This window comes from Mustelus asterias, chromosome 17 (assembly GCF_964213995.1).
Source record: "Mustelus asterias chromosome 17, sMusAst1.hap1.1, whole genome shotgun sequence".
Classification (NCBI taxonomy): Eukaryota; Metazoa; Chordata; class Chondrichthyes; order Carcharhiniformes; family Triakidae; genus Mustelus; species Mustelus asterias.
In genome coordinates this window covers 14105920-14394277 of record NC_135817.1, presented here as the reverse complement: position 1 = coordinate 14394277, position 288358 = coordinate 14105920, and the positions used below count along the sequence as shown (strand labels likewise).

The window sequence follows — 288358 nt, the reverse complement described above, 5'->3', positions numbered from 1 at the left end:
GTCACTGTGCTATGTGTAATATTACTGGTCTCTGTGATGCGTGTGATATTACTGGTCAGTGTGCTGTGTGATATTACTGGTCTCCGTGCTGTGTGTGATATTACTGGTCACTGTGCTGTGTGATATTACTGGTCACTGTGCTGCGTGTGATATTACTGGTCACTGTGCTGCGTGATATTACTGGTCTCTGTGCTGTGTGATATTACTGGTCTCTGTGCTATTACTGGTCTCTGCGCTGAGTGTGATATTACTCGTCTCTGTGCTGTGTGATATTACTGGTCTCTGTGCTGTGTGATATTTCTGGTCTCTGTGCGATTACTGGTCTCTGTGCTGTGTGATATTACTGGTCACTGCTGAGTGTGTTATTCCTGGTCTCTGTGCTGTGTGATATTACTGGTCACTGTGCTGTGTGATATTACTGGTCACTGCTGAGTGTGATATTACTGGTCTCTGTGCTGTGTGTGATATGACTGGTTTCTGTGCTGTGTGATATTACTGGTCTCTGTGCTGAGTGTGATATTACTGGTCTCTGTGCTATTACTGGTCTCTGCGCTGAGTGTGATATTACTGGTCTCTGTGCTGTGTGATATTACTGGTCTCTGTGCTGTGTGATATTACTGGTCTCTGTGCTATTACTGGTCTCTGTGCTGTGTGATATTACTGGTCACTGCTGAGTGTGTTCTTCCTGGTCTCTGTGCTGTGTGATATTACTGGTCACTGTGCTGTGTGATATTACTGGTCACGGCTGAGTGTGATATTACTGGTCTCTGTGCTGTGTGATATTACCGATCACTGCTGAGTGTGATATTGCTGGTCTCTGTTCTGTGTTTGATATTACTGGTCTCTGTGCTGAGTGTGATATTACTGGTCTCTGTGCTGTGTGTGATACTGCTGGTCTCTGTGCTGTGTGTGATATTGCTGGTCTCTGTGCTGTGTATGATATTACTGGTCTCTCTGCTGTGTGATATTACTGGTCTCTGTGCTATTACTGGTCTCTGCGCTGAGTGTGATATTACTCGTCTCTGTGCTATTACTGGTCTCTGTGCTGTGTGATATTACTGGTCACTGCTGAGTGTGTTATTCCTGGTCTCTGTGCTGTGTGATATTACTGGTCACTGTGCTGTGTGATATTACTGGTCACTGCTGAGTGTGATATTACTGGTCTCTGTGCTGTGTGATATTACTGGTCACTGCTGAGTGTGATATTACTGGTCTATGTGCTGTGCTTAATCTTACTGGTCACTGCTGAGTGTTATATTACTGGCCTCTGTGCTTTGTGATATTTCTGGTCACTGTGCTGAGTGTGATATTACTCGTCACTGTGCTGTGTGATATTACTGGTCTCTGTGCTGTATGATATTACTGGTCACTGTGCTGTGTGATATTACTGGTCACTATGCTGTGTGTGATATTACTGGTCTCTGTGCTGTGTGATATTACTGGTCACTGTGCTGTGTGTGATAGTACTGGTCTCTGTGCTGTGTCATGTCAATGGTCTCTGTGCTGTGTCATGTCAATGGTCTCTGTGCTGTGTGTGATATTACTGGCACTGTGCTGTGTGATGTTGCTGGTCTCTGTGCTTAGTGACATAACTGGTCTCTGTGCTGTGTGATATTACTGGTCTCTGTGGTGTGTGATATTACTGGTCACTGTGCTGTGTGATATTACTGGTCTCTGTGCTGTGTGTGATAATACTGGTCTCTGTGCTGTGTGATATTACTCGTCTCTGTGCTGTGTGATATTACTGGTCTATGTGCTGTGTGATATTACTGGTCACTGTGCGATGTGATATGACTGGTCACTGTGCTGTGTGATATTACTGGTCTCTGCTGTGTGTGATAATACAGGTCACTGTGATGTGTCATATTCCGGGTCTCTGTGCTGTGTGTGATTTACTGGTCTTTGTGCTGTGTGTGATATTACTGGTCACTGTGCTGTGTGATATTACTGGTCTCTGTGCTGTGTGTGATATTACTGGGCTCAGTGCTGTGTGATATTACTGGGCTCAGTGCTGTGTGATATTACTGGTCACTGTGCTGAGTGTGATATTAATGGTCACTGTGCTGTGTGAGATATTACTGGTCACTGTGCTGTGTGATATTACAGGTCAATGTGCTGTGTGTTATTCCTGGTCTCTGTGCTGTGTGATATTACTGGTCACTGTGCTGTGTGATATTACTGGTCACTGCTGAGTGTGATATTACTGGTCTCTGTGCTGTGTGTGATATGACTGGTTTCTGTGCTGTGTGATATTACTGGTCTCTGTGCTGAGTGTGATATTACTGGTCTCTGTGCTATTACTGGTCTCTGCGCTGAGTGTGATATTACTGGTCTCTGTGCTGTGTGATATTACTGGTCTCTGTGCTGTGTGATATTACTGGTCTCTGTGCTATTACTGGTCTCTGTGCTGTGTGATATTACTGGTCACTGCTGAGTGTGTTCTTCCTGGTCTCTGTGCTGTGTGATATTACTGGTCACTGTGCTGTGTGATATTACTGGTCACGGCTGAGTGTGATATTACTGGTCTCTGTGCTGTGTGATATTACCGATCACTGCTGAGTGTGATATTGCTGGTCTCTGTTCTGTGTTTGATATTACTGGTCTCTGTGCTGAGTGTGATATTACTGGTCTCTGTGCTGTGTGTGATACTGCTGGTCTCTGTGCTGTGTGTGATATTGCTGGTCTCTGTGCTGTGTATGATATTACTGGTCTCTCTGCTGTGTGATATTACTGGTCTCTGTGCTATTACTGGTCTCTGCGCTGAGTGTGATATTACTCGTCTCTGTGCTGTGTGATATTACTGGTCTCTGTGCTGTGTGATATTTCTGGTCTCTGTGCTATTACTGGTCTCTGTGCTGTGTGATATTACTGGTCACTGCTGAGTGTGTTATTCCTGGTCTCTGTGCTGTGTGATATTACTGGTCACTGTGCTGTGTGATATTACTGGTCACTGCTGAGTGTGATATTACTGGTCTCTGTGCTGTGTGATATTACTGGTCACTGCTGAGTGTGATATTACTGGTCTATGTGCTGTGCTTAATCTTACTGGTCACTGCTGAGTGTTATATTACTGGCCTCTGTGCTTTGTGATATTTCTGGTCACTGTGCTGAGTGTGATATTACTCGTCACTGTGCTGTGTGATATTACTGGTCTCTGTGCTGTATGATATTACTGGTCACTGTGCTGTGTGATATTACTGGTCACTATGCTGTGTGTGATATTACTGGTCTCTGTGCTGTGTGATATTACTGGTCACTGTGCTGTGTGTGATAGTACTGGTCTCTGTGCTGTGTCATGTCAATGGTCTCTGTGCTGTGTCATGTCAATGGTCTCTGTGCTGTGTGTGATATTACTGGCACTGTGCTGTGTGATGTTGCTGGTCTCTGTGCTTAGTGACATAACTGGTCTCTGTGCTGTGTGATATTACTGGTCTCTGTGGTGTGTGATATTACTGGTCACTGTGCTGTGTGATATTACTGGTCTCTGTGCTGTGTGTGATAATACTGGTCTCTGTGCTGTGTGATATTACTCGTCTCTGTGCTGTGTGATATTACTGGTCTATGTGCTGTGTGATATTACTGGTCACTGTGCGATGTGATATGACTGGTCACTGTGCTGTGTGATATTACTGGTCTCTGCTGTGTGTGATAATACAGGTCACTGTGATGTGTCATATTCCGGGTCTCTGTGCTGTGTGTGATTTACTGGTCTTTGTGCTGTGTGTGATATTACTGGTCACTGTGCTGTGTGATATTACTGGTCTCTGTGCTGTGTGTGATATTACTGGGCTCAGTGCTGTGTGATATTACTGGGCTCAGTGCTGTGTGATATTACTGGTCACTGTGCTGAGTGTGATATTAATGGTCACTGTGCTGTGTGAGATATTACTGGTCACTGTGCTGTGTGATATTACAGGTCAATGTGCTGTGTGATATTACTGGTCTCTGTGCTGTGTGTGATATTACTGGGCTCAGTGCTGTGTGATATTACTGGTCACTGTGCTGAGTGTGATATTAATGGTCACTGTGCTGTGTGAGATCTTACTGGTCAATGTGCTGTGTGATATTAGTGGTCTCTGTGCTGTGTGTGATATTACTGGTCACTGTGCTGTGTGTGATGTTACTGGTCTCTGTGCTGTGTGATATTACTGCACACTGTGATATGTGATATTACGGGTCTCTGTGCTGTGTGTGATATTACTGGTCTCTGTGCTGATTGTGATATTCCTGGTCTCTGTGCTGTGTGTGATATTCCTGGTCTCTGTGCTGTGTGTGATATTACTGGTCTCTGTGCTGAGTGTGATATTACTGGTCTCTGTGCTGAGTGTGATATTACTGGTCTCTGTGCTGTGTGTGATATTACTGGTCTCTGTGCTGTGTGTGATATTACTGGTCACTGTGCTGTGTGATATTACTGGTCTCTGTGCTGTGTGTGATGACACTGGTCTCTGTGCTGTGTGATATTACTCGTCTCTGTGCTGAGTGTGATATTACTGGTCTCTGTGCTGTGTGTGATATTACTGGTCTCTGTGCTGTGTGTGATATTACTGGTCACTGTGCTGTGTGATATTACTGGTCTCTGTGCTGTGTGTGATGACACTGGTCTCTGTGCTGTGTGATATTACTCGTCTCTGTGCTGAGTGTGATATTACTGGTCACTGTGCTCTGTGTAACATTTCTCGTGTCTGTGCTGCGTGTGATATTACTGGTCACTGTGCTGTGTGATATTACGGATCTCTGTGCTGTGTGATATTACTGGTCACTGTGCTGTGTGTGATATTACTGGTCTCTGTGCTGTGTCATATTACTGGTCTCTGTGCTGTGTGTGATATGACTGGTCACTGGGCTGTGTGATATTACTGGTCTCTTTGCTGAGTGTGATATTACTGGTCTCTGTGCTGTGTGTGATATTACTGGTCTCTGTGCTGTGTGTGATATTACTGGTCACTGTGCGGTGTCATATTACTGATCTCTGTGCTGTGTGATATTACTGGTCACTGTGCTGAGTGTGATATTACTGGTCACTGTGCTGTGCGTGATATTACTGGTCACTGTGCTGTGTGTGATATTACTGGTCACTGTGCTATGTGTAATATTACTGGTCTCTGTGATGCGTGTGATATTACTGGTCACTGTGCTGTGTGATATTACTGGTCTCCGTGCTGTGTGTGATATTACTGGTCACTGTGCTGTGTGATATTACTGGTCACTGTGCTGCGTGTGATATTACTGGTCACTGTGCTGCGTGATATTACTGGTCTCTGTGCTGTGTGATATTACTGGTCTCTGTGCTATTACTGGTCTCTGTGCTGTGTGATATTACTGGTCACTGCTGAGTGTGTTCTTCCTGGTCTCTGTGCTGTGTGATATTACTGGTCACTGTGCTGTGTGATATTACTGGTCACTGCTGAGTGTGATATTACTGGTCTCTGTGCTGTGTGATATTACCGATCACTGCTGAGTGTGATATTGCTGGTCTCTGTTCTGTGTTTGATATTACTGGTCTCTGTGCTGAGTGTGATATTACTGGTCTCTGTGCTGTGTGTGATACTGCTGGTCTCTGTGCTGTGTGTGATATTGCTGGTCTCTGTGCTGTGTATGATATTACTGGTCTCTCTGCTGTGTGATATTACTGGTCTCTGTGCTATTACTGGTCTCTGCGCTGAGTGTGATATTACTCGTCTCTGTGCTGTGTGATATTACTGGTCTCTGTGCTGTGTGATATTTCTGGTCTCTGTGCTATTACTGGTCTCTGTGCTGTGCGATATTACTGGTCACTGCTGAGTGTGTTATTCCTGGTCTCTGTGCTGTGTGATATTACTGGTCACTGTGCTGTGTGATATTACTGGTCACTGCTGAGTGTGATATTACTGGTCTCTGTGCTGTGTGATATTACTGGTCACTGCTGAGTGTGATATTACTGGTCTATGTGCTGTGCTTAATCTTACTGGTCACTGCTGAGTGTTATATTACTGGCCTCTGTGCTTTGTGATATTTCTGGTCACTGTGCTGAGTGTGATATTACTCGTCACTGTGCTGTGTGATATTACTGGTCTCTGTGCTGTATGTGATATTACTGGTCACTGTGCTGTGTGATATTACTGGTCAATGTGCTGTGTGATATTACTGGTCACTATGCTGTGTGTGATATTACTGGTCTCTGTGCTGTGTGATATTACTGGTCACTGTGCTGTGTGTGATAGTACTGGTCTCTGTGCTGTGTCATGTCAATGGTCTCTGTGCTGTGTCATGTCAATGGTCTCTGTGCTGTGTGTGATATTACTGGCACTGTGCTGTGTGATGTTGCTGGTCTCTGTGCTTTCTGACATAACTGGTCTCTGTGCTGTGTGATATTACTGGTCTCTGTGGTGTGTGATATTACTGGTCACTGTGCTGTGTGATATTACTGGTCTCTGTGCTGTGTGTGATAATACTGGTCTCTGTGCTGTGTGATATTACTCGTCTCTGTGCTGTGTGATATTACTGGTCTATGTGCTGTGTGATATTACTGGTCACTGTGCGATGTGATATGACTGGTCACTGTGCTGTGTGATATTACTGGTCTCTGCTGTGTGTGATAATACAGGTCACTGTGATGTGTCATATTCCGGGTCTCTGTGCTGTGTGTGATTTACTGGTCTTTGTGCTGTGTGTGATATTACTGGTCACTGTGCTGTGTGATATTACTGGTCTCTGTGCTGTGTGTGATATTACTGGGCTCAGTGCTGTGTGATATTACTGGGCTCAGTGCTGTGTGATATTACTGGTCACTGTGCTGAGTGTGATATTAATGGTCACTGTGCTGTGTGAGATATTACTGGTCACTGTGCTGTGTGATATTACAGGTCAATGTGCTGTGTGATATTACTGGTCTCTGTGCTGTGTGTGATATTACTGGGCTCAGTGCTGTGTGATATTACTGGTCACTGTGCTGAGTGTGATATTAATGGTCACTGTGCTGTGTGAGATATTACTGGTCAATGTGCTGTGTGATATTAGTGGTCTCTGTGCTGTGTGTGATATTACTGGTCACTGTGCTGTGTGTGATGTTACTGGTCTCTGTGCTGTGTGATATTACTGCACACTGTGATATGTGATATTACGGGTCTCTGTGCTGTGTGTGATATTACTGGTCTCTGTGCTGATTGTGATATTCCTGGTCTCTGTGCTGTGTGTGATATTCCTGGTCTCTGTGCTGTGTGTGATATTACTGGTCTCTGTGCTGAGTGTGATATTACTGGTCTCTGTGCTGAGTGTGATATTACTGGTCTCTGTGCTGTGTGTGATATTACTGGTCTCTGTGCTGTGTGTGATATTACTGGTCACTGTGCTGTGTGATATTACTGGTCTCTGTGCTGTGTGTGATGACACTGGTCTCTGTGCTGTGTGATATTACTCGTCTCTGTGCTGAGTGTGATATTACTGGTCTCTGTGCTGTGTGTGATATTACTGGTCTCTGTGCTTTGTGTGATATTACTGGTCACTGTGCTGTGTGATATTACTGGTCTCTGTGCTGTGTGTGATGACACTGGTCTCTGTGCTGTGTGATATTACTCGTCTCTGTGCTGAGTGTGATATTACTGGTCACTGTGCTCTGTGTAACATTTCTCGTGTCTGTGCTGCGTGTGATATTACTGGTCACTGTGCTGTGTGATATTACGGATCTCTGTGCTGTGTGATATTACTGGTCACTGTGCTGTGTGTGATATTACTGGTCTCTGTGCTGTGTCATATTACTGGTCTCTGTGCTGTGTGTGATATGACTGGTCACTGGGCTGTGTGATATTACTGGTCTCTTTGCTGAGTGTGATATTACTGGTCTCTGTGCTGTGTGTGATATTACTGGTCTCTGTGCTGTGTGTGATATTACTGGTCACTGTGCGGTGTCATATTACTGATCTCTGTGCTGTGTGATATTACTGGTCACTGTGCTGAGTGTGATATTACTGGTCACTGTGCTGTGCGTGATATTACTGGTCACTGTGCTGTGTGTGATATTACTGGTCACTGTGCTATGTGTAATATTACTGGTCTCTGTGATGCGTGTGATATTACTGGTCAGTGTGCTGTGTGATATTACTGGTCTCCGTGCTGTGTGTGATATTACTGGTCACTGTGCTGTGTGATATTACTGGTCACTGTGCTGCGTGTGATATTACTGGTCACTGTGCTGCGTGATATTACGGATCTCTGTGATGTTTGATATTACTGGTCACTGTGCTGTGTCATATTACTGGTCTCTGTGCTGTGTGTGATATTGCTGGTCACTGGGATTTGTGATATTACTGGTCTCTTTGCTGAGTGTGATATTACTGGTCTCTGTGCTGTGTGTGATATTACTGGTCACTATGCTGTGTGTGATATTACTGGTCTCTGTGCTGTGTGATATTACTGGTCACTGTGCTGTGTGTGATATTACTGGTCTCTGTGCTGTGTCATATCAATGGTCTCTGTGCTGTGTGTGATATTACTGGACTTTGTGCTGTGTGATATGACTGGTATCTGTGCTGTGTGTGATATTACTGGCACTGTGCTGTGTGTGATGTTACTGGTCACTTTGCTCAGTGTGATATTACTGATCTCTGTGCTGTGTGATATTACTGGTCTCTGTGCTGTGTGATGTTGCTCGTCTCTGTGCTTAGTGACATAACTGGTCTCTGTGCTGTGTGATATTACTGGTCTCTGTGGTGTGTGATATTACTGATCTCAGTGCTGTGTGTGACATCACTGGTCTCTGTGCTGAGTGTGATATTATTGGTCTCTCTGCTGAGTGTGATATTACTGGTCTCTGTGCTGTATGATATTACTGGCCACTGTGCTGTGTGATATTACTGGTCCCTCCTGAGTGTGATATTACTGGTCTCTGTGCTGTGTGATATTACTGGTCTCTGTGCTGTGTGATATTACTGGTCTCTGTGCTATTACTGGTCACTGTGCTGTGTGATATTACTGGTCACTGCTGAGTGTGTTATTCCTGGTCTCTGTGCTGTGTGATATTACCAATCACTGCTGAGTGTGATATTACTGGTCACTGTGCTGTGTGATATTACTGGTCACTGCTGAGTGTGATATTACTGGTCTCTGTGCTGTGTGATATTACCAATCACTGCTGAGTGTGATATTACTGGTCTCTGTTCTGTGTTTGATATTACTGGTCTCTGTGCTTAGTGTGATATTACTGGTCTCTGCGCTGAGTGTGATATGACTGGTCTCTCTGCTGTGTGATATTACTGGTCTCTGTGCTATTACTGGTCTCTGCGCTGAGTGTGATATTACTCGTCTCTGTGCTGTGTGATATTACTGGTCACTGCTGAGTGTGTTATTCCTGGTCTCTGTGCTGTGTGATATTACTGGTCACTGTGCTGTGTGATATTACTGGTCACTGCTGAGTGTGATATTACTGGTCTCTGTGCTGTGTGATATTACTGGTCTCTGTGCTGTATGTGATATTACTGGTCACAGTGCTGTGTGGTATTACTGGTCAATGTGCTGTGTGATATTACTGGTCACTATGCTGTGTGTGATATTACTGGTCTCTGTGCTGTGTCATATCAACGGTCTCTGTGCTGTGTGTGATATTACTCGTCACTGTGCTGTGTGATATTACTGGTCTCTGTGCTGTGTGTGATATGACTGGTCTCTGTGCTGTGTGATATTACTCGTCTCTGTGCTGTGTGATGTTACTGGTCTCTGTGCTGTGTGTGATACTGCTGGTCTCTGTGCTGTGTGTGATATTGCTGGTCTCTGTGCTGTGTGTGATATTACTGGTTTCTGTGCTGTGTGATATTACTGGTCACTATGCTGTGTGTGATATTACTGGTCTCTGTGCTGTGTCATATCAACGGTCTCTGTGCTGTGTGTGATATTACTCGTCACTGTGCTGTGTGATATTACTGGTCTCTGTGCTGTGTGTGATATGACTGGTCTCTGTGCTGTGTGATATTACTCATCTCTGTGCTGTGTGATGTTACTGGTCTCTGTGCTGTGTGTGATACTGCTGGTCTCTGTGCTGTGTGTGATATTGCTGGTCTCTGTGCTGTGTGTGATATTACTGGTCTCTGTGCTGTGTGATATTACTGGTCTCTGTGCTGAGTGTGATATTACTGGTCTCTGTGCTGAGTTTGATATTACTGGTCTCTGTGCTGAGTGTGATATTACTCGTCTCTGTGCTGTGTGTGATACTGCTGGTCACTGTGCTGTGTGATATTACTGGTCTCTGTGCTGTTACTGGTCTCTGCGCTGAGTGTGATATTACTGGTCTCTGTGCTGTGTGATATTACTGGTCACTGTGCTGTGTGATATTACGGATCTCTGTGCTGTGTGATATTACTGCTCACTGTGCTGTGTGTGATATTACTGGTCTCTGTGCTATGTCATATTACTGGTCTCTGTGCTGTGTGTGATATTACTGGTCACTGGGCTGTGTGATATTACTGGTCTCTTTGCTGAGTGTGATATTACTGGTCTCTGTGCTGTGTGTGATATTACTGGTCTCTGTGCTGTCTGTGATATTACTGGTCACTGTGCTGTGTGTGATATTACTGGTCACTGTGCTGTGTGATATTACTGGTCTCTGTGCTGTTTGTGACATGACTGGTCTCTGTGCTGTGTGATATTACTGGTCACTGTGCTGTGTGATATTACTGGTCTCTGTGCTGAGTATGATATTACTGGTCTCTGTGCTGTGTGTGATATTACTGGTCTCTGTGCTGAGTGTGATATTACTGGTCTCTGTGCTGTGTGTGATATTGCTGGTCTCTGTGCTGTGTGTGATATTTCTGGTCTCTGTGCTGTGTGATATTACTGATCTCAGTGCTGTGTGTGACATCACTGGTCTCTGTGCTGAGTGTGATATTATTGGTCTCTCTGCTGAGTGTGATATTACTGGTCTCTGTGCTGTATGATATTACTGGCCACTGTGCTGTGTGATATTACTGGTCCCTCCTGAGTGTGATATTACTGGTCTCTGTGCTGTGTGATATTACTGGTCTCTGTGCTGTGTGATATTACTGGTCTCTGTGCTATTACTGGTCACTGTGCTGTGTGATATTACTGGTCACTGCTGAGTGTGTTATTCCTGGTCTCTGTGCTGTGTGATATTACTGGTCACTGTGCTGTGTGATATTACTGGTCACTGCTGAGTGTGATATTACTGGTCTCTGTGCTGTGTGATATTACCAATCACTGCTGAGTGTGATATTGCTGGTCTCTGTTCTGTGTTTGATATTACTGGTCTCTGTGCTTAGTGTGATATTACTGGTCTCTGCGCTGAGTGTGATATGACTGGTCTCTCTGCTGTGTGATATTACTGGTCTCTGTGCTATTACTGGTCTCTGCGCTGAGTGTGATATTACTCGTCTCTGTGCTGTGTGATATTACTGGTCACTGCTGAGTGTGTTATTCCTGGTCTCTGTGCTGTGTGATATTACTGGTCACTGTGCTGTGTGATATTACTGGTCACTGCTGAGTGTGATATTACTGGTCTCTGTGCTGTGTGATATTACTGGTCTCTGTGCTGTATGTGATATTACTGGTCACAGTGCTGTGTGGTATTACTGGTCAATGTGCTGTGTGATATTACTGGTCACTATGCTGTGTGTGATATTACTGGTCTCTGTGCTGTGTCATATCAACGGTCTCTGTGCTGTGTGTGATATTACTCGTCACTGTGCTGTGTGATATTACTGGTCTCTGTGCTGTGTGTGATATGACTGGTCTCTGTGCTGTGTGATATTACTCGTCTCTGTGCTGTGTGATGTTACTGGTCTCTGTGCTGTGTGTGATACTGCTGGTCTCTGTGCTGTGTGTGATATTGCTGGTCTCTGTGCTGTGTGTGATATTACTGGTTTCTGTGCTGTGTGATATTACTGGTCACTATGCTGTGTGTGATATTACTGGTCTCTGTGCTGTGTCATATCAACGGTCTCTGTGCTGTGTGTGATATTACTCGTCACTGTGCTGTGTGATATTACTGGTCTCTGTGCTGTGTGTGATATGACTGGTCTCTGTGCTGTGTGATATTACTCATCTCTGTGCTGTGTGATGTTACTGGTCTCTGTGCTGTGTGTGATACTGCTGGTCTCTGTGCTGTGTGTGATATTGCTGGTCTCTGTGCTGTGTGTGATATTACTGGTCTCTGTGCTGTGTGGTATTACTGGTCTCTGTGCTGAGTGTGATATTACTGGTCTCTGTGCTGAGTTTGATATTACTGGTCTCTGTGCTGAGTGTGATATTACTAGTCTCTGTGCTGTGTGTGATACTGCTGGTCACTGTGCTGTGTGATATTACTGGTCTCTGTGCTGTTACTGGTCTCTGCCCTGAGTGTGATATTACTGGTCTCTGTGCTGTGTGATATTACTGGTCTCTGTGCTGTGTGATATTACTGGTCTCTGTGCTGTGTGATATTACTGGTCTCTGTGCTGTGTGATATTACTGGTCTCTGTGCTGTGTGATATTACTGGCCTCGGTGCTATTACTGGTCTCTGTGCTGTGTGATATTACTGGTCACTGCTGAGTGTGATATTACTGGTCTCTGTGCTGTGTGATATTACTGGTCACTGTTCTGTGTGATATTACTGGTCACTGCTGAGTGTGATATTACTGGTCTCTGTGCTATGTGATATTCCTGGTCACTGTGCTGTGTGATATTACTCGTCACTGTGCTGAGTGTGATATTCCTGGTCACTGTGCTGTGTGATATTACTGGTCACTGCTGAGTGTGATATTACTGGTCTCTGTGCTGTGTTTAATCTTCCTGGTCAATGCTGAGTGTGATATTACTGGTCTCTGTGCTATTACTGGTCACTATGCTGTGTGATATTACTGGTCACTGCTGAGTGTGTTATTCCTGGTCTCTGTGCTGTGTGATATTACTGGTCACTGTGCTGTGTGATATTACTGGTCACTGCTGAGTGTGATATTACTGGTCTCTGTGCTGTGTGATATTACCGATCACTGCTGAGTGTGATATTGCTGGTCTCTGTTCTGTGTTTGATATTACTGGTCTCTGTGCTGAGTGTGATATTACTGGTCTCTGCGCTGTGTGTGATATTACTGGTCTCTGTGCTGAGTGTGATATTACTGGTCTCTGTGCTGTGTGTGATATTGCTGGTCTCTGTGCTGTGTGATATTACTGATCTCTGTGCTGTGTGTGACATCACTGGTCTCTGTGCTGAGTGTGATATTACTGGTCTCTGTGCTGTATGATATTACTGGCCACTGTGCTGTGTGATATTACTGGTCCCTCCTGAGTGTGATATTACTGGTCTCTGCTGAGTGTGATATTACTGGTCTCTGCGCTGTGTTTAATCTTACTGGTCACTGCTGAGTGTGATATTACTGGTCTCTGTGCTATGTGATATTACTGGTCACGATGCTGTGTGATATTACTAGTCTCTGTGCTATGTGATATTACTGGTCACTATGCTGTGTGATATTACTGGTCACTGCTGAGTGTGATATTACTGGTCACTGCTGTGTGTGATATTACTGGTCACTGTGCTGTGAGATATTACTGGTCTCCGCTGAGTGTGATATTACTGGACACTGTGCTGTGTGTGATATTACTGGTCTCTGTGCTGTGTGTGATATTACTGGTCTCTGTGCTGTGTGTGATATTACTGGTCTCTGTGCTGTGTGATATTCCTGGTCTCTGTGCTGAGTGTGGTATTACTGGTCACTGTGCTGAGTGTGGTATTACTGGTCACTGTGCTGAGTGTGGTATTACTGGTCACTGTGCTGTGTGTGATATTACTGGTCACTGTGCTGTGTGATATTACTGGTCGCTGTGCTGAGTGTGATATTACTGGTCAGTGTACTGTGTGTGATATTGCTGGTCTCTGTTCTGTGTGTGATATTACTGGTCCCTGTGCTGTGTGATATTACTGGTCGCTGTGCTGAGTGTGATATTACTGGTCAGTGTACTGTGTGTGATATTGCTGGTCTCTGTTCTGTGTGTGATATTACTGGTCTCTGTGCTGTGTGTGATATTACTCGTCTCTGTGCTGTGTGATATTACTGGTCTCTGTGCTGTGTGATATTACTGGTCTCTGTGCTGTGTTTGATATTACTGGTCTCTGTGCTCTGTATGATATTGCTGGTCTCTGTGCTGTGTGTGATATGACTGGTTTCTGTGCTGTGTGATATTACTGGTCTCTGTGCTGAGTGTGATATTACTGGTCTCTCTGCTGTGTGATATTACTGGTCTCTGTGCTATTACTGGTCTCTGCGCTGAGTGTGATATTACTGGTCTCTGTGCTGTGTGATATTACTGGTCTCTGTGCTGTGTGATATTACTGGTCTCTGTGCTATTACTGGTCAGTGTGCTGTGTGATATTACTGGCCACTGCTGAGTGTGTTATTCCTGGTCTCTGTGCTGTGTGATAGTACTGGTCACTGTGCTGTGTGATATTACTGGTCACTGCTGAGTGTGATATTACTGGTCTCTGTGCTGTGTGATATTACCGATCACTGCTGAGTGTGATATTGCTGGTCTCTGTTCTGTGTTTGATATTACTGGTCTCTGTGCTGAGTGTGATATTACTGGTCACTGTGCTGTGTGATATTACTGGTCAATGTGCTGTGTGATATTACTGGTCACTATGCTGTGTGTGATATTACTGGTCTCTGTGCTGTATGTGATATTACTGGTCAATGTGCTGTGTGATATTACTGGTCCCTGTGCTGTGTGATATTACTGGTCGCTGTGCTGAGTGTGATATTACTGGTCAGTGTACTGTGTGTGATATTGCTGGTCTCTGTTCTGTGTGTGATATTACTGGTCTCTGTGCTGTGTGTGATATTACTGGTCTCTGTGCTGTGTGATATTACTGGTCTCTGTGCTGTGTGATATTACTGGTCTCTGTGCTGTGTGATATTACTGGTCTCTGTGCTGTGTGTGATATTGCTGGTCTCTGTGCTGTGTGTGATATGACTGGTTTCTGTGCTGTGTGATATTACTGGTCTCTGTGCTGAGTGTGATATTACTGGTCTCTCTGCTGTGTGATATTACTGGTCTCTGTGCTATTACTGGTCTCTGCGCTGAGTGTGATATTACTGGTCTCTGTGCTGTGTGATATTACTGGTCTCTGTGCTGTGTGATATTACTGGTCTCTGTGATATTACTGGTCACTGTGCTGTGTGATATTACTGGTCACTGCTGAGTGTGATATTACTGGTCTCTGTGCTGTGTGATATTACCAATCACTGCTGAGTGTGATATTGCTGGTCTCTGTTCTGTGTTTGATATTACTGGTCTCTGTGCTGAGTGTGATATTACTGGTCTCTGCGCTGAGTGTGATATGACTGGTCTCTCTGCTGTGTGATATTACTGGTCTCTGTGCTATTACTGGTCTCTGCGCTGAGTGTGATATTACTCGTCTCTGTGCTGTGTGATATTACTGGTCACTGCTGAGTGTGTTATTCCTGGTCTCTGTGCTGTGTGATATTACTGGTCACTGTGCTGTGTGATATTACTGGTCACTGCTGAGTGTGATATTACTGGTCTCTGCGCTGAGTGTGATATGACTGGTCTCTCTGCTGTGTGATATTACTGGTCTCTGTGCTATTACTGGTCTCTGCGCTGAGTGTGATGTTACTCGTCTCTGTGCTGTGTGATATTACTGGTCACTGCTGAGTGTGTTATTCCTGGTCTCTGTGCTGTGTGATATTACTGGTCACTGTGCTGTGTGATATTACTGGTCACTGCTGAGTGTGATATTACTGGTCTCTGTGCTGTGTGATATTACTGGTCTCTGTGCTGTATGTGATATTACTGGTCACAGTGCTGTGTGATATTACTGGTCAATGTGCTGTGTGATATTACTGGTCACTATGCTGTGTGTGATATTACTGGTCTCTGTGCTGTGTCATATCAACGGTCTCTGTGCTGTGTGTGATATTACTCGTCACTGTGCTGTGTGATATTACTGGTCTCTGTGCTGTGTGTGATATGACTGGTCTCTGTGCTGTGTGATGTTACTGGTCTCTGTGCTGTGTGTGATACTGCTGGTCTCTGTGCTGTGTGTGATATTGCTGGTCTCTGTGCTGTGTGTGATATTACTGGTTTCTGTGCTGTGTGATATTACTGGTCTCTGTGCTGAGTGTGATATTACTGGTCTCTGTGCTGAGTTTGATATTACTGGTCTCTGTGCTGTGTTTAATCTTACTGGTCACTGCTGAGTGTGATATTACTGGTCACTGTGCTGTGTGATATTACTGGTCACTGTGCTGAGTGTGATATTACTGGTCACTGTGCAGTGTGATATTACTGGTCACTGTGCTGTGTGTGATATTACTGGTCACTGTGCTGTGTGATATTACTGGTCTCCGCTGAGTGTGATATTACTGGTCTCTGTGCTGTGTGTGATATTACTGGTCTCTGTGCTGTGTGTGATATTACTGGTCTCTGTGCTGTGTGATATTCCTGGTCTCTGTGCTGAGTGTGGTATTACTGGTCACTGTGCTGTGTGATATTGCTGGTCACTGTGCTGTGTGCGATATTACTGGTCACTGTGCTGTGTGATATTACTGGTCGCTGTGCTGAGTGTGATATTACTGGTCAGTGTACTGTGTGTGATATTGCTGGTCTCTGTTCTGTGTGTGATATTACTGGTCCCTGTGCTGTGTGATATTACTGGTCGCTGTGCTGAGTGTGATATTACTGGTCAGTGTACTGTGTGTGATATTGCTGGTCTCTGTTCTGTGTGTGATATTACTGGTCTCTGTGCTGTGTGTGATATTACTGGTCTCTGTGCTGTGTGATATTACTGGTCTCTGTGCTGTGTGATATTACTGGTCTCTGTGCTGTGTTTGATATTACTGGTCTCTGTGCTGTGTGTGATATTGCTGGTCTCTGTGCTGTGTGTGATATGACTGGTTTCTGTGCTGTGTGATATTACTTGTCTCTGTGCTGAGTGTGATATTACTGGTCTCTCTGCTGTGTGATATTACTGGTCTCTGTGCTCTTACTGGTCTCTGCGCTGAGTGTGATATTACTGGTCTCTGTGCTGTGTGATATTACTGGTCTCTGTGCTGTGTGATATTACTGGTCTCTGTGCTATTACTGGTCACTGTGCTGTGTGATATTACTGGTCACTGCTGAGTGTGTTATTCCTGGTCTCTGTGCTGTGTGATATTACTGGTCACTGTGCTGTGTGATATTACTGGTCACTGCTGAGTGTGATATTACTGGTCTCTGCGCTGAGTGTGATATTACTGGTCTCTGTGCTGTGTGATATTACTGGTCTCTGTGCTGTGTGTGATATTACTGGTCTCTGTGCTGTGTGATATTACTGGTCTCTGTGCTGTGTGATATTACTGGTCTCTGTGCTGTGTGATATTACTGGTCTCTGTGCTGTGTTTGATGTTACTGGTCTCTGTGCTGTGTGTGATATTGCTGGTCTCTGTGCTGTGTGTGATATGACTGGTTTCTGTGCTGTGTGATATTAGTGGTCTCTGTGCTGAGTGTGATATTACTGGTCTCTCTGCTGTGTGATATTACTGGTCTCTGTGCTATTACTGGTCTCTGCGCTGAGTGTGATATTACTGGTCTCTGTGGTGTGTGATATTACTGGTCACTGTGCTGTGTGATATTACTGGTCTCTGTGCTGTGTGTGATATGACTGGTCTCTGTGCTGTGTGATATTACTCGTCTCTGTGCTGTGTGATATTACTGGTCACTGTGCGATGTGATATGACTGGTCACTGTGCTGTGTGATATTACTGGTCTCTGCTGTGTGTGATAATACAGGTCACTGTGATGTGTCATATTCCGGGTCTCTCTGCTGTGTGTGATTTACTGGTCTTTGTGCTGTGTGTGATATTACTGGTCACTGTGCTGTGTGATATTACTGGTCTCTGTGCTGTGTGTGATATTACTGGGCTCAGTGCTGTGTGATATTACTGGTCACTGTGCTGAGTGTGATATTAATGGTCACTGTGCTGTGTGAGATATTACTGGTCACTGTGCTGTGTGATATTACAGGTCAATGTGCTGTGTGATATTACTGGTCTCTGTGCTGTGTGTGATATTACTGGGCTCAGTGCTGTGTGATATTACTGGTCACTGTGCTGAGTGTGATATTAATGGTCACTGTGCTGTGTGAGATATTACTGGTCAATGTGCTGTGTGATATTACTGGTCACTGCTGAGTGTGTTATTCCTGGTCTCTGTGCTGTGTGATATTACTGGTCACTGTGCTGTGTGATATTACTGGTCACTGCTGAGTGTGATATTACTGGTCTCTGTGCTGTGTGATATTACTGGTCTCTGTGCTGTATGTGATATTACTGGTCACAGTGCTGTGTGATATTACTGGTCAATGTGCTGTGTGATATTACTGGTCACTATGCTGTGTGTGATATTACTGGTCTCTGTGCTGTGTCATATCAACGGTCTCTGTGCTGTGTGTGATATTACTCGTCACTGTGCTGTGTGATATTACTGGTCTCTGTGCTGTGTGTGATATGACTGGTCTCTGTGCTGTGTGATGTTACTGGTCTCTGTGCTGTGTGTGATACTGCTGGTCTCTGTGCTGTGTGTGATATTGCTGGTCTCTGTGCTGTGTGTGATATTACTGGTTTCTGTGCTGTGTGATATTACTGGTCTCTGTGCTGAGTGTGATATTACTGGTCTCTGTGCTGAGTTTGATATTACTGGTCTCTGTGCTGAGTTTGATATTACTGGTCACTGCTGAGTGTGATATTACTGGTCACTGTGCTGTGTGATATTACTGGTCACTGTGCTGAGTGTGATATTACTGGTCACTGTGCAGTGTGATATTACTGGTCACTGTGCTGTGTGTGATATTACTGGTCACTGTGCTGTGTGATATTACTGGTCTCCGCTGAGTGTGATATTACTGGTCTCTGTGCTGTGTGTGATATTACTGGTCTCTGTGCTGTGTGTGATATTACTGGTCTCTGTGCTGTGTGATATTCCTGGTCTCTGTGCTGAGTGTGGTATTACTGGTCACTGTGCTGTGTGATATTGCTGGTCACTGTGCTGTGTGCGATATTACTGGTCACTGTGCTGTGTGATATTACTGGTCGCTGTGCTGAGTGTGATATTACTGGTCAGTGTACTGTGTGTGATATTGCTGGTCTCTGTTCTGTGTGTGATATTACTGGTCCCTGTGCTGTGTGATATTACTGGTCGCTGTGCTGAGTGTGATATTACTGGTCAGTGTACTGTGTGTGATATTGCTGGTCTCTGTTCTGTGTGTGATATTACTGGTCTCTGTGCTGTGTGTGATATTACTGGTCTCTGTGCTGTGTGATATTACTGGTCTCTGTGCTGTGTGATATTACTGGTCTCTGTGCTGTGTTTGATATTACTGGTCTCTGTGCTGTGTGTGATATTGCTGGTCTCTGTGCTGTGTGTGATATGACTGGTTTCTGTGCTGTGTGATATTACTTGTCTCTGTGCTGAGTGTGATATTACTGGTCTCTCTGCTGTGTGATATTACTGGTCTCTGTGCTCTTACTGGTCTCTGCGCTGAGTGTGATATTACTGGTCTCTGTGCTGTGTGATATTACTGGTCTCTGTGCTGTGTGATATTACTGGTCTCTGTGCTATTACTGGTCACTGTGCTGTGTGATATTACTGGTCACTGCTGAGTGTGTTATTCCTGGTCTCTGTGCTGTGTGATATTACTGGTCACTGTGCTGTGTGATATTACTGGTCACTGCTGAGTGTGATATTACTGGTCTCTGCGCTGAGTGTGATATTACTGGTCTCTGTGCTGTGTGATATTACTGGTCTCTGTGCTGTGTGTGATATTACTGGTCTCTGTGCTGTGTGATATTACTGGTCTCTGTGCTGTGTGATATTACTGGTCTCTGTGCTGTGTGATATTACTGGTCTCTGTGCTATTACTGGTCTCTGTGCTGTGTTTGATGTTACTGGTCTCTGTGCTGTGTGTGATATTGCTGGTCTCTGTGCTGTGTGTGATATGACTGGTTTCTGTGCTGTGTGATATTAGTGGTCTCTGTGCTGAGTGTGATATTACTGGTCTCTCTGCTGTGTGATATTACTGGTCTCTGTGCTATTACTGGTCTCTGCGCTGAGTGTGATATTACTGGTCTCTGTGGTGTGTGATATTACTGGTCACTGTGCTGTGTGATATTACTGGTCTCTGTGCTGTGTGTGATATGACTGGTCTCTGTGCTGTGTGATATTACTCGTCTCTGTGCTGTGTGATATTACTGGTCACTGTGCGATGTGATATGACTGGTCACTGTGCTGTGTGATATTACTGGTCTCTGCTGTGTGTGATAATACAGGTCACTGTGATGTGTCATATTCCGGGTCTCTCTGCTGTGTGTGATTTACTGGTCTTTGTGCTGTGTGTGATATTACTGGTCACTGTGCTGTGTGATATTACTGGTCTCTGTGCTGTGTGTGATATTACTGGGCTCAGTGCTGTGTGATATTACTGGTCACTGTGCTGAGTGTGATATTAATGGTCACTGTGCTGTGTGAGATATTACTGGTCACTGTGCTGTGTGATATTACAGGTCAATGTGCTGTGTGATATTACTGGTCTCTGTGCTGTGTGTGATATTACTGGGCTCAGTGCTGTGTGATATTACTGGTCACTGTGCTGAGTGTGATATTAATGGTCACTGTGCTGTGTGAGATATTACTGGTCAATGTGCTGTGTGATATTAGTGGTCTCTGTGCTGTGTGTGATATTACTGGTCACTGTGCGGTGTGCGATGTTACTGGTCTCTGTGCTGTGTGATATTACTGCACACTGTGGTATGTGATATTACGGGTCTCTGTGCTGTGTGTGATATTACTGGTCTCTGTGCTGATTGTGATATTCCTGGTCTCTGTGCTGTGTGTGATATTCCTGGTCTCTGTGCTGTGTGTGATATTACTGGTCACTGTGCTGTGTGATATTACTGGTCTCTGTGCTGTGTGTGATATTACTGGTCACTGTGCTGTGTGATATTGCTGGTCATTGTGCTGCGTGTGATATTACTGGTCACTGTGCTGTGTGATATTACGGATCTCTGTGCTGTGTGATATTACTGCTCACTGTGCTGTGTGTGATATTACTGGTCTCTGTGCTATGTCATATTACTGGTCTCTGTGCTGTGTGTGATATTACTGGTCACTGGGCTGTGTGATATTACTGGTCTCTTTGCTGAGTGTGATATTACTGGTCTCTGTGCTGTGTGTGATATTACTGGTCTCTGTGCTGTCTGTGATATTACTAGTCACTGTGCTGTGTGTGATATTACTGGTCACTGTGCTGTGTGACATTACTGGTCTCTGTGCTGTTTGTGACATGACTGGTCTCTGTGCTGTGTGATATTACTGGTCACTGTGCTGTGTGATATTACTGGTCTCTGTGCTGAGTAGGATATTACTGGTCTCTGTGCTGTGTGTGATATTACTGGTCTCTGTGCTGAGTGTGATATTACTGGTCTCTGTGCTGTGTGTGATATTGCTGGTCTCTGTGCTGTGTGTGATATTTCTGGTCTCTGTGCTGTGTGATATTACTGATCTCAGTGCTGTGTGTGACATCACTGGTCTCTGTGCTGAGTGTGATATTATTGGTCTCTCTGCTGAGTGTGATATTACTGGTCTCTGTGCTGTATGATATTACTGGCCACTGTGCTGTGTGATATTACTGGTCCCTCCTGAGTGTGATATTACTGGTCTCTGTGCTGTGTGATATTACTGGTCTCTGTGCTGTGTGATATTACTGGTCTCTGTGCTATTACTGGTCACTGTGCTGTGTGATATTACTGGTCACTGTGCTGTGTGATATTACTGGTCACTGCTGAGTGTGATATTACTGGTCTCTGTGCTGTGTGATATTACCAATCACTGCTGAGTGTGATATTGCTGGTCTCTGTTCTGTGTTTGATATTACTGGTCTCTGTGCTGAGTGTGATATTACTGGTCTCTGCGCTGAGTGTGATATGACTGGTCTCTCTGCTGTGTGATATTACTGGTCTCTGTGCTATTACTGGTCTCTGCGCTGAGTGTGCTATTACTCGTCTCTGTGCTGTGTGATATTACTGGTCACTGCTGAGTGTGTTATTCCTGGTCTCTGTGCTGTGTGATATTACTGGTCACTGTGCTGTGTGATATTACTGGTCACTGCTGAGTGTGATATTACTGGTCTCTGTGCTGTGTGATATTACTGGTCTCTGTGCTGTATGTGATATTACTGGTCACAGTGCTGTGTGGTATTACTGGTCAATGTGCTGTGTGATATTACTGGTCACTATGCTGTGTGTGATATTACTGGTCTCTGTGCTGTGTCATATCAACGGTCTCTGTGCTGTGTGTGATATTACTCGTCACTGTGCTGTGTGATATTACTGGTCTCTGTGCTGTGTGTGATATGACTGGTCTCTGTGCTGTGTGATATGACTGGTCTCTGTGCTGTGTGATATTACTCGTCTCTGTGCTGTGTGATGTTACTGGTCTCTGTGCTGTGTGTGATACTGCTGGTCTCTGTGCTGTGTGTGATATTGCTGGTCTCTGTGCTGTGTGTGATATTACTGGTTTCTGTGCTGTGTGATATTACTGGTCACTATGCTGTGTGTGATATTACTGGTCTCTGTGCTGTGTCATATCAACGGTCTCTGTGCTGTGTGTGATATTACTCGTCACTGTGCTGTGTGATATTACTGGTCTCTGTGCTGTGTGTGATATGACTGGTCTCTGTGCTGTGTGATATTACTCGTCTCTGTGCTGTGTGATATTACTGGTCTCTGTGCTGTGTGATATTACTGGTCACTGTGCGATGTGATATGACTGGTCACTGTGCTGTGTGATATTACTGGTCTCTGCTGTGTGTGATAATACAGGTCACTGTGATGTGTCATATTCCGGGTCTCTCTGCTGTGTGTGATTTACTGGTCTTTGTGCTGTGTGTGATATTACTGGTCACTGTGCTGTGTGATATTACTGGTCTCTGTGCTGTGTGTGATATTACTGGGCTCAGTGCTGTGTGATATTACTGGTCACTGTGCTGAGTGTGATATTAATGGTCACTGTGCTGTGTGAGATATTACTGGTCACTGTGCTGTGTGATATTACAGGTCAATGTGCTGTGTGATATTACTGGTCTCTGTGCTGTGTGTGATATTACTGGGCTCAGTGCTGTGTGATATTACTGGTCACTGTGCTGAGTGTGATATTAATGGTCACTGTGCTGTGTGAGATATTACTGGTCAATGTGCTGTGTGATATTAGTGGTCTCTGTGCTGTGTGTGATATTACTGGTCACTGTGCTGTGTGTGATATTACTGGTCACTGTGCTGTGTGTGATGTTACTGGTCTCTGTGCTGTGTGATATTACTGCACACTGTGGTATGTGATATTACGGGTCTCTGTGCTGTGTGTGATATTACTGGTCTCTGTGCTGATTGTGATATTCCTGGTCTCTGTGCTGTGTGTGATATTCCTGGTCTCTGTGCTGTGTGTGATAGTACTGGTCTCTGTGCTGAGTGTGATATTACTGGTCTCTGTGCTGAGTGTGATATTACTGGTCTCTGTGCTGTGTGTGATATTACTGGTCACTGTGCTGTGTGTGATATTACTGGTCACTGTGCTGTGTGATATTACTGGTCTCTGTGATGTGTGTGATATTACTGGTCACTGTGCTGTGTGATATTGCTGGTCATTGCGCTGCGTGTGATATTACTGGTCACTGTGCTGTGTGATATTACGGATCTCTGTGCTGTGTGATATTACTGCTCACTGTGCTGTGTGTGATATTACTGGTCTCTGTGCTATGTCATATTACTGGTCTCTGTGCTGTGTGTGATATTACTGGTCACTGGGCTGTGTGATATTACTGGTCTCTTTGCTGAGTGTGATATTACTGGTCTCTGTGCTGTGTGTGATATTACTGGTCTCTGTGCTGTCTGTGATATTACTGGTCACTGTGCTGTGTGTGATATTACTGGTCACTGTGCTGTGTGATATTACTGGTCTCTGTGCTGTTTGTGACATGACTGGTCTCTGTGCTGTGTGATATTACTGGTCACTGTGCTGTGTGATATTACTGGTCTCTGTGCTGAGTATGATATTACTGGTCTCTGTGCTGTGTGTGATATTACTGGTCTCTGTGCTGAGTGTGATATTACTGGTCTCTGTGCTGTGTGTGATATTGCTGGTCTCTGTGCTGTGTGTGATATTTCTGGTCTCTGTGCTGTGTGATATTACTGATCTCAGTGCTGTGTGTGACATCACTGGTCTCTGTGCTGAGTGTGATATTATTGGTCTCTCTGCTGAGTGTGATATTACTGGTCTCTGTGCTGTATGATATTACTGGCCACTGTGCTGTGTGATATTACTGGTCCCTCCTGAGTGTGATATTACTGGTCTCTGTGCTGTGTGATATTACTGGTCTCTGTGCTGTGTGATATTACTGGTCTCTGTGCTATTACTGGTCACTGTGCTGTGTGATATTACTGGTCACTGCTGAGTGTGTTATTCCTGGTCTCTGTGCTGTGTGATATTACCAATCACTGCTGAGTGTGATATTACTGGTCACTGTGCTGTGTGATATTACTGGTCACTGCTGAGTGTGATATTACTGGTCTCTGTGCTGTGTGATATTACCAATCACTGCTGAGTGTGATATTGCTGGTCTCTGTTCTGTGTTTGATATTACTGGTCTCTGTGCTTAGTGTGATATTACTGGTCTCTGCGCTGAGTGTGATATGACTGGTCTCTCTGCTGTGTGATATTACTGGTCTCTGTGCTATTACTGGTCTCTGCGCTGAGTGTGATATTACTCGTCTCTGTGCTGTGTGATATTACTGGTCACTGCTGAGTGTGTTATTCCTGGTCTCTGTGCTGTGTGATATTACTGGTCACTGTGCTGTGTGATATTACTGGTCACTGCTGAGTGTGATATTACTGGTCTCTGTGCTGTGTGATATTACTGGTCTCTGTGCTGTATGTGATATTACTGGTCACAGTGCTGTGTGGTATTACTGGTCAATGTGCTGTGTGATATTACTGGTCACTATGCTGTGTGTGATATTACTGGTCTCTGTGCTGTGTCATATCAACGGTCTCTGTGCTGTGTGTGATATTACTCGTCACTGTGCTGTGTGATATTACTGGTCTCTGTGCTGTGTGTGATATGACTGGTCTCTGTGCTGTGTGATATTACTCGTCTCTGTGCTGTGTGATGTTACTGGTCTCTGTGCTGTGTGTGATACTGCTGGTCTCTGTGCTGTGTGTGATATTGCTGGTCTCTGTGCTGTGTGTGATATTACTGGTTTCTGTGCTGTGTGATATTACTGGTCACTATGCTGTGTGTGATATTACTGGTCTCTGTGCTGTGTCATATCAACGGTCTCTGTGCTGTGTGTGATATTACTCGTCACTGTGCTGTGTGATATTACTGGTCTCTGTGCTGTGTGTGATATGACTGGTCTCTGTGCTGTGTGATATTACTCATCTCTGTGCTGTGTGATGTTACTGGTCTCTGTGCTGTGTGTGATACTGCTGGTCTCTGTGCTGTGTGTGATATTGCTGGTCTCTGTGCTGTGTGTGATATTACTGGTCTCTGTGCTGTGTGATATTACTGGTCTCTGTGCTGAGTGTGACATTACTGGTCTCTGTGCTGAGTTTGATATTACTGGTCTCTGTGCTGAGTGTGATATTACTCGTCTCTGTGCTGTGTGTGATACTGCTGGTCACTGTGCTGTGTGATATTACTGGTCTCTGTGCTGTTACTGGTCTCTGCGCTGAGTGTGATATTACTGGTCTCTGTGCTGTGTGATATTACTGGTCACTGTGCTGTGTGATATTACGGATCTCTGTGCTGTGTGATATTACTGCTCACTGTGCTGTGTGTGATATTACTGGTCTCTGTGCTATGTCATATTACTGGTCTCTGTGCTGTGTGTGATATTACTGGTCACTGGGCTGTGTGATATTACTGGTCTCTTTGCTGAGTGTGATATTACTGGTCTCTGTGCTGTGTGTGATATTACTGGTCTCTGTGCTGTCTGTGATATTACTGGTCACTGTGCTGTGTGTGATATTACTGGTCACTGTGCTGTGTGATATTACTGGTCTCTGTGCTGTTTGTGACATGACTGGTCTCTGTGCTGTGTGATATTACTGGTCACTGTGCTGTGTGATATTACTGGTCTCTGTGCTGAGTATGATATTACTGGTCTCTGTGCTGTGTGTGATATTACTGGTCTCTGTGCTGAGTGTGATATTACTGGTCTCTGTGCTGTGTGTGATATTGCTGGTCTCTGTGCTGTGTGTGATATTTCTGGTCTCTGTGCTGTGTGATATTACTGATCTCAGTGCTGTGTGTGACATCACTGGTCTCTGTGCTGAGTGTGATATTATTGGTCTCTCTGCTGAGTGTGATATTACTGGTCTCTGTGCTGTATGATATTACTGGCCACTGTGCTGTGTGATATTACTGGTCCCTCCTGAGTGTGATATTACTGGTCTCTGTGCTGTGTGATATTACTGGTCTCTGTGCTGTGTGATATTACTGGTCTCTGTGCTATTACTGGTCACTGTGCTGTGTGATATTACTGGTCACTGCTGAGTGTGTTATTCCTGGTCTCTGTGCTGTGTGATATTACTGGTCACTGTGCTGTGTGATATTACTGGTCACTGCTGAGTGTGATATTACTGGTCTCTGTGCTGTGTGATATTACCAATCACTGCTGAGTGTGATATTGCTGGTCTCTGTTCTGTGTTTGATATTACTGGTCTCTGTGCTTAGTGTGATATTACTGGTCTCTGCGCTGAGTGTGATATGACTGGTCTCTCTGCTGTGTGATATTACTGGTCTCTGTGCTATTACTGGTCTCTGCGCTGAGTGTGATATTACTCGTCTCTGTGCTGTGTGATATTACTGGTCACTGCTGAGTGTGTTATTCCTGGTCTCTGTGCTGTGTGATATTACTGGTCACTGTGCTGTGTGATATTACTGGTCACTGCTGAGTGTGATATTACTGGTCTCTGTGCTGTGTGATATTACTGGTCTCTGTGCTGTATGTGATATTACTGGTCACAGTGCTGTGTGGTATTACTGGTCAATGTGCTGTGTGATATTACTGGTCACTATGCTGTGTGTGATATTACTGGTCTCTGTGCTGTGTCATATCAACGGTCTCTGTGCTGTGTGTGATATTACTCGTCACTGTGCTGTGTGATATTACTGGTCTCTGTGCTGTGTGTGATATGACTGGTCTCTGTGCTGTGTGATATTACTCGTCTCTGTGCTGTGTGATGTTACTGGTCTCTGTGCTGTGTGTGATACTGCTGGTCTCTGTGCTGTGTGTGATATTGCTGGTCTCTGTGCTGTGTGTGATATTACTGGTTTCTGTGCTGTGTGATATTACTGGTCACTATGCTGTGTGTGATATTACTGGTCTCTGTGCTGTGTCATATCAACGGTCTCTGTGCTGTGTGTGATATTACTCGTCACTGTGCTGTGTGATATTACTGGTCTCTGTGCTGTGTGTGATATGACTGGTCTCTGTGCTGTGTGATATTACTCATCTCTGTGCTGTGTGATGTTACTGGTCTCTGTGCTGTGTGTGATACTGCTGGTCTCTGTGCTGTGTGTGATATTGCTGGTCTCTGTGCTGTGTGTGATATTACTGGTCTCTGTGCTGTGTGATATTACTGGTCTCTGTGCTGAGTGTGATATTACTGGTCTCTGTGCTGAGTTTGATATTACTGGTCTCTGTGCTGAGTGTGATATTACTAGTCTCTGTGCTGTGTGTGATACTGCTGGTCACTGTGCTGTGTGATATTACTGGTCTCTGTGCTGTTACTGGTCTCTGCCCTGAGTGTGATATTACTGGTCTCTGTGCTGTGTGATATTACTGGTCTCTGTGCTGTGTGATATTACTGGTCTCTGTGCTGTGTGATATTACTGGTCTCTGTGCTGTGTGATATTACTGGTCTCTGTGCTGTGTGATATTACTGGCCTCGGTGCTATTACTGGTCTCTGTGCTGTGTGATATTACTGGTCACTGCTGAGTGTGATATTACTGGTCTCTGTGCTGTGTGATATTACTGGTCACTGTTCTGTGTGATATTACTGGTCACTGCTGAGTGTGATATTACTGGTCTCTGTGCTATGTGATATTCCTGGTCACTGTGCTGTGTGATATTACTCGTCACTGTGCTGAGTGTGATATTACTGGTCACTGTGCTGTGTGATATTACTGGTCACTGCTGAGTGTGATATTACTGGTCTCTGTGCTGTGTTTAATCTTCCTGGTCAATGCTGAGTGTGATATTACTGGTCTCTGTGCTATTACTGGTCACTATGCTGTGTGATATTACTGGTCACTGCTGAGTGTGTTATTCCTGGTCTCTGTGCTGTGTGATATTACTGGTCACTGTGCTGTGTGATATTACTGGTCACTGCTGAGTGTGATATTACTGGTCTCTGTGCTGTGTGATATTACCGATCACTGCTGAGTGTGATATTGCTGGTCTCTGTTCTGTGTTTGATATTACTGGTCTCTGTGCTGAGTGTGATATTACTGGTCTCTGCGCTGTGTGTGATATTACTGGTCTCTGTGCTGAGTGTGATATTACTGGTCTCTGTGCTGTGTGTGATATTGCTGGTCTCTGTGCTGTGTGATATTACTGATCTCTGTGCTGTGTGTGACATCACTGGTCTCTGTGCTGAGTGTGATATTACTGGTCTCTGTGCTGTATGATATTACTGGCCACTGTGCTGTGTGATATTACTGGTCCCTCCTGAGTGTGATATTACTGGTCTCTGCTGAGTGTGATATTACTGGTCTCTGCGCTGTGTTTAATCTTACTGGTCACTGCTGAGTGTGATATTACTGGTCTCTGTGCTATGTGATATTACTGGTCACTATGCTGTGTGATATTACTAGTCTCTGTGCTATGTGATATTACTGGTCACTATGCTGTGTGATATTACTGGTCACTGCTGAGTGTGATATTACTGGTCACTGTGCTGTGTGATATTACTGGTCACTGTGCTGAGTGTGATATTACTGGTCACTGTGCAGTGTGATATTACTGGTCACTGCTGTGTGTGATATTACTGGTCACTGTGCTGTGAGATATTACTGGTCTCCGCTGAGTGTGATATTACTGGACACTGTGCTGTGTGTGATATTACTGGTCTCTGTGCTGTGTGTGATATTACTGGTCTCTGTGCTGTGTGTGATATTACTGGTCTCTGTGCTGTGTGATATTCCTGGTCTCTGTGCTGAGTGTGGTATTACTGGTCACTGTGCTGAGTGTGGTATTACTGGTCACTGTGCTGAGTGTGGTATTACTGGTCACTGTGCTGTGTGTGATATTACTGGTCACTGTGCTGTGTGATATTACTGGTCGCTGTGCTGAGTGTGATATTACTGGTCAGTGTACTGTGTGTGATATTGCTGGTCTCTGTTCTGTGTGTGATATTACTGGTCCCTGTGCTGTGTGATATTCCTGGTCGCTGTGCTGAGTGTGATATTACTGGTCAGTGTACTGTGTGTGATATTGCTGGTCTCTGTTCTGTGTGTGATATTACTGGTCTCTGTGCTGTGTGTGATATTACTCGTCTCTGTGCTGTGTGATATTACTGGTCTCTGTGCTGTGTGATATTACTGGTCTCTGTGCTGTGTTTGATATTACTGGTCTCTGTGCTGTGTATGATATTGCTGGTCTCTGTGCTGTGTGTGATATGACTGGTTTCTGTGCTGTGTGATATTACTGGTCTCTGTGCTGAGTGTGATATTACTGGTCTCTCTGCTGTGTGATATTACTGGTCTCTGTGCTATTACTGGTCTCTGCGCTGAGTGTGATATTACTGGTCTCTGTGCTGTGTGATATTACTGGTCTCTGTGCTGTGTGATATTACTGGTCTCTGTGCTATTACTGGTCAGTGTGCTGTGTGATATTACTGGCCACTGCTGAGTGTGTTATTCCTGGTCTCTGTGCTGTGTGATATTACTGGTCACTGTGCTGTGTGATATTACTGGTCACTGCTGAGTGTGATATTACTGGTCTCTGTGCTGTGTGATATTACCGATCACTGCTGAGTGTGATATTGCTGGTCTCTGTTCTGTGTTTGATATTACTGGTCTCTGTGCTGAGTGTGATATTACTGGTCACTGTGCTGTGTGATATTACTGGTCAATGTGCTGTGTGATATTACTGGTCACTATGCTGTGTGTGATATTACTGGTCTCTGTGCTGTATGTGATATTACTGGTCAATGTGCTGTGTGATATTACTGGTCCCTGTGCTGTGTGATATTACTGGTCGCTGTGCTGAGTGTGATATTACTGGTCAGTGTACTGTGTGTGATATTGCTGGTCTCTGTTCTGTGTGTGATATTACTGGTCTCTGTGCTGTGTGTGATATTACTGGTCTCTGTGCTGTGTGATATTACTGGTCTCTGTGCTGTGTGATATTACTGGTCTCTGTGCTGTGTGATATTACTGGTCTCTGTGCTGTGTGTGACATTGCTGGTCTCTGTGCTGTGTGTGATATGACTGGTTTCTGTGCTGTGTGATATTACTGGTCTCTGTGCTGAGTGTGATATTACTGGTCTCTCTGCTGTGTGATATTACTGGTCTCTGTGCTATTACTGGTCTCTGCGCTGAGTGTGATATTACTGGTCTCTGTGCTGTGTGATATTACTGGTCTCTGTGCTGTGTGATATTACTGGTCTCTGTGCTATTACTGGTCAGTGTGCTGTGTGATATTACTGGTCACTGCTGAGTGTGTTATTCCTGGTCTCTGTGCTGTGTGATATTACTGGTCACTGTGCTGTGTGATATTACTGGTCACTGCTGAGTGTGATATTACTGGTCTCTGTGCTGTGTGATATTACCGATCACTGCTGAGTGTGATATTGCTGGTCTCTGTTCTGTGTTTGATATTACTGGTCTCTGTGCTGAGTGTGATATTACTGGTCTCTGCGCTGAGTGTGATATGACTGGTCTCTCTGCTGTGTGATATTACTGGTCTCTGTGCTATTACTGGTCTCTGCGCTGAGTGTGATATTACTCGTCTCTGTGCTGTGTGATATTACTGGTCACTGCTGAGTGTGTTATTCCTGGTCTCTGTGCTGTGTGATATTACTGGTCACTGTGCTGTGTGATATTACTGGTCACTGCTGAGTGTGATATTACTGGTCTCTGCGCTGAGTGTGATATGACTGGTCTCTCTGCTGTGTGATATTACTGGTCTCTGTGCTATTACTGGTCTCAGCGCTGAGTGTGATATTACTCGTCTCTGTGCTGTGTGATATTACTGGTCACTGCTGAGTGTGTTATTCCTGGTCTCTGTGCTGTGTGATATTACTGGTCACTGTGCTGTGTGATATTACTGGTCACTGCTGAGTGTGATATTACTGGTCTCTGTGCTGTGTGATATTACTGGTCTCTGTGCTGTATGTGATATTACTGGTCACAGTGCTGTGTGATATTACTGGTCAATGTGCTGTGTGATATTACTGGTCACTGTGCTGTGTGTGATATTACTGGTCTCTGTGCTGTGTCATATCAACGGTCTCTGTGCTGTGTGTGATATTACTCGTCACTGTGCTGTGTGATATTACTGGTCTCTGTGCTGTGTGTGATATGACTGGTCTCTGTGCTGTGTGATGTTACTGGTCTCTGTGCTGTGTGTGATACTGCTGGTCTCTGTGCTGTGTGTGATATTGCTGGTCTCTGTGCTGTGTGTGATATTACTGGTTTCTGTGCTGTGTGATATTACTGGTCTCTGTGCTGAGTGTGATATTACTGGTCTCTGTGCTGAGTTTGATATTACTGGTCTCTGTGCTGTGTTTAATCTTACTGGTCACTGCTGAGTGTGATATTACTGGTCACTGTGCTGTGTGATATTACTGGTCACTGTGCTGAGTGTGATATTACTGGTCACTGTGCAGTGTGATATTACTGGTCACTGTGCTGTGTGTGATATTACTGGTCACTGTGCTGTGTGATATTACTGGTCTCCGCTGAGTGTGATATTACTGGTCTCTGTGCTGTGTGTGATATTACTGGTCTCTGTGCTGTGTGTGATATTACTGGTCTCTGTGCTGTGTGATATTCCTGGTCTCTGTGCTGAGTGTGGTATTACTGGTCACTGTGCTGTGTGATATTGCTGGTCACTGTGCTGTGTGCGATATTACTGGTCACTGTGCTGTGTGATATTACTGGTCGCTGTGCTGAGTGTGATATTACTGGTCAGTGTACTGTGTGTGATATTGCTGGTCTCTGTTCTGTGTGTGATATTACTGGTCCCTGTGCTGTGTGATATTACTGGTCGCTGTGCTGAGTGTGATATTACTGGTCAGTGTACTGTGTGTGATATTGCTGGTCTCTGTTCTGTGTGTGATATTACTGGTCTCTGTGCTGTGTGTGATATTACTGGTCTCTGTGCTGTGTGATATTACTGGTCTCTGTGCTGTGTGATATTACTGGTCTCTGTGCTGTGTTTGATATTACTGGTCTCTGTGCTGTGTGTGATATTGCTGGTCTCTGTGCTGTGTGTGATATGACTGGTTTCTGTGCTGTGTGATATTACTTGTCTCTGTGCTGAGTGTGATATTACTGGTCTCTCTGCTGTGTGATATTACTGGTCTCTGTGCTCTTACTGGTCTCTGCGCTGAGTGTGATATTACTGGTCTCTGTGCTGTGTGATATTACTGGTCTCTGTGCTGTGTGATATTACTGGTCTCTGTGCTATTACTGGTCACTGTGCTGTGTGATATTACTGGTCACTGCTGAGTGTGTTATTCCTGGTCTCTGTGCTGTGTGATATTACTGGTCACTGTGCTGTGTGATATTACTGGTCACTGCTGAGTGTGATATTACTGGTCTCTGCGCTGAGTGTGATATTACTGGTCTCTGCGCTGAGTGTGATATTACTGGTCTCTGTGCTGTGTGTGATATTACTGGTCTCTGTGCTGTGTGATATTACTGGTCTCTGTGCTGTGTGATATTACTGGTCTCTGTGCTGTGTGATATTACTGGTCTCTGTGCTGTGTTTGATGTTACTGGTCTCTGTGCTGTGTGTGATATTGCTGGTCTCTGTGCTGTGTGTGATATGACTGGTTTCTGTGCTGTGTGATATTAGTGGTCTCTGTGCTGAGTGTGATATTACTGGTCTCTCTGCTGTGTGATATTACTGGTCTCTGTGCTATTACTGGTCTCTGCGCTGAGTGTGATATTACTGGTCTCTGTGGTGTGTGATATTACTGGTCACTGTGCTGTGTGATATTACTGGTCTCTGTGCTGTGTGTGATATGACTGGTCTCTGTGCTGTGTGATATTACTCGTCTCTGTGCTGTGTGATATTACTGGTCACTGTGCGATGTGATATGACTGGTCACTGTGCTGTGTGATATTACTGGTCTCTGCTGTGTGTGATAATACAGGTCACTGTGATGTGTCATATTCCGGGTCTCTCTGCTGTGTGTGATTTACTGGTCTTTGTGCTGTGTGTGATATTACTGGTCACTGTGCTGTGTGATATTACTGGTCTCTGTGCTGTGTGTGATATTACTGGGCTCAGTGCTGTGTGATATTACTGGTCACTGTGCTGAGTGTGATATTAATGGTCACTGTGCTGTGTGAGATATTACTGGTCACTGTGCTGTGTGATATTACAGGTCAATGTGCTGTGTGATATTACTGGTCTCTGTGCTGTGTGTGATATTACTGGGCTCAGTGCTGTGTGATATTACTGGTCACTGTGCTGAGTGTGATATTAATGGTCACTGTGCTGTGTGAGATATTACTGGTCAATGTGCTGTGTGATATTAGTGGTCTCTGTGCTGTGTGTGATATTACTGGTCACTGTGCTGTGTGTGATGTTACTGGTCTCTGTGCTGTGTGATATTACTGCACACTGTGGTATGTGATATTACGGGTCTCTGTGCTGTGTGTGATATTACTGGTCTCTGTGCTGATTGTGATATTCCTGGTCTCTGTGCTGTGTGTGATATTCCTGGTCTCTGTGCTGTGTGTGATATTACTGGTCACTGTGCTGTGTGATATTACTGGTCTCTGTGCTGTGTGTGATATTACTGGTCACTGTGCTGTGTGATATTGCTGGTCATTGTGCTGCGTGTGATATTACTGGTCACTGTGCTGCGTGATATTACGGATCTCTGTGCTGTGTGATATTACTGCTCACTGTGCTGTGTGTGATATTACTGGTCTCTGTGCTATGTCATATTACTGGTCTCTGTGCTGTGTGTGATATTACTGGTCACTGGGCTGTGTGATATTACTGGTCTCTTTGCTGAGTGTGATATTACTGGTCTCTGTGCTGTGTGTGATATTACTGGTCTCTGTGCTGTCTGTGATATTACTGGTCACTGTGCTGTGTGTGATATTACTGGTCACTGTGCTGTGTGACATTACTGGTCTCTGTGCTGTTTGTGACATGACTGGTCTCTGTGCTGTGTGATATTACTGGTCACTGTGCTGTGTGATATTACTGGTCTCTGTGCTGAGTAGGATATTACTGGTCTCTGTGCTGTGTGTGATATTACTGGTCTCTGTGCTGAGTGTGATATTACTGGTCTCTGTGCTGTGTGTGATATTGCTGGTCTCTGTGCTGTGTGTGATATTTCTGGTCTCTGTGCTGTGTGATATTACTGATCTCAGTGCTGTGTGTGACATCACTGGTCTCTGTGCTGAGTGTGATATTATTGGTCTCTCTGCTGAGTGTGATATTACTGGTCTCTGTGCTGTATGATATTACTGGCCACTGTGCTGTGTGATATTACTGGTCCCTCCTGAGTGTGATATTACTGGTCTCTGTGCTGTGTGATATCACTGGTCTCTGTGCTGTGTGATATTACTGGTCTCTGTGCTATTACTGGTCACTGTGCTGTGTGATATTACTGGTCACTGCTGAGTGTGTTATTCCTGGTCTCTGTGCTGTGTGATATTACTGGTCACTGTGCTGTGTGATATTACTGGTCACTGCTGAGTGTGATATTACTGGTCTCTGTGCTGTGTGATATTACCAATCACTGCTGAGTGTGATATTGCTGGTCTCTGTTCTGTGTTTGATATTACTGGTCTCTGTGCTGAGTGTGATATAACTGGTCTCTGCGCTGAGTGTGATATGACTGGTCTCTCTGCTGTGTGATATTACTGGTCTCTGTGCTATTACTGGTCTCTGCGCTGAGTGTGCTATTACTCGTCTCTGTGCTGTGTGATATTACTGGTCACTGCTGAGTGTGTTATTCCTGGTCTCTGTGCTGTGTGATATTACTGGTCACTGTGCTGTGTGATATTACTGGTCACTGCTGAGTGTGATATTACTGGTCTCTGTGCTGTGTGATATTACTGGTCTCTGTGCTGTATGTGATATTACTGGTCACAGTGCTGTGTGGTATTACTGGTCAATGTGCTGTGTGATATTACTGGTCACTATGCTGTGTGTGATATTACTGGTCTCTGTGCTGTGTCATATCAACGGTCTCTGTGCTGTGTGTGATATTACTCGTCACTGTGCTGTGTGATATTACTGGTCTCTGTGCTGTGTGTGATATGACTGGTCTCTGTGCTGTGTGATATGACTGGTCTCTGTGCTGTGTGATATTACTCGTCTCTGTGCTGTGTGATGTTACTGGTCTCTGTGCTGTGTGTGATACTGCTGGTCTCTGTGCTGTGTGTGATATTGCTGGTCTCTGTGCTGTGTGTGATATTACTGGTTTCTGTGCTGTGTGATATTACTGGTCACTATGCTGTGTGTGATATTACTGGTCTCTGTGCTGTGTCATATCAACGGTCTCTGTGCTGTGTGTGATATTACTCGTCACTGTGCTGTGTGATATTACTGGTCTCTGTGCTGTGTGTGATATGACTGGTCTCTGTGCTGTGTGATATTACTCGTCTCTGTGCTGTGTGATATTACTGGTCTCTGTGCTGTGTGATATTACTGGTCACTGTGCGATGTGATATGACTGGTCACTGTGCTGTGTGATATTACTGGTCTCTGCTGTGTGTGATAATACAGGTCACTGTGATGTGTCATATTCCGGGTCTCTCTGCTGTGTGTGATTTACTGGTCTTTGTGCTGTGTGTGATATTACTGGTCACTGTGCTGTGTGATATTACTGGTCTCTGTGCTGTGTGTGATATTACTGGGCTCAGTGCTGTGTGATATTACTGGTCACTGTGCTGAGTGTGATATTAATGGTCACTGTGCTGTGTGAGATATTACTGGTCACTGTGCTGTGTGATATTACAGGTCAATGTGCTGTGTGATATTACTGGTCTCTGTGCTGTGTGTGATATTACTGGGCTCAGTGCTGTGTGATATTACTGGTCACTGTGCTGAGTGTGATATTAATGGTCACTGTGCTGTGTGAGATATTACTGGTCAATGTGCTGTGTGATATTAGTGGTCTCTGTGCTGTGTGTGATATTACTGGTCACTGTGCTGTGTGTGATGTTACTGGTCTCTGTGCTGTGTGATATTACTGCACACTGTGGTATGTGATATTACGGGTCTCTGTGCTGTGTGTGATATTACTGGTCTCTGTGCTGATTGTGATATTCCTGGTCTCTGTGCTGTGTGTGATATTCCTGGTCTCTGTGCTGTGTGTGATATTACTGGTCTCTGTGCTGAGTGTGATATTACTGGTCTCTGTGCTGAGTGTGATATGACTGGTCTCTGTGCTGTGTGTGATATTACTGGTCACTGTGCTGTGTGTGATATTACTGGTCACTGTGCTGTGTGATATTACTGGTCTCTGTGATGTGTGTGATATTACTGGTCACTGTGCTGTGTGATATTGCTGGTCATTGTGCTGCGTGTGATATTACTGGTCACTGTGCTGTGTGATATTACGGATCTCTGTGCTGTGTGATATTACTGCTCACTGTGCTGTGTGTGATATTACTGGTCTCTGTGCTATGTCATATTACTGGTCTCTGTGCTGTGTGTGATATTACTGGTCACTGGGCTGTGTGATATTACTGGTCTCTTTGCTGAGTGTGATATTACTGGTCTCTGTGCTGTGTGTGATATTACTGGTCTCTGTGCTGTCTGTGATATTACTGGTCACTGTGCTGTGTGTGATATTACTGGTCACTGTGCTGTGTGATATTACTGGTCTCTGTGCTGTTTGTGACATGACTGGTCTCTGTGCTGTGTGATATTACTGGTCACTGTGCTGTGTGATATTACTGGTCTCTGTGCTGAGTATGATATTACTGGTCTCTGTGCTGTGTGTGATATTACTGGTCTCTGTGCTGAGTGTGATATTACTGGTCTCTGTGCTGTGTGTGATATTGCTGGTCTCTGTGCTGTGTGTGATATTTCTGGTCTCTGTGCTGTGTGATATTACTGATCTCAGTGCTGTGTGTGACATCACTGGTCTCTGTGCTGAGTGTGATATTATTGGTCTCTCTGCTGAGTGTGATATTACTGGTCTCTGTGCTGTATGATATTACTGGCCACTGTGCTGTGTGATATTACTGGTCCCTCCTGAGTGTGATATTACTGGTCTCTGTGCTGTGTGATATTACTGGTCTCTGTGCTGTGTGATATTACTGGTCTCTGTGCTATTACTGGTCACTGTGCTGTGTGATATTACTGGTCACTGCTGAGTGTGTTATTCCTGGTCTCTGTGCTGTGTGATATTACTGGTCACTGTGCTGTGTGATATTACTGGTCACTGCTGAGTGTGATATTACTGGTCTCTGTGCTGTGTGATATTACCAATCACTGCTGAGTGTGATATTGCTGGTCTCTGTTCTGTGTTTGATATTACTGGTTCTGTGCTTAGTGTGATATTACTGGTCTCTGCGCTGAGTGTGATATGACTGGTCTCTCTGCTGTGTGATATTACTGGTCTCTGTGCTATTACTGGTCTCTGCGCTGAGTGTGATATTACTCGTCTCTGTGCTGTGTGATATTACTGGTCACTGCTGAGTGTGTTATTCCTGGTCTCTGTGCTGTGTGATATTACTGGTCACTGTGCTGTGTGATATTACTGGTCACTGCTGAGTGTGATATTACTGGTCTCTGTGCTGTGTGATATTACTGGTCTCTGTGCTGTATGTGATATTACTGGTCACAGTGCTGTGTGGTATTACTGGTCAATGTGCTGTGTGATATTACTGGTCACTATGCTGTGTGTGATATTACTGGTCTCTGTGCTGTGTCATATCAACGGTCTCTGTGCTGTGTGTGATATTACTCGTCACTGTGCTGTGTGATATTACTGGTCTCTGTGCTGTGTGTGATATGACTGGTCTCTGTGCTGTGTGATATTACTCGTCTCTGTGCTGTGTGATGTTACTGGTCTCTGTGCTGTGTGTGATACTGCTGGTCTCTGTGCTGTGTGTGATATTGCTGGTCTCTGTGCTGTGTGTGATATTACTGGTTTCTGTGCTGTGTGATATTACTGGTCACTATGCTGTGTGTGATATTACTGGTCTCTGTGCTGTGTCATATCAACGGTCTCTGTGCTGTGTGTGATATTACTCGTCACTGTGCTGTGTGATATTACTGGTCTCTGTGCTGTGTGTGATATGACTGGTCTCTGTGCTGTGTGATATTACTCATCTCTGTGCTGTGTGATGTTACTGGTCTCTGTGCTGTGTGTGATACTGCTGGTCTCTGTGCTGTGTGTGATATTGCTGGTCTCTGTGCTGTGTGTGATATTACTGGTCTCTGTGCTGTGTGATATTACTGGTCTCTGTGCTGAGTGTGATATTACTGGTCTCTGTGCTGAGTTTGATATTACTGGTCTCTGTGCTGAGTGTGATATTACTAGTCTCTGTGCTGTGTGTGATACTGCTGGTCACTGTGCTGTGTGATATTACTGGTCTCTGTGCTGTTACTGGTCTCTGCGCTGAGTGTGATATTACTGGTCTCTGTGCTGTGTGATATTACTGGTCTCTGTGCTGTGTGATATTACTGGTCTCTGTGCTGTGTGATATTACTGGTCTCTGTGCTGTGTGATATTACTGGTCTCTGTGCTGTGTGATATTACTGGCCTCGGTGCTATTACTGGTCTCTGTGCTGTGTGATATTACTGGTCACTGCTGAGTGTGATATTACTGGTCTCTGTGCTGTGTGATATTACTGGTCACTGTTCTGTGTGATATTACTGGTCACTGCTGAGTGTGATATTACTGGTCTCTGTGCTATGTGATATTCCTGGTCACTGTGCTGTGTGATATTACTCGTCACTGTGCTGAGTGTGATATTACTGGTCACTGTGCTGTGTGATATTACTGGTCACTGCTGAGTGTGATATTACTGGTCTCTGTGCTGTGTTTAATCTTCCTGGTCAATGCTGAGTGTGATATTACTGGTCTCTGTGCTATTACTGGTCACTATGCTGTGTGATATTACTGGTCACTGCTGAGTGTGTTATTCCTGGTCTCTGTGCTGTGTGATATTACTGGTCACTGTGCTGTGTGATATTACTGGTCACTGCTGAGTGTGATATTACTGGTCTCTGTGCTGTGTGATATTACCGATCACTGCTGAGTGTGATATTGCTGGTCTCTGTTCTGTGTTTGATATTACTGGTCTCTGTGCTGAGTGTGATATTACTGGTCTCTGCGCTGTGTGTGATATTACTGGTCTCTGTGCTGAGTGTGATATTACTGGTCTCTGTGCTGTGTGTGATATTGCTGGTCTCTGTGCTGTGTGATATTACTGATCTCTGTGCTGTGTGTGACATCACTGGTCTCTGTGCTGAGTGTGATATTACTGGTCTCTGTGCTGTATGATATTACTGGCCACTGTGCTGTGTGATATTACTGGTCCCTCCTGAGTGTGATATTACTGGTCTCTGCTGAGTGTGATATTACTGGTCTCTGCGCTGTGTTTAATCTTACTGGTCACTGCTGAGTGTGATATTACTGGTCTCTGTGCTATGTGATATTACTGGTCACTATGCTGTGTGATATTACTAGTCTCTGTGCTATGTGATATTACTGGTCACTATGCTGTGTGATATTACTGGTCACTGCTGAGTGTGATATTACTGGTCACTGTGCTGTGTGATATTACTGGTCACTGTGCTGAGTGTGATATTACTGGTCACTGTGCAGTGTGATATTACTGGTCACTGCTGTGTGTGATATTACTGGTCACTGTGCTGTGAGATATTACTGGTCTCCGCTGAGTGTGATATTACTGGACACTGTGCTGTGTGTGATATTACTGGTCTCTGTGCTGTGTGTGATATTACTGGTCTCTGTGCTGTGTGTGATATTACTGGTCTCTGTGCTGTGTGATATTCCTGGTCTCTGTGCTGAGTGTGGTATTACTGGTCACTGTGCTGAGTGTGGTATTACTGGTCACTGTGCTGAGTGTGGTATTACTGGTCACTGTGCTGTGTGTGATATTACTGGTCACTGTGCTGTGTGATATTACTGGTCGCTGTGCTGAGTGTGATATTACTGGTCAGTGTACTGTGTGTGATATTGCTGGTCTCTGTTCTGTGTGTGATATTACTGGTCCCTGTGCTGTGTGATATTACTGGTCGCTGTGCTGAGTGTGATATTACTGGTCAGTGTACTGTGTGTGATATTGCTGGTCTCTGTTCTGTGTGTGATATTACTGGTCTCTGTGCTGTGTGTGATATTACTCGTCTCTGTGCTGTGTGATATTACTGGTCTCTGTGCTGTGTGATATTACTGGTCTCTGTGCTGTGTTTGATATTACTGGTCTCTGTGCTGTGTATGATATTGCTGGTCTCTGTGCTGTGTGTGATATGACTGGTTTCTGTGCTGTGTGATATTACTGGTCTCTGTGCTGAGTGTGATATTACTGGTCTCTCTGCTGTGTGATATTACTGGTCTCTGTGCTATTACTGGTCTCTGCGCTGAGTGTGATATTACTGGTCTCTGTGCTGTGTGATATTACTGGTCTCTGTGCTGTGTGATATTACTGGTCTCTGTGCTATTACTGGTCAGTGTGCTGTGTGATATTACTGGCCACTGCTGAGTGTGTTATTCCTGGTCTCTGTGCTGTGTGATATTACTGGTCACTGTGCTGTGTGATATTACTGGTCACTGCTGAGTGTGATATTACTGGTCTCTGTGCTGTGTGATATTACCGATCACTGCTGAGTGTGATATTGCTGGTCTCTGTTCTGTGTTTGATATTACTGGTCTCTGTGCTGAGTGTGATATTACTGGTCACTGTGCTGTGTGATATTACTGGTCAATGTGCTGTGTGATATTACTGGTCACTATGCTGTGTGTGATATTACTGGTCTCTGTGCTGTATGTGATATTACTGGTCAATGTGCTGTGTGATATTACTGGTCCCTGTGCTGTGTGATATTACTGGTCGCTGTGCTGAGTGTGATATTACTGGTCAGTGTACTGTGTGTGATATTGCTGGTCTCTGTTCTGTGTGTGATATTACTGGTCTCTGTGCTGTGTGTGATATTACTGGTCTCTGTGCTGTGTGATATTACTGGTCTCTGTGCTGTGTGATATTACTGGTCTCTGTGCTGTGTGATATTACTGGTCTCTGTGCTGTGTGTGATATTGCTGGTCTCTGTGCTGTGTGTGATATGACTGGTTTCTGTGCTGTGTGATATTACTGGTCTCTGTGCTGAGTGTGATATTACTGGTCTCTCTGCTGTGTGATATTACTGGTCTCTGTGCTATTACTGGTCTCTGCGCTGAGTGTGATATTACTGGTCTCTGTGCTGTGTGATATTACTGGTCTCTGTGCTGTGTGATATTACTGGTCTCTGTGCTATTACTGGTCAGTGTGCTGTGTGATATTACTGGCCACTGCTGAGTGTGTTATTCCTGGTCTCTGTGCTGTGTGATATTACTGGTCACTGTGCTGTGTGATATTACTGGTCACTGCTGAGTGTGATATTACTGGTCTCTGTGCTGTGTGATATTACCGATCACTGCTGAGTGTGATATTGCTGGTCTCTGTTCTGTGTTTGATATTACTGGTCTCTGTGCTGAGTGTGATATTACTGGTCTCTGCGCTGAGTGTGATATGACTGGTCTCTCTGCTGTGTGATATTACTGGTCTCTGTGCTATTACTGGTCTCTGCGCTGAGTGTGATATTACTCGTCTCTGTGCTGTGTGATATTACTGGTCACTGCTGAGTGTGTTATTCCTGGTCTCTGTGCTGTGTGATATTACTGGTCACTGTGCTGTGTGATATTACTGGTCACTGCTGAGTGTGATATTACTGGTCTCTGTGCTGTGTGATATTACTGGTCTCTGTGCTGTATGTGATATTACTGGTCACAGTGCTGTGTGATATTACTGGTCAATGTGCTGTGTGATATTACTGGTCACTATGCTGTGTGTGATATTACTGGTCTCTGTGCTGTGTCATATCAACGGTCTCTGTGCTGTGTGTGATATTACTCGTCACTGTGCTGTGTGATATTACTGGTCTCTGTGCTGTGTGTGATATGACTGGTCTCTGTGCTGTGTGATATTACTCGTCTCTGTGCTGTGTGATGTTACTGGTCTCTGTGCTGTGTGTGATACTGCTGGTCTCTGTGCTGTGTGTGATATTGCTGGTCTCTGTGCTGTGTGTGATATTACTGGTTTCTGTGCTGTGTGATATTACTGGTCTCTGTGCTGAGTGTGATATTACTGGTCTCTGTGCTGAGTTTGATATTACTGGTCTCTGTGCTGAGTGTGATATTACTAGTCTCTGTGCTGTGTGTGATACTGCTGGTCACTGTGCTGTGTGATATTACTGGTCCCTCCTGAGTGTGATATTACTGGTCTCTGCTGAGTGTGATATTACTGGTCTCTGTGCTGTGTTTAATCTTACTGGTCACTGCTGAGTGTGATATTACTGGTCACTGTGCTGTGTGATATTACTGGTCACTGTGCTGAGTGTGATATTACTGGTCACTGTGCAGTGTGATATTACTGGTCACTGTGCTGTGTGTGATATTACTGGTCACTGTGCTGTGTGATATTACTGGTCTCCGCTGAGTGTGATATTACTGGACACTGTGCTGTGTGTGATATTACTGGTCTCTGTGCTGTGTGATATTACTGGTCAGTGTACTGTGTGTGATATTACTGGTCTCTGTGCTGTGTGTGATATTACTGGTCTCTGTGCTGTGTGTGATATTACTGGTCTCTGTGCTGTGTGATATTCCTGGTCTCTGTGCTGAGTGTGGTATTACTGGTCACTGTGCTGTGTGATATTGCTGGTCACTGTGCTGTGTGCGATATTACTGGTCACTGTGCTGTGTGATATTACTGGTCGCTGTGCTGAGTGTGATATTACTGGTCAGTGTACTGTGTGTGATATTGCTGGTCTCTGTTCTGTGTGTGATATTACTGGTCCCTGTGCTGTGTGATATTACTGGTCGCTGTGCTGAGTGTGATATTACTGGTCAGTGTACTGTGTGTGATATTGCTGGTCTCTGTTCTGTGTGTGATATTACTGGTCTCTGTGCTGTGTGTGATATTACTGGTCTCTGTGCTGTGTGATATTACTGGTCTCTGTGCTGTGTGATATTACTGGTCTCTGTGCTGTGTTTGATATTACTGGTCTCTGTGCTGTGTGTGATATTGCTGGTCTCTGTGCTGTGTGTGATATGACTGGTTTCTGTGCTGTGTGATATTACTTGTCTCTGTGCTGAGTGTGATATTACTGGTCTCTCTGCTGTGTGATATTACTGGTCTCTGTGCTCTTACTGGTCTCTGCGCTGAGTGTGATATTACTGGTCTCTGTGCTGTGTGATATTACTGGTCTCTGTGCTGTGTGATATTACTGGTCTCTGTGCTATTGCTGGTCACTGTGCTGTGTGATATTACTGGTCACTGCTGAGTGTGTTATTCCTGGTCTCTGTGCTGTGTGATATTACTGGTCACTGTGCTGTGTGATATTACTGGTCACTGCTGAGTGTGATATTACTGGTCTCTGCGCTGAGTGTGATATTACTGGTCTCTGTGCTGTGTGATATTACTGGTCTCTGTGCTGTGTGTGATATTACTGGTCTCTGTGCTGTGTGATATTACTGGTCTCTGTGCTGTGTGATATTACTGGTCTCTGTGCTGTGTGATATTACTGGTCTCTGTGCTGTGTTTGATGTTACTGGTCTCTGTGCTGTGTGTGATATTGCTGGTCTCTGTGCTGTGTGTGATATGACTGGTTTCTGTGCTGTGTGATATTAGTGGTCTCTGTGCTGAGTGTGATATTACTGGTCTCTCTGCTGTGTGATATTACTGGTCTCTGTGCTATTACTGGTCTCTGCGCTGAGTGTGATATTACTGGTCTCTGTGGTGTGTGATATTACTGGTCACTGTGCTGTGTGATATTACTGGTCTCTGTGCTGTGTGTGATATGACTGGTCTCTGTGCTGTGTGATATTACTCGTCTCTGTGCTGTGTGATATTACTGGTCACTGTGCGATGTGATATGACTGGTCACTGTGCTGTGTGATATTACTGGTCTCTGCTGTGTGTGATAATACAGGTCACTGTGATGTGTCATATTCCGGGTCTCTCTGCTGTGTGTGATTTACTGGTCTTTGTGCTGTGTGTGATATTACTGGTCACTGTGCTGTGTGATATTACTGGTCTCTGTGCTGTGTGTGATATTACTGGGCTCAGTGCTGTGTGATATTACTGGTCACTGTGCTGAGTGTGATATTAATGGTCACTGTGCTGTGTGAGATATTACTGGTCACTGTGCTGTGTGATATTACAGGTCAATGTGCTGTGTGATATTACTGGTCTCTGTGCTGTGTGTGATATTACTGGGCTCAGTGCTGTGTGATATTACTGGTCACTGTGCTGAGTGTGATATTAATGGTCACTGTGCTGTGTGAGATATTACTGGTCAATGTGCTGTGTGATATTAGTGGTCTCTGTGCTGTGTGTGATATTACTGGTCACTGTGCTGTGTGTGATGTTACTGGTCTCTGTGCTGTGTGATATTACTGCACACTGTGGTATGTGATATTACGGGTCTCTGTGCTGTGTGTGATATTACTGGTCTCTGTGCTGATTGTGATATTCCTGGTCTCTGTGCTGTGTGTGATATTCCTGGTCTCTGTGCTGTGTGTGATATTACTGGTCACTGTGCTGTGTGATATTACTGGTCTCTGTGCTGTGTGTGATATTACTGGTCACTGTGCTGTGTGATATTGCTGGTCATTGTGCTGCGTGTGATATTACTGGTCACTGTGCTGTGTGATATTACGGATCTCTGTGCTGTGTGATATTACTGCTCACTGTGCTGTGTGTGATATTACTGGTCTCTGTGCTATGTCATATTACTGGTCTCTGTGCTGTGTGTGATATTACTGGTCACTGGGCTGTGTGATATTACTGGTCTCTTTGCTGAGTGTGATATTACTGGTCTCTGTGCTGTGTGTGATATTACTGGTCTCTGTGCTGTCTGTGATATTACTGGTCACTGTGCTGTGTGTGATATTACTGGTCACTGTGCTGTGTGACATTACTGGTCTCTGTGCTGTTTGTGACATGACTGGTCTCTGTGCTGTGTGATATTACTGGTCACTGTGCTGTGTGATATTACTGGTCTCTGTGCTGAGTAGGATATTACTGGTCTCTGTGCTGTGTGTGATATTACTGGTCTCTGTGCTGAGTGTGATATTACTGGTCTCTGTGCTGTGTGTGATATTGCTGGTCTCTGTGCTGTGTGTGATATTTCTGGTCTCTGTGCTGTGTGATATTACTGATCTCAGTGCTGTGTGTGACATCACTGGTCTCTGTGCTGAGTGTGATATTATTGGTCTCTCTGCTGAGTGTGATATTACTGGTCTCTGTGCTGTATGATATTACTGGCCACTGTGCTGTGTGATATTACTGGTCCCTCCTGAGTGTGATATTACTGGTCTCTGTGCTGTGTGATATTACTGGTCTCTGTGCTGTGTGATATTACTGGTCTCTGTGCTATTACTGGTCACTGTGCTGTGTGATATTACTGGTCACTGCTGAGTGTGTTATTCCTGGTCTCTGTGCTGTGTGATATTACTGGTCACTGTGCTGTGTGATATTACTGGTCACTGCTGAGTGTGATATTACTGGTCTCTGTGCTGTGTGATATTACCAATCACTGCTGAGTGTGATATTGCTGGTCTCTGTTCTGTGTTTGATATTACTGGTCTCTGTGCTGAGTGTGATATTACTGGTCTCTGCGCTGAGTGTGATATGACTGGTCTCTCTGCTGTGTGATATTACTGGTCTCTGTGCTATTACTGGTCTCTGCGCTGAGTGTGCTATTACTCGTCTCTGTGCTGTGTGATATTACTGGTCACTGCTGAGTGTGTTATTCCTGGTCTCTGTGCTGTGTGATATTACTGGTCACTGTGCTGTGTGATATTACTGGTCACTGCTGAGTGTGATATTACTGGTCTCTGTGCTGTGTGATATTACTGGTCTCTGTGCTGTATGTGATATTACTGGTCACAGTGCTGTGTGGTATTACTGGTCAATGTGCTGTGTGATATTACTGGTCACTATGCTGTGTGTGATATTACTGGTCTCTGTGCTGTGTCATATCAACGGTCTCTGTGCTGTGTGTGATATTACTCGTCACTGTGCTGTGTGATATTACTGGTCTCTGTGCTGTGTGTGATATGACTGGTCTCTGTGCTGTGTGATATGACTGGTCTCTGTGCTGTGTGATATTACTCGTCTCTGTGCTGTGTGATGTTACTGGTCTCTGTGCTGTGTGTGATACTGCTGGTCTCTGTGCTGTGTGTGATATTGCTGGTCTCTGTGCTGTGTGTGATATTACTGGTTTCTGTGCTGTGTGATATTACTGGTCACTATGCTGTGTGTGATATTACTGGTCTCTGTGCTGTGTCATATCAACGGTCTCTGTGCTGTGTGTGATATTACTCGTCACTGTGCTGTGTGATATTACTGGTCTCTGTGCTGTGTGTGATATGACTGGTCTCTGTGCTGTGTGATATTACTCGTCTCTGTGCTGTGTGATGTTACTGGTCTCTGTGCTGTGTGTGATACTGCTGGTCTCTGTGCTGTGTGTGATATTGCTGGTCTCTGTGCTGTGTGTGATATTACTGGTTTCTGTGCTGTGTGATATTACTGGTCTCTGTGCTGAGTGTGATATTACTGGTCTCTGTGCTGAGTTTGATATTACTGGTCTCTGTGCTGAGTGTGATATTACTAGTCTCTGTGCTGTGTGTGATACTGCTGGTCACTGTGCTGTGTGATATTACTGGTCTCTGTGCTGTTACTGGTCTCTGCGCTGAGTGTGATATTACTGGTCTCTGTGCTGTGTGATATTACTGGCCTCGGTGCTATTACTGGTCTCTGTGCTGTGTGATATTACTGGTCACTGCTGAGTGTGATATTACTGGTCTCTGTGCTGTGTGATATTACTGGTCACTGTTCTGTGTGATATTACTGGTCACTGCTGAGTGTGATATTACTGGTCTCTGTGCTATGTGATATTCCTGGTCACTGTGCTGTGTGATATTACTCGTCACTGTGCTGAGTGTGATATTACTGGTCACTGTGCTGTGTGATATTACTGGTCACTGCTGAGTGTGATATTACTGGTCTCTGTGCTGTGTTTAATCTTCCTGGTCAATGCTGAGTGTGATATTACTGGTCTCTGTGCTATTACTGGTCACTATGCTGTGTGATATTACTGGTCACTGCTGAGTGTGATATTACTGGTCACTGCTGAGTGTGTTATTCCTGGTCTCTGTGCTGTGTGATATTACTGGTCACTGTGCTGTGTGATATTACTGGTCACTGCTGAGTGTGATATTACTGGTCTCTGTGCTGTGTGATATTACCGATCACTGCTGAGTGTGATATTGCTGGTCTCTGTTCTGTGTTTGATATTACTGGTCTCTGTGCTGAGTGTGATATTACTGGTCTCTGCGCTGTGTGTGATATTACTGGTCTCTGTGCTGAGTGTGATATTACTGGTCTCTGTGCTGTGTGTGATATTGCTGGTCTCTGTGCTGTGTGTGATATTTCTGGTCTCTGTGCTGTGTGATATTACTGATCTCTGTGCTGTTTGATATTACTGGCCACTGTGCTGTGTGATATTACTGGTCCCTCCTGAGTGTGATGTTACTGGTCTCTGCTGAGTGTGATATTACTGGTCTCTGTGCTGTGTTTAATCTTACTGGTCACTGCTGAGTGTGATATTACTGGTCTCTGTGCTATGTGATATTACTGGTCACTATGCTGTGTGATATTACTAGTCTCTGTGCTATGTGATATTACTGGTCACTATGCTGTGTGATATTACTGGTCACTGCTGAGTGTGATATTACTGGTCACTGTGCTGTGTGATATTACTGGTCACTGTGCTGAGTGTGATATTACTGGTCACTGTGCAGTGTGATATTACTGGTCACTGCTGTGTGTGATATTACTGGTCACTGTGCTGTGAGATATTACTGGTCTCCGCTGAGTGTGATATTACTGGACACTGTGTTGTGCGTGATATTACTGGTCTCTGTGCTGTGTGATATTACTGGTCAGTGTACTGTGTGTGATATTACTGGTCTCTGTGCTGTGTGTGATATTACTGGTCTCTGTGCTGTGTGTGATATTACTGGTCTCTGTGCTGTGTGATATTCCTGGTCTCTGTGCTGAGTGTGGTATTACTGGTCACTGTGCTGAGTGTGGTATTACTGGTCACTGTGCTGAGTGTGGTATTACTGGTCACTGTGCTGTGTGTGATATTACTGGTCACTGTGCTGTGTGATATTACTGGTCGCTGTGCTGAGTGTGATATTACTGGTCAGTGTACTGTGTGTGATATTGCTGGTCTCTGTTCTGTGTGTGATATTACTGGTCCCTGTGCTGTGTGATATTACTGGTCGCTGTGCTGAGTGTGATATTACTGGTCAGTGTACTGTGTGTGATATTGCTGGTCTCTGTTCTGTGTGTGATATTACTGGTCTCTGTGCTGTGTGTGATATTACTCGTCTCTGTGCTGTGTGATATTACTGGTCTCTGTGCTGTGTGATATTACTGGTCTCTGTGCTGTGTTTCATATTACTGGTCTCTGTGCTGTGTATGATATTGCTGGTCTCTGTGCTGTGTGTGATATGACTGGTTTCTGTGCTGTGTGATATTACTGGTCTCTGTGCTGAGTGTGATATTACTGGTCTCTGTGCTGTGTGATATTACTGGTCTCTGTGCTGTGTGATATTACTGGTCTCTGTGCTATTACTGGTCAGTGTGCTGTGTGATATTACTGGCCACTGCTGAGTGTGTTATTCCTGGTCTCTGTGCTGTGTGATATTACTGGTCACTGTGCTGTGTGATATTACTGGTCACTGCTGAGTGTGATATTACTGGTCTCTGTGCTGTGTGATATTACCGATCACTGCTGAGTGTGATATTGCTGGTCTCTGTTCTGTGTTTGATATTACTGGTCTCTGTGCTGAGTGTGATATTACTGGTCTCTGCGCTGAGTGTGATATGACTGGTCTCTCTGCTGTGTGATATTACTGGTCTCTGTGCTATTACTGGTCTCTGCGCTGAGTGTGATATTACTCGTCTCTGTGCTGTGTGATATTACTGGTCACTGCTGAGTGTGTTATTCCTGGTCTCTGTGCTGTGTGATATTACTGGTCACTGTGCTGTGTGATATTACTGGTCACTGCTGAGTGTGATATTACTGGTCTCTGTGCTGTGTGATATTACTGGTCTCTGTGCTGTATGTGATATTACTGGTCACTGTGCTGTGTGGTATTACTGGTCAATGTGCTGTGTGATATTACTGGTCACTCTGCTGTGTGTGATATTACTGGTCTCTGTGCTGTGTCATATCAACAGTCTCTGTGCTGTGTGTGATATTACTCGTCACTGTGCTGTGTGATATTACTGGTCTCTGTGCTGTGTGTGATATGACTGGTCACTGTGCTGTGTGATATTACTCGTCTCTGTGCTGTGTGATGTTACTGGTCTCTGTGCTGTGTGTGATACTGCTGGTCTCTGTGCTGTGTGTGATATTGCTGGTCTCTGTGCTGTGTGTGATATTACTGGTTTCTGTGCTGTGTGTGATATTACTGGTTTCTGTGCTGTGTGATATTACTGGTCTCTGTGCTGAGTGTGATATTACTGGTCTCTGTGCTGAGTTTGATATTACGGGTCTCTGTGCTGAGTGTGATATTACTAGTCTCTGTGCTGTGTGTGATACTGCTGGTCACTGTGCTGTGTGATATTACTGGTCTCTGTGCTGTTACTGGTCTCTGCGCTGAGTGTGATATTACTGGTCTCTGTGCTGTGTGATATTACTGGTCTCTGTGCTGTGTGATATTACTGGCCTCGGTGCTATTACTGGTCTCTGTGCTGTGTGATATTACTGGTCACTGCTGAGTGTGATATTACTGGTCTCTGTGCTGTGTGATATTACTGGTCACTGTTCTGTGTGATATTACTGGTCACTGCTGAGTGTGATATTACTGGTCTCTGTGCTATGTGATATTCCTGGTCACTGTGCTGTGTGATATTACTCGTCACTGTGCTGAGTGTGATATTACTGGTCACTGTGCTGTGTGATATTACTGGTCACTGCTGAGTGTGATATTACTGGTCTCTGTGCTGTGTTTAATCTTACTGGTCAATGCTGAGTGTGATATTACTGGTCTCTGTGCTATTACTGGTCACTATGCTGTGTGATATTACTGGTCACTGCTGAGTGTGATATTACTGGTCACTGTGCTGTGTGATATTACTGGTCACTGCTGTGTGTGATATTACTAGTCACTGTGCTGTGTGATATTACAGTTCGCTCTGCTGAGTGTGATATTACTGGTCACTGCTGTGCATGATATTACTAGTCAGCGCACTGTGTGTGATATTACTGGTCTCTGTTCTGTGTGTGATATTACTGGTCTCTGTGCTGTGTGTGATATTACTGGTCTCTGTGCTGTGTGATATTACTGGTCACTGTGCTGAGTGTGATATTGCTGGTCCCTGTGCTGTGTGTGATATTGCTGGTCTCTGTGCTGTGTCTGATATTACTGGTTTATGTGCTGTGTGATATTACTGGTCTCTGTGCTGTGTGTGATATTACTGGTCTCTGTGCTGAGTTTGATATTACTGGTCTCTGTGCTGAGTGTGATATTACTGGTCTCTGTGCTGTGTGTGATACTACTGGTCACTGTGCTGTGTGATATTACTGGTCTCTGTGCTGTTACTGGTCTGTGCGCTGAGTGTGATATTACTGGTCTCTGTGCTGTGTGATATTACTGGTCTCTGTGCTATTACTGGTCACTGTGCTGTGTGATATTACTGGTCACTGCTGAGTGTGATATTACTGGTCTCTGTGCTGTGTGATATTACCGATCACTGCTGAGTGTGATATTGCTGGTCTCTGTTCTGTGTTTGATATTACTGGTCTCTGTGCTGAGTGTGATATTACTGGTCTCTCTGCTGTGTGATATTACTGGTCTCTGTGCTATTACTGGTCTCTGCGCTGAGTGTGATATTACTCGTCTCTGTGCTGTGTGATATTACTGGTCACTGCTGAGTGTGTTATTCCTGGTCTCTGGCTGTGTGATATTACTGGTCACTGTGCTGTGTGATATTACTGGTCACTGCTGAGTGTGATATTACTGGTCTCTGTGCTGTGTGATATTACTGGTCTCTGTGCTGTATGTGATATTACTGGTCACTGTGCTGTGTGATATTACTGGTCAATGTGCTGTGTGATATTACTGGTCACTATGCTGTGTGTGATATTACTGGTCTCTGTGCTGTATGTGATATTACTGGTCAATGTGCTGTGTGATATTACTGGTCACTGTGCTGTGTGATATTACTGGTCGCTGTGCTGAGTGTGATATTACTGGTCAGTGTACTGTGTGTGATATTGCAGGTCTCTGTTCTGTGTGTGATATTACTGGTCCCTGTGCTGTGTGATATTACTGGTCGCTGTGCTGAGTGTGATATTACTGGTCAGTGTACTGTGTGTGATATTGCTGGTCTCTGTTCTGTGTGTGATATTACTGGTCTCTGTGCTGTGTGTGATATTACTGGTCTCTGTGCTGTGTGATATTACTGGTCTCTGTGCTGTGTGTGATATTACTGGTCTCTGTGCTGTGTTTGATATTACTGGTTTCTGTGCTGTGTGTGATATTGCTGGTCTCTGTGCTGTGTGTGATATGACTGGTTTCTGTGCTGTGTGATATTACTGGTCTCTGTGCTGAGTGTGATATTACTGGTCTCTCTGCTGTGTGATATTACTGGTCTCTGTGCTATTACTGGTCTCTGCGCTGAGTGTGATATTACTGGTCTCTGTGCTGTGTGATATTACTGGTCTCTGTGCTGTGTGATATTACTGGTCTCTGTGCTATTACTGGTCAATGTGCTGTGTGATATTACTGGTCACTGCTGAGTGTGTTATTCCTGGTCTCTGTGCTGTGTGATATTACTGGTCACTGTGCTGTGTGATATTACTGGTCACTGCTGAGTGTGATATTACTGGTCTCTGTGCTGTGTGATATTACCGATCACTGCTGAGTGTGATATTGCTGGTCTCTGTTCTGTGTTTGATATTACTGGTCTCTGTGCTGAGTGTGATATTACTGGTCTCTGCGCTGAGTGTGATATGACTGGTCTCTCTGCTGTGTGATATTACTGGTCTCTGTGCTATTACTGGTCTCTGCGCTGAGTGTGATATTACTCGTCTCTGTGCTGTGTGATATTACTGGTCACTGCTGAGTGTGTTATTCCTGGTCTCTGTGCTGTGTGATATTACTGGTCACTGTGCTGTGTGATATTACTGGTCACTGCTGAGTGTGATATTACTGGTCTCTGTGCTGTGTGATATTACTGGTCTCTGTGCTGTATGTGATATTACTGGTCACAGTGCTGTGTGATATTACTGGTCAATGTGCTGTGTGATATTACTGGTCACTATGCTGTGTGTGATATTACTGGTCTCTGTGCTGTGTCATATCAACGGTCTCTGTGCTGTGTGTGATATTACTCGTCACTGTGCTGTGTGATATTACTGGTCTCTGTGCTGTGTGTGATATGACTGGTCTCTGTGCTGTGTGATATTACTCGTCTCTGTGCTGTGTGATGTTACTGGTCTCTGTGCTGTGTGTGATACTGCTGGTCTCTGTGCTGTGTGTGATATTGCTGGTCTCTGTGCTGTGTGTGATATTACTGGTTTCTGTGCTGTGTGATATTACTGGTCTCTGTGCTGAGTGTGATATTACTGGTCTCTGTGCTGAGTTTGATATTACTGGTCTCTGTGCTGAGTGTGATATTACTAGTCTCTGTGCTGTGTGTGATACTGCTGGTCACTGTGCTGTGTGATATTACTGGTCTCTGTGCTGTTACTGGTCTCTGCGCTGAGTGTGATATTACTGGTCTCTGTGCTGTGTGATATTACTGGTCTCTGTGCTGTGTGATATTACTGGCCTCGGTGCTATTACTGGTCTCTGTGCTGTGTGATATTACTGGTCACTGCTGAGTGTGATATTACTGGTCTCTGTGCTGTGTGATATTACTGGTCACTGTTCTGTGTGATATTACTGGTCACTGCTGAGTGTGATATTACTGGTCTCTGTGCTATGTGATATTCCTGGTCACTGTGCTGTGTGATATTACTCGTCACTGTGCTGAGTGTGATATTACTGGTCACTGTGCTGTGTGATATTACTGGTCACTGCTGAGTGTGATATTACTGGTCTCTGTGCTGTGTTTAATCTTACTGGTCAATGCTGAGTGTGATATTACTGGTCCCTGTGCTATTACTGGTCACTATGCTGTGTGATATTACTGGTCACTGCTGAGTGTGATATTACTGGTCACTGTGCTGTGTGATATTACTGGTCACTGCTGTGTGTGATATTACTGGTCACTGTGCTGTGTGATATTACAGTTCGCTCTGCTGAGTGTGATATTACTGGTCACTGCTGTGCATGTTATTACTAGTCAGCGCACTGTGTGTGATATTACTGGTCTCTGTTCTGTGTGTGATATTACTGGTCTCTGTGCTGTGTGTGATATTCCTGGTCTCTGTGCTGTGTGATATTACTGGTCTCTTTGCTGTGTGATATTACTGGTCTCTGTGCTGTATGTTATATTACTGGTCTCTGTGCTGTGTGTGATATTACTGGTCTCTGTGCTGTGTGATATTACTGGTCTCTGTGCTATTACTGGTCTCTGTGCTGTGTGATATTACTGGTCACTGCTGAGTGTGTTATTCCTGGTCTCTGTGCTGTGTGATATTACTCGTCACTGTGCTGTGTGATATTACTGGTCACTGCTGAGTGTGATATTACTGGTCTCTGTGCTGTGTGATATTACTGGTCACTGCTGAGTGTGATATTACTGGTCTCTGTGCTGTGCTTAATCTTACTGGTCACTGCTGAGTGTTATATTACTGGTCTCTGTGCTTTGTGATATTACTGGTCACTGTGCTGTGTGATATTACTGGTCACTGCTGAGCGTGATATTACTGGTCTCTGTTCTGTGTGATATTACTGGTCACTGTGCTGTGTGATATTACTGGTCACTGTGCTGAGTGTGATATTACTGGTCAGTGTACTGTGTGTGATATTGCTGGTCTCTGTTCTGTGTGTGATATTACTGGTCTCTGTGCTGTGTGTGATATTATTGGTCTCTGTGCTGTGTGTTATTACTGGTCTCTGTGCTGTGTGATATTACTGGTCTCTGTGCTGTTTTTGATATTACTGGTCTCTGTGCTGTGTGTGATTTTGCTGGTCTCTGTGCTGTGTGTGATATTACTGGTTTCTGTGCTGTGTGATATTACTGGTCTCTGTTCTGAGTGTGATATTACTGGTCTCTCTGCTGTGTGATATTACTGGTCTCTGTGCTATTACTGGTCTCTGCGCTGAGTGTGATATTACTGGTCTCTGTGCTGTGTGATATTACTGGTCTCTGTGCTGTGTGATATTACTGGTCTCTGTGCTATTACTGGTCACTGTGCTGTGTGATATTACTGGTCACTGCTGAGTGTGTTATTCCTGGTCTCTGTGCTGTGTGATATTACTGGTCACTGTGCTGTGTGATATTACTGGTCACTGCTGAGTGTGATATTACTGGTCTCTGTGCTGTGTGATATTACCGATCACTGCTGAGTGTGATATTGCTGGTCTCTGTTCTGTGTTTGATCTTACTGGTCTCTGTGCTGAGTGTGATATTACTGGTCTCTGCGCTGAGTGTGATATGACTGGTCTCTCTGCTGTGTGATATTACTGGTCTCTGTGCTATTACTGGTCTCTGCGCTGAGTGTGATATTACTCGTCTCTGTGCTGTGTGATATTACTGGTCACTGCTGAGTGTGTTATTCCTGGTCTCTGTGCTGTGTGATATTACTGGTCACTGTGCTGTGTGATATTACTGGTCACTGCTGAGTGTGATATTACTGGTCTCTGTGCTGTGTGATATTCCTGGTCTCTGTGCTGTATGTGATATTACTGGTCACAGTGCTGTGTGATATTACTGGTCAATGTGCTGTGTGATATTACTGGTCACTATGCTGTGTGTGATATTACTGGTCTCTGTGCTGTGTCATATCAACGGTCTCTGTGCTGTGTGTGATATTACTCGTCACTGTGCTGTGTGATATTACTGGTCTCTGTGCTGTGTGTGATATGACTGGTCTCTGTGCTGTGCGATATTACTCGTCTCTGTGCTGTGTGATGTTACTGGTCTCTGTGCTGTGTGTGATACTGCTGGTCTCTGTGCTGTGTGTGATATTGCTGGTCTCTGTGCTGTGTGTGATATTACTGGTTTCTGTGCTGTGTGATATTACTGGTCTCTGTGCTGAGTGTGATATTACTGGTCTCTGTGCTGAGTTTGATATTACTGGTCTCTGTGCTGAGTGTGATATTACTGGTCTCTGTGCTGTGTGTGATATTACTAGTCTCTGTGCTGTGTGTGATACTGCTGGTCACTGTGCTGTGTGATATTACTGGTCTCTGTGCTGTTACTGGTCTCTGCGCTGAGTGTGATATTACTGGTCTCTGTGCTGTGTGATATTACTGGTCTCTGTGCTGTGTGATATTACTGGCCTCGGTGCTATTACTGGTCTCTGTGCTGAGTGTGATATTACTGGTCACTGCTGAGTGTGATATTACTGGTCTCTGTGCTGTGTGATATTACTGGTCACTGTTCTGTGTGATATTACTGGTCACTGCTGAGTGTGATATTACTGGTCTCTGTGCTATGTGATATTCCTGGTCACTGTGCTGTGTGATATTACTCGTCACTGTGCTGAGTGTGATATTACTGGTCACTGTGCTGTGTGATATTACTGGTCACTGCTGAGTGTGATATTACTGGTCTCTGTGCTGTGTTTCATCTTACTGGTCAATGCTGAGTGTGATATTACTGGTCTCTGTGCTATTACTGGTCGCTATGCTGTGTGATATTACTGGTCACTGCTGAGTGTGATATTACTGGTCACTGTGCTGTGTGATATTACTGGTCACTGCTGTGTGTGATATTACTGGTCACTGTGCTGTGTGATATTACAGTTCGCTCTGCTGAGTGTGATATTACTGGTCACTGCTGTGCATGTTATTACTAGTCAGCGCACTGTGTGTGATATTACTGGTCTCTGTTCTGTGTGTGATATTACTGGTCTCTGTGCTGTGTGTGATATTACTGGTCTCTGTGCTATTACTGGTCTCTGTGCTGTGTGATATTACTGGTCACTGCTGAGTGTGTTATTCCTGGTCTCTGTGCTGTGTGATATTACTAGTCACTGTGCTGTGTGATATTACTGGTCACTGCTGAGTGTGATATTACTGGTCTCTGTGCTGTGTGATATTACTGGTCACTGCTGAGTGTGATATTACTGGTCTCTGTGCTGTGTGTGATATTACTGGTCACTGTGCTGAGTGTGATATTGCTGGTCCCTGTGCTGTGTGTGATATTGCTGGTCTCTGTGCTGTGTGTGATATTACTGGTCTCTGTGCTGTGTGATATTACTGGTCTCTGTGCTGTGTGATATTACTGGTCTCTGTGCTGTATGTTATATTACTGGTCTCTGTGCTGTGTGTGATATTACTGGTCTCTGTGCTGTGTGATATTACTGGTCTCTGTGCTATTACTGGTCTCTGTGCTGTGTGATATTACTGGTCACTGCTGTGTGTGATATTCCTGGTCTCTGTGCTGTGTGATATTACTGGTCTCTTTGCTGTGTGATATTGCTGGTCTCTGTGCTGTGTGTGATATTACTGGTTTATGTGCTGTGTGATATTACTGGTCTCTGTGCTGTGTGTGATATTCCTGGTCTCTGTGCTGTGTGATATTACTGGTCTCTTTGCTGTGTGATATTACTGGTCTCTGTGCTGTATGTTATATTACTGGTCTCTGTGCTGTGTGTGATATTACTGGTCTCTGTGCTGTGTGATATTACTGGTCTCTGTGCTATTACTGGTCTCTGTGCTGTGTGATATTACTGGTCACTGCTGAGTGTGTTATTCCTGGTCTCTGTGCTGTGTGATATTACTAGTCACTGTGCTGTGTGATATTACTGGTCACTGCTGAGTGTGATATTACTGGTCTCTGTGCTGTGTGATATTACTGGTCACTGCTGAGCGTGATATTACTGGTCTCTGTTCTGTGTGATATTACTGGTCACTGTGCTGTGTGATATTACTGGTCACTGTGCTGAGTGTGATATTACTGGTCAGTGTACTGTGTGTGATATTGCTGGTCTCTGTTCTGTGTGTGATATTACTGGTCTCTGTGCTGTGTGTGATATTATTGGTCTCTGTGCTGTGTGTTATTACTGGTCTCTGTGCTGTGTGATATTACTGGTCTCTGTGCTGTTTTTGATATTACTGGTCTCTGTGCTGTGTGTGATTTTGCTGGTCTCTGTGCTGTGTGTGATATTACTGGTTTCTGTGCTGTGTGATATTACTGGTCTCTGTTCTGAGTGTGATATTACTGGTCTCTCTGCTGTGTGATATTACTGGTCTCTGTGCTATTACTGGTCTCTGCGCTGAGTGTGATATTACTGGTCTCTGTGCTGTGTGATATTACTGGTCTCTGTGCTGTGTGATATTACTGGTCTCTGTGCTATTACTGGTCTCTGTGCTGTGTGATATTACTGGTCACTGTTGAGTGTGTTATTCCTGGTCTCTGTGCTGTGTGATATTACTGGTCACTGTGCTGTGTGATATTACTGGTCACTGCTGAGTGTGATATTACTTGTCTCTGTGCTGTGTGATATTACTGGTCACTGCTAAGTGTGATATTACTGGTCTCTGTGCTGTGCTTAATCTTACTGGTCACTGCTGAGTGTTATATTACTGGTCTCTGTGCTTTGTGATATTACTGGTCACTGTGCTGTGTGATATTACTGGTCACTGCTGAGCGTGATATTACTGGTCTCTGTTCTGTGTGATATTACTGGTCTCTCTGCTGAGTATGATATTACTGGTCTCTGTGCTATGTGTGATATTACTGGTCTCTGTGCTGTGTGATATTACTGGTCTCTTTGCTGTGTGATATTACTGGTCTCTGTGCTGTATGTTATATTACTGGTCTCTGTGCTGTGTGTGATATTACTGGTCTCTGTGCTGTGTGATATTACTGGTCTCCGTGCTGAGTGTGATGTTACTGGTCTCTGTGTTGTATGTGATATTACTGGTCGCTGTGCTGTATGTGATATTACTGGTCACTGCTGAGCGTGATATTACTGGTCTCTGTTCTGTGTGATATTACTGGTCTCTATGCTGAGTATGATATTACTGGTCTCTGTGCTATGTGTGATATTACTGGTCTCTGTGCTGTGTGATATTACTGGTCTCTGTGCTGTGTGATATTACTGGTCTCTGTGCTGTGTGATATTACTGGTCTCTTTGCTGTGTGATATTACTGGTCTCTGTGCTGTATGTTATATTACTGGTCTCTGTGCTGTATGTTATATTACTGGTCTCTGTGCTATGTGTGATATTACTGGTCTCTGTGCTGTGTGTGATATTACTGGTCTCTTTGCTGTGTGATATTACTGGTCTCTGTGCTGTATGTTATATTACTGGTCTCTGTGCTGTGTGTGATATTACTGGTCTCTGTGCTGTGTGATATTACTGGTCTCTGTGCTGTATGTTATATTACTGGTCTCTGTGCTGTGCTTGATATTACTGGTCTCTGTGCTGTGTGATATTACTGGTCTCTGTGCTGTGTGTGATATTACTGACCTCTGTGCTGTGTGTGATATTACTGGTCTCTGTGCTGTGTGATATTACTGGTCTCTGTGCTGTGTGATATTACTGGTCTCTGTGCTGTGTGATATTACTGGTCTCTGTGCTGTGTGATATTACTGGTCTCTTTGCTGTGTGATATTACTGGTCTCTGTGCTGTGTGTGATATTACTGACCTCTGTGCTGTGTGTGATATTACTGGTCTCTGTGCTGTGTGTGATATTACTGGTCTCTGTGCTGTGTGATATTACTGGTCTCTGTGCTGTGTGATATTACTGGTCTCTGTGCTGTGTGATATTACTGGTCTCTTTGCTGTGTGATATTACTGGTCTCTGTGCTGTGTGATATTACTGGTCTCCGTGCTGAGTGTGATATTACTGGTCTCTGTGCTGTGTGATATTACTGGTCTCTGTGCTGTGTGATATTACTGGTCTCTGTGCTGTGTGATATTACTGGTCTCTGTGCTGTGTGATATTACTGGTCTCTGTGCTGTGTGATATTACTGGTCTCTGTGCTGTGTGATATTACTGGTCTCTTTGCTGTGTGATATTACTGGTCTCTGTGCTGTGTGATATTACTGGTCTCCGTGCTGAGTGTGATATTACTGGTCTCTGTGCTGTGTGATATTACTGGTCTCTTTGCTGTATGTGATATTACTGACCTCTGTGCTGTGTGATATTACTGGTCTCTGTGCTGTGTGATATTACTGGTCTCTGTGCTGTGTTTGATATTACTGGTCTCTGTGCTGTGTGATATTACTGACCTCTGTGCTGTATGTGATATTACTGACCTCTGTGCTGTATGTTATATTACTGGTCTCCGTGCTGAGTGTGATATTACTGGTCTCTGTGCTGTGTGTGATATTACTGGTCTCTGTGCTGTGTGATATTACTGGTCTCTGTGCTGTGTGATATTACTGGTCTCTGTGCTGTGTGATATTACTGACCTCTGTGCTGTATGTGATATTACTGACCTCTGTGCTGTATGTTATATTACTGGTCTCCGTGCTGAGTGTGATATTACTGGTCTCTGTGCTGTGTGATATTACTGGTCTCTGTGCTGTGTGATATTACTGGTCTCTTTGCTGTGTGATATTACTGGTCTCTGTGCTGTGTGATATTACTGGTCTCTGTGCTGTGTGATATTACTGGTCTCTTTGCTGTGTGACATCACTGACCTCTGTGCTGTATGTTATATTACTGGTCTCCGTGCTGAGTGTGATATTACTGGTCACTGTGCTGTATTATATTATTGGTCTCTGTCCTGTGTGTGATATTACTGGTCTCTGTGCTGTGTGTGATATTACTGGTCTCTGTGCTCAGTGTGATATTACTGGTCTCTGTCCTGTGTGTGATATTACTGGTCTCTGTGCTGTGTGTGATATTACTGGTCTCTGTCCTGTGTGTGATATTACTGGTCTCTGTGCTGAGTGTGATATTACTGGTCTCTGTGCTGTGTGTGATATTACTGGTCTCTGTGCTGAGTGTGATATTACTGGTCTCTGTCCTGTGTGTGATATTACTGGTCTCTGTGCTGTGTGTGATATTACTGGTCTCTGTGCTGTGTGTGATATTACTGGTCTCCGTGCTGAGTGTGATGTTACTTGTCCCTGTGCTGTATTATATTATTGGTCTCTGTCCTGTGTGTGATATTACTGGTCACTGTGCTGTGTGTAATATTGCAGGTATCTGCTGTGTGTAATATTACTGGTCTCTGTGAGAATATTTGCTCAACTGATACCTCGGATAGGGGGCTGTTATTTTATGAGGAATGTGACAATGGTTAGGATCATAGGAATTAGGAGCAGAAGTAGACAAATTTAGCCCTTCAAGCCTGCTGCGCCATTCAATCAGTTCAAGGCTGACCTCTCCCTGGTCCCAAATCCACCTCCCCACATGTCCCACTGATCCCCTTATCCCTTTTTCTTATTCGAAATATATCTATCTCCTTCTTGAAACCATTCAGTGATTCAGACTCCACCGCACTACGGAGCAGCGAGTTCCAGAAATTCAGCACCGGCGAGAAGTAGTTCCTCCTCATCTCAGTTTTAAATCTATCGCCTTTCAACCCAAGACCAAAGATGTGCATGTTTGGTACATTGCCCCTTTGTGTCCTGGGATGCTTGGTTCGAGGGATTAACAGGGTAAATGTGTGGCATTACAGAGATTGAGTCTTTGTCGAATTGATGTCAGTGCAGACTCAATGGGCCAAAAAGCCTCTTTCTGCACTTTAGGGATTCTATGATTCTATACCCGTGACATCTTGTTCTCGATTCCCCCACAGGGGAAACATTTGGTCTACATTTACTTCATCAATCCTTTTTAAAATGTTATATACCTTAATCAGATCCCCTCTCATCCTTCTAAACTTCAGCGAGTTTAAGCCCACACTGTTTAATCTCTCCCCATACGTCAACCTCTTCATCCCCGGAATCAATCTAGGTTGGAGTTGTATCCATTGGAGTTTTGAAGAATGAGACGTGATCTTCTTGAAACATTTCAGATCCTGTGGAGACTTGACAGGGTGAATGCTGACAGGATGTTTCCCTTTTGGGAGAGACTAACATTCAGAGACACAGTTTTAAAAATAAAGGTTCTCCAGTTTAAGACGGAGATTAGAAGAATTTTTTCTCTGAGAGTTGTGAATCATTGTATCTCTATTTCCCAGGCAGCACAGGGAGGCAGGGTCATTGAATATTTTTAAGGCAGGGGTAGATATGTTCTTGACTGACAACCAGGGAGAAGGTTGCCAGTGGATCGGCAGGAAAGTGGGGTTGAAGTTCCAATCAGATCAGCCATGATCTTATTGAATGGTGGAACAGGCTCGAGGGGCTGAATGGCCTATTCCTCGTTTATATGTTCGTATGTATTGCTTATCTGATCCCAGGTGCTGTGTGGTCACTAACTAAATGTCCAACTTTTCTCTTGTTTACAGGGAAATCAAGAAAAGGTACGAGACCCGAATTGCTGCTTAGTTTTATTTGTGTTTGCCACTGCTGGGTGTGTAAGCTGCTACAACTTCACTCTTACTCGATTAACTTAAATTATAATGTCACCATGTTTTGGGGCAAAAAGAAAGATATCTTTTGTAGTTATGAGCAGCAGCCTAAATATCCCTTGACAAAATGACACAATTTTCCCCCTCGGGGATTCCCTGATGAAGGCAGCCCTGGCAGACGGTTTGTGAGCTGTTGTGTGTTTGTCCTGTCGATCCCGTCTTCCAGTGGTTTGAAGGAGGCTCTTGAATCTGAAAACAGTAATATCTCACAATTAGCTATTAGTGAGGTGCTCGTGATGTTGGGCATCCATGATTTCCATGGTTACCTTTCACCTTCCAAGGGAGAACAAAGCACCTCTTTCCTCTCCACCTTGTTTGCCCGCTGCTGCTGCTTTTGATGCACTGTGCAAGAGTTTTTGATTTGATTTGTTATTGTCACCTGCATTAGCATGGAGTGAAAAGTATTGTTTCGCGTGCCCTATACAGACAAAGCATACCATTCATAGAGAAGGAAAGGACAGAGTACAGAATGTAGTGTTACAATCATAGCCAGGGTGTAGAGAAATATCAATTTAATATCAAGTAGGTCCATTCAAAAGTCTGATGGCAGCAGGGAAGAAGCTGCACTTCAGTTGATTGGTACGTGACCTCAGACTTTTTTTATCATCTTCCTCACGGAAGAAGGTTGAAGTAAGTCCAGGGTGCGTGGGGTCCTTGATTATGCTGGCTGCTTTTCCGAGGCAGCAGGAAGTGTTGACAGAGTCAATGGATGGGAAGCTGTTTTGCATGATGGACTGGGCTTCGTTCATGGCACTTTGAAGTTTTTGCTGTCAAAGAGTGGCTGTGGGATAAGAGGATGGGACTTTGTTCGGTCTTGTCCCACACAGCTGATTGTTAAATAGATCTCTGTGTCCCAATAGTACACATCACATCTTGTATGCTGCAATATGTCAGCCATGCCTCAGTTGGTCGCACTGGTGTCTCTGAATCATGAGGTTTTGTGTTCAAATCCTACCCCCAGGTTTGAGAAGTCAAAGCCAGTGTTCCAGTACAGTACTGTCGGAGGTGCCGACAAATGTGTCTTCTAACAACCAAATTTAAGATATCAGTCGAACTCATCACATGGCAGCAAAGTGGCACAGTGGTTAGCACACAGTGCTAGGGACCCGGGTTCAATTCTGGCCTTGGGTCCGTGTGGAGTTTACACGTTTTCTGTATCTGTGTGGGTTTACTTTGGGTGCTCTGGTTTCCTCCCACACTCTAAAGGTAGGCAGATTGGTGGATAGGCCATGCTAAATTGCCCCTTAAGTGTCCAAAGATGTGTAGGTTAGGTGGATTGACCATGATAAATGCTCGGATAGGGTGGGGGTGTGCCTGGGTAAAATGCTCTTTCAGAAAGTTGGTGCAGACGCAATGGGCTGAATGGCTTCCTTCGGCACTGTAGGTATTCTATGATTTGCACTCACTAGAAGCAACACAGTCATATACAGGGAGCCTGTGTCTGTGAACAAAAGGAATATGCTCAGGCCTTGCTCCTTTTTGAATTACCCATAAGCTTGGGGAGCCTATCGTTCCTCTTTGCTTTCTCCATGGCAACTCCTTAGCCAATAAGAGCCGACTTGTCAACCTTTTTCCTGTGGTATAAATTGTTTTGATTGTTTTAAATTTGGGCTCTGTGTTTGTCCTGATGAGTGGGAGATAAAAAGTTTCAGCAGCATGTCTCTCTTTACACCAATATTCAAATTGCAGTGGGTTTTTGTGACAAAGATTATGCACAGGATTGCAGAAAGGTAGAAGTGCATCTTTTCACTTCCCATTACTCTCTCCCTGTCTCTCTCTCTCTCTCTGAGACAACATCACTCTCTGAAGTCCAAATAAATAGGTATAAATAAAATAGACCCCCTATGAAACTGCCACACAAAATGTGATTCTATTCCTGACCCAGCTGAAATTGTTTGGAAAAACAAAAGAGGATAAAATCTAATAGACATTTTACTTTAACTGTGAATCATCAATGAGACAAATGAAAATCAGTTACTTTGTAAGTTCTTTCTAACTGGGAAAATTTCCAAAACAGACCGGATCAGCAGATACTCTTCAAATGTGAAGAAGAATCAAGTGGATCCCTTGAAGAGTATCGAGGTTGTTGGAGTAGAGTTAAGAGAGAAATCAGGAGGGCAAAAAGAGGACATGAGATTGCTTTGGCAGATAAGGCGAAGGAGAATCCAAAGAGCTTCTACAAATACATAAAAGGGCAAAAGAGTAACTAGGGAGAGAGTAGGGCCTCTTGAGGATGAACAAGATCATCGATGTGCGGATCCACAAGAGATGGGTGAGATCTTAAATGAATATTTCTCATCAGTATTTGAGAAAGGCATGGATGTTAGGGAACTTGGGGAAATAAACAGTGATGTCTTGAGGGGAGAGGAGGAGGTGCTGGATGTCTTAAAGTGCATCAAGATAGATAAATCCCCGGGATGTTGTGGGAGGCTAGGGAGGAAATTGCAGGTCCCCTAGCAGAGATATTTGAATCATCGACAGCCACAAGTGAAGTCCCTGAAGATTGGAGGGTGGCAAATGTTGTGCTTTTGTTTAAGAAGGGCTGCAGGGAAAAGCCTGGGAACTACAGACCGGTGAGCCTAACGTCTCTAATGGTTATGTTGTTAGAAAGGATCCTGTGAGGCAGGATCTACAGGCATTTAGAGAGGCAAGGTCTGACTTAGGACAGTCAGCATGGCTTTTGTGAGTGGAAAATCATGTCTCATGAATTTGATTGAGTTTTTTAAAGGGGTAACCAAAAAAGGTAGATGAGGACAGTGCAGTCGACATTGTCTACATGACTTTAGCAAGGCCTTTGGCAAGGTATCGCATGGTAGGTTGTTGCATGAGGTTAAATCTCACGGGATCCAGGTGAAGTAGCCAATTGGATACAAAATTGTCTTGATGACAGAAGACAGAGGGTGGTTGTAGAGAGTTGTTTTTCAAACTGGAGACCTGTGACCAGCAGTGTGCCTTCGGGATCGGTGCTGGGTCCACTGTTATTTGTTGTTCTGTTAATGATTTGGATGAGAATTTAGGAAGTATGATTAGTAAATTTGCAGATGACACCAAGATTGGTGGCATAGTGGACCATAAAGAAAGTTATCTCGGATTGCAACAATGGGGCCAGTGGGCTGATGAAAGGCAGATGGAGCTAAATTTAGATAAATGCCAGGTGGTAGATCGAACCAGGGCAGGACTTGCTCAGTTAATGGTAGGGCGTTGGGGAGAGTTACAGAACAAAGAGATCCAGGGGTACAGGTTCATAGCCCCTTGAAAGTGGAGTCACAGGTGGACAGAGTGGTGAAGAAGGCATTCGGCACGCTTGGTTTCATTGGTCAGAACATTGAATACAGGAGTTGGGACGTCTTGTTGAAGTTGTACAAGACATTCGTAAGGCCACACTTGGAATATTGTGTACATTTCAGATAACCCTGTTTTAGAAAGGATATTATTAAACTAGAAAGAGTGCAGAAAAGATTTACTAAAATGCTACCGGGACTTGATGGTTTGAGTTATAAGGAGAGGCTGGATAGACTGGGACCTTTTTCCCTGGAGAGTATGAGACTTGGGGGTGATCTTATCGAGGTCTATAAAATAATGAGGGGCATAGATCAGGTAGATAGTCAACATCTTTTCCCAAAGGTAGGGGAGTCTAAAATTAGAAGGTATGGTTTTAAGGGGAGAGATACAAAAGGGTCCAATTTTTTCACACACAGGGTGGTGAGTGTCTGGAACAAGCTACCTGAGGTCGTCGTAGAGGCGGGTACAATTTTGTCTTTTAAAAAGCATTTAGACAGTTACATGAGTAAGATGGGTATAGAGGGATATGGGCCAAATGCAGGCAATTAGGACTAGCTTAATGATAAAAACCGGGTGGCATGGACAAGTTGGGCCGAAGGGCCTGTTTCTATGCTGTAAACCTTTATGACTCTAACAGTCACGGTTTGTGGGTTAGTGAGGAATCGTGCCAGCTGAGTCAATGTTTATATTCTTGTTGCTGCAATTGACATCAATCAGAAGGCAAGTACAGGGAGAAGTTGCTCAGTTTTAGAAAACAACCTGTGAAGTGCTTTCTTTTGGTTGAAGTTCATTCTTTTGATTTAATTTTGTCTTGCAAATTCTCTCCAGGAACATCCTCGCACTCCAAGGGGATTCGTAGAAAAGGTAAATGTCACGACCTGGAGAGAGTGGGATAGATTTTTGTTTCTGCACATGGTCACATGTTCTGCAATGGGATATTGTATTACGGGTGGAGTTCTGTGATGGGATGCTGTATTAAGGAGGGAATTCTGTAATGTAATGCTGTATTACAGGTGGAAGTCTGTAATGGAATGTTGTGTTACAGGTGGGGTTCTGTAACATAATGCTATATTATGGTTGGAGTTCATAGAGTCATAGAGGCCCTTTGGCCCAACTTGTCCATGCCACCCTTTTTTTGAAACCCATAAGCTAATCCCAATTGCCTGCATTTGGCCCATATCCCTCTATACCCATCGTACCCATGTAACTATCTAAATGCTTTTTAAAAGACAAAATTGTACCCGCCTCTACCCCTCTACTCTGGCAGCTTGTTCCAGACACTCACCACCCTCTGTGTGAAAAGATTGCCCCTCTGGACACTTTTGTATCTCTCCCTCTCACCTTAAACCTATGCCCTCTAGTTTTAGACTCCCCTACCTTTGGGAAAAAATATTGACGATCTAGCTGATCTCTAATTTTTTTCGTGCAAATTTACTAACTATGCCTCCTATGTTCTCATCCAAATTATTTTATAGACCTCTATAAGATCACCCCTTAGCCTCCTACGCTCCAGAGAAAAAGGTCCCAGTCTATCCAGCCTCCTTATAACTCAATCCATCAAGTCCTGGTAGTATCCTAGTAAATCTTTTTTACACTCTTTCTAGTTTAATAATATCCTTTCTATAATAGGGTGACCAGAACTGTACACAGTATTCCAAGTGTGGCCTTACCAATGTCTTATACAACTTCAACAAGACGTCCCAACTCCTGTATTCAATGTTCTGACCGATGAAACCAAGCATGCCGAATGCCTTCTTCACCACTCTGTCCACCTGTGACTCTACTTTCAAGGAGCTATGAACCTGTACCCCTAGATCTCTTTGTTCTGTAACTCTCCCCAACGCCCTACCATTAACTGAGTAAGTCCTGCCCTGGTTCAATCTACCAAAATGCATCACCTCGCATTTGTGTAAATTAAACTCCATCTGCCATTCATCAGCCCACTGGCCCAATTGATCAAGATCCTGTTGCAATTGGAGATTTTTTTTTCGTGCAAATTTACTAACTATGCCTCCTATGTTCTCATCCAAATCATTAATATAAATGACAATTGCATCCCACAATGGCAGTTCTGTAATTGGATGTTGTTCTGTGGTTGGAGTTCTGTCATGGGTTGTGGTATTATGGGTTGGGCTCTGTAATGGAATGTTGTTATTACAGGTGGGGTTCTGTAATGGAATGCTGTATTATGGGTGGGGTTCAGTAATTGAATGCTGTACTATGGTTGGGGTTCTGTAATGGGTTGTGGTATTTCAGGTGGGGTTCTATAATGGGAAGCTGTACTGCAGTTGGGGTTCTGTAATTGAATGTTGTATTACGGGTTGGATTGTGTAATGGGATGCTGTAGTTTTATAACAGGATGGTGTCTTACAGGCTCCGGGGAACTTGGATCCCATTTTCTCAATATTCAGTGAATTAACTCTTCTTTTACTTTAATGTAATATCAGATACATTGGACCTTGTGATTTAGGGATATAGACTTTGTGCCTCTGAACCTCCGTTGTAAACAATTTCTAAAATATCAATATGATTGTTGAGAGCACCAACTTTTCAAAGTTCAATCTGAATTTAACATCTGCGTGGGTCGTGCAAAGTAACAGCTTACCATTCCCCGTTCAAATCTTTCTGCTGCTGCCAGGGAGTTTTACAGGTGGAAGAGTTTCCAGAACTCAGCTTGGGTTGAATGATATAAAATGGCCTGCGGCAGAAAGACTGAGACGCTGGGGTATTTTGTACATTGAGAGGAAGTCACTCATATAACTTTGAGAAGAGTTTGGCTGAGGGAATAGGGTTTGATTGAGCTTCCTATTCAGCAGTTTTCTGTAAATGGCCAACAAGTGGGCTTCAGAGCTTCTGCCGGCCTGGCCTTTGATCTTGGAAATGTCCCCCCTCTCTACCGTGTGGGAGTTGTTGACTCATGCGTGTTTACTGGCCCCCGAGCAGCCCATGAATATTTACTCTGGTTTCGATTAACACCAGCTGGAAGTCTGGAATTCTTGCCAGCCTGGGGTTTGCAGATTTAAACGCAGATGGAATCTGTTTACAACAGCTTTCGATGCTGCTCACTGCCACAGTCACAGCCTTTACTCAATGGCTGATTCTCCAGATACTCTGACCCTTACTCAACTCCCTTCACTCCTGGGGTTCAGACCCTTTGGTCTTGGGCTGAGCAATATTCTCACTGAGACCATTTTCTACACCAATATAGTGGTGGTGTAGTGGTGGTATTGTCACTGGATCACTAATCGAGAGGCCGAGGCTAATGCTCTGTGGACATGGGTTCAAATCCCACAATGGCAGCTCATGAAATCTGGAAAATAATACTTGTCTCAGTTTTGGCGACCATTAAACCATCATCAATTGTTGTAAAAATCCATCTGGTTCACTAATATCCTTTAGGAAAGGAAATCTGCCATCCTTATCCAGTATGGCCCTCCATGTAACTCCAGATGCACAGTAATATAGTTGACTCTTAACTGCCCTCAGAAATGTCTGAGGGAGACATTAGTTCAAGAGCAGTTAAGGGTAGGCTGGCTAAGATCAAGTGTCAGATCTAGCCCAAGATTGGATGCAATGTCAATTTGGATCCTGTTTGTCTCTCGTGGGGCCAAGAATTGGATTCAGCAAGAATTTAAATTTGGTTTTTGAGCAGGCAATGAATGGGTTTGGGTTTACCTGGCCCACTCTGAGCATTGGCTTTGTAACTTTAAGGATGGAGTTTTAAAAAAAAATTTTAAATTAGGATGGGCAGCAAACGCTGACCCAGCCAGCGACCACCACATCCGAGGAATGAACTTTAAAAATGACAGGTTTCCGAGGCTGGGATGGACTGGGTAGCCTGCTGTGTGCTGGGTGTAGCCTTGTGAACCACACTGATCAATCTGGGTTTTAGTTCAGTGGTTTGTATGGCTCTCAGACATTGTGCTCTCTCACACGATACCAAGATTGGCCAAAGATCAAATCCAACAACTAAATCCTCTGCCAGACATGTTTCTCACTTTGGCAGAATGTTCTTTGCATTGTGATTGTATGGGGTGTATGTGTGTGCCTGTCTGTGTGTGGGAACCAGCGTTTGTGTGCCTGGCTATCTGTCTGTGTGTGTGTGTGTGTGTGTGAGCTTTGATTGCAGAGTGTGATTTTGATGCCCCCAACAGTTAAGAAAATGGATGACAGGAAACTTGAATGAGGCGTATCACTGGGAAGAATTTTACCGAAACCTAGAAGTCTGACCATGGAGTCAGGAAGTGGGTCCTGATTCGCACAGAGGGGTGGTGGGGACGTTTGGACCCCGGGTGGATTTTACTGTGACAGCCAGTTAGGAAATACTGATGGGATTGCCAACCAATTGAGTGAAAGAGCTGCTGGTCCAATCAGACATACTGAAACCTCAGCTCACCATCTATAGAGGGAGAGACCGCCTTCATATTGAGAACCGTTTGACAGCTGTGTTCCTGAACAGGCCATTCGACCCACCAAGCCTGTGCTGACACCCAATGCCTTTCCAAACTTCCAGAATGTTCTTATTTCTTGAGGTGAACCATTTTCCCTGATTTATGACACTGGTAATATCGGACCCAGACTGGATGTTGTAGAATACGTTTTGTAAATGCATTTGAAATCTTTTCACACAGAAAATGCTGGAAAATCTCAGCAGGTCTGACAGCATCTGTGGGGAGAGAATAGAGCCAATATTTCAAGTCTAGATGACCCTTCGTCAGACGAATCAGAGGCCATTTGTCCTCAATAAGGTCAGGAGCTCACTCGATGTGTTTGTAGTCCTCGGCCAACACGGGTCAACATTGAGCACTGGCAAGTCAACTACAGGAACCATCGCGGGCAAGCCCAAATCCCGACCTCCGCCAACGGCTGAGCAGATTTAAAAACAAATTCATTCATGGGAAGTGGACATCTCTGGTGGGGCCAGCGTTTATTGCCCATCGCTAGTTACCCTTGAGAAGGTGGTGGTGAGCTGCCTTCTTGAACCACTGCAGTCCCTGAGGTGTGTAGGTACACATGATGTGGAAATGCCGGCATTGGACTGGGGTAAACACAATAAGGAGTCTAACAACACCAGGTTAAAGTCCAACAGGTTTATTTGGTAGCAAACGCCACTAACTTTCGGAGCGCTCCGAAAGCCAGTGGCGTTTGCTACCAAATAAACCTGTTGGACTTTAACCTGGTGTTGTTAGACTCCTTACTGTGTAGGTACACCCCCAGTGCTGTTAGGGAGGAAGTTCCAGGATTTTGACCCAGTGAAGTGAAGGAACGATGATGTATTTCCAAGTCAGGATGGTGAATGACTTGGAGGGGAACCTCCAGGTGGTGGTGTTCCCAGGTATTTGCTGTTCTTGTCCTTCTGGATGATAACGGTCATGGGTTTGGAAGGTGGTTCGCCTTTGGTGGGTGAGGAGCTAGGACTACTTGCCCTCGGTATTTCAGGAGTAGGAAAACACCTGAGATGTTGGGGGGGGGGGCGGGGTTGGATGGTGTCTCAGAGTTTCAGCTACTGTGGGACTGGAAGCTTCTTTGAGCGTCTAGTGGATGTTGTTGTGTAATGGTCCAATGTTTTCACAGCGGGCTGCTCACACTCATTTTGCGATGGGCCCATTCAGGAGTGGGATGCAGTCCCATCTTTAACAATACATGGAGTTGACAGCAAGGTGGGACTGCCATGCCCCCTCTGAATTGTTGGTGGAGGCTACACCTGAGACCAGTTGTCTCCTCAGCTGGAGAGCTGGATCCCATCTGCAAAAGGGGAATTTCAGAGCGGAAATGTAGTTACTTTCCGGGCAGAGTGATTTTGTGCTTGGACAAACCTGAGGTGAGCAGAGAGAGAGCCTGAGGGAATTTGGAAAGAGTCAGACAATGCCTAATTGATCGTGGTGAATATTTCAAGGAGGTCACTCACATGGTTTCCAGAAGGTAGTTGATAAAGTTCAACGTAAGAGACTGTTGGCAACAATGAGAGCACTTGGAACTGAAGGCAGGCCATTGACGTAGATTAGGAATGGGTCAGGGAACAAGGCCTGGGGACCATGGGTATTGTAGTTAGATAGTGAGCCAAGTGATGGATTGAGTCATCCCCACTATTACTGATGGCTGGGGATTCACGCTGAAGAGGTAACTGCTTCTCCTCATCTGGTTTCAGAGTTGGTCTATTTCACTAGTTTACTCTGAAGATTGGAAGGGTTTGAATGGAATAACTGCTATTTTTGCTCTGTGCCAAGGAACCCGCCAGCACCATGCCAATGACGGGCAGAGGATCAGAGCGCAGGATGATATCGGGGCCGACCGTTCTCCCTACACAGTCAATGGATGCAAGGACAGCACCTTCGACACTCTGAGCTTAGACAGCTCCGACAGCGTGGACACCAATGTCTCTGCCTGTTCTCCAGACAACATTTCCAGGTAAGAGTTTTCTCTGCCTCGGGATTTCCCCCTCGCCCCATGAATAGTTATTTCTTGGAGCAATGTCCTCTCTTTTCCAGCTTTATAAACGTCGGGCAGCAGGAGCAGCGAATGTTCAGACACCTCGGGATGCTCTGCTGTATCTTTGGCCAGCTCCATTGCTGTCTTTGCCCATCCCTGAAATTTCCTAACATTGGGACTCCATTGCTTTACTGGCTGCTCTCCATTAAATTAAACTCATTACAAACTCTACTGCCCAAATCCTAATGGAGTCCTGTTCAACCATTACCCCCTGTGATCACTGATGTACCAGTGTCTCCCGGTCCAACAATGCCTCATGTTTAAAATTCTTATTGGTCTGCTCCTTTCTGACCACTCTAGCCTCATCACTTCCATATAATCCCAACTCTGCAGAGGGAGGCCATTCAGCCCATCAAATCTGCACTGACTCTCCAAAAGCACATCTTACCCAGGCCCCCTCTTTGATTTGATTTATTGTCACGTGTATTAGTATACATAACAAAGCATACCATACATAGAGAAGGAAAGAGTGCAGAATGTAGTGTTACAGTCATAGCTAGGGTGTAGAGAAAGATCAACTTAATGTGAGGTAGGTCCATTCAAAAGTCTGATGGGAGCAGGGAAGAAGCTGTTCTTAAAAGAACAAAGAACAATACAGCACAGGAACAGGCCCTTCAGCCCTTCAAGCCTGCACCAATCATGATGCCTGCCTAAACTAAAACTGTATGCACTTACCGAGTCTGTATCCTTCCTTTCACATCATATTCATGTATTCATCAAGATACCCCTTAAATGCTACTATCGTACCTGCTCCCACCAATTCCCCGGGCAGCACGTTCCAGACATTCACCACCCTCTGTGTAAAACACTTGCCTTGCACACCTCCTCTAAACTTTTCCTCACTCACCTTAAACCGATGTCCCCTAGTACTTGAATTTTCTACCCTAGGAAAGAGCATCTGACTATCCACTCTGTCCAGGCCACTCATAATCTTGTAAACTGCTATCAGGTCGCTCCTCAACCTCTATCCTTCCAGATTTCTTGAGTCGATATGTGTACTTTTGTATCTTTTCCCCAATGGAAGAAGTTGGAAGAGATGTCCGGGATGCGTGGTTTCTTGCGGTATTGGACAGAGCAGGAGCTGTACCAAGCTGTGATACAACCAGAAAGAAAGAATGCTTTCAATTGTCTTTCTCCTCCACCTTATCTTCGTAACCCCGTGCATTTACCATGGCTAATCCCCCTAGCCTACACTTGGAGGAGGTAAAGGGGTGGTGGACCTTGGGGCAGTTTTTGCATGAGTGAATATTTTGAGGAAGGTTGATGGTGACAGATTTGAAGGGAAGGGGGCGTGAGACGGTGCTGAAGCAGAGGGCTATGAGCAACATCAGTAATCTTGCCAATCTCAGGCTATGTTCAGTTACAATGATGCTTGGAGTTTACCACTTTGACACAGAGGGCAGGTGGAACTGATCCACTTCAGATCAGCCATGATCTTATTGAATGGCGGGGCAGGCTCGAGGGGCTAGATGGCCTACTCCTGCTCCTATTTCTTATGTTCTTATGGACTCTGCCCCCTCAAGTGACATCTTTGGAGGCGGGGCATTTAGTCGGACAGGAGGGGGGAGGTGGATGGATGCCATGATGCTTTCCCCCTCCACCCCAATTAAGACCAGGGCAAGAAGGCCTTTGGTTGACCTTCCAGCCCCTCCACTGCTTGAGGCCCCTAAATGGACAATTAATGACCACCTACAGGCCTGTCACCGCGTGGGAAGCCTGATATCTCCTGACGAGTCAGTGGGAGGAGGTGAGATTTGGCGGAATCCATCCTTCAAAGGTACTCACTGCCAGATCGAGAGACACATTATTGGGAAAGGGGGGGCCCCATGGAGAAACAACCCCCTGCCCTTGCTACTAACCCCTGACCCCTACACCCTCCTACCCCATGAAACTTCTTCTACCATTCCATTCCCAGGGCCTGACTCGCTTTGTCATCCTGGGTCTCAGTGGCTACTGTAGCAAAGACAGTCACCAATCTCCCCTGTGAGCAAAAGCGCCGCCACCGATTGGCTCAGCAAGTGTGACCTCCGCCCCAGGGTCCTGATTCCAGCTGACCTCTCCATCAACTGATTGGTCTGTGAGGTGGCAAGGAGGTTCTCTGGCTGGCTCTCCCAACCGCCCCCCCATCGCCTCAGCAAGATTTCATCCGAGGACTGCTTTGTGCCAACACAAACTGGTGCAGGAGAGAATAACATTTGATGCAGAACCTGGCATCTTGAGTGTGATAAATTGAATTTTCCGATGACACAAGATTGGTCTGACAGTTTGATGGACCACATCCAGCTGTTAGCAGTGTGCAAAACAAAAGACCAGAGAACGCTACCACCTGACATGAGCCCCGGCAAGATGAGTAAAAGCTCGGGTGTGATTGATAGCAGCCTTTGATACACAGTTTGAACCAGATGTTTCCTATTAATAACGCACAATCCCTTTGATGTCAAAAAGAATAGCATCAGTCGACAGCAGTTCTGGTGCGAGACACTGAACTGCAGTTTAGCAACATGGCTGATAAATAAACAGCTGATTTTTTTAAAGATCAAACTCTCTAATTGGGCAATAAAATATGATGCTAAAATACAGCTGGAGTTCATTGGTTGTAACTTGAGCAGTATCTCAGTAATGGTTTGAGGATTTGGGACTGAGATGGTCCACGTTCCCTTGTAACGAATTGGCCGGGTGAGATTGAGTGTCTTGGATTACAGGAAGATATAGACGAGATGGTCAAACGGGCGGATAAGCGGCAGACGGAATTTAACCCTGAAAAGTGTAAAGTGATGCACTTTGGAAGGAGTAATTTGACAAGGAAGTATACTATGGAAGGTCTGACACTCCGAAGAACAAACGGACCTTGGGTGTTTGTCCATATATCTCTGAAAGTGGAAAGGCAGGTTAATAGGGTGGGTAAAAAAGGCATATGGCACACTGGCCTTTATCAATTGGGTTATAGATTACAAAAGCAGAGAGGTCATGATGGAGTTGTATAGAATTTTGGTGAGGCCACAGCTGGAGCACTGTGTGCAGTTCTGGTCGCCACATTATAGGAAGGATGTGAACGCATTGGAAAGGGTGCAGAGGAGATTCACCAGGATGTTGCCTGGGTTGAAACATTTAAGTTATAAGGAGAGGTAGGATAGGCTTGGGTAGTTTTTTCTGGAGCAGAGAAAACTGAGGGGTGACCTGACTGAGATGTTCAAGAGGGGCATGGACAGGGCGGATAGGAACAACTGTTCTCCTTAGTTGAAGGGTCAGTTACAAGGGGACACAAGTTAAAAGTGAGGGATGGGAGGTTTAGGGGGCACTTGTGAAAAAGCTTTTTTACCCAGAGGTTGGTGACGGTCTGGAATGCACTGTCTGGGAAGGTGGTGGAGGTGGGATGCCTCACATCCTTTAAAACGTACCTGTATGAGTGCTTGGCACACCATAACATTCAAGGCTATGGGCCAAGTGCTGGCAAATGGGACTAGGTGGGCAGGTCAGGACCTTTCATGCATTGGTGCATACTCGATGGGCTGAAGGGCCTCTTCTGCACTGTCGTATTCTGTGATTGTTCAGTGGTCTGAATATTCAACTCTGTAGGTTCTTTCAATTCACCAAGGTCCACTTGCTCACTCAGAATAGATCCTTTTCTGTGGGAATCCAAACCCTACCCTGATTTTTATCTCACTGCCGCTTGTGGGAGCTTGCTGTACACAAAATGGCTGCCACTTTCCTACATTATAGCAATGATTACATTTCAAATTGTATTTCATTGGCTTTTTGAGGACTTTCAGATGTTCTGTGGTTGTAAGAAGCACTGTGTAAATGGAAATTTCAGCTGCTTTAGGACTGCTTTAGCCTTACTCTGATATCCTAACATTGGTGACAGTATTCACCCCAAGGTGTTGACATAGATCCTCAGTGTCATTTTATTTGACAATTTTTTTTTAAAGTATTAATTCGTGGGATTGGGCGTCACTGGCTGGGCCAGTATCTATTGCCCATGAATGCCATTTCAGAGGGCAGTCTGGAATCACATGTAGGCCAGACCGGGTAAGGACAACAGATTTCCTTCCCGAAAAGGACATTGCTGAACCAGATGTTTTTTTATGCAATCAACAATGGTTTCATGGCCAGCATTAATTCCAGATTTTTATTGAATTCAATTTTCACCATCTGTCATGGGATTCAAACCTGGGTCCCCAGAGGATCCCTGGGTCTCTGGATTACTAATCCGGTGACAATACCACTACGCCACCACCTCCCCACAATTCTAACAAATAACTCAATACCAGCAAATGGGTCCAAAAAAAGGTCTATAAACCAGATGGGCAAGGTTTCGGGACATTGGAGCACACCCTCCTTTCCCCAGCTCCATCTCTCCCGTCTAGATCCCAAGGAAGCCAATTAGTATCCCTCAGCCAGACTCTCGATGTCCTGGCCATGTGGCGTCTCGCTCACTCTCAAATACTAACTGCTGCTGCTTTCTTCTGAAGGAGAAACCCTTCTGTTAACCTTTCCTCCGCTGGCAGAGCACAGTGGGGCATCCGACACATAGCACTATAGTCTGTGCGTGGCAAAACACAGTCGTAATTTTAGATCCATGGAACCATAGAATCCCTACAGTGCTTGAAGGAGACCATTTGGCCATCGAGTCTGTACCGACCCTCAGAAAGAGCATCTTACCCAGGCCCACCCCCACTCTATCCCCGTAGCCCCGCATATTTACCATGGCCAATCTGCCTAACCCACATACCTTGGGACACGAAGGGGCAATTTAGCATGGCCAATCCACTTAGCCTACATATCTTTGGACTGTAGGAGGAAACCGAAACACCCGGGGGAAGCTCACGCAGACACGGGGAGAACGTGCAAACTCCACACCGTCACTCGAGGCCAGAAATGAACACGGGTCCCTTGCGCTGTGAGGCAGCAGTACTAACCACTGTGCAACTACGACACTTGACATTAATAAATTATGAGTTGGGACTTTGCACCAGACATTTCTTTTAGTGTTTACTCTTCTCCTACGTGGGAGACGGAAACAAGAGGCATCTTTAGTGTGGACTCGCTAGCGTGGAAAAGAAAAGGGGATGTCAAACTCATCAGGATTAAACTACCTAAACAAACAGGAAATGTACTTAATCTCGGCACTTCTGTAATTGAGCACAAATCAGGGCAGATAGGCTTTGGAAGCAGCAAGACAGGTTTAATCCAAGGTCATAGCACAGATCAAAGTCCCAGGTGAAATTAGAAGGTGGCTTAAAACCAATAAAAAAAAACAGAATTGATAAGAATATCAGGAATGAAAGTCACCAAAGCTTCTGCCAACCAGACTCCAAACAAACAAAGAACAAAGAAAATTACAGCACAGGAACAGGCCCTCCAAGCCTGCACCAACCATGCTGCCCGACTTAACTAAAATCCCCTACCCTTCCGGGGACCATGTCCCTCTATTCCCATCCCATTCATGTATTTGTCAAGATGCTCCTTAAAAGTCATTACTGTATGCGCTTCCACTACCTCCCCCGGCAATGAGTTCCAGGCACCCACCACCGTCTGTGTAAAAAATCTGCCTCGTACATCTCCATTAAACCTTGCCCCTCACACCTTAAACCTTTGCCCCCTCGTAATTGACTCTTCCACCCCGGGAAAAAGCTTCTGACTATCCACTCTGTCCTTGCCTCTCATAATCTTGTAGACTTCTATCAGGTCTCCCCTCAACCTCCGTCTTTCCAGTGAGAACAACCCAAGTTTCTCCAATCTCCCCTCATAGCTAATGCCCTCCATACCAGGCAACATCCTGGTAAATCTTTTCTGTACTCTCTCCAAAGCCTCCACATCCTTCTGGTAGTGTGGCGACCAGAATTGAACACTTTATTCCAAATGCGGCCTAACTAAGGTTCTATAAAGCTGCAACATGACTTGCCAATTTTTAAGCTCAATGCCCCGGCTGATGAAGGCAAGCATGCCGTATGCCTTCTTGACTACCTTCTCCACCTGCATTGCCACTTCCAGTGATCTGTGTAACTACATCCAGATCCCTCTGCCTATCAATACTCTTAAGGGTTCTGCCATTTACTGTATATTTCCTATCTGTATTAGACCTTCCAAAATGCATTACCTCACATTTGTCCGGATTAAACTCCATCTGCCATTTCTCTGTCCAAGTCTTCAACTGATCTATATCCTGCTGTATCCACTGATGGTCCTCATCGCTATCCGTAAATCCACCAATTTTGTGTCGTCCACAAACGTACTAATCAAACCAGTTACATTTTCCTCCAAATCATTTACACATATTACGAACAGCAAAGGTCCCAGCACTGATCTCTGAGGAATGCCACTTGTCACAGCCCTCCATTCAGAAACACACCCTTCCACTGCTACTTTGTCTTCTTTGACCGAGCCAGTTTTGTATCCACCTTGCCAGCTCACCTCTGATCCCATGCGACTTCACCTTCTGCACCAGTCTGTCATGAGGGACCTTGTCAAAGGTCTTACTGAAGTCCATGTAGACAACATCCATGCCCTATCCTCATCAATCATCTTCGTCACTTCCTCGAAAAACTCGATCAAGTTAGTGAGACACGATCTCCCCTTCACAAAACCATGTTGCCTCTCATTAATAAGTCCACTTATTTCCAAGTGGGAATAAATCCTGTCTCGAAGAATCCTCTCCAATAATTTCCCTACCACTGATGTAAGGCTCACCGGCCTGTAATTACCTGGATTATTCTTGCTACCCTTCTTAAACAAAGGAACAACATTGGCTACAAGAGGGCAGCTGGGAGTCAATGTTAAATTTGAGAGAAGATCCCTTTTGCAATGAAACTCTTTCAAAGTGTAGGGGCTGGACTCTGGGCTAGTCCTTCGTTAAAGTTTTGTCATTTAGTAGAGGCTCTGTGAGAGACTCGTGCTCCCAGCCCAGTTCTTTGCAGCATCAGTGATACCAGAAAAATGGCCAGTAAGAATTTTGGGAATTGCTGAAAAGAGAGCCATGCTGCTGAAGTTTTTCATCAAGACAAATACAAGAATACCAAATTTCAAACTATCACAACAATTTATACGACAGGAGAAAAGGACGCTGATTGATTAGCAAGACACTGATTGGCTAAGACATTATCATGGGGAAAACAACGGGGAACTATTGGCTCCCCGAGTTCCCGGGTAATTCAGAAAAGGTGTACAGCCTGAGCATATTCCTTTTGTTTGCAGAGACAAACTCCGTGTGTGTGGATATGTGTTGCTTGTAGCAAGCATAAATGAGTCACGTACTTCTCCTGTTGGATTCTCCTTGGGGGATCCACCACGTCCTCTATTGATACAATCTGGAGGTCCAAAGGGTCAGGGTTAAGGACATCTCCTCATGGCTGGAGATGAACTTGGAGTGGGAGGTGGAGAATCCCCTTGTTGAAGTCCACATGCGAACCAACGACATTGCGAGAACACGGAGAGTTGAAAAATCAAATTAGTTGAAAAACTAAATTAATAAGCAGAACCTCAGAGGATTATTGTGGAGCACCATGTTCAAATTGATCAAAAAGACCAGAGAATTGAATGTGTGCTGAGAATGTGATATGGAAGACGCAGGGAGTTTTGATTCATGGGGGACCTAACACCAGTACTAGGGAGGAAGGGACCTGGTCCATTGGCACAGGCTCCACCTAATGAACCTGAGAACTAGGGCTGTAGAGAGAGTTTGAAATTACAAAGAGTGGGGAGGGGAGAGACTTTAGGTGGGAGGGAATATATAAATGTAAAGAGAAGGGGCAAGGCTACAGTACAGTGTGGTGATCCAGATAAAGGTAAGCAGAATGCAACAGGAATAACAATAATAGTGCAAATAAGGTCAAATCAGGAAAAAATAGTAAAATGTTCAAATCCACGGTGTCTTATCTAACTGCGCAAAACAAGAAAGAATGGTGCAATTCGAGATAAATTATCCAATGGCCAACACAGAGACATGTGGACCGAAGCTGCGAAATAAATATTTCAAAGATACCTGACCTTCAGTTGAGATGGATAAAATGGAAAAGGGTGGGGGTGGGGGGAGGTGGCTGCGTGGAGTGGGAGGTTACCCCTAATAATACAAGGGGTCATAACAAGGCTCAGAAAACACTGATGGGAGTAGTATGTAGGTTTTCTGACAGTTGTTATTCTGTTAGCCAGAATATTAATCAAGAAAGCAGCTTATGTAATGGTCAATCATGGGGAATTGATTTTCCTGTATTCTGGACAAACTAAATTAGTCAAAGTGGTTAGGAGGACAAGTTCCTGAAATGTATTTAAGACCGCTTCCTAGAACAATATGTCAAGGATTCCATCGGAATCAATTCATTTTAAATCTTGTTTTGCGTAAAATCTCATAGTGATGGAGCTTCTCGGGAAGAGTGATCATAATATGAGAATTTCACCTTGAGTTCGATGGTAATGTACATTAATCCCAAGGTATTGTATTTCTTAGAATTTTCCAGCTAACATTTTATTTTCTCTTTTAATCGATTGCTTGATCCACCTTCCTGCATGTCCCTCTGCTTTCACCTTTTCCAGCCTTTCATATGGAACTGGATCAAATGTTTTCTGCAAAGCCATTAACATACTGTAGGACTTTTCCTATATAAGAACATAAGAACTAGGAGCATGAGTAGGCCATCTGGCCTGTTATACAGCTTTAATTTAAACACCTGCCAAGCATTCCAGTTTAATGAGACAAATAAGGACAGTAATTCAATTATTTCTTCTTCTTGGTCTCTTTGAGTTATTGCTGCCAAACAAAGGACTGCAGTGTCTTTTATCCACAGTTCTCCACTCACTTCCAGAAGATTCTCTGTCATCCAGCCAATTGTGTAACCAGAAACCAATCACATGGCACGAGCATCCAATGCAATTACGTTTGAACAATGCCATTACACTTAGTTCAAACTGCAAACTCCATACATATAACAGCCATAAAAATCAGAGACGCAATGTCTGGGCCAATGTAAACAACTTCCCTGATCTGACCAACCCAGGAAGCTTCAGATCATAGCTCCCAGACCAGAGCCTTTTTACGACCTGCATCTGGTTTTAATCTATAAGTTGACCAAAGATCCCAGCATGCTTCACTCCGTCAGAAATGTCATTTTAAAACCACTATTGTCATTATTGTTGTTAAATTATTGCTGTAGCTGTTCTTTCTCCATCCACAGGCCCTTTGAGCCTGCTCCACAATTCAATAAGATCGTGACTGATCTTTTCATGGACTCAGCTCCACTTACCCGCCCGCTCACCATAACCCTTGATTCCTTTACTGTTCAAACATTTATCCAGCCTTGCCTTAAAAACATTCAATGAGGTAGCCTCAACTGCTTCACTGGGCAGGGAATTCCACAGATTCACAAGCCTTTGGGTGAAGAAGTTCCTCCTCAACTCAGTCTTAAATCTGCTCCCCCTTATTTTGAAGCTATGCTCCTTAGTTCTAGTTTCACCTGCCAGTGGAAACAACCTTCCTGCTTCTATTTTATCTATTCCCTTCATAATATATCAACTTGTGTGATTGCTTCCCGTGCCTGAGACAGGACTGGAGCAGCAAGTCTTGTTCTGTGGAATGTGGGTGAACTGTGGACTGGATGAGACATGTGCTGAGAGAAGCTTCTTGAAAACCCAACATTTCCCTCAGCAAGGCTGCGGTGCAGTGCATTCCACGAGTAACCCGGCAATAACCATCATTTACAAACAGCCATCATTGGTAGATTCTCTTGCTGAGTTTATGCAACTTTGCAGCAGTCATCAACTTTATTGTAAATTTAATGTCAGTGCCAATTCAGACATCTTCAGCTGGTTTTATTTTAGAGAATGACAGAGTTTCTATTTTGCTTTGTGTTTTTGAGCAGTGCCAGTACGTTTAATGTTGCCAAGCTTGAAGAGATGGAACGTTTGCTAAAGGAAGCCCAGGCTGAGAAGGCGTGGCTCATTGAAAGCAAAGTGAGTTCTTGGCTGTTACATTGACAGATCATTTCCCAGTGAGATCCCATCGTCACAGCGCTGTTACATTGGCAGATCAGGGGCGCCACAGTGGTTAGCCACACAGCAGCAGGGACCCAGGTTCGATTCCAGCCTCGGGTCACTGTCTGTGTGGAGTTTGCACATTCTCCCCGTGTCTGCATGGGTTTCCTCCCACACTCCAACGATGTGTAGGTTAGGTTGATTGGCTATACTAAATTGCCCTTTAGTGTCAGGGGGAATAGCAGGTTAATGAGGATAAGGCCTTTGTGAGATTGTTGTCGGTGCAGGCTCGATAGGCTGAATGGCCTCCTCCTGTACGAAAGGGATTCTTTGATTCTAAGTAATCTTTACAAAACATGAAATCCATTTCATTGTAATCCCCAGTGAGAAAATGGAACATTCAAGTGCTATTCCTCCAACACCCCTGTGTTCCATAGAACCAGAGAATCCCTACAGTGCAGAAAGAGGCCATTCGGCCCATTGCGTCTGGACCGGCTCTCCAAATGAGCATCATGACTTGGTGCCATTCCCCCGCCTTTTCCCCCATACCCCTGCATATTATGGGATCATTTTGAACAGAAACATTGTCCTCTTGAATGGCTCGATTGTACTTGCTCCCTACAGAGCAAAAAGAGGTCATTCGGCCCAGTCTCCGAAATGGCATCTTACCCAGATACTCTCATCTGCCCTATCCCTGTAGCACATTTAGCATGGCTAATCCATCTAACCAACTTAATTATGAATTATGGGAGGAAACCGGAGCACCGCGCAGACATGGGGAGAATGTGTAAACTCCACACAGTCACCAGAGGCTGGAATTGAACCCAGGTACCTGGTGCCGTGAGGCAGCAGTGCTAATCACTGTGCCACCCTAGGGCTTTCAATGACCTATATTGACCCTCAGTCTGGCAATGCTTCCAATTTAAAATTCTCATCCTTTCATTTTCAAATCCCATCATTGTCTCGCTCCACTATCTCTATATTCACCTCCAGATCCACAACCCTCCGAGGTATCTCTTCCAGTCCTGGCCTCTTGTCCTTCTCCAACTTCTTTCACTCCATAGGGTACATATGCGGGGTTGTGGGCTACCAGCCCTGAAGTCTGGAATTCTCTCCTTAAACCTAAGCGGACTACCTCTCCCTCTCCTTTTTCAAGGTGCTCCTTAAAACTGTCCTCTTTGAACAAGCTGTGGCTCAGGTGTCCTAATATGAGGGAATTAATTCAGCCTTCAGCAAGGTTAATCACTTGAATACCACCATCACAAGGCTATGGACTCAATGGGCTGAATGGCCTCCCGTGCCATTAAGACTCTGAGATAAGGACCAGAATTCTCCGGTCCTGCCAGCAGCACACTCCCCCACGGGTTATGGAGTGACATCAATGGGAAATCCCATTGACAGCGGTGGGACTGGAGAATCCCGCCACTAGCGAACAGCATGGCTCCTTCCACTGTGAGTAATGTTGTTTGATCACATTCTTGTGAGCAAACACCAATTGGATTCTGTAAGTATCAGATTTCTATTGGTCTTTTATAGACTAACAAAGCCAACAGATGGTGAGGTTATTGCCTCAACTTTAGGAGAAGGGTGTGGTTATTGCTTCAGTAGGGTTACTATTCCTGATTCAAGGAGGGGTTATTATTATTATTAACATGGAATCCTCAGATACTGAAGTAGTCCATTTCCAAATGCAGTAAGACCTGGACAATATCCAGGCTTGAGTTGCCAAGTAGCAAGTAACATTCGCGCCACACAAGTGCCAGGCAATGATCATCTCCAACAAGCGATATCGAACCATCACCCCTTGACATTCAATGGCGTTGCCATTGCTCAATCCCCCACTATCAACAGCCCAGGGGTTCCATTGACCAGAAACTGAACTGGACTATAAATACTGTGGCTACCAGAGCAGGTCAAAGGCTAGGAATGCTGCGGTGAGCAACTCACTTCTTGACTTACCAAAATCTGCCGATAGAATCCCTTCAGTGCAGAAGGAGGCCATTTGGCCCGTTGAGTCTGCACCGACCACAATCCCACCCAGACCCAATCCCCACAACCCCGCATATGTACCCTGATAATCCCCCTGACACTATGGGTCAATTTAGCATGGCTAATCAATCTAACTTGCACATCTTTGGACTGTGGGAGGAAACCAGAGCACCCGGAGGAATCCCATGCAGACATGGGGAAAACATGCCAACTCCACACAGTGACCAAAGCCGGGAATCGAACCCAAGTCCCTGGCGCTGTGAGGCAGCAGCACTAATCACTGTGCCACTGTACCACTACCATCTACAAGACACAAGTCAGGAGTGTCATAGAATAATCTCCACTTGCCTGGATGAGTGCAGCTCTAACAACACTCGACAAAGCAGCCCACTTAGCATCATTTAGAAGGACAAGAGCAGCAGATACCTGGAACACCACCACCTGGAGGTTCCCCTCCAAGTCACTCACCCTCCTGACTTGGAAATATATCATCATTCCTTCACTGTCGCTGGGTCAAAATCCTGGAACTCCCTCCCTAATTGCACTGTGGGTGTACCTACACCTCAGGAACTGCAGCAGCTCAGGAAAGCAGCTCATCACCACCTTTTGAAGGGCAACTAGGGATGGGCAATAAATGCCAGCAATACCCATACCCTGCAAATTAATTTTTTGAAAATTGCTGTGAGGAGAGTGATACTGTCCCTGATGTGGGTATGAGGGAGTGGGGGTGATTTTTTCTCCCCCTTATGAAGGATTATCGAGTGTAGGTAGCAGAGGGGGATTAATGAGCCCCTGTCGTGTGCAGTAAATCACTCGTTCCATAGTGCTGATGTTTATGTGATCCAACTCACATTTCTTGAGCCAGAATTAATCGTTCTTTTCTGCAATAAGTGTGCAAGTTAAAAATGATGTTTTGCAATTGAGGAGCGAGAAATGGAAGCGAAGAAACAAGCTCTGCAGGAGGAGAGGAATCGGAGAGAGCAGCTGGAGAGGAGATTACAGGAGGAGACAGAACGTAGACAGCAGCTCATCGAGAAGGAAGTTAAAATGCGTGAGAAGCAGCGGTCACAGGTATTTCACACAATTGGGGGCTGTTTAAGATAGAACATAGAAATAAATACAGCACAAACAGGCCCTTCGGCCCACAAGTTGCACCGGTCATGTCCCTACTACCTAGGCTTATATATAGGCTTACCTATAACCCTCAATCCTATTAAGTCCCATGTACTCATCCAGAAGTCTCTTAAAAGACCCTATCGAGTTTGCCTCCACCACCACTGACGGCAGCCAATTCCACTCACCCACCACCCACTCAGTGAAAAACGTACCCCTGACATCTCCTCTGTACCTACTCCCCAGCACCTTAAACCTGTGTCCTCTCGTAGCAGCCATTTCAGCCCTGGGAAAAAGCCTCCAAGAATCCACCCGATCTATACCTCTCAACATCTTGTACACCTCTATCAGGTCACCTCTCATCCTTCGTCTCTCCAAGAAGAAAAGACCGAGCTCCCTCAACCTATCCTCATAAGACATGCCAACCAATCCAGGCAACATCCTTGTAAATCTTCTCTGCACCCTTTCAATAATTTCCACATCCCTCCTGTAATGAGGCGACCAGAGTACTGAGCACAGTACTCTAAGTAGGGTCTGACGAGGGTCTTATAAAGCTGCATCATTATCTCCCGACTCCTTAACTCAATCCCTCGATTGATGAAGGCCAGCACACCATACGCCTTCTTAACCACCTCCTCTACCTGCGAGGCCGATTTAAGAGTCCTATGGACCCAGACCCCAAGGTCCTTCTGATCCTCTACAGTACTAAGAGTCTTACCCTTGATATTATACTCCTTCATCCCATTTGACCTGCCAAAATGGACCACTACACATTTATACGGGTTGAAGTCCATCTGCCACTTCTCCGCCCAGTCTTGCATCCTATCTATGTCACGCTGCAGCTTCTGACATCCCTCCAAACTATCCACAACAAGATGAGAGGATTTTGATCCCCAACATTCGGGACCAGAGCTGGCAAACCTGGTACCCAGCCCGTGTTGGCTTATTTACTCGTTTTGTTAAATTCTGCCAACCTGGTGGTTCGGTACCAACTCATCCGAGCTTTTGGTAAATCTCCATTCTAAACGTGAAGGTCCACTTCTGCCTCCAGTTTGTGATTTGGGGAATTAATGGAGACAGAGGTTTAAATGTCACCTCCCTGAAATTTCTCAAGTGTTTAAGCCATTTCCTTTCAATGGCACTGAGCTGGGCTGGAAGATCCCTGAGCCCCGGACCCACACTCAAACTCCCTGTTCTGGGAATTCCCCTTTGTCAGTGGGACCCAGTGTAAGTCTGGCACACAGCTGGTGAGATGATGCCCACAGGCAGATGTCACGAGGACTCTGTGTGGCACTAAGGTTTGTGACTTGGGTGTGGCTTCCCCCTCTAGAGAAAAAAAGAGATTTATGATTTAAAAAACTGATTATTACCAGGCCTTTGACAAAGAGGTGTCAGTGTTGGAGCTGTAGGCTGACAACACACACTCACCATTTCCTCTCTCGTTCCTGTGGTGCCCCCATCTGGTCCAGGATGAACTGCAGTTTCCTCTAGATAAATATTGACAAGATAGACGCCATTTTCTTCAGTACCAGCCTCAACCTCCAATCCCTGGCCACGTATCCACCTCTCCCCTGAACCAGCCATTGGTGTAACCTGTTCACAATCTTGGTGTCACATTCGAAGGAAATTTTGAACTGAGAATAGGAATAGGAGTCAGCCATTCGGCCCCTCAAAGAACAACAGAACAAAGAACAGTACAACACAGGAAACAGGCCCTTCAGCCCTCCAAGCCTGTGCCGCTCATTGGTCCAACTAGACCATTTGTTTGTATCCCTCCATTCCCAGACTGCTCATGTGACTATCCAGGTAAGTCTTAAACGATGCCAGCGTGTCTGCCTCCACCACCCTACTTGGCAGCGCATTCCAGGCCCCCACCACTCTCTGTGTAAAAAACGTCCCTCTGATATCCGAGTTATACTTCGCCCCTCTCACCTTGAGCCCGTGACCCTTCGTGATCGTCACCTCCGACCTGGGAAAAAGCTTCCCAATGTTCACCCTATCTATACCCTTCATAATTTTGTACACCTCTATTAGGTCTCCCCTCATTCTCCGTCTTTCAAGGGAGAACAAGCCCAGTTGACCCAATCTCTCCTCATAGCTAAGACCCTCCATACCAGGCAACATCCTGGTAAACCTTCTCTGCACTCTCTCTAACGCCTAACGTGGACGTCCTTCTGGTAGTGCGGCGACCAGAACTGGACGCAGTACTCCAAATGTGGCCTAACCAGTGTTCTATACAGCTGCAACATCAGACTCCAGCTTTTATACTCTGTACCCCGTCCTATAAAGGCAAGCATACCATATGCCTTCTTCACTACCTTCTCCACCTGTGCTGCCACCTTCAAGGATTTGTGGACTTGCACACCTAGGTCCCTCCATGTTTCTATACTCTTGATGGCTCTGCCTTTTATTGTATAACTCCCCCTTACATTAGTGCTTCCAAAATGCATCACTTTGCATTTATCTTGATTAAATTCCATCTGCCATTTCTCCGCCCAATTTTCCAGCCTATCTATATCCTGCTGTATTGTCCGACAATGTTCATCGCTATCCGCAAGTCCAGCCATCTTCATGTCATCCGCAAACTTGTTGATAACACCAGTTACACCTTCTTCCAAATCAATTATATATATCACAAATAGCAGAGGTCCCAGTACAGAGCCCTGCGGAACACCACTGGTCACAGACCTCCAGCCGGAAAAAGACCCTTCGACTGTTACCCTCTGTCTCCTGTGGCCAAGCCAGTTCTCTACCCATCTAGCCACCTCTCCTTGTATCCTATGAGCCTTAACCTTCTTAACCAACCTGTCACGAGGGACTTTGTCAAATGCCTTACTGAAATCCATATAGACGACATCCACGGCCCTTCCTTCATCAACCGTTTTTGTCACTTCCTCAAAAAACTCCACCAAATTTGTAAGGCACGACCTCCCTCTTACAAAACCATGCTGTCTGTCACTAATGAGATTGTTCTGTTCTAAATGTGCATACATCCTGTCTCTAAGAATCCTCTCCAGCAACTTCCCTACCACGGACGTCAAGCTCACTGGCATATAATGACCTGGGTTATCCCTGCTACCCTTCTTAAATAACGGTACCACATTCGCTATCCTCCAATCCGCAGGGACCTCACCTGTGTCCAATGAAGAGACAAAGATTTCCGTCAGAGGCCCAGCAATTACATCTCTTGTCTCCCTGGGCAGTCTAGGATAGATGCCATCAGGTCCTAGGGATTTGTCAGTTTTAATGTTACCTAAAAAAAAAACCTAATACTTCTTCCCTTGTAATGGAGATTCACTCTAACGGGTCAACACCTCCCTCCGAGACACTCCCAGTCAACAAGTCCCTCTCCTTTGTGAATACCGACGCAGAGTATTCATTTAGGATCTCCCCTATTCCCTTGGGTTCTAAGCATAATTCCCCTCCTTTGTCCCTGAGAGGTCCGACTTTTTCCCCAACAACTCTTTTGTTCCTAACATTTGAATAGAATGCCTTAGGATTCTCCTTAATCATGTCTGCCAAGAACATTTCGTGACCTCTTTTTGCCCTTCTAACTCCCCGTTTGAGTTCTTTTCTACTCTCTCTGTATTCCTCCAGAACTCCATCTGTTTTCAGTTGCCTGGACCTAATGTACGCCTCTCTTTTCTTTTTGATCAGATCCTCAATTTCCCTGGTTATCCACGGCTCTCAAATCCAACCTTTCCTATCCTTCCTTTTTACAGGCACATGCCTGTCCTGCAGCCTTATCAACTGTTCCTTAAAAGACTCCCACATGCCAGACGTGGACTTACCCCCAAACAGCCTCTCCCAATCAACGGCCACCAATTCCTGCCTAATCTGGCTATAGTTAGCCTTCCCCCAATTTAGCACCCTACCCTTAGGACAACACTCGCCCTTGTCCATTACTATCCTAAAGTTAACCTCGAGCCCTGTTCTGCCATTCAACTAGATCATGACTGATCTATGCACTATTTTCCTGCACTATCCCCATATCCATTGATACCTTTAATATCTAGAAATCTAATCAATGTCTGTCTTGAAGAATTTCAATGATTGAACTTCCACCGCTCTCTGGGGTATAGAATTTCAAAGATTCACCACCCTCAGTGAAGAAATTCCTCCTCATCTCAGTCCTAAATGGCCTACCCCTTATTCTGAGACTGTGTCCCCTGGTTCTAGACTCCCCAGCCAGGGGAAATATCTTATTCACATCGACCCTTTCATGCCATGTAGAAATTGTGTATGGTTAAATGAGATCACCTCTCATTCTGCTCATTTTCAGGGTATACAGGCTCAGATTCGACCACCTCAGGAGTTGGTGTGATGAGCATTTGCTGCAGACTCTCTATTGCTAGTATACCCTTCCTTAGACAAGGAGACCAAATCTATACACAATACTCTAGGTGTGACTCAAAGTCTCTATTCAATTGCAGCAAGACATCTTTAGTTCTGTACTCAAATCCCCTTGTGTTGTGTTAGGGGCTGTCACGGTAGTTTTCTTGTTGTATTTAAAAACGATCATTCCGCTCAAGTAGCCAAACAAAATAACAGACTAATTTCAAGATGATTTATTAAACTATAGCCAGCTATAGGACTCTGAATGTCCATTCAGACCAGAGTGAAAAATTCCAAAATATAAAGGCAATTAAAGTCTCAGCTTCGATTACTAGTAATTAGCACATACCAATAACAAGAGGAGGAGTTGTCTCCATCCAATCATAAAAGGTTACATCATATGTGGGGTTATGCGAAAAGGGCCTGGGTGGGATTGTGGTCAGTGCAGACTCGATGGGCCGAATGACCTCCTTCTGCACTGTAGTGATTCGATCAAAATACAGTTTTTAAAACCAATCGCCTTACACTTGCTTAATTATAAAATCAAGTTGACGTAAGGGTTTTACTTGCCTCAGTTAAGTATTGTTTTCCCCTATCTTTAGACATTCCAACTGTTCCTGGTTATTAGAACATGGATCACTCCCTTGTCCAATGCAGATATTTGATTTGATTTATTATTGTCACATGTATTAGTATACAGTGAAAAGTATTGTTTCTTGCGCACTATACAGACAAAGCATACCGTTCATAGAGAAGGAAAGGAGAAAGTGCAAAATGTAGTGTTACATTCATAGCTAGGGTATAGAGAAAGATCAACTTAGTGCAAGGTAGGTCCACTCAAAGTCTGATGGCAGCAGAGAAGAAGCTGTTCTTGAGTCGGTAGGTATGTGACCTCAGACTTTTGTATCTTTTTCTGGGGTGCGTGGGGGACCTTAATTATAGTTCTGGTCGTCGCACTACCAGAAGGACGTGGAGGCGTTAGAGAGAGTGCAGAGAAGGTTTACCAGGATGTTGCCTGGTATGGAGGGTCTTAGCTATGAGGAGAGATTGGGTAAACTGGGGTTGTTCTCCCTGAAAAGACGGAGAATGAGGAGAGATCTAATAGAGGTGTACAAGATTATGAAGGGGATAGATAGGGTGAACGGTGGGAAGCTTTTTCCCAGATCAGAAGTGACGATCACGAGGGCTCAAGGTGAGAGGGGCGAAGTATAACTCAGATATTAGAGGGATGTTTTTGTACACAGAGGGTGGTGGGGGCCTGGAATGCGCTGCCAAGTAGGGTGGTGGAGGCAGACACGCTGACATCGTTTAAGACTTACCTGGATAGTCACATGAGCAGCCTGGGAATGGAGGGATACAAACGATTGGTCTAGTTGGACCAATGAGCGGCACAGGCTTGGAGGGCCAAAGGGCCTGTTTCCTGTGCTGTACTGTTCTTTGTTCTTTGTGGGAGGAAACCGGAGCACCCGGAAGAAACCCATGCAGACACGGGGAGAGTGTGCAAACTCCACACAAACATTGACCCAAGCCGGGAATCGAATCTGGATCCCTAGCGCTGTGAGGTAGCAGTGCTAACCACTATGCCACCCTATTAGTTTGTGGATTAATACAGGGATATGGGGAGAGAGTGAGCAGTGGGAATAGTTTGGGATTGATATGGGGCTATGGGGAGAGAGTGGGGCAGTGGGATTAATATGCAGATTGATACAGAACTATGGGGAGAGAGTGGGGCAGTGCCATTAGTTTGAGTTTTGAGACACGGCTAGGGTAAGACAGTGGGATTAGTTTGGGATTGATACAGGGCTATGGGGAGAGAATGGGCCAGTGGGATAATGGAACTTGTTTTCAACTTCTACCAGACTTTGCTGGTTCCCAAATTTCTTTTATAAAAACTCTATTAGTAATTATTTGTTTTTAAATACCCATCTAACTCTCAGCTTCCATCACATTTCAGACAGGACCTTCCAGTACCTAACAACATTGAGTGAAAAAGATTCTCATCTCCCCATTTGTTCTTTTGCCAATGGTTTGAAATCTCGGATTTCTGGTTACTCTCCCATTCTTTGTAAGGAACTGTTTTTCTCCATCTTAGCTTTTGGACCCCCCGATTATCTCAGAAACATCCGAGGATTTTCTCCTCCGGGGAGAATCGTTCTAACCTTGCCAGCAAACACTCCTCACAATTAAAACGCCACATCTCTGGTCACATTGTGGTCAACCTCCTCTTTAATCTTTCCATTGCCATCACAATTTGTCCAATATGTGGTGCCCACATTTGTCCACCAACCTCCAGCTGAGGTCTAACCAGTGATTTAGAAAGTCCTAGGATGTTTACTTTACTTTGATAACCAATGTGATTTTTGTAAAACTCTGCCACTTTTAAGGATTTATATGTGCACCAATATTTCACCTCCACTCATCTCTGTCCATTTCCATCTTTCAAATATCCAATAGTTGCCAATGTTAAATCATCTGGTCTGTTGTTTCCTGGTTTATCACTCTCTGTTTTTCATAAACTGTGCCGTAACGTCAGTCACTCCCCTAATTCTTTGTGCTGTGATGTCCGTCCCTCTCCAGTCCTCCATGCCATAACTTCAGTCACTCCCCCAGTCCTCTGCGCCTACTCCAGTGTTCATTGAGGATTGAAAGATTGAGGTTAATATCTTTGCCATTTCTAACTTTGCTTCTTTCAGCAACTGTGGCTGCATTCCATCTAGACCAGTCACTTAGCAACTTTCAGAACTGTTAATGTTTGCAATGCATTTTCTCCATTTCAATCCATCCCTCTCTATTAGTGTCACCTTCACATCATCCACTTTCCCCTCTTTAGATAGGTTGCCTCCCTGGGCAGCATGGTGGCACAGTGGGGACGGCACTGCTGCCTCACAGCACCAAGGACCTGGGTTCAATCCCTTGGGTAACTGTGCGAACTCCACACAGATTCTCCCCGTGTGTGCGTGGGTTTCCTCCCACAGTCCAAAGATGTGCGAGTTAGGTGGATTGGCTATGCTAAATTGCCCCTTAGGTGTCCCAAGCTGTGTAGGTTAGGGGGATTAGCAGGATAAATACAGGTATAGAGGCTGAGTGGGATTGTTGTCAGTGCAGGCTCGATGGGCCAAATGGCCTCCTTCTGCACTGTAGATTCTATGAATACATCAGCAAATACTCTGTCTTGACACACTTTGGCTCCTCAACAGGTCCAACATCTCCCTGGCTAACAGCTTATAGATTTTGTAAATCTATAAACTGTTTTAATGTTTAATTTAATGTTGCTGCCTAATCTCCTCTCAATGTTTCTTTGCCTCCCTGGGTAATTTTTTCAATTTCCTCTATGCTGAATATAGTCATCCTCGTTAACGGACCTTGTTGCTGCCATTTTTCATAAACCTCTTGCCCCCTCTCCCAAGACGGAACTCGTATCCTTGGCCTTCTAATCTGTAGTTTGTGTAATCTCTCCTCATAGTTTAACCTTTGAAATCCAGGCATCCCCATCCAAACCCTTCCCACTTCCCTACCTTGCTTTCCTCTTATCATGTTCCTTAAAACCTTATTCTTCAATAACCATGTGGTCTTAGAAATCTTAGAAACCCTACAGCACAGAGAGAGGCCATTCGGCCCATCGAGTCTGCACCGACCACAATCCCACCCAGGCCCTATCCCCACATATTTACCCATTAATCCCTCTAACCTACGCATCCCAGGACACTAAGGGCAATTTTAGCATGGCCAATCAACCTAACCCGCACAACTTTGGGAGGAAACCAGAGCACCTGGAGGAAACCCACGCAGACACGAAGAGAATGTGCAAACTCCACACAGACAGTGACCCAAGCCGGGAATCGAACCCAGGTCCCTGGAGCTGTGAAGCAGCAGTGCTAACCACTGTGCTACCGTGCCGTGCCGTCATCTGCCCTCAGTGTTATTTGTCGATGATATTGCTGATTTTAAAAGGCCTGGCCATATTTGACGATACCAAAGGCACAATATAAAGACAAGAAGTTGTTATTGTAAAGACGCTGAATGAATGTCTGGATTTCTGGTGTTTGTCTTTGCAGGCCAGGCCGCTGACCCGCTACCTCCCAGTCAGAAAGGAAGACTTTGACCTGCGAACACACATTGAAACAGCTGGCCACAATGTGGAAACTTGTTACCATGTCTCCCTCACTGAGAAGACATGTCGTGGCTTCCTGGTCAAAATGGGCGGCAAAATTAAAACCTGGAAGAAGCGATGGTTTGTCTTTGATCGAACCAAACGCACTCTATCATATTATGCAGGTAGGAGCACCCCGCACCATTGAATTCTATCAACTCGCATCCACAGCCAGTTTCAACTGTTTATCGTCATTTGGTATAGCTAACTTTGGCTTTGTTGTTAACGCAGACTGCAAAATGGCATTCAAACATTTAAAAACTGTGTGGCGGGGGGGGGGAGAGTGGATGGGTCGGAGCGAGTGGGGAGGGATGTTTCATCACCTCAAGGAATCTGTGGAGTTAAAATCCAGTGTTTCCCTCCAAGAAATGTCAACATCACTCGATTTTCTCCTTTTTCTCCAGATAAACATGAAACCAAATTGAAAGGAGTGATATATTTTCAGGCTATAGAGGAAGTTTATTATGACCACTTGAAGAGTGCACACAAGGTAAAGCTATTCACTATTATAATACAGAGATGCCGGCTGAGGTTATTCATGAAGGTGCATTCTCAATATTGATCCCTCACCTGAGGTGTGGTGATCCGCAGGTTAAATCACCACCAGTCAGCTCTCCCCCTGAAAGGGGAGAAAAGCCTATGGTCATCTGAGACAATGGCAACTTTACCTGTGCAGAGTCACCAAGTATATTAACCATCTACGTCCATACGGAGCATGCTGTACATCAACCATCTGCGTCGATAGACACAGTCACCCTCTCACTGATCTAGTCAAAAGTTTTTAGTTCATTAATCTCAATTGTAAAATTGCACCAGTGTCCCTGTACAATTTATGCTATGGCTGTGTTTACTCACTAGTCTGCACATAATAATACTTCGTAAATGTTCACTTCTCCCTTGTGCGCAGATTTTTAATACCTCCCAGCAGGGATCGAGTTACAATTTGTACTGAGCACTGACTAGTTTTAATAAACAACAGATAACAATGGAGCTGTTGAGAGCTGGCCATATAGGCTACTCCTCAGTGATTTGGGAATATCCTGCTATCAGGCTGCCCTTGTTATACCAGCCATCAAATATCACTGGCACATCACATTCACGCCGGTATGCCGGCTCTGAAGGGTGGGGATGTCATAGAGAACTCACCTTTTTGGACTATCAGCAGCTTTCTCTTTTAGCTCTCAACTCTTTGTTTATTCATTAAGGTTGTACCCCGGGTGTGATTGATGGGAGAGTAGAGTTGTTACAAGTCAGGTTGGATACTTCAAGGTGTTCTATGAAGCTCGCCTGACCTGTAACATTTTATGCTGAATTTGACTAGGATGAGCATAAGAGGTTTCACTTCAGGTGTGTTTCAACTGACCCACAAGGAGCTTTTATCAAAAACAAAGTTTAATTAAGAATATTGTTGACATGTATAGTAAGACACTTAGCAAGAACTTTTAACAATTACAACGATAATGTATAACCCTTAAGGAAATATCTCTAATGTGTTCCAACCAAAGCCAACATCCAATACACAAAATCCTCCAAATAAACACAAAACAGCATAGGTTAAAGCCCACTTGTTACAGGAATCCCTCCTCTTGCTGAAAATCCCTCGAAGAAACTCAGAAGAGATTGTAATTGGATCTATTTCCCAAAACACAGCTTCTTTAAGGCAGAACCAAACAAAGAGAAGGAGAGAGAGAGACTGCTTCTTAGCTTGCTGCTAAGCTGCTTCCCAAAACGAAACTAACAGCCCAAAGGAAAAACCCCTATCACCTGACTGCCACAGCTTAGCTCCACCGCCCCCAATGACATCACTGAAGCTATAAGCTGCATGATTTTCTTAAAGGTACACTCAGATGACAGAGTGTGGGTCATAGTGTTTCGCTCTCCCCCCCCCAGTTCATCTCTATATCTGGGAGTGTGGGTCACAGTCTTTCCCTCTCCCCCATTCCTGTCTCTCTGGGAGTGTGGGTCGCAGTCTTTCTGTCTAGCTGGTTGAAATACAACCTCTCTCAGTTTAAGGCAACATCTCTTTAAAGCAACAAAGCAGCCCAATGATAGCAAAGGGAACGTCAGTTAGCTACACGGAGGTAGGCTGCCCTATCAGAGATGAGGACATTGAGATTCCTTTAGGATTTTAACTCAGTGTAGGGATCTGTGCAATGTGAAGACATTGCAGGATGATAGTCCAGTTAGTCATCATGCTTTGAACTTTGTACTCTGTTTCAGAGCCCCAACCCCTTACTTACCTTCAGTGTAAAGACTCGAGACCGGATCTTCTATATGGTCGCACCGTCACCTGAGACCATGAGGATTTGGATGGATGTGATTGTGACAGGAGCTGAAGGTTATACTCAGTTCATGGTTTAAAGGAGAATTTCATGTCATTGTAACCTCACTGTGCATGCAAAGATTTATATAAATGGGTGTATGAAATGAGACTTTAAAAACCCTGTCACGGCATTATCTATGTTATCTTGAAGGTATTGACAATCATACAGTTTACTTATTAAAATAGCAAATTATTTTACGTAATTGGAGCAAGTTTCTGCCTATAGTTGATCTGGTTCCCCGGTGTGTGGGAATGTCACCTGGAATATATATATAAAGGTGCCTTCAGTGTGGCATTAAAGATGGAAAATCTACTTCAAAGTAGACTGACAGAATTCGAAGGGCAGCCTTGTCTATTTTTGATACAGTATTAAATGGTTAGCTGGTCTACATTATACATAAGATCGCACTTGTATATTTCAATTCATAATCCTCTAGGATTCCTGATCAGACACCAGGCCCACTGGGAAACAGGGTTCTTGCCAAGGTTGCAGAGGCCTATCAGGTGAAATGGCCAATGTCTGAAACTCCGTCAGTGCTGTATTCGGCATTGTTGGGCTTTTGCCCACTCAGTAAGCACACACATTTCCCCAAATAACTACCGTGTTTCAAAGTAATCACCCTGTTTGTTTCAAGTGGGTCCGTGTACTGTTAAAGATAGAAGGGCAGATGATGACAGTAATTTTATATCTTGTCTGTCAGCACTGACACGGCAATCTTTGGCAGGTGCTGACAGTTCTTGTGGCCCCCATGCTCTCTGAAAATTGGTGCCAACACATTGAGATTACTTTCCCCGAGAAAGGCAAGTGTATCAGTGGAAGTGGCTGTTTCCAGCACTGAGCTAGACAGTAGAGATCTCGGAGGTTTGGTAAATTCTGGATATTTACATTGATTCCTTTCTGGCCATGGTAACCCAAGTGGAAAATCTGATGGAGGAGAATCTCACTTTTAGCTGCCTCAGTCAGTTCCTGTAAAATGGCCAAAGGTTTGTGATGAAATTGCCATGTGTATCACCAAGATTTTATTATTCAGCTAAATATCAAACCCCATTATATCGCAATCAGCTAACTATGGTTCCTGTTATTGGAGCAATCAGTTTATCAGCTGCCTCTGTGTACATGCATCTATGTTCAATATTTATTCAGTATTATTTTAAAAGTATATGTAAGGATTACAAATATCTAAGGAATTTTATATGTAACACAGTTTGGATTATTTTCCTATTTAAAATGTATTTGATATAAGATTGCATCTTGCAAGCAAGTTTGAATAAAAAATGAATATCTCCTCCTCGATTTTGTTTGATCCTTAATTAAATAAAATGATAAAGTGTTGTTCTATATGTTGCTTTAAGTGATAGTTTGATTTTTCTCATCTTCAGAGGTTTGTATTCACACCACTGCTCTTTCTGATAAATACTAATGGGGAGGCGATGGCCGAGTGGTATTATCGCTAGACTATTAATCCAGAAATTCAGCTAATGTTCTGGGAACCCGGGTTTGAATCCCACCACGTCAGATGGTGGAATTAGAATTCAATTTTTAAAAATGATCTTTAATTAAAAGTCGAATAATGACCACGAAACCATTGTCGATTGTCGGAAAACTCCATCTGGTTCACTAACATCCTTTAGGGAAGGAAATCTGCCTTCATGTGACTCCAGAGCAATGTGGTTGATTCTAAACTGCCCTCCAAGGGCAACTTGGGATGGGCAATAAATGCTGGCCAGCTTGTGATGCCAATGTCCCATGAATGAATGAAAAAGTCATGATCTAGGCTTGGTTTTAAGGCATGGGGAGAATTTTCCCATCCCGCCCACCATGGGAATCGTAGCGGGGCAGGGGATGGGGACCATCTGTTGATCTCGGATGGAATTTTCCGGTTTTGGGGGAGTGCGGCCGTAAAGCCCCACCCATAATTTCAAAAGAGTAGTGAAGAGAATAGTGCCAGTTTTCAGGGGGACTCTGGCTGTCTGGAGGAATGGGTACAGACATGGCAGATTAACATAAATGCAGACAGTGAGACATTTCGGAAGGAAGACTGCGGACTGGCAATGTAAACTAAATGGAACAATGTTAGGTGGGCTGCAGGGAAAAAGAGACCAAGTGTTTTACAAACTGTGATGTAGAATGCAGGATCTGACCATGTCACTGCATCTCCCTTTCACACTCTCCCTCTCTTTCAGTTTGTATCCTGACACATCTCTGAATTCTTGATTGAATAATATCCTGAGATATTTCAGGGTTTCTTGTTTAAAATAACAACCAATCTTAATGATTCCATTTAGGACTCGGGAACTGTCAGGGAAATTTAGTTTCTCACTCTGAAACTATTAAAAATTATATTGAGAATTGAATCAGACTGTTCCCATTATGGAACTGTGGGCTGTCTCTATTGATACACACGCTAGGATTGTTGAAGGGATATGCAGGTTGTGGTTGAATAAATTAGATGTGAATTAGATTACAAGATAAAAGCAAATGACTGTAGATGCTGGAATCTGAAACAAAAACAGAAAATGCTGGAAAATCTCAGCAGGTCTGACAGCATCTGTGGAGAGAGAATAGAGATAATGTTTTGAGTCAGGATGACCATTTGCCAGCTCTAATGAAGGGTCATCCTGTTTCAGATTCGACTATTTCACTCTCCATCTAAATGAAGAATTCTGTCATATTATGATCACCCTTCCCCAAGGGATCAATTAATTCTTTCCCATTGCTCAGTACCCAGTCTCGACGAGCCTGTTCTCTGGTCTAAAAATCCATCACATATATACTACAGGAACTCCTCCACCATAATATCATTACTAGTTTGGTTTGTCCAATCTATATGTAAATTAAAGACACCCATGATTACAGTTGCACCCTCATTGCTTGCATCTGATTTCTTGTTTAATAGCTTCCCTTATATCTCTACTACTGTTGTTTGCCTATAGACAACCCCAACAATATTTCCTGTCCCTTGGTATTTCTTATCTCCACCCACACAGATTCCAGATCATGTTTTCTAAGCCAATACCCTTCCTCACTATTGCATTGATTTCCTCCTTTACTAACAATGCTAACCCACCTCCTTTTTGTCTGTCCTTTCTAAATAATTAATATCCATGGATATTTAGTTCACATCCTTGGTAAAGTGGGATTTTCCGGCCGCTCTCGCCTCAAGATCGGAAAGTCCCATCTGAAGTCAACAGACCTTTGCAATTTCCATGTCCCTCCTGCTTCAAATCCCATGGTGAGCAGGACAGTACAATTCCACCCATAAGAGTCATAGTTATACAGCACAAATAAAGGCCTTTCAACCCATCTTGTCAGCACTGGCCAAAGACAAACTACCTAACTATATCATAACCATTTATATCTATTTGTGCTCTTAATGTTGCACACATAAAGACACTCCACAAACTTATTGAATGGTGATGCTGGATTGAGTCTATAGCCTACTTCTACTCCTATTTGCTATGTCCCAGGTAAGAGAACCACTTGAATAATCATGTGTTCCATAATAAGTGTTCTATCTACATCATTGTATGCGACCTAACTTTATCTACATACATAGGAACAGGCCATTCAACCCCTCAAACTTGACCCAATTGGATGATAGTCAATCTGCATCTTAATTCCATCTACTCACCTTGATATTTAATTATCCCTTAAATGCAACTCTGGGTAGCAAGTTCCACCTTTAAAATCCCATTCTCAGGGGAAAGAGGCGTCTCCTGAATTTCCTACGATTGGCTATTTTATATTGTGGTGTCACAAGGGGCAGTATTGCTGATACTTGCCCTGCCATTTTCTAGATCATATCCACTTCTCATTCAACATGGCTGCTGAGTACAGCCACGCCTACCAAGATGGCCACAGGAAGTCACATGACAGACTGATGACGAATCAGTGCAAGCAAGGATCAGTTGTGCAACCTTATTAGATGACATAAATGGAGTGCTGCCTAAAGTGGAAGCCTTAGAGTGAAAGGTAGAGTTACCTACTGTGCGGTTTGTGGATGATGAATCAGATTTAGAACTTGAGTTGAGAACCACCTTGATAGCTAGAACCTTTTCTGTTTTCAGAAAGCTTATGGTATTTGCTACCAAATAAACCTGTTGGACTTTAACCTGGTGTTGTGAGACTTCTTACTGTGCTTACCCCAGTCCAACGCCGGCATCTCCACATCAGTGATGATTATCAGGATTTAAAACAGTCACTGCCTCAGATAAATTTTACAAATTAACATGCTGGATTTTCCAGCGAGTTTTCAGAACCTGATGTCGGGCCTGTATGGGGGCTCTGCACTTGCCCATGCTGTCAGTGGGCTCACCAGTGCGACCTTCCAGGAGGCAGTCTGCCTCTGCCCTCACCATCCTGTTCAGGAGGGTGGATGGGATTCTGAGGATTCAGGCCCATTCAGAGAGCTCACAGCACGGTCAAGTTGGTGGGGAAACCCTTCCGCAGGGTTAGTAATGGATATGCCTCTGTACGCAGTGAGGGCTGTTTCCATGTTGGTAAAATATTGCTGCCAGTGCAAAATGGCCCCCACATGGGGTCTTAAATGATCGGCTGCCTCCACAGACATCCAGAAATATAAGATCAGGAGGAGGCCATTCAACCCCTTTGAGGCAGTTCTGTTATTCAGTGAGATCATGACTGATCCAATTGGATTGGATGATTCTATACATTATAATTGGAAACAAGTTTCAATATTCTGCTAATTAATGATGGTTGCCCTATTAAAAAGCGCAGAATTAAAATCCTGCTCTATTCAATACGTAGCAGAGATTGTTTCAGCCACTATATAACAGAGTAGATGAGGTATTAAATAAATATTTTGCATCTGTATTTACTGTGAAGAAGTACGATATAGTATAGAAAGCAGAGAGGGGGGGCTGTGTTATAACTGAACAGATTAGCATTGAGAAGGAGGAGGCTTTAGCAGTTTCAGCAGGATTATAAATGGATAAATCTCCCAGGTCCAGATGTGATGTATCCTAAGCTGCTGTGCAGGGGCTGTGATGCTAATTTTCAAATCCTCTCTGGCCACAGGAGTGGTAAGGAGTCTAACAACACCAGGTTAAAGTCCAACAGGTTTATTTGGTAGCAAACGCCACTAGCTTTCGGAGCGCTGCTCCTTTGTCAGGTGAGTGGGAGATCTGCCAGGACAGGAGAGGTACTCATGGCCAGAGGACTGGAGGACAGCTAGTATGGTACATTGTTCAAGAAGGTAATTACAGGTCATTGAGTCGAACGTCAGTAGTAGGGAAATTATTGGAAACAATTCTGAGGGACAGAATTAATTTCATGTCTAACAAATTGAATTGTTCGAGGAAGTGACTAGGCCACAGCTAGAGTACTGTGTGCTGTTCTGTTCACCACACTATAGCAGGGATGTTACTGTATTAGAAAGGATGCAGAGGAGATTCACCAGGATGTTGCCTGGGCTGGAGCGTTTCAACTATAAAGAGAGGCTGGTTAGGGTGGTGTTGTTTTCCTTAGAGCAGAGAAGGCTGAGGGGGGACCTGATTGAGGTGTGTTAAATTATGAAGGCATAGATAGGAATAAAACTTTTCCCCATAGCAGAGGGGTCAATAATCAGGGGGCATAGAGATATGGCCAGGGGCATGGGATGTAGAGGGGATTTGAGGTACAACTTTTTCATCCAGAGGGTGGTGGGGCTCTGAAACTCACTGCCTGAAAGGGTGGTAGAGGTGGGAACTGTCTCAACATTTAAGAAGCTTTTAGATGAGCACTTGAAATACCATAGCGTACAATACTATGGACCATGTGCTGGAAAATGGGATTAGAATGGGTAGGTGTTTGATGGCTGCCACAGGGATGATGGGCCAAAGGGCCTCTTGCTGTGCTATAAAACTCTGACTCTGAGTAATGATATCAGAATGGCAATTAAAATGAACAAAGCCAATCTTTCACAGAAATTTATTGACCTCTGCCAATGTGTCACCTCATTCAGAGGAAATAGGTTACATGGGAGATTGCAAGGTATTCACCAACTGCCCATACAGTCTGCTTCAATGTTATTAGGACAATGGAATAGGAGAGACAGTTACATTGTGAAGATAGTTATGATATCAGGAAGTTATGCATTGTAAAATCTTTAGTTTCAAACATTCACATAAAATGTTTGCACTTCACTGAAATTCAACATCAGAGCTTTCCGTCTGCACAAAGTTGTTCAAATTGTTGAATTCTAAACTCTGTCATCCATCTTCAGCATCTGTGGTTTCGCAACACATATTTCTTGAAATATAAAAGGATGTATACATTAGTTCTCCTCATGGAAACATTGGCTCTTTCGATTTCCCCCATAGATCTATCCTTGACCCCCTTCTATTTCCCATCTATGTGGATCCACCACCCTGGGCAACATAACCTGAGGTACACGTTTTCACATGAAAACCAATGACATTCAGCTCACCAACACCTTGTTCTGCTGTTAATAAATTACCAGACACCTTGGGCGGGATCTTCAGGCCACGCTCACCCCAAACTGGAAAATCCCGCCGAGATCAACAGACGTTTGCATGGTCTTTGTCCCTTCCACTACAATTCCTGTGGCAGGCAGGACGGGAAAATTCCGTTTTTTATTTGACATCAAGTGCAGAAATTTCCTCCCATTAAATAGTGGGAAGATTAAAGCCATTGTTTCCAGTCCCTGCTGAAAACCCCTTTCCCTAGTAACTGACTCTATCCTTCTCCCTGGTGACTGAGACTGAAACATGGTGTTGCACTTGACCCTGAGACAAGCTTCTGAACTTATGGACAGAAGTTAATGCCCTCCCCGAGTTTGGTGGCAGTGGGAACAGTGTCAGCTTCTGTTCCACCCCCATTAAATCTGAGATCAGAAGGCAGTCCCACTGCCAATTGAAGTCCTTATTCACCCACTGGTGGGCAGGGGACTCTCCATGTGAAGCAAATCCTGTTGGGGTTGCTTGCGGATTCCCAGGGGATTCCCTCACCCAAAGGCACCCAGTGCCTGATCCAGGATATTTGTGTCAGCACCAAGGAGGAAAATGGGATAGAGAGAGGGAGTGGTAAATGGAGTGAATTAACTCCACACATCACTCCCTCTCTCTATCCCATTTTCCTCCTTTAAGATACTCCATAAAATCTGCCTCTTTGACCAAGCATTTGGTCAACTGTCCTAATTAAGCGAAATGGGAAGCAGGCAGGAAAATGGAGTTGAAGCCCAAGATCAGCCATGATCAAACAGAATGGCAGAGCAGGCTCAATGGGCTGTTTGGTCTATTCCTCTTTGTGTTTCTTTTCCAATGCCTCCTGATACCAACTCTATAACACTTCTATGAAGCACCTTGGGGTGTTTTATTACATTAACGGTGCTATATAGAAACATAGAAAACTACAGCACAAAACAGGCCCTTCGGCCCCACAAGTTGTGTTGAACATATCCCTACCTTTTAGGCCTACCTATAACCCTCCATCCTATTAAGTCCCATGTACTCATCCAGGAGTCCCTTAAAAGACCCTATTGAGTTTGCCTCCACCACCACTGATGGCAGCCGATTCCACTCGCCCACCACCCTCTGTGTGAAAAACTTCCCCCTAACATTTCCCCTGTACCTACACCCCAGCACCTTAAACCTGTGTCCTCTCGTAGCAGCCATTTCCACCCTGGGAAAAAGCCTCTGAGAGTCCACCCAATCTATGCCTCTCAACATCTTAGATACCTCTGTTAGGTCCCCTCTCATCCTACGTCTCTCCAAGGAGAAAAGACCGAGCTCCCTCAGCCTATCCTCATAAGGCATGCCACTCAATCCAGGCAACATCCTTGTAAATCTCCTCTGCACCCTTTCAATCATTTCCACATCCTTCCTGTATTGAGGCGACCAGAACTGAGCACAGAACTCCAAGTGGGGTCTGACGAGGGTCTTGTATAGCTGCATCATTATCCCCGGACTCCTAAACTCAATCCCTCAATTGATAAAGGCCAGCACACCATACGCCTTCTTAACCACCTCCTCCACCTGCAGGGCCGATTTTAGAGTCCTATGGACCCAGACCCCAAGGTCCTTCTGATCCTCTACAGTACTAAGAGTCTTTCCCTTTATATTGTACTCCTCCATCCCATTTGACCTGTCAAAATGGACCACTACGCATTTATCTGGGTTGAAGTCCATCTGCCACTTCTCCGCCCAGTCTTGCATCCTATCTATGTCCCTCTGTAACTTCTGACATCCCTCCAGACTATCCACAACCCCACCAACCTTCGTGTCATCGGCAAACCTACCAACCCATCCCTCCGCTTCCTCATCCAGGTCATTTATGAAAATGACAAACAGCAAGGGTCCCAGAACAGATCCCTGGGGCACACCACTGGTGACTGACCTCCATTTAGAAAAAGACCCATCTATACCCACTCTCTGCCTCCTTTGGGCAAGCCAATTCTGGATCCACAGGGCAGCAGCCCCTTGGATCCCATGCCCTCTCACTTTTTCCGGAAGCCTGGCATGGGGGACCTTAGCGAACGCCTTGCTAAAATCCATATAAACCACATCTACCGCTTTCCCTTCGTCAATGTGTTTAGTCACATTTTCGAAGAACTCCACCAGGCTCGTAAGGCATGATCTGCCTTTGACAAAGCCATGCTGAGTATTCTTGAGCATGCTAAACCTCTCTAAATGCTTATAAATCTTGTCCCTCAGGATCTTCTCCATCAGCTTACCAACCACTGAGGTTCGACTCACCGGTCGGTAATTTCCTGGGCTATCCCTATTCCCCTTGTTGTTTACTAAGCATGTGATTTCAAAGTTCTCAATTGATTGTCAGAAAACAATCTGGTCTACTCTAATCCAATCACCTAATCTACTCCTTTATTCCAATCTGCCTTGATCCAATCTATTGGAATCTCAATTAATCCACTCTAACCTGTTCTATTCCAACCTAATTCTATTAAATTTGTTTTAATCTAATCTGCCCAACTCTGATCTATCATCTCTAAACTACACCAACCTAATTATCTAATGTATTCTAATCTTTTCACCATCACTTAACCAATATATTTGGGGTGGCATGGTGACACAGTGGTTAACACTGCTGCCTCATAGTGCCAGGGACCCGGGTTCGATTCCTGGCTTGAGTCACTGTGCGGAGTTTGCACATTCTCCCCGTGTCTGTGTGGGTTTCGTCCAGGTGCTCCAGTTTCCTTCCACAGGCCGAAAGATGTGCAGGTTAGGTTGATTGGACCTCAGTGTAACCGAACAGGTGCCGGAGTGTGATTTTCACAGTAACTTCATCGCAGTGTTAATGTAAGCCTACTTGTGACACTAATAAATAAACTTAAAAACAACTTTAAAACTATTCATTTTTCTAATCTAAATTAATATATCTAAATCTAGTCTCATTTACTTTAAGAACATAACATAAGAACATAAGAAATAGGAGCAGGAGTAGGCCATCTAGCCCCTCGAGCCTGCCCCGCCATTCAATAAGATCATGGCTGATCTGAAGTGGATCAGTTCCACTTACCCGCCTGATCCCTATAACCCCTAATTCCCTTACCGATCAGGAATCCATCTATCCGTGATTTAAACGTATTCAATGAGCTAGCCTCCACCACTTCAGTGGGCAGAGAATTCCAGAGATTCACCACCCTCTGAGAGAAGAAGTTCCTCCTCAACTTTGTCCTAAACTGACCCCCCTTTATTTTGAGGCTGTGCCCTCTAGTTCTAGTTTCCTTTCTAAGTGGAAAGAATCTCTCCATCTCTACCCTATCCAGCCCCTTCATTATCTTATAGGTCTCTATAAGATCCCCCCTCAGCCTTCTAAATTCCAACGAATACAAACCCAATCTGCTCAGTCTCTCCTCATAATCAACACCCCTCATCTCTGGTATCAACCTGGTGAACCTTCTCTGCACTCCCTCCAAGGCCAATATATCCTCCCGCAAATAAGGGGACCAATACTGCACACAGTATTCCAGCTGTGGCCTCACCAATGCCCTGTACAATGCAGCAAGACATCTACAACTCTAAAGTCGGTGGAGTTGTAGACAGTGCGGAGGGAAGTGGCAGGTTACAGAGGGACATAGATAAGCTGCAGAGCTGGGCTGAGAGGTGGCAAATGGAGTTTAATGCAGAAAAGTGTGAGGTGATTCACTTTGGAAGGAGTAACAGGAATACAGAGTACTGGGCTAATGGTAAGATACTTTGTAGTGTGGATGAACAGAGGGATCTGGGTGTCCATGTGCATAGATCCCTGAAAGTTGGCACCCAGGTTGATAGGGTTGTTAAGAAGGCGTACGGTGTGTTAGCTTTTATTGGTAGAGGGATTGAGTTTCGGAGCCAGGAGGTCATGCTGCAACTGTACAAAACTCTGGTGCGGCCGCATTTGGAGTATTGCATACAGTTCTGGTCACCGTATTATAGGAAAGATGTGGAAGTCTTGGAAAGGGTGCAGAGGAGATTTACCAGGATGTTGCCTGGTATGGTGGGAAAATCGTATGAGGAAAGGCTGAGGGGTTTGAGGTTGTTTTTGTTAGAGAGAAGGTTAAGAGATGACTTAATAGAGGCATACAAGATGATCAGAGGATTAGATAGGGTGGATAGTGAGAGCCTTTTTCCTCGGATGGTGTTGGCTAGCACGAGGGGACATAGCTTTAAATTGAGGGGTGAGAGATATAGGACAGATGTTAGAGGTAGGTTCTTTACTCAGAGAGTAGTAAGGGCGTGGAATGCCCTGCCTGCAGCAGTGGTGGACTCGTCAACGTTGAGAGCGTTCAAGTGGTTATTGGATAAACATATGGATGATATTGGAATAGTGTAGATTAGAGGGGCTTTAGATTGGTACCACTGGTCGGCGCAACATCGAGGGCCGAATGGCCTGTACTGCGCTGTAATGTTCTATGTTCTATCTCTGCTTTTATATTCTATCCCCCTTGCGATATAGGCCAACATCCCATTTGCCTTCTTGATCACCTGTTGCACCTGCAGACTGGGTTTTTGCGTCTCATGCACAAGGACCCCCAGGTCCCTCTGCACAGCAGCATGTTGTAATCCAATTTGCTATTATTTCTTCCAAAGTGAATAACCTCGCATTTGTCAACGTTATACTCCATCTGCCAGATCCTCGCCCACTCACTCAGCCTGTCCAAATCTCTCTGCAGACCTTCTACGCCCTCCACACGATTCACTTTTCCACTTATCTTTGTGTCGTCTGCAAACTTTGTTACCCTACACTCAGTCCCCTCCTCCAGATCGTCTATATAAATGGTAAATAGTTGAGGCCCCAGTACCGATCCCTATGGCACCCCACTAGTTATCATCTGCCAACCAGAAAAGCACCCATTTATTCCGACTCTCCTGTCGGATAGCCAATCCCCAATCCACGCTAACACCCTACCCCCAATTTAGTTTAATTCTAATTTTATCCAATCAACAATGATGATCGTTAATGTTTGAGATTGATAACATGTTCATCGGAATCTGGGTCGCTGCTCTGCACTGTCTGTTTTAGATGGGTTTATCTCTGCTGAAGTAACAGGAGCAGATCCCCCTGGAAATGGGTGTGATGGAGATTCTCTGGAATCTGAGCAGCCCAATAGATGAATTTGGATGAGATTCATTGTACACAAACATGAATGGTCACCCATTTCAATTATGAATTAAATTTTGAGATTGGGCAGCATGTATTGGTTTCCCAAAAACTGCACTTAAACTCAAGACTGCTTACCACCTTCTTCCGAGATACTAAAAGCACTAATTTCCCAAGATTTTGGAGGATCGATATCCGATGTTAACCTGCAAAAAAAGAAACATCATCGTGGAATGCTCACACTGCCTTTCCAAAAGGCTATTTTAGTAAATGTTTCACTATATATTTAGCCACAGTCACATAAATGATAACTTTCCTGCTACTTGTGGCCAGATTCATGCACACAGGCCCCAAATCAAATATGTGGCCAAATAGGAACTCCATGTCAACCAACAAGGGTAATTCAAGTTGGCAGGACAACTACAGGGAATGTCAACATTACTCCCCACTGACAGAATATTTGGTGATTGTAAATCCAGAACTGCTTCCAATTCCCTCTGTTTTTCAACTGACAGGTTTGGTTTCAAATTGATCCCTTACACTGATTTGTGATGGCTCCCACGTTGAGAGTTCCCTGCAATTGTTACTGTCAGAGACTCTCTTCAAACGGTGACCAGGTTTGCTGTGTTGTGTCCTCGGAAATAAATTTGGGTTTGCTGGGTCTAGCCCGATTTACATTGCATTGCAAGAGGAACTGAAGGGAGGGGACCAGAGAGCTGAGAAAATTGAGACTCTCCATAACATAATTTAAACTAATTCAATAAAAATCTTAAGGAGGGGGAGCTGTATGCTGCTAACTTTGTCCCTCCATTATCAGTCTAAAGGCAAATGATCTTTTTCTCCCACTTCTGTTGTCCTGCACCCTGGCACTTTGAGAGCCCATGAAGAATCTGTGGCAGGAAGAATTGTTCTGGTCATTATCTGTCAGGATGATGTCATATAAAGACAAATAGAGATCTTTAAAATTATGAAAGGGTTTGATAGAGGGAATAGGGAGACTTTTCCACGAGCAGGAAGATCATAACCAGGGATCATTAATATATGATAGTCACTAATAAACCCAAAATGGAATTCGGGAGAAACCTCTTTACCAGAGAGGGGTTGAAATGTTGCTGCCATGTGGAGTAGATGAATAAACTAGACACATTTAACGAGTAAACACACAAGGAGAGAGGAATAGAAAGATTTGATGTCATCCCTGTAATTCTTTTTGTTTTGCATCTTCTCCATTAACAAATAACTTCAGTGCGTGTTTCTATCAGTCACTTCTGTTCCCAGTCACAGACTGTTGGGGAGAAAATCCTGGTAGGTTGTAGAAATTTCAAATAATCAGGGATTTAAGTCACTGATAAAGTACTAGCAATAAGTGAAATGACCTCAGATCATTTGTGGGACATGGGCGTTGCTGGCTGGCCACCATGTATTGCCCATCCCTAGTTGCCTGAGGGGAGTTGCGAGTTAACCAGATTGCTGGAATCACATGTAGGCCAGACCAGGTAAGGACGGCAGATTTCCTTCATTAAAGGACATTAGTGAACCAGATGGGTTATTCCGACAATCGACAATGGTTTCATGGTCATCAGTACATTTTTAATTCCAGATATTTTTTATTGAATTCAAATTCCACCATCTGCCGAGGTGGGATTCGAAAGTGGGTCCCTAGAATATTAGCTGAGTTTCTGGATTAATTGTCTAGCGATAATACCACTAGGCCATCGCCTCCCCTAATAGACTAATAGTTTAAAAGGGAAACTGCCTGCATAAAGGGTGGCACAGTTGTTAGCACTGTTGCCTCACAGCTCCAGGGACCTGGGTTTGATCCCCGATTCACTGTCTGTGTGGAGTTTGTACATTCTCCCTGTGTCTGTGTGGGTTTCCTCCGGGTGCTCCGGTTTCCTCCCATAGTCCAAGATGTGCGGGTTAGGCTGATTGGCCATGCTAAATTGCCCCTTAGTTTCCCGGGATGCATAGGTTAGAGGGATTAGTGGAGTAAATATGTAGGGTTACAGGCATAGGACCTGGGTGGGATTTTTGTCAGTGCAGGCCTGATGGGCTGAATGGCCTCCTCCTGAGCTGTAGGGATCCTATGAAAGGCACATAAAAATGAGATTTGAACAATTATTTCTTATTTAAACATGTATTTTGGTATTTTAAATGCATTAATTGAATTTTATAAAGTAATTGTGCACTTTAGCCAAGAGTAGGCTGCTGCGAGGAATGATGGGATAAAGCCTTAGTAGACAGAACCACATTCTTAGGAAACAATTAAGCCTCAGAATGTGCAAATGCTTATCAGTGGACATTGCTAGCAATAAGGTTCTCAGGGCTACTTTATAAATAGAGTTTTTCACACTATCCAGATAAGACATCCCTTCTCAGACATGAGAATGTACATCTATCTTATTTGGCCGGTGATGAATCAGAAGTTGGTGGGAAACTTAACTTTGACCTTTGTAGCTAAGTGTCAGGGGTTACTAGGCAACAGAGGAAGAAGCATCAGCAATAGGGGGAGGATTCCACGGACCAATGAAATCCCATCATGTCAGAGAGTAAAATTCAATTGGCTAAAGTATGTGACAGGTGTTATTAATGATTGATTGATTTTATATTGAAGATGATTTGATCATAACCAAGGAAAGGCGGGAACATTTGATTTGAGAAATGTATAATTGTACGTGCATTGTAATTTCAGAGTTATATTGGAAAGCTCAGAGCCTTCTCTGCAGAGAGGCATTGGACTGACCAATCTTACCTCTCCCATCGATCGTTGTTTAATAAACATACGTCTTTAAACCGAGATACTGGCTTTCGTGAGTCTTTGTATTGGCGATACCTAGCCTCCAAAGAACCCCGCAACACAGACACTCTCTCAATAAAAGATGGTATGCAGCATCAGTCTACCATACCTGTATTGCTTCTTTCCAGAGGTTTTCTGGATCTCCCACACCCACGAGTGCTCATATACGGGATTTACAGTCTGATGTGTACTGACGATCCCAACAGCTGAACAGGGGAAGGGAACATAACATCAGTAACGAAAGTTTAGAATCAATTCTTACTTGTCATTCTAATCAACTGGGGAAATCCTGGGAAGGAAGTCTCCTTTGGCACTATGCGTGCACGTGGAAACAGGTGTCTCTCTCACTCGGCCAATGGAACAATCACAACTGCCAACAGAACTGAAATCTATCTCTACTCTGCACAACTCGACACTTCCGTAGAACTCTTATATTTACCCACTATTGGGCTCAATTCTTACTTCTAATCCACGTAAGTGTAGACGCATATGTTTTATGATTTCTCCTTAGCCTTTTAATACATACGTGGAGAACGCGGAAAGCGTGGAGGACGCGGAAAGTCTGCAGAGAGATTTGGATAGGCTGAGCGACTGGGCGAGGATCTGGCAGATGGAATATAACGTTAGCAAATGTGAGGTTATCCACTTTGGAAGAAATAATAGTAAATTGGAATATTATTTAAATGGAGAAAAATTACATCGTGCGACTGTGCAGAGGGACCTGGGGGTCCTTGTGCACGAATCGCAAAAACTCAGTCTGCAGGTGCAGCAGGTGATCAAGAAGGCGAATGGAATGTTGGCCTTTATCGCGAGGGGGATAGAATATAAAAGCAGGGAGGTCTTGCTGCAACTGTACAAGGCACTGGTGAGGCCGCAACTGGAGTACTGTGTGCAATTTTGGTCCCCTTATTTGCGAAAGGAAATATTGGCCTTGGAGGGAGTGCAGAGAAGGTTCACCAGGTTGATACCGGAGATGAGGGGTGTAGCTTATGAGGAGAGATTAAACAGATTGGGTCTGTACTCGTTGGAGTTTAGAAGGATGAGGGGTGATCTTATAGAGACATATAGGATAATGAAGGGGCTGGATAGGGTAGAGGTGGAGAGATTCTTTCCACTTAGAAGGGAAACCAGAACTAGAGGGCACAGCCTCAAAATAAGGGGGGGCCGGTTCAGAACAGAGTTGAGGGGGAACTTCTTCTCTCAGAGGGTAGTGAATCTCTGGAATTCTCTGCCCATTGAAGTGGTGGAGGCTTCCTCGTTGAATATGTTTAAATCACGGGTAGATAGTTTTCTGATCGACAAGGGAATTAGGGGATATGGGGAGCAGGCGGGTAAGTGGAACTGATTCGCTTCAGATCAGCCATGATCTTGTTGAATGGCGGGGCAGGCTCAAAGGGCCAGATGGCCTACTCCTGCTCCTATTTCTTATGTTCTTATAATAAACTTTGTTGTAACTCGAGAAAGCCTGGTTAAATTGTCTCTTTTTAAAACATAACTATTGGGTCTGGAAAAGGTATCCAAGGGAAAGGGAACCTTGTTGGACCAAACCTTGTTGCTACCAGCAGAGGGTGGGTTGAATAAAGACAGGGAGTCTGTCATTCGTTCCCACCTATCTTGATAATTTTGGGGGTATCCCAACTGGATGGTGACCAATTGAGGGGTCTTGCCCATATCAAGAAATTTTGGGGAACCTCATCTCGAACTAGTTGTAAAAAAAAAAAAATTTTGATTTGCATATCTCAGTGAAAATATCAGGGCCGGAATTCTAGTCGAGAGTTGCAAACCAGGATGTAGAATTTGGCACTCAGCCAAATCTCCCTTTACTGCAGCGGGACCAGAGAATCCCGTTGGCATGGCAGGCTGGAAAATTCCAGCCCATGTAAGAATATGTTGTGGGAGAGGTTGTTGAAGAAATTGGCTTTGAGGTGAGATCTCTCTGTTCTCCTCAGGTATTGAGATGACCATAGAATGGCACAAAAGCAAAATGGGTAAGAGGGCTTACAAAGGAAATTATAGAGAGGCTCCGATCTAAGGAAAAAGCATATAGATTGGCCAAGAAAAATAATAAGTCTGAAGATTGGGAGCAGTTTAGAATTCAGTAAAGAAGGACCAAGGGATTGATTAAGAAGGGGAAAATACAGTACGAAAGTAAGCTTGCAGGGAACATAAAGACTGACACTAAGAGTTTCTATTGATATGTGAAGAGAAAGAGATTGGTGAAGACAAATTAATGTCCCCTACAGGCAGAAACAGGGGAATGTATAATAGGTGACAAAGAAATGGCTTAGCAACTGAACACATACTTTCGTTCTGACTTCACAAAAGAGGACACAAATCAAATGCCAGATATAGAACATAGAACAGTACAGCAGAGTACAGCCCTTCGGCCCTTGATGTTGTGCCGAGCTTTGTCCGAAACCAAGATCAAGCTATCCCACTCCCTATCATTCTGGTGTGCTCCATGTGCCTATCCAATAACTGCTTGATAGTTCCTAAAGTGTCCGACTCCACTATCACAGCAGGCAGTCCATTCCACACCCCAACCATTCTCTGAGTAAAGAACCTACCTTGGACATTCCTCCTATATCTCCCACCATGAACCTTTTAGTTATGCCCCCTAGTAACAGCTACATTCACCCGAGGAAATAGTCACTGAACATCCACTCTATCTATCCCCCTTATCATCTTATAAACCTCTATTAAGTCGCCTCTCATCCTCCTCCGCTCTAAAGAGAAAAGCCCTAGCTCCCTCAACCTTTCCTCATAAGACCTACCCTCCAAACCAGGCAGCATCCTGGTAAATCTCCTCTGCACTCTCTCCAGTGCTTCCACATCCTTCTTACAGTGAGGTGACCAGAACTGCACACAATATTCCAAATGTGGTCTCACCAAGGTCCTGTACAGTTGCAGCATAACCCCACGGCTCTTAAACTCAAACCCCCTGTTAATAAACGCTAACACACTATAGGCCTTCTTCACGGCTCTATCCACTTGAGTGGCAACCTTCAGAGATCTGTGGATATGAACCCCAAGATCTCTCTGTTCCTCCACATTCCTCAGAACCCTGCCGTTGACCCTGTAATCCGCATTCAAATTTGTCCTACCAAAATGAATCACCTCGCACTTAGCAGTGTTAAACTCCATCTGCCATTTCTCGGCGCAGCTCTGCATCCTATCAATGTCTCTTTGCAGCCTACAACAGCCCTCCACCTCATCCACTACTCCACCAATCTTGTTGTCATCAGCAAATTTACTGATTCACCCTTCAGCCCCCTCCTCCAAGTCATTGATAAAAATCACAAATAGCAGAGGACCCAGCACTGATCCCTGTGGTACACCGCTGGCAACTGGTCTCCAGTCTGAAAATTTTCCATCCACCACCACCCTCTGTCTTCTATGAGATACAGTAAGAAGTTTAACAACACCAGGTTAAAGTCCAACAGGTTTATTTGGTAGCAAAAGCCACAAGTTTTCGGAGCCTTAAGCTCCTTCTTCAGGTGAGTGGGAATTCTGTTCACGAACAGGGCATATAAAGACACAAACTCAATTTACAGAATAATGGTTGGAATGCAAATACTTACAGCTAATCAAGTCTTAAAGGGACAAACAATGTGAGTGGAGAGAGCATTAAGCAGGTTAAAGAGATGTGTATTGTCTCCAGACAGGACAGCCAGCGAAATTCTGCAAATCCAGGCAAGCTGTGGGGATTACAGATGGTGTGACATGAACCCAATATCCCGGTTGAGGCCGTCCTCATGTGTGCGGAACTTGGCTATCAGTTTCTGCTCAGCGACTCCGCGCCATCGTGTGTTGTGAAGGCCGCCTTGGAGAACGCTTACCGAATATCAGAGGCTGAATGCCCGTGACCGCTGAAGTGCTCCCCAACAGGAAGCCTGGTGATTGTCGAGCGGTGTTTATTCATCCGTTGTCACAGCGTCTGCATGGTTTCCCCAATGTACCATGCCTCGGGACATCCTTTCCTGCAGCATATCAGGTAGACAACGTTGGCCGAGTTGCAAGAGTATGTACCGTGTACCTGGTGGATGGTGTTCCCACGTGAGATGATGGCATCTGTGTCGATGATCCGGCACATCTTGCAGAGGTTGCTGTGGCAGGGTTGTGTGGTGTCGTGGTCACTGTTCTCCTGAAGGCTGGGTAGTTTGCTGCAGACAATGGTCTGTTTGAGGTTGTGCGGTTGTTTGAAGGCAAGAAGTGGGGGTGTGGGGATGGCCTTGGCGAGATGTTCGTCTTCATCAATGACATTCTATGAGATAGCCAGTTACTTATCCAATCGGCCAAATTTCCCTCTATCCCACACCTCCTTATTTTCTTCATGAGCCTACCATGGGGAACCTTATCAAACGCCTTACTAAAATCCATGTATACGACATCAACTGCTCTACCTTTATCTACACAGTTAGTTACCTCCTCAAAGAATTCAATCAAATTTGTGAGGCAAGACTTACCCTTCACGAATCCGTGCTGACTATACCGGATTAAGCTGCATCTTTCTAAATGGTCATAAATCCTATCCCTCAGGACCTTTTCTATTAACTTACCGACCACCGAAGTAAGACTAACTGGCCTATAATTATCAGGGTCATTCCTATTTCCTGTCTTGAACAGAGGAACAACATTCGCCACTCTCCAGTCCTCTGGCACTATCCCCATGGACAGTGAGGACCCAAAGATCAAAGCCAAAGGCTCTGCAATCTCATCCCTTGCCTCCCAAAGAATCCTAGGATATATCCCATCCGGTCCAGGGGACTTATCAACCCTCAGGTTTTTCAAAATTGCTAATACACCTTCCCTCAGAACATCTACCTCCTCCAGCCTATCAGCCTGTATCCCATTCTCATCCTCAAAAACATGGTCCCTCTCCTTGGTGAACACTGAAGAAAAGTATTCATTCATCGCCTCTCCTATCTCTTCTGACTCCATGCACAAGTTCTCACTACTATCCTTGACCGGCCCTAACCTCATCCTGGTCATTCTTTTATTTCTCACATAAGAGTAAAAAGCCTTGGGTTTTCCTTGATCCGACCCACCAAGGACTTCTCATGCCCCCTCCTAGTTCTCCTAAGCCCTTTTTCAGCTCATTCCTTGCTACCTTGTACCCCTCAAGCGACCCAACTGAACCTTGTTTCCTCATCCTTACATACCCTTCCTTTTTCCTCTTGACAAGACATTCAACCTCTTTTGTGAACCATGGTTCCCTCACTCGGCCATTTCCTCCTTGCCTGACAGGGACATACCTATCAAGGACACGCAATATTTGTTCCTTGAACAAGCTCCAATTTTCATTAGTGCCTTTCCCTGACAGTTTCTGTTCCCATCTTATGCTCCCTAATTCTTGCCTAATCACATCATAATTACCCCTCCCCCAATTATAAACCTTGCCCTGCCGTATGGCCCTATCCCTCTCCATTGCAATAACAAAAGACACCGAATTATGGTCACTATCTCCAAAGTGCTCTCCCACAACCAAATCTAACACTTGGCCCGGTTCATTACCCAGTACCAAGTCCAATGTGGCCCCACGTCTTGTCGGCCTATCCACATATTGTGTCAGGAAACCCTCCTGCACACACTGTACAAAAACTGCCACATCAGAACTATTCGACCTATAAAGATTCCAATCAATGTTTGGAAAGTTAAAGTCACCCATGACAACTACCCTGTGACCTCCACACCTATCCTTAATCTGCTTTGCAATTTCTTCCTCCACATCTCTATTACTATTTGAGGGCCTATAGAAAACCCCCAACAACGTGACCGCTCCTTTCCTATTTCTAACTTCAACCCATATTACCTCAGGAGGCAGATCCCCCTCGAACTGCCTTTCAGCAGCCGTTAAACTATCCTTGATTAACAATGCTACTCCTCCACCTCTTTCACCACCTTCCCTACTCTTACTGAAACATCTATACCCCGGAACCTCCAACAACCATTCCTGTCCCTGTCCTAACCATGTCTCTGTAATGGCCACAACATCGTAGTCCCAGGTACCAATCCACGCTCCAAGTTCACCTACCTTATTCCGGATGCTCCTTGCATTGAAGTAGACACACTTCAACCCACCTTCCTGTCTGCCGGTACACTCCTGCGACCTTGATACCTTCCTCAGTACCTCACTACACTCAACACAGCCCGTTTTCCCATCCCCCTGACAAATTAGTTTAAACCCCCCTGAAGAGCTCTAGCAAATTTCCCTCCCAGGATATTGGTGCCCCTCTGGTTCAGGTGCAAACCGTCCTGTTTGAATATGTTGGAGAATGCAAGATTTAGTGAAAGGGAAGAACTGAGGGAGATCAATATTAGTAGAGAAATGGTGCTGGGAAAATTTATTACAGTATGAAGTTTCACAACACCAGGTTAAAGTGCAACAGGTTTATTTGGTAGCAAAAGCTGTTGGACTTTAACCTGGTGTTGTGAGACATCTTACTGTGTTTACCCTGGTCCAATGCCAGCATCTCTACATCGGGAACATTTATGGCATTGAAGGCAAATAAATCCTCAGGGCCTGATAATCTACATCCCAGTATACTTAAGGAAGTGGCTCTACAAATAGTGGCTGCACTGGTGGTCATCTCCCAGGATTCTATAGACTCTGGAACAGTCCCTGCAGATTGGAGGGTAGCTAATGTCACTCCAATATTCAAAAAGGGAAGTAGAGAGAAAACAGGGAATTTTAGACCAGTAAGCTTAATGTCGGTAGTGAGGAAAACTCTCGAATCCATTATTAAGGACTTTATAGCAGAGCATTTAGAAAGCAGTGGCAGGATCAGACAGAGTCTGATGGAGGTGCTGGAAGTCTTAAGGAGGTACTGGAAGTCTTAAAGGTAGAGAAATCCCTGCGAACTCATGAAGTGTGTCCCTGGACATTGTGGAAGGCTAGGGAGGAAATTGCGGATCCCCTAGCGGAGATATTTGAATCATCGATAGTCACAAGTGAGGTGCCTGAAGATGGAGGGTGGCAAATGTTGTGCCTTTGTTTCAAAAATGCTGCAGGGAAAAGCCTGGGAACCATAGGCTGGTGAGCCTCACATCTGTGGTGGGTAAGTTGTTGGAAGGTATTTTGAGAGACAGGATCTACAGGCATTTAGAGACGCAAGGACTGATTAGGGACGGTCAGCATGGCTTTGTGAGTAGAAAATCATGTCTCACAAGTTTGATTGAGTTTTTTAAAGGGATAACCAAGAAGGTAGATGAGGGCAGTGCAGTTGATGTTGTCTACATGGACTTTAGCAAGGCCTTTGACAAGGTATTGCATGGTAGGTTGTTGCATAAAGTTAAATCTTACGGGATCCAGGGTGAGGTATCTAAATGGATACAAAATTGGCTTCTTGACAGAAGCCAGAGGGTGGTTGTAGAGAGTTGTTTTTCAAACTGGAGGCCTGTGACCAGCGGTGTGCCTCAGGGATCAGTGCTGGGCCCACTGTTATTTGTCATTTATATTAATGATTTGGATGAGAATATAGGGGGCATGGTTAGTAAGTTTGCAGATGACACCAAGATTAGTGGCATCGTGGACAGTGAAGAAAGTTATCTCCAATTGCAACGGGATCTTGATCAATTGGGCCAGTGGGCTGACGAATGGCAGATGGAGTTTAATTTAGACAAATGTGAGGTGATGCATTTTGGTAGATTGAACCAGGGCAGGACTTACTCAGTTAATGGTAGGGCGTTGGGGAGAGTTACAGAACAAAGAGATCTAGGGGTACATGTTCATAGCTCCTTGAAAGTGGAGTCACAGGTGGACAGAGTGGTGAAGAAGGCATTCGGCATGCTTGGTTTCATCGGTCAGAAAATTGAATACAGGAGTTGGGACGTCTTGTTGAAGTTGTACAAGACATTGATAAGGACACACTTGGAATACTGTGTGCAATTCTGGTCACCCTATTATAGAAAGGATATTATTAAACTAGAAAGAGTGCAGAAAAGATTTACTAGGATGCTACCGGGACTTGATGGATTGAGTTATAAGGAGAGGCTGAATAGACTGGGACTTTTCTCTCTGGATCGTAGGAGGCTGAGGGGTGACCTTATAGAGGTCTATAAAATAATGAGGGGCATAGACAAGGTAGATCGTCAATATCTTTTCCCAAAGGTAGGGGAGACTAAAACTAGGTTGAAGGTGAGAGGGGAGAGATACAAAAGTGTCCAGAGGGGCAATTTTTTCACACACAGGGTGCTGAGTGTCTGGAACAAGCTGCCAGAGGTAGTAGTAGAGGCGGGTACAATTTTGTCTTTTAAAAGGCATTTAGACAGTTACATGGGTACGATGGATATAGAGGGAAACGGGCTAAATGCGGGCAATTGGGATTAGCTTAGGGGTTTTAAAAAAAAGGGCGGCATGGACAAGTTGAGCCGAAGGGCCTGTTTCCATGTTGTAAACCTCTATGACTCGCTAAATGGATACAAAACTGGCTTGATGACAGAATAAGAAGTTTAACAACACCAGGTTAAAGTCCAACAGGTTTATTTGGTAGCAAAAGCCACACAAGCTACCAAATAAACCTGTTGGACTTTAACCTGGTGTTGTTAAACTTCTTACTGTGTTTACCCCAGTCCAACGCCGGCATCTCCACATCTTGATGACAGAAGCCAGAAAGTGGTTGTAGAGGGTTGTTTTCCAAACTGGAGACCTGTGACCAGCGGTGTGCCTCAGGGATCGGTGCTGGGTCCACTGTTATTTGTCATTTATATTAATGATTTGGATGAGAATATAGGAGGCATGGTTAGTAGGTTTATAGATGACACCAAGATTGGTGGCATAGTGGACCAACTATGAAGGTTATCTCTGATTGCAATGGGATCTTGATCAATTGGGCCAGTGGGCTGACGAATGGCAGATTGAGTTTAATTTAGATAAATGCAAGGTGATGCATTTTGGTAGATTGAACCAGGGCAGGACTTGCTCAGTTAATGGTGGGGCATTGGGGAGAGTTCCAGAACAAAGAGATCTAGGGGTACAGGTTCATAGCTCCTTGAAAGTGGCGTCACAAGTGGACAGAGTGGTGAAGAAGGTATTCAGCATGCTTGGTTTCATTGATCAGAACATTGAATACAGGAGTTGGGACGTCTTGTTGAAGTTGTACAAGACCTTGGTAAGGCCACACTTGGAATATTGTGTACAGTTCTGGTCCCCCTATTATAGAAAGGACATTATTATTAAACTAGAAAGAGTGCAGAAGAGATTTACTAGAATTCTACTGGGACTTGATGGTTTGATTTATAAGGAGCGGCTGGATAGACTGGGATTTTTTCTCTGGAGCGTAGAAGGCTGAGGGGTGATCTTATAGAGGTCTATAAAATAATGAGGAGCATAGATCAGATAGAAAGTCAATATCGTTTCCCAAAGGTAGGGGAATCTAAAACTAGAGGGCATAGGATTAAGGTGAGAGGGGAGAGATACAATAGTGTCCAGAGGGACAATTTTTTCACACAAAGGCTGGTGAGTGTCTGGAACAAGCTGCCAGAGGTAGTAGTAGAGGCGGGTACAATTTTATCTTTTAAAAAGCGTTTAGACAGTTACATAGGTAAGATGGGCATAGAGGAATATGGGCCAAATGCGGGCAATTGAGACTCACTTCGAGGTTTAAAAAAAAAGGGCGGCATGGACAAGTTGGGCCGAAGGGCCTGTTTCTATGCTGTAAACCTCTATGACTCAGCATGGATTTATGAAGGGGAAATCATGCTTGCTATTCACAATATATATTGATGATTTGCATAAGGGAACAAAATGTTAAATCTCAAAGTTTGCAGATGATACCAAGTTGGGTGGGAGGGTGAACTGAAATACAGATACAGAGATCCTTCAGAATGATCTGGACAGGTTGGGTGAGTGGGCTAATCAATGGCAGATGCAGTATAATTTGGAAGCAAAAACAAGAAGGCAGGTTACTACCTGAATGGCTGTAAATTGGAAGAGGGAAGTGTGCAGCAGGACCTGGGTGTCCTTGTGCACCAGTCACTGAAGGTAAGCATGCGGTGCAGCAGGCAGTAATTAAGGCAAATGGCATGTTGGCCTTCATTGCGAGAGGTTTCGAGTGCAGGAGCAGCAATGTGTTGTTGCAATTCTTCAGGGCCTTGGTGAGGCCACACCTAGAATATTGTGTGCAGTTTTGGTCTCTTTTTCTGAGGAAGGATGTTCTTGCTCTCGAGGGAGTGCAGCGAAGGTTTACCAGGGGATGGCGGGACAGATGTATGAGGAGAGATTGACTCGGTTAGGACTGTTTTCACTGGAGTTCAGACGAATGAGGGGGAATCTCATGGAGACTTATAAAATTCTAACAGGACTAGACAGGGTAGATGCAGGGAGGATATTCCCAATGGTGGGGAAGTCCAAAACCAAGGGTCATAGTCTGAGGATTTAAGGTAGACCATTTAGGACGGAGGTGAGGAGACATTTCTTCACCTAAAGAGTGGTGAGCCTGTGGAATTCATTACCACAGGAAGTAGTTGATGCCAAAACATTGAATATATTCAAGAGGCAGCTGGATATAGCACTTGGGGCGAATGGGATCAAAGGTTATGGGGAAAAAGCCGGATTAGGCTATTGAGTTGGATGATCAGCCATGATCGTAATAAATGGCGGAGTATGCTTGAAGGGCCAAATGGCCTCCTCCTGCTCCTATCTTCCAAGTTTTTATGTTTCTATGAATTCCTACAGTGCAGAAGGATGCCAACTGGTCCATTGAGGCTGCACCAACTCTCCGAAACAGTATCTTAACTCAGCCCACCTCCCCATCCTATCCCTGTAACCCCATGTATTGACCCCGCTAACCTCCCTAACCTATATATCTTTGGAGTGTGGAAGGAAATCAGAGCATCTGAAGGAAACCCATGCAGACACGGGGAGAACGTGCAAACTCCACACAGACAGTGATCCGAGGCCAGAGTTGAACTCGGGTCCCTGGCACTGTGAGGCAGCAGTGCTAACCACTGTGCCACCAATGACAGAGACTTCTGTATTCAGATTTATCCGGAGTTCGTTTTTTCCTAGATAGCTCTGAGACTAGCCTTCAGAACGTTGTGTTACACGTGTGAGATTTATATGATTATTCTGTTTTAGGATTAATATTATTTGGTTTATAAGATTATCATAGTTTGGAACTGTACCTTCAAATGTAGGTGAAATGAAAGGAGTCGCGTGAGCCATGTTGGATGGAATTCTTCCCGCTTGCCTGGATGAGTGCAGCTCCAACGACATTGAAGAAGCTCAATACCATCCAGGACAAAGCAGCCCCGCTTGATTGGCTCCCCATCCACAAATATCCATTCCCTCCACCATTGACCAACAATGTCAGGGGAAATTTTAAAATCTCCCAAGGCCCTGGTCTTGCTTATGTTATAATTTAGTCAAAATGTCTTGAAGTTGAAATGAATTTGACGATCATAGACCAAGATGCTCTACAAATAGATTTTTGCACTTTATACTTTCCTCAGGATGATCAGGTGACTAGTGGAAAATGAGAAACAAAACCTCCCCAACCTTTTTTGTTTTAGCTCCCAACAGCCACGGGTCAGACATAACATTGGCTGTGTTCAGGATGCTTTTCACTGGAGTCCACAAAGTACGTCAGTCCAATCATCATGTCCCAGTTAATGTTTAGTTTCTAAAGTATTTTATAAAACAGTTCTTACCATCACTGGGTGGTGTTAATGGCCCTCTTTTCCATGGAATGCTGGTTGTTTCTGAAATGAATCAGATTATTTAAAACAATAACTTTTCTGCAAGTTGTTGCTTTGACTTTGACACTTTTCTCTGTGAACTGTATGGGTTTGTCACGACTGAAGGGTTTGGGATGTTAGATGTGATTTAACAATCCCACTTGATGGGCCTCGCCATCTCTCTGCCAGTGTTTATTAGAAATATTGGTGATGTTGTTCTGACTGTTATTTCACAGTTGAATATTCCACCACAACCAGAACCACAAAAATTCAGCAAGTGTAACATGGGTCACTTGTTTTAGATACGCTGGGTATTCAGTTCCACTGACTTCAACATAGCACTGTATATAGAGCATGAGGTATAATAGGGGTATAAGGTATCCAACTCATTTGCACCCCTTCCTGTGTCCAACTGCACCCTTTGTGGCTACATAGTTATTCTGACTGAGCTCTTATAGATAGTGCACACTCCCGCTTTGTTAGTCTTCCCTGGTAAGGCACTGTCCTGAAATAATCCTTCCATAGCAAGGCATTTGCTGTGATCCATATCTCCTCCCTTTGCTATTTTAGACAAGAGCCTTGGCACATTGGGCTGTATTTTGTATGGAGTGTGGTTAAGTCCAAAGGGAAAATAGACTTCAGTCAGAGGTGCAATTGCAGCTTTCACTGTTGAAAGCTGCAATTGCACCTTGGTAAGGTGAGGGAGGATATGGGGCAAAGGCAGAAAACTGGAGCTGGGGCTGCAGATCAGTTATGATACAATTGAATGGTGCAGGAGACTCGAGGGGCAGAATGGCCTCCTCCTGTTGATGTTTCAATAGTCCTAAGGGAAAACCATCACATCAGAAGTAACACATGACTGAGCAGAAACTCATACCCATTGTGTAGCACTCTCTCTTTGGGATGGCCTATTGATAAAAGGTGCTTCTCAGTACTCTGCATAATCACTTCTTTTAAATGATATAAAAAAGCATTTTCTACCAAGCAATTCCGTTGCTTCCATGAGATCAGAGATGAAACGCAGCCCAGCATCTTCGAAGACCTCGATAGTGTTTCGTCCACCGCCATATGAAGAGCCAAAGTCATAAAAGTCCTTTCTGTAGAAAACCTATTCAGAGAAAATATATGTTACTTTTGTCGCAAAAAATGTCCAGTTTCATGGTTCATGTGCTTAAGGTTATAACTTTTACTTGGGGGATTGAATCTGTTAACATGTAGGATGGGAGGCTGGTAAACAAAGTGAAGGTGATGACAGTTCAAAGGGTGGCCTGTTTTTATTGTCTGAAGTCAAAGGTGGAAGTGGGAAAACATGGAACACCTTCTGAGTTTCTTGAGGAAGGTGAGATGTTGTCTTCATGAGGGCTTTAAATTATTCATATGGTTTCCCAGAGCAAAGGAAATGTTTGGGAATGGGAGATAATGGGTGGGATTTACCAAAAAAATGGGCTTTCCCGTTGAATGCACCCTTGGCGCTGCAAAACCCATAGTGGAGTGGGCTGTCGGGGGGCCGGAAGATCCTGTTGGCGTGGATGGCTGGAAAATCTCACCGAATGAGTTTGAATCTCTATCTGGGACATGCCAGTGGCGTTGTGGGGATAGCTGGCAGGGAGGTGGTTTTCCTGGTTTTGGGTTTTATCTGTGTGATTTCTTTTCTCAGATACATGTTAACCCTTTATGCGACAGGCTCTTAAAATTTATTTGGATCTGAGAGTGTTCCACTGAATGTTTTGGAAAGCAAAGATCACTGGCTCTCATTATCTTTGGCCAGCAAGATCTAAGATCTCTTGTGCCAGGATAAAAAGGATTGGGGAGATCATGCGCTCAATTGGTTTAAGGGAAATTGTGAATTCATTATCTGTGACTTTTACCAGCAATCATAGAATAACTGAATTACTGAATATTTACAGCACAGAAGGAGACCATTAGGTCCATCTCCGCAAGAGCAACTCAGCTAGTCCCCTCTCCCCTTCCATTTCCCCAAAGGTGCTATTTTTCCTCTTAATATAAGGATCTAATTTCCTTTTGAAACCTGTAATGATATGGCAGATGGTAATTACTGGCCTGCTCAAATGCTGAAGGGAAACTTGGACAAGCTATCACAACAATTTGCAATTTGTATTTTATAATGAGAAGGTATGTGCATTGAAGTCAGGAGCAGAAATTTCAAACCACTCTTGGAGATTGTAAATATTAAATTTAAACATTTAGTTTTAAAGAAACAAAACTTAACTGTGTAAATGTAATCTTGTGTGTTTAATAATAGTTACACAATCTCCACCCCCCCCCCCTCCTCCCCCCCTCCAAAGAATCTACTTGTTAAAATCCCTTTTAGGCAATAGTCCTCATAGATTTTAATCTGTACCACATTCCAGTAATATAACCACAAGTGTCCACTGTTGCTTTAGGGAAATATTACATTGCTGTCTCCCACTCTCATCCGAGACTTGACAGCTAACACTTGTACTAAAACCTCGCAGACTTGGCTTCTTTGAGGACGGCTGCAAGCTTCTTTCTTCACAGCTCTGTTTTCAGCACATATGCGCTTCAAGATCTCATGACCACATCCATTTATGCAGCCTTTAATCTCGTTTTAAATATGTTTTCCCCCTTTCACCTTTAAATCTATTGCTATTGCCTCACTTTAGAAGTTTCCTTTCCTAGAACAGACAGATCTTTCCTTCTTTTATAGCTACTGCTTTTGGGTAAAAATAAATTTAATACTTGCTTTAAGATCTTTACCAATTACACAATTTCCTTTTGAAATACACCTCCTTCATCTTCCTAATGCAAATTTATTTTCAAGCTGGTATTCCACCTTTCTATTCATCACTAGTATTCCTCTTTAACCCTGCTCATCTCCATTTCAAAACATTTGCTTTCACACCTAACCCATTTTTGATGTTTTTAACCTTGCAGTCCAACTATTTCCAGACTAATTAAATTAGTCACACCCTCACACACACAAGCCTGTTTGGCAGTATACCACAGTGATATTGGGAAAATATTGAGAAGTATTATATTTTCTGTCACAAAGCCTTGGTTGAATCTGCCTCCACAACACTTGGGCAATGTATTCCACATCTTAACCAAATAAGGTCCCCTTATTTGCGAAAGGATATATTGGCCTTGGAGGGAGTGCAGAGAAGGTTCACCAGGTTGATACCGGAGATGAGGGGTGTAGCTTATGAGGAGAGATTAAACAGATTGGGTCTGTACTCGTTGGAGTTTAGAAGGATGAGGGGTGATCTTATAGAGACATATAAGATAATGAAGGGGCTGGATAGGGTAGAGGTGGAGAGATTCTTTCCACTTAGAAGGGAAACCAGAACTAGAGGGCACAGCCTCAAAATAAGGGGGGGCCGGTTCAGAACAGAGTTGAGGGGGAACTTCTTCTCTCAGAGGGTAGTGAATCTCTGGAATTCTCTGCCCATTGAAGTGGTGGAGGCTTCCTCGTTGAATATGTTTAAATCACGGGTAGATAGTTTTCTGATCGATAAGGGAATTAGGGGTTATGGGGAGCAGGCGGGTAAGTGGAACTGATTCGCTTCAGATCAGCCATGATCTTGTTGAATGGCGGGGCAGGCTCGAAGGGCCAGATGGCCTACTCCTGCTCCTATTTCTTATGTTCTTACTGCGAAAGCAGATTGTCCATCACCTTAAATCTGTGCCCTCTGGTTCTCAACCCTTCTACAAATAGGAACAATTTTTAATTGGCCTGAATTTTCAGGAAGTGTTTGGCGCCAGTCATCCTGAGAGGTGGTGGGGAATGCATCTCGGCTGACTCCAACAGGCCATTGGCAGGTGATGGAAGTCCTGCCTCAGAGAGCTGTCAGCCAATCACATGAGCTGACATCGCCCCAGTCCCTCCAGGTATGGCGCTGTTGTGGCCAGAACAGGTAATGCAGTGCCATTCCTGAGACTAGTTCTCAGTACCACACTTCAGGTAATACCAAGGATCCTGGGGAAGGCAAGATGGGGATGCCCAAGGAGGAGCCAGGAGGGCAGTGGTCTCTTTGTCAGGTAGGCCAGTGGGGTGGGAGGGGCAGAGCTCCCTGGCCCCTGAGGGGAGGATGTCCCAGTCTGAAGAGGTAGATTGAGGTGCACCTGGAATTGGACACAGTACCCGAGCCAAGGCTAAACCAGTGTGTTTTACAGATTCATTATAACTTGGTATACTCTATGTCTGTGTTTATAGAGACCCAGAATTCTGAATGCAATATTAACAGCTCACACCTGTCCTGCTACCTTCAGTTATTTGTACGCCTCTATCCCCAGGTTCTTCTTCTCAATTAATTTTCCCAATTCCCTTCCTGCACCAATAGGTGGACTAAGGTAGACTTTCATCTGTTTCCATAGCTAGTAATTTCTGGAACAGGTCGCTAGTCTGTTGCCAGGGGCGTATAGCTTGAGTGGGGGCCACTCCGCATCAGGCATGGCTGACCAGGAGTCTCTCCCACCCTTACCGCCTGCCATTGGTATGTTTGGAAGGGTTTGCAGGTTGACATTCAAAATGCTTGGCTGCAATGTGAATACTACTTCCTTGGCCATCATGTCCTGGGGTGGGATTTGAACCTGGGATGGGATTTGAACCTGGAGTTACTGGCCAGAGGCAGGGAAGCTACCCACTGCACCACAAGGCCTCATCTGCACAATCAATAATACCCTTTAAAATTGTAACCTTTAATATTTCTCTCCTAGTTCTGCCTAACAGAAAATGAAAAGGAAAAAAATAATGATTTGCATTTAAATATCACATTGCGTGATTCCTGGATGCCTCAAAGCAATTCACAGCCAATGAAGTGCACTTTTCAAGTGTAGTTACCATGGTAATGTAGGAAACATGGCAACTAATTTGTACACAGCAAGATCCCACAAACAGAAATGTAATCATGGCTTGATCTATTTCTTGTGGTGTTAAGGGATAAATATTGCCCAGGACCAGGGCAACTCCATGCTCTTTTTTGAGAGAATGCAACACCCGCTCACACTTCACACAACACACCTCACACTTCACACAACACACCCCCTCACACTTCACACAACACACCCCCTCACACTGCACACAACACACCCCCTCACACTTCACACAACACACCCCCTCACACTTCACACAACACACCCCCTCACACTGCACACAACACACCCCCTCACACTTCACACAACACACCCCCTCACACTTCACACAACACACCCCCTCACACTGCACACAACACACCCCCTCACACTTCACACAACACACCCCCTCACACTTCACACAACACACCCCTTCACACTTCACACAACACACCCCCTCACACTTCACACAACACACACCCTCACACAACACACCCCTTCACACTTCACACAACACACCCCTTCACACTTCACACAACACACCCCTTCACACTTCACACGACACACCCCTTCACACTTCACACAACACACCTCCTCACACTTCACACAACACATCCCTTCACACTTCACACAACACACCCCTTCACACTTCACACAACACACCCTCTCACACTTCACACAACACACCCCCTCACACTTCACACAACACACCCCTTCACACAACACACCCCCTCACACTTCACACAACACACCCCCTCACACAACACACCCCTTCACACTTCACACAACACACCCCCTCACACTGCACACAACACACCCCTTCACACAACACACCCCCTCACACTTCACACGATACACCTCCTCACACTTCACACAACACACCCCTTCACACTTCACACAACACACCTCCTCACACTTCACACAACACACCCCTTCACACTTCACACAACACACCCCCTCACACTTCACACAACACACCTCCTCACACTTCACACAACACACCCCCTCACACTTCACACAACACACCCCCTCACACAACACACCCCTTCACACTTCACACAACACACCCTCTCACACTTCACACAACACACCCCCTCACACAACACACCCCCTCACACAACACACCCCCTCACACAACACACCCCTTCACACTTCACACAACACACCCCCTCACACAACACACCCCCTCACACAACACACCCCCTCACACAACACACCCCCTCACAATTCACACAACACACCCCCTCACACAACACACCCCCTCACACAACACACCCCCTCACACAACACACCCCCTCACACTTCACACAACACACCCCCTCACACTTCACACAACACACCTCCTCACACTTCACACAACACACCCCCTCACACTTCACACAACACACCCCCTCACACTTCACACAACACACCCCTTCACACTTCACACAACACACCCCTTCACACTTCACACAACACACCCCCTCACAATTCACACAACACACCCCTTCACACAACACACCCCCTCACACTTCACACAACACACCCCTTCACACAACACACCCCCTCACACTTCACACAACACACCCCCTCACACTTCACACAACACACCCCTTCACACAACACACCCCCTCACACTTCACACAGCACACCCTTTCACACAACACACCCCCTCACACTTCACACAACACACCCCCTCACACTTCACACAACACACCCCTTCATACAACACACCCCCTCACACTTCACACAACACACCCCTTCACACTTCACACAACACACCCCTTCACACAACACACCCCCTCACACTTCACACAACACACCCCCTCACACTTCACACAACACATCCTTTCACACAACACACCCCCTCACACTTCACACAACACACCCCTTCACACTTCACACGACACACCTCCTCACACTTCACACAACACACCCCTTCACACAACACACCCCCTCACACTTCACACAACACACCCCCTCACACTTCACACAACACACCCCTTCACACAACACACCCCCTCACACTTCACACAACACACCCCTTCACACAACACACCCCCTCACACTTCACACAACACACCCCCTCACACTTCACACAACACACCCTTTCACACAACACACCTCCTCACACTTCACACTACACACCTCCTCACACTTCACACAACACACCCCTTCACACTTCACACAACACACCCCTTCACACTTCACACAACACACCCTCTCACACTTCACACAACACACCCTCTCACACTTCACACAACACACCTCCTCACACTTCACACAACACACCCCCTCACACTTCACACAACACACCCCCTCACACTTCACGCAACACACCCCCTCACACAACACACCCCCTCACACAACACACCCCCTCACACAACACACCCCCTCACAATTCACACAACACACCCCCTCACACAACACACCCCCTCACACAACACACCCCCTCACACAACACACCCCCTCACACAACAGACCCCTTCACACTTCACACAACACACCCCCTCACACAACACACCCCCTCACACAACACACCCCTTCACACTTCACACAACGTACCCCCTCACAATTCACACAACACACCCGTTCACACTTCACACAACACACCCCTTCACACAACACACCCCTTCACACAACACACCCCCTCACACTTCACACAACACACCCCCTCACACAACACACCCCTTCACACTTCACACAACACACCCCCTCACACTGCACACAACACACCCCTTCACACAACACACCCCCTCACACTTCACACGATACACCTCCTCACACTTCACACAACACACCCCTTCACACTTCACACAACACACCTCCTCACACTTCACACAACACACCCCTTCACACTTCACACAACACACCCCCTCACACTTCACACAACACACCTCCTCACACTTCACACAACACACCCCCTCACACTTCACACAACACACCCCCTCACACAACACACCCCTTCACACTTCACACAACACACCCTCTCACACTTCACACAACACACCCCCTCACACAACACACCCCCTCACACAACACACCCCCTCACACAACACACCCCTTCACACTTCACACAACACACCCCCTCACACAACACACCCCCTCACACAACACACCCCCTCACACAACACACCCCCTCACAATTCACACAACACACCCCCTCACACAACACACCCCCTCACACAACACACCCCCTCACACAACACACCCCCTCACACTTCACACAACACACCCCCTCACACTTCACACAACACACCTCCTCACACTTCACACAACACACCCCCTCACACTTCACACAACACACCCCCTCACACTTCACACAACACACCCCTTCACACTTCACACAACACACCCCTTCACACTTCACACAACACACCCCCTCACAATTCACACAACACACCCCTTCACACAACACACCCCCTCACACTTCACACAACACACCCCTTCACACAACACACCCCCTCACACTTCACACAACACACCCCCTCACACTTCACACAACACACCCCTTCACACAACACACCCCCTCACACTTCACACAGCACACCCTTTCACACAACACACCCCCTCACACTTCACACAACACACCCCCTCACACTTCACACAACACACCCCTTCATACAACACACCCCCTCACACTTCACACAACACACCCCTTCACACTTCACACAACACACCCCTTCACACAACACACCCCCTCACACTTCACACAACACACCCCCTCACACTTCACACAACACATCCTTTCACACAACACACCCCCTCACACTTCACACAACACACCCCTTCACACTTCACACGACACACCTCCTCACACTTCACACAACACACCCCTTCACACAACACACCCCCTCACACTTCACACAACACACCCCCTCACACTTCACACAACACACCCCTTCACACAACACACCCCCTCACACTTCACACAACACACCCCTTCACACAACACACCCCCTCACACTTCACACAACACACCCCCTCACACTTCACACAACACACCCTTTCACACAACACACCTCCTCACACTTCACACTACACACCTCCTCACACTTCACACAACACACCCCTTCACACTTCACACAACACACCCCTTCACACTTCACACAACACACCCTCTCACACTTCACACAACACACCCTCTCACACTTCACACAACACACCTCCTCACACTTCACACAACACACCCCCTCACACTTCACACAACACACCCCCTCACACTTCACGCAACACACCCCCTCACACAACACACCCCCTCACACAACACACCCCCTCACACAACACACCCCCTCACAATTCACACAACACACCCCCTCACACAACACACCCCCTCACACAACACACCCCCTCACACAACACACCCCCTCACACAACAGACCCCTTCACACTTCACACAACACACCCCCTCACACAACACACCCCCTCACACAACACACCCCTTCACACTTCACACAACGTACCCCCTCACAATTCACACAACACACCCGTTCACACTTCACACAACACACCCCTTCACACAACACACCCCTTCACATTTCACACAACGCACCCCTTCACACTTCACACAACACACCCCTTCACACAACACACCCCTTCACATTTCACACAACACACCCCTTCACACAACACACCCCTTCACATTTCACACAACACACCCCTTCACACAACACACCCCTTCACACAACACACCCCTTCACACTTCACACAACACACCCCCTCACAATTCACACAACACACCCCTTCACACTTCACACAACACACCCCTTCACACTTCTTTGGATTAAATTTTCAATGGTTTTCCAATGAACCGTCTATCAGTAGCTACGGCCTTGTCAGTGACATAAGGACAGTAAGAAGTCTCACAACACCAGGTTAAAGTCCAACAGGTTTATTTGGCAGCACAAGCTTTCGGAGAATCAGGCTCCTCACTCAAGTGAGTGAGGAGTTCTGTTCACAAACAGGGCATATACAGACACAAACTCAATTTACAAGATAATGGTTGGAATACGAGTCTTTACAGGTGATCAAGTCTTAAAGGTACAGACAATGTGAGTGGAGAGAGGGCCAAGCACAGGTTAAAGAGATGTGTATTGTCTCCAGCCAGGACAGTTAGTGAGATTTTGCAAGTCATGGGGGTTACAGATAGTGTGACATGAACCCAAGATCCCAGTTGAGGCCGTCCTCATGTGTGCGGAACTTGGCTATCAGTCACTGCTCAGCAATTCTGCATTGTCGTGTGTCGTGAAGGCCGCCTTGGAGAACGCTTACCCGTAGATCAGAGGCTGAATGTGTGTGACTGCTGAAGTGTTCCCGACTGAAAGGGAACACTCCTGCCTGATGATTGTCGAGTGGTGTTCGTTCATCCGTTATCGTAGCGTTTGCATGGTCTCCCCAATGTACCATGCCTCGGGACATCCTTTCCTGCAGCGTATCAGGTAGACAACGTTGGCCAAGTCACAAGAGTATGTACCGTGTACCTGGTGGATGGTGTTCTCATGTGAGATGATGGCATCCATGTCAATGATCCGGCACAGCTTGCAGAGGTTGCTGTGGCAGGGTTGTGTGGTGTCATGGTCACTGTTCTCCTGAAGGCTGGGTAGTTTGCTGCGGACAATGGTCTGTTTGAGGTTGTGCGGTTGTTTGAAGGCAAGAAGTGGGGGTGTGGGGATAGCCTTGGCGAGATGTTCGTTTTCATCAATGACATGTTGAAGGCTCCGGAGAAGATGTCGTAGCTTCTCCGCTCCGGGGAAGTACTGGACGACGAAGGGTACTCTGTCCGCCATGTCCCGTGTTTGTCTTCTGAGGAGGTCGGTGCGGTCTTTTGCTGTGGCATGTCGGAACTGTCGATCAAAGAGTCGAGTGCCATATCCTGTTCTTATGAGGGCGTCTTACAGCGTCTGTAGGTGTCTGTTGCAATCCTCCTCATCCGAGCAGATCCTGTGTATACGGAAGGCTTATCAGTAGGGGATGGCTTCTTTAACGTGTTTCGGGTGGAAGCTGGAGAAGTGGAGCATCATGAGGTTATCTATGGGTTTGCGGTACAGTGAAGTGCTGAGGTGACCCTCCTTGATAGAGATGCGTATGTCCAAGAATGCAACCAAATGCAGCCCGGAGCGGAGAAGCTACGGCATCTTCTCTGGAGCCTTCAACATGTCGTTGATGAAGACTAACATCTCGCCAAGGCCATCCCCACCCCCACTTCTTGCCTTCAAACAACCGCACAACCTCAAACAGACCATTGTCTGCAGCAAACTACTCAGCCTTCAGGAGAACAGTGACCACGACACCACACAACCCTGCCACAGCAACCTGTGCAAAGCGTTCTGGATCATCGACATGGATGCCATCATCTCACGTGAGACCACCATCCACCAGGTACACGGTACATACTCTTGTGACTTGGCCAACATTGTCTACCTGATCCGCTGCAGGAAAGGATGTCCCGAGGCATGGTACATTGGGGAGACCAAGCAGACACTATGACAATGAATGAATGAACACCGCTCGACAATCACCAGGCAGGAGTGTTCCCTTCCAGTCGGAGAACAGTTCAGCAGTCACGGGCATTCAGCCTCTGATCTTCGGGTAAGCATTCTGCAAGGCGGCCTTCACGACACACGACAGCGCAGAGTCGCTGAGCAGAAACTGATAGCCAAGTTCCGCACACATGAGGACGGTCTCATCCGGGGTTTTGGGTTCATGTCACACTTTCTGGAACCCCCACAACTTGCTTGGGCTTGCAAAATCTCACTAACTGTCCTGGCTGGAGACAATACACATCTCTTTAACCTGTGCCTGGCCCTTTCTCCACTCACATTGTCTGTACCTTTAAGACTTGATTATCTGTAAAGACTCACATTCCAACCATTATCTTGTAAATTGAGTTTGTGTCTTTATATGCCATGTTTGTGAACACAACTCCCACTCACCTGAAGAAGGAGCCTGAGACTCCGAAAGCTTGTGCTACCAAATAAATGTTGGACTTTAACCTAGTGTTGTGCGATGTCTTACTGTGCTTACCCCAATCCAACACCAGCGTCTCCACACAGTGACGTATGGTTCATGACAAACTCACCTGTAGGAAATCACAGCAGAGTAACTGACCCACTGGAGTTTACTTGCAGACATATTCTTCCACAGAAACTACTCATTTCAAGTTCATAGAATCATAGAAACCCTACAGTGCAGAAAGAGGCCATTTGGCCCATCGAGTCTGCACCGACCACAATCCCACCCAGGCCCTACCCCCATATCCCTACACATTTACCCACTAATCCCTCTAACCTACGCATCTCAGGACACTAAGGGGCAATTTTAGCATGGCCAATCAACCTAACCTGCACATCTTTGGACTGTGGGAGGAAACCAGAGCACCTGGAGGAAACCCATGCAGACACGAGGAGAATGTGCAAACTCCACACAGACAGTGACCCAAGCCGGGAATCGAACCCAGGTCCCTGGAGCTGTGAAGCAGCAGTGCGAACCACTGTGCTACCGTGTCACCCCAAGTTGTACGAAATCTCAGTTTAATCTTATTTCAACTATTTCATTCAACTATTTGTTCCAGATAAAATGACTGAATTTGTGTATTTATCTACAGTTTCCACTTAATAGATGTTGCTTCTATCTGCCATAGAATGAGGGGTACAGGAAAATCCACGGGAATTACGGTTGGTGCTCGGTTAAGGAGGTATTCACGCGTCTGAATATACCGAATGAGTCTCTCACCTTCTGAAGTGTATTCATGTCCTTATTGGGTCCATAAAGCTGACTGTCCACAGCTTGGACAAAGACATTGGAAACAGCCTCAGAGAAAACTGACAGCCGTAGACCGCGTTGGTTGTTATCTGTATACAAGGCAGGTTGTATCTGAAACTGTGAACGACAATCAGGTCTTCAGCCTCAACGTATCATACAGAATACAACTAAACTGCAGGAATCAGCAGCAACATTGGTTACACACACTGTCCGACGTGAATCGCACTGAGCTGAACAGAGATTAAAATTGGGTAGCAGAGGGTAAACCAATGTAGCACCCAATCCTCTTACAATTCTTCCCTATACCACCCCCACCCCGCCATCACACAGGAGCTCAGTTCTATAAAATCAAAGAAAGGCTTGCATTTCTCTAGCAGCCATTCACAACCTCATGAATACCCTGTACAGCCGAGGAAATCATAGAATCATAGAAACCCTACAGTGCGGAAGGAGGCCATTCGGCCCATCGAGTCTGCACCGACCACAATTCCACCCAGACCCTACCCCCATATCCCTACATATTTACCCGCTAATCCCTCTAACCTACGCATCTCAGGACACTAAGGGGCAATTTTAGCATGGCCAATCAACCTAACCCGCACATCTTTGGATTGTGGGAGGAAACCGGAGCACCCGGAGGAAACCCACGCAGACACGAGGAGAATGTGCAAACTCCACACACACAGTGACCTAAGCCGGGAATCGAACCCAGGTCCCTGGAGCTGTGAAGCAGCAGTGCTAACCACTGTGCTACCGTGCCGCCCAGAGGTTTACTCACTGTTGTAATGTAAGAAGCAGCACAGCCAATTTGTGCACAGCAAGCTCCCTCAACACACAGCAATGTTATCATAGCCAGGCACTCTGTTTTGGTGATTGGTTGGAGGATGAATATTGGCCAGTGTGTTGGAAGATCTGTGCTGCTCTTCCTCCAGATAATGTAGTTGAATCTTTGAACATCATCTGAGAGGATAGAGAGACTTCTAGCTTAACATCTCTCGAAAGGACAGCAATGGGCTAACTCAGCTGACAGGAATAATTGCTGGGTTTGCACCTTAACTGATATAACACAGCATTGCCCAAAGAAAGTGTAGTTGTCAGCTGTCTTAAAACATCTGTTGAATGTTGGTGGAAATTACAAAGTTCAACACTGTAAGAACATGTATCACCAAAGGTCTTTACACATCCCTAACACACAGAACTCATCACAAACCTTCGAACTGCAAGGGTCCTCCACCTCCACACGTACCGAGTCTGAGACAAAGCTTTTGTTACCCTTAATATTTGTAAAGTAATAGGCAATGATGCGAAAATAAGGCACCATATCCTTTGTGATCATGATTGGAAATGAAGTGTTGTCAGACCTCCTAATTCTCTCAAAATGCAGCAATTTTCCTTTGTTGAGCACCTGGAAGATTAAATATTTGTGATTTTGGTACACTGTCACAAAACAAATCCATTTTCCAAATGGAAAAACATAACGTTTATCACAGTATCATTTCACAGAGATTGTAGCTTAGAAGGATATTTTTAAAAATTAATTTTATTAAATTTTAGGTTACCTTTTCTATGCAAAATGTTTTTTCCTTTAAACTGAGTTTTTATCTTTCAGTCCTAGATTGAATCAGCCACTTACATTAAACAGAAGGGTAAATCTAACTGAATCATTTCTGAATTCTGCTATTTTTAAAAAGCATTTAGATAGTTACATGGGTACGATGGGTAGAGAGGGATATGGGCCAAATGCGGGCAATTGGGATTAGCTTAGGGGTTTAAAAAAAAAGGGAGGCATGGACAAGTTGGGCCGAAGGGCCTGTTTCCATGCTGTAAACCTCTATGACTCTATGATTCTATAAATGAGCTATCACAAAAACAAATTCCTTCCAGCAGAAACTGTCAAAACCACTTAAACTGTGAATTCGGCCCCTCGAGCCTGTTCCACCATTCAGTAAGATTGTGGCTGACCTGACTGTGGTCTGAACTCAACATTCCCACCTACCCCGATAACCTTTGACTCCCTTCAATGAATGTGTGTTCCAGCTGTCAATAAATCTGATCATTTCATTTACACCTGTACATGTACCTTTATTTATTTATTTGTTTATTCATCTTTCTGTCTCAATAAATATAAATACCCATTCATGGTCTACCTATGGTAGCATAGTGGTTAGCACTGCTGCCACACAATGTGCCAGAGACCTGGGTTCGATTCCTGGTTTGGGTGACTGTCTGTGTGGTTTGCACATTCACCCTGTGTCTGCATGAATTTCCTTTGGGTACTCCAGTTTCCTCCAAAGATGTGCAGGTTAGATTGATTGGCCATGCTAAATTGGCCGTAGTTTCGGGGGGATTAGCAGAGTAAATATGTGGGGTTATGGGGATAGGATGGGATTGTTGTCAGTGCAGGCTCAATGGGCCAAATGGCCTCCTTCTCTACTGTAGGGATTCAATGATTCTACCTATGGTAGAATAGTGGTTAGATTACTAGTCTAGTCATCAACAGGAATAATCCCAAAAACATCAGTTCACATGGCAGGTGAGGAATTTAAATTTAGTTAATGAAATAAGTCTGGAATCAAACAGATAGTTTCATATGTCCATGACCATAAGATGATGTCAAATTAAATAGAGAAAGGACAAAAGACACTGGACAATGCAACCATGGGTGGACTTTGCTCAGAAAAATTCTAGTAAAATGGGCAAGAAAATGGGAGGTTTTCTGGCCCGTTTTTCCAGCAACGTAACTAATGGTAATTTACAGCACTCTGTGCAGCACTGGGGCCACAATGTAATTCTCACCACTAGCGGGAGACTAGAGTCTCAGCTCGCCGGGAGCACTCTCCTTCCTGGGAGATCTGTCACTATCCCCATCCCACTACGGACATCACCCACCCCCCACTTCATAGATATCAACCCTCCCCCACCTCCTCCACCCCCCTGCTCCACGGACATTGCCCCTTCCATGGATCCCCGACCCCCCAATCACCGTCCCCTCCCCCAGTCAGCCCCCACATCCCAATGCAGAATTACCCCATTCCCTCCATTCCTATGAACCTCTGCCCCTGTCATGCCCTGCCCTCAACAGTCTCCACCCCTTGGCAGTGCCAGGGTGACAGGCTGGCACTGCCAGGGTGCCAGGATGGCAGTGCCAGGGTGGCACTGCGCAAGGGGCATGTCGTGGCCCTGCCCCTGACCATCTGGTCCCACTGACATCATTTAGGATAGAATCAGGAATGTAGTTCTTTCATCATTGGCTATGAAATGTTCCTACACTTCCTTTGGATAGACAATTTCATTTGTAAATGATATTTTTCTAACAGCTTCTCAGATTTTATTTAGAATTTCTATAATCTAAATGCACAATGAAATGTTCAATTCCACCATTCCTTTATTCCTTACTCATGTATGTACATCAGAGTTTTTGAATACGGGAATCTGAATCTTAAACCTCTCGGTGATGCCAGCCTGAACCACACTGTGGTTATTGCAGCATAGGTCACATTACATTTTCCGTTAGACTGGCAATACACCTCATTTAGTCTCAAACTATCAGCTATTAGCTGGCTGCAGTTTCGTGAAAAACAGATTTTCTCTGACAGTGTCTCAATGACATAGCAGCTCTGGAAATTGACACCAGAGAAGTCAGGAAATCAATACACAATAGCCATAAGTCAGCTTGATGTGTCATTAATCATGGTGGAAATCGTATATATCTTTTTTGTTCCTTAAATAGATTACAATAGCGATCTGCTAATTTGAAACGTCTGCCGTTGATGTAAATTATATGTGACTGTTTGGAAAAGGATGGAATTAGATGTCACATTGGTTTCCCACCTCCTTTCAGTGGAATGACTGCAACGCAATGTGAGGAAGTAGAGGGCAGAACTGGATTTCTTCATCTTCACAGCTCAATTGGCTAGATCGCTAGAAGGTGGTGCTTCTCGGCATTTTGGCTAAGATCAAGCATCAGATCAAGCCCAATAGGGTGCCATGCCTTATCTTGTCAGCTTGGATCTTCTTTGTCTCTCTTGTGGGGACAATGATTTGAAATCAATTGGATTTTGCATTTACTTATTGGAACAAGCAAGGAATGGATCTGGGTTTGTCCGATCCAGTCTGTAAATTAAAGATAGAGTAAGAAAAAATAATTTAAAAATTAACACCAATGACATGGTTTCAATCCCTGTACCAGCTATGGCAGTTCGTGGAGATCGGCCTCCCTATGTTGGCCCATGCTGGTGGAGTGGTGCCCCTGAATCAATATAACCAATTGTGTCTCTCTCCCTCTCGAATGGAGAGATGCCTATAGTCCTTTGTAGTCTTAGGCTAATTACAGCATTGAAAGAAAGGATAATGGTCTGTATAAAGTGGGCATGATCACCGAAACATAATACTGCGTGCAATTGCCTGGTTCCCAGAGACCAATCAATGCAGCAAAACCACATCACAATGCAATTTAATCTAGATTCACATCTGAATAGATGAAGATTAAACATCATTAACTTACCATATAATAATAGTAGTTGACACTGCTGATATCTAACTGACTGAAAGCTGATAATGTCACATTAATGATATTTCCAGGGTACAGCAGGGCATTTGGCACATTTATATGTAGATACATCTGGTTGCTGTAATGACGTTTAATTGCTATTTCACTGCTTACTTCAGTCCCACTGGCTTTATTTCCAGCAGTGACCTGGGGAGACAAAACAGACAACTAAATAAAACAGGATTTCTTCTGCTTGTAGCATCGGTATCACAGACTAACATTTGTATTCTGCCAACATTTTGTAAAATTATGAATATTGTTAACAATATGATAATGACTAGATAATCTGTTTTAGTGACATTAATTTGAGGATGAACACCAGGGCAAACTACACTGTTCATCTTTGAAATAGAGCCGTGGGATGATAAGATCATAAAATATAGGAGCAGAATAGGCCATTCGGCCCATCAAGTCTGCTCCACCATTCAATGAGATCATGACAGATCTGATATGACAATCCTGAACTTCGCTTTCCCACCTTATCCTCATAACTCTTGATTATAACCTTAGCATTGGTCCCTGTGGCACTCCACTAGTTACAGGTTGCCATCCTTGAAATATCCCTCTGATCCCAACTCTTATCACTTAGCCAATCTTCTATCCATGCTCATATACCACCTCCAACACCATTAAGTAGCTCATAGTGCAGTACTTTATCAAACCCTTTTTGGAAATCGAAGTAGATTACCCCTTTACCTAACCTGCTCGTTACCAGTTCAAAGAATTCCAATAAATTTGTCAGGCACTATTTCCCTTTCTAAATGCTCTTTTCCCAATGACAGATGTGAAACTAACTGGCCTATAGTTACCTGTTCTTTTATCTCCCTCTCTTTTTGAGTAAGGCAGTTTTCCAAGCCTTTGGACTTTTCCAGAATTCAAAGATTCTTGGAAAATCACTACCAGTGCATCCACTATCTTTGTAGCTACATCCTTTAATATCCTAGGATGCAACCCATCAGGTCCAGGGGACTTATCGGCTTTTGGCCCTATTACTTTCCCTAATACTTTTTCTCCAGTGACAGTTAGTGTATCTATTGCCTCCCTCTTTTTTGTCTCTTGACAACTTAGTAGTTTTGGAATGCTATTAGCGTCTTCCATCATGAAGACGGGGCAAAGTATTTATTTAACTCCTCTACTATTTCATAGTTCCCCATAATTATTTTCCCAGTCTCATTCTCTAAGGGGCCTATGTTCACTTTGGCCGCTGTCTTCCTTTTTTTTAATTTAAAGAAGCTCTTACTGTCCATTTTTATATTATTTGCTGGTTTACCCTCAGTGTTTATCTCGTTCCTCTTTATTACTTTTTGGTCATCTTTTGTTGGTTTTTAAAATGTTTCCAATCCTCTGGCTTACCACTAATATTTGCCACATTGTGTTTTTACTTTCAGTTTAATACTATCCTTAACTTCCTTGGTTAGCATGGTTGGTTTATCCCCTTCCTAGAATCCTTTGTTGTGAATCATGAGCTATCTTCATAAATGTCTGCCATTGCTGATCAACTGTCTTTTCTGCTAAACTCCTTTCCCAGTCTTCTCCAGTCAACTCTGCCCTCATTCTTTTGTAATTACCCCTGTTTAAGTGTAGCACAGTTGTTTCTGATTTAAGTGCCTCACTCTCAAACTAAATACAGTGCGGCCCCGTTATAACGCGATGGTTGGGGTTCATAAAATGTTATCGCAAAAAAAGTGGAGTCGCGCTAAATCGGGGTCGCGCTAAATTTGCCAATTTTTTGCGGGGAAAAAGGGTCCAATGATTCATCGCGTTATATCCGAATTCACGCTAAATCGGGTCGCGTTAAATCGGGGTTCCACTGTACTAAATTTCACCATGTTATGGTCACTGTTTCCTTGGGGGTTTTTACTTTGAGATTGTCCATTAAACCTGTCTCATTACACACTCCCAGATCTAAATTAGCCTGATCCCTGGTTGGATTTATATCCACCCGAACAGGCAAGGGTGGTGTCTCACCTGAAAGGAGACACCTCCAATAGTGCAGCAGTCCCTCGGTATTGCAATGGAGTGCCAAACTTGGTTTTCATAAGCTCAGGTCCTGGAGTGGGACTTGAATACTACAATGTTTGCTACAATAGGCTGTTTTGTGTTCTCCACACCACATCCCCAATTGCACAAACAACAATTTGCATTTATAGAAGACCCATAATATGGCATTTCACAGGGATATTATGAAGCAAAATACAACACTAATCTACGTAAGGAGATAATAGGGCATGTGAACAAAAGTTTGGTTAAATAGGTAGGTGTTAATGTGTGTCTTAAAGGAGAAGCGCTTCTTTTCCACCTTCGTTCATCAGGAAAAAGATACAAAAGTCTGAGGACACATACCAACCGACTCAAAAACAGCTTCTTCCCTGCTGCCATCAGATTTTTGAAGGGACCTATCTCACATTAAGTTGATCTTTCTCTACACCCTAGCTATGACTGTAACCTTACATTCTGCACTCTCTCCTTTCCTTCTCTATGTTTTGTCTGTTTAGCATGTAAAAAACAATACTTTTCACTATATACTAACACATGTGACAATAATAAATCAAATCAAAACCAAGGTAGAGAGATGGAGAGATTTAGGAAGGGAATTCCAGATCTTGGGGCTCTGCAGTTGAAGACACAGCCACTGATCGTGGAGCTTGTGTTATCGATCCTCAAGTGATTGGAATTAGAGGAACACAGATATCTTGGAGAGTTGTGGGTGAGGATAAGGTTACAGAGTTGTGGGGTGGAGAGGCTATGAAGGATTTGAAAATCCAAGGAGGAGAACTTGAAATTGAAACATTGCTTAATGTAGGCCAGTGGGCACAGAGACCAACAAAATAGTTTGAATATATATTCTCACCTTAATATATATACCAGTTGCATTTTCCGGAACAGAGAAGGAGAGACTCAGTTCACCAATACTGTCAGTAAATTCTTCTTGTGTAGCTTGTATGTTTTTTTCCTCTGAGATAATTATATCAGTTTTGATCAGTATTTCAGAGATAGGAGAACCATCTGGATAGGTTATTGATGCCTGTAAAACAGTATGGTAATGACAACTTAGCTTCTTTCTCCATCAATGTGATAAAGCATTCTACCTAGGGTGGCACGATGGCACTGCTGCCTCACAGCTCCAGGGATCTGGGTTTGATTCCTAGCTTGGGTCATTGTCTGTGTGGAGTTTGCACATTCTCCCCGTGTTTCTGTGGGTTTCCTCCGGGTGCTCCGATTTCCTCGCACAGTCCAAAGATGCATGGGTTAGGTTGATTGGCCATGATAAATTGTCCCTTATTGTCCTGGAATGCATAGGTTAGAAGGATTAGCGGGGTAAATATGTTAGGTATGGGAATAGGGCTTGGGTGGGATTGTGGTTGGTGCAGACTCAATGGGCCGAATGGCCTCCTTCTGCACTGTAGGGATTCTATGATTCTCCCTCCCATTTCTACCAGGTGTATGGGGTAGAAATTAGTCTGGGATGTAGTGTTAAATTGGAGATATTGAGGGGGGGGGGATGGGGAAGAGAGAATGGAGTCAGGCCTCCCCACTGTGTGTTTCACACAGTGGGAGGCAGCAGGCTGTTTGCCGGGATATTCTGGTCCTGCTGCTGTCAATGGATCTTCCTATTGACTTCACCCCACACCACTGGAAAAGCCGCAGTGTGGGTGTGCTGGTGGCGGGCGGGACCAGCGTGAACAGTATTGTTACAGGCTTTATTTAAACTGAAGCCCTGTCTGCCTCCTCAGGTGAAGGTTGAAGAGTTCATGGCACTGTTTCTAAGAAGTGCAGGTCTGAAGATCTGCCCAGTGTCATGGTCAATATTTAGGGTGGAATTTTACCTGTTTGTCCTGCCATCGATGGGTGGGGTGAGCCGGTATAATCGAGCGAGAGCTGAGAAATCAGGATCACATCCGATTTCCCGGCACTCGCGGCTGTACCGGAACCGGATTTTTGGCACAGTCAACCTCTCGCCCATTTCCAGTGAAAGGCTAAATAAATTATTTAAGTTTATTATAATGTTGATTTTAATGGCATTAGCGAGCCCGGCACGCAATCGCCCAGGCTCACTTGCCTTTATGGCCTCGCCAGGCAAGTTTCTCTCTGGCGAGGAAAACGCCTACTCCCATGAATGGGGAACAATCCTGTTGCTATCACCAGTAGAACTGGAGGTCACTGAGGCCCCCAGGAGAGGTCGAGGGTATAAGGAGGGATGTGCCCTTGGGCAGTGCCAGCATGGCACCTTGTCAACATCCACTGGGCAGTGGCAGGGGTGGGGCGTTGCCTAGAGGGGATGGGGCCTGGAGGGGCTAGGGCCAGCCCGTGGCAGCCCGATCGGGGAGGGAGGGGTGGCCCGCTGCCACTCTGCCTATGATTGGTGGGGGGAGGGAGGGGGGCATGATCAGCCATGGGCACCGGCGATTGAGGGGGTAGTGGGGAGGCGGGGGGGGAGTTGGTTCAGGCTCTAGCAGCAGAGACCTGACAGATATCTCGCTCTCACTGTCAGGCCTCTGTGGTTGGAATTGCACGTCAGCCACAGAGGTTACAAAACTGGCTCGGTCAAATAATCATGATGTGGAGATGCCGGCGTTGGACTGGGGTAAACACAGTAAGAAGTCTCACAACACCAGGTTAAAGTTCAACAGGTTTATTTGGTAGCAAATTTTGGTAGCAAATATTTGCTACCAAATAAACCTGTTGGACTTTAACCTGGTGTTGTGAGACTTCTTACTCGGTCAAATAAGACCATAAGACCATAAGACATAGGAGCGGAAGTAAGGCCATTCGGCCCATCGAGTCCACTCCACCATTCAATCATGGTTGATTTCAACTCCATTTACCCGCTCTCTCCCCATAGCCCTTAATTCCTCGAGAAATCAAAAATTTATCAATTTCTGTCTTGAAGACGCTCAACGTCTCGGCCTCCACAGCCCTCTGTGGCAATGAATTCCACAGACCCACCACTCTCTGGCTGAAGAAATTTCTCCTCATCTCTGTTCTAAAGTGACTCCCTTTTATTCTAAGGCTGTGCCCCCGCGTCCTAGTCTCCCCTGTTAATGGAAACAACTTCCCTACGTCCATCCTATCTAAGCCGTTCATTATCTTGTAAGTTTCTATCAGATCTCCCCTCAACCTCCTAAACTCCAATGAATATAATCCCACGATCCTCAGACGTTCATCGTATGTCAGGCCTACCATTCCTGGGATCATCCGTGTGAATCTCCGCTGGACCCGCTCCAGTGCCAGTATGTCCTTCCTGAGGTGTGGGGCCCAAAAGACAGAGGGTAGCAGTGGGAGGGTGTGTTTCTGAATGGAGAGCTCTGACAAGTGGCATTCTCAGGGATCAGTGCTGGGACCTTTGCTGTTTGTAATATATATATATAAATGATTTGGAGGAAAATGTAACTGGTTTGATTCGTAAGTTTGCGGATGACACAAAGGTTGGTGGATTTGCGGATAGCGATGAGGACTATCAGAGGATACTGCAGGATATAGATCAGTTGGAAACTTGGGCAGAGAGATGGCAGATGGAGTTTAATCCGGACAAATGTGAGGTAATGCATTTTGGAAGATCTAATACAGATAGGAAATATACAGTAAATGGCAGAACCCTTAAGCGTATTGATAGGCAAAGGGATCTGGGTGTACAGGTACACAGGTCACTGAAAGTGGCAATGCAGGTGGAGAAGGTAGTCAAGAAGGCATATGGCATGCTTGCCTTCATCGGCCGGGGCATTGAGTTTAAAAATTGGCAAGTCATGTTGCAGCTTTATAGAACCTTAATTAGGCCGCACTTGGAATATAGTGTTCAACGCTGGTCGCCACACTACCAGAAGGATGTGGAGGCTTTGGAGAGGGTACAGAAAAGATTTACCAGGATGTTGCCTGGTATGGAGGGCATTAGCTATGAGGAGAGGTTGGAGAAACTTGGTTTGTTCTCACTGGAAAGACGGAGGTTGAGGGGCGACTTGATGCAAGATTATGAGAGGCATGGACAGAGTGGATAGTCAGTAGCTTTTTCCCAGGGCGGAAGAGTCAATTACTAGGAGGCACAGGTTTAAGGTGCGAGGGGCAAGATTTAAAGGAGATGTACGAGGCAAATCTTTTACACAGAGAGTAGTGGGTGCCTGGAACTCGTTGCCGGAGGAGGTAGTGGAAGCAGATACGGTAGTGACTTTTAAGGGCCGTCTTGGCAAGTACATGAATAGGATGGGAATAGAGAGATATGGTCCCCGGAAGGGTAGGGGGTTTTAGTTCAGTCGGGCAGCATGGACAGTGCAGGCTTGGAGGGCCGAAGGACCTGTTTCTGTACTGTAATTTTCTTTGTTCAGAGGTCTGCACATATGCAGTAGCTCCCTCTGCTGCTGGCTGGCGAGTTAAGCCCTACCCACTGCTAGTAGTAGCTAGAAACAGTCTAGCCCATTGTTTCATGCACTATACGCACAAAAGTTAAAACCTGCCCAAAGAACAGATCTGCAACTCTCCCATTTTCATGCGACTGTACACTAAGAATTTATCTCGTAAAATTCTAGTTTAAGTTTATTTATTTTATTTATTGGTATCACAAGTAGGCTTGCATTAATACTGCAAAGAAGTTACTGTGAAAATCCCCTAGTTGCCACACTCTGGCACCTGTTGGGGTACACTGAGGCAAAATTTAGCATGGCCAATGCACCAAACCAGCACGTCTATCTACTATGGGAGGAAACCGGAGTACCCGGAGGAAACCCACACAGACACGGGCTGACTTCACGCAGAAAGTGACCCAAGCTGGGAATTAAACCTGGGTCCCTGGCGCTGTGAGGCAGCAGTGCCACCATCTAGACTGAAACCAAATAGCTGGTGATTATCACATTGCTGCTTGTGAAATCTTGCTGTGCGCACATTGTGTGTTTTACATTCCAACAGCAAAAACATAAGAACACAAGAACTAGGAGCAGGAGTAGGCCATCTGGCCCCTCGAGCCTGCTCCGCCATTCAATAAGATCATGGCTGATCTTTTCGTGGACTCAGCTCCACTTACCCGCCCGCTCACCATAACCCTTAATTCCTTTACTGTTCAAAAATTTATCTATCCTTGCCTTAAAAACATTCAATGAGGTAGCCCCAACTGCTTCACTGGGCAGGGAATTCCACAGATTCACAACCCTTTGTGTGAAGAAGTTCCTCCCCAACTCAGTCCTATATCTGCTTTCCCTTATTTTGAGGCCATGCCCTCTAGTTCTAGTTTCACCAGCCAGTGGAAGCAACTTTCCTTCTTCTATCTTATCTATTCGCTTTATAATCTTATATGTTTCTATCAGATCTCCCCTCATTCTTCTGAATTCCAATGAGTATAGCCCCAGTCTATTCAGTCTCTCTTCATAAGCCAACCTTCTCAACTTCGGAATCTCCTCTGCACCCCTTCCAGTGCCAGTATATCCTTTCTCAAGTAAGGAGATCAAAACTGTACTCCAGGTGTGGCCTCACCAGCACCTTATACAGCTGCAACATAACCTCGCTGTTTTTAAACTCCATCCCTCTAGCAATGAAGGATAACATTCCATTTGCCTTCTTAATTACCTGCTACACCTGCAAACCAACTCCTTGTGATTCTTGCACAAGGACACCCAGGTCCCTCTGCACAGCAGCATGCTGCAATTTTTTACCATTTAAACAAATAGTCCTTTTTTTGTCATTCCTACCAAAATGGATGACCTCACATTTACCATCTGCCAGACCCTCGCCCACTCACTTAGACTATCTACATCCTTTTGCAGACTTTCAGCGTCCTCTGCACACTTTGCTCTCCACTCATCTTAGTGTCATCTGCAAATTTTGACACACTACACTTGGTCCCCAACTCCAAATCATCTATGTAAATCGTAAACAATTGTGGTCTCAACACTGATTCCTGAGGCACACCACTAGTCACTGATCGCCAACCAGAAAAACACCCATTTACCCTACTCTTTGCTTTCTGTTAGTTAACCAATCCTCTATCCATGCTAATACATTACCGTAACACTGTGCACCTTTATCTTATGTAGCAGTCTTTGGTGCGGCACCTTGTCAAATGCCTTCTGGAAATCCAGATGCACCACATCCACAGGTTCCCCATTGTCCACTGCACATGTAATGTTCTCAAAGAATTCCACCAAATTAGTCAAACATGACTTCAGATGCTTCACTGGTGAGACATCCTCAGGTTGTGAAAATTGTTTTTAGAAAGGAAATCTTACTTGTACTTGGTAAAGTCAGGTGGTTGATATGATAACATCTCAGTTCTCCAAGTACCCAGGAGGAACTTCTGAACTATGTAATTTGAAGGACATCGAAAATCAAATCGAGGACTGAATCTTTGCAACAGCGAAGAAGCGCTTCATCACTGCGAAAATGGCCTTGGAGGGCAAAATGCAAGGAATGTGGCCGTTTTCATAGTGGTGGAACATGGGGCATTCATGGCTCAGAGGCAGCTTCACTTGTTAAAGTGTAGCTGCCTCCTGTCATGTCTGGTTTCCAGTAGCTCGGAGTCGGAAACATGACTTGCAGATTAGACTGGGTACAAGGAGGTGTAACTTTTGCGTAATTGTATGGATATGTAAGGTACCCTTTTGGATATGGTCCTGGAATACCTTTGGGGAAGAACAGGTGCCCTGTGGGAGATGTAAGATGCTCTTTGGAATTGTTAAAAGTGAATATTGATGTGTGCAAAGAATGCATGAACTCACTGGAACTCTTAAGCTCATTAGAACTATCTAAAGAGCTATCAAAAGGAGCAGTGAACCTATCAAGGAATTTAAAACTGCCACCCTTAAAATATTAGAAAGAAAAACTGTCTGTGGTATTTTTTGAAAATTCAATGCTTGTCATTCCGATGTTTGTTGACATAAGCCTGAGGACTATTGTGACTGAAATAGTGAGTTTCCTCCAGTGTTCCGGTTTCCTCCCACTAACCAGAGATGTGCAGGCTAAATTGCCTCTGAGTGTCCAAAGGTATGTAGGTTAGGGGAATTAGTGGGATAAATGTGTGGGGTTACGGGGATAGGGCAGGGGATGGGCCTAGGTAAGATGCCCTGTTGGAGAGTCGATGCAGACTCAATGGGCTGAATGGCCTCCTTCACTATCGGGATTATATGATTCTATGTAGAGCTGAAAAATGTCTAACTCTCTATCCCCAACTTGAGAGCAAAAATTCAGGTATGAAACTTACAGCTTTAATTATGCAGGTAACCCCTTGTCCATAAGATTATTTGTGGCAACATCTGTCCAATGACACCAGAAATGTCTTGTCGAATTTTGCGCAGTCCATCGCTCCCACTTATTAGAGTACACTGCCTGTCTGGACAAATTAATCCTAAAGGATTTGCAGGACACATCTTATTGTGACACATCTGATCTGATGTTGAAAGGTGTTCTTGGAACTAATTCTGCTGGAACTCACATACACACTGCACCAATCACAAGGAGAGAAATGAACTGATCAGATTGTTAGTTATTTGTGCTGTTTGAGTGGTTCTAAAATCATGAAGTTCTGTACATCCCTCAGATTCCTGCAGATAGTGAGTGCAGCTCATTGAGGCATATTTCTATTCTGCATTTAATAAATGGGCTGTCTGTGGAATAATCAGCTAGGATTTGTAAAAATGCATTTAAGGGATGTGGGTGTGGCTGGCTAAGCTAGCATTTAATTGCCCATCCCTAATTACCCTTGAGAAATATAGAGTGTATGCTCTTGAGGAATGTAGAGGTTTGTCTGGTTTCTTCAAAAGCATCTATTCAATCTCAGCAGATCTGGTATCTCTAACTCTTTTATTCCAGTTGTCGGGGTTAATGTGCGAGGCTGGAAACAATGCTGCTTGTTGATAATGAAATCTGTTGGATTTCGAGCGAAACCAAGACATTGATCAGGTGGATTCCTCACAGCTTCCCATCTTATTCAAGTTATATTAGAACCCTTGGGCCCATCATGTCTACACTGACCTTCAAGCACCTGTCTATTTTCATCCGATTTTCCAGCACTTGGTCCATAGCCTTGTATGCTATGGTGTTCCAAGTACTCATCTAAATGGTTCTGAAATGTTGTGAGGGTTCCTCCTCTGCCACCCCTTCAGGCAGAGAGTTCCAGATTCCCACCACCCTCTGGGTGAAAAAGTCTTTCCTTACATCTCCTATAAGCCTCCTGTCTCTTAACTTAAATCTATGGCCCCTGGTTATTGACCCCTCTCTTGTGGGGAAATGTTTCTTCCTATCCACCCTATCTATGTCCCTCATAATTTTTTACACCTAACCGGGACCCCCTCAGCCTTCTCTGCTCTAAGGAAAACAACCCCAGCCCAACCAGCTTCTCTTCATAGCTGAAATTCTCCAGCCCAGGCAACATCCTGGTAAATCTCCTTTGCACCCTTTCCAGTGCAATCACATCCTTTCGATTGTGTGGTGACCAGAACTGCACACAATCCTCGAGTTGTGACATCATGACCATCATAACCAAGCTGATCTTATATCTATGTCTCGGCTAATAAAGGGAAGTATCCCATATACCTTCTTAACCGCCTTATCTACTTGTCCTGCTGCCTTCAGAGATATTTGGACATCCTCTGCACTTCCTAGCATCCTACTGTGTTCTGTTGCCTTGTTAGTCCTCCCAAAATGCATCACCTAACACTTTTGAGGGGTTAAATTCCACATGCTGCCGTTCTGTTCATCTGACCAGCCCATCTATATCATCCTGTAATCTGAGGCTTTCCCCCTCGCTATTTACCACCACCACTTGCTTCCAGGGATTTCATCCCTGATTATCCGAGAGTTCTGGAATAAGTCACCACTCCCGAAGTACAGAAAGATAGGAAACACCATCCAAAGGAAAGAGGGTGAATCAAGAGGCATAGATAAAGAAAATGAGCAATGCAAAGGGAGGGATAAGCCTCCAAAATCTAATCTAGGGGGAGGGAAATGTGATTGAGAAGCCTATAACAGTAAAGGGAGGAAAAAGGGATCAAGTCCAGATCTAGACTTGGACCAAGGAAAAGAAGGAGTAATAGTCAGAGCAATGGCAATCAACAGAAATGTTATTTAGTACATCCTTTAACAAGTACTATGCATAGAAACCAGAGGAATCTTATTTCTTTCACCAAAGAAGACAGTCATACATTTGGAAGGACTGAGCCAGAAACTGACAAAGAACCAGCACTACAACTCTCAATGGAGACCATCCCAGGCAGGAGAAGTTCAAAGAGAGACTATTGCTTTTTCAAGTCTGACAAGAACTCAATCAGGGAGAGTTGTGGAGCCTCCTGACAGATTCAACATGTGCAGTTCGAGACTTGGGCGAGGAGACGGGTAATATGTAAATATGATGTAAAAACATATATGACCAAGACGTGGATGGAGTTGTAGTTTGAGCTTAATGTTGGGAATATGTGTAAAGAATGTGTTGTAAGAGACACATAACCTAGAGTCGAGAGGGAGAATGTTCCTAGCTTCAGCAGAGTTAAACTTAGTCACGTATATCTGTGTGCCATTCAATTACATATCATAAACCATGATGCGCGTTATCACACACGAGGCTTGAGATGCTCAGGAAATAAAGGTTTTTATTTGCTGTAACAACGAAGCTACTAATTATATACACGATCCCAAACTGAGGGGTCCCAGACAGAGCAGAGACCTTCATACCTCTCCCAGGAGGCGGAGCCTGACTGGGACGTACCACAATAACTATAATACAAGGTGTAACAGCCCAACCCTAACCCCAACAGCAACAAGTAGAACAACCCATCCCTAACCCCAACAGCAACATATATACATACTTGTAGTACTGGCCAGACCCTGGCTCAGTACTATCTAGTGGGAACCAACGATGGTTCACCACAAACCAGTCATTGTTTAGACATACCAATGTCTCAGCAATCATTCCCCACACAGTCCAATCAACATACAACATTAATTAATGCACCTCTCTCTCCTTCTATCTCTCTTTCATGCACAGAAATGTAAATACATAGGCACATTAATGTGAAAGTCACAAGGGCCTGGGGTGTAAAGCTGGTGGAATCACTTGCAGCACCATGCCCGATCCGATATTCAGTTTAACTGATGTCAGTGCAGCTGAATTTTGAGGCTGGCCTGTTACAGGTTTTACATAGAATCCCTACAATTCAGAAGGAGGCCATTTGGCCCATCGAGTCTGCACCGACTCTCCGACTGAGCATCTCACCCAGGCCCAACCCGGCCCCATCCCTGCAACCCCACACATTTACCCCACTATTCTCCTAACACTAGGGGGCAATTTAACATGGCCAATCTACCTAACCTGCACACCTTTAAGCTGTGGGAGGAAACCGGAGCACGCAGAGGAAACGCACGCAGACAAGGGGAAAACGTGCAAACTCCACACAGACAGACATTCACCCAAGGCTGGAATTGAACTCTGGTCCCTAGCGCTGTGAAGCAGCAGTGCTAACCACTGTACCACTGTGTCATGTGCAATATCACCTGTTTGACATCACTGCCTGTGCCCATTACACCCCCTCCCCTCACTTCCCCCATTCCCCGGACAATTTCATTGTGAATTCATACATACCAGAATCTGAAAAGGAGCTCCAGGTACAAAGAAGCGTTTTGTCTTTGTCAGGTTAATAGTATAATCCGGAATCTCATTATTTTCCTTTTTTTCTTTGGGAGCTACATAGCGGGACACAAAAATCATTTGTTGATTAATTATAACACAGAGCACTACTGTTGGGCTTTTCTCAAGATCTCCTGACATACTCAAATATGCCTGGCACAGTCTCTGGGCATGAGCACTCGGGCCTCTGCCACTGCAACAAACTACAAACTCCATCACGCAAACCAGCCTCCCATCCATTGACTCTGTCTACACTGCCCGCTGCCTCGGAAAAGCAGCCAGCATAATTAAGGACCCCATACACCCTGAACATACTCTCTTCCACCTTCTTCCGTTGGGAAAAAGGTACAAAATCTGAGGTCACGTACCAACCGACTCAAGAACAGCCTCTTCCCTCCTGCCATCAGACTTTTGAATGGACCTAGCTCGTATTAAGTTGATCTTTCTCTATACCCTAGCTATGACTGTAACATTACATTCTGCACTCTCTCATTTCCTTCTCTATGTACGGTATGCTTTGTCTGTATAGTGCGCAAGAAACAATACTTTTCTCTGTATACTAATACATGTGACAACAATAAATCAAATCAAAAACCTGCCTCAGCGAGACAAAGCAAGAATCCAGCTGAAAAGTGGAATATCTATGTGCAGGTGAATGGTCTAGATGGGAACAAAGAACAAAGAAAATTACAGCACAGGAACAGGCCCTTCGGCCCTCCAAGTCTGCACCGACCATGCTGCCCGACTTAACTAAAGCCCCCTACGCTTCCGGGGATCATATCCCTCTATTCCCATCCTATTCATGTACTTGTCAAGACGCCCCTTAAAAGTCACTACCGTATCTGCTTCCACGACCTCCCCTGGCAACGAGTTCCAGGCACCCACCACTCTCTGTGTAAAAAATCTACCTCGTACATCTCCTTTAAACCTTGCCCCTCGCACCTTAAACCTATGCCCCCTAGTAATTGACTCTTCCACCCTGGGAAAAAGCTTCTGACTATCTACTCTGTCCATGCCTCTCATAATCTTGTAGACTTCTATCAGGTCTCCAACCTCCGTCACTCCAGTGAGAACATACCAAGTTTCTCCAATCTCTCCTCATAGCTAATGCCCTCCATACCAGGCAACATCCTGGTAAATCTTTTCTGTACCCTCGCCAAAACCTCCACATCCTTCTGGTAGTGTGGCGACCAGAATTGAACACCATATTCCAAGTGCGGCCTAACCAAGGTTCTATAAAGCTGCAACATGGCTTGCCAATTTTTAAACTCAATGCCCCGGCTGATGAAGGCAAGCATGCCGTATGCCTTCTTGACTACCTTCTCCACCTGCATTGCCACTTTCAGTGACCTGTGTACCTGTACACCCAGATCCCTTTGCCTATCAATACTCTTAAGGGTTCTGCCGTTTATTGTATATTTCCTATCTATGTTAGACTTTCCAAATGCATTACCTCACATTTGTCCGGATTAAACTCCATCTGCCATCTCTCCGCCCAAGTCTCCAACTGGTCTATATCCTGCTGTATCCTCTGATGGTCCTCATCGCTATCCGCAAATCCACCAACCTTTGTGTCATCCGCAAACTTACTAATCAAACCAGTTACATTTTCCTCCAAATCATTTATATTTATTACAAACAGCAAAGGTCCGAGCACAGATCCCTGAGGAACACCACTTGTCACAACCCTCCATTCAGAAACACACCCTTCCACTGCTACCCTCTGTCTTATTTGACCGAGCCAGTTTTGTATCCACCTTGCCAGCTCACCTCTGATCCTAGGGAAACTAGGTAAACCCTGATGGAGAAATGAATAGGAAGATAATGTTAAATGAAGAAGGGAGACCTGGAAAAGGCTGAAACACTGGGTTGGCTACATGGGCAGATTCTGTGCCATAAACACTTCAGTAATTCTATATAAATAACAACAAAGTCAAACCCAAAGAACGAGCGAATATAATTTGATTTCATTTACAAAACCAATAGCCAAACATCTTCACGAATCAATATCCTATAAAGTTTGAAAGTCAGTTGAAAATGCAGCAGGGACGATGATGAGTTTGAACTTTAGGTGCTATGAGTACCCACTGGGGCAAGAGTCTTGTTCATACTTATATACTTTTCAGACTTAGGAGATTCCATGGAATCTATCAGCATGAGGACAGCAGAGTTAAACACCAGAACAAATAGGAGGGACAGACAGGAAAATGGTGTTGAGGCCATGATCAGATCAGATTGAACGGTGGCACAGGAATAACAAACCTGATGGCCTACTCTTGCTATTTCTGTTCTTGTACCCCTAGAACAGAGAGTTGTGCTGCAGTGGGTTATGTCCCACTTCTGAACCAGAAGCTCTGGGTTTGATCCCCACTCCAGGACTTGATGGTGACGAAGGTGTGTTCACAATGCGGCCACAAGGGTTGATTGTTTTTGCCTGCTATTGGCATGTTGGAAGGTAATTCCTTCCAACATGCCAATAACAGGCAATAAGAATGGGAGAGATTCCTGGTCAGCCATGCTTGTTGCAGAATGGCACTGTTCAAGCTATAGACTCTAACTAGCGATATTTTCCAGGAGAAAGAAGCCATGGAAAACAGATGTAAGATGTGCTCCCTCCACCTTGTGCATCTACAAATGTGGAAAGTCTTCTAAGTCAATGTTCTTAACTCATTGCAATCTTAGCAGTTCTCATTTCTGGAGTTGTTAGTCAAAGATATAAGGAAACTCTAAATTTGCCAATTGACAGATATATAGCTGATCCTTTTCTGAGGGCTTAGAGTAGAAGAGAGAGGAAGAAACTGCTTCAATTCGCAGGAGGAAGCAAAGAACAAGGATTCAACTTAACTGATAAAACCAACCTGAGGGGAGATGGGAAGAAAGATAGGGAGTTATGATCCAAGATGCCCTATTTGAGACTATGCTGGAAACAGATTCAGTAATAACTTTCAGAAGGGAATTGAATAAAGACTTAAAAGGGGAAACATTTGTACGGCTATGGCAAAAGAACAGAGGGAGTGTGTCTAACTAAATCATTCTTTTGAAGAGCCTGGATTGACATGAAGGGCTGAATGGTCTACTGTGCTCTGAGATTCTATGGCTAGAAATCCATACAGAAAAGAGCCCATTCAACCCCTCATCTGATAATCTGTTCCATCAGTGGAATTAAATATCTGGAGCTGTGTAGAGTGGACAGTGACCTGATACCCTAACCCTTAGGTGAATTTCTAGCCTGGTGACTTGGGATTGTATGAATTGTGTGACTGCTTAAAGTTTTTTAATTTGTTAATGGCATGTTAATTGTATTATTAAGGTTAAGAATACATGAGGAAAAGGCATGGATTGATTAAGTATCAAGCACATATAAAGACTAGTGGGACAATGGTAGGTTGGAGACAGAGATATGTAATACTGAATTCTGTAAATAAAAAGATTAGTGTCTATTTTCATGCATCATCATCTGTCCTAGGTTCCACTTAACATAGTTGGCTAACCATGTACAAATAAAGGTCAGCCATGGAGATTTTAGGCAATCACAAAACCACATAGGCATGTTTTCCAATTGGGTCTCCTCACATCCGACTATTCACACTCCCACCCTCCATTTCACCTCCCCCCGCTACCCCCCCCCCCCCCCCCCCCCCCGCCGCCCCTCTCCCTGGTCACAGCAGCTGGGGAAAAGCCATGTCTGCCCACCCCAAGGGCCAATCTCTGCTCCCCTCGTCCAGTCACCTCTCCCAGGTCCCACCCTGAATATTCAGGCTCCCAAACGTGTTCTTGAGGGTCTGGGCTTGTTCTGCCCACCTCTTGCTCAGCGGAAATTCTCAACACTCAATATCATTGGGAAGAAACAAGTTTGCTCAAAAGTAAAATACCACAGCAATCTGAAAATCAAGACATAAAGTGCTGGAAATACTTAGCAGATCAAGCAGCATATGTGGAGAGAAACAGATTTAACATTTCAGGTCAATGACCCTTCATCAGAATTACGTTTGCATCTTTCTAAATACCACTGATGACATCATTTCTAAAACTGGAAAAGGGATACATCAGATATGCATGAAGCTCCCAGCAAATATCTTTTCTTTCTCAATACACCTGACCCTGGTGAAGAATGAATGGAAGTATTCAATTAAAACTTACCTTGCTCTTTAATCTGAAACTTCCTGTGGCCCTGATATACAGAAAATGACGTAGGGGCTCCCTGTATCTCAAAGTCTCCAACCCTTGAATGAAACAGATGGGATCGGTCAGTAAATAAAGTAAATAGTTTCAAATACTTTTCACAAAATAATATTCCGATGTGTAAATTTGTGATTCTTCAATCGTGGAGGAATGGATGGTTCAATTCTTAGTTCTTTCCTATAAGACTTAGGTGGGCTGTTTGTATAATGGCTCCCAAAGAGCATTTGATTTGACTTATTATTGTCACATGCATTAGCATATAGTGAAAAGTGTTGTTTCTTGCACATTATACAGACAAAGCATAAAGAAGGAAAGGAGAGGGTGCAGCATGTGGTGTTACAGTCATAGTTAGGGTGTAGAGAAAGATCAACTTATTGCGAGGTAGGTCCGTTCAAAAGTCTGATGGCAGCAAGGAAGAAGCTGTTCTTGAGTTGGTTGGTATGTGACCTCACTTTTGTATTTTTTTCCCAACAGAAGAAGGTGGAAGAGAGTATGTTCAGGGTGTGTGGGGTCCTTAATTATGCCATGGATCAGTATGTGGGACTGGGATATTATAGCAATTACTGAAACATGGCTAAGAGAGAGACAGGACTGGCAGCTCAATGTTCCATGTTACAGATGCTATCGGAAAGATAGAACAGGAGGGGGAGTTGCACTTTTGATTTGGGAAAACATCACGGCAGTACTGAGAGGGGATATATCTGAGGGTTCGACCACTGAGTCTTTATGGGTAGAGCTGACAAATAAGAAGGGGGAAATCACTTTGATAGGGTTGTACTATAGGCCCCCAAAAGGTCGGCGGGAAATTGAGGAGCAAATATGTAAGGAGATTACAGATAGCACCAAGAAAAATAGGGTGGTAATAGTAGGGGATTTTAACTTTCCCAACATTGACTGGGACAGCCATAGTATTAAAGGGTTGGATGGAGAGAAATTTGTTGAGTGTATTCAGGAGGAATTCCTCATTATGTGGATGGCCCGACTAGAGAGGGGGCAAAATTTGACCTCCTCTGATGAAGTAAGGAAGGGCAGAACTGTTAGTGAGGGATCACTTTGGGACCAGTGACCATAATTCTAATAGTTTCAAGATACTATGGAGAATGATAGGTCTGGCCCAAAAGTTAAAATTCTAAATTGGGGCAAGGTAAATTTTGATGCTATTAGGCAGGAACTTTCAAAAGTTAATTGAGGGAGTCTGTGGGAAGACAAAGGGACGGTAAGTGGGAGGCTTTCAAAAGTGTGTTAACCAGGGTTCAGGGTAAGCACATTCCTCCTTGAGTGAGGGGCAAGGCTGGCAGAAGTAGGGAACCCTGGATGACTCGGGATATTGAGGCCCCGGTCAAGAAGAAGAAGGAGGCACATGACATGCATAGGCAGCTGGGATCAAGTGAATCCCTTGAAGAGTATAGGGGGTGTAGGAGTAGAGTTAAGAGAGAAATCAGGAGGGCAAAGAGGAGACACGAGATTGTTTTGGCAGATAAGGCAAAGGAGAATCCAAAGAGTTTCTCCAAATACATAAAGGGCAAAAGAATAACTGGGAAGAGAGTAGGGCCTCTTAAGGACCAACAAGGTCATCTATGTGCAGATCCATAAGAGATGGGTGAGATACCAAATGAATATTTTTCATCAGTATTTACTGCTGAGAAAAGCATGGACGTTAGGGAACTTGGGGAAATAAATAGTGATGTCTTGAGAAGTGTACATATTACAGAGAGCGAGGTGCTGGAAGTCTTAAAGCGCATCAAGGTAGATAAATCCCCAGGACCTGATGAAGTGTATCCCAGGACGTTGTGGGAGGCTAGGGAGGAAATTGCGGGTCCCCTAGTGGAGATATTTGAATCATCAATAGTCACAGGTGAGGTGCCTGAAGATTGGAGGGTGGCAAATGTTGTGCCCTTGTTTAAAAAGGGCTGCAGGGAAAAGCCTGGGAACTACAGGCCAGTGAGCCTCACATCTGTGGTGGGTAAGTTGTTGGGTATTTTGAGAGACAGGATCTACATTCATTGGAGAAGCAAGGACTGATTAGGGATAGTCAGCATGTCTTTGTGAGTGGAAAATCACGTCTCACAAATTTGATTGAGTTTTTTGAAGGGGTAACCAAGAAGGTAGATGAGGGCAGTGCAGTTGATGTTGTCTACACGGACTTTAGCAAGACCTTTGACAAGGTACCACATGGTAGTTTGTTGCATAAGGTTAAATCTCATGGGATCCAGGGTGAGGTATCTAAATGGATACAAAATTGACTTCTTGACAGAAGCCAGAGGGTGGTTGTGGAGGGTTAGACATAGAACATAGAAACATAGAACAGTACAGCACAGAACAGGCCCTTCGGCCCACGATGTTGTGCCGAGCTTTATCTGAAACCAAGATCAAGCTATCCCACTCCCTATCATCCTGGTGTGCTCCATGTGCCTATCCAACAACCGCTTAAATGTTTCTAAAGTGTCTGACTCCACTATCACTGCAGGCAGTCCATTCCACACCCCAACCACTCTCTGCGTAAAGAACCTACCTCTGATATCCGTTCTGTATCTCCCACCACGAACCCTATAGTTATGCCCCCTTGTAATAGCTCCATCCACCCGAGGAAATAGTCTTTGAACGTTCACTCTATCTATCCCCTTCATCATTTTATACACCTCTATTAAGTCTCCCCTCAGCCTCCTCCGCTCCAGAGAGAACAGCCCTAGCCCCCTCAACCTTTCCTCATATGACCTACCCTCCAAACCAGGCAGCATCCTGGTAAATCTCCTCTGCACTCCTTCCAGCGCTTCCACATCCTTCCTATAGTGAGGTGACCAGAACTGCACACAATATTCCAAATGTGGTCTCACCAAGGTCCTGTACAGTTGCAGCATAACCCCACGGCTCTTAAACTCCAACCCCCTGTTAATAAAAGCTAACACACTATAGGCCTTCTTCACAGCTCTATCCACTTGACTGGCAACCTTTAGAGATCTGTGGATATGGACCCCAAGATCTCTCTGTTCCTCCACAGTCTTCAGAACCCTACCTTTAACCCTGTAATCCACATTTAAATTTGTCCTACCAAAATGAATCACCTCACATTTATCAGGGTTAAACTCCATTTGCCATTTTTCAGCCCAGCTTTGCATCCTATCTATGTCTCTTTGCAGCCTACAACAGCCCTCCACCTCATCCACTACTCCACCAATCTTGGTGTCATCAGCAAATTTACTGATCCACCCTTCAGCCCCCTCCTCTAAGTCATTAATAAAAATCACAAAGAGCAGAGGACCAAGCACTGATCCCTGCGGCACACCGCTAGCAACCTGCCTCCAATCTGAAAATTTTCCATCGACCACCACCCTCTGTCTTCGGTCAGACAGCCAGTTGCCTATCCAATCGGCCAACTTTCCCTCTATCCCACACCTCCTCACTTTCATCATAAGCCGACCATGGGGGACCTTATCAAACGCCTTACTAAAATCCATGTATATGACATCAACTGCCCTACCTTCATCAACACACTTAGTTACCTCCTCAAAAAATTCTATCAAATTTGTGAGGCACGACTTGCCCTTCACGAATCCGTGCTGACTATCTCGGATTAATCCGCATCTTTCTAAATGGTCGTAAATCCCATCCCTAAGGACCCTTTCCATCAATTTACCAACCACCGAAGTAAGACTAACCGGTCTATAATTACCAGGGTCATTTCTATTCCCTTTCTTAAACAGAGGAACAACATTCGCCATTCTCCAGTCCTCTGGCACCATCCCCGTGGACATCGAGGACCCAAAGATCAAAGCCAAAGGCTCTGCAATCTCATCCCTTGCCTCCCAAAGAATCCTAGGATACATTTCATCAGGCCCAGGGGACTTATCGACCTTCAGTTTATTCAAAACTGCCAAGACATCCTCCCTCCGAACATCTATTTCCTCCAGCCTATTAGCCTGTAACACCTTCTCTTCCTCAAAAACATGGCCCCTCTCCTTGGTGAACACTGAAGAAAAGTATTCATTCATCACCTCGCCTATCTCTACTGACTCCATACACAAGTTCCCACTACTGTCCTTGACCGGCCCTAACCTCACCCTGGACATTCTTTTATTCCTCACATAAGAGTAAAAAGCCTTGGGGTTTTCCTTGATCCGACCTACCAAGGACTTCTCATGTCCCCTCCTAGCTCTCCTAAGCCCCTTTTTCAGCTCATTCCTTGCTAACTTGTAACCCTCAATCGAGCCATCTGAACCTTGTTTCCTCATCCCTACATAAGCTTCCCTCTTCCTTTTCACAAGACATTCCACCTCTTTTGTGAACCATGGTTCCCTCACTCGGCCATTTCAAACGGGAGGCCTGTGACCAGCGGTGTGCCCCAGGGATCAGTGTTATTTGTCATTTATATTAATGATTTGGATGAGAATATAGAATGATAAGGCTTTTGTGTGGCTTTTGCTACCAAATAAACCTGTTGGACTTTAACCTGGTGTTGTTAAACTTCTTACTGTGTTTACCCCAGTCCAACGCCAGCATCTCCACACCATGAGAATATAGAAGGCATGGTTAGTAAGTTTGCAGATGACACCAAGATTAGTGGCATAGTGGACAGTGAAGAAAGTTATCTCCGATTGGAATGGGATTTTGATCAATTGGGCCAGTGGGCTGACGAATGGCAGATGGAGCTTAATTTAGATAAATACGAGGTGATGCATTTTGGTAGATTGAACCAGGGCAGGACTTACTCAGTTAATGGTAGGGTGTTGGGGAGAGTTACAGAACAAAGAGATCTAGGGGAAACATGTTCATAGCTCCTTGAAAGTGGAGTCACAGGTGGACAGAGTGGTGAAGAAGGCGTTCAGCATGCTTGGTTTCATTGATCAGAACATTGAATACAGGAGTTGGGACATCTTGTTGAAGTTGTACAGGACATTGGTAAGGCCATACTTGGAGTACTGTGTACAGTTCTGGTCACCCTATTATAGAAAGGATATTATTAAACTAAAACCAGTGCGGAAAAGATTTACTAGGATGCTACTGGGACTTGATGGTTTGAGTTATAAGGAGAGGCTGGATAGACTGGGATTTTTTTCTCTGGAGCGTAGAAGGCTGAGGGGTGATCTTATAGAGTTCTATAAAATAATGAGGGGCATAGGTCAACTATGGGGCGGCACGGTAGCACAGTGGTTAGCACTGCTGCTTCACAGCTCCAGGGTCCTGGGTTCGATTCCCGGCTCGGGTCACTGTCTGTGTGGAGTTTGCACATTCTCCTCGTGTCTGCGTGGGTTTCCTCCGGGTGCTCCGGTTTCCTCCCACAGTCCAAAGATGTGCGGGTTAGGTTGATTGGCCAGGTTAAAAAAAATTGCCCCTTAGAGTCCTGGGATGCATAGGTTAGAGGGATTAGCGGGTAAAATATATGGGGGTAGGGCCTGGGTGGGATTGTGGTCGGTGCAGACTCGATGGGCTGAATGGCCTCCTTCTGCACTGTAGGGTTTCTATGATTCTATGAACTAGATAGTCAATATCTTTTCCCAAAGGTAGGGGAGTCGAAAACTAGAGGGCATAGCTTTCAGGTGAGATGGGAGAGATACAAAAGTGTCCAGAGGTGTTATTTTTTCTTACAGAGGGTGGTGAATGTCTGGAACAAGCTGCCAGAGGTAGTAGTAGAGGCGGGTACAATTTTGTCTTTTAAAAAGCATTTAGACAGTTACATAGGTAAGATGGTATCGAGGGATATGGGCCAAATGTGGACAATTGAGGTTAGCTTAGGGGTTTAAAAAAAGGGCGGCATGGACAAGTTGGGCCGAAGGGCCTGTTTCCATGCTGTAAACCTCTCTGACTCTAAGACTCTATGCCGACTGCTTTACTGAGGCAGCGGGAAATGTAGACGGAGTCAATGGTTGGGAGGCTGGTTTGCGTGATGGACTGGGCCTCGTTCACAACCTTTTGTTGTTTCTTGCAGTCTTGGACAGAGCAGGAGCCAGACCAAGCTGTGAAAGAATGCTTTCTATGGTAAAGCAATAGCACCCAACGTTGGGCTCGAATCCAGAACCCTGAGATTGAAAGTCTCATGCTCTACCGACTGAGCTAACCAGGCAGAGTAGACTCTTGTTTTATGAAACAAAGCCCCAAGTAATCAAATACGAGCTCACCTACTCTGGTTCACACCCATATAAAATCCATTTTTGTTTTTGCTTAGGTAACAGGTCACATAGTTGGGGTCTCACACTTTGTTGGTTCCAGAGAAACAATCAGATACATCTGCACGGGTTTTGACAAAGTACTATGTAAAGGGAGTCACGTGGTGTGGGCATAACTACATTTCCTGTGAACTCTGGCGCTACTCTGCGAGAAACCCTTTCATTCATTGTGCTCATACAGCTCACATAGTTAAATCGGAAGTGAAAACTCCACATTATGTCCCTGGAGGATTTTTGGTCAAATGCTACTGACAAAATGCTGAGAAATGCTAAGAAAATCAACGACAATAAATATCGGCTGGAGAGGAAACAGTTCTTCAACATGGCAACTGGGTGACTGAGTCTGCTCTTGACCTGGCACTTTCAAAGGCGTTAGAACTGCTGACTACTAATATTGTCAAAGTCATTGATGAGAAATTTGGTCTATTTACGCAAAACATCAGTGCTCATGCTATAGAACTGCAGAATTCTGGTAAAAGGCTTGACAAAGATGAGGAGAGATTGTTGCTTTGGAAAATGCTACTTTCTCAGTAGAGGCCTGTTTACAAAAATCAAAAAACAGCTGCTCACAATGTTGGAACATCTCAATGATCTAGAGAGCCATGGCGGGAGGGAAAATGTTTGCACTATTTGTTTGCCAGAGGGAACTGAGGGTAAGTTCCCAGTTAATTTATTTGAGAGCTGATCAAAGAGAAATTGGTGAGTCAGAATTCTGAGACTACATTATTGGACTAGCGTCAGATTTTAGGGAGAGATTGAATAGAGCTGGTGAGTTGGCTAGGAAGCATTTGATGAATCAGGAAGCGGATAAGAGAGCATAACACGTGAGCATACTTTTTCTTGTGTTAACTAATTCTGACGAAGCGTGCATGTCAATGGGGTCATAGAATCATTGAGGTTTACAGCATGGAAACAGGCCCTTCAGCCCAACTTGTCCATGCTGCTCTTTTTTTTAAAAAACCCCTAAGCTAATCCCAATTGCCCACATTTGGCCCATATCCCTCTATACCCATCGTACCCATGTTACTATCTAAATGCTTATTGCATAGGGTATTGCTTTAAATTGAACAATAGAGATAGCTAGCTGTTAAGAATTATACTTTGTTGCATTTAAGTATTTTAATTGGTAAAAGTTATGCTAATTATTTTTGTTATATTCTAACTGTTCTTAAATAACTTTTGTTTTGATAAAAGGTTCCTAGTAGGTCACTTAAATCATACCTGGAGTGAAACACCTTATTCTCCCCCTATTACCAAAATTAAATGTAAAAGTTGGGGACTAGATTAACTTCATAAGATACCGTGGAGTTTCTGATCTGGTCCTTAACAGAATGAAGAAGGAATGTTCAATGGTGGAAGAAAAAAACGGAAGTAGACGATACTACTGTTACATTTGGATGCTTAGATTTAATAAAATGTGTATGTACATATATATATATTTTATATATATAATATATACTAGAGTACTCAGTGTAAAACTGGAGGTTTTGAAAAATGAAGCCATCTTTGCTTATTGATGGTTCAGTTTTTAAGGGGGAGATGTGATGATACTGTGCATTTAAGATATGCATTTGAGTCATGTTTCTGTGCTGGATTTCTTTGGCAGGCAGTTCTGAGTATTGGTGCCATTTTGTCTGTACATGGCAGCCTCTGTTGTTACTGCAGCAGCAGAATTGATCTTAATGGCTAGGATGTTTGTTTTAATCTGGACTAATGCAGGGTTGTTATTTTAGTGCTCCCCCTAGGGTTTTTCAGAGTGGGGCTTGGTTAGGTTGATTGACAGGTAAGGTCGTGTGACTGGACGGAGCTAGGCTCACACAGAGAAATCAAGCTCAGTCTGCTGTTTGGGATCTTCAGAGAGAAGTTGCTTTCTCTGTGTCTCTTTTTCTCTCTGGATTTTGAGACTGGGATCTGCCAGGAAATTAGTCTCTTTCTCTGAGACTCTGCTGTTTGGGGGTGGATCTTTCTCCGGAGGTAGCTCTATGAGAATCAGGAGCCAATCTGTATCTGTCCAGAATATTGGAACTATAAAGATAGCAGGTTGTTTATTATACTGAAAGCAAAATACTGCAGATTCTGGAATATGGAACAGAAACAGAAAATACTAGAAAATCTCAGCAGGTTCGCCAGCATCTGTGGAGAAAGGATAGACCCAATATTTCGAGATCTGTGTCTGAGATCTGCTGAGATTTTCCAGCATTTTCTGTTTTTGTTAAGAATTATACCTTGTCATGTTTATGCTCACCCAAATGCCAAAATCAAAACAACGTTAGGGTCTAGGCTAATTTTGTAATATATCTTGGAGTTTCTGAAATGGTCCCTAACAAATTGGGGGCTCTGGTCAGGATTAAAAATTTATAATTCCTTATTTGATTTAGGATTATTGCACTCAAAGGCAGTGAGTGGCAAGTATTTGTGTTTTCCTTTCAGGTGTTACATTCAGTTGGATTAAATAGGGAATGCCTTGCGGAATAATGGCTTCTGACATGTCTTCCTGAGCCAAGAAGTTTCCCCCCACTGATCTTGACAGGCCTCTCAACTGTGTTCAACCCATTTTCCATACTTCTGCCCTCAGTCCTTCCCTTCCAGAACCACAAGAGGTTTCTCTTATCCTTGCTTTCCACCCACCAGCCTCCACATTCAAAGGACCATAGAAACATAGAACATGGAAGATAGGAGCAGGAAGAGGCCATTTGGCCCTTCGAGCCTGCTCCACCATTTATTACGATCATGGCAGATCATCCAACTCAATAGCCTAATCCTGCTTTTTCCACATAACTTTGGATCCCATTCACCCCAAGTGCTATGTCCAGCCGTCTCTTGAATACATTCAATGTTTTGGCATCAACTACTTCCTCTGGTAATGAATTCCACAGGCTCACCACTCTGAGTGAAGAAATGTCTGCTCACCTCTGTCCTAAATGGTCCAGCCTGAATCCTCAGACTGTGACCCCTGGTTCTGGACTCTCCCAGCATCGGGAATATCCTCCCTGCATCTACCCTGCAGTCCTGTTAGAATTTTATAAGTCTCTATGAGGATCCCCCTCATTTCTCTGAACTCCAGCGAAAACAATCCTAACCTAGTCAATCTCCACTCATATATCAAAGAACAAAGAAAACTACAGCACAAGAACGGGCCGTCTGGCCCTCCAAGCCTGCATCGACCATGCTGCCTGACTGAACTAAACCCCCTACCCTTCTGGGGACCATATCCCTCCTTTCCCATCCTATTCGTGTATTTGTCCAGGCGTCCCTTAAAACTCATTATCGTATCTGCTTCCACTACTTTCCCCGGCAGCGGGTTCCAGGCACCCACCACCCTCTGTGTAAAAACTTGCCTTGTACATCTCCTTTAAACTTTGCTCCTCGCACCATAAACCTGTGCCCTCTAGTAATTGACTCTTCCACCTTGGGAAAAAGCTTCTGCCTATCCACTCTGCCCATGCCCCTCATAATCTTATAGACTTCTATCAGGTCGCCCCTCAACCTCCGTCGTTCCAGTGAGAACAAACCAAATTTCTCCAACCTCTCCTCATAGCTAATGCCCTCCATGTCAGGCAACATCCTGGTAAATCTTTTCTGTACCCTCTCCAAAGCCTCCACATCCTTCTGGTAGTGTGGTGACCAGAATTGAACACTATATTCCAAGTGCCGCCTAACTAAGCTGTAACATGACTTGTCAATTTTTAAACTCAATACCCCGGCCGATGAAGGCATGCATGCCGTATGCCTTCTTGACTACCTTCTCCACCTGCATTGCCACTTTCAGTGACCTGTGTACCTGTACACCCAAATCCCTCTGCCTATTAATACTCTTAAGGGTTCTGCCATTTACTGTATATTTCCTATCTTTATTGGATCTTCCAAAATGCATTACCTCACATTTGTCCGGATTAAACTCCGTCTGCCATCTCTCCACTCAAGTCTCCAACCGCTCTATATCCTGCTGTATCCTCTGATGGTCCTCATCACTATCCACAAATCCACCAACCTTTGTGTCATCCGCAAACTTATCAGCCTGCCATCCCCGGAGTCAGCCTGGTAAAACTGCACTCCCTCGAGAGAAAGAACTTCCATCCTCAGAAAAAGAGACCAAAGCTGCACATAATACTCGATGTGTGGCCTCACCAAGGCCCTGTACAATTGCAGTAACGCATCCTTGCTCCTGTACTCGAAACCTCTTGCAATGAAGGCCAACATGCCATTTGCCTTCTTTACCACCTGCTGCACCTGCATGCTTACCTTCAATGGCTGGTGCACAAGGACACCCAGGTCCTACTGCACACTCCCCTCTCCCAATTTACAGCCATTCAGGTAGTAATCTGCCTTGTTTTTGCTTCCAAAGTGAATAACCTCATCCTTATCTAAAATATACTGCATCTGCCATTGATTTGGCCACTCACCCGTTGGTGAGCCATGTCTGCCAACTCAAGTATGATGCCACCACCAAACACATGTTCTCTTCTTTTCCTCTGCCAGTATTTTGAAGGGACTATTCTCTCCACTCCTCTGACATTCCCAACACCTCATTCCATTCCCACAGCACCATCCCTTACAATCGCAAGAGGTGTAACAGCTGCCTTTTTACCTTCTCATTATCCAAGGCCCAAAACATTCCTTCCAGTTGGAGCAGGGATGCACGTGCACTTCTTTCAATTTATTCCACTGAGTTTTGCAGAAACAGACTCGAAACACTGGGCATGATTTTCCATGCCTCCCACCACGTGTTTTGTGGCAGTGGAGGCAATCCACCATTGGCCAGTGACAGGATCTTCTGGTCCCACCGCTGTCAACTGGATTTCCCATTTTATGTAGCCCTGCTGGGAAACCTGCAGTGGGGTTCACCGTTGGTGTGACCGGAAGATCCCGCTGACGGGAAAGGCGGGAAAATTCCAGCCAGTAGCCCTGTTCCTACCTCCATAAATGCAGCCAGACCTGCTGGGTATTTCCAGCATTTTCTGTTTTTATTTCAGAGTTCCAGCATCTGCAGCATTCTAATTTTATTTTAGACGTATTGGTACTTGGCACACGGAAGATTGTTTTAAACAAAATCAGAGACTCACATTGAGGAAGGAATGTTCACTTCGCCCCTGCAGACTGCGTCTGAGCCTTGTTTATGACTCCTTGCTTCTGCCACAACATTGCCTGAATGCTAGAACATAACGAGACAAATTCTTGGTTAATATCAGTAACTTCAGTCTGATGAGAAATATTAGCCAGTGTCCAGGGGGCATTTTAGCTTGTACCATCCGAGAACTGAAAAGAAGCAAGAAGGACGTGCATTTACATTGCGCCATTCGTGATCAAAGAATAAAGAAAATTACAGCACAGGAACAGGCCCTTCGGCCCTCCAAGCCTGCACTGACCATGCTGCCCGACTGAACTAAAACCCCTACCCTTCCAGGTCCTGTATCCCTCCATTCCCGTCCTATTCATGTATTTGTCAAGACACCCCTTAAAAGTCACTTCCACTACCTCCCCCGGCAGCGAATTCCAGGCACCCACCACCCTCTGTGTAAAAAAACTTCCCTCATACATCTCCTTTAAACCTTGCCTCTCGCACCTTAAACCTGTGCCCCCTAGTAATTGACTCTTCCACCCTGGGAAAAAGCTTCTGACTATCCACTCTGTCCATGCCTCTCATAATCGTGTAGACTTCTATCAGGTCTCCCCTCAACCTCCGTCGTTCCTTTGAGAACAAATCAAGTTTCTCCAACATCTCCTCATAGCTAATGCCCTCCATACCAGGCAACATCCTGGTAAATCTTTTCTGTACCCTCTCTAAAGCCTCCACATCCTTCTGGTAGTGTGGCGATCAGAATTGAATATTCCAAGTGCAGCCTAACTAAATTCTATGAAGTTGCAACATGACTTGCCAATTTTTGAACTCAATGCCCCGGCTGATGAAGGCAAGTATGCCTTCTTGACTACCTTCTCCACCTGCATTGCCACTTTCAGTGACCTGTGTACCTGTACATCCAGATCCCTTTGCTTATCAATACTCTTAAGGGTTCTGCCATTTACTGTATATTTCCTATCTGTATTAGACCTTCCAAAATGCATTACCTCACATTTGTCCGGATTAAACTCCATCTGCCATCTCTCCGCCCAAGTCTCCAACCGATCTATATCCTGCTGTATCCTCTAACTGTCCTCATCGCTATCCGCAAATCCACCAACCTTTGTGTCATCCACAAACTGACTAATCAATCCAGTTACATTTTCCTCCAAATCATTTATATATATTACAAAGAGCAAAGGTACCTGCATTGATCCCTGAGGAACGCCACTTGTCACAGTTCTCCATTCAGAAACGCACTCTTCCACTGCTACCCTCTGTCTTCTATGACCGAGCCAGTTTTGTATCCACCTTGTCAGCTCACTTCTGATCACATGCAACTTCACCTTCTGCACCAGTCTACCAAGAGGGACCTTGTCAAAGGCTTTACTGAAGTCCATGTAGACAACATCAACAGTCCTACCCTCATCAATCATCTTCGTCACTTCCTCTGAAAAACTCGATCAAGTTAGTGAGATACAACCTCCCCTTCACAAAACCATGTTGCCTCTCGCTAATACACCACTTATTCCCAAGTGAAGTAAATCCTGTCTCAAAACATTCTCTCCAATAATTTCCCTACCACTGATGTAAGGCTCAATGAGCCTGTAATTACCTGGATTATCCTTGCTACCCTTCTTAAACAAAGGATCAACATTGGCTATTCTCCAATCCTCTGGGACCTCCCCTGTAGCTAGCCAGTGAGATTTCTCTCCCTTGCCTCTCTCAGTATTCTGGGGTATATCCCTTCAGGCATCTCTGCAGGAGTCCCTCAGGGTAGTGTCCTAGGCCCAACAACCTTCAGCTGTTTCATCAGTGACCTTCCCTCCGTCATAATGTCAGAAGTGGGGATGTTCGCCGATGATTGCACAATGTTCAGCACCACTCGCAACTCCTCAGATACTGAAGCAATCCGTGTTCAAATGCAACAAGATCTGGACAATATCCAGGCTTGGGCTGACAAGTGACAAATAACATTTGTGCCACACAAATGCCAGGCAATGACCATCACCAATAAGAGATACTCTAACCACCACCCCTTAACATTCAATGGTGTTACCATCACTGAATCTCCCACTGTCAACATCCTTGGGGTTTCCATTGACCAGAAACTCAACTGGACTCACCACATAAACACCGTGGCTACAAAAGCAGGTCAGAGGCTAGGAATACTGCGGCGAGTAACTCACCTCCTGACTCCCCAGAGCCTATCCACCATTTACAAGGCACAAGTCAGGAGTGTGATGGAATACTCCCCGCTTGCCTGGATGGGAGCAGCTCCAACAACACTCAAGAAACTTGTCACCATCCAGGACAAGGCATCCTGCTTGATTGGCACCACATCTACAAACATTCAATCCCTCCACCAATGACGCTCAGTAGCAGCAGTGTACTATCTACAAGATGCACTGCAGCAATTCACCAAAGATCCTTAGACAGCACCTTCCAAACCCACAACCAAACCCTTCCATCTAGAAGGACAAGGGCAGCAGATAAATGGGAACACCACCACCTGCGATTTCCCCTTCAAGCCACTCACCATCCTGACTTGGAAATATATTGCCATTCCTTCGCAGTCGCTGGGGCAAAATCCTGGAATTCCCTCCCTAATGGCATTGTGGGTCAACCCACAGAACATGAACTGCAGCGATTCAAGAAGGCAGCTCACCACCACCTTCTCAAGGGCAATTCAGGATGGGCAATAAATGCTGGCCAGCCAGTGACACAGATGTCCCACGAATGAATTAAAAAAAAGGCCCTGGGGACTTGTCTACCTTAATGTTTCTCTCAAGACCGCCAATACCTCCTCCTTTTTGATCTCAACATGACTCAAACTATCTACACACCCTTCCCCAGACTCATCATCCACCAAGTCCTTCTTTTTGGTGAATACTAATGCAAAGTACTCATTTAATACATAGATAGATAGAATCCTACAGTGCAGAAAGAGGCCATTCGGCCCATCGAGTCTGCACCGACCACAATCCCACCCAGGCCCTACCCCCATATCCCTACATATTTTATCTACTAATCCCTCTAACCTATACATCTCAGGAAACTAAGGGGCAATTTTATCATGGCCAATCAACCTAACCCGCACATCTTTGGATTGTGGGAGGAAACCGGAGCACCCGGAGAAAACCCACGCAGACACGAGGAGAATGTGCAAACTCCACACAGACAGTGACCCGAGCCGAGAATCGAACCCAGGTCCCTGGAGCTGTGAAGCAGCAGTGCTAACCACTGTGCTACCGTGCCGCCCATTTCCTTTGGGCAAGATTCCTTGCCCATTTCCTCTGGCTCCATGCATAGATACCCTCTCTTGTCCTTGAGTGGACCAACCCTTTCCCTGGCTACCCTCTTGCTCTCTATATTTGTATAAAAAGCCTTGGGATTTTCCTTAATCTTGCTGACTTTTTGTGACCCCTTTTAGCCCTCCTTACTCCTTGCTTAAGTTTCTTTCTACTTTCCTGTATTCCACACTTACTCCGTGTATTCCCAGCCTCCTAGCCTTGACAAATGCTTCCTTTTTCTCTTTGACTCAGCTTACAATATCTCTCATTATCCATGTGACCACTGGACGTCGCAAAGTTTTATTGTCAATGAAGTACTTCAAGAGTGCAGTCACTGTTGTAGGAAACATGGCTGCCAATCTGCGCACAGCAAGCTCCCACAAACTCTGCAATGTGACAATTTATGGTGCTGGGTGAGGGATGAATATTGGCTAACAGCACTGGGGAAAGTTCCCCAACTCTTCATTGAAACAGTTCTATTTCCCAAGAGGCCAGACAGAGTTTCAGTTTAACATTTTATCTGACAGAGCAGCTCTCCCTCAGTACTGCATGGAATGTCAATCTGTATTTTGTGCCCACAATAAGGAGTTGACTTAATGCTCTATGAACTGACCCCTTAAACAATGGATTATTGGAAGCAATCTTTCACCACCTTACCAGAACCACTAGGGATTTGCTCAAATAAATTAAAAAGTCAGTTTGGACCCTGACATCTGGGTCAGAATCATGTTTCCTGTCATTAACAGTATCCAGTGGGTATTTTCAACAGGACTCAATACACAGGAGAACATGTCAGCATTCTTCAACCAAGGGATGGTGATCTCTTCCGTTAACTCTGCATTGATATACACACCCATTGAGGAAATATTAGGAGAGATTTTAATCCACTGGCAATATCAGGAAGGTAAGTCCCTGTTTTTTGGTTCATTAAGGTCAGTGTCTGAATAAGTATGGGATGGGTGTTCCCATTTTCCCGCTGCTCCATCCAAGCCAATGCAAGAGGTATTGATGGGAAATCTCTGACCAAAGGGGTTGGATATGATTCCATGGAGCTGAGAGTTTTACCCGAGGTGGAATTGGATGTTGGAGCGTCTTACTAATATTATAATATATTCAAATAAGGTTTCTGACCTTCCTGGGCTGGAATCTTGATACGTTACGGGAGAGGGACATGCAAAATTGGGAAACAATATCTCGCCAGTGAGTTCTCGTTTCCCGACCCTCATGAGATTTTGGCCTCACATCACCATTTATGCTAAAGTGGGCTCAAAATTGCTCCCAGCGTTCCAGGTCAGAACTGGAAAAGTTAGAAATTTGAGTGAATGAAGCTGAGGGGAGGGTAGCTAGATAAACGGCAAAGTCTGCAATGGGATAGAAGGAGGAGAGATCAAATGAGAAAGGGGTGGCAGGTGGCACAGTGGTCGGCATTGCTGCCTCTCAGCGCCAGGGACCCGGGTTCGATTCCCGGCTTGGGTCACTGTCTGTGTGGAGTTTGCATGTTTTCCCCATATCTGCATGGGTTTCCTCCGGGTGCTCTGGTTTCCTCCCACAGTCCAAAGATGTGCAGGTTAGGTGGATTGGTCATGATAAATTCTCCTTCAGTGTACCCGAACAGGCGCCGGAGTGTGGCGACTAGGGGATTTTCACAGTAACTACATTGCAGTGTAAGCTTACCTGTGACTAATAAATAAACTTTACTTTACTTCATGGTGAAAGGCCAAAGAGAGTGGAAATGGGGTAAATAAAGAAACAAAACATGTGCCTAGATAAGGTGTGAATGGCAGGACAGCTGCTGTCGAAACAGGAAGGAAAGGAAATAAGAGAAAAGAGCAAAGCAGAAAAGGAACACAAAACAAAATGAGACCAAGAGGTTACAATTGAAAATTTTTGAACTCAATTAAGAATAGAAAATGCTGACAACACTCAGATGGTCAGGCAGCACTTATGGAGAGAAACAGCATTAATGGCTGGAATTTTCCAGCTTTACTGTGGCGATATCACCTGTGGTGGATGTAGCGAGCTATTCAAACATTGATTGGCTTTGGCGGGACTGGAAGATTCTGCCTACGGGAGGGACTGGAAAATTATGGCCAATGTTTCAGATCAATGAGCCTTCATCAGAACTGAGGAAAATTAAAAATGTAACGTATTGTAGGTATGTGAAATGGGGGAGGGTGGGACTGTGATAGAGTGAAGAGTGAAGGACGGAAAGATTAAATGAGAAAAGGTTTGAAGGTACAAAAGCTATAGGCAGCGGGAAAGGGTACAATAAAGAAACAATAGATCTATATCCAGGCAAAGTGTGAATGGCAGCTATCTGAGTGTAATGTCAAGGGATAAAGAAAGGAACAAAACAAGACCAAACCAGCAAAAACAGGATGAAGGCAGAGGTTACGATCTAACATTGTTAAACTCAATGTTGGGTCCAGAAGGCCGGAGAGTTCTTAATTAAAAGATCTGGCGGGGGCGATTCTCCCAGCCTGCTGTGCTGTTCTTGCAGCTCAAAGGGCTGAGAGACATAAGCAGAGGCCATTTAGCAGGCCCCTCGCTGGGCACCATGGCATTCGTGTGTCTCCGGCCGCCAGATTTCCAGCTTCGTCAGCCCTGCACCAGATATCGGCACAGAGCTGATTTGAGTATTAAAATTCTGATTTAAATCTTAGCTGGCCTGAGACTGAAAATTCCAGGCCCGCTAGCCTCTCCCCCCCACCCTGCCAGGAGTGGTTCACTCAGCAGGGGATTACAAGACCGTCCCACTAACAGGGAGCTGGTGGCCCGACCCTGCTGGAATGAAGGGAGACCATGGAGACCACCCTGCCCCCCCCCCCCCCCCCAAGGGGGGTCAGGGGTAAGGGAGGGGTTTCCCCTGGGCATTGTCAGCCTGGCTCCTTGGCACTGCCCAAAGTGCAAAATGGCAATGCCTGGGGGCACCTTGGGACTGCCCACCGGGCATCAGGCAGTGCCAAGGGGGCAGGGCCTATTGGGGGGCAGGGCGTGTGGGGGTGAGAGCTGTGGGGGTGGAGGGGTCCCACTGGCACTCTGCACTTGGGATCAGTGTCAGAGGGAGGGTGGACAGTGATCAGAGTGGGGGGATTCAGGGCTGTCGGGAGGGGTCGGGACTGTGGGGGCATGGTGGGGGTCGGGGCTGGCCCAGAGACGTCCAGAAGGCCAGCGATCGGGGAGTGAGGGGGGAGGGGGGTGGGGTCACACGGCCAGCGATGCAGGGTCATGGGGCTGGCCAGCGATCGTGAGGCCAGCAGTGTGGGGCTACTGCGCATGCGCTGATCTCCGCTATGACAGATTGGCACATGCGCAAAGGCCCACTCAGCGCTAACCTACCGGCCTCTCCAGCAGGAATAGGCCCCATCCCCAACTTTTCATCGTGATTACGCTCGGGCTCTCCATGATTCATGACTGTCCATGAGTGTGGGAGATCCATTTTGAAACTCCCGCTAAAAAAAAAGCAGGATTTACTCCAGTTTGTTTTGGGAATTCAACACTTAGAATTTTTTGGGAGAATCCTGACCATGGTGCTGAAGCCCACATTCAGTTTCACTGAAGCGCTGGAGCAGACCATGGACAGCAAGGTCAGAGTGGCAGCAAGGTGGAGAATTAAAATGACAAGCAACAGGAAGCTCAGGGTCATGTTCAAGGACTGCACAGAGGTGTTCTGCAAAGTGGTCACCCAGTCTGTTTGTTCTCCCCATGTTCCTATATGGCAGATTGGTCAAAAAAGTAAAAGCCCATGGAATACAGGGTAATGTGGCAAATTTGGCTTAGTAACAGGAAACAGAGGGTAATGATCGATAGATGCCCTTGTGAATAGAAAGCTGTTTCAAGTGATGTTTCATAGGGCTCAGTTTTGGGACCCTTACTGTTTGGACATGAGCATATAGGTCAGTGGGACTAGGCAAAAAATGGTTCGGCACAGACAAGAAGAGCCAAAAGGCCTGTTTCTGAGCTGTAATTTTCTATGGTTCTATGAGGGGCACAATTAGGAAATTTGCAGATGACACAAAAGATTGGTCCAGCAGTGTATCGTGTAGAGGAAAGTCATAATCTACAAAATGATATTGATAGGTTGGTGGAGTGGATGATAAAGTGGCAGATGGATTTTAACATAGAGAAGTGTGAGGTCATGCATTTAGGGAGGTCAAACAGTTATAGGGAATACACAATAGATGGGAATATACTAAGAGGGGTAGATGAAGTGAGAGATCTTGGCGTACAAGTACACAGGTCCCTAAAGGCAGTAGTTCAAGTAGACAAGATTGGAAAGAAGGCATATGGAATACTTTCATGGACAGAGGTATAGAATATAAAAATTAGGATATAGTGTTGGAATTGTATAAAACACTGGTGAGTCTACAACTGGAGTATTGTGTGCAGTTCTGGTGACCATATTACAGGAAGGAAGTAATTGCTCTGGAGAGGGAGCAGAGGAGGTTTACAAGAATGGTGCCAGGGTTAGAAAAGTGTGGCTATGAGGAGAGATTGGATAGGTTGGGGTTATTGTCCTTGGAATAAAGAAGGCTGAGGGGTGACTTGATTGATGTGTACAAAATTATACGGGTAAGAGATCGAGTGGACAGGATAAAATTGTTTCCCTTGACAGAGAATTCTAGTACAAGGGGGCAAAGATTCAAGAGAAGGGGCGGCACAGTGGCACGGTGGTTGGCACTGCTGCCTCACAGCGCCGGTGACCCAGGTTCGATTCCCGGCTTGGGTCACTGTCTGTGTGGAGTTTGCACATTCTCCCCGTGGCTGCGTGGGTTTCCTCCGGATGCTCCAGTTTCCTTCCACAATCTGAAAGACGTGCTGGTTACGTGCATTGACCCGAACAGGCACCGGAATGTGGCGACTAGGGGAATTTCGCAGTAACTTCATTGCAGTGTTAATGTAAGCCTTACTTGTGACTAATAAATAAACTTTAAATGGCAGTAGGTGTAGAGGGGACATGAGGAAGAATTTGTTTACGCAGAGGGTAGTGGGTGTCTGGAATTTACTACCTGAGTTGGTGATGGAGGCAGAGACCCTAAACTCTTCTCAAAAAAAGTTTCTGGACCTGCACCTTAAGTGCTGTAAGCTACAGGGCTATAGGCCATGTGCAGGATAGGTGGGATTAGAAAGGGCACCTGTGTGTCCTCAGACTGGCATGGACAAGATGGGCTGAATGGGTTCCTTCTGTGCTGTAACTTTTGGTTCTATGTTCAGGAGACCACACTGTGAGCAGCGAATACAGTAGATTAATTTGAAAGAAATACACGTGAATTGCTACTTCACTTGGAAGGAGTGTTAGGGATCTTGGATGGTGAGAAGAGAGGAGGTAAAATACAGGTGTTGCATCTCCTGCACTTGCATGGGAAGGTGCAATGGGAAGGCAATGAGATGTTGTGGCTGATTTTGAGGGGTGAAGCAGGGGATTGCAGAGAGAATAGTTGGATTCGACATGCTTCAGAGTTCTGGACTCAATGTTGAGTTCAACAACTTAATATCATTACCTCTGCCTTCACCTTCTGTTTTTTTTTTGTTTTCCTCAGTCAGCCTTGTCTTGTTTCTTTCATTGCCCAAATGTTGCATTTGATGGTTTTTAATGTCACTGTTCACTCCTCATTTGGACAGAATCTTTGTTTCTTTATTATACCCATTACTGATCACTTTGGTTGTTGCACCATGAAATCTTTTGTTGTTGAATCTGTCCTGCCCTTCTCCTAGCACAGAGTTCCCCTATTGTTTTTCCTGCCCCCTCTCTACCCATTCACTTAAAGATTCTTACATTTCTATCTTTCTGCAGTGTGGTGAACCATAGATGGTTATCACTATGGGTACTTGTACATATGTTACTCTTGTTACTGTTGGGGTTAGGGTTGGGGTGTTCCACCTGTTGGTATTGTTCTGTGGTACACTCCGGTTGGCTCCGCCTACCTATAGGAGTATAAAGGTCACTGCACTTCCTAGTGACCCTTTAGTCTGGGATTGTATTGTTAAGCAGTATGCTCCATTCTTGTTGCTAATAAAAGCCTTTATTTCCCGGGTACAATCCAGCCTCCCGAGCGAATTAATCGCGCATCAATTTTATTAGCAACAATTTTGGTTGAAGAGAAAAAAAAACCATGGAGCAAATGTTAAAACCCGATCGGCTTACCTTAGATCCGCGTGCCGCTGGAGCATCGAACACTTTCGACCATTGGTTGAAGTGTTTCCAGGATTATATCGATGCCTCAACAGCAATCCAAAACGACGCCGATAGATTGCGGGTCCTCCACGCAAGGGTAAGCGACACTGTGTATGCAACAATCCATGATGCCCAAGACTACAAAGGGGCCATCGAACTACTTAAGAAGCTGTACAACGAACCGCCAAACGAGATTCATGCTCAGCACCTACTAGCCACTCGACGGCGGCAGCCCGGCGAAACGACGGGACAGTACCTGCGCGAACCTCAGCAGCTAGCCAGAGCCTGCAATTGCAAGCCAGTGTCGGCTACTCAGTATACTAACGATTTGATCCGAGATGCGTTCGTGGCGGGAATCGGCTCATCCTATATTCGCCTGCGGCTGCTAGAGCAAGGTAACTTAGACCTAGCTAAGACAGTGGAATTGGCTGATGCGATGGAAACGGCCTCCAGAAGTCTTGAAACTTACCCCACCGACCACGTGGGAACATCGTGGCACGTACAGCCACCAACTCAACTCTACCCAGCGGCTCCTAGGAACTGCGCGATCGTGCTTTCAACCTCGGACCTGACGGCGGCGGCAGCTCCAGGTGGCCCGTGGTGCTATTTCTGTGGATTGGCAAAGCACCCTCGTCAGCGATGTCTGGCCAGAACGGTATTTTGCTCCATGTGTGGGAAGAAAGGGCACTATGCTAAAGTGTGCCGAGCGAAACCACCTTTGAAGCCAAGCAGTGCTGCGTGTGACTCTCCAGGATCTGTCTCCTCGTCTCTGGCTTCGTCAAGGTCTTCAACCACGTGCGATTCACGAGCGCCGCCATTCCTGAGGACGACGACGCAAGACACGTGCGACCTGCGAGTGCCGTCACTTTCAACGCCATCGACCATGTGCGATCCAAGGGCGCAGCCATTTTGGTCGACACCGACCGCAGACGACCAGCAGGGGTCATCATCATCGACCATCTCAGCCGCCTGCAGTTGCACTCAAGATTCAACGGTGGCGTCAATCATCCTGGACCAAGCCAAGCCTCACAGACTCGACAAGTCCATGATGGACATAGAGGTAAACGGACGCCTGATACATTGTCTGTTTGACAGCGGGAGCACGGAGAGTTTCATTCATCCAGACACTGTGAAACGGTGCGGTCTCCGAGTACAGACTGTCAGACAGACAATTTCTATGGCGTCGAGGTCCCGATCTGTTACCGTTCTTGGGAGCTGCGTGGTAAACCTAACGGTGCGGGGCACAGTTTATGAGAACTTCAGGCTCCTCGTGTTACCGCACCTTTGCGCTCCGATACTCCTGGGACTAGACTTTATGGTCCACCTGAGGAGTGTGACCCTGCAGTATGATGGGCCACTCCCTCCACTTTCAGTGGGAGAACAGCAGCCTCCAAATTGCCCAGCGCGCTCCACGTGCAGTCTCTCGACACTCAGAATCACCCCGCCGTCTTTATTTGAAAATCTCGTGCCAGGCTGCAAGCCCATCGCAACTAAGAGCAGGCGTTACAGCGCTGAGGATCGGATCTTTATTCGATCTGAGGTTCAGCGGCTCCTCAGGGAAGGGATCATTCAACCTAGCACTAGCCCATGGAGAGCACAAGTCATGGTGGTTAAGACTGGAGACAAGCCCCGGATGGTCATAGACTATAGTCAGACCATTAATAGGTACACGCAGCGTACCCTCTCCCGCGCATATCTGACATGGTCAACCAGATTGCGCAGTACCGGGTGTTCTCCACCATTGACTTGAAGTCAGCCTATCACCAGCTCCCCATTCGCCCAGAGGACCGAAAATATACGGCCTTTGAGGCGGATGGTCGTCTCTACCACTTCTTAAGGGTCCCCTTTGGCGTCACTAATGGGGTCTCGGTCTTCCAGCGTGCAATGGACCGAATGGTGGACCAAAACTGGCTACGGGCTACCTTCCCGTACCTGGACAACGTCACTATCTGAGGCCAAGACCAGCAGGACCACGATGCCAACCTCCTAAAGTTTTTACGCACTGCGTCTCGCTGAATCTGACCTATAACAGGGAGAAGTGTGTATTCAGCAAGCGCCGCCTAGCAATTCTCGGATACGTGGTGGAAAACGGGGTCCTCGGCCCTGATCCAGACCGTATGTGACCCCTCCTTGAACTTCCCCTACCCACTCGCGTCAAAGCACTGAGAAGATGCTTAGGCTTCTTTTCGTATTACGCACAGTGGGTTCCCAATCATGCGGACAAAGCCCGTCCGCTCATAAAGTCTACCTCTTTTCCCCTGGCAGCAGAGGCTCGCTTAGCCTTTGAAGGGATAAAAGCTGACATCGCGAAAGCCACGATGCACGCTGTCGATCAGTCCATCCCCTTCTAGGTGGAGAGTGATGCATCTGATTTTGCCCTGGCCGCCACACTTAACCAGATGGGCAGGCCCGTCGCCTTTTTCTCTCGCACCCTCCAAGGCCCTGAAATTCGGCACTCCGCTGTGGAAAAAGAGGCTCAGGCCATTGTGGAGGCCGTCCGGCATTGGCGCCATTACTTGGCTGGAAAACGATTTACCCTGCTCACGGACCAGCGGTTCGTGGCATTCATGTTCAACAACACGTTAAGGGGTAAGATCAAAAATGATAAAATCTTGAGGTGGAGAATCGAACTCTCCACCTACAACTATGATATCATGTACCGTCCGGGGAAGCTCAATGAGCCCTCAGATGCCCTGTCGCATGGAACATGTGCCAGTGTGCAGGAGGACCGGCTACAGGCCCTCCACAATGATCTCTGCCATCCGGGGATCACTCGGCTCTTCCATTTTGTAAAGGCCTGGAATCTACCCTACTCCGTAGAGGATGTCAGGTCGATAACTCGAAGCTGCCAGGTATGTGCTGAATGTGAGCCGCACTTCTACCGACCTGACAGGGCACACCTCATTAAGGCCACTCGCCCTTTTGAACGACTGAGTGTTGATTTCAAGGGCCCCCTTCCTTCGACAGACCGGAATGTGTACTTCCTCAACGTGGTTGACGAGTACTCCCGATTCCCTTTTGCCATTCCCTGTTCAGACATGACCGCTGCCACGATTATCAAAGCCTTGCGGGATCTTTTCACCCTGTTTGGTTACCCCAATTATATCCACAGCGATAGGGGTTCGTCGTTTATGAGTGACGACTTGAGGCAATACCTGCTCTCTAAAGGGATTGCCTCAAGTAGGACTACGAGTTACAACCCTAGGGTTAACGGGCAGGTCGACAGAGAAAACGCTACAGTCTGGAAGGCTGTCTTACTGGCGTTGAGGTCTAAGGGTCTTCCAGTCTCCCGTTGGCAAGAGGTACTTTCTGATGCGCTCCATTCAATCCGGTCCCTCCTGTGTACGGCAACCAACGCTACCCCACATGAGCGGATGTTTACCTTCCCTAGGAAGTCTTCCTCTGGGACCTCACTGCCGTCTTGGTTGACGTACTCAGGACCTGTTCTCCTGCGGCGGCATGTTATGACCCGCAAGTCCGATCCTTTGGTTGAACAGGTCCATCTCCTCCAAGCCAACCCTCAATATGCCTATGTAGCATATCCTGACGCGCGAGAGGACACGGTCTGTATTCGAGATCTGGCGCCTGCAGGGGACCTGAAACCCCTGTCGCTCCCGCACCCCTGGTTAGGGACCCCTTGCCCTTTATCTCCCCTCCTGACACGGCGCGGGCAGTATCGGGACCACCACTTAATCCTCTTACTCCCGTGTACAGCTTGCCTGAGTCCAGGAGATTGTCGCCACCTCGTGGTCCACCCGTCCGTGAGGAACTGGAGGAGTCACTGGACACCGCCTTGGAGGGAGGGTCATCACGGTCACCAGAACCGGCGCTACCGCCAGTGTTGAGGAGGTCGCAGAGACGGTGCGGCCCTCCGATACGACTGAACTTGTGAATATATGGACAGTTCGTACTGTTGTTTTTGCCCCACCGGCCTTTGTTTTTAAAGGAGGGGTGAATGTGGTGAACCATAGATGGTTACCACTATGGGTACTGAACCATAGATGGTTATCACTATGGGTACTTGTACATATGTTACTCTTGTTACTGTTGGGGTTAGGGTTGGGGTGTTCCACCTGTTGGTATTGTTCTGTGGTACACTCCGGTTGGCTCCGCCTACCTATAGGAGTATAAAGGTCACTGCACTTCCTAGTGACCCTTTAGTCTGGGATTGTATTGTTAAGCAGTATGCTCCATTCTTGTTGCTAATAAAAGCCTTTATTTCCCGGGTACGATCCAGCCTCCCGAGTGAATTAATCGCGCATCATGCAGTTCTGAAGGTTTTTGATCTGAAACGTTAACGCAGCTCCTCTATCTGGAGATGCTGCATGACGTGCTGGATATTTCCAGCAATTTTTATTATTTCAGATTTCCAGTATCTGTAGTATTTTGCTTTTGTTTTGTTGAACACAATGTTGAGTCCAGAAGGCTGTAAAGTGACCTGATGAAAGATGGGACGCTGTTCCTCGAGATGCTGTTTAGTTTCACTGGAGCAGGCGTAGGACAGGAAGGTAAGAGTGGGATCAGGATGGAGAATTAAAGTGACAGGAGACCAGAAGCTCAGGGTCATGTGATGGACTGAGTCATAGAGATTTACAGCTTGGAAACAGGCTCTTTGGCCCAACTTGTCCATACGGCGTAGTGAATGACTGCTTTGCAGGTGGTCTGCAAAGCAGTCATTCAATCTGCATCTGCTCTCCCCGATGTGGGAAAGACCACGCTGTGAGGAACAAATACAAGATACTAAATTGAAAGAAGCACAAGCAAATTGCTGTGTCACTTGGAAAGAAACATTCCCCTGGACTGTATTGGTGCCAAAATCCTTACAGTAAAGGAATTGTGTACCAGTGGACTGCAGTGTAATCGTGTCTGTAACAGTACATACCTGATAACCAGGACTAAAATAAAAAAGAATCACTTACCCAGATTTGCATTTTGACATCACACCTCGAGAGCTTCATCTCATGGTCAAGGGAAAAAGTTTGAAATCGTACTGGAAGCAGATTTAATAATTACAATGTGAGAAAATGTGCAACTAACAATCATAGAATTATAGAATTCTTACAGTGCAGTAGGAGGCCATTCGGCCCATCGAGCTGCACCGACAACAATTCCATCCAAGCCCTATCCCAATAAGCCCATGATTTACCCTGTTAGTCCCCCTGACACTAAGGGGCAATTATGCATGGCCAATAGAAACATAGAAGATAGGAGCAGGAGGAGGCCATTTGGCCCTTCGAGCATGCTTTGCCATTTATTACGATCATGGCTGATCATCCAACTCAATAGCCTAATCCTGCTTTCTCCCCATAACCTTTAATCCCATTTGCCCCGAGTGCTATATCCAGCCGCCTCTTGAATACATTCAATGTTTTGGCATCGACTACTTTCTGTGGTAATGAATTCCACAGACTCACCGATCTTTGGGTGAAGAAATGTCTCCTCACCTCCCTGAATCCTCAGATTGTGGCCCGTGCTTTTGGACTCCCCCACCATCGGGAATATCCTCCCTGCATTTACCCTGTCTAGTCCTGTTAGAATTTTATAAGTCGCGATGAGAATTGCCCCTCATTCGTCTGAACTGCAGCAAAAACATTCTAACCTAGTCAATCTCTCCTCATACATCAGTCCCGCCATCCCTGGAGTCAGCCTGGTAAACCTTCGCTGCGCTCCCTCGAGAGCAAGAACATCCTTCCTCAGAAAAGGAGATCAAAACTGCACACAATACTCTAGGTGTGGCCTCACCATGACCCTGTATAATTACAACAACACATCCCTGCTCCTGTATTCGAAACCTCTCAATGAAGGCCAACTTGCCATTTGCCTTCTTTACCGCCTGCTGCACCGCATGCTTACCTTCAGTGACTGGTGCACAAGGACACCCAGGTCCCGCTGCACACTCCCCTCTTCCAATTTACAGCCATTCAGGTAGTAATCTGCCTTCTTGTTTTTGCTTCCAAAGTGAATAACCTCTCATTTATCCAAATTATACTGTATCTGCCATTGATTAGCCCACTCACCCAACCTGTCCAGATCATTCTGAAGGACCTCTTCATCTGCATCACAGTTTACCCTCCCACCCAACTTGGTATCATCTGCAAACTTTGAGATGTTACATTTTGTTCCCTCATCCAAATCATTAATATATATTGTGAATAACTGGGGTCCCAGCACCGATCCCTGTGGCACCCCACTAGTTACTGCTTGCCAATTTGAAAAGCACCCATTAATTCCTACTCTTTGTTTCCTCTCTGCTAACCAGTTTTCTATCCATCTCAATACACTTCCCTCAATCCCTTTAATCTTGCACAATAATCTCTTGTGGGTGAACTTTGTCAAATGCTTTCTGAAAATCCAAATATACCACATCTACTGGTTCCCCCTTGTCAACTCTACTAGTTACATCTTCAAAGAATTCCAACTGATTTGTCAAGCATGATTTCCCCTTCATAAATCCATGCTGACTCTGTCTGACCCTGACACTGCTTTCTAAATGCTCCGCTATAAAGTCCTTAATAATGGATTCGAGAATTTTCCCCATTACTGATGTTACGCTTACTGGTCTAAAATTCCCTGTTTTCTCTTTACCTCCCTTTTTGAATATTGGAGTGACATTCGCTACCCTCCAATCTGCAGGGATTATTCCAGAGTCTATAGACGCTGGAAGATGACCACCAATGAATCCACTATTTCTACAGCCACTTCCTTAAGTACTCTGGGATGTAGATTATCAGGTCCTGGGGATTTATCCACCTTCAATGCCATCAATTTTCCCAACACCTTATCTCTACTAATATTGATCTCCCTCAATTCTTCCCTCTCACTAAATCTTGCATTCTCCAACATTTCTGGCTTTTGATTTGTGTCCTATTTTGTGAAGTCAGAACCAAAGTATGTATTCAGTTGCTCAGCCATTTCTTTGTCCCCTATTATACATTCCCCTGTTTCTGTCTGTGGGGGAGCCTACATTTGTCTTCCCCAACCTCTTTCTCTTCACATATCTATAGAAACTCTTAGTGTCAGTCTTTATGTACCCTGCAAACTCAATTTCGTACTGTATCTACCCGTACTGTATCTTAATCAATCCCTTGGTCCTTCATTGCTGAATTCTAAACTGCTCCCAATCCTCAGACCTATTATTTTTCTTGGCCAATCTGTATGCTTTTTCCTCTCTCTAATTTCCTTTGTAATGGGTTGGCCCTCTTATCCATTTTGCTTTTGTGCCACATAGGAATAAACAGTTTCTGCAGTTCCTCCATGTGCTCCTTGAATGTTTGACATTGCCTTTCCACTGTCATCCTTTTAAGTAACACTTCCTAATCTATCAATGCCAATTTACACCTCATACCCTCATATTTTCCTTTATTAAGATTCAGCACCCTAGTCTCCGAATCAACTACTTCACTCTCCATCTTGATAAAAATTTCTATCATGTTATGGTCGCTCATCCCCAAGGGGTCTCGCACAGCTGGATTGGCAATGATTCCCTTCTCATTACACAGTACCCAGTCTAAGATGGCCTGCTCTCTAGTTGTTTCCGCCACATATTGGTCAAGAAAACCATCCCATATACACTCCAGGAATTTCTGCTCTACAGCATTGTGGCTAATTTGATTTGCTGATCTATGTGCAGATTAAAATCACTCATGATCACTGTTTTTCCCTTATCATCTGCATCTCTAATTTTGTGTTTAATGCCATTCCCAATATCACCTCTGCAGTTTGGGGGTCTATATATGACACCCAGTAATGTTTTTTGCCCCTTGGCATTTCTCAACTCTACCCGTACAGACTCCACGTTGTTAATTTCCTCTTTAACCAGCAGTGCCACTCCACCAACTTTTCCTTTATGCCTGTCCTTCCTAAATATTGAATACCCTGGGACATTCAATTCCCATGCCTGGTCACGCTGCAGCCATGTCTCCATAATCCCAATTATATTGTACCCGTTTACATGTATCTGCGTGATTAGTTCATCAACTTTATTGCAAATGCTCCGTGCATTAAGGCACAGAGCCGTTAAGCTTGTCTTTTTAACAGTCTTTGTCTCGCTCCCAATATTTTTCTCTATAGCCCTGTTTCAACTGTGTCCTTGGTTTCTCTGCCTATCACTTTTCTTATTCCTTTTTCTATCTTTTGTTTTTGTCCTTGCTCCCTTCTTCTCTGACTCCTTACATAGGTTCCCATCCCCCTGGCATATTAGTTTAAACCCTCCCCAACTGCTCTAGCAAACTGTCCCCCTGAGACATCAGTCCCAATCCTGCCCAGGTGTAACACGTCCAATTTGTACAGGTCCCACCTCCCCCAGAACTTGTCTCAATGCTCCAGGAATCTGAAACCCTCCCCCGACACCATCTCTTCAGCCACGTATTTATCTGATATATCCTGTCATTTCTACTCTGACTAGCACATGGCACTGGTAGTAATCCTGAGATCACTACCTTTTGAGGTCCGATTTCTTAACTTCCTTCCTAGCTCCCTGTGTTCTGCTTTTAGGACCTCATCCCTTTTTTAAACCTATGTTGTTTGTACCGATGTGTACCACAACCACTGGCTGTTCACCGTCCCCCTCCAGAATGTCCTGTACTCGCTCCGAGACATTCTTGACCCAGCACCAGGGAGGCAACATACCATCCTGGAGTCTCGTTTGCGGCCTCAGAAATGCCTGTCTTTTCCCCTTACAATTGAATCCCCTATAACTATTGCATTGGCACACTTCTTACCCCTCCCCTCTGCATTAGAACTAACCATGGTGCAACGAGTTTGGCTGCTGCTGCTTTCCCCAGAGAGGTCATTCCCCTCAACAATATCCAAAGTGGTATATCTGTTTTGCAGGGGAATGACCACTGGAGATTCTGTACTACCTGCCTATCTCTCTTGCTCTGTCTGGTGGACACCCATTCCCTTCCTGCCTGCGGAGTCTGAGCCTGCGGTGTGACCACCTCCATATGTGCTATCCATGATACTCTCTGACTTGCGGATACTCCACAGTGTCTCCTAACAATCTAACTCAACCTAAACCTGCACATCTTTGGATTGTGGGAAGAAATAATTACAGGCCGGTGAGCTTTACATCAGTGGTAGGGAAATTATTGTAGAGGATTCTTCACAACAGGATTTACTCCCACTTGGAAATAAGTGGACATATTAGCAAGAGGCAACATGGTTTTGTGAAGGGGAGGTCGTGTCTCACTAACTTGATCGAGTTTTTCAAGGAAGTGACTAAGATGGTTGATGAGGTTAGGGCAGTGGATGTTGTCTACATGGACTTCAGTAAGGCCTTTGACAGGGTGCCTCATGGCAGACTGGTGCAGAAGGTGAAGTCGCGTGGGATCAGAGGTGAGCTGGCAAGGTGGATACAGAACTGGCTCGGTCTTAGAAGACAGAAGGTAACAGTGGAAGGGTGCGTTTCTGAATGGAGGGCTGGACAAGTGGCATTCCTCAGGGATCAGTGCTGGGACCTTTGCTAGAACAAATGGATGATATTGGAATAGTGTAGGTTAGATGGGATTTAGATTGGTTTCACTGGTTGGCGCAGCATCGAGGGCCGAAGGGCCTGTACTGCGCTGTAATGTTCTATGTTCTATGTTTGTAATATATATATACAATGAGCTTTTGGAGCACTGCTCCTTCACCTGATGAAGGAGCAGCGCTCTGAAAGCTCGTGCTACCAAATAAACCTGTTGGACTTTAACCTGGTGTTGTGAGACTACTTATGGTGGATTTACGGATAGCGATGAGGACCATCAGAGGATACAACAGGATATAGATCAGTTGGAGACTTGGGCGGAGAGACGGCAGATGGAGTTTAATCCAGACAAATGTGAGGTAATGCTCTCACAACACCAGGTTAATGTCCACAGGCTTATTTGGTATCACAAGCTTTTGGATCGCTGCTCATTCATCAGGTGAGTGGAGAGTCAGGTTCACAAGCATGGCATATATAGACAGAGACTCAATTGCAACATAATGGTTGGAATACGAGTCTTTACAGGTACAGATGATGTGACTGGAGAGAGGAATAATCACAGGTTAAAGAGGTGTGAATTGTCTCAAGCCAGGACAGTAGGCTTTTGCAAGCCCAGGCCAAATGGTTGGGGTTACACATAGTGTGACATTGAGGCCGTCTTCATGCGTGCGTAACTTAGTTATCAACTGAGAAAAAATTCAAGGACCTTGTCAAGACAAGCAATGGATCACACCTCTCCATGTCTTAAATGGCTGCCCTGCTCCAGAGAGCCTTTTTCACCAACCCCCCACCCCATCTTTCCCACCCCCTCAATCCCATCTAAACCCAGGTTCAATTCCTGCCACAGCATATAGTGGAATTTGAATTCAACAAATTAAGAATCTACTGATGATGATGAAATCATTGTCGATTGTTGGAAAACCCCATCTGGTTCACTAATATCCTTTAGGGAGGGAAATCTACCATCCTTACCTGGTGTGGCCTACATGTGACACCAGGGGCACAGCAATGTGGTTGACTCTCACCAGCTCTCTGAACAAGAGCAACAAGGGATGGCAATAAATGCTGGCCAACCAGCAATGCCCATGTGCCACGAATTAACTTTTTAAAAAGTCACTGGATTCTGGCCAAGGGGGTCTGCAGCTCAGCACTGTACATGATGGATAACGCTTCCTCATACAGCGATCACTGACAGGCACAATCCTAAATCCTGTATCTTCAAATTAACAGGCTTGCACTCCAACATGACTGCTCCTTTGCCAGTTGGTCCACCTTTCTGAACAACTAGCCTAATCCTCAATCACACTAATGTCTTTCAAGGTGAACTGCAAACCAATACACAGTAATCCAATACAGGAGGCATTACCCAGCACTAAACACACCACTCTCTGGAGACATGCATTGCAGCTCACAGGTGCTTACTCAGCTGATGTTGTGGGAGATGGTGAGCTCTGGTGCCAGGTGAGTTATTGAACATATACTTTATGAAAAGACACACAGGCTAAGCCTTCAATCCCCTTTACTCTGTCTCCTGTACTTTAAAGAGACAATGTTCACCCCTTTCATAGAATCATAGAATCCCTACAGTACGGAAGGAAGCCATTCGGCCCATCGAGCCTACACCAACAACAATCGCACCCTATTCCTGTAACCCCACATATTTACCCTGTTAATCCCCCTGACACTAGGGTCAATTTAGCATGGCCAATCAACCTAACCCGCACATCTTTGTCACAGTCTTAGGGACAGTCTAAGTCACAGGGACTTAGAAGGGCAAAAAGGGGTCACGAAATGTCCTTGGCAGACAGGATTAAGGAGAATCCGAAGGCATTTTATACATACGTTAGGAACAAGAGGGTTGTTAGGGAAAAAATTGGACCTCTCAGGGACAAAGGAGGGGAATTATGCTTAGAACCAAAGGAAGTTGGTGAGATCCTAAACAAATACTTTGCATCAGTATTCACAAAGGAGAGCGACATGTTGACTGGTATTGTCTCAGAGAGATGTGTTGACCTGTTAGAAAAAATCTTAATTACAAGGGAGGAAGTGTTAGGTTTTTTAGGAAACATTAAGACAGACAAATCCCCAGGGCCGGATGGCATCTATCCTAGACTCCTCAGGGAGGCGAGGGATGCAATTGCTGGGTCTCTAACAGAAATCTTTGTCACTTCGCTGGACACAGGTGAGGTCCCAGAGGATTGGAGGACAGCAAATGTGGTCCCGCTATTTAAGAAGGGTAGCAAGAATAACCCGGGTAATTATAGGCCAGTGAACTTGACGTCCGTGGTAGGGAAGTTGTTGGAGAAGATTCTTAGAGATAGGATATATGCGCATTTAGAACTGAATAATCTCATTAGCGATAGACAACATGGTTTTGTACAAGGGAGGTCATGCCTCACAAATTTGGGTTGAGTTTTTTGAGGAGGTGACAAAAACGATTGACGAGGGAAGGGCCGTGGATGTCGTCTACATGGATTTTAGTAAAGCGTTTGACAAGGTCCCTCATGGCAGGCTGGTGCAAAAGGTTAAATCTCACGGGATAAAAGGTGAGCTAGCTAGATGGGTGGAGAACTGGCTTAGCCATAGAAGACAGAGGGTAGCAGTGGAGGGGTCTTTTTCCGGTTAAAAAGATTACAGAATCTTTGGGATGACAGATTCAGACATATCAACATGTGACAGGTTAAAGAGATGTGTATTGTCTCCAGACAGGACAGCCAGTGAAACTCTGCAAGTCCAGAATTTGTAGCTAGTCCTGGACTTGCAGAATTTCACTGGCTGTCCTGTCTGGAGACAATACACATCTCTTCAACCTGTCTTACTGCTCTCTCCACTCACATTGTTTGTACCTTTAAGACTTGAAATTAGCTGTAAGTATTCGCATTCCAACCATTATTTTGTAAATTGAGTTTGTGTCTTTATATGCCCTGTTTGTGAACAGAATTTCCACTCACCTGAAGAAGGAGCTTAAGGCTCCGAAAGCTTGTGGCTTTTGCTACCAAATAAACCTGTTGGACTTTAACCTGGTGTTGTGAGACTTCTTACTGTCTTTGACAAATACCCAAACTGGTGTCCTGCCTATCTACTTACGCTACAAAAACCCGTCATCATTCAATTAAATCAATGACTTCAATAAATCAATTCAATAAATAATGAGGGGCATAGACAAGGTAGATAGTCAATATCTTTTCCCAAAGGTAGAGGAGTCTAAAACTAGAGGGCATAGGTTTAAGGTGAGAGGGGAGAGATACAGAAGTGTCCAGAGGGGCAATTTTTTCACACAGAGGGTGGTGAGTGTCTGGATCAAGCTGCCAGAGGTAGTAGCAGAGGTGGGTACAATTTTATCTTTTAAAAAGTATTTAGATAGTTACATGGGTAAGATGGGTATAGAGGGATATGGGCCAAATGCAGGCAATTGGGATTAGTTTAGGGGTTTTAAAAAAAGAAGGGCCGCATGGACAAGTTGGGCCGAAGGGCCTGTTTCCATGCTGTAAACCTCTATGATAAACCTCTATGAAATCCTCCTCTGCTCTAAGATAACAGGCCAGAATTGAGCCTGGGTCCCTGGCGCTGTGAGGCAGCAGTGCTAACCACTTCTGCCATGGGGAAAAGATTCTTACGATCTACCCTACCTATGCCTCTCATAATTTTGTATACCTCTATCAGATCCCCCCTAAATCCCCTCTGTGCCAGGAAAAGCAAACCCTCTCCTCATAGCTGAAACTTTCCATCCCATGCAACATCCTGAAACTTTGACATCCTTCCAACTACATGGAGCTCAGAATTGGACTGAATACATCCACTCAAGGCTAGCTAGTGACTTATAAAGATTAGCTTAACATTCTTATACTCGATGCCTTTATTTCTCACACCAAAGATTCTGTAATCTTTTTAACAGCCATATCAGCTGGTCTTACCATCTTCGAAGATTTGCATGTGCAAGTCTTTTTGCTTATACACCCCATTTAGATTGGACCATCTCTAGGAGGCTGTTTGTGCTCCTGACAAATCCTGACTGTAGTGGGGTGATTCAGACATATCAACATATGAAACAAGAGCAGGAGTAGGCCATTCAGCCTCTCAAGCCTGCTCCACCGTTCAAAAAGATCATAGCTGATCTATTTGTGTTTCGAGTCCCACATGTTCCCAGCACGTTCTCCTGATGTCTGCATGGGTTTCCTCTGGGTGCTCCAGTTTCCTTCCACAGTCTAAAGATGTAAGGGTTAGGTTGATTGGCCATGATAAATTGCCCCTTAGTGTCAGGGTGATTAGCAGGGTAAATTTGTGGGGATATCGGGATAGAACCTGGGTGGGATTGTTGTGCAGGCTTGATGGGCCGAATGGCCTCCTTCTGCACTATAGGGATTCTATGACACTCAAACTGTTTGACCGCGTTATGAACACACATTCCTTGGTGGGACTCTAACCCGGAGGGCAAGGCAGGGAGGATACCCTCTGAACCACAGGACTTCCTCTGCCCTATAAGGGTCACCCCTAATTTTAAAGGTGAGTACCCTGAGACTGGCAGAAAAACTCAATTTGACCCTCTCACACTCTAATGGTTATCTTTATTAATTAAGTTATTGCTTTGACATTGCTTTATTTTTGCTCAGCAAGTTGTTTCTTTTCTTCAAACCTCAGCATTTTATTGAAATTCATGTTTAAGGTTGCGTCAATCCGTATCTTTTTGAAATTTGCTCACCTGCCCGTGAGAGAGAAAAAAGTGAAATGTGGCCTGGTCACACGAAAAGGTTGGACAAGTTTTCTCTATTCTCATTCACACTCTCCATTTACCTCAGACTGATTGATTAGAGACACGCCGTTACTTACATTGCTCCAAGACGCCACGTAGAGAACATTCTGCAGTTTAGACCTCAAACTGACAGCAACTTCCTGTGCAAAGACTCGTGGGAATCAAACCAGCAAAGGCCATACTAACAATTTTCTCACCGCTCACAGTAACCTCTGGACCATTGCAAATGAAATTGTCGCTGTAGCGATTATGAATAACACAGCTTTATCTAATGTTTACCTGTATCATTGGGTTTGTAGGAGGGTTTGTCGGTTTCAATAAAAGTGAAGTATGGTGTCGGCCGGAGGTGGAGGTGAACGAATCTCCTCCTTGTAAAGAGCTTGGGAATTTCTGCAGCCAGAGTAATATACGGTGTCCTCCCAGTTAATTCACATTGCACCAACTTTTCTGGAAGGATCTGTGACGGTGGGATCACAAGGGTTATGCAGGATAATATCCAAAACAGCATCAAATAACTTGCCTAGAGAGAAGTGAGGCTCTGGAGTCCATTGGCAGAAAGTGTTGTGGTGGCTGACTCATGGTATAGCTTTTAGGAGTGAGAAGGACACATTCCGCACTGGACCAGAGGGTGCAGCTTACAGTAGGGGAGTGACTTTATAGGAAACACTTGAACCATCTGATTCATTGCTTTTAATCACCTGAAGGATTGAGGAAGAATTCTCCACATCTCCACTGGCTGTCTGACCGAAGACAGAGGGTGGTGGTCGATGGAAAATTTTCGGATTGGAGGCAGGTTGCTAGCGGTGTGCCGCAGGGATCAGTGCTTGGTCCTCTGCTCTTTGTGATTTTTATTAATGACTTAGAGGAGGGGGCTGAAGGGTGGATCAGTAAATTTGCTGATGACACCAAGATTGGTGGAGTAGTGGATGAGGTGGAGGGCTGTTGTAGGCTGCAAAGAGACATAGATAGGATGCAAAGCTGGGCTGAAAAATGGCAAATGGAGTTTAACCCTGATAAATGTGAGGTGATTCATTTTGGTAGGACAAATTTAAATGTGGATTACAGGGTCAAAGGTAGGGTTCTGAAGACTGTGGAGGAACAGAGAGATCTTGGGGTCCATATCCACAGATCTCTAAAGGTTGCCAGTCAAGTGGATAGAGCTGTGAAGAAGGCCTATAGTGTGTTAGCTTTTATTAACAGGGGGTTGGAGTTTAAGAGCCGTGGGGTTATGCTGCAACTGTACAGGACCTTGGTGAGACCACATTTGGAATATTGTGTGCAGTTCTGGTCACTTCACTATAAGAAGGATGTGGAAGCGCTGGAAAGAGTGCAGAGGAGATTTACCAGGATGCTGCCTGGTTTGGAGGGTAGGTCATATGAGGAAAGGTTGAGGGAGCTAGGGCTGTTCTCTCTGGAGCGGAGGAGGCTGAGGGGAGACTTAATAAAGGTGTATAAAATGATGAAGGGGATAGATAGAGTGAACGTTCAAAGACTATTTCCTCGGGTGGATGGAGCTATTACAAGGGGGCATAACTATAGGGTTCGTGGTGGGAGATACAGGACGGATATCAGAGGTAGGTTCTTTACGCAGAGAGTGGTTGGGGTGTGGAATGGACTGCCTGCAGTGATAGTGGAGTCAGACACTTTAGAAACATTTAAGCGGTTATTGGATAGGCACATGGAGCACACCAGGATGATAGGGAGTGGGATAGCTTGATCTTGGTTTCAGATAAAGCTCGGCACAACATCGTGGGCCGAAGGGCCTGTTCTGTGCTGTACTGTTCTATGTTCTATGTTCTATCTCTCCTCATTGGCTCTGGGCATTGTCATTGGTATTGACTTTTTCAGGAGTTTATATGGCAGGGTGGGGTGAGGTGGGGAGAAAGTATGGGCTGGGCAGGTGTCACATGGTGGGATTATGGTCGGTGCAGACTCGATGGGCTGAATGGCCTCTTTCTGTACTGTAGGGTTTCTATGATTTCTATGATTTCTAGTGAAGGATCATTGAGGAAGCCAAGCCAAAACCCCTTTATCTACACTGGCTGCTGTATTTTGGTTAGTCTTCATTCACTAACACGGTGGAAAACATTGGGACATTTGAAGAGCTTTTCACTGTGTTAGAGAATGGATGAATAGAGGGGCGGTACGGTAGCACAGTGGTTAGCACTGCTGCTTCACAGCTCCAGGGTCCCGGGTTCGGTTCCCGGCTCGGGTCACTGTCTGTGTGGAGTTTGCACATTCTCCTCGTGTCTGCGTGGGTTTCCTCCGGGTGCTCCGGTTTCCTCCCACAGTCCAAAGATGTGCGGGTTAGGTTGATTGGCCAGGTTAAAAAAAAAATTGCCCCTTAGAGTCCTGAGATGCGTAGGTTAGAGGGATTTAGTGGGTAAATATGTGGGGGTAGGGCCTGGGTGGGATTGTGGTCGGTGCAGTCTCGATGGACCGAATGGCCTCCTTCTGCACTGTAGGGTTTCTATGATTTCTATGATTTCTATGTGAATGAGGTAAGTAGGTACAATGCTAGGGTATCAGCTGGATAGGGTGTCAAGGTGGGAAGGTGGGTATGGTGTGTGTGGAGTGGTAGGAGGAGAGCTGGATGGTAGATGGTAGGGTGGGTAGACCAGCAGCTAAGTCGGGTGATAGGGTAGGTCACATGGTATTGTCTGGCTGCCGTGCTAAGGGACAGAGATGATGTGACGGCAGCTCTTCAGCTGCCTGTCAATTTCATGCTTTCTGATGTTCAAAAGGGAAACACCAGCCCTGAAATACAGAGGGGCTTTCCTTGTTTCCTCCTGAAAGCCTAAGAGGAGCCAAGAAACCCTGGGGATATCATCCCTTACATGATCCTCCAGGGCTTCAAACAGTTGCATCAAACAAATAAGCACACCAGATTCCAGTCAGGCCCTGAGAGTAAATGGAGTGGCCAAAGTGAGACTAGAAAATTTCAAATGTATAACATAGAAGCCGTTCACAGTAAATGTCTGGAATGAATGGGCTGTGAGTGGTAATCATCGTCAGATTGCCAATCCACTCATATTTCGTACACAGCCTCAGAGCTCTGCATTTCTCATCCGGACTTCCAAAATTTGGAGTGTACCTGCTCTGGGAGTTCTTCCTTGGGGCGGCACGGTAGCACAGTGGTTAGCACTGCTGCTTCACAGCTCCAGGGACCTGGGTTCGATTCCCGGCTTGGGTCACTGTCTGTGTCGAGTTTGCATATTCTCCTCGTGTCTGCGTGGGTTTCCTCCGGGTGCTCCGGTTTCCTCCCACAATCCAAAGATGTGCGAGTTAGGTTGATTGGCCATGCTAAAAATTGCCCTTAGTGTCCTGAGATGTGTAGGTTAGAGGGATTAGTGGGAAATATGTAGGAATATGGGGGTAGGGCCTGGGTGGGATTATGGTCGGTGCAGACTCGATGGGCTGAATGGCCTCTTTCTGTACTGTAGGGTTTCTATGATTTCTAGTGAAGGATCATTGAGGAAGCCAAGCCAAAGCCCTTTATCTACACTGGCTGCTGTATTTTGGTTAGTCTTCATTCACTAACACAGTGGAAAACATTGGGACATTTGAAGAGTTTTTCACTGTGTTAGAGAATGGATGTGAATGAGGTAAGTAGGTACAATGCTAGGGTATCAGCTGGCTAGGGTGTCAAGGTGGGAAGGTGGGTATGGTGTGTGGAGTGGTAGGAGGAGAGCTAGATGGTAGGGTGGGTAGGCCAGCAGCTAAGTAGGGTGATAGGGTAGGTCAGGTCAGGTTGGTGGGAGTTGGATGCTCAGGGGGGAAGGGGTTATGGTGGTCAGTGAAGAGTTGGAGGGTCAGGGATGGGGGCTGGGGTGGTCAGTGAGGAGTTGCAGGGTGGGGGGAAGGGGCTGGAATGGTCAGTGAGGAGTTGGGGAGGGCAGAGGGTCGAGGGGAGTTGGAGGGCCAGGTAGAGTTGGAGGGTTGGGGAGAGGTTGGAAGATCAGGGGAAGTCAGAATGGTCAATGGGGAGTTGGAGGGTCCGCAGGAAGTCAGCGAGTCGAGGGAGGTGGAGGATCAGTGAGGAGGTGGAAAGTGGGCGGAGAGGATCAGCAGGAGTCAATGATGCTCAGTTTGGGTTTCGCCAGGGTCACTCAGCTCCTGACCTCATTACAGCCTTGGTTCAAATATGAACAAAAGAGCTGAACTCCAGAGGTGAGGTTAGAGTGACAGCCCTGGACATCAAGGCAACATTTGACCGAGTGTGGCATCAAGGGATCCTAACAAAACTGGAGTCAATGTATATCAGGGAAAACCCTATGCTGGTTGGAGTCATATCTGGCACAAAGGAAGATGGTTGTGATGATTGGAGGTCAATTATCTTAGCTCCAGGATATCACTGCAGGAGTTTCTCAGGGTAGTGTCCTAGGCCCAACCATCTTCAGCTGTTTCATCAATGACCTTCCCTCCATCATAAGGTCAGAAGTGGGGATGTTCACTGAAGACTGCACAATGTTCAATATAATTCGTGACTCCTCAGATACTGAAGCAGTCCATATTCAAATGCAGCAAGATATGGACAATATCCAGACTTGGGCTGACAAGTGGCAAGTAGCATTCACACCATACAAGATCCAGGCAATGACCATCTCCAACAAGAGTGAATCTAACCATCGCCCCTTGACATTCAATGGCACTACCATCACTGAATGCCTCACTAACAACTTCCTGGGGGTTACTATTGACCAGAAACTGAACTGGACTAGCCATATAAATACTCTGGCTACCAGATTAGGTCAAAGGCTGGGAATTCTGCACCAGGTAGCTCACTTCTTGACTCCCCAAAGCCTATCCACTATCTACGAAGTACAAGTCAGGACTGCTCTCTACTTGCCTGGATGAGTGCAGCTCCAACAACACTCAAGAAGTTTGACACCATCCAGCACAAAGCAGCTCACTGATTGGCACCACATCCGCAAACATTCACTTCCTCCAGCACCAAACCGCCGCAATGTTTCACCATCTAATCCGGACAAGTCAAAGACTGATTCATATATCTTTTTAACTTTTACTTTTGATTCATTTTCATGTCTAATCTGTGTGTGTGTATATTGTGCTTTACTATTTTTCCTTGAGTTTCAGTAACTTTTTCTTTTAACTCAGGAAAGCCTGGTTAAATTGGCTGATTTTAATATATATATTGGGACTGGGAGAAGGTATCCATGAGGGAAAGGATCCTTTTCAAATTAACCTTTTTGCAACCAAATGAGGGAGGTTGTTAGATAAGATGATTGTAGGTGGGAGGTCCACTAGAGGAGTGTTGGGATTGTCAAGCTGAGAGGGAACAAAGAGCCAGATTTACTAACAGCACCATCTAATCATGAGATAATATAAAGAACAAGCATAATTTAAATCATTCCAAGCAGTTCTCAAGACAGATCAAAAGCCAGTTACCTGTACAAGGATTACATCTGTGAAGTTGTTGGTGTGGTTGAGTTTGACCCTGTGTATCTCTGAGCACACCACCATGTTTTTTTGGTTCATTAAGTAAATGTTGGCGTCAACATTCCCACGGGCCTCAAATACTTGGACCGTGACAGTTTCCTTCACTTCAATGCGAACAATCTTCGGAGCAGTTATCAAATAGCTGGGCAAATACGGATGGAACAGTTAGTCAATCAGTCTGTTATGGTTCAGGTCAGAAACTCCAAAGTGTTTTATGGAGCCAGCCTGGATCATACGTTTTGCATCTTGAATTTAGATAGGATAAGCATGAAATGTTTCACTTCAGGTATGATTCAAATGACTCACTAGGGAGTTTTTATCAAACAAAGTTTAATTAAGAATATAGTTAACATGTATGGAGAGAAAATTAGAAATAACATTTATCAATTACAAACAAAAACAAAACAACCATGTTAATGTATAACCTTTAACAAATATATGTAAGATGTTCCAATCAAACCAAAACCTTCCATAGACAAAACTCTTTAAACAGGTTCAACACAGCAAAGACTAAAAAGATCATGTGATAGTGGAATTGAGTGCTTTGGTTGGAGAATTGAAAGTTCTCAGTCTTGTAAGTTCTAGTCTCTTGACACACCAAAACAGTTTGTAGTCAGAACAGCTTCCCAGAACCCCAGGTAGACTCTGGTCAAGCCACCAACAGCAGATTTTCTACTCCAGGAAGGCAAGATCTTGTTTTCAGCTAACCAGCAGAATTTCCAAATAAAACAGGGAGAGAGAGAAGAACTTCTTTTCAGCTTGCTGTCCCTTCTAAAAACTAAGGTGCAGCTCAGAAATGAAAATGGAAGAGCTCCTGTTACCTGACCTGCAATCATTCTTCCTCCTGACAATGCAGGGTCATAAACATCCCAGTAAAAATAAACAAACACTTGTTTAAGCAGCAGTAAAAGCACATTTCCAGACAAGCCACCAACAAATGACATCAGCTAAGCTGTGAGCTGCAGAGAGCATGATTTTTAAAAAATCTCTTAAAGGTACATTAACGTCGCAGAGTCATTCCGACTCCAGCTCTGGGACTAAAATGGTTTAATTAGAGGACAGTTTGCATAGTCTGGACTTGTAGTCCCTTGAGTTTTAAAGATTATGGGGCTAATCTAATTGAGATGTTTAAAATGATTAAAGGATTTCACAGAATCTTTACATGCAGAAGGAGGCCATTCAGCCCATCAAGTTTGCACTGGCTTTCTGAAAGAGCATTCTATCGCGTCCCAATCCCCTGCCTTAACCCCGCATTCTTGCACATGATTTCTTTTCAGATAGCAATCCAACTCCATTCTGGATACCTCAATTGAATCTGCCTCCACTACCCTCTCACGAAGTTTGTTCCAGACTCCAATCATCTTCTGAGTGAATATACTTTTTTTTCACATAACTTTTACTCTTTTTACCTATTATTTCAACTCTGTGCCCTCTAGTTCTTGATTTCAATAGTTTCTCTGTTTCCAGCTTCTCACTACCTGTCATGTCCATATCCCTCAGATGTTGAATATCTCTCTCAAGTCTTCTCTCCATCTTCCTTTTCTCCAAAGAAAACAGTCCCAACCTCTCCAATCTATCCTCATAGCTTCTTTTTCCCTGAGATCATTGTGAATATCCTCTGTGCTCTCTCCAATACCTTCGCATCCTGCTTAAGTATGATGCTCAGAACTGACACAGTCTCCAGGTGAGGCCTAAATTTAGTTATGATTTGACTGTTTTGATTGAGAGAAACTATTTCCTCTAGGAAGGTGCGGAAGTCCAGAATAAGGGGACTTAATTTCAAAATTAGAGCCAGGGCTATTGAAGGGAGATGTCAGGAAGTTTTGCTTCACATAAGGAGCACCGAGCGCTCTTTCTGCACACATTGTTGAGAGTGGGAGTCAGTTAAAAATGTCAAAACTGAGATTGATAGTTTGTTCGGCAGAATTTGTTCACTCAGAGTTTCTGAACTGTGGCAGGTCAATAGACTTAGGGGACAGAGCAGCCAGGATCTAACTGAATGGTGGAAGAACAGGCTTGATGGGTGGGATCTTCCTTCCGCGTTCTCCTCAAAGCCAGAAAATTCCACCTGAGGTCAATGGTCCTTGGCCCACCACTACAATTCCCGTCACGGGCGGGATGAGCAAATTCTGGTTGATGGGTTGAATGGCCTGCCTGTTCCTATGTTCCTGCTTATGTCTTGGACTCAGATCTTAGCTCTGACCTGATCCTCACTGAAATTAAAGTCGCTGATGATAAGGTTGGCTGCAATGGAGGAAGATGGTTAATAGACATCAGTTACCTGTTTTAATTCTTTCCAGTTATTCTTACAGCCAGCCCTGCACAGAGTACCCAACACTTTCTCATTCACTGATTGAACTGGCCTGTATAACAATCCTTTGCTTTTGTAAATGTTGATTCCATCAGCATGGGGAGAAGTTTCTCAATCAGTACAATCGACAGTTTCTATTGATTTGCTTCACATTTCAGTTATCACATCTCCCTTTGGTTTGTGTTTCAAAGCAGGGTTCAAAACACACGGTGTCAGCAGGTGAATTCATCCACAAACATCACAGCCCACTACAAAGTAAAGTAAAATGGGAGTGTAAAATTCAAGGAAGGTCACCTCTGTACACTATTACTTCACAGGGGCAGCACGGTGGCACAGTGGTTAGGAGCAGACTGGTGGCACATTGCTGCATCAAAGTGCCAGGGACCCGGGTTCGATTCCCGGCTTGGGTCACTGTCTGTGTGGAGTTTGCACATTCTCCTCGTGTCTGCGTGGGTTTCCTCTGGGTGCTCTGGTTTCCTCCCACACTCCAAAGATGTGCAGGATAGGTTGATTGGCCGTGCTAAATTGACCCGAGTGTCCTGGTATGTGTAGGTTATAGGGATTAGCAAGGTAAATATGTGGGGTGACAGGGATAGGGCCTGGCTAGGATTGTTGTCGGTGCAGATTCAATGGGCTGAATGGCTTCCTTCTGCACTGTAGGGATTCTATGATTTTGGCTTTTTCAGCTTTCAGGGCTGAGAGAGAGCCATGGCATGCATTCCTGAGAGTGGGAAACAGTCCAGAGTTTGATTGGACAAGCAGCTCCTCCAATCACAGCTTCTGTCTTTCAAACTCCTCCAATCACAGCTCCGGTCTCTCCAGTTCCTCCAATCACAGCTCTGGTCTCTCCAGTTCCTCCAATCACAGCTTCTGTCTCTCAAGCTCCTCCAAACACAGCTTCTGTCTCTCAAGCTCCTCCAATCACAGCTTCTGTCTCTCCAGTTCCTCCAATCACAGCTTCTGTCTCTCAAGCTCCTCCAATCACAGCTTCTGTCTCTCCAGTTCCTCCAATCACAGCTTCTGTCTCTCCAGTTCCTCCAATCACAGCTTCTGTCTCTCCAGTTCCTCCAATCACAGCTTCTGTCTCTCCAGTTCCTCCAATCACAATTTCTGTCTCTTCCACTGTTTTGATTGGCTTTCTTCCTCGTTTCTCTTTGTCCAATAAATTCTATTGAGAGTAATTTAAAGAAAGAAAGATCTGGGACAGAGGAAGAAAGGATATTGTTGTGGAGATCCAGTTTTTTGTATCTCCTTAATTTTTTCTTTAAAGTTTATTTATTAGTGTCACAAGTAAGCTTACATTAACGCTGCAATGAAGTCACTGTGAAAAAATGTTTATGCTAAAGACATGAATATAAACTACTTTATATCTGTCTCTTCCATTCTTTTTACTTTTAAAACAAGGTTTTGCTGTACAGAAAGTTTTGGGAGTCCAGTCAATGCAGATGAGCTCGACCTTCCCAGCCTTGAGTTTTCTTTACTGTCAGCCCTAATGACACTGGTACGTGTAATGACCCAGGAAGCCCCACTGGAAATGAATATAGTTGATTACAGAATGCAAAGTAACACCACTAGTCCCCGCCTAGCACTATCATTCAGCAAGCACAGTCCTGGGCCTGCCTTATAAAAGGCTCAGGTAATGAGTTCCAATTGGCAGGCCACTCACTGCCTGTTACCAGGGGAACTCATACACAATGAGCCCCACAGGGTGATCAATCAGTGATTTCCCCACGGACCTCGTGGGGATTATCACTGTACCATTCCAATTTCCTGTCAAGTCCCAACTCCCAGCCATTTTCCTGGAGGCAGAATGAGGCGAGGGAAAGCCTGCAAGACATGGGTAGTTTGCTAACTCAATTGAAAAAAAACATGAAAGGCCATTGATCAGAAGTCACTTGGGATTTTCCAGTCAGCCTGCAAACCATTGCAGTCGTGTCAGAAGCACAGAAGATGGAGACTGTTTCCTGGTGGAAGACAAGGTGGAGGAGGGGATTCCAGTGCTCGAGGATCACTTTGAAGCCCCTCTCGCTGCTTACCATGCCATAGCAGCAGCAAGCGGCCACTCTGCGGATGAGAATCCACAGCCCCCATGCCGCCACCCCCCCCCCCCCCCCCCCCCGCCACTCCACTCCACCCAACAACACTGGCCTGGCAGTTGTGGCCATTTGCAATTTTAGATTGTTTAAGGAGCTGAAAATGCACCACAGTGTAGAAGACCCCCCCCCCCCCCCCCCCCCACCTCACCTCACCTCACCTCACCTCACCTCACCTCACTTAGTACAGCAGGCTGCAACTCCTACCTTGCTGGAGAGCCTCCTATTGACCCCCACCCAAACTTTAAGACCGCCAACACACTTTAATTGGACAATGACCTACTCTCTGGCCACTAATTGGCTGAGCCAGTTAAAAGTGGTCAGGTGACATGATGTAGGTTCAGGAGCTGCATTTGAACCAGACATTGGGGTCCTGACCTAAGCTGGAAAATTCTGCCAATGGGGCTTTGCTTTAGAATATAATAGTTCATCCTTCCTGTCAGTAAATTTTAAACAAAGTCTGGTCGAAGAGATCAGCATAAATCACCAGCTCTCATTTCCCCTTGATCCTGTTTGTGTTTACTCTGGATTGTAAAAGCTTTGCCATTGCGCAAGAACAGATGTCTAGAGTAAAATTTCTTGTTGGCATGTACTGCCATCCCTCCCCAATGTCCCTGTTCACAAAAAATTGTAAGATCTTGAGGATATAATAAAATGATTAGGCTAATGTTGAAGCCTGGATGTCACGTGTCTGGAGTTTGATAGATTGGGGTACATTTCCCTGCGCAGTGCCCTGTAGCTGTGGCCTTGCTTGGGAACAGTCAGCAGGAGAAATTGGTCACAGTGGACATGAGCCTCGCAAGGAAACTATTCAAATATACTCTTTCTACCAATCGATTTGCCTCATCGGCTGCTCCCTGGCACTGGGACTGGCAACTCCACTCTGTGTATTTCCAAGAAATTTGCCTAGGGTAGTGCCCAAAGCTTCAGAAGGTGCCCAGCATTAATAATAAATAAAATGGTTACTTACGAAGGTGCCTGTTCAGTAATTGATATGTGCCAAGAGGCACAAAGCAATATCACCAGCAGCTCCATAACCGAAAACGAAATGCCAGTCAAAACTGTCCGGATCGAGTGACTGACTGGATAATTGAAAAACCTTGCAGAGTTTTGAGATCAATATTGACACTAGATTACTAATTACTGATAAATGGTGAAACAGTGTTTAAACAGTGTTTTTAACTATTTCATTCCCATGTATCCTGAAACCTTCAGAGGCAATATTATACAACGGTTGGGATTTCTGCTCCCCCGATGGTAGGCACCATGGTCAGTGGGAGCAGAAAATAGCTTGAGATCAAAAAAAAATGTTCCCGCTGTCATAAAAACAGTTTGCTTCAATGGCAGGCTGCATTTCTCCCCACACCACATCAAAACAGTCATTTTAATAAATATGAATGTCATGAATACTGTGAGGATGGATGTCTTATAAAGTATTTTTGTGGAATGTTATTCTGTAAAGAAGGCTGTGTGTCAGTACTTGTGTGTGTATGTATAAATGATATAATTAAACTGGGGAAAGATTAATAAAGACAACTTATCTGGAAATGTTGAGAGATAAAAAGGCATAAAAGTGCTAAATGCATGCCATGGTGAAGTGGATTCGTAAGTAAAGAGGTTGAGTTTAGAAATTTGCATTGGGAGATAGATAGGGAAGTAAGGGACTTCTCCAACTTACAAAGATTTCATAACTAAACAAGGGAAGGTTATTCATTTTTATTTGCCCCGAAAGGGGAAGCAATAGAAAAACATGAACGATTTTCATATTTTTGGAAAAGCTGTGTTCAAGAACTTGCTGAAGACAATGAAAGTTGAAAGAGAGAGTGATATTTTAAGGAAACGTGGTGAGCTGAGTTATGTTGTCAGTAACACCCTGAGACCAGCTCTGGGCTGAGAGAAGGTGTGAAATCTGAAACAAAGCATCCAGAAACCAGGAAAGTCTTTGTTTCAGAAAGCAGTCTTGTTTCTGAATGTTCATAGCAGAGGGGAAACAGTTGAGAAGTTAGGTGGTATGCCTTACTAAAGTGACAGCTGTTTTGCCTTGAGTAATATTGCTGGATTTTTAGAATTAAAAATGTATATGGGATTATTGCCGAGAAGGAGTTTCCTTATGTGTTCTGATCAAGTGTTCTTTTGGAGAGGTTTTTTCATGACTGTTTTAACTGGTGTGCTTAAGTTTTATTTTCTAAGATCAGGAGGTTTCTCCTTGTTTTCAGAATATAAGTTATGATTGGTAAGACAAGTTTCCCTCTGGGATTTAGCTTATTCAACAATTAACACCTGCTATGGTGATAACAATACTATTATAAAGGCTGTTCTCTGGAATCACCCCAACACTAGATCAACAGGGCTGGTTGGCATCCAACTACATTAACTAATTTCACAAAAATATAAAAGCAACATGCACCTGGCGACCTGTACTTCACTGGTGACTTTGAGGTTTCTTTGCCTACCTTATATTGTGCAGCATTCATGGCACTCAGACTCAACACAGGAAGAAGTCTCACAACACCAGATTAAAGTCCAACATTTATTTGGTAGCACAGATAGTGTGACATGAACGGCCTCAACCGGGACCTTGGGTTCATGTCACACTATCTGTAACCCCCATGACTTGCCTGGGCTTGCAAAATCTCACTAACTGTCCTGTCTGGAGACAATACACATCTCTTTAACCTGTGCTTAACCCTCTCTCCACTCACATTGTCTGTACCTTTAAGACTTGATTACCTGTAAAGACTCGCATTCCAACCATTATTTTGTAAATTGAGTTTGTGTCTTTATATGCCCTGTTTGTGAACAGAACTCCCACTCACCTGATGAGGGAGCAGCGCTCCGAAAGCTTGTGGCTTGTGTTACCAAATAAACGGACTTTAACCTGGTGTTGTGAGACTTTTTATTGTGCTTACCCCAGTCCAATGCCGGCATCTCCACATCATGACTCAGACTCAGACTTTGCAGGCAGCACCACATATTTCACTGTGCAAGCAAAGAACAAAGAACAGTGCAGCACAGGAACAGGCCCTTCAGCCCTCCAAGCCTGCACCGATCATGTTTATCTATCAAGACCAACCGCTTATATCCTTCTGTTCTCCATTTGTTCGTATGTCTATCAGGATAAGTGGCTAACGCAACTGCCTCAAACACCTCACTTGGCAGTGCATTCCAGGCTCCACCTCCCTCTATGTAATAAAACATCCCCTGCACATCTCCACTGAACCTTTCCCCCCTTATCTTGAACTTGTGCCCCCTTGTAATTGTCATTTCTGCCCTGGGAAAAAGCTTTCAACTGTTCACCCTAGCTATATCTCTCATAATTTTATAAATTTCTATCAGGTCGCCCCTCAGCCTCTGTCTTTCCAGGGAGAACAATCCCAGTTTATTCAATTTCTCCTCATAGCTAATACCCTCCATACCAGGCAGCATCCTGGTAAACATTTTCTGTACTCCCTCCAAAGCCTCCACGTGCTTCTGGTAGTGTGGTGACCAGAATTGGACACAGTGCCCTAACCAATGGTTTATATAACTGTAACCTAATTTGCCAACTTTTATACTAGATGCCCCGTCCGATGAAGGCAGCTTGCCATATGCTTTCTTCACCACCTTTTCCACCTATGCTGCCACTTTTAAGGATCTGTGGACTATACTCCCGGATCTATAGATAGTTCCATGGGTACGATGGGTATAGAGGGATATGGGCCAAATGTGGGCAATTGGGATTAGCTTAGTGGTTTAAAAAAAAAGGGCATGGATAAGTTGGGCTGAAGGGCCTGTTCCATGCTGTAAAACTCTATGACTCTATCTCTCTGTGTGTCTATGCTCCTGATGGTTCTGCCATTTATTTTATAGCTCCCACCTGAATTGGATCTACCAAAATGCATCACCTTGCTTTTGTCTGGATTAAATTCCATCTGCCATTTCTCAGCCCAATTTTACAGCCTATCTATGTCCTGCTATATTCTCTGACAATCTTCATCACTATCTGCAACTCCGCCAATCTTAGTATCATCTGCAGACTTGCTAATCAGACCAGCTATATTTTCTTCCAAGTCATTTATATATATTACAAACAACAGAGATTCCAGCACTGATCCCTGCAGAACACCACTAGTTACAGACCTCCATTCAGAAAAACACCCTTCCACCACTACCCTCAGTCTTCTATGTTCAAGCCAGTTCTGAATTCATCTAGCTAGTTCACCCCGATCCCATGAGATTTAACCTTTTGCACCAGCCTACCATGAGGGACCTTGTCAAATGCTTTACCAAAGTCCATGTAGACAACAGTCACAGCCCTTCCCTCGTCAAACATTTTTGTCACCTCCTCAAAACAACTCAATTAAATTAGTGAGACATGACCTCCTACATACAAAACCATACTGTCTGTTGCTAACAAGACCATTCAGTTCCAAATGTGTATAGATCCTATTCCTAAGAATCCTCTCCAACAATTTCACTATTACTGATGTCAAGCTCACTGGCCTATAATTACCCAAGTTATCCTTGCTACCCTTAAAGAATAGAACAACATTGGCTATCCTCCAATCCTCTGGGACCTCAGAAGAAACAAAGAATTCTTTTAGAGGCTCAGCAGTTTCATCTCTTGTCTCCCTCAGTAATCTGGGATAGATGCCATCTGGTCCTGGGTATTTGTGTATCTTAATGCTTTTTAATTCACCTAACATTTCCTCCCTCGTAATAATGACTTGTTCTAATGGGAATTACAAACCCCTCTGAGACACCATTAATCGACTCAAGTTGGTGAAGAGAAATGTCCACATGGGGCAAAGGCACATCGAACTCAAAAGGTTCAGAGGGTAACAAAGGGATATGCACCACTATCACACTGGGATTATGGATTACAGGGGGAGAGGATTGAGAGGTCTTGAAGGGAGGGAAACCTTGACATTATGTGCCTCTGGGATGAAGGGAGGGATATTCACACAGAAAGTGTTGTAGCTGGTCTGGCAGCAAAACTTCAGTACCACCAGCTTCCAACTTGAAGTGATGGCACAGAACAAAATTAAAATGAGGCGAAACACAACTGCTGAGGGTTCTGAGGCCAATTGAATGAGTGGTGCACTGCACTGGGGAGCCGATTAAAGGGGCACCCAACTGAACACTGTATTCCCAAATGAGGAGATGTGCACAGCTGAGACACATTAGGAGCCTTTCAGTGAGCGTGCAGGGAATCAGGAGAATTGAGCAATGAAGCACGACTAATTCCAAAAAGTGACACTAATCGATCTTGTACTAACCCTTTGTGCACATTCCCCAGAGCGATAACAATGTCAAGAACAATTGGGTCAGTAGGTAAGCTTCAAATGTATGTTAGAAGTAGGAATTCAGAATCTTGGCACTGGCAGGTTCCCAGATAAGAAGCCTCAGCAACACCTCCCCAACCGTCAGCACTGTCTGAAAGCAAAAACTTGAGAACATGATAAAGACTGGACTTGAGGGAAAAAAGATCAGAATGGAGGATAGAGTTCATGGTGTGAAGTTCTTGAAGTCAATGTTGAGTTCAGAATGCTGAACAATGCCTGAGGTGATGTTCCTCCAGCTGGTATTGGGTTTCACTGGAACATTGCAGCCCATGAGGCTATGGATCAAGGCTACCCCGTCGTGCAGCCTGATCTCGGAATGTTCTTAGCCAGACTGGAAACAGAGCTTGCCAGTCAGATTGATTTCCATAGAATCATAGAAATCCTACAGTACAGAAAGAGGCCATTCGGCCCATCGAGTCTGCACCGACCACAATCCCACCCACTATCACTTCCAGATGGAGAATTGGTGAGGGTCAAAAGACACAGGCTATGAAGTTAAAACTCCAGTATTTCTTGGAAAACCTGAACTTCCAGCTTTCCTGTCTAAAACTCACCTATGCCCTCACCGCCTGTGTGACTTGCCCCTGTTAATACCTATATTGTAGGTTACAGAAATAAGCAAGTTATTTGCTTATAAATAAATCAGCTGGAGTATTGTGTTCAATTCTGGGCAGCACACTTTAGGAAGGATGTCAACATATTGGAGAGGGTGCAGAAGAAAATGACCAGAATGATACCACAGATGAGGGACTTCATGTGAAGAGACTGGAGAAGCTGGAACTGTCTTCCTTAGAGCAGAGTAGGTTAGAGGGAGCTCTGATCAAGGAGTTCCAAATCAGGAATGTTTTGACAAAGTAAATTAAGTAAATTAAGCAAAACTGTTTCCGGTGACAGAATTTGAGTAAACAGAGGAAGCGTATTTAAGGTGATTGAAAAAGACTACCAGAGTCAACAAGTGGAAACAGTTTATTGAAACAATGAGTTCTTATTATCTGGAATGTGCCTGGTGGGATCATATTCAATAATAACATTCCAATGGGAATTGGATAAGTGCTTATAGTAAACATTTTACAGAGTGTAGAGAAAAGAGCAGTGAAGAATGAAGCAATGCTTCTGCAAGGTGTTCAGAGGTACTTACAGGACTAAACCTGCTTCACCTCAGGTGGGACTTGAACCCACAACCCCTGACGCCAGTACCTTATCCATTAGGCCACTGGATCTACTTGTGGTGGTGGTTTGGTGCTTGTGAATTATCTCTATGTAATCACTGCCATATTTGATTTCTTTTTGTTAACGGGCTTTTTCTTTTTACACATATTCGCCTGAATGCTGTGGTCAGTCACAAAACAAGGGCACTGGCCAATGAGTTTAAAGAAAGCCTCCCTGAGAGATCCAGCAATCTCTATGGTGAGAACTACTTCTCTCACTGCACAAACGATTGTCGTATTCTTTAATGTAAATTTCCAATGTGGAGCTGCAGTAATGGGATCAAGCTGTCCAAGCAGCCAATCGAGGAACGTAAAATCACAAAGCCACATTGATTGATTGAGTGGGCAAGACTGTGGCAGATGGATTTCACTGTGGGTAAAAGAGGAGGTAAATTTTCTACAGTTTTACGAAGTTCCAGTAAGACACATCTGAAGTACTGTCATGATCCTGACAGATACATTATTTTTCAATATTCCTATCTCTCAGCCATATATTCTTGCTGTAATAACCTAATCTCAGTACACAGCAGGGCAGACCCACCAGAGGCGGTGGAAACGAGGTATATAGTCAGGAGGGAGTGGCACTGAGAATCCTCAACGCTGATTCTGGACTCCATGAAACTTCATGGCATCAGACCAAACACGGACAAAGAAACTTTGTGTTGATTGTTGCACATTCACTTCCCACATCTGATGAATCATTACCATGTTGAACAGCCCCTCGAAGTGCCAGGGGCTTAGAATGTACTCTGGGAGGTGGAACTTCAATGTCCATTAACAAGAGTGACTCAGCACTACAGAGCGAACTGGCTGAGTCCTGAAGGACATATCTGCTAGATTGAGTCTGAAGGAGATAGTGAGAGAACGAATAAGATGGGAAAAACCTACTGGATCTCATTCTCACCAATCTACCCTTTATCAATCCATCTGTTCCTGATGGTATTGGTGGGAGTGAGCACTACACGGACTCTGTGGAGACAAAGTTCTCTCATCACACTGAGGCCATGCTCTATGGTTTTGTACAGCACCACCACTGTGCTAAACACAAGAGATCGAGCAGCTCAAATTGAGACATTCATAAGGCATCATGAACCATAAGAAGCTGCAAAAATTTACTCCACCACATTCTGTAACCTCATGGCCCAGCATAACTCACTCTACCATCAAGCAAGGAGACTAATCCTGGTTCAATGAGGAGTGTTGGAAAGCAGGTCAAAAAGCAGCACCAGGAATACTAGAAAATGTGGTGCTATAGCACAGGACTGTATGTATGATAAACTGCAGATGCAGCATGCTATAGACACGACGAAGAGACCTCACAACTAACAGCTCAAAAGTTTGTATTAAACAGCTGACAGTAGGAGAAGGAGTCTCCGCAAACATCCCCATCCACAATAATGGGGGAGCCCCGAACATCAATGCAAGAAACAAGTCTTAAGTGTTTCCAAGCATCTTAAACCAGAAGTACAGAGTGGATAATTGATCTCAGCCTCTCACTGAGGTCCCCAGCATCATAGAAACCCACCTTCAGCAAATTTGATTCACTCCAGTACACAGGAAAGGCTGCAGGTGCCAAGAATGTCTCAGCTATGGTGCTGAAGACTTCTGTTTTAGAACTAGCTACACCACTAGCCAATCTAGTGATTCTACAACACTGGCATCAACCCAACAAGTGGAAAATTGCCCAGGTATGTCCTGTTCACAAAAAGCGGGTTAAACCCAATCTGGCCAGTTACTGCCATTCTCTGCTCTTGATCATCAACAAGGTTATAGAAGTGTTGTTGCCATTGCTATCAAGTGGTATTTGCTAATTAATAACTCAGATTATACTCAGTATGGGTTCCACCAAAAGCACTCAACTCCAAACCCGATTGCAGCTTTGGTGCAAACAAGAACAAAAGAACTGATTTCTAAAGGGGAGGTGAGACTGCCTTGAGCATCAAAGTGACATTTAACCCAGTGTGGTATCAACGGGAATTGAAGTCCACAGGAATCAGAGAAAATGCTCCACTGGCTGAAGTCAAACTTAGAACAAAGGAGGATGGTTGTGATTGTTGGAGGGCAATCTTCTCAGCCACAGGACATTGCTGCAGGAGTTCCTCAGGGTTATACGGCGCATCATCAATGACCTTCACTCCATCATAAGGTGTGAACTAGGGATGTTCGCTGGTGATTGCACATTGTTCAGTACCATTTAGAACTTCTCAGATACTGAAACTGTTCATACCTGCTGGCTCAACAACATTTCGACTTCAACTGATAAGTGACATTGCGCATTTTAGTGCCAGGTAATGATCATCTTCAAGAAAGTCTAAGCAACTCCCTTACAACTCCAGTAGGTTTTTCCCATCTTATTCATTCTCTCACCATCTCCTGCAGGCTCAATCTAGCAGATACGTCCTTCAGGACTCAGCCAGTTCGCTCTGTAGTGCTGAGTCACTCTTGTTAATGGACATTGAGGTTCCACCTCCCAGAGTACATTCTAAGCCCCTGGCACTTCGAGGGGCTGTTCAACATGGTAGTGATTCATCAGCTGCGGGAAGATGAGTCTAAATTATAACATCCTGGGGGTAACTACTGAAGAGAAAACGGAACCAGTTATATAAGTACAGTGGCTTTAAGAACAGGTCAGAGACTGGAATTCTACAGTGGGGGACTCATCTCCTGACTCCTCAATGTCTGTCCATTTTTGATTTGATTTATTATTGCCACATGTATTAGTATATAGTGAAAAGTATTGTTTCTTGTGCGCGATACAGACAAAGCATACCATTCGTAAAGAAGGAAAGGAGTGCAGAATGTAGTGTTACAGTCATAGCTAGGATGTAGAGAAAGATCAACTTAATGTGAGGTAAGTCCATTCAAAAGTCTGATGGCAGCAGGGAAGAAGCTGTTCTTGAGTCCGTTGGCACGTGATCTCAGACTTTTGTATTTTTTTCCCGACGGAAGAAGGTGGAAGAGAGAATGTCTGGGTGCATGGGGTCCTTGATTATGCTGGCTGCTTTTCTGAGGCAGCAGGAAGTGTAGACAGAGTCAATGGATGGGAGGCTGGTTTGAATGATGGACTGGGCTTCATTCATGCCCCTTTGTAGTTTCTTGCAGTCTTGGACAGAGCAGGAGCCATACCAAGCTTTGATACAACCAAAAAGAATGCTTTCTATAGTGCATCTGTAAAAGTTGGTGAGAGTTGTCTCTTGAGAAAATAGAGGCATTGGTGGGCTTTCTTAATTATAACGTCCGCACGGCGGGACCAGGACAGGTTGTTTGTTGGTGATCTGGACACCTAAAAACTTGAAGCTTTCGACCATTTCTACTTCGTTGCCGTTGATGTATACATTGATGTATGCCCTCCACTCCGCTTCCTGAAGTTGATGACTATCTCCTTTGTATTGGTGACATTGAGCGAGAGATTATTGTCGTCGCACCAGTTCACCAGATTCTCTATCTCTTTCCTGTACTCTGTCTCCTCCCTACCGGGCACCATCCTGGTAAATCTTTTCTGTACACTCTCCAAAGCCTCCACATCCTTCTGATAGTCTTGCAACCAGAACTGAAAATTATATTCCAAGTGCGGCCTAACTAAGGTTGTTTGAGATCCGACCCACAATGGTGGTGTCATCAGCAAACTTGAAAATCGAGTTGGAGGGGAATTAACTACAAAGCGGCACGGGCGGCACGGTAGCACAGTGGTTAGCACTGCTGCTTCACAGCTCCAGGGACCTGGGTTTGAATCCCGGCTCGGGTCACTGTCTGTGTGGAGTTTGCACATTCTCCCTGTGCTGGTGTGGGTTTCCTCCGGGTGCTCCGGTTTCCTCCCACAGTCCAAAGATGTGCGGGCTAGGTTGATTGGCCATTCTAAATTGCCCCTTAGTGTCCGGGGATGCATAGGTTAGAGGGATTAATGAGTAAATATGTGGGGATATGAGGATAGGGCCTGGGTGGGATTGTGGTTGGTGCAGACTCGATGGGCCGAATGGCCTCTTTCTGCACTGTAGGGTTCTATGAAGTTCTAAAGCATAAATCATAAGTGTGATTTTTTTAAAGATATATTTTTTCATGGGATTTGGGTGTCACTGGCTAGGCCAACATTTATTGCCCATCCTTGAATTGCCTTTGAAAAGGTGATTGTGAGCCACTTCTCAAACTGCTGCAGCCCATGTGGTGTTGCTACACAGTGCAGTGAGGGAAGGAATTCTAGGAATTTGGACACAGTGACAGCGAAGGGACAGTGATATATTTCCAAGTCAGGATGGTGAGCTGTTAAGAGCTTGCAGGTGCCCTTGTCCTTCTAGGTCTGGTGGAATGCTCTGCACTTGCCTGAATGAGACAGCTTCAAGAACATTCAAGAAGTTTGGTGTAATTCAGAAAAAAGCTGCCAGCTTCATTTCGCTATAACTCTCACCAACTTCTACTGATGCACCATAGAAAGCATTCTTTCTGGTTGTATCAAAGCTTGGTATGGCTACTGCCAGAAACTACAAAGGGTCATGAATGAAGCTCAGTCCATTACCCTTCACAACTGGTACACAATAACTGCAGTGTATATCATCCACAAGATGCAGCAACTAACAAGGCATCTGTGACCTCAAAGACCTAGGAAGCCAAGGAGAGCAGGTACATGGGAATAGCACCACTTTCACATTCCCATCCAAATCATATTCCATTGTGGCTTGGGACTATGTCACCATTCCTTTACTGTCACTCTGTCACCATTCCTTTACTGTCACTCTGTCAAACACCTGGAACTCCCTTCCTAACAGCATTGTGAATGTGTTCACTCCATATGAGCTGCAGTGGTTCCAGAAGGTTGGTCAGAACATTTTGAAGGGCAATTAGGGGTGAGTAATAAATTCTTATCTTGCCCACATCCCGCGTATGAATAAAAAAAATCGACTGATCCTGGCAATTTGCTGGCCTGTGCAGCTCAGAGTCCCGACAGACATCTGTCTGCTGAATGTTTTCATACTTTGATATTCCAGTTAGAATAAAGAACAAAGAAAATTACAGCACAGGAACAGGCCCTTCGGCCCTCCAAGCCTGCACCGACCATGCTGCCCGACTGAACTAAAACCCCCTACCCTCCCGGGGACCATATCCCTCTATTCCCATCCTATTCATGTATTTGTCAAGATGCCCTTTAAAAGTCACTATCGTATCTGCTTCCACTACCTTCCCCGGCAGTGAGTTCCAGGCACCCACCACCCTCTGTGAAAAAAATTTGCCTCGTACATCTGCTTTAAACCTTGCCCTTTGCACGCTAACCATATGACCCCAAGTAATTGACTCTTCCACTCTGGGAAAAAGCTTCTGACTATCCACTCTGTCCATGCCCCTCATAATCTTGTAGTCTTCTATCAGGTCGCCCCTCAACCCCTGTCGTTCCATTGAAAACAAACCAAGTTTCTCCAACCTCTCCTCATAGCCAATGCCCTCCATACTAGGCAACATTCTGGTAAATCTTTTCTGTACCCTCTCCAAAGCCTCCTCGTCCTTCTGTATTCTTGCGACCAGAATTGAAAACTATATTCCAAGTGCGGCCTAACTAAGGTTCTATAAAGCTGCAACATGACTTGCCAATTTTAAAACTTTTTAGTAATTGAAACTAGAATTATTTCCAGCTGGAGGAAGAGTGTACTCCACATTTCATCTGTGAATCTGCTGGTGTGATTGTACATGAATTGTAATTCATGTCTATATTTCAAGGTAGCAAGTCTGACTGGGGCATTTAAACTGAAGATAGGCTTAGGGGTGATCTTATAGAGGTCGATAAAATAATGAGGGGCATAGATAAGGTAGATAATCAACATCTTTTTCCAAAGGTAGGGGAGTCTAAAACTAGAGGGCATAGGTTTAAGCTGAGAGAGGAGAGATACAATAGGGTCCAGAGGGGCAATTGTTTCACACACAAGGGTGGTGAGTGTCTGGAACGAGTTGCCAGAGGTAGTAGCGGGTACAATTTTGTCTATTAAAAAGCATTTAGACAGTTACATGGGTAAGATTGATATAGAGGGATATGGGCCAAACATGGGCAATTGGGACTAGCTTAACGGTAAAAACTGGGTGGCATGGACAAGTTGGGCTGAAGGGCCTATTTCCATTCTGTAAACCTCTATGACTATGATAGGATTAAACTGACAGTATTTGCCTGGAAAATGAAGGTGACGTTATGCCAGAGTACTATGATGGTAGAACATTTGGTATTACATGGATTTTCGAAACTGGAAACTAAGTAACATAATGAGAAAGCTGTAAAAAAGGAACTGTTGAGATTAGTTCAGCAATTAAAAAGATTCTTTCCTGCCACAAAATATAGAAAGCATTTCAGGGCAAAATTTACTTCACCCCAGATGGGACGTAAACCCACAATCCCTGGCTTTAGGAGGCCAGTGCCTTATTCATTAGGCCACTGGGGCTGTGCGCTATTGGGTTTGCAGCTTGCCTCTAATATTTGTGTCTGTAATCACTGCTAATTTGAATCTCTTTTTGTGGGCCAGCTCTTCTTTACCCCACATCACATTGTATTAATTCCAAAGATCCCAGCAACGTCTGACAGGATGTTACTTCTTGTTGTCTATCAGTGATCGGTACAATTGATTATTGGGATAAATGTTGACTGAATGTGAAAAGCAAGTGGCTTTACAGAGGTTTCTTTGCTTGCTCTGGCTCAGTTTCAGTTATTTACAAGACAGTAACCTGTCTGAAGCTACCTGATCTCTGTGTGTTTCATAATGAGGACAAAGAGTAAACGTTCACAGGACAGTTCAATCTCATTGTTAGGGGTCAGAAACTCCAAGGTAGATTATGCAGTTTGCCTAGACCCCAACCTTTACATTTGATTTTGGTATTAGGGTGAGCTAAGTTTTGACAAAGGGTCATCTGGACTCGAAACATCAGCTCTTTTCTTTCCCACCCTTTGTATTCTTTTTAAACCTTAGGAATAGAATGTGCCTTAACCACTTACTCCCCAGTTAGCTTTAAATTTTGGATGTATGACTCATTCATTTAACATTGGCACATTCGGTTTTTTTTCTGTTTAATGTTGTGAATTAGAATTTGGGACATTTGAGCTGATTCAGGTTTCTTAGTCACCTTGGTAGTACCAAAATGGTAATCTCACAGATAATCACATTTTCATTTGATGTTTTAAGTTTGCTATCTGCTTTGTTTTTTGGTTCGGGCGGTTCCCCCTCCTTTTAGGGAGCTGCCCTTTTTGAGTTATCCCTGAGTTAATTTGATTTTATTTGGTTGGTACACAAAAAGAGGCACCAAAATGGTACCTTGGATTAGCAACCTCTCACGAAGAAGGTTATAAAAGAAAGTTTGGAATTTAATCATACACCTGTATACTGTGAATGTTGTACAAATTTACTTTGGTAGAAAGGAAAGGCAGATTATATCCTAAAGGTTGGGAAGTGCTGTTGTCCAAAGGGACCTGGGTATCCTTGTTCATGAGTCATTGAACAAAGAACAAAGAACAATACAGCACAGGAAACAGGCCCTTCGGCCCTCCAAGCCTGTGCCGCTCATTGGTCCAACTAGACCATTCGTTTGTATTCCTCCATTCCCAGACTGCTTATGTGACTATCCAGGTAAGTCTTAAACTATGCCAGCGTGTCTGCCTCCACCATCTACTTGGCAGCGCATTCCAGGCCCCCACCACTCTCTGTGTAAAAAAGTCCCTCTGATATCTGAGTTATACCTCGCCCCTCTCACCTTGAGCCCATGACCCCTCGTGATCGTCACCTCCGACCTGGGAAAAAGCTTCCCACTGTTCACCTTCATAATTTTGTACACCTCTATTAGGTCTCCCCTCATTCTCTGTCTTTCCAGGGAGAACAAGCCCAGTTTACCCAATCTCTCCTCATAGCTAAGACCCTCCATACCAGGCAACATCCTGGTAAACCTTCTCTGCACTCTCTCTAAAGGCTCCATGTCCTTCTGGTAATGCAGCGACCAGAACTGGACGCAGGACTCCAAATGTGGCCTAACCAGCGTTCTATACAGCTGCAACATTAGACTCCAGCTTTTATACTCTATACCCCGTCCTATAAAGGCAAGCATACCATATGCCTTCTTCACCACCTTCTCCACCTGTGCTGCCACCTTCAAGGATTTGTGGACTTGTACACCTAGGTCCCTGTGTTTCTATACTCTTGATGGCTCTGCCATTTATTGTATAACTCCCCCCTACATTATTTCTTCCAAAATGCATCACTTCACATTTATCTGGATTAAATTCCATCTGCCATTTCTCTCCTCAATTTTCCAACCTATCTATATCCTGCTGTATTGTCCGACAATGTTCATCGCTATCCGCAAGTCCAGCCATCTTCGTGTCATCCGCAAACTTGCTGATAACACCAGTTACACCTTCTTCCAAATCATTTATGTATATCACAAATAGCAGAGGTCCCAGTACAGAGCCCTGCGGAATACCACTGGTCACAGACCTCCAGCCGGAAAAAGACCCTTCGACCGCTACCCTCTGTCTCCTGTGGCCAAGCCAGTTCTCTACCCATCTAGCCACCTCTCCTTTTTGAAAGCTAACATGCAAGTGCAGCAAGCAATTAATGGAAGGCACAGCTCCAGGGTCCTGGGTTCGATTCCCGGCTCGGGTCACTGTCTGTGTGGAGTTTGCACATTCTCCTCGTGTCTGCGTGGGTTTCCTCCGGGTGCTCCGGTTTCCTCCCACAGTCCAAAGATGTGCAGGTTAGGTTGATTGGCCATGCTAAAATTAGTGTCCTGGGATGCGTAGGTTAAAGGGATTAGCGGGTAAATATGTGGGGGTAGGGCCTGGGTGGGATTGTGGTCGGTGCAGACTCGATGGGCCGAATGGCCTCCTTCTGCACTGTAGGGTTTCTATGTTTCTATGTTTCAAATGGTAGGTTGACCTTCCTCGCAAGGGGATTTGAGCACAGGAGTAAAGCAATTATATACAGCCTTAGTGAGACCTCACCTGGAATACTGTTTACAGTTTTTATCCCCTTATGCAAGGAGGTATATACTTGCCATCGAGGGTGTGCACCAGACTAATACCTGGGGTGATGGGATTGTCTTTAAGGAAGATTGAGGAGACTGGGCCTGTATTCTCTAGAGTTTGGAAGAATGAGGTGTGACCTCATTGAAACTTACAAGGTTCTCACAGAGCTTGACAGGGTGCGTATAGGAAATATGTTTCCCCTGACTGGTAAATCGCAGGATACAGGACTAGGCCATTTAGGACTGAGATGGGGAGACATTTTTCATTCTGAGGGTGGTGAATCTTTGGAATTCTCTACCCCCAGAGGCTGTGGAAGCTCCATGTTTGAGCATGGTCAAAGCAAAGAAATTGATAGATTACATAATTAGGGCGGCACGGTAGCACAGTGGTTAGCACTGCTGCTTCACAGCTCCAGGGACCTGGGTTCGATTCCCGTTTGGGTCACTGTCTGTGTGGAGTTTGCACATTCTCCTCGTGTCTGCGTGGGTTTCCTCCGGGTGCTCCGGTTTCCTCCCACAGTCCAAAGATGTGCGGGTTAGGTTGATTGGCCATGCTAAAATTGCCCCTTAGTGTCCTGGGATGCGTAGATTAGAGGGATTAGCGGGTAAAATATATGGGAGTAGGGCCTGGGTGGGATTGTGGTCGGTGCAGACTCGATGGGCCGAATGGCCTCTTTCTGTACTGTAGGGTTTCTATGAATTGATAGATGTCATTACATTAAGGGATATGGAGATAGTATGGGGAAAGTGGTGGCTATCAGCCATAGTCTAACTGAATGGTGGAACAGGTTTGATGGGCTGAATGGCTACTCCTTTTCACCCAAACAATCCCTGAGAGTACAGACTCTCAAACAGAGCACTCCTGACAGCTGGGAAAACCACGTAACCCCAGCGGCCGCCGTCACCGTGGTCCCACGTGATCCTGGCGGCTGACGTCACCGCGACCCGCATGTAACCCTCGGCGGCCGCCGTCACCGTGGTCCCACGTGATCCTGGCGGCTGACGTCACCGCGACCCGCATGTAACCCTCGGCGGCCGACGTCACCGCGACCCCCACGTGACGCCCAGCCGTCCAAAGATGGCGATGGTGATGGCGGCCGAGCCTCCAGTTCAGAAGCTGAGGTGTGTGAGGGAGGGAGAGAGAGTGTGGGGTCAGCACCGGGAGCTCATACCGCTAGATTCTCCGGAGCGGGGCTTGCTGGCCCGGGCTGTGTGTGTGTCCCGGGCTGTGTGTGTGTCCCGGGCTGTGTGTGTGTCCCGGGCTGTGTGTGTGTCCCGGGTTTCACTCTCTGTGTCTCTCCACAGCCACAAGAAGCAGCGGGCTCTGCTGAAGAAGGAGAAACGGAGGAAAAGACGGCAGGAGGGCGCCAGACAGCGGCAGGCAGGTAGGTGCAGGGCTGGATATGGGGCAGGGGCACTGAGTGTTTGCTTGGTGATGGGGTGCGGTACGTTTGGTGCTGAGAGTGGGTGCCAGGCGCTAGGGGGAGGGGGATGGGTGCCGGAGGGTGGGGGGGTGCCGGGCGCTGGGGAGGTGCCGGGGGATGGGGAGGGTGCTGGGGGATGGGCGCCGGGCACTGGGGGGGTGGGTGCTGGGCGCTCGGGATGGGCGGCGGGGTGGGTGCTGGGCGCTGGGGGGATGGGTAGGGGGGTGGGCGCTGGGTGCTGGGGGGGATGGGCAGCGGGGTGGGCGCTGGGGGTGTAGGGTGGGTGCCGGGGGATGGGATGGATGCTGGAGAGGGGGGCAGGGTGTGGTGGGCGGATACAGTATGCGGGGGGGGGGGGGGGGGGGGGCACCATGGGGTGTGTGGGAGGGGTGTGTCAGGCGATGAGTGGTGTTTGTTGGGCTGAGAGGTGGATGCCAGAGCACATTGGTGGGGGTTGTGGGGGTGCGCTGGGCACTGCAGAGTGCATTGGGGGGAGCGTGTGGGTGCTGTGAAGTGGGTGGGGGGTGTGCCAGGCACTGCAGAGCGGTGATAGGCTGTGTCAGGAGCTGTGGAGCGGGTGGGAGGTGCGCCACGAGCTGCGGAGCTCGTTTGGGGGTGGGGGGGGGGGCGCGCGGAGATGCCAGGTGCTGAGGAGTTGTGGGGTGGGAGGGTATGCTGGGTGCTGAGGAATGGGGTGGCCGTGCTGGGCGCTGAGGGGTGGGGGGCCGTGCTCGGCACTTTGGAGTGGTTGTCATGCCGGGAAGAGGGTGGTGTGCCAGGCCCTGCGGGGTGGGCGGCGCCCCGGGCACTGCTTTGTTTGGGGGCTTGCTGGACACTGCAGGGAGGGTGCTGGGCGCAGCTAGTTGGCGGGAGGTATCACATTGTACTTCTCTGCATTGAATGTCATCTGCCACCTAATTGCCCACTCCACCAACTTGTCTATGTTCTTTTGAATTTCTACACTGTCCTCTTAATGATTTACAATATTTCCAAATTTTGTGTCACCGACAAATTTGAAATTGTCCCCTGCACATCAAGATCTGGATCATTTACATCAGGAAAAGCAAGGGTCCCAATACTCCCAACCCAAACCATATCCATTGACCATTACACTCTGCTTCCTATTATTCAGCTAATTTTGTATCCATTTTGCTGCTATTCCTTTTATTTCATCAGCTATAACTTTTCATACTAATTTGTTGTGTGGCATTGTATTGAATGCCTTTTGAAAGTTCACATCAACACCATTATCCTCGTTGACCCTTTCTGTTACCTCCTCAAAAAACTCCAAGTTAGTTAAACGCAATTTCCCCTTTAGAGATCCATGCTGGTTCTTCCTAATCAACCCATGTTTTACTCATTTTATATTGTCTCTCCATGTTCTTCCTACCAAAATGCGTCACCTTGCACTTCTCTGCATTGCACTTCATCTGCCACCTATCTGCCTGCTCCAACAACTTGTCTATGTCCTTTCTGAAGTTCTACACTGTTCTCCTGAATAATTGTTTCCAGAAGCTTGACCACCACTGATATTAATCTGACTGGTCTGAAATTGCTGGGCCTGTCATTACAACCTTTTTTGAACAAGGCCATTACATTCGCAAATCTCCAGTCCTCTGGCATCTCCCCTGAGTCTAAAGACTGGATGATTATGGTCAGCGCACCTGCAATTTCCACTCTCACTTCCTTCAACAGTCTCTTCAGCACTTCCTTCTCATCAATTTTGAACCCTTCTAGGGACCAATTTTTCCTGTCTATCACTATGTCCTCCGTAGCATCTACCTCCTTGGTAAAGATGGATGCAAAGTATTCATTTTATACCTCAGCCATGCCTCCATGTGTAAATACGCTTTCAATCAACCCTACTCCTTTTTATCACTTTTGTACTATTTATATGCCTATCAAAGACTTTGGGATTCCCCCTTGTTGGCTGCCAGTCTTTTCTCATGATCCCTCTTTGCTTCTCTAATGTGCTTTTTCACCTCCTCTCTGAACCTTCTGTATTCCTCTTGATTCTCAGTTGTATTTTCTACTGATACTTGTCATGAACACACTTTTTCTTCTTTATCTTAATTTCTAACTCCTTTTTCAACTAGGAAGCTCTGGATTTGTTTTGCCTCACCTTTCTCTTTTAAGCGAGTTTCTCCTCCAACCTTATATTCCAGTCTAACCAGCTGAGCTCTGTTCTTGTCCCACTGAAGTTGGCTGTCTCCCAGTCAATTATTTTTACTCTGGATTATCTATTTTCCTTTCCTATCATTGTTCTAAACCTTCTTCTAACTGTCTCCTAAATATTCCCCCACTAACACTTGATCTACTTGACCCACCTCATTTCCAAGAACCAGGTCTAACTGTGCATCCTTTCTTGTTGAACTGGACACACTGCTGTGGACGACTTTCCTGAACATAGTCTAGGAACTTTTGTCCCTTTCTGTCCGTTACGCTATCACTGTCCCAGTATACATTTGGTTAAATAGAGTCCCCCATTATAGCTACTTTATAATGTTTGCATCTCTGTAATTTCCCTGCAGATGCACCCTTTTTGTTCCTTAGCTCTAAGCAAATTGATTCTGTCCACCATCGGCCCCAGAGCCAGCCCCAGTGTCCCAGATGGTGTCTCCTGCACCATCGATGATCCATCTCTGCCTCCTGAGGCCTCCAGCATCACAGACGCCAGTCTTCAGCTAATTCGATTCATTCCATGTGATATTAAGAAATGGCTGAAGGCACTGGATACTGCAGACTGTAGGACCTGACAACATCCCTACTTGTGCTCCAGAATTAGCCACACCCCTAGCCAAGCTGTCCCAGTACAGCTACAACACTGGCATCCACCTGGCAATGTCCGAGTATGTCCTGTCTGCAAAAAGCATGATGAGTGCAATCTAGCCAATTACCTTCCTATCAGTCCACTCTCAATCTTCAGCAAAGTGATGGAAGGTATCCTCAATAGTGCTATCAAGTGGCACTTACTCAGCAATAACCTGCTCACTGATGCTTATTTCAGGTTCCGCTAAGGTCACTCAGTTTCAGACCTCATTACAGCCTTGGTCCAAACATGGACACAAGAGCTAAACATAGAACAATACAGCACAGAACAGGCCCTTCGGCCCACGATGTTGTGCCGAGCTTTGTCTGAAACCCAGATCAAGCTATTTCCTCCCTATCATCCCGAAGTACTCCATGTGCCTATCCAATAGCTTCTTAAATGTTCCTAAAGTTTCTGACTCCACTATCCCTGCAGGGAGTCCATTCCACACCCCAACCACTCTGAGTAAAAAACCTACCTCGGACATCCTTCCTATATCTCCCACCATGAACCCTATAGTCATGCCTCCTCGTTACCGCTCCATTCACCCGAGGAAATAGTCTTTGAACGTTCACTCTATCTATCCCCCTCATCATCTTATAAACCTCTATCAAGTCTCCTCTCAACCTCCTCCGCTCCAAAGAGAAAAGACCAAGTTCCCTCAACCTTTCCTCATAAGACCTACCCTCCAAACCAGGCAGCATCCTGGTAAATCTCCTTTTCACTCTTTCCAGTGTCTCCACATCCTTCTTGTAGTGAGGTGACCAGAACTGCACACAAAATTCCAAATGTGGTCTCACCAAGGTCCTGTACAGTTGCAGCATAACCCCACGGCTCTTAAACTCAAACCCCCTGTTAACGAACGCCAACACACTATAGGCCTTCTTCACGGCTCTATCCACTTGAGTTGCAACCTTTAGAGATCTGTGGATATGAACCCCAAGATCTCTCTGTTCCTCCACATTCTTCAGAACCCTACCTTTGACCCTGTAATCCACATTTAAATTTGTCCTACCAAAATGAATCACCTCGCATTTGTCAGGGTTAAACTCCATTTGCCATTTTTCAGCCCAGCTTTGCATCCTATCTATATCTCTTTGCAGCCTACAACAGCCCTCCACCTCATCCACTACTCCACCAATCTTGGTGTCATCAGCAAATTTACTGATCCACTCTTCAGCCCCCTCCTCCAAGTCATTTATAAAAATGACAAATAGCAGAGGACCAAGCACTGATCCCTGTGGCACTCCGCTGGTAACCGCTTTCCAGTCCAAAAATTTTCCATCCACCACCACCCTCTGTCTTCTATTAGATAGCCAGTTACCTATACAATCGGCCAAACTTCCCTCTATCCCACACATCCTTACTTTCTTCATAAGCCGACCGTGGGGGACTTTATCAAACGCCTTACTAAAATCCATGTATATGACATCAACTGCACTACCTTCATCTTCACACTTAGTTACCTCCTCAAAAAATTCAATCAAATTTGTGAGGCAAGACTTGCCCTTCACGAATCCGTGCTGACTATCCCGGATTAAGCTGCATCTTTCTAAATGGTCGTAAATCCTATCCCTAAGGACCTTTTCCATCAACTTACCGACCTCCGAAGTAAGACTAACAGGCCTATAATTACCAAGGTTATTTCTATTCCCTTTCTTAAACAGAGGAACTACATTCACCACTCTCCAGTCCTCTGGCACCATCCCCGTGGACAGTGAGGACGCAAGGATCAATGCCAAAGGCTCTGCAATCTCATCCCTTGCCTCCCAAAGAATCCTAGGGTATATTTCATCAGGCCCAGGGGACTTATCAACTTTAAGTTTATTTAAAATTGCTAGTACATCTTCCCTCCGAACATCTACTTCCTCCAGCCTATCAGCCTGTGACACCCTCTCTTCCTCAAAAACATGGCCCCTCTCCTTGGTGAACACCGAAGAAAAGTATTCATTCATCACCTCTCCTATCTCTTCTGACTCCATGCACAAATTCCCACTGCCGTCCTTGACCGGCCCCAGCCTCACCCTGGTCATTCTTTTATTCCTCACATAAGAGTAAAAAGCCTTGGGGTTTTCCTTGATCCGAACCGCCAAGGACTTCTCATGCCCCCTCCTAGCTCTCCTAAGCCCCTTTTTCAGCTAATTTCTTGCTAACTTGTAACCCTCCATCGAGCCAACTGAACCTTGTTTTCTCAACCTAACATACGCTTCCTTCTTCCTCTTGGCAAGACATTCCACCTCTTTTGTGAACCATGGTTCCCTCGCTCGGCCATTTCCTCTCTGCCTGGCAGGGACATACCTATCAAGGACACGCAGTATTTGTTCCTTGAAAAAGTTCCACTTATCATTAGTGCCTTTGCCTGACAATTTTTGTTCCCATCCTATGCTTCCTAATTCCCGCCTGATTGCATCATAATTACCTCTCCCCCAATTGTAAACTATGCCCTGCCGCATGGCCCTCTCCCTCTCCATTGCAATAACAAAAGACACCGAATTGTGGTCACTATCTCCAAAGTGCTCTCCCACAACCAAATCCAACACTTGGCCCGGTTCATTTCCCATTACCAAATCCAATGTGGCCCCACCTCTTGTCGGCTTATCCACATATTGTGTCAGGAACCCCTCCTGCACACACTGCACAAAAACTGCCCCATCCGAACTATTCGACCTATAAAGGTTCCAATCAATATTTGGAAGGTTAAAGTCCCCCATGACAACTACCCTGTGACCTCCACACCTATCCATAATCTGCTTAGCAATTTCTTGCTCCACATCTCTATTACTATTTGGGGGCCTATAGTAAACTCCTAACAACGTGACCGCTCCTTTCCTATTCCTAACCTCAGTCCATCTTACCTCTGTAGGCAGATCCCCTTCGAAATGCCTTTCTGCAGCCGTTACACTCTCCTTGATTAACAGTGCCACTCCTCCACCTCTTTTACCAGCTACCCTACACTTACTGAAACATCTATACCCCGGAACTTCCAACAACCATTCCTGTCCTTGTTCTACCCATGTCTCCGTAATGGCCACAACATCGTAGTCCCAAGTGCCAATCCACGCCCCAAGTTCACCTACCTTATTTCGGATGCTCCTTGCATTGAAGTAGACACACTTCAACCCACCTTCTTGTCTGCTGGTACCCACCTTTGACCATGATACCCTTCCCAGTACCTCACTACACTCACTGACCTCCGGACTACAAAAAAAAACTTGAGGTGCATGATTGCCAGTATTTGACCAAGTGACAAATAGGAGTTCTAGCAAAACTGAAGGCACTGGGAATGAGGGGGGAAACGCTGTGCTGTTGGAGTCATACCAAGCACACAAAATGCTTGTAGTTGTTGGAGGTTTCCAGGACATCACTGCAGGAACTCCTCAGGGTGGTGTGTTAGGAGGAGGTCTTGCAGGGGCAACATCCCTTGCCTCCGAGCCAGAAGTTCTACGTCCAAGTCCCACTCCAGGACTCGATGGTCAAGGAAGGTGCCTTCATAACAACGCCAAACCAGTTGACTATCAATATATAAATCTTTCAAATATAATTTCAAGCAGTAAGAGTGGAAGAGATTCCTGGTCAGCCATGTGATGGAAAGAAAATTGGAGCCTCCAGCATCACTTTCCATTGCTCCAAGTCACAGAATGCATGTAAAAGTGTATGTTGCTACAGCAACGTGGACTCCTTTACCCAGTGTCGATAAGATTGTTACCAGTAGTGTTGGATTTGGTACCTGCTTCCTGACCTGTGGTGGTGATGTGACACCATGAGACAGACCTGCTATTGGGCAGAGAACTGAAGAAATGTCCTAGGTTCAACCCATCTTCAGCTACTTTGTCAATAACCATCCTGCCATCATAACATCAGAAGTGGAACTTGTGCTGATAATTGCAGTGTTCAGAACTATTCGTGATTCCTCAGATGCGGTCCATATGCAGCAAGACCTGAACAGCATCCAGGCTTGGGCTGTGAAGTGGCAAGTAACATTCATGCCACACAAGTGCTGGACAGTGACCATTTCCTCTGTAAACTGGGCCTTGTGCCATCACTGCAGCCACAATGGGCCAAATGGCCACCTCCTATGCTGCATCGTTCAGTGATTTAGCTTGTAATGGATTAAACTTTATTTTGGTACTGAAATACGAAAAGAAGTATTTGTGGGGGGGGGGGGGGGGAAGTATGTATCTGCTGTTTTGAATGATTGTGATAGGGTCTTTATCACAATCTCAGTTACTCAGTGAGTGATTATCTGCTACTTGAAGGTCCCAGTGTCTTAATGCAGTTACAGAGTACAATGATGAAAAGTGTTGAGATTATAGGCTCACTAGCAATTCAGTGCTTTGCCCAGGCTGTCCTTTGATTGAAGATTAGGCGAAACGTGACGATTCACTTTGAAAAATATATTGGCTGTTTTCTGATTTAATACGCGTTACATTAAAAATGGCACCCATTAATGACTTGGATTTTATACATGTTCTGATTGTGACAGCTATAAATACAAAATGATTTTCATTAATTTACAGAATTAGCTCATGAAGAGGAGGTTGAAGAGGTGGATGATCTAGAAGAAAGGGAATTGGAGGCTGAAAGGTCAGTGACTTCTTGAGACCAATAGGATGCCTTTCATTTGTAATACATGAAATAGGTTACAAATTACATTCAAAGAGAAATCAAGAGATTCAACAAGAACTGGTTAAAGCATTGAATAAAGCAATGATATTTTAAGTGATGGTTACCACCCCCACCTCTTTTTGATAAAAATGGAAATGCCCTATTGGTCTGGACTGGTATGCTGTGGATTACTATGATTTCCTATAGCTGACCTGAGAAGTCATTAAACAATAGTGATTTAGGTTTTGTTGCTTTTATGCAACTGCAATGTTAATCTCTGTGCACCTTTTCAAATGACCTTTTGGACACAGAGACCTTGATGCATATCTTGTATTTATCTTCTACAGATGTTGACACTGCTTGTCAGTAAATTCTGCAGTGAAATAGAAAAGATTACTTTTGAAGCTGCTTGTCTTAGTTTCTCTGAAGCTTCCTAAATGCAAAGAAAAAGTGCCTAACAGCAGTTTTTAAAGACTACTTGTCTTGTATATCAGTCATTTTTCCTTTCTCTGTATCACTTCATGAAATAGTATTTGAGTGGCACAGTTTACTTACCATATATGAAATGATTGTACCATATATGTAAATGTGAGGTCATCCATTTTGGTAAGAATAACAGCAAAATGGACCATTATTTAAATGGTAAAAAATTGCAGCTTGCTGCTGTGTAGAGGGACGTTGTGCAAGAATCGCAAGGAGTTGGTTTGCAGCTGCAGCAGGTAATTAGGAAGGCAAATGGAATTTTGTCCTTCATTGCCAGAGGGATGGAGTTTAAAAACAGCGAGGTTATGTTGCAGCTGTATAAGGTGCCGGTGAGGCCACACCTGGAGTACTGTACAGTTTTGGTCTCCTTACTTGAGAAAGGATATACTGGCACTGGAGGGGGTGCAGAGGAGATTTACTAGGTTGATTCTGGAGTTGAGAGGGTTGGCTTATGAGGAGAGATTGAGTAGACTGGGGCTATACTCATTGGAATTCAGAAGAATGAGGGGAGATCTTATAGAAATATGAGATTATGAAGGGAATAGGTAAGATAGAAGCAGGGAAGTTGTTTCCACTGGCGGGTGAAACTAGAACGCGGGGGCATGGCCTCAAAATAAGGGGAAGCAGTTTTAAGACCGAGTTGAGGAGGAACTTCTTCACACAAAGGGTTGTGAATCTGTGGAATTCCCTGCCCAGTGAAGCAGTTGAGGCTACCTCATTGAAGGTTTTTAAGGCAAGGATAGATACATTTTTGAACAGTAAAGGAATTAAGGGTTATGCGGGCAGGCAAGTGGAGCTGAGTCCGCAAAAAGATCAGCCATGATCTTATTGAATGGCGGAACTGGCTCAAGGAGCCAGATGGCCTACTCCTGCTCCTAGTTCTTATGAAAGGATTTTCTTTTTCAGGGTGAACTGCACTTCCTTGCTAATACAAATGTACATTGAATGAAAAATGAAATGTACTAAAATTGAAATGAGCGGACGGTGGGCTGGCTGTTGGATCCCAAAAGAGCACTGTTTTTGAAACTTTGATTCCTGCAGTAAAGGGTTATAGTAGCTTTCTCTCTTTTTAGACAGCGCCTACATGTAGAATGGTTGGAAAAAGAGCAGCAGGCACAAGAGGAATTCCAGCTGAAGAAGGAAAGAGAGGAAGTAGCACGAAAAAAGCTGGAAGAGGAGGAGGTAAACAATTTGGTTTCCTAATTCTTTCCCTTTCATCACACACCCGTTTTATTGCAGAGCAATTGGGAAAGTGAATATGGACTGTTTACCCCTAATTCTATCTAAATTAATCTGAGTAGCTGGTGAGGCTTGATGGATCTCTCAAATCACAGAGTTATTTCAAAACAGGAGGAGGCCATTAAGCCCATCATGTCTACCCCTGCTCTTTGAGTAGTTCACTTAGTGCCATTCTCTAGTCTTCTTCCTGTAACTCTACACATTCTTTTTAGATAGCAATTTACCGTCTTTGAATGCTTCCGTTGAACCTACCCCTACCACTCTCTTGGGCAGTGCACTTCAGACCTTGACCACTTGCCGAGTGAAAAAGTTTTCCCCCTCATTTATTTTTACTTCTTTCGCTGATTACTTTAAATTTGTATGCTCTCGTTCTCAATCCTTTCATGGTGGGGACAGTTTCTCCCTATTTACTCTTCCAGAGTCCTCATGATTTCGAATACCTCTATCTAATCTCTTTTCTCCAAGGAAAAGTGTCCCAACTTCTCAATCTATCTTCATAACTGAAGTTCCTCATTCCTGGAACAATTCTTGTGAATATTCTGCACCTTCTCCAATGCAATGCTTTCATGTCCTTCCTAAAGTGTGGTACCCGGAACTATCCTAGTTCTAGTCATCTAGTATTCTAGAGATAGGATGTGCAGTTAATAATTGAAATATTATTTGGTTTATAATTTAAATTTGTGTTTTTGCAAGTATTGTACAAATAGTGTGAAGAAGGGAATCTGAAGAAATCTCAATTATACTAGCTGCTGTTTTACAGCAGTAAAGCAATGAAAAGCCATTGCATTATAGTGACTTAAGAATATCTCAGCAACTTTAATTTGATTTGGTGCTTCGAAAAGCAATGATTCTCACCTCAAATTCTTAAGTTCACAAAACAACTTGTTTTCCTGGGAGGAGATCTAATATCGTGAATATGAAGGAGTCTTGCAATGTTAAACTGCACAGAAGAAAAATGCAGCATGCATTACAGCGCAAAAAGTATTTCTGTTCTTGGAGAAAAGTCAGATCAAAGTGGTTTATCTTTAGCGATTGAGCTCTGCCTCCGCTGTATGGATATCTCTTTGGAATGTCAACTCCAGTTCAAGTGTTAATCAACTTGTAGGCAAGAATCTTCAAGAATGGTTTGAATTGAGAGCTAATATTTTCATCACTGTGCGGCATATTTTAGAAGTTGTTTATATCTCATACACTAAAATATTGTTTTAGTCTCCCTCCAGTCAAACTGAAAACTCTTAATTTTTTACCTGAAACTTGAAAATAATTGTTTGGTAGTAAAGAATTTGAGTGTTGCTTAAAAAAAAAGACATTTGTCAAAGTTTTTCATCTTGCACTCATCTGGGCAATCTCAAAAATAGAAATGTCGGGGGAGCAACCGCTTTATACTGTATGAGAAAAGGGTGTTGATTGGTTGGCAAGTGGACTCTGGTAGAGACGTTGCCATGGAGAATGCACCATACTTGTGATTGACCTGATGAGTGCAAGATGAAAAGCTTTGACAAAATGTATATTTTCATTGAAACCTGAAAAGTGAGATCAACCTTAAATTAGAGGTATTTTCAATGCCGAGATAAGTTTGTACAATGAAATTTGACTGGTGGGATCCTGTTCCTTTTGTGTCCCCAGAGAAAAATCCGAGAAGAATGGGAACAGCAACAGATGAAAGAGAAAGAGGAAGTAGAACACAAACGCCAGGAACGGAGAGAACGAGAGGTGATTCCAGCTCTAGGAGGATAAATTCACAACATATATCCTCTTTAAAAGGCATAACAAATATATTTCTGCAATTAATTCTGCATTTATGCTTGGAAGTGGGACAATTGATCAGAGAACTTAGGGCAGAAGAATGATGGAGCTAAATGCCGAAACTGGAAAATCCTGCCCAAGGTCAACGGACCTTTCCATATTCCGCCCCTCGTCCGCTACAATTCCTCCGTCGGGCGGAACGGGAAAATTTGCCCCCAAATCTTTTTATGTTCATTTATCAAGCTGAAGACTTGAGAATGGAATACTCTCTGTTACAGACACCTAAAGGCAGCATTAAGAAGTCCCCGATCAGTTAGAGCACATTTCCATGTAGAATAAATTTCCAGAACCTTGCAGCTGCAGCAGCTTCTCACCTCTCCTCTCCTATTTTGAGTCCTGTCTGAGTGAAAATCTGCAAATTTAGGAACAGTTTTGTACCGTGGGTGTGAAGGCACAAGATTTCAGCAGATCACCACTTGCCATCTGTCTGAATGGATGTCCAATGTAGTCGAGGGAAATAAAAAGCCATGCTTAATGTACTGTGGCTTATTTGACTCCCAACCATTTTATTCTTAAATGGCATAGTTGAAGAAATGTTTCAAATTGTCCATTTTACTAAGGTACATTCCCTGACTGCCACATTTTTGAAAAGCTGCACACCAAAGATCTGTTGGTGTAGTAAACTGAACTCGTATCAAAATGTACTAAAGGAACTTGGTCAAACTAGCTAAAAAGGGTAACTTGATCAAATGTGATAGACAGCAGTGGTAGAAATGCAGTTAAAATTGGTGATGGTTCTCAGTCAAAAAACCCAGATATTGTAAGTATTGGTTGAAGACTATGGAGTGACATGATTTGGGCAGCAGTCTCCAATGTAATACAGAAATATATACATTATTAAGAAGGATATTTCTCTATTATTGGTTCTTTACTGTTCATAATTTTAAATCAAATAGCTTATTTGTGTTAAAAATGTAATGAAATCCTGTTGAATCAGTATTTCCTCATTGAATAGCTTATTTATTTTCATGTGAAGTTGTGGAAATGTTTTGGGAGCAAGTTCAAACTCTAATCAAGTAAAACTTGCTCTCTGCAAAGTTTGTCTAAGTAATGTATGTAGAAATGCTTCAGTAGTCTGAAGTTTTCGTCAGACAGCATGTGCTGGAACAAGAGTTTTAAATATTTCGCTCAGTTACAGTCCTATTCAAGAGTATATTGAAAGGTGCAGAGGATCCAATAATGTGCTAAGAAAGTTTATCCAGATTAAGCTATGCCTCAAACTGAAAGTAAAGGAACTCGAGAGTTAATCCTACAAACTTTAATGTATTCTTGCATACCTTGATAATGTAACGCTTTATGTTGTAAGAGCATTGTATTTACATGTGTTCATGAAAATTATCTGGACCTGCTCAAGTGATATTCCTTAACAGTCCTGCACTAAAGAGTTTCCACCGCTCGTCCTTACTGACTAATACATCGAGATGTATCTTTTTCATTATGCTTAGCAAACGTGATTTGAATTATCAGAGTCATTTAATTTGATATCCCTCCATTCTGTGTAAAATGTAAAGACTTACGAGCAGAATCATTTTTGTATCGGGAACTTATTAACTACAAATAGTTTATCGTTCATGTCAGTCTTGCAAACAGTTCAAACACTGCTTGCACACTGACTTGATACCTTTTCAGCTAGTTCTGTTGTCATTTCTATAAACAAAAAGCCCCTGTGTGTATTCAGCTACTTTGTAAATTAATTTATGTCTTGGATGTCAGCATAAAGGGACTGAGCTAGTCATGTTCCAGATGCTGATACATACATGGCTGTGTACATTATTGATTTTTAAAATTACAGTTATTACTGTTTTTAGGTTTAAGTGCCAGCTAATGCACAACTGAATGTTGGGAGGGAAGAGAAAAAAAATTAAGCCCAAATGAACGAGCAGTATTTTGATTTGACAGCAATTTTCACCATGAATGCTGGATTATAGTATTTTTTTGATAAATATGTACATCTCTGTGTATTTAATGTTTTCGCAACTAAGTTTATAATGGAGCTCATTTGTTTGATTTTGAATTTACTTGCCTGTAAGTAACTTTTTAAATAATTTAAGTCCCCTGTCATGAATCCACTGTCTAATTTCTCATTCTTAACAAGTAGAATCAGATGTGTACCAGATAAGTACTGCAGGGTTTTTACCAGTCCTATCTTTACACCATTTGTAGGAAGCTGTTCAGAAAATGCTGGATCAGGCAGAAAATCAGGTACTGTATGGTCTTTGAATCCTTTGAGTAAAATTGAATTTAATTTGAATTGTACTGAATGGAAAATGTATTTAGTAAAATCTTGTTCCAGATTGAACAACTATAAGGTGTCTGCTCAGCATTGAGCTCTTAAATGCCAAGGAGTGTTCTTGTTTTAAAGGGTTCATACCATTCTGTAATAGGGAGGGAGGAGAATCCACTTGTACATTACAAACAAAATGCTGCAGCTGCTGGAAATCTGGAATAAAAAGCAGAAAATGCTGGGAAACTCCACAGGTCTGACAGCATCTGTGATGAGAAAAACAGGGTTAATGCTTTGAGTCAGTGTGACTCTTCAGAGCAGAGAGAAGTGGAGAATCCAGTGATCCATGTCCTGCTGATCAATAAGAGGAACCATTAGATTGGAATTCTGTCATATCTTCCCATGATGGCAAGTGGTGACATTGATTTTAAAAAAAACATTGGAGGGCTTAGGGGTTAGTTTAAACTTTAGAGAAAGCTAACAGGTATCCATTGAGGTTTGCACTCTCATTTGTGAGACAGAAAATCATAGGCTCAAACTCCACTCCACAGACTAGAGAACAAAACCTCAGCTGGCGCGTCAGTGAAGAACTGAGGAAGTGCTGCACTGCTGGAGATGTTACCTTCCATGAGTCACCTGTTGGAAAAGGATTTTCTTGAAGAAGAATGGGGACTGTCTGGTGTCCTGACCAATATTCACCCACAAATAATATCACTCAAAACAGATTATCTGATCATTTAATTTTGTGGATCATGCTTTGTGCAAATTGGCAAGGTGATCTAATTTCCTTAGGATTCTATCATAGATTTGATAATTATGTTAAACATGCCAACAAAACAAATATAATTTTGCTTTTGCAATTCTTCCAAACTTCTTGCACTTAACAGATCGTTTTGAGATACCCTGAAAGATGCTATATGCACACAATATGTTTCTTTTCCTCTGATTCCCATTCACTTCGGTCTTGATGGGGGTCAAAGATCCACACAGGGTCAAATGCTGCCTTGATGGCAAAGTCACTCTTATCTCACCTCTTGTTCAGCTCTTTTGTGTCATTTTGAAACACAGTTGTAATGAGGTCTGGAGCCTAGTGACCTGGCGGAACCCAAACTGTGTGTCACTAAGCAGGTTACTGCTGTGTTAAGTGTAGCTTGATAGCACTCCTGTTGACCCATCAATCTCTCTGAGGATCGAGAGTAGCCTGATGGGGCGGTAATTGGCAGATGGGAAGTTTTCCACTTTGTGGGTAGATGCCAGTGTTGTAGCTATACTTGAACATCCTGATAGATGTGGCTAGTTCCAGAGCACCGATGTTTCGTACAACTGCCAGGATGTTATCGGGCCATAGTATCCAGTATCTTCAATTGTTTCTTGATATCAGGTTGGACATCAGTAATAGACTCAGTACTTCTGGCTAAGCTTTGCCCTTGTCTTTTGCACTGATGTCTTGGCTCCCCTATCAAAGAGGATGGGTGTGTTTGTAGAATGTCCTCATCTTTGATTATTTAATGGTCCACCATCATTCATGATTAGGTATGATTTAATTTGATCTGTCAGTTTTGTGATCTCTTAGCTCTACCTATAAGATGCTGCCTCTGCTGTCTATACATACATTCATGAATTAGGAGCATGAGTAGATCACTTGCCCCTTCTAGCCTGCTCTGCCATTAAATATGATCATATAACCTCAACCTTGTATTCTTGCCTATCCCTGGTAACCTTTTACCCCCTTGTTAATCAAGAATCTATCTAGTTCTGTCTTCAAAATATTCAGAGACTTTGTTGCCACTGCCTTTTGAGGAAGAGAATTCCAGAGACTCATGACCCTCAGAGGAAAAAGTTTCTCATCGCTGTCTTAAATGGGTAACCCCTTATTTTTAAACCGTGACCCTTATTTCTAGACTCACCCATAAGAGGAAATATCCTCTCCACATCCACCCTGTCAAGACCCCTCACAATCTTAAAGGTTTCAATCAAGTCACCTCTTACTCTTAAATTGAGTACAAGCCTAACTTGTCCAATCATCACTCAAAGGGCAACCTGCCCCTTCCTGGTGTTAGTCTGATAAACCTTTTCTGATCTGCTAATGCATTTATCTCTTTCCTTAAATAAGGAATATTTAGGTGGCACAGTGGTTACCACTGCTGCCTCACAGCATCAGGGACCCAGGTTCGATTCCGGCCTCGGGTGACTGTCTGTGTGGAGCTTGCAAGTTCTCCCCATGTCTGTGTGGGTTTCCTCCCACAGTCCAAAGATGTGCGGGTTAGGTGGGTTAGCCATGCAAAAGTGACCCCAGTGTCAGGTGGACTAGCTAGGGTAAATTCATGGGGATGGGGCATGGGTGGGATTGTGGTTGGTGCAGACTAGATGGGCCAAATGGCCTCCTTCTGCACTGTAGGATTCTATGAATATCATAGGCAGCATTCCAGAAGCATAACCTCCCTACTTTTGTAATCTATTCCCCTCGCAATAAGTGATAACGTTCTATTAGCTGGTCTAATGACTTGCTGTAACTGTATACTAACATTTTTAATTCACGGACAAGGACATTGTCTGCTGTTTCAGAGAGCCAGTGCAGACTCCTCAATGGGCCGATGGCCACCTTCTGGACTGGAAAGATTGAGATTCTGAGACTGGCATTTAGCAAAAATAAAGAACAAAAATGGGGTGGGGGGGGGGCGGGGGGGGGAGCGCAGCAGAGTTTACAGTCTGAAACTGTTAACTCCATGTTGAGTCCGGAGTCTAAAGTGCCTTATCGGAAGATGAGATGCTGTTGTTCTGATCCTTTGCATTTGGAGGCTAGTGGTGGAAAGTGAGGATGAGGAGAACCTTATTGTGGTTTTGGGCGAGAGAGGAAAGGTGGAGGGCAGAAGTCTGGTAAATGGGTCAGACGCAGTTGAGGGCCCTGTCGGCTAGAGTGGGGATAGAGAATCCTTGCTTGAGGAAAAACGAAGACAATATCAGCAGGATTATGGCACCATTAGCCCAGGTGTGATGGAGAAACTGGGAGAATGGAATGAAGTCCTTACAGGAGGCTAGGTGTGAGGAAGTGTAGTTGAGATAACTGTGGGAATTGTTGGGCTTATAATGAATATTAGGAGAATGGGGAGACAAGTTGAGGAAGGGAAGGGGTGGACCATGCGATGGTGAGAGAAAGATGGAAATTGGAAACACAGTTGATGAATTTACCAGTTCCGGGCGAGAGCAGGCAGTGGTACTGATATAATCATCAATGTACCAGAAAAAGAGTTCGGGGGGGCGGGTGGGGAACCTGACTAGGACTAGAACAACGGGTGTTCCACATACCCCAGAAAAATAGAGGCATAACTTGGAGTCATGCAGGTACTATTTTGAATCTTTAATTTGGAAGTGGAACAACCTTCAGCAGAAATGGTTCAATGAGAGAATGGATTCATGATGTGGAGATGCCGGCGTTGGACTGAGGTAAACACAGTAAGAAGTGTCTCAACACCAGGTTAAAGTCCAACAGGTTTATTTGGTAGCAAAAGCCACTCTTTTGGCTTTTGCTACCAAATAAACCTGTTGGACTTTAACCTGGTATTGTGAGACTTCTTACAGAATGGATTCAGCCAGGCAGGTGGTGCTCGATAGGGATTGTTCAGACCGATGCTCAAGGAAGAAGCAGAGAGCCCTCAGACCATCCTGATGGGGATGGAGATGTCGAGGGATTGGATTTCCAGAGTGCAAAGACAGGTAGGGCCTGGAAACTGGAAATTGTTGAAATGACATGGGGTACCAGAACATTCACAAATGTAGGTGGGAAGAAAGTGGACAATGGAGAGAAAGTAGAGTCAAGATGGGAAGGAATAAGTTCCATGGGGCAGGAACAGGCTGAAATGAGACGTGTACCAGGACAGTCCTGTTCGTGAATTTTGGGAAGGTGGTAGAAGTAGGGCTGAGGTTGGAGGCTGCAGAGGGAAGATCTCCAGAGGAGAGGAGGTGACAGCCCTGGAAACAATAGCTTGATGTTCAGTATTGGGGTAATTCTGTTGTAATTTATTTTGCCAACAGTTGGAGAATGGTGGCACTTGGCATAATCCAGAAGCACCAGAGGATTATGGGACTGAAAAAGATAAATCATATTGTCCATTCTTTCTGAAGACTGGATCCTGCAGATTTGGTGATAGGTGAGTAAAATATTTTGAATAAATGATCAGATCAAAATATAACTGGACAAAGTACAACTTTTAATAGTGTAACCTTTGTTCAAAGCACACCTATTGCCTGTTAAAGAAATGTTTTGTTGCCCAGATGAAGAGTTGGCCATTGCGCTGATGTCAGTCCTGAAGTAATGTTACTCAATTTGATTGGAGTCTGGATCAACTTGGGAATTGATCTGGGACTGCTCCCACTCTGTTGGGGATTCCTGTTGCTTTGTCTGCTGCAGAGTTTGCTGGTACACCAGGTGGCTCCAGATTAAACCAGTCTATGATGACAGAAACTTGTTCTGTTAATGTCCCTGTTAATGACGACCACTGAACGCCAGAAACAGCAGCATTTTTCTATTAAGAAATGGTTTTAGCTTTATAGCAGCGTCTATATTTTTATACATTAGTTTTGGGGGCGGCATAACTTAAAAAATTCCCCCCCCTCCATCCATCTCTTTTCCTCACCTGAGATATTTCCATCTCATTGTTGTAGAATAGTTCTGGAATGTGTTTCGCAGTTTAGTGCTAGAGAAAGCTGGTGTAAAATGTTTGTAGGTTTTGGATGCTATAACCTAACTTTAGCTGAGATGTTGCTGTTTGTGGGAAGGTCAGTAAAAGGTTAGTGCTGAGCAATAAAGTTGGTTGTGTTAGATGGCAGAAAATAATAAGTCTAAACATGATTTAGGTTAGCGCTACATTCAGTAATTGGTGTTATAGAAACTCAGCAAGTGGTCTGTGATTCTTGTTTGATCAAAGTTTTTTAGGAAGACTTTCTGGATGAATTAACTTTCCTTGTTTCTTGAATAATCACAGTACCAGTGCTTTGTCTCTCCAATTTGTTTTAATAGTTTAGTGCTGGTAATATTGGAACTGCTGTAAAGCTGAACTAATCTCAGTAAAGATTCTATCAAAGCGGATGTCTTGGAGATGCTGTACCGGGCGGCACAGTGGTTAGCACTGCTGCCTCACAGCACCAAGGACCCAAGTTCAATTCCTGGCTTGGGTCACTGTGTGGAGTTTGCACGTTCTCCCTGTGTTGGCGTGGGTTTCCTCCGGATGCTCCAGTTTCCTTCCACGCTGCAAAGATGTGTACGTTAGGTTGATTGGCCATTCCAAAATGCCCATGCTAAATTGCCCCTCAGTGTCAGGGGGGACTTGCAGGGTCAATACATGTGTTAGAGGGATAGGGCCTGGGCGGGATTGCTGTCAGTGCAGGTTCAATGGGTCGAATGACACTGTAGGGATTTTATGGAAAAAATTATTGATTAATTCAATTTTTTGTATGGAAAAATCATAGGACCTGGGATAGATCATTCTCCAAGGCAGAATGGTTTTCACAATAAGATCAGCCATGTTGTTTTTGAATGGTGGAGCAGGATCGAGGGACTAAGTGGCCTACTGCTGATCCTAATTGGTATATTCACCCCTGGCTCTCAGGAGAAACAAGTGGGAAGTTGTGGATGTGTTTGCAATTATTTTTGAATGCTCTCTAGATTTGAACCTTGACAAGAGTAGATGCTGAGAGGATGTTCTCCATCATGCAGCAATCTAGAACTAGTGGGCACAGGCTCAGAATTTGGGGTCCTGCGTTTAAGTCTGAAATGAAGAATTTCTTTTGAGTTCATCTATGAAATTCTCTACCCACAGAGCAGTAGGGACCGGGCCATTGAATCTATTCAAGGCCGAGTTAGACAGATCCTCGATCTACAAGGGAGTCAAGAGTTATGTGGGGCAGACTGGAATGGAGGATTGAGGCCACAGTCAGATCAACCATGGTGTTATTGAATAGCCAAGTAGACTTAAACGCAGGACCCCAAATTCTGAGCCTGTGCCCACTAGTTCTAGATTGCTGCATGATGGAGAACATCCTCTCAGCATCTACTCTTGTCAAGGTTCAAATCTAGAGAGCATTCAAAAATAATTGCAAACACATCCACAACTTCCCACTTGTTTCTCCTGAGAGCCAGGGGTGAATATACCAATTAGGATCAGCAGTAGGCCACTTAGTCCCTCGATCCTGCTCCACCATTCAAAAACAACATGGCTGATCTTATTGTGAAAACCATTCTGCCTTGGAGAATGATCTATCCCAGGTCCTATGATTTTTCCATACAAAAAATTGAATTAATCAATAATTTTTTCCATAAAATCCCTACAGTGTCATTCGACCCATTGAACCTGCACTGACAGCAATCCCGCCCAGGCCCTATCCCTCTAACACATGTATTGACCCTGCAAGTCCCCCCTGATTTTGAGGGGCAATTTAGCATGGTGTTATTGAATAGCCAAGTAGGTTTGAGGAGTCGAGTGGTCTACTCTAATTTATTTTATGATTGTTTCCTTGAATTTGGAAATTGTAATTGTCACTAATATTTAAGACAGCAGAGAGGGATTGCTTACACCTGGTGTAACCAAATCAAATGGTGCAGCCTCCTTCAAAAGCAAGTCACAGAGAAAATGCAAGGAGGGGAAACCCTGAGCCAGCAACTCATCCAAAGCTCAGTCATCTGCAGTATCCTGTCCTATTTGCAGCAGAGCCTTCCGGGCACAGATTGCCCTTAGCAGTCATTTACTTATCCACTGGAAGCCTACTCAGCACCCAGATGATGAATGTGGTCACTTTCACTTTGAAAGATGAACTGGATGATGAGAGTTAACACAGTAAGAGTTTTAACAACACCAGGTTAAAGTCCAACAGGTTTATTTGGTAGCAAATGATGGCATTTGCTACCAAATAAACCTGTTGGACTTTAACCTCGTGTTGTTAAAACTCTTACTGTGTTTACCCCAGTCCAACGCTGGCATCTCCACATCATGATAAGAGTTAGACAGAGCGGATGTATAGAAGTTCTGGGAAAGGAAATCTAGAACATCAGGAATAATCTTAAAAGGAGAGCTAGACGGTTTGGAAATGAAATCACAAAATGCTTTTTCACATGGTGGAAATCTGGAATTCTCTTTCCCAATAGACTGTGGATCTGGGTCAATTGAAGCTTTCAGGGCTAAGATTACTGGTTATTAGGTAAGGGAATCGAGGGATATGGAGCAAAGACTGGCCAAGGGAGTTAAATACAGATCAGTCGTGATCTCATTATATGGTGAACAGCCTTGAGAGGCTGAATGAACTCCTGTTGTTATCTATATTTGTGTTTATTTTGTAACTTAATCCTGTACCCTCCATATAAGATGCCTAAAAGGGTTCGGAGGCTTACTGACTATTGAAGGTAAAAGTAAGGATATTGTGCTTCAGTTATATACGACACTGGCATCTCAAATACTGTGTGCAATTAAGGAAGGATGTAAATGCATTGGAGGCGGTTCAGAGAAGGTTTACTAGATTGATACCTGGAATAAGCAGGTTGCCTTGAGGAAAGGCTGGGCTTGTTTCCACTGGGGTTTAGAAGAGTGAGGGGTGACTTGATTGAAGTATATAAGACCCTGAATGGTCCCAACAAAGTGGACATGGGAAGGATGTTCCCTCTAGTGGTGAGTCTGGAACTTGGGGGGAACTGTTTGGAAGTGGTGTCACTGAATATTTTTAAGGCAGAGGTAGATAGATTCTTGTTAGGCAAGAGAATCAAAGGTTCTTGTATGTGCGACGGAATGATTGCAAATTTCTTTCATACAGGTGTTCTCGTAAACATGTTTACCCAGCATCAAGTCAAACTCTTCTTATCCGAGCCATGTTTATTACCTTTGGAATGGAGGAAAGTAGGCGAGATGATTATGATACTGATTCCGGGCTGGAGCACAGTGAAGAGGACATTTACCAGCAGTTTGTAGAATTCTATGAGGATGTACTACCTGAATTTAAGAACATTGGAAAAGTTGTACAATTTAAGGTATTTTATACATTCATTTAATCAGCAATTTAATGCTGTATACAGTATAGAAACTGGCCATTTAGCTGCATCTGCTCCTAATGAGCCTTCTTCCCACCCTCTATGTAACCGTATCTGTACATCCTCCATTTCTTCTCCATCGCATTAACCTGGCTTCTCAAATATATCTGTGCTTTTGCTTCAAATATTCCTTTGTGGCATTACGTTGAACTTTTTATTAGTGAACATCTTATTTTTATGGCCCCTAGTTTTAGACTCCCCACACTGGTGGAAGCATTATTTCCACGTATAACCTACTGAACCTCTTCATAATTTTAAAGACCTCTTTTACTCCTCAAACTTCTCTCCTAGAGAAAGATACCCCAGCCTGATCAGTCTTTCCTTATGGTTACAACCCCCAGTTCTGGTATCATCCTTCTAAATCACACGGCATACAAAATGTTGAGACTAGAACTGTGACGAGAACTTCTATCTGTCGTCTGACCAAGAGACTATGGGCAGAATTTTTCTGTCCCATCCACCACAGGAATCGTAGCGGATGGGACTCGGACCATGCAAAGATCCATTGACCTCAGGTGGGATTTTCCGGACTTGGGGTGAGTGGGACTGGAAAATCCTGCCCTATGTGTTTGACATGATTTTGTCATAGAATTATTATGACGCATGAAACCAGTCAGGTATTTGAGCAACTCTTGTTTATTGTAACATGTTATAAGTTTGCAAGTATTCTTCCCAGATTTATGATTGATCTCCACAGAGACCAGCAGCTTTTAAAAAGCGATAAATTTCCCAGCAACTGATAGAAATATCAAAGGATAAGATTTCATGTTTTAAGACTTTCATAATAACAATGAAACTAAAATCAACAAAGATTAAACATTACTTAACAGGCTACTACTAAACTAAAGAATAGATACTCTTACATTAACTAATGCAACCAAGATGCATCCTGCAACACCTTTTGATGTGTGCTGTGCTACTGGCAGAAGAATAACGTTACAGGAGCAGTCCCCCTCTGACTCCCACTTCTCCACAAACTTTGCATTTTCTTGCCACCCTAGATCAAAACTTCCAGTGTCCTCCAGAAATCATTCCACTTAGCCTGAGTCTTCCAGATTGATTTTCACCAACAAGGTTCACCTCAATGACTCAAAAACAGAAAACGTTGGAAAATTTCAGCAGGTCTGACAACATCTGTGGGGAGAGAATAGAGCCAATATTTCCAGTCTCGATGACCTGTCGTGAGGTCCAGCTTCATAACACTATAGACATTTCCATTGTCATTTGAAATTGCGCACCTTGAATTGCACTTTACTTCGCAAGTATCAGTATTGATCTAATGTAAATTCTATGTCCATACAAAAGTAACCAGCCTGGAAGTAACAACATACAGCTTTCAAAATATACTGGTTTGAGGAACGCATCTTGTTCTGAGCTATCCTTAAGTGTTTTCTTCCACACAGTCATTAACTTTGAGTTCCAAAGCTAAGATGGATGAATCGGGTAAAAACGTTTTGAAAAGGCAAAACGTCCAATATACTGCACTTAAAAAAATTTAAATTTTATTTATTAGTATCACAAGTAGGCTTACACTACAATGAAGTTACTGTGAAAATCCCCTAGTCGCCACACTCTAGCACCTGTTCAGGTACTCTGAGGGAGAATTTAGCATGGCCGATGCACCCAACGAGCACGTCTTTTGGACTGTGGGAGGAAATCGGAGCACCCGGAGGAACCCCAGGCAGACACAGGAAGAACGTACAGACTTCGCACAATGACCCAAGCCAGGAATTGAACCCAGGTCCCTGGTGCTGTGAGGCATCAGTGCTAACCACTGTGCCACCATGCTGCCCATATAGTACAATACCAAATTTTAAATGCACAAAAATACAGTATTAATTCTCAATATTAATTTTCCAGGTTAGTTGCAATTATGAGCCACATCTCAGAGGAAATGTGTATGTTCAATATCAAAAGTAAGTATTTGTATTTTCTACATTATTTTTCATGGAGTTAAAAAAAACTTGGATTTACTAATGCTATGATGCTGGAAGATCTCCCTCGCCCTGTTTATATGTAATACCATAGGATTCTGGACATCATGTGGGCGACAGATGGGATCTTGGTTTAATGTGTTGTCCAAAGAATGTCATATAGCATTTTCTGATTACTGCACTGGGGGTATCAGCTAAAATTTGATCCTCTGGTACCTGGAGTGGGGCTTGGCCTGGGTGGCTGGGGAGAAACTGCTTTTCTAAAATGTGTCTTAAGTTTTGTGAATTGTGTGTATATCCCTCCCTTTGTCATGTCCCACTCCTTCGTTTTGCTCTCCCCACCTCGGCCTTTTCCAGTATTTCTCAGCAATTAGCAGCAGGCACGTTCCTGCCCATCCCCACCATAACACATCTGATCAATAACATATCTTGGGCATATGAAACTGCATAATCTATGTTTCTACAATGTGTTCCTAAGATTCTGTGGAGAGTGTAACTTTCTGTGTAAAGTAGATTTTTTAGGAAATTAGTCATCGTTTGCTGCTGCTTTCCTAACAGCTGATTGCTTGTGGTTTACTGTAGGGAGGAGGAATGTCAGCAGGCCTTTGCACTTTTCAATGGCCGTTGGTACGCGGGGAAACAGTTGCAATGTGAATTCTCACCTGTAACTCGATGGAAAACGGCAATATGTGGTTTGTTCTCTATTTTCTCATTTTGCATTTTCAGTATATCAATGCATTTATCGCTTCAGTTAATTGGGTATTTGATAATTGCAAATTTGTAATGGTCAGCCTTATCTTAGTGAAAATGATTATATTACAATGTATTAATACAGGCTGCTGGGCCCAATGTCCTTGCGGGCAATTTGCCAGTGCTCTTGGACAAGGTTTAAATTAATTTGACAGCGGGATGTGAACCAGGATACAACATTAGAAAGAATAAATGAGTAGAAAGGATTAGAAGTGACAGGTGGCACTAGAGTAAGAAATTGCAAAATATTACATGGGATCAGACAAGGAAATCCATAAGGTTTATAGAGCATGTACTTAAATGCATGGAGCGGTAAATAAGGTTGGTGAGCTGTAGGTGCCAATAACCATATTGGAATATGATGTTGTGGTGATAATGGGGCCAGAACTGAGTACTAAATATTCTTGGATTTGAGGTGTCCCGGAAAGAAAGGAAGTAGGGTGGCAGTATTAAGAAAATCATTACAGTGCTGGAGAGAAGGGGGACATCCTAGAAGGGGGGTGAAGGAAATAATTAGGTTAGAATTAGGAAACAAGAAGTACTATTACATTGTGATAGACCACAAACTAGAACGAAAAATAGAGGAACAGATCTGCAGGAAAATTAGAGGTGCAAGAACTATAGTAGCGATCATGAGGGCTTGAATTATTCTAATATAGATTTGTATATTAATATGTACAGAACCAGAGGGAGAAGTGAAATTCAGGAAATTTTTCTCAAGCACATTTCAAACCCAACAAGGAAGGAGATGTTGTTGCATCTGGTTCTGGAGAATGAGTAACATTTAGGAAGTAGTGATCATATTACCATAAGGTTTAGATTGGCTTTGGGAAAAGATAAAGCAGCCCAGAATCAAAACTACTTAATTGGAGGAGAGCCGATTTCAGTGGACTAAGAATAGACGTGTGTTTTTATTCATTCTTGGGACATGGACATCACTGGCTGGCTAGCATTTATTGCGCATCCCTAGTTCCCCTTGGAGAGCAGTTGAGAGTCAACCACATTGCTGTGGCTCTGGAGTCACATATAGGCCAGGCCAGGTAAGGATGGCAGATTTCCTCCCCTAAAGAACATTAGTGAATCAGATGGGTTTTTCCAACAATCTGACAATGATTTCATGGTCATCACTAGATTCTTAACTCCAGATTTTTTTAAAATTCAAATTCCGCCATGGCAGGATTCGAACCCTGGTCTCCAGAACATTTGCTGAGTTTCTGGATTAATAGTCTAGCAATAATACCACTAGGCCATTGCCTCCCCTGGGTAAACTTGAATGAAAGATGGGCAAACAAAGATGCAACCGACCATTGGGCTCACTTTAGAGAGGTGATAGTTCAGGTACACTCCCGCTAAGGGGAAAAGTAGAGTAACCAAAATCCGAATTACAGGGATAGAGAATAAGGTGAAGCAGTGAAAGTGATTATTGCTACTTGAATGTCAGGAGCCAGTGAATTTTGTAAAGATTTTATTAATTTGCTTAACAGGACTTTATGAAAGACGCAAATGCCCCAGAGGGAAACACTGCAATTTCCTCCATGTGTTCAGGAATCCTAATAGTGAGTTCTGGGAGGCTGACCGAGACCTTTACATCTCACCCGACAGAACCAAATCCTATTCTAATAAATACTATGAGAGACGTGAAAGAGCAAGTTATCGTCATGATTACCACATTCGATCTAGGAGGCGGTACAGCTGTAGTCCAGACAGAACACAGAGAAGATGTGGTGAGTCTGAAAGGAAAAGAAAAAGAAGCAGGAGCAGAGATAGGAGATGGTCACAGAGGTCCAGGAGTAGGAGTCAGGACAGGAAAAGGTCACGAAGCAGAGAGAGATATCGCAGAAGCCGGAGTAAAGAAATGCGCAGATCACAGAGGTCTCGAAGCAGAAGTGAAGAGAGAAGAAGATCAAGAAGCAGAGGTGGAAGCAGATGCAGATCAAGGAGCAGAAGTGAAGAGCGGTCACGGAGCAGAAGCAAATCTAGATCCAGGAGCAGAAGTAGAGGACGAAGCCGAGATCGATCTGGTAGCAGGGGATTGGGGACAGAAAGATCACGAAGCAGAAGTAAAAGTAAGCCACGATCCAGAAGTAGAAGTCCTCATGGGTGGAACAGGAAAAGAAAGAGAGAGTCTGAAAATAAAGACAGAAGAAGCAAAAAGAAAGCAAAGAAAGAGAAGAAAACCAAGAGCAAGTCTGAAAGCAAATCTAAAGACTCCAAAAAAAGACCAGAAAGCGAGCCCAAAAACTCTCCAGCTAGTTTAACAGAGAAGGACACACAAGTCCCCATGGATAATCCTGAAGCAAGAAGCCTTTCCACTTCTCCAAGTACAAAGAGCTCAGCAAGCGATTCAACGGTACCTGTCAAACTGGAAGACACAACTGAAACAGAAACTGTAGATGAGTGAAGGTAACTGTTCTTTTGCATTGTTAGGTGAAATGCTCCAGTACCATTCATCTTGGGGACAAGGGGAATCAGGAGCCTGGAACTCTGGCAAGGGAGGTAGAAGATCCAGGAAACAGGAGATGTTAACTGATGATGTAGAGGTCAGGTGACGATACTGGTAGCCAGTAAAGGGGAGAGTAGGACTTTGAGGAAGCAATGAAAAGCTGTTGCCAATGGATAGAAGCTTTTTCCCAGGGTGGAAGAGTCAATTACTAGTGGGCATAAGTTTAAGGTGCGAGGGGCAAGGTTTAAAGATACATGAGGCAAGTTTTTTACACAGGGTGATGGGTGCCTGGAACTCGCTGCTAGGTAAGGTAGTGGAGCAGATATGATAGTGAGTTTTAAGGGACGTCTGGACAAATACATGAATAGGATTGGAATAGAGGGATATGGTCCCCGAAAGGGTCAGGGGTTTTAGTTCAGTCGGACAAAATGGTCGGTGCAGGCTTGGAGGGCCAAAGGGCCTGTTCCTGTGCTGTAATTTTCTTTGTTCTTTGGTGGGCAGGTTAATTCCAAGTGTATTGGACCAGTGATTCTCATTGTGTGTGTCGCTTCACACCACAAGCTCCCAACAGTTCATAGCAGGGTGGGTGACTCGTTCCTCGGGACCTCTCTCTGGGCTACAAACCCCTTCATAAAATTCCCAGCCTCATCAGCCCATCTGTGCTCAGCATCCAAGCCAGGCCCAGCACTTAATGAGAAGCAAGATTGAACCCTGGGATTTATGGGGACTCCAGACCGAATATCCTGAGGGTCAGAATGGTTTTTTAAGTAGCGTTTGTAACTATTTTTTGAAGTGATCTCATTCCTCCGTACTTTCACTTTTAAATGTTGGAACACTAGGTACTATTTCAAAAGCATAATTTGAATAGTTTTTAATCTTCTGCATTGTCTGTCTTCAGAAAAATATTGACAGGATGATGAAATGGCCAGGAGTTCAAGGTGGTGACGGGGGAATGAGTTTACATGGAAAGACAGTACACTATAAATGATGGGATATTGTAGATAAGCAGAATGACCTCGCTGTCCATTTACAAAAATCCTTAAGGTGACAGCAAATTGATATGCTGGTTTACAAAAATTATTTAGGTTAACTAAAGGCATGGAATATAAAACCAAGTTGTTAAATATTTCAGACATCATATGGAGCAGTTCTGATTGTTCATGCCAAATCTTGTAATATAGCCAAGGCTCCTGTGGTATCTGGAAGATAATCTTTAAAATATATTTTTTTCAGAGTTCACGGTTTGTCACAATCGAAAAGTTTATGAAAAATGAAACTACATAGATCAACTACGGAACCAAGAAAACGAATACAATGCACAAGCTCTATTTTTAATAAGCTCCCATCCTTCATGTACATTGTTTGGATAATGGTGTTGAACAATCAGTTGATATTCGAGACAACATGTATTTAAAATCTCCCAAGTTCTTTATGGCCCAGTTCCTGATGTAGTCAAACAGTATTTTAAATTAAATGTTGACTGTAGACTGATCTGGATACCTGTATAGTGTATAATATTTTGCATTATGCATCCTAACCAATATGAGACCTTTGCTAATGAGTCATACTGTATATATGTCTAATTTTGTAAAGCCAGAATACACAATTTGAGAGTTTTTCTTTTGTAAGTATTTTATGAATTTTGCAAATTTCATTGCACTCTTCTCAAACCTCGCTTATCACAAAAGGACATGGTGTATTACATTAACCTGGTGGTTCAAAACCAAGTTTTATTTAGTTCTTCATTGAATGTGTATTGCTGACAAAGCTAGTATTACCCTTGAGATGTTGGCACTGAGCTCACCTCAAGTCACTGCAGTCCATATGGTGTAGGTTCACCCACAATGCATTTGGGAGGGAGTGCCAAGGTTTGCATCCATGATAGTGTTTTCATATCAGATGGGGTTCCCATGTGCTTGTTGTCTTTCCACATTTAGCAGCCTTGTTGATCCCTATGCACCAATGGTGGATGGAGTGAATAGGGTGCCAGTCAAGTGGGCTGCTTTGTCCTGGATGGTGTTGAGCTGTTTGTGTTGCTGGAGCTGCACTCATCCAGGCAAGTGGAGAATACTCCATCACCCTCCTGACTTGTGCCTTGTAGATGGACAGGCTTTGGGGAACTGGCAGCCCACCATCTCCAGAGCTAATTGCCACCACCATGTTCTAGAGGTCTGCTCAACCCACAGGAAGAGGACTGAGGCAGAGGTGCTGACTAGTAATGTGACATCTCCATGAGGTGAATGGAAGGAGTTGATCATCACTCCTTATAGAGCAATCAGAACAAAAATGCAGTTTTATTTAGTGTTCAGCTACGTACTTTGTGATGAGGTGGGCACAAGGTTAAAGTCCAGCAGGTTTATTTGGAATCACGAGCTTTTGGAGCACTGCTCCTTCATCAGGTAAATCTGTTGGACTTTAACCTGGTGTTGAGACTTCTTACCGTACCTGCTTTGTGGGAATTTCTCTGGTCTTTTGTTGCCAGTATCTACATATTACAAGAGCAAGACCAGGTTACCAACTCAAAAACTCAGTTGAGAGGTTTTTAATATTGTGGTTGTGCATACAAAGAGGAAGCAAAATAAGGCTTCAAATGCAATAACCATTAATTCGCTGAGCTCATTGTGGAAGAGAATGCTATCCAGAAACAAAATTGCATTTATATAAAAGCTAAAATCATTTGTTTTATAAACCACCAGACATTCCAAAGTACCTGGCAGCCAATGAAGATATGGGAAATTTTCACACACCAATGCAATAATAAACAGATAATCAACATCTCAAAAGCAGATTATGGGATGAATATTGGCGAAGACACCAGGCAATAACCCCTCCCTGCTTTCAAATCAATATCATGGCATTGGTTTCATATCTCAGTACTGCAGGGTCAGCCTAGTTTTTTGTGCTTGGTTCTGGGAATGAGACCAAAATCTATCTTGTAGGTAATTACAGGCCAGTGCAGAAGAGATTTACCAGGATGCTGCCTGGTTTGGAGGGTAGGTCTTATGAGGAAAGGTTGAGGGAGCTAGGGCTGTTCTCTCTGGAGCGGAGGAGGTTGAGGGGAGACTTAACAGAGGTTTATAAAATGATGAAGGGGATAGATAGAGTGAATGTTCAAAGACTATTTCCTCGGGTGGATGGAGCTATTACAAGGGGGCATAACTATAGGGTTCATGGTGGGAGATATAGGAAGGATGTCCGAGGTAAGTCCTTTACTCAGTGGTTGGGGTGTGGACTGCCTGCAGTGATAGTGGAGTCAGACACTTTAGGAACATTTAAGCAGTTATTGGATAGGCACATGGAGCACACCAGGATGATAGGGAGTGGGATAGCTTGATCTTGGTTTCAGATAAAGCTCGGCACAACATCGTGGGCCGAAGGGCCTGTTCTGTGCTGTTCTATGTTACTTGAGGCACAAGGACCACCACATGGCTGACACCTAAAAAGTGCAGATGGATTCTACATAGACCAAAACATCTTCAGGGTATACACACCACTCAAGTCTCCTCTCATTCTAGCTCCATATCCACTCTTTCAGTTCCATTTTCTTCCATGTACTTGGCTTGTTTCCATTTGAAATCATTGTGAAGGAGTAGAGCCATGGATCTGAGTTTACGGAGGGAAAAAAATTGCCAATTCCATTTGCAGCAGCATTTAAGCAGACGTGGGTTTTGGAACCCTAATAAGTGTCACTGCACTATTGATAAACTGATATTCTCTCATCCTTGTTGCTTCCCTTCAGAAGGGAACAATACATGAAACATCTACAAGTCATGTGTTTAAAAGGTATTTTCTGTCTGTATTGTAGTGAAATGTCAGTTACAAATCAGTTGAATTGGTCTTCTAGTATGAGATTTACTTTAAAAATGAATCAACCTCCTAAAGGATAACCAGACATTTTTATCGTAGAAAGAATGTTTATTACTTTGTCTTGTACTTTTATGTAATACTTTCACTCCCGTGTTCATGAAAAATGAAGACATTAAACCACTGAACGATCACACAGCTGGTCAGCAGCATTTAAACAGACAAGCTTGCTACATTTTTGCAGAACACAAATTAGTTAAGCTATTGACTAATTGACCAAAAATGAAATTTAAACAGCTGTAAATCAAGTTGGACAGCCTGATTTGGCCTGGACAACAAGACTGTTTGTGAAACAAGAAACAATGTTGAATAAATCGTCACCATAAGACCAAGCTCAGTTGAAGAACATACAAAAATGTTTTGGAGAAACAGTCAAAATTAGTCCCCACTATTGAAAACTACAATCATTTGTTTTGTAAACTGAAAATACTTTGATTTCTTTTTACATATTTGGAATAGCTAAACTACATACTGTGTTCATAACAGATTCAAACCTGTTTAAAATGTAAACTAATTAGTGTCAAATGAAGCTTCAGCAATCTTACTTCTGAGGGGCAGTAATGCCAGATGTCAGAAGTGAAGCTTTCCCAAGATCTGCAGATGCCACACCAATATCAAACCTTACTCTTAAGTCATTGAAAATTGATTTTTCTCACATGATTAGTGCACACCCCTGAACTAAATCCCTTTCCTCATCCCCTTATATTGCATCAAGCTCCACTGATACGAGTGACCCTTTTCAAAATGAATCTGATTTTATTAAAAAATACAAGCCCACAGATGTAGGCTGCAAAACTGCATTTAAAAAATAAGTTAGTTTTCAAAACAAAATAGTTGTCAACACTGGTTGCTTTGGTATATTGTGAACTTTTGATTTCAAGCACAAACTGCGGCTGGAATATACGAGTGACACAAAAGAAAAAGATGGCACCTTGCCAGAATTGAAGAGGGGTTTACACTCCAGCAACAAAAGTAGGGCACCTTACATTCAACTAAAAATGATAAACATCATATCCAATTCTTTGAGCCAACTAAACGATGTCAACTTGGGGAGCTCTGTATAGACAAGTTACTTTTCAGCTCCTGTCACCTACTGCGAGTGGTCGCACTGCTCAGAAATATTCTTTTATTTTCATTGCATTTTGGAAAAAGGAATCCTATCAAAACATTTGAAGCCTCTATTTAACTCAAATTTTGAACTAAAAAATATCTTGTTTCCCTTCTTGTTAAACAATGAAAAATGTTGGCAAGTTCAACTTCTAACCAAAACACCAAAATAAAACAAGAGAAAGCATACTGCAATAGTAGCCATACATTACAATTAAAGCAGTGAAATCTAGATTGGGATATTTGGGGTAATATTCACTTTAACGAAAGACTTATGTGAGTCCAATTTCTTCCAGCACGCTACGAGGGGTCTCAGCTTCCTGTGGAGGCAAAATTAAACATTTTGGTTATCAAATTTAAACACAATGAACTAGTGTCGTAGTCAAATTGCATGCGCAAAAAGTGGAAAAATATAAAAACAGGAAAATAAAGGAGAATCACGAGAAAAAGATGGTGTTTGTGGGTGCCATGTATAAAACAATTTTTAAAAACCCTGCCTTTTCCAATTTAAACATTTATTTTCTTAAACCCCTCCTTTAATGCAATGCTGCACCAATACCTGGTAAAGATGATAGACAAGGAAGTACTTTCTATAAATGGAATCAGGCACTCAGGAGGTTTGAACAAGCAGCCTGCAGTGACATGCCCTATTAGTCTCCCTCCACCCAGACAGGATCTGCCCTTTACTTTGCATTCTCTCCTCCCATGAACTGACCAAGGTCAATCCTTCCAACCGCTAACTCAAAGCTCAACCCAGATTACACAATTACACCTAACAAGATACCACGCACTGCATTATATGAGTGCAGATAAATACGCTAAGAGACCAAAACTTTTCAAAAGCGGTAACACTTCACAAACAGAATAAGTGGGTATTATTCAGAAGGGGTAACAAGTTTGGAATTCACAGGCAACATTATTACAACTTACTTTGGCGTCCTAATTAGGGGTGTGGCAAAAGGGACAAGAAAGAAAAAGTATAAGCATGCTGAAGAAAGATGGAAAGCATTGTTATCCAGTTATCTACACTGATTAATATCTCTCAGCTGAAATCATTTACATCATGCCTGCAATTTGAGGGGAGGGAAAAGAGGTGATGAACAAAGATTGGTGGTGGGATGGAGGTTAAAAATCACAAAAATAATTCTGTATTTCACAAGATGTTACAATATTTTTGCCAACTCAAATAAATACACTTCCTTCCCTTTGAACCTCTGAACTTTTCACAAAAATTTAATAATTTCAAAAAATGATAATTGCAATTCATCCTCAAAAATAACCTCAAGGGGGTACGCTTCAGGATAGTGATGCAATTTTTGTGTCAAATAATAACACTGCTGAATAATCAATGTCTTCCATTATACTTTAAGCTCTCCAGAAATAACGCAACAAGAGAGCATGAGCAAATATGTTAACATACTAATGTGTCACAACTGAGCATGAGCTCTCATTGCTGAGAATCCACAGAGTGCCCAATCTCAGCTGGGTTGCTGGTGACGAGGTATCAAGCAGCTTCTAAGTACTGCTGCAGAGGACAGAGTTAATGCAGGTTGCTCTCATGCCTCCAAACAGAAAGGTTTGCCAGACAGTAAACTGCCCATTTACCCAGTTAGTGAACAGTGTTGCGCAGCTGAAATGAGAACATTTTACCTTTCAGTTGGCTGATTCTTTCATAGAATCCTACAGTGCAGAAGGAGGCCATTTGGCCCATCGAGTCTGCACCGACCAAACTTCCACCCAGACCCTATCCCTATAATGCCATGCATTTACCCTAGCTAGCCCCCCTGACACTAGGGGCAATTTAGCATGGCAATCCACCCAAACCGCACATCTGGAGGAAACCAGAGCACCTGGAGGAAACCCACACAGACACGGGGAGAATGTGCAAACTCTACACAGACGGTGACCCAAACTGGGATTTGAACTCGGGACCCTGACGTTGAGAGGCAGCAGTGCTAACCACAGTGTCACCGTGCCGCCCTCTGATGACATGGGTGAGCCATGAATATGATAATTTGGAAGTTAAAGATGGGAGTGAAGGAGCTGCAAATAAAATCTGAAGTGCTGAGTAGTTCAAAATACATCCAATGCTGGGCACCATTGTAAATAAGTATCCAGTGAAAAGCGCCAGAAATGTTTAAAGCATGAACAAATCCACAATGATGACTATATTGGATATAAATTTTCTTGACAAGTGAATTGTCCAAGACTTTTATCAAGTTTAAATTCTGCAGTAAAAGTTGAAAATTAAATATCCTTTGAACAGAGATCGGCTTTATAAGTAGGTTAAACGAGCTATTTACAAATGTTCTTTATTCGTTTGAAGAGTTTTGTTTGATGAATAATGCTGAGATACAAGCTCAGCCAATGCTCCTATAGCTATAATCTGAATACAGAATCTAAAGTGGAATAGGAGCGAGCTGATTTTTTTATGCCTTTATCAGATTCTAGGCGCTTAACTCTTGCATAATTCCATCTGACACACTGCCAGTAAGAAGTAGGCAGAGCAAGCTGTGAGGATATTAATTTTCAAACTTTAGTGCAATTTCCAAGTGTCATTAATCAGTTCCAAAGTAGAGATCAAATGGATCATAGGACTTGCCTCTGAACATGGCTAGAATGTGCGAATGGACCCTCAACGAGACCTTGGAGTCCCCGTGCATCAGTTGCTGAAAGTAAGCGTGCAGGTACAGCAGGCAGTAAAAAGGCAAATGGTATGTTGGCCTTCATAGCTAGAGGATTTGAGTATAGGGATAGTGATGTTTTGCTGCAATTGTATAGGGCGTTGGTGAGGCCACATCTGGAGTAGAGGGTATAGGTTTAAGGTGAGAGGGGAGAGATACAAAAGGGTCCAGAGGGTGGTGTCTGGAACAAGCAGCCAGGGTAGTAGTAGGGGCAGATACAATTTTGTCTTTTAAAAAGCTTTTAGACAGTTACATGGGTAAGGTGGGTATAGAGGGATATGGGCCAAATGCAGGCAATTGGGACTAGCTTAGGGGTTTAAAAAAAGGGCGGCATGGGCAAGTTGGGCTGAAGGGCCTGTTTTCATGCTGTAAACCTTTATGACTCTAGTGTGCAGAGTTTTGGTGTCCTTATCTGAGGAAGGATGTCTTTGCTATTGAGGGAGTACAGCGAAGGTTTACCAGACTGATTCCTGGGATGGCAGGTTTGTCATATGAGGAGAGACTAAGTCGGGTAGGATTATGTTCACTGGAGTTTTGATGAGTGAGAGGAGATCTCATAGAAACTTATAAAATTCTAGAAGGGTTAGACAGGGTAGATTCAGAAAGAATGTTCCCAATGATGGAAAAGTCCAGAACTAGGTACCATAGTTTGAACTGCGAGGAGAAATTTCTTTACCCAAAGGGTGGTGAATGTGTGGAATTCACTACCACAGAATGTAGTTGAGGCCAAAATGTCCGATTTCAAGAAGAAATGAGCTCCTGGGGCTAAAGGGATATTTGGGCGGGGGGTGGAATCAGGATATTGAATTCGATGATCAGCCATGATCAAAATGAAGAGCGGAGCAGGCTCAAAGGGCTGAATGGCCCACTCCTGCTTCTAGTTTCTATGACCCATTCTGTGCAAGAGATTGAATGTATTCATGCGCTCTCACACCCAGCCCAGCAAGAATCAGCACTTGGATCATACATTTTTTAAAATAACAGTCTCAAAGCTGTAATTTACCAATTTTAGACTCAATTTGAGAATCTATCTTTTCTGAAATAAATTAATGTCAAATTAACAGATGGACTTGTGGTCACAAAGTGAGCCTGCCATTTCTGCACATGATCCTCCAATTTAATAGGATTCACGAAACTTGTCTTTTTTTAAATAGGCTGAAGAAATAAACATGTAGAAAATCTGGCACAATATATAATCGTATTTCCTTAGCAGCACCTTTCAAGCACGACCACTTAAAAGAAAAACAGCAGCAGCTGCATAGGAACACCACCACCTGCAAGTTCCCCTCCAAATCACTCACCATCCTTACTTGGAAATATATCCCCGTTCCTTCATTGTCACTGGGTCAAAATCCTGGAATTTCCTCCCGAACATCACAGTGGGTGTACCTACACCAAGTGGAGTGCAGCGGTTCAAATCACCACCACCTTCTCAAGGGCAATTAGGGATGGGCCATAAATGCTGATTTAGCCAATGACACCCTCATGCTGTGAAATAATTAAAAAGTAGACACACTGGACAAGAGACTTGCGCAAGGCCTTTCCTAACTATGCAGGTTGCCTGCATGCAGCTACGTATGAAGATACCCATCTGACCTTCAGGAAATTCAGACCATAGGGACAGTAACCCATTTAACATCTAGAATTCTGGACATGAAAAAGCTTTAGGATTGTTTTAAATGGGTTGACAGTTCCATTTGACAACTTGACCACCTTTGGTAAAAAAGGAAAACTCCGCTTATTAAATAAATACCTCTTTGGAAAGGATTATCCCGGTGATTAAACTCCCAGGTTAACTTAGGTAAAAGCATGTGGCATCACCCTCAAGATCTCGTATCTTTGATGAAAATGCATTCAGACAATTCAAAGAGAAGAGACATCACCCTGACATAAGTTTCAATTATAAAAGTTGGATTATAATTGAAGACAGTTCGTATTAAAAAGATCGATGCCAGTATTTAAAACCAATACATAAAAACAAATGTTTCTTCACATACATCAGATCGTTACTGAAAAAAAATGGTTAAAAGAGGAGCCTGGTATCTGGAATCAAAACAAAAGTTTTCAAAACTCTCTCCCAGAGAAACAAGTCTATTTTAGTTGCTAGCGATTAGTTTAACTGGAGTAGTAATGCTCAATAACCTCATATGAAAGCCTATCCTTGGGTGGCTGTGAACTTGCAGGATGGAAGCAGAAACTATGGAAATTGGTAAGTGTGTTATGAAACCAAGGTTATGTTTTTTATTCATGGACCTTTCAGGTGCTGATGCTGTACATCATGATCGTGTTCATGTAGCAACATCACCATTTTTAATCAGTTGCAAATCTTAAATACAAAATAGATTAGCAGTTAGAAGTTTAGATGCTTATAAAACATAGCCACAGAAAACAGCATTTGATGCATGCAGGAAGGCTTTTATTTATAACATGCCAGAGAAGCGTGCACTTTATAGAACACAAGCTTAAAGCAATTACTAAAATTACTTACAATTTTAAAAAACCATAAACAATTTCAGTCAGCTCAATGCACAAACAAAAGCCAAAAACAATCATAGCAGAACTTGGAAGCAAACATCAGTTAGTGTAAAATATACACTTCTAAAAAAACGTTGAACTTTGAAAGCAAGAATTGATCCCCAAAATGCATCTTTGTACGTGGCACTAAAATTACCTTGTCTAAGGTCCACTTCTTTCCCTCTCTCCCCTGACTAGCGCCACACACCAACCCCACCTCCCTCCAAAAAACAAAACAAAGAGCTCTACTTGGGACCCAAATGAAACTGCATCAATCTAAGGCTGATAATGCAGAAATATACTGTTAAATATAATTCATAGTGCTACAAAGAAGAGTTAAAACAAATATATACTGGGAATAATCGCTGTATTTGACTACAGAAGAGCCTTCTTCAGATAGTCTGTGATAATTAACAGACTTGCTTGCAATAACATCAACTCATTGTTTGGTATGGTTTCTAACTTCTATCAGTGAAAATTGAAGTGGTGCAATCTACAGTTTCCATATTCACTTCATGATTCACCTTCGCATTGGTGGATTGAAATATGAACAAAGGCTGTTCCAGAAATCCATACTTCAGACTCATGGCAAACTGATTCAGTGCAACTCTCTGATATGCTCACCTATAATCATCTATTACAGATAGATCAAAGCATGCTTGCAGGGACCCATGGGGTAAAAAAAACTCAGCAGTTTTAACCTCACAGCTTAGGGGGGGTTGATATATAATAACTTGCCTGTGAAAGGCAGACAGGCAAATATTTGGTGTATTGTAGAGTAGACCACTTGCTTACCATTAAGGATCAGAGCAAACTACTCTCTCGTGAGGCTGGGTGAAGGAGGAGGGAAGAAGCCGCCTCAGGCAGTATTTGAAAGGTAATGTATCCTGCTTTGGCAAACACACTTAATTCAGTTGGGTCAAATAGCTATCCAGATGATTTCTACCCCTGGGTCGCAACTTCAAAGAGATGCATGTAGGTTTGACTTGTTCAATGGACATTGCAGCTTCTAGTAAAGAAGGTTCAGTGTCAAGTCTACATCCATGAGAATGAGATGGCCTTACTTCAAGCCAAAAGGAAAAAGAAAAGCAATCAAACTTGGTTGAGAGAAAAATCAAATCTGCAATAAACATTGTTGGGTACCAAAGACATCAGTTAACTTGTATATAAACCAGAAGCAGATATATGCATTTGGCCACTGTACTGTAAACCTACTGCTCAGACACCCTTTCGGGGAAATTTGGAATTCATACTCCTTTCCCTGGTCAGGCCTTTTTTTAAACAGCATTTTGCACAAAGCACGCAAGCTTTTTATGGGAGATGATAGATAGATCTCATCTTCCAACTACTTTCTTCAAGGATCCTTTCACAAGTAGAAATAGTCAACACTGGTACAGTTTTATTCAGAAGAGACGCAGCAAAATGGAGTATGTCCCAAGCTATGCAAGATGAGATTACCACTACTGCACTGACATGTTTTCACCAGTCCACACTACTTTAACACTGGTCCCTTTGCCGCATGTATATCTCAAATGCCGTACTTTGTGCTTGCTCATCTATCTGCACTGCTAATGATTTATTCACACCACTGTGTGAACAAATCCCCCTACAGTCACTCACTGATTGCATTCTTTGCCATTTTCACTGTGCATCCAGAAGTATTCACTTTCTCTGCTGACCAGAATGTTGAAGTGGAGAACATAGAGGAAAATACATATAAAATCCATCAGGAACAAATAAGAACATGAATAAAACACACTGAAAAAGTACACGAGACTGAGGGGTAGTAAAATATATCAATCCCTCCATTCAAACAAAATACTCCACTCTATACGTGGTCCAATAAACATATCAAATTGCTATTGTTATGAAAGGCAAGTTCACAGCATCAGGTTACATTCTTTAAACTTATGTAACCTATTGGACTAATAGGGCTCCTAATGGTGTAGAATACATCTCCAAACTGGTCTCAGTCCAACAGCGCCTCAGTCTGAGGACAGCATGCCTACACATGGGTAATTCCAATTTATTCTCTAACACAGGACTCAACTATGTACATGGACACCTAATACACATACTCCATAACAGCCAAGAGTTTGGAGGAACCAAATTATCACCAGCTGCTCAACTATGCTGATGAAGAAATTATTTCAAAAATCTAATACTGTAATGACGATAAACACAGTTTGGTCTCACAATTAACAGGTGAAGCACTGAACATAAACACTTGGCATTGGCACAGAAGGTATGAAGCTACCTTGCATGTGCTGGACAGCAGAGGGAAGATTTCCAGATAAATTGAAAGTCTCTTTGGTCATGCTACAATGGCACTGGAATTTTTTTTAAAAGTGATCCTAGTATGACTTAACAAAACTGCTATGCTTCTTCAAGGAGGGCCATAGTTTGGTGGTAAAATTAACTTTCCCTCCCCCAGAATATTCTGAAGCTTAGGAATTAGATCAGCATTGCATTAACTCTCAAAGTGCCTCAGCATCACTGCAGGGGGAAGAGGCAAAGAACCAAGGCACCATAGTGTATAAATGACAACCATTACAAACCACAAAAGGAACTTCAGTGAATCAGCAAGCTCCCTTTCAACATATAACTGTAAATATAGAGGCACAAGCTACAGCCATGAATGTCAGTCAAGTTGCAATTAATCTGAATACTTCAGCTTACGGTAGTAAAATTGATTTAAAACTTAGAATTTGAGCTAATTTTCTTCAGCTAGCAAACTAGGCTAAAACCCAGAAAAGGGGAGAGGGAATTGATTAACCAAAATTGCACAAATTAAGAGCAAAGCAGCAACTTAGTTATTTTCCTGTGCTCCAGATCATCAATTAGTTCCAATTCCATCTTACCCATTGCTATATGTTCCAAGACTAAAGCTGATTCTAGACTTTGTTTTCATTGGTTACCACATTCTGCAAACTATTGCAAATAGCATTTCATCCTAAAGATGTTGCATCCATCAATAGCTTTTAAAAGGACTTCTTGCTTGAAAAGTTAGTGGAAATTCAGTTGTATTAACCATAGATGTCACGTGAAACAAAGCTTGAGGATCTCCAGAGGCCTGGGTACCAAACCTGCTTGATGCATATTAAAACGGCAGTGAACCCAAATGAAACAGGCCCAGTGCCAGTAAATCCAACATAATTAACGTTGCAGCTTTATGATTAGAACAAAGATTACAAAGAACAAGCTTGCAATGAACAGAGCACAGACTTAAATTGCATATAAAAGAAAGACTTGCATTTACGTGGCACCTTTCAAAACCTATGCACACTAGACTGTTAGAACACAACAAAGAGCAAAGCATTGATGTTCATGTTACGTTAAGTTATTTGCGTTATGTTCAACTGAACAGCTTCATACAGCCCAGGACAGCATTCCAGCAACAGCAAAGCAGGCCATCGTCACCTCCTCTGAGTCACCACCAGGCAAGTTGAGCCAAGGCATTAGTACACAGGAACATTAAAATATTCGTGGCGCGGCTACAGGGGAACAAAAGAAATAAAATGCCAACATTGTCTCGTGTAAAAGAGCATGCAGGTCATATTAACACTTTGACAACTGTGGAATGAAATTCAGGGTCAGTATAAAAAGATAACATGTATGGATGTTAAACTCCTGGTCCACCCATGCAGAATGAATTCATAAATGCTGAAGCCTGTCACCATGATATCAAATCAGAAAGCAAAATGCAGAAGGTTAATAAGAGGCAACAAATACAGCATGCTGAAACAAGGATGCTGCTTCATTAGAAAGACAACTTTTTAAAAAATGTATTCTACAGACACAGATTATATTGGTTAATGAATAGCAATCAAAAACAGATAGGATTGCTTAAGCAGTTAATGGCTACATTCACATCAAAAACATTGATGAAGAGTACAATGTGTTTGAATGGCAAAAGGAAGACTGGGGAAGGGGGAAAACGATATCTTAATATCTTTCAGCATAGCAGGATTGCATCAAACTCTTGCAAATAGTCTTGTTACAAATCGAGTTACCCACCCACTTGTCAATTCAAGATGAGAAGCAGAGGAGAAACTTCATACTAACCTCTCAGAAGCAAAGAAAATCAATTTAACAACACAGAACACTAGAAAGTTGCTCCATCAGAAGGTTGACACAGAAAAGGTTGCACCATCTATTCTCTTCACGCAACAACAACATTCTGGAGACACAGACCTACCAGGATCTACGGCGAGAAATTACCTACACAGTTGAATCTAAATACCCTTTCCTCTTTCTACAAATGTGTATTTCCAGCATGTCCTGTTTTTATATTACCCTCCAGGTCAGTTCCAGTAAATGGATAATTTCACACAAAGCCCAATTTCAAATACAGAAAAGTTTTAAGTTATGGATAAAGGACAACAATGAGAAACAAGTCCCAGCGTTTTGTACAGATTTTTGAAATATACATTTTATACTGGCTAGAGTTTTCACTTCAGTTCTCAGATTAAATTTTTAGAAGATAAAATTATATTAATTTTCAATGCAAATTCCCAACACAATTTTCATCCTTCAGTATGTCCACCGATATAGTTGTTGCACAGATTTTAAGGAAGTGCTTGACAAAGTGCCACATTAAAGCCAGGCAATTGAGGTTCCTGGAATAGGAGGGTCCGTGTCAGCTTGGCTGAAATATTGGTAAATGGTTGTTTTCCTCACTGGGTGTTCCGCAAGGATTTTTTGATGCATATAAATGTCTTGAATACAGAAATTCAAAATAAAATTGCAATATTTGCTGATGATACCGGACTTCTTGTTGTGGCAAACAGTGTAGATGACAGATAGATAGATCGGCAGAATGGGTAGGCAAATGGCAGACAGAATTTTATACTAGGAAATGCGAGGTGAGACAATATAGATTCAATGCACAGTTCTAAAGAGTGTACAGGAACAGAGGAGCCTGGGGATGCGTGTGCATTGATCTTGGAAGGTGGCAAGACATAATGAGAACAAAGCATATGATGGCATAAGAACAGAGGCTGATGGAAAAAAATTCAGCAAGTCTGGCAGCATCTGTGGGGAGGGAAGAGAGTTAACATTTCAAGTTCCCCTGGCTCTTCATCCGACATATGGGATTTTGGGCTTTTTTATAATTGCCCAGCCCTAATTGCCCTTGAACTGAGGTAGCTTGCTGAGCCAATTCAGAAGGCAGTTAAGAGTCAACCACACTGCTGTGATCTGGAGTCACATGTAGGCCAGATTGGGTAAGGATGGCAGACTTCCTTCCCTAAAGGACATTAGTGAACCAGGTGGGCTTTTACAACAATGGTCATTAGACTTTTAATTCCAGATTTCTATTGCATTCAAATTTCACCATCTGTCATGATGGGATTTGAACCCAGGTCCCCAGTGTATTACCCTGGGACTCGGATTACTAGTCCAGTGACAGTACCACTACACCATTGCCTTCCCTGCTTCATAACTAAGATATTGAGTACAAAAGCAGGGAAGTTATGCTGAACTTTTATAAAGCCCTGGCCATGATAACTAGAGTATTGTGTCCAAGTCTAGTCATCACACTTTAGGAAGGATGTGAGGGTGCTTGAGGGTGTGGGGCAGATCTACCAGACTGGTTTCAGGGGAAGGCTGAGAGAGAGGGCAGAGGAGTGAGAGATATAAAGCTTTGAAAGGTCCTTGGAATATTTATATATTCATAGATCCTAGAATGTTTACAGTAGAGAGAGGCCACTCTGCCCATCATATCTGTGCTGGCTGAAATACGAGCCACCCGGCCTAATGGCACTTTCCAGCATTTGGTTACAGTGCTTGGGGTGCATAACAGATATATTTTAAATGAGGTGAGAGTTTCTGCCTGGTCTACTCTTTCAGCAGCGCGCTTCAGACACCCACAACCCTCTAATCTTTCTACCAATCACTTTAAATGTCCGAGTGACTGACCTCTCCAGACACAATCCAGGCCCCTCTCAATTTCGTGCATCACAATCGTTGCTTGCTTAAAAATGCTATTGATGCAATCTCATCAAAAAAAGTCTTTTTATTAATGTACAATATTCCTAATATATATATTTCTATATATATAATATACATATTATGTGTATGGATATATTCCAAAATATTTTGTAATTTATCAGATTCCCATGGGAAATGGCTATTAGTCAATGTGCGCTTCTTTGTTGGAAGCTGTCTGTGCTGCTTTAAAATAATCTGATCCAAAACGGAACAATCAGCCAATGTTTACTGCATCACAGTTTGCCTGGCTTGATGAAAACATTAACCACAGGCTTCAGTTTTCACTTGTAAACTGTTGCAGAACTGGAAACATTAATATAACGTACCTTTCACCCTATCTGGGTATCCTAAAACACTTTACAGCTAACAAAGTACCTTTGATGTGTAGTCATTGTTGTAAAGTGGGAATAGCAAGATTTATCACACCAAGTTCTGCTCACCTCATTACAGGAAGAATGTGGAAAAGATTGAAAGGGTGCAGAGCAGATTTACAAGGATGTTGCCTGGATTGAGTGGCATGCCTTATGAGGATAGGCTGAGGGAGCTCGGTCTTTTCTCCTTGGAGACGTAGGATGAGAGGAGACCTAATAGAGGTATATAAGATGTTGAGAGGCATAGATCGGGTGGACTCTGAGGCTTTTTCCCAGGGTGGAAATAGCTGCTACAAGAGGACACAGGTTTAAGGTGCTGGGGGGTAGGTACAGGGGAAATGTTAGGGGGAAGTTTTTCACAGAGGGTGGTGGACGAGTGGAATCGGCTGCCGTCAGTGGGGGTGGAGGTAAACTCAATAGGGTCTTTTAAGAGACTCCTGGATGAGTACATGGGACTTAATAGGATGGAGGGTTATAGGTAGGCCTAAAAGGTAGGGACATGTTCGGTACAACTTGTGGGGCCGAAGGGCCTGTTTTGTGCTGTAGTTTTTCTATGTTTCTTTCTAACCTTTGTAGACAAACCTTTACCAGAAAAAACAGCACCACTCTGCAATTCCACATCATTTTTCCTTGGAGTGTCCACGACTCTCAATTTGCTGAAAGGTCTAAACCTCAGAATTCGATTTTGTTATTTGTCTCCTTCTGTTCAAGCCCTGAGACTGGGACCTTGTGACTCAGAGGCACAGTGCTACTCACTGAGCCATGTCTAACACTTACTGTGGAAAAGGGTTTAGAAGTTATTCACAAGGATTCAAGTTAACATGAAGCTATTTTTAACCAATTTGATCAAGTCACAGGACTGAGTGCTAAAGCTCTGGTCTATAACTGAAGGAGGCTGTCTCATTAACATAGAACATCACAGCGCAGTACAGGCCCTTCGGCCCTCAATGTTGCGCCGACCTGTGAAACCAATCTAAAGCCCATCTAACCTACACTATTCCAATATCATAGAAATCATAGAAACCCTACAGTGCAGAAGGAGGCCATTCGGCCCATCGAGTCTGCACCGACCACAATCCCACCCAGGCCCTATCCCCACATATTTACCCGCTAATCCCTCTAACCTACACATCTCAGGACTCTAAGGGGCAATTTTTAACCTGGCCAATCAACCTAACCCGCACATCTTTGGACTGTGGGAGGAAACCGGAGCACCCGGGGGAAACCCACGCAGACACGAGGAGAATGTGCAAACTCCACACAGACAGTGACCCGAGCCGTGAATTGAACCCGGGACCCTGGAGCTGTGAAGCAGCAATGCTAACCAATGTGCTACCGTGCCGCCTGGCTAATATCATCCATATGTTTCTCCAATGACCCTTTAAATGCCCTTAATGTTGACGAGTCCACTACTGTTGCAGGCAGGGCATTCCACGCCCTTACTACTCTCTGAGTAAAGAACCTACCTCTGACATCTGTCCTATATCTATCACCCCCCAATTTAAAGCTATGTCCCCTCGTGCTAGCCATCGCCATCCGAGGAAAAAGGCTCTCACTGTCCACCCTATCTAATCCTCTGATCATCTTGTATGCCTCTATTAAGTCACCTCTTAACCTTCTTCTCTCTAACGAAAACAGCCTCAAGTCACTCAGTCTTTCCTCATAAGACCTTCCCACTATACCAGGCAACATCCTGGTAAATCTTCTCTGCACCCTTTCCAATGCTTCCACATCCTTCCTATAATGCGGCGACCAGAACTGTACGCAATACTCCAAGTGCGGCCGCACCAGTTTTGTACAGCTGCAATGTGACATCATGGCTCCGAAACTCAATCCTTCTACCAATAAAAGCTAACACACTGTACGCCTTCTTAACAACCCTATCAACCTGGGTGCCAACTTTCAGGGATCTATGCACATGGACACCCAGATCTCTCTGCTCATCCACACTACCAAGTATCTTACCAGTAGCCCAGTACTCTGTATTCCTGTTACTCCTTCCAAAGTGAATCACCTCACATTTTTCCGCACTAAACTCCATTTGCCACCTCTCAGCCCAGCTCTGTAGCTTATCTATGTCCCTCTGTAACCTGCAACATCCTTCCGCACTGTCCACAACTCCACCGACTTTAGTGTCATCCGCAAATTTACTCATCCATCCTTCTACGCCCTCATCCATGTCATTTATAAAAATGACAAACAGCAGTGGCCCCAAAACAGATCCTTGCGGTACACCACTAGTAACTGAACTCCAGGATGAACATTTCCCATCAACCATCACCCTCTGTCTTCTTACAGCTAGCCAATTTCTGATCCAAACCGCAAAATCACCTTCAATCCCATGCCTCCGTATTTTCTGCAATAGCCTACCATAGGGAACCTTATCAAACGCTTTACTGAAATGCATATACACATCAACTGCTTTACCCTCATCCACCTCTTTGGTCACCTTCTCAAAGAACTCAATAAGGTTTGTGAGGCACGACCTACCCTTCACAAAACCGGATTGACTATCCCTAATCAAATTGTTCCTTTCTAGATGATTATAAATCCTATCATCTCTTATAATCCTTTCCAAAACTTTGCCCATAACAGAAGTAAGGCTCACCGGTCGATAATTACCAGGGTTGTCCCTACTCCCCTTCTTGAACAAGGGGACAACATTTGCTATCCTCCAGTCTTCTGGCACTGTTCCTGTAGACAATGACAACACAAAGATCAAAGCCAAAGTTCTGCTCTCTAGCCTCCCAGAGAATCCTAGGATAAATCCCATCCGGCCCAGAGGACTTATCTATTTTTACCCTTTCCAGAATTGCTAACACCTCCTCCTTATGAACCTCAATCCCATCTAGTCCAACAGCCTGCATCTCAGTACTCCCCTCAACAACACTGTCCCTCTCCTGTGCGAATACTGACGAAAAATATTCATTTAGTGCCTCTATCTCTTCAGACTCCACACACAACTTCCCACTACTGTCCTTGACTGGCCCTAATCTTACCCTTGTCATTCTTTTACTCCTGACATACCTATAGAAAGCTTTAGGGTTTTCCTTGATCCTACCTGCCAAAGACTTCTCATGTCCCCTCCTGGCTCTTCTTAACTCTTTCTTTAGGTCCTCCTGGCTAACTTGTAACTCTCAAGCATCCTAACTGAGCCTTCACGTCTCATCTTAACATGAGTCTCCTTCTTCCTCTTCACAAGAGACTCAACCTCCTTAGTAAACCACGGTTCCCTCACACGTCTGCTTCCTCCCTGCCTGACAGGTACATATTTATCAAGGACGCTTAGTAGCTGTTCCTTGAACAAGTTCCACATTACAATTGTGCCCATCCCCCGCAGTTTCCTTCCCCAACCTATGCATCCTAAATCTCGCCTAATCGCATCATAATTTCCTTTCCCCCAGCTATAACTCTTGCCCTTTGGTATATACCTATCCCTTTCCATCGCTAAAGTAAACGTAACCGAATTGTGGTCACTATCACCAAAGTGCTCACCTACCTCCAAATCTAACACCTGGCCTGGTTCATTACCCAGTACCAAATCCAATGTGGCCTCGCCTCTTGTTGGCCTATCTACATACTGTGTCAGGGAACCCTCCTGCACACATTGGACAAAAACCGACCCATCTAAAGTACTCAAACTATAGCGTTTCCAGTCAATATTTGTAAAGTTAAAGTCCCCCATAACAACTACCTTCTTACTTTCGCTCCTATCCAGAATCATCTTTGCAATCCTTTCCTCTACATCTCTGGAACTTTTCGGAGACCTATAGAAAACTCTATAGGTGAGAGGGTGACCTCTCCTTTCCTGTTTCTAACCTCAGCCCATACTACCTCAGTCGACGAGTCTTCATCAAACGTCCTTTCTGCCACCATAATACTGTCCTTGACTAACAATGCCACACCTCCCCCTCTTTTACCACCTTCCCTGATTTTTTATAAACATCTAAACCCCGGAACCTGCAACAACCATTCCTGTCCCTGCTCTATCCATGTCTCCGAAATGGCCACAACATCGAAGTCCCAGGTACCAACCCATGCTGCAAGTTCACCCACCTTATTCCGGATGCTTCTGGCGTTGAAGTAGACACACTTCAAAACACCTACCTGCCTGCCAGTACACTCCTGCGACCTTGAAACCTTATTCATGACCTCACCACTCACATCCTCCTGTACACTGGAGCAACAACTCAGGTTCCCATTCCCTTGCCGAATTAGTTTAAACCCTCCCGAAGAGCATTCGCAAATTTCCCCCCCAGAATATTGGTACCCCTCTGGTCCAGGGGTAACTCCACACACTTCACTGGTGAGACAACATGTGAACCGCTGTTTCAGTTGTCATGCCTTAAGGAAAGCAACTGCATCAGCAGGTTGCAACAAAATAGAATGGGATTTGCAGAATGTTGTACAAATTGCAAATCAATTTCACTAGAACCAAGTAGAAATGGTGCATTTTCATAGGAGTAACAGAGGGGCCACAAATGCTTAAAGAGTTGAAATGAGAGTTGCTGTTGAGGACTGGGCCCTCAATCTTCTCTCTGTCTCTCTACTGTCATCATACCCCTTTCCATTTCCCACCTTCTCGGGTGCCTTTCAAATACCTACCTCAACCTTCTTGCTCCCTTGCAGCCATTACTAACCTTGCCAATTTTCTTTCCATTCAACTCACCCATCCCAATGCTGATGTGGACTCTGCTAGGAGATCACCCTCATTGCCCCCTCCCCACACCTCCCTCCAGAATGTCATTCACATTCCTTCCCAATTGGCTACATCTTCAACCACTTACTTACCTTTGATCTGTTCCTTACTCCTCTGGCACTTTTTCCTCCTTTGAACATCTCACCATACTCCATCCCTCTCACTTTTCATTTACAATCATCATTCTCTACCGCCTTTCCAAGCAAGCTAAAAATATTCTTACCGAGGTATTGGCACTGCTTATCTCCCTCAGCACTGAACTCATTCTCAGTGATTTAGACCTCCATCACAACTCATTATGCCCTCTCAAAGTCATTGGGGTTTACAGCATGGAAACAGACCCTTTGGCCCAACTTGTGCATGCCAGCACTTTTTTTAAAACCACTAAGCTAGTCCCAATTGCTCGCATTTGGCCTATATCCCTCTATCGTCATCTTACTCATGTAACTGTCTAAACGCTTTTAAAAAGACAAAATTGCACCCGCCTCCACTACTACCTCTGGCAGGTCATTCCAGATACTCACCACTATCTGTGTGAAAAAATTGCCCTCCTGGACCCTTTTGTATCTGTCCCCTCTCACCTTAAACATATGCCTTCTAGTTTTAGACCCCCCTGCCTTTGGGAAAAGATATTGACTATCTAGCTGATCTGTGCCCCTCATTATTTTATAGACCTCTATAAGATCACCCCTCAGCCTCCTATGCTCCAGGGAAAGAAGTCCCGGTCTATTCAGCCTCTCCTTATAACACAAACCATTAAGTCCCGGTAGCATCCTAGTAAATCTTTTCTGCATTCTTTCCAGTTTAATAATATCCTTTCTATATATACTCTTCTCAAAGTTCATTGCCTACCTCCTCTTCCTTCATGTAAACTCAATGGTCACCCCTGGACTCTCACACGGCCTTGCTACTCCTGTTGTGTTAATCACAGATGTCAGTTCCAATAGCTTTCTCATATTTCTGTCCACCCACTTGTCTTTCCCCCTCTTCTTCCTTCTGCGTCGGCCCCTCAAAATCGCTCTCCCAATCCACTTAAAAATACACTCCCAAATGCCGAGCCTTTGGCCCTCCATTTGCCACATTTTTGCAGTAACTAATTGCTCCATTTTCGCTGTCCTAATCCCGATTAAAGCCAATACTCACTGTCACCTGGGCATTGCCTCCCACACAAAGCACGATCGGAGCTGCTACTCTCACCTGCTAAAACTGACTCACTATTTCAGGACCATCCTGGAATGCAAAGATAACTCCCAGTTTCTTTACTGAAAATTGTCTTTTAAACTCCTTCCCTCTCAACTCCAACAATCGACTTGTAAGACTGACCATCCAATCAGCTGCCTCTGCCACTTACCTCCCTTCTAGACCATCAGGAGAAGCTTCCTTTTAAACCTCCCCCGCTTACATTGTTCTCCAAGTCTCATATCTCTCATGCCTTCTCCAAGCCCATCACGTCTAGGAGACCCACCCCCTGTCCTCTTAACACTATTCCCACTAAAATGTTGACCATCCAACTTCTCCTACTGGCTCCCATGTTAGCTGCAAATTTTAACAGCTCTCTCCCCTCAGGTGCTGTCAACTCCTTCAAATTTGCCATCATCACCTTTCTCTTCAAAAACACCTTTGATACCACCATCCTTGCAAACCAGTGACCTATCTCCAACTTTCTTTTCCTCTTCAAAGTCTTCAAACGTGTTGTCATCTCCCAGATGTGTCCATCTTCCCCTGAACTCAGGTTTCTGCCCTTACCACAGCTCTTAAAGTCGCAAGAAACATCCTATGTGACCGTGACAGAGAAACTTTCCCTCCTCATCCTTCTTGAGCTATCGGCAGCCTTTCACACTGTTTAACCACACCACCAACCTCCTCCAACACCCTCTCTCCACTGTTGTCCAGCTGAGTGAGGCTGCTCTCACCTGCTTCCATTTATAGAATCGCCTGCAATGGTGTCACTTCCTGCTGCTACAACCTTACCTGTGGTGAACCAGACGGTTTGAAACCCTGGTAAAAATATTTAACACGGAGGTGAGATTGCTACCATATCACCAATTTCAAATTCATTCCCCAACTTCATCCTGCCCCAATTCATCGACAGCCGAAATCCTTGTCCACCTAGACTTGACTATTTTATTGCTCTCCTAGCTGCCCTCCCGTGTTCTGTGCTCTGTAAATTTGAGATCCTTGTCCTAACTAGATCCTATTCATCCATTACTCCTGTGCTCACTAATCTACACTGGCTCCCAGTGAACCAATCCTCACTTTTAAAATTCTCACTCCCCCTTATTTTCAGGTCACTCCCTGGCCGCACCCTCCCTGTCTTTTTAATCTCCTCCTGCCCCATAATTCAGATATGGACTTGTGGATAGCATTGAGCATTGTCGGGCAATACAGCAGGATATAGATAGGCTGGAAAATTGGGCGGAGAGGTGGCAGATGGAATTTTCACCGTTCCACTATTGGTGACCGTGACCTCAGCTGCTAGGCCCTACACTCTGGGACTCCCTCCACTTCCCTTTCCTCCATTAAGACACACCTTCAAACCTACCTCTTTGACCAAGCTTTTGGTCATCTGTCCTAATATCTCCTTATGTGACTCTATGTCAAGTTGTCTTTTATAATGTTCCCGTAAAATGGCTTGGGCTATTTAAAAATGTTATAGTCACTGTACGCAAGTTGTTGTTATTGAGGAACATAGGGATTTAGGGATACAGATTCACAATTCACTAAAAGCAAAACAGGTTAACAAGCTCATTAAAGAAGGCAAAATGAAACATTAGGGTTCACTTTTATTATTGTTGAATCATAGAATACCTAGAGTGCAGAAGGAGGCCATTCAGCCCATCAAGCCTGCACCGACAACAATCCCACCTAAGCCCTATCCCCATAACACCACGTATTTACTCTGCTAATCCCTCTGACACTAAGGAGCAATTTATCATGGCCAATCAACCTAACCCACACATCTTTGGATTGTGGGAGGAAACCAGAGCACCTGGAGACATGGGGAGAACGTGCAAACTCCACACAGACAGGGACCTGGCCTTGAACTAAGAACAACAAAGAACAATACAGCACAGGAACAGGCCCTTCGGCCCTCCAAGCCCGTGCCGCTCCCCGGTCCAGGATTGAATCCTGAATCCAGGATCCCCGCCCAATTTTCCAACCTATCTACATCCTAATATCCTATCCACCGAGCTGTCCCTCACAGCTACGATGCTTTGTTCATCACAACCTATTAACTCACCCCCACCCCCCCATTCCAGACCATGTGATCTCCAGGGAGAGGCGAAAACCCAGAGTGAAAACCCCAGGGCCAATATGGGGAAAAAAAAATCTGGGAAATTCCTTTCCGACCCCCTGTGGCGATCGAAACGAGTCCAGGAGATCACACTGGCCCTGATCAGAAAATGCTTCCCAACCCTATTCATTTCCACTTCTGCTTTACGAACACCATCTGAATTCCCTGCCCCCGAGACAGGTTCCCAACTATCCGCAGTCTCGCTCTGTACTGGCACCAGCAAGATGATCATAGAATGAAGCCTTGAAACGAGAAACAAAGAACAATTAGCCCGCGCCTCTCCCTGGTCCAAACTAGACCACTCTTTTGTATCCCTCCATTCCCACTCCGTTCATATAGCTGTCTAGATAAGTCTTAAACGTTCCCAGTGTGTCCGCCTCCACCACCTTGCCCGGCAACACATTCCAGGCCCCCACGACCCTCTGTGTAAAATATGTCCTTCTGATATCTGTGTTAAACCTCCCCCCCTTCACCTTGAACCTATGACCCCTCGTGAACCTCACCACCGACCCGGGGAAAAGCTTCCCACCGTTCACCCTATCTATGCCTTTCATAATTTTATACACCTCTATTAAGTCTCCCCTCATCCTCCGTCTTTCCAAGGAGAACAACCCCAGTTTCCCCAATCTCTCCTCATAACCAAGCCCCTCCATACCAGGCAACATCCTGGTAAACCTCCTCTGTACATTCTCCAAAGCCTCCACGTCCTTCTGGTAGTGTGGCGACCAGAACTGGACACAGTATTCCAAATGCGGCCGAACCAACGTTCTATACATCTGCAACATCAGACCCCAACTTTTATACTCTATGCCCCGTCCTATAAAGGCAAGCATGCCATATGCCTTCTTCACCACCTTCTCCACCTGTGACGTCACCTTCAAAGATCTGTGGACTTGCACACCCAGGTCCCTCTGCGTCTCTACACCCTTTATGGTTCTTCCATTTATCGTGTAGCTCCTCCCTACATTATTCCCACCAAAATGCATCACTTCGCATTTATCAGGATTGAACTCCATCTGCCATTTCTTTGCCCAAATTTCCAGCCTATCTATATCCTTCTGTAGCCTCTGACAATGTTTCTCACTATCTGCAAGTTGAACCCAGGTCCTAAAAGAATGAGATTGAAAAATTAAAACTGACATAGAATCTTATGCAAGCCACATTTGAATAACTAAACAACTTTGGACTTGATGATATAAAAGTGCTGGAGATGGTACAATAAACATCTACAAGGATTGTACTAGAAATGACTGTTGCATGAGTACCCGAAGAAACAGACTTTGGGCTTAATGGGTTTCTTTTATAGGTTTGTGCCTTCCAACGTCCCATCAAGCTATAGCCGCATACAAATTGTCCACAAGCTATAGCCGCATACAAATTGTCCACAAGCTATAGCCGCATACAATGATTCATTGGGACACAGAGGAATTCCACTACATATGCCCCACCACACTTATTTCTACTGCAAAAAGCAACCCCCGTAATCTGAACTTTGAAAGGTTACTTATCAATAAAGCCAACATTTTCGCACAGTGACAGTGGGATAGTCTCATCGGCAGACTCATGAACATTTGAGAGAATTAAACAGCGAAGTGTGGAAAATGTTTGTAAATAATTTAAAATATATGTTCTGTACACTTGTCTGTGTACATTATAATAAAGAGAAAATCTAAAATCTCTTTTATAAAAAGAAGAAATTGATAAAGGATGAATTACCTTAGAAATTATTTATCACCATTTATCAGTAATATGTAAACCTATGGAGTTGGATGTCACTCCTCAACTCTATTTTGACGGTATACTTCTTCCCTCAACACTTGACGAAATGCCAACTGGCTTAAAACATTTTAATCACAACTGCACAGCATCACCTGAAACACCAACATTCAAAGAGATGACAGATCTTCTTGGATATCTACAGAGATGTTTGTACCTGTTACAGATCCTTGATTTTGATGCACCATTACTTTATCATAATGTTAAACAGAAGATGGAATAGAGTTTTCAAAAGAAAGAAGCCTGCTGCAAGTTAAGCATTGCCTTTTCACAATGTTAGCTTCAAACAACAGGAGCAGCAACAAGGCACCAAGTCATTGCAATCATGCAAATTCCAATTAGGACCAACACCATCACCAACCTACTTTTGTTTCAAAGAATTTTTTATTCCCCAATCTTTTCCTATCACATCAGGCAAATTTAGCAATTAATGCCACAGAAATTCTGCAAACGTGCATCATTCATTATGCTCCCAAATTATACCCATGCCACTCAAATGGGAAAATAGTTACCAATGGTCTGGATGGGAAGCCATAACAGGCCAATAGCCTAAGATTTCTTTCAATCATAAGATATCGTCAGCTGACAAACTTCCCCAGTCTTCATTTTGGTTCTAAAACACAAAATTAAGCAGCATGTGAGAATTATTGGTTTTCCTCCAGGTTTTAGCCGGAACAGGAACATCGTTACAAGAACAAACTCATACAATTAATCATCATGCAATACGGTTTCTCTAGCAGCAATCCCGCACAGTGGTCACGAACAGAGGTTAGTGCAAGGAAGAAAGAGCAGGACATGAAGGAGAACGCAGCAATATAACAGCTGAAGTTCTACTGTATAAAGCCATTACATCATTCAAATTTAAAATCTTGCAACATAATTGAAAATGGCTGCTGAATTCAGTGTGGTGCATAAAGCTTCAAAATCGTTAGTTAGTTGGTAGATTCTTATTTTGAAATTGTTAGTTGGTGGATTCCTATTTCATGACCTGTGTATGCTACAGCAATAATGAATTAAAATCTGGGCTCGAAAAAATTGAATCTCAACTTTGAGCACAAATACTCCATAAATCAATAATTATTTGTGGACAGTCCCAAGTCAAGCACACAAATGATTGGGACAGGATCCATAACCATATATATTTGCACCCTGCCAGCTAAAACTCTAGGCCAACAAAAAAGCACCTGTTGGAACATCAATTTGGTTTTACGCACGCAGAAATCATCACATAGTCAGAAAGCACAAACTTTAAAATATTAAAATTCTGATGAGACTTGTCAATGGTGTAAAGATCATAGAATCCCAATAGCATAGAAGGCGGCCATTTGGCCCATTGAGTCTGCACCGACCACAGTCCCACCCAGGTCTAATCCCTCAACCTCAAGTATTTACCATGCTGTATCTTAGCCTGACACTAAGAGGCAATTTGCCATGGCCAATCAACCTAACCCTCACATCTTTGGACTGTGGGAGGAAACCGGAGCACCCGGAAGAAAACAAGCAGACACGGGGAGAACGTGCAAACTCCACACAGACAGTGACCCAAGCTGGGAATCGAACCCGGGTCCCTGGCACTGCGAGGCAGTAGTGCTAACCACTGTGCCACCATCCCAATTCCTATGGAATTGTCGATAATGAAAGAACAAAATATTAAACTGGAGTTAACACAAGATGAAAGCTTTGCTACTAAATATCTAAACCAAATACAGCTTTACCATGAAAAAGATCAGAAACTAACATTTTTGATTTTGTACATTAAAAACAAAAATAAAACCCCCAGATATGAATAGGCTCATTTGTAATACACTCATCTGGCAAATACGACCAAAAGTGACAGCTTAATCATCTTTCATAACTAATCCGGTAGAGGCGGTTGAGGGACTCATTGGTGCATTCTGGGAGAAGTCGGACCAATATCTACCAAGAAGTGGAAAGCGGAAGATCTGCTGTCAAGGAGCGGTAAGCCCAAAACACTACATTAGTGTTTCCCTCCCTCCTTCCTATGACCAAAAAAAAAGGCCACTGTGAGAAGATAAAAGCGAAGGTAAGAGTTTTATAAATTTTCTTAAATAATTTAATTGGTGCTCGAAATGTCAGTCGGTGGCGTTAAGTGCTGCATCTGTGAGATGTGGGAGATCCGTGACACTTCCAGCGTCTCGGACGACTATGTCTGCAGGAAGTGCACCTAATTGCAGCTCCTTACAGACCGCATAGATAGGTGGAGCAGCAGTTTGATGCACTTAGGAGCATGAAGGTGGCGGAAAGCGTTATAGATAGGAGCTTTAGAGACATGGTCACACTCATGATGCAGGCAGATAGATGGGTGACTGCTAGAAAGGGCAGGCAGTCAGTGTAGAAATCCTCTGTGGTCATCCCCCTCTCGAACAAGTATACTGTTTTGGATAGGGGAGACGGCCTATCAGGGAATAACAGCAGCAGCCAAAGCAATGGCACCACGGTTGGCTCTGTTGTTAAGCAATGAGAGAAAAAGAGGACTAGAGCAATAGTTATTGGGAACTCTATAGTTAGGGGTGCAGATAGGTGCTTCTGTGGACATGAAAGACTCAAAGATGGTATGTTACCTCTCTGGTGCCAGGGTCCAGGATGTCTCTGAACGGACAGAAAGCATTCTGAAGGGAGAGGGTGAACAGCCAGAGGTTGTGGTACATATCGGTGCTAACGACATAGGTGTTAGAAGAGTGATGAGGTCCTGCAGCAGCAGTTTAGGGAGTTAGGTAGAAAGTTAAAAAGCAGGATCTCTAGGGTTGTAATCTCAGGATTACACCCTGTGCCACGTGCTAGTGAGGCTAGGAATAGAAAGATAGTGCAGCTCAACATATGGCTAAACAGCTGGTGTAGGAGGGAGGGTTTCAGATATCTGGACCATTGGGGTCTCTTCCTGGGCACATGGGACCTGTACAAGAAGAACGGGTTGCATCTAACCTGGAAGGGCATAAATATTCTGGCCGGCAGGTTTGCTCGTGTCACACGGGAGGATTTAAACTAGTTTGGCAGGGGGGGTGGGAATCAAAGCAAAGGTGGATTAGCTGACAGGGAACCAGAGAGTAGGGCCAGTAAGACTCAGAGAAAGAGCAAGCAGAGTGAGGTTACTAACCAAAGAGGGTCTGGGATGAAGTGCATTTGTTTCAATGCGAGAAGCATAATGGGTAAGGCAGATGAACTTAGAGCTTGGATTAGTACTAGAAACTATGTTGTTGTCGCCATTACAGAGACTTGGTTAAGGGAAAGACAGGATTGGCAGCTTAACATTCCAGGATATAGATGTTTCAGGCGGGATAGAGGGGGATGTAAAAGCGGTGGAGGAGTTGCACTACTGGTTAAGGAGGATATCATAGTTGTACTGCGGGAGGACACTTCGAAGGGCTCATACAGCGAGGCAATATGGGTAGAGCTCAGGAATAGGGTGTAGTCAGAATGTTGGGGGTTTACTATAGGCCACCCAACTGCCAGCGGGAGATAGAGGAACAGATATGTGGGCAGATTTTGGCAAGGTGTAAAAGTAACAGGGCTGTTGTGGTGGGAGATTTTAATTTCCCCTGTATTGACTGGGACTCAGTTAGTGCTAGGGGCGTGGATGGAACAGAATTTGTAAGGAACATCCAGGAGGGCTTTTTGAGACAGTATGTAGATAGTCCAACCAGGGAAGGGGCCGTACTGGACCTGGTATTGGGGAAAGAGCCCGGCCAGGTGGTCGATGTTTCAGTAGGGGAGCAGTTCGGGAACAGTGACCACAATTCAGTAAACTTTAAGGTACTGATGGATAAAGATAAGTGTAGTCCTCAAGTTAAGATGCTAAATTGGGGGAAGGCTAATTACAACAATATTAGGCAGGAACTGAAGAATGTAGATTGGGGGCAGAGGTTCGAGGACAAATCAACATCTGGCATGTGGGAGGCTTTCAAATGTAAATTGATAGGGATTCAGGACTGGCACATTCCTGTAAAGATGAAGGATAAGTATGGCAAGTTTTGGGAACCTTGGATAACGAGAGATATTGTGAGCCTAGTCAAAGAGAAAAAGGAAGCACTTGTCAAAGCTAGGAGGCTGGGAACACATGAAGCATGTGTGGAATACAAAGAAAGCAGAAAGAAACTTAAGCAAGGAATAAGGAAGGCTAAAAGGAGTCACAAAAAAGCATTAGCCAGCAGGATCAAGTAAAATCCCAAGGCTTTCTATGCATATATAAAGAGCAAGAGGGTAGCCAGGGATTGGGTTGGCCCACTCAAGGACAGGGGAGGGAATCTATGTGTGGAGCTAGAGGAAATGGGCGAGGTATTAAAATGAGTGCTTTGCATCAGTATTCACCAAAGAGAAGGACTTGGTGGATGATGAGTCTGGGAAAGGGTGTGTAGAAAGTTTGAGTCATGTTTAGATCAAAAAGGAAGTATTGGGGCTCTTGAGAAACATCAAGGTAGACAAGTCCCCAGGGGCTGATGAGATATACCCTAGAATACTGAGAGAGGCAAGGGAGTAAATTGCTGGGCCTTGAGTGAAATCTTTATATCCTCACTGGCTACAAGGGAGGTAAGAAGTCTCAACACCAGGTTAACTGAGGTTCTATAAAGTTGCAACATGACTTGCCAATTTATGGGGAGGTCCAGAGGATTGGAGAATACCTAATGTTGGTCCTTTGTTTAAGAAGGGTAGCAAGAATAATCCAGGTAATTACAGGCCGGTGAGCCTTACATCAGTGGTAGAGAAATTATTGGAGAGGATTCTTCGAGACAGGATTCATTCCCACTCGGAAATAAGTGGACGTATTAGTGAATGGAGGTTGTGTCTCACTAACTTGATCGAATTTTGAGAGGAAGTGACGAAGATGATTGGTGAGGGTAGGGCAGTGGATGTTGTCTACATGGGCTTCAGTAAGGCATTTGACAAGGTCCCTCATAGCAGACTGGTACAGAAGGTGAAATCGCATGGGATCAGAGGTGAACTGGCAAGGTGAATACAAAACTGACTCAGTCAAAGAAGACAGAGGGTAGCAGTGGAAGGGTGCTTTTCTGAATAGAGGGCTGTGACAAATGGGATCCTCAGGGATCAGTGCTGGGACATTTGCTCTTTGTAATATATATCTATAAATGATTGAGGAAAATGTAACTGGTTTGATTAGTAAGTTTGTGGACAACAAAGGTTGGTGGATTTGCGGATAGTGATGAGGACCAGAGGATACAGCAAGAGATAGATCAGACTTGGGCGGAGAAATGGCAGATGGAGTTTAATCCGGACAAATGAGGTAATGCATTTTGGAATGTCTAATATAGATGGGAAGTACACATTAAATGGCAGAACCCTTAAGAGTATTGATAAGCAAAGGGATCTGGGTGTACAGGTCACTGAAAGTGGCAACGCAGGTGGAGAAGGTAGTCAAGAAGGCATACGGCATGCTTGCCTTCACCGGCCGGGACACTGAGTTTAAAAATTGGCAAGTCATGTTGCAGCTTTATAGAAACTTAGTGAGGCTGCACTTGGAATATAGCGTTCAATTCTGGTCGCCACACTACCAGAAGGATGTGGAGGCTTTGGAGATGGTACAGAAAAGATTTACTAGGATGTTGCCTGATATGGAGGGCATTAGCTAGGAGGAGAGGTTGGAGAAACTTGGTTTGTCCTCACTGGAATGATTGAGGTTGAGGGGCAACCTGGTAGAAGTCTACAAGATTATAAGAGGCATGGACAGAGTGGATAGTCAGAACCTTTTTCCCAGGGTGGAAGAGTCAATTACTAGGGGACACAGGTTTAAAGTGCGAGGGGCAAGGTTCAAATGAGATGTACGAGGCAGATTTTTTTTTACACAGAGGATGGTGAGTGCTGGAACTCATTGCTAGGGGAGGTAGTGGAAGTGGATACACTAGTGACTTTTATGGGGCGTCTTGACAAATCCATGAATACGATGGGAAGAGGGGGAGGGAGTTTTAGTTAATTCAGGCAGCATGGTCAGTGCAGGCTTGGAGGGCCGAAGGGCCTGTTCCTATGCTGTAATTTTCTTTGTTCTTTAATCAATAGAATAAGAGCTAGATGGTGGGGTCCAGACAATATCAGTTGGTCCATAAATCGTACCAGCTCTAGCTTTTTCCATGTTGTATTACAAGATAAAACATTAGTAAGAGTCTCTGATGGCTCAACACGTCCATGCCACCCAGTTTTTAACCACCAAGCTATTCTCAATTGCCCACGTTTGGCACATATCCCTCTATACCCATCTTACCCATGTAACTGTCCAAATGCTTTTTAAAAGACAAAATTGTATTGACCTCTGCTACTACTTCTGGCAGCTCATTCCAGACACTCACCACCCTGTGTGAAATAATGGCCCCTCTGGACCCTTTTTCATCTCTCCCCTCTCATCTTAAACCTATGCCCTCTAGTTCTGGACTCCCCTACCTTCGGAAAAGATGTTGACTTTCTACCTTATCTATACCCCTCATTATTTTATAGACTTCTATAAACCTCCTATGCTGCAGGGAAAAAAGTCCAAGTCTATCCAGCTTCTCCTTATAACTCAAACCATCAAGTCCGGTCGCATCCTAGTAAATCTTTCAGAACAAAGGAAATTTCAACACAGGAACAGGCCCTTCGGCTCTCCAAGCCTGCACCGACTATGCTGCCCATCCGAATTAAAATCCCCTACCCTTCTGGGGACCATATTTCTCTATTCCCATCCCATTCATGTATTTGTCAAGACACTCCTTAAAAGTCACACTCGTATCTGCTTCCACTACTTCCCCTGGCACCGAGTTCCAGGCACCAAGTCACCACCCTCTGTGTAAAAACCTTGTCCCTTGCCCCCTAAACCTATATGCCCCTAGTAATTGACTCTTTCACCCTGGGAAAAAGCTTCTGACTATCCACTGTCAGAACTTTTCTGCACTCTTTCTAGTTTAATAATATCCTTTCTATAATAGGGTGACCAGAACTGTACACTGTATTCCAAATGTAGCCATACCAACGTTTTGTACAACTTCAACAAGACGTCCCAACTCCTGCATTCAATGTTCTGACCAATGAAACCAAGCATGCCGAATACCTTCACCACTCTATCCACCTGTGACTCCACTTTCAAGGAGCTATGAACCTGTATCCCTAGATTTCTTTGTTCTACCACTCTCCCCAACGCCCTACCATTAACTAAGTCCTGCCCTGGTTCAATCTACCAAAATGCATCATTTCGCATTTATCTAAATTAAACTCCATCTGCCATTCATCAGCCCACTGGCCCAATTGATCAAGATCCCGTTGCAATCCTAGATAATCTTCTTCACTGTCCATACGCCACCAATCTTGGTGCCATCTCCAAACTTACTAACCATGCCTCCTAAATTCCATCCAAATCATTAATATAAATGATAAACAGTGGACCCAGCACTGATCCATGAGGTACACTGCGGGTCACAGGCTTCCAGTTTGTAAAATAATCTTCTACAACCACCCTCTGTCTTCAGTCATCAATCCAATTGGCTACCTTATCCCGAATTCTGAGAGATTTAACGTTATGCAACAATCTAACATGCAGTACCTTGTCAAAGGTCGCCTTTGTGATAGAATCCTCCAACCCACAGAGAAATCAAATAGAAAAACAAAATAGTTGTAACTGTTAAATGAACAAACTGAGAAATTGAGGTTTTATCAGACATGGCCCAAACTGGATGTGGAAGTAGAAATACAGTAAGAAGTCTCACAACACCAGGTTAAAGTCCAACAGGTTTATTTGGTAGCACAAGCCACAAACTTTCTGAGCGGTGCCCCTTCATCAGGTGAGTGGGAGTTCTGTTCACAAACAGGACATATAAAGACACAAACTTGATTTACAGAATAATGATTGGAATGAGAGTCTTTACAGGTAATCAAGTCTTAAAGGTACAGACAATGTGAGTGGAGAGAGCATTAAGTCAGGTTAAAGAGATGTGTATTGTCTCCAGACAGGACAGTTAGTGAGATTTTGCAAGTCCAGGCAAGTCGTGGGGGTTACAGATAGTGTGACATGAACCCAAGATCCCGGTTGAGGCCGTCCCCATGTGTGCAGAACTTGGCTATCAGTCTCTGCTCAGCGGCTCTGCGTTGTCGTGTGTCGTGAAGGCAGCCTTGGAGAACGCTTACCCGAAGATCAGAGGTCGAATGCCCGTGACTGCTGAAGTGCTCCCCAACAGGAAGAGAACACTTGCCTGGTGATTGTTGAGCGGTGTTCATTCATCCGTTGTCGTAGCGTCTGCATGGTCTCCCCAATGTACCATGCCTCGGGACATCCTTTCCTGCTGCGTATCAGGTAGACAACGTTGGCTGAGTTGCAAGAGTATGTACTGTGTACCTGGTGGATGGTGTTCTCACATGAGATGATATAGGCATCCGTGTCGATGATCCGGCACGTCTTGCAGAGTTTGCTGTGGCAGGTTGTGTGGTGTCATGGTCACTGTTCTCCAGAAGGCTGGGTAGTTTGCTGCGGACAATGGTCTGTTTGAGGTTGTGCGGTTGTTTGAAGGCAAGAAGTGGGGGTGTGGGGATGGCCTTGGCGAGATGTTCGTCTTCATCAATGACATATTGAAGGCTCCGGAGAAGATGTCGTAGCTTCTCCACTCCGGGGAAGTACTGAACGACGAAGGGTACTCTGTCCACCATGTCCCATGTTTGTCTTCTGAGGAGGTCGGTGCGGTTTTTCGCCATGGCGCGAACCCCCACGACTGGGCGGCACGGTAGCACAGTGGTTAGCACTGCTCCAGGGTCCCGGGTTCGATTCCCGGCTCGGGTCACAGTCTGTGTGGAGTTTGCACATTCTCCTCGTGTCTGCGTGGGTTTCCTCCGGGTGCTCCGGTTTCCTCCCACAATCCAAAGATGTGCAGGTTAGGTTGATTGGCCAGGTTAAAAATTGTCCCCGAGATGCGTAGTTAGAGGGATTGGCGGGTAAATATGTGGGGGTGGGGCCTGGGTGGGATTGTGGTCGGTGCAGTCTAGATGGGCCGAATGGCCTCCTTCTGCACTGTAGGGTTTCTATGATTTCTATGATTCTATGATTTCTATGACTTGCCTGGACTTGCAAAATCTCACTAACTGTCCTGGCTGGAGACAGTACACATCTCTTTAACCTGTGCTTAACACTCTCTCCACTCACATTGTCTGTACCTTTAAGACTTGATTACCTGTAAAGACTCGCATTCCAATCATTATTTTGTAAATTGAGTTTGTGTCTTCATATGCCTCAGTTCATCCCTCTTAAAAACATGCAGGAATGTGTGGAGAAAATTACTTTAGAGAGTTATTGACAATTCAAATGTATTAAAAACTAGAATTGGTTCAGAAGCCTGTCAAAGAGAACTCGAAGGGGTGACCTGTAAACCTCATTGTCGGCCAAAACAAGGACCAGCCATTTCCCAGGAGCTCAGATAAGATCAGCAACACAGCCTGTGACCTTCTGAGTGCATCACACTCACTGTTACATCAGGGCAGTGTATTTATCCACCAAATTCTTCCTAAAGCACAAATTTCATCTTACCTTTTGTTCCCTTTATCGTTTCTCATCTCTGAGCTGCCCTTTGAAATTGAGTGGTTGAAATGTCAACTGAGACCATTTACCCTATTGACTGATAGCCAAGAGTGATCTTTGAGTTTATTCCAAGACAGACCACAAGATGGCAGTCATCATGAAAAGGTCCCAATGTGTACACACAAGGTTTCAGTTCATTAAGATTGGTAACCATGATTACATTTTTTCGAGCCCTGCAATTTACAGTAAACACTAAAGGTAATTAGGCTTGTGTTAAAAGCATTGATTATTCATCTACTCTAGGGAAGATGCATTGTGATCATCAGGAAATAAGAGAAATATGAAACTACATATTAATTGTATTTGTTAGAACAGAAATGATCCATAAAATAAAAGTCGGAATTATTTGGCTAGATGAGAGATTTTAAAACGCAAGGAAATTAATTACATTTGATCCACTGATCTATTCCAGTCAAGTGAACTCGATACTAATGCAAATGGTGACAGGATAAATTAGACAGGTAACTTATGTTCACTTCACTACCTAAATTCTTCCGCCCCACCATACATTAATTCCTTCAACTGCCCACATCATAATTTCTATAAAAACAGATCAAAATGTCCTATATTTGGGCAGCTACAGTGCAATATGCTCATTATCACTTCACACTCACCTGTGTATAGCCAATATAGCCTTGATTTATATACACTACACCAATAACTGGCAGTTTGGATTCTGAGGTTGTCCATCTTTATGAATACTAGCATCAAATTGGAGGCTACAAGGTACACCATACATTTTTGAAAATTGCCATAACTGTTAAAAAGGTTAAATAATCATTTTAATCAGCATATCTGTAACATGAAGCAGGTTCCTGTAATAGAAATCTGCAAATAAATAGCTGTGTGGATGACGTATTTACCAGTCACAGTTAAAGAGCTAGACTCTCATTTTGATACAACACAAATGCATATTCAAATGTCCAGAGGATTGTCAAAACCTACCAGATGAACATGACATTTGGTTCAGGAGGGGGTCAGTGGGGGGTTTGCCAGTGCACAGATGCATCATGTACCGGGTGACAACCCAGAAACAACACAGCAGCTTCCTCGTCTAACTTTAAGCCAGCAGAGAAAGTAATCTACACAGGCCAAGGACACTCTTAAGCACATCTAGCACACTGATTAGAGGCACATGAATAGGCCACCTTATGAATAATAACATGTTAGCATGCATGTGCGGGGGGTGGGGGGAAAAAGAGAGGGGGGAAAAAGAGAGGGGAAAGAAAGCAATCTACAGGGAACTATATCAATGATACAGAAATATCAAAAAATTAAACTGTCATTTTGTTTTTAACTACACAGCACCCAAATGTACAGCAATCGGCAGTAGAGATCATAATAGCTGCAGTATGGATCAGACTCTACAGGAGTAATCAGGCTTGCATATATTCTATTACAGAAGATAGTCAGCATGAAACGTGACAGGTTTCAAATGTCTATTCAGAATAAATTCCAGTTAAAACACTCAACAGAAGCCACCAAAATGGCATATTCAGATTAACATACATGATGACAATTGTGCAGAAACTAAATTCGATGGCCAGAAAGCTGTTCCATGCAATCCAGGGACTTGAGTATTTGTATATAACCAAACTAGATCTTGTCAGGACAGTCAAAAGCCCAGAGAGGTTCCAGCAGAAACCATTAAAAGAGGTTTTAAAAAAATGTTCACAGAATGTGCACATCACTGACAAGACCAACATTTACTGTCCATCCCTAATTGCCCTCAAGGTGGTGATGGTGAGCTTCCTTCTTCAACTGTTGCAGTCTATGTGGTAGTAACATTCATGATGTGGAGATGCCGGCGTTGGACTGGGGTAAGCACAGTAAGAAGTCTCACAACACCAGGTTAAAGTCTAACCTTTTAACATGGGACCCTGTACGAGAAACTCTCCGGCTATGTTGAGGACATCCTGAAGCCCATTGTACAAAGAACCCCCAGCTTTTGTCGCGACACTACAGACTTCCTACAGAAACTCTGCTCACATGGAGCAGTTGAATCAGGAGCACTCCTCGTCACAATGAATGTCTCGGCACTCTACACCAGCATCCCCCACGGCGATGGCATTGCTGCAACTGCCTCATTACTCAACGCCAACTGCTGCCAGTTTCCAGATTCAATTTTACAACTCATCCGCTTCCTCCTGGACCACAATGTCTTCACCTTCAACAACCAGTTCTTCATCCAGACACACGGAACAGCCATGGGGGACCAAATTCGCACCTCAATATGCCAACATCTTCATGCACAGGTTCGAACAAGACCTCTTCACTGCACAGGACCTTCAACCGATGCTATACACTCGATACATCGATGACATTTTCTTCCTTTGGACTCATGGTGAACAATCACTGAAACAACTATATGATGACATCAACAAGTTCCATCCCACCATCAGACTCACCATGGACTACTCTCCAGAATCGGTTGCATTCTTGGACACACGCATCTCCATCAAGGACGGTCACCTCAGCACTTCACTGTACCGCAAGCCCACGGATAACCTCACGATGCCCCACTTCTCCAGCTTCCACCCTAAACACGTTAAAGAAGCCATCCCCTACGGACAAGCCCTCCATATACACAGGATCTGCTCAGATGAGGAGGATCGCAGCAGACACCTCCAGACGCTGAAAGATGCCCTAAAAAAAACCCCAGGATATGGCGCTCGACTCATCGATCGACAGTTCCGACGCGCCACAGCGAAAAACCGCACCAATCTCCTCAGAAGACAAACATGGGACATGGCAGACAGAGTACCCTTCATCGTCCAGTACTTCCCCGGAGCGGAGAAGCTACGACATCTTCTCCGGAGCCTTCAACATGTAATCGATGAAGACGAACATCTCACCAAGGTCATCCCCCACTTCTTGCCTTCAAACAACCGCACAACCTCAAACAGACCATTGTCCGCAGCACACTACCCAGCCTTCAGGAGAACAGTGACCATGACACCACACAACCCTGCCAAAGCAACCTCTGCAAGACATGCCGGATCATCGACATGAATGCCATCATCTCACGTGAGAACACCATCCACTAGGTACACTGTACATACACTTGCAACTTGGCCAACGTTGTGTAGTAGGAAAGGATGTCCCGAGGCATGGTACATTGGGGAGATCATGCAGACGCTCCGACAGCAGATGAATGAACACCGCTCGACATTCACCAGGCAAGAGTGTTCTTTTCCTGTTGGGGAACACTTCAGCAGTCACGGGCATTCGGCCTCTGATTTTCGGGTAAGTGTTCTCCAAGGCGGCCTTCACGACACACGACAACGCACAGTCGCTGAGCAGAGACTGATAGCCAAGTTCCGCACACACGAGGACGGCCTCAACCGGGATCTTGGGTTCATGTCATACTATCTGTAACCCCCACGACTTGCCTGGACTTGCAAAATCTCACTAACTGTCCTGGCTGGAGACAATACACATCTCTTTAACCTGTGCTTAACGCTCGCTCCACTCACATTGTCTGTACCTTTAAGACTTGATTACCTGTAAAGACTCGCATTCCAACCATTATTTGGTAAATCAAGTTTGTGTCTTTATATGCCCTGTTTGTGAACAGAACTCCCATTCACCTGATGAAGGGGCAGCGCTCTGAAAGCTTGTGGCTTGTGCTACCAAATAAACCTGTTGGACTTTAACCTGGTGTAGTAATATTCATCAGCAAGTTATAAAGGAATTTGTAAAATTATAGATATATGCAAAAAATCAGAATTGTTGTACCATTTGGATTGGTTATTGGGTACCTTTGAGAAATGCAATTCCTTTAATTTCTTCTTTCTGTACACTGAAAGGTTATGAAAGATTTAACAATTCAGCCCAGTTAGCCACAAGATTTTTGGTAAGCCATTTCATTTTCTTTTAGCTGAGGTTGCTTCTAACAAGCAGAAGCCATTCAGCCCCTTACTGCTGGTCTGCAATTCAACTCAATGATGGCTGATCTATGTTTCAACTCCATTTACTGACCCTCAATACTACTCACAGAATCATAGAAAAATACAGCGCAGGGGGAGGCTATTCGGCCCATCAAGTCTGCACTGACAACAATCCCACCCAGGGCCTTTCCCTGTAACCCCACTAATCCCTCTGGCAGTAAGGAGCAATTTAGCATGGTCAATCTACCTCACACATCTTTGGACTGTGGGAGGAAACTGGAGCACCCAGAGGAAACCCACACAGACACTACTGACCTTACAAAGGTTTATCCAGCCCAAGTTTAGAAGCTTTCTATTGATCCCAAACCTCATTTGCAGTCTGCGGGACAGTGTAAGATTTCTATTACTTTCTATGAAGAAGTACTTTCTAACATCACCCCTGAACGCCTTAGCTCCAAGTTTAATGTTGAGCCCCTTTGTTCTGCACACCCTCTCTACAAGAAATAGCTTCTCTCTTTCTGCTACTCCATCAAACTCTCTAATCGTCTTAAACCTCTCAATGTCTAAAACAACCAACAATTGAGACTCCCAGAAAACAGAGAAAGGGAAGCTAAATTATTGTCTATTATGAGACACAACTTTCTTTTATTCATTTGCGGGACATGGGCGTCGCTGGCCGGCCAGCATTTATTGCCCATCCCTAGCTACCCTTGAGGTGGTGGTGAGCTGCCTTCTTGAATCGCTGCAGTCCATGTTCTGTGGGTTGACCCACAATGCCGTGAGGGAGGGAATTCCAGAATTTTGATCCAGTGACTGCGAAGGAACAGCAATATATTTCCAAGTCAGGATGGTGAGTGGCTTGGAGCGGAACTTGCAGGTGGCGGTGTTCCCATTTATCTGCTGCCCTTGTCCTTCTAGATGGAAGTGGTCGTGGGTTTGGAAGGTGCTGTCTAAGGATCTTTGGTGAATTGCTGCAGTGCACTTGTAGATAGTACACACTGCTGCTACTGAGCGTTGGTAGTGGAGGGATTGAATGTTTGTAGATGTGGTGTCAATCAAGCGGGCTGCTTTGTCCTAGATGGTGTCAAGCTTCGAGTGTTGTTGGAGATGCACCCATCCAGGCAAGTGGGGAGTATTCCATCACACTCCTGACTTGTGCCTTGTAGATGCTGGATAGACTTTGGGGATTCAGGAGGTGAGTTACTCGCCATAGTATTCCTAGCCTCTGACTTGCTCTTGTAGCCACTGTGGTGAGTCCAGTTGAGTTTCTGGTCAATGGTAACCCCAAGGATGTTGACAGTGGGAGATTCAGTGATGGTTACACCATTGAATGTCAAAGGGCGGTAGTTAGAGTGTCTCTTATTGGTGATGGTCATTGCCTGGCATTTGTGTGGCGCGAATGTTACTTACAACTTGTCCCATAAAAGGTTACCATTTTACTTGGATATAATTTAGAATCATTGATTGTGTCTTTAGCCATCATCTTCATTCTTCTACTACTACTTGATTTCCTTTTGTTTTTGTGAAGTGCTCTGGTATGTTTGCACTGTTAGAGGCAAGTAGCCCACTAGCTGACTGGATATACTGGGAGTAGTTTTCCCTTCAACATTCCCTTATCGTGCATATATAGACAAGCAGTGGCAGATTGAAGGGTAGATAGCCTTCCACATTCCCATTCTGACATCAGTGCTCCAAGCCATTTTGCTGCCAGTTGTCCCAGTGCAAACCATCAAGAAAAGGAGTTTTGTGTTAGTAATTCAACTGAGCTCCCAACCATCATTGACTGGCCATGATAAATTGCCCTTAGTGTCAGGGATTAGGCGGGTAAATATGTGGGGTTACGGGATAGGACCTGGGTGGGATTGTTGTCGGTGCAGGCTCGATGGGCCAGATGGTCTCCTTCAGCTTTGTAGATTCCAAGATTCTATGAACCTTGTGTGTGTGTGTTCTGAGGAAGTTGTACATCTATTTCAGCAATTGCTAACAAGAGGTCAGCTTCTTGATGAGGTAGCAATGCCAATATCTTGATAATAGCTTTGGGTCTTGCATACATCTGGCAGCAAAATTCTCCATTCATGGACTCAGAGAGTGAGACTGTCACAAGGAAATGAACATAGCATGAAGCCAAATGAATAAATGGATGATAGTTTGTGATTGGAGCGGTACTCAATCATTATTAGGTTCCCTCAATCTATTAGGTTGAGGGAGCTTGGTCTCTTCTCCCTGGAGAGACGAAGGATGAGAGGTGACCTGATAGAGGTTTACAAGATGTTGAGGGGTCTGGATAGGGTGGACTCTCAGAGGCTATTTCCAAGGGCTGAAATGGTTGCTACGAGAGGACACAGGTTTAAGGTGCTGGGGGGTAGGTACAGGGGGGATGTCAGGGGTAAGTTTTTCACTCAGAGGGTGGTGGGTGAGTGGAATCGGCTGACGTCGGTGGTGGTGGAGGCAAACTCGTTGGGGTCTTTTAAGAGACTTCTGGATGAGTACATGGGATTTAATGGGATTGAGGGCTATAGATAGGCCTAGAGGTGGGGATGTGATCGGCGCAACTTGTGGGCCGAAGGGCCTGTTTGTGCTGTGGCTTTCTATGTTCTATGTTCTATGATAATTTCCATAAACTTTGGCAAATCAACACGTTAGAATATTGGTGTGTAATTACTGGTCAGATTTGAATCAGATTGATGACCTACAAAGCAGCTGATTCCTTGGATAGAAGTTTACCAAACTGATCGCAATGGAAACAAAAGGATGGGTATTTCTATAGCAGCTTTTACATCCTCAGTACATCCCAAAACATTTACAGTCAAAGTGCAGTTGCTGGTGTGATGTGACAAAGCACAGCAGCCTATTTTTCCCAGCAAGGTCCCACAAACTGCACGGTGATCCATGGTAGGATATATTTTTAAACATAAGGGATGGTGATTGAGGGATAAATATTGGTCAGGACCCTGGGAGATCTCTACGTCGCTTCTTTGAACAGTACCACAGAATCTTTACAGTCATTGATAAAGAACAGAAATCCAAAAGATATCAATATGTCAATGAACAAAGGGCTGGAGAGGATGCCATCAGGAGGTCTGTGAACAAGTTGGGACTTTACATAGCATAGAATCCAGTAAGAAAGTAAGCAGACATTAGGAAAAGTTATCAAGCCCAAAGTAGGAAGTGAAGATTTCAGTCATGCCAACGTAAAAACAAAAAGTTGCAGAGGTAGAATAAATGATGGCCATGGAGCTTGAAGCTTAGGTCAGGGTGAAACCTAACAGACTGTGCACCATTGTGCAACCTGAGGAACAATGGGATACTTCAATCTATTTGTTGAATATTTTTATACAAATACCTCCTGGTAATAATTAGATTTAGGGAGACGCAATTCTGCAGAGTCCGTGTAGAATTATTCTCAGCAAAGAACACAGTAATGCTCAGTCACCAAGTTATTCCAACACGCTGCTTGTTCTACAATTAAACTTTGCACAATACTGTACATTTGGCTCTCTGTAGTAACACTCAACTATACCTGAAAAGTATCGTAAAAGTGAGTCAACGTTTTGAGTTCCAGCAATGGAACAGTAAAGCAGCACATGTAAGTAACAAGGAGGGAGCTAAACTCATACGGCTGTAGCCTGTTTCAAACCAAAATGAGAAAGCAAGCACTCTAAATAAAGGCGAATTTATGGAGGAAGAGGGAAAAAGTAGCACAATATAGAACAAAAGATAAAGTGGAGAGTGTTAAAAAGCCAGAAATGGTCATATCTGCGGGATCATGGCTGCCTTAAGTGACCAAAGCCAGTAAAGGTAGAACAAAGGTCATTTTAAAAAAAATTAAGACCCGCACACCTTTACATCTATGCAAATAATTTTAGCTACAAATTCTACTTCTGTCAAAACAAGCAACTTCAATGTACACACAACATATCGCAAACACAAAGGAAGGAAATTGCTTTGCAATCAAAGCAGAACTTTCGAGTTAAAATTAGTACAAGGATAATTGCTTCTGCCATAACTAAACATGCTCATGCTGTGGCAAGTACATTTCTCAACTCGTACCTCCTGCAGCAGATCAGCTTGCTCGATTGCTTTCAGTACATTCTTCTTTGAGGTCTCCTGCACCTCCCCTCCTAACAAGAACTCATCCAGGATAAAATAAGCCTTTTCAAAGTTAAAGATAATGTCAAGTTCACAGACCTTCAAGAGAAAGAAAACAAAAATATGGTGATTACACTGTACACTTTGGTTTAGATCTCACCAAATAATAGCACAAATAATATTTTGTAACTTGAGTAACTAATTTTTTGTCACAAATAGGCCCAATAAGTTTTTAATCTGCAAATACAAGGCATGCAGGAGTTCCAACGCCAACCATGAAGTGAGTAGCTTCATGTCAGCATTTGTCTTCACGAACAGATGTAATGTTTAGTAAGTGTTTATCGGTCTTTAATCGCCACAACATTAACAGATGTTGCTATTGTGACATGGAACCTCAGGTTTGGAGAATGAAGTAATTGTGCAAGTTGCTGATTTGCTACTGTTTAGTACACATTAAAGCTTACTTTATAAACTACAATTATTGTAGGATATATTTTGCTTCATTTCCCTCATCATTTTATATCCCTTTTTTGTCAGTTGCAATAACTACATACTTCCAGATTCGGATAGGTGAGAATTAAGGTTAAGTGTCACATAGCAATAATAATTCCAGCCTTTCAATTAATCTTGTAATAAATGGGGTTAAATTTATATCACCCCTTTTACAGAATGTTATAACGTTTCTCCGA

At 44.4% G+C, this 288358-nt stretch overlaps 4 protein-coding genes across 7 annotated transcripts in view; 2 read left to right on the top strand and 2 right to left on the bottom strand.

The window, feature by feature from the left end:
- Positions 1-66253: 66253 nt before the first annotated feature.
- Positions 66254-97173, top strand: LOC144506341 (pleckstrin homology-like domain family B member 1). Its single transcript, XM_078232314.1, has 7 exons — positions 66254-66336; positions 71700-71880; positions 81813-81903; positions 84838-84984; positions 93417-93636; positions 93916-94001; positions 95732-97173. The coding sequence occupies exons 3-7, from the start codon at positions 81847-81849 to the stop codon at positions 95870-95872; spliced, it is 651 nt and encodes a 216-aa protein (XP_078088440.1). The 5' UTR covers positions 66254-66336; positions 71700-71880; positions 81813-81846; the 3' UTR covers positions 95873-97173.
- A 4576-nt stretch (positions 97174-101749) lies between these two features.
- On the bottom strand, positions 101750-201630 carry LOC144506340 (complement C3-like). Its single transcript, XM_078232313.1, has 16 exons — positions 201505-201630; positions 196080-196272; positions 190950-191127; positions 181374-181444; positions 166991-167079; positions 155725-155807; positions 151540-151640; positions 141841-142014; positions 138945-139136; positions 135651-135845; positions 134411-134557; positions 122849-122975; positions 121841-121891; positions 110301-110397; positions 107533-107600; positions 101750-102084 (listed from the first exon to the last, which is right to left on the bottom strand). Exons 1-16 carry the CDS (start codon positions 201567-201569, stop codon positions 102035-102037), a joined length of 1881 nt encoding a protein of 626 aa, XP_078088439.1. The 5' UTR covers positions 201570-201630; the 3' UTR covers positions 101750-102034.
- A 15448-nt stretch (positions 201631-217078) lies between these two features.
- Positions 217079-245449, top strand: zrsr2 (zinc finger (CCCH type), RNA-binding motif and serine/arginine rich 2). The gene is made up of 12 exons (XM_078232311.1): positions 217079-217167; positions 217351-217430; positions 224796-224862; positions 226440-226548; positions 228232-228318; positions 230575-230613; positions 234668-234783; positions 238433-238646; positions 240567-240622; positions 241223-241332; positions 242875-243793; positions 245067-245449. The coding sequence occupies exons 1-11, from the start codon at positions 217124-217126 to the stop codon at positions 243789-243791; spliced, it is 1839 nt and encodes a 612-aa protein (XP_078088437.1). The 5' UTR covers positions 217079-217123; the 3' UTR covers positions 243792-243793; positions 245067-245449.
- Positions 245450-247732: 2283 nt separating this feature from the next.
- Positions 247733-288358, bottom strand: part of LOC144506339 (AP-1 complex subunit sigma-2) — a 47731-nt gene continuing 7105 nt past the window's right edge. The window contains exons 4-7 of one of the 4 annotated variants that reach the window (XR_013499891.1): positions 287631-287768; positions 270647-270747; positions 255623-255673; positions 247733-249124 (exon numbers count right to left, since the gene is read on the bottom strand). Coding sequence is in view for 1 of the 4 variants with exons in the window: in XM_078232312.1 (XP_078088438.1) it covers positions 249077-249124; positions 287631-287768 (186 nt within the window). In the remaining 3 variants the exon portion in view is untranslated. Of the gene's footprint in view, positions 249125-255622; positions 255677-270646; positions 270748-287630; positions 287769-288358 lie in introns of all 4 variants that reach the window. The other 3 variants (XR_013499890.1, XR_013499889.1, XM_078232312.1) reach the window with 3 other exon arrangements.

Coding starts and splice junctions, on each gene's coding strand:
- LOC144506340 (XM_078232313.1), bottom strand. CDS start 201,569: ATGGAGCTGCTGGTGATATTGCTTTGTGCCTCTTGGCACATATCAATT. Junction 142,015..151,539: donor GAGCTCCTTTTCAGATTCTG/GTATGTATGAAT, acceptor ACTGTTTTACAG/GCATCAATAACCTATCCAGA. Junction 135,846..138,944: donor TCAACTACTATTATTATATG/GTAAGTTAATGA, acceptor TTAATCTTCCAG/GTGCTCAACAAAGGAAAATT.
- LOC144506341 (XM_078232314.1), top strand. CDS start 81,847: ATGGAACGTTTGCTAAAGGAAGCCCAGGCTGAGAAGGCGTGGCTCATT. Junction 81,904..84,837: donor CGTGGCTCATTGAAAGCAAA/GTGAGTTCTTGG, acceptor TTTGCAATTGAG/GAGCGAGAAATGGAAGCGAA. Junction 84,985..93,416: donor GTGAGAAGCAGCGGTCACAG/GTATTTCACACA, acceptor TTGTCTTTGCAG/GCCAGGCCGCTGACCCGCTA.
- zrsr2 (XM_078232311.1), top strand. CDS start 217,124: ATGGCGATGGTGATGGCGGCCGAGCCTCCAGTTCAGAAGCTGAG. Junction 217,431..224,795: donor CGCCAGACAGCGGCAGGCAG/GTAGGTGCAGGG, acceptor ATTAATTTACAG/AATTAGCTCATGAAGAGGAG. Junction 238,647..240,566: donor GAAAAGTTGTACAATTTAAG/GTATTTTATACA, acceptor TTAATTTTCCAG/GTTAGTTGCAATTATGAGCC.